General features: G+C 41.2%; 2 protein-coding genes and 1 long non-coding RNA gene across 6 annotated transcripts; 2 read left to right on the forward strand and 1 right to left on the reverse strand.

Annotated features, from left to right (window-relative positions):
* The first annotated feature begins 6,045 nt into the window (after nucleotides 1-6,045).
* On the forward strand, nucleotides 6,046-97,630 carry SCN11A (sodium voltage-gated channel alpha subunit 11). 2 transcript variants are annotated; one of them, XM_077865742.1, is made up of 27 exons: nucleotides 6,046-6,173; nucleotides 13,494-13,804; nucleotides 16,943-17,061; nucleotides 18,332-18,433; nucleotides 27,756-27,884; nucleotides 29,174-29,280; nucleotides 34,118-34,291; nucleotides 35,055-35,118; nucleotides 39,821-39,962; nucleotides 40,539-40,736; nucleotides 41,554-41,727; nucleotides 44,189-44,318; nucleotides 45,356-45,594; nucleotides 49,225-49,407; nucleotides 50,274-50,642; nucleotides 52,595-52,984; nucleotides 63,503-63,622; nucleotides 64,357-64,471; nucleotides 66,735-66,889; nucleotides 69,852-70,025; nucleotides 74,727-74,828; nucleotides 75,236-75,505; nucleotides 76,175-76,228; nucleotides 79,265-79,406; nucleotides 85,941-86,041; nucleotides 92,753-93,023; nucleotides 95,972-97,630. In XM_077865742.1, the coding sequence occupies exons 2-27, from the start codon at nucleotides 13,532-13,534 to the stop codon at nucleotides 97,000-97,002; spliced, it is 5,328 nt and encodes a 1,775-aa protein (XP_077721868.1). In that variant the 5' UTR covers nucleotides 6,046-6,173; nucleotides 13,494-13,531; the 3' UTR covers nucleotides 97,003-97,630. The 2 variants fall into 2 exon arrangements, with proteins under 2 accessions (XP_077721868.1, XP_077721867.1); XM_077865741.1 differs by lacking the exons at nucleotides 6,046-6,173; nucleotides 13,494-13,804; nucleotides 16,943-17,061 and having other exon boundaries at nucleotides 18,316-18,433.
* LOC144294121 (uncharacterized) lies at nucleotides 72,899-137,149 on the reverse strand. The gene is made up of 5 exons (XR_013361520.1): nucleotides 136,996-137,149; nucleotides 108,682-108,792; nucleotides 75,488-75,546; nucleotides 75,267-75,341; nucleotides 72,899-74,966 (listed from the first exon to the last, which is right to left on the reverse strand). It is a non-coding gene; the product is annotated as an uncharacterized LOC144294121 (long non-coding RNA).
* Nucleotides 137,150-147,699: 10,550 nt separating this feature from the next.
* SCN10A (sodium voltage-gated channel alpha subunit 10) lies at nucleotides 147,700-238,790 on the forward strand. Of its 3 annotated transcripts, none has more exons than XM_077865743.1 (27): nucleotides 147,700-147,974; nucleotides 149,207-149,334; nucleotides 152,348-152,428; nucleotides 169,026-169,154; nucleotides 169,720-169,811; nucleotides 171,914-172,105; nucleotides 172,537-172,603; nucleotides 176,507-176,648; nucleotides 176,789-176,986; nucleotides 177,705-177,875; nucleotides 181,083-181,376; nucleotides 183,726-183,837; nucleotides 193,745-193,983; nucleotides 196,178-196,351; nucleotides 207,209-207,568; nucleotides 209,021-209,467; nucleotides 210,812-210,949; nucleotides 212,583-212,706; nucleotides 213,955-214,109; nucleotides 217,324-217,497; nucleotides 221,627-221,749; nucleotides 223,017-223,301; nucleotides 224,017-224,070; nucleotides 224,915-225,052; nucleotides 227,429-227,533; nucleotides 232,577-232,847; nucleotides 235,604-238,790. In XM_077865743.1, the coding sequence occupies exons 1-27, from the start codon at nucleotides 147,705-147,707 to the stop codon at nucleotides 236,812-236,814; spliced, it is 5,874 nt and encodes a 1,957-aa protein (XP_077721869.1). In that variant the 5' UTR covers nucleotides 147,700-147,704; the 3' UTR covers nucleotides 236,815-238,790. The 3 variants fall into 3 exon arrangements, with proteins under 3 accessions (XP_077721869.1, XP_077721871.1, XP_077721872.1); XM_077865745.1 differs by having other exon boundaries at nucleotides 210,815-210,949; XM_077865746.1 differs by lacking the exon at nucleotides 181,083-181,376.
* The last annotated feature ends 43,426 nt before the right edge of the window (nucleotides 238,791-282,216 follow it).

The raw sequence follows: 282,216 nt of genomic DNA on the forward strand, positions 1-282,216 counted from the left end.
GTCTGCCCGCTTGCTGGTTTGTCTCCCCTTGGGATCACCTGGTCTGTGAGCCTTCCTTTCTTAGCCCCATGGTGTTTGGGGTGTGTGAAGCCCAACCTTACAGAAGAAATCAAGTAGTGGTCCCAATGAAACCTTAGGTTTTCTGCATCTTACTTACTTTCACATCTCTGTTCTTCTGGGTTCTCTCCCTCTTTCTCTGTGTATATGTATGAGTGAGTGTGAATGCATACCTGGGATTTCAGGGATCCTCATCAGACAATTGTGTTCTGGATTTGGGCCTGGGGTGATAATAATAGAATTAGGGCAACAGGGACTATGGCTTTGAATTACTGAGGCTATGAGACCCTCAGTCCCCCACAGGGACCCTGGTAGCAGCTCTGTCCTCATGTTGAGGTGTGTTGGGCTCCCTGATGCTGGAACATATGCCAAAGTATGTAGAGGTAGGAGAGCTTGGGCCTTCAGAGGGGCAAAGAGAGACCCATACAGGCTCTTTCTCTTGAGCAAGGTCCCAGGGCTCTAGGAGTACATTGAAGGTCAGGGTGCACCTACTGCCCATTGACCTGACCCCTTCTGAGAAAGAAATTCATCCTCAGTCTTGTGGGGGAGTGGTCTTACTGACCTTAAGGGGCAAAGATGCTGACAGGTTGGACTGGTCAGGACATAGATAATTCTAGAAAGTGGAGAGGAACAGAAGGGGAGAAACTACAGAAGGACCCCAGTGGTTTGACTTTCTAGTCATCTGGGAATCTATATATACATACTCACTTCATGGTGTCTTTTAAGACTAACCTGTCTCAAATAAGGCCTCAAAAATTAATTAAGATTTCTTTTATCCATTTTAATTTCTAAAATTAAATGTAAAATTGACAACAAACAAAATAAGACAGTATTACCTCTAATTCCAAATTACGGCAATCCCATCAGGTGGAGACATATTCTTTACTAAAATTTCTTTTGCAGAGAACATATTATTTATTTGAAAGAAAAACTCAGATAAATTGCTTGAGATGGCAGATGAGACCCAAGGGCATGCATATAAAAAAATAGGGAGCATCTTTCAAACTGTTATGCTCAAGGCATGGAAAGAAATTTGCCTCATTCTTGAGAGGAAAGATGGTAGGAAACTGAAGGGAATAAAAAGAACTGAAAGCCCAATGGGGCTGGGGAAGGCCAAGAAAGATTCCCCCAGGGCCAGAAGCAAGGCACAGCAGTAGGGGTCCAGGAGACAGAAGAGGGACAGACAGCTAACATCTGTGCTACAGATAAAAGGATACATTCTTTAGATGGCCACTGATGGCCACAGGCTCCAGTACTCCCAGAGGTTTTGGTCGGGCCACCTGGAGATAGCCAGGGGAGCTACTATGCTCAGGATTTTAAAGAGAACTGAGTATCATCAAGTTGAGGTTTTGGTGTGAAGCACTTAACCTGAGGCCAGGAGGGTCTTCCAACTCCTCCTGCGACACCCAGTCATTCTGTTTCTGAACTTGAACCTCAGAAGACCTTGTTTCTCTTCTGTGCACATTGTGAATTCATTTCCAGATGGCTTTAAATTTGCTCCAGAAATACCAACATCCATTTTCTGCCCAGTCAGGAAAAAGCACAGAAAAAGCTGAAATGACAAAACAAACTAGGGCATCATGAGGCAAACCTGCCTGAATTCTTCAAGGGACACTCATCTGCAGCCCTGAGACCTCCTTCAGCCTCTAAGGGTTTAAGGGCTGCTGGAGAGGAGAGTTGAGGAGGGGGAGCAGCCAGGAGGGGTGGTGGGGAGGGAGGTCAGTCAAGGCAGCTTCATAGGTCAGGTGTATTTCTCCCTGACCCTACAGCTCAACTCCCCTCCGCTATGTGTTCTCTGAGGAGTGGCTGCAGAGGTCTGATGTCTTGCAGGCCACCAGCTCCTCTTGTTTATAGGTGTAGGACTGCTGTCTCTTTAAGAATTTTCCTTGCCTTTTTCCATTCCCTGCCTCCTCAATAAGGGCAAACCGAGAAGGATGAAGCCAGGGTAAATTGAGAAAATATTTGAAACCTATTAAGTGTGGGTACAAGTTTATTGTGATTCTTAAGTTAATTATATCCTTTTTGACTTCCAGCCAGTCCCTTCACTGGGCTTCCATATAGACTTGGCCACCTATCCCAGCCTCAGGCTGGCGGCATGCCTGTCTGCCTGCCTTGTTCTCTCCCTCCCTCCCTGCCTTCCTCCACCTATTTCTCTCTCCCTCCTACACAAATAAGCAATCCACTGTAGCTACTACTTGCTGCTGCCTAAATGTGGTAGGGGCTGTGGTAGGTACAAAGAATTTGCATTGTGTGTATATTTGCATCTGTGAGGGTGGGGTGGTAAGGACACTGTTGCTAGTGGGCAATCACATATGTGAACACTGACTCTTACCACACTCACTTACATTTATTTTAGCTTGCACTTTACAGTTCACAAAGTGGTATCTCCTGATCATTTAAGTCTTATGAATGCTGTGGATAGTAGCTGTTATCAGTGCCATTTCTGGATGAAGAAACCAGTGCCATTTCTGGATGAAGAAACCAAGATTTAGAGAAATTTTAAAAAGAGATCACATGGCTTTTAGGTGGCACAACACGGTAGGATTCAAGGCCAGGTCTTTTGGTTCCCAAAGAATCATAAAATTTTATCTTTGTACAACATTTAAGACTTTACAAAGAGAAGTTCATACACGTTGCCTCATTTAATACTTAAAACATTGTGATGTTGGTGCTGTTCCCATTTGGGCGTTCTCTTGGAGCTGCTCCTCCTGGATTCATCCTCAGGTTGGCAGTGGGAGCTGCCCTACCTCCATCTTCCTGATCTCTGTTGATTGGTTCAGAGTCAGGTCCTGGGGCCAAATGAGATCATTCAGGTGCTTCCCAGGGATTTCGTATCCCAGAAAGAAAGGGCTCTGCATTTAAACACAGTGGTTAAGAATGGTCATTTTCTGTCAGGTCAACTTGGACCACAGAGAGCTAGTATAGAATAGAAAAAGGGAGCATAGAGGCTGGGGAATAGCAACAGAAACAGGAGACAAAGAGAGGCAGAGTTTCTTGAGTTTCCTGCAGGAATCATTCTTCAGTTTTTGGTTCTATTCTGTGAGGGTCCACAGCATTTCTTCCCTTGGATTCTATGTGACACCTGTGATCCTTGCCAATAAAGTCTCTTTTCTGCTTATACTATATACTAGGATTTTGTTACTTGCAACTAAAAGACTCCTCAATATTACATGTCAGAAGAACACATCATATCAGCATACATATCAGAAAGTGGAAGCACAGTGTACTAAATGCTAAATTCAGGTGCCAGGAATGAACTCTGGAAGTTAGAGGATGCAGCAGTCTTTACTCTTGTGTTGCAGGAGATCTTGGGAACTGGACATTGAAACCTTTGCTCGGTCTCTACATGTATGTGAAAGCTGTTGGCTGACTCTGTGGCATTGGAGAGGGCAAAATATACAGGAACCAACTTTTAGGAGGTTTCTGAGTAGAGCAGCTGCTTTTGGTTCCACTGCTATGTTTCCTTAGACCACCTCTGATTTCAGCTAAATCAATCAGAGCCAGTTGGCTCCCCTTGGTTGGTTTGCTCTCTCCAAGTTTTCCCACAAATGTTCCATTCACTCTGGCTGCCGTACCTGCTGTGGTATATGTCACACCCTCAGCATTATCCATGAACATTGTTTATTTGCATGGATGTCTTATTGTCAGTGAGATACCAGTGATGGTGCCTATCAGGGAAACAGAAGAGTTAGTGGTTATACATTATTAGCAGCTTAAGACTGTGCCAGTGCCATACCTGTGATTCAATACAAGTTCAAGTTCAAACTCCTTAGTGGTGTTCGAGTGGTATGCAAGGCCATGCAAATTCTCCTCTTCTTTTGTCCCCTTTCCTTGTCATTACTCCATCCTCATGGAACCACTTGAGATTCTCTACACATGTCCTGTCCTGGGCCTGTGTGTCCTTGCTCAGGCTTTTCCTGGAAAGCCCATCCCTACTTGCTCTGCATATTGAGTTCTCATTCATCATCTCAGCCTCACCTCAAATCCTATCTCCTCTTGGAAGCCTTCCCAAAATGAGTTGCTCCTTACTCCCTTCTGTGAAGACCTCTGTTTGCATCTTGCTTGCAGCTCCTTGATGCCCTCTTTCTTGCTATTGTTCTTTGTACATCTTTCTTTCTCATGCAGCAGACTTCATGCTCCTTAAGGACTTAGGTCTTATTTTGGTATTTCCAGATGTTCTGCAATAGTGGAGGTTCAATGTCATGTTTGCTAGATAAACAGATAGACATGTGGCTGCTGCTAAAGCTGATGATCCTGACTTGGGCACTGATGTTGATGCTGGTCAGCTTATCAGATGACAAGACAGACTGGCAGGGTCTTGCTGCTTGCTAGCACCCAAGAGTTAGGTGACAACGTGTAATGGCTCCAGGAATGCAAATGTAGGGGCATCCTGACCCTTTGCTGATGTTAGCATCCTCTTATTATGAGGGCTCAACAAAGAGACTCTGTTCCAGCTTTCAAATGCAAATTTCCTTCCCCAAGTTCTCCACTGGAGAGATGAGTCTGGGAAAAGTCCTGAATGCAAACCCCATACTGCTTGGGTGGCCGGTGATGGTGTATAACTCTTTGAAAGTCCTTATGTTTGGAATCATTTGTATTTACCTTGAAGATGAAGCCAGGATGCTCTCTGAAACTTCATAGTGGGAAGTCAGAAAATGACTTAATGGCTTAGGAAAATAATATTTGCAAAGAGTTTATATTTAAAAAGGCTAGGACCTTTTAAGATAATGGATTTGGAGGCTTCCTTTACCTCTTCGGATACACACGTTTTTATCCATATAAAAAAATACTTATTTATTAATTCTAGGTACTTCTCCTATTCTTTGGTCTTCTCTTATTCCGAGAATCATACTGAAATCAGACAGGGATTTAGAATTTCTGATCACTGCTTAAAAAAAGTCGGGGCCTATACATTGTGCCAAGCCTGGTACTAATCCTATGTCTGTGATTTCATTTTCTCTGCGTGGGATCTAGGTGTTGAGTCAGTTGGGGGAAAAAAAGCAACCAGGCTTTTTCCTTCTTGAAAATGAAGATACTTATATCCAGTGTTTGCAGAGTGTTTTTATAGCTATTACCACATTTGCTTCTTAAGACTGAGGAAGTTTGAAAGAATTATCCCATTTTATGCAAAGAAAATTAAGGCTCAGAGAAATTGAGTGCTTCATCCAATATCATGCAGCTTTAGTGGTAGAGCTGGGATTTATGCCCAGTTCTTTTGACTAGTGTTCAGTGCCACTTCTGGCAGGACCAAAATCTGCTTGTAATTCTAATCCAATACTCCTTTAAACACCTACTTCCTATCTCCTGCCTCCATGTAAACACCCATCTTGCATTGTTTATCCCTGTTGGCTGTCAGCCTCTGGAAGGTGACAACAACTGAAAATAGCTTATCGTGTGACACTTCCCAAAGAGATCTAAGTTGTCTCCAAGAATTAACAAAACAAAAGCTAACTTGAAGGAATTTGGGGTTTGATGACAAATCCATTGTGGAATTGCTTTGGTGGCCAAGGGATTTTCTTGGTGTCCCTTATGACAGCCGCATAAGCAAGCATGTATTTTCATAGGTCTGAACCCCCAGTGTTGATGGCACAAGAGAAAAGAAAGGAGGAGCAGCTGACTGGGTACCTTATGAACAATTTCACATTGTGGGCCTTGGGGTTTTGGGGGGTGAAACCCTAGAGTGCCTAGGTTAGTTGGCCTACAGGCTAAGCTGCTAAACTGCTTACAGAAGCCCAGCATGGCTTTTCAGATAGACTCTTCGCTGTTCTCTCACCCACTTGGATGAGCCAAAGAAAAAAACAACCTGTTTCTTTATTAATGATGCTTTCTGCAGAGTTAGATTAAGCACTGATTAAAGGCAGATGCTTCCAAAGTATAAATGTAAGTACCATCTCAGTCACTTCTCCAGTTACAGGGTTTCCTACACGATTCTTTAAAATCACTTTGGCCGTGTTCCCATTTGCCTTCCTCACGCTCTCCACCCAGCTTCCGAGCCGCCCCTCCCAGAAGGCCTCCAACAGCCAGGAGCAGGAGCTCTGACTCTGAGGGACTTGTTCTGTGGAGAGCTTTGAGAGGTGCCACTGGGGTTGCTGTTTGGAGCCACCTTACCAAGGCAGGTAAGTCCTCTGGGCTGGTGGCAGCCCTATTCTTCTGTGCTTTCAAGGCTAGACCTGTCGTTATGGAACTTGCTCTGTTTTTTTTTTTTTTTTTTTTTTTTTTTTTTTTTTTTTTTTACCATCAGGATGTAGTATAGGCCTTTTGTAGTCATGTCCTGCTCAAATCGGAGTCAAGGACCAGGTACAAGATACATGGCTCCAATGATGGGGTCCATGGGAGTGGTTCTCCTTTCAAGTGCTCTGTGAAGACCTGGGGCCATGGGAACGGGAGATGGCTGCCTGGCTGGCTAGGTACTCACAACACTGGACTTTGTTTGAATGGCGTTTTCTAGAAAAGATATGCTCAAATCCTATATTCTGAAACTATGGTGCAAATCCTCCAAATAGTTTCTGAGTTCCCTATGGCCAATTAACTTAATCAGAAATTAATGTACACTTAAATTTTTTTTCTGAAGAGCTGACAAGCTAATCAATCTGGGATTGATTTTGGATTGGGATCTATTGTGTTAAAGTCTGTTCATGTTCATTTGTTTTCTAATTTTCTTATGAGGTATTATTTTTTTGTAACCCGTATTAACGGACATGGCTTCTGTGTCAACAAAGCTAAGATATTGCTGTTTAGACCACCGAAATGGACAAAGGGGCATCTTATAGGGCGCATTACCACTGGGCTTCTGTGTTGGGTGGATGGGAGGGTATCATGGTGGGGGAGGTGGAATGATTGACAGGTGAATGAGGAGGTGGCAGTGAGGCTGATGTCCTGGGAAACACGTCACACAGTGAGGGTATCAGAGGCCCCACCCAGTCCAGCTGGAATCGGTGTGGCTCACCTCCTGACTCTCTTCTCTCACCTTCTTGAGATGTCTTAGCTTGGAGTATGAAGAACTAGGCAGGTAGGTGGATTGCATAGTGGTGATTACTTGGGATTGAGATTGTCTAGCACTTCCTTATGTGATTATAGACAAGTATCTCAATTTCTCTAAATCCTCATGTTTTCTTCTGTAGAATGTAGATTTCCTGGGAAGTTAGGAGAGATTATGAGAGATAATCTATTTAAAACATTTGGCCCTGTGCTTAACCCCTAGTTTATAGCTCTTATTAGCGTCAGTGTGGTGTTTCAAGTTTTGTGGACCAGATCCACATTGAAATGTTTTGAGTGTGTTGTTGCAAACCTCTGGCGACTTGCCCAGTGACTTCCCCTACTGGTTAAGGTAAAGCGTGAGGATCAGATTGTCTGGTTTGGCTTCTTACTGACAGAGAAAACTAGAGAGAAACACTGTTCTAAGAAGGTATAGGTTTAAAACCTCTGCCTCCTAAGAGAAAGCCACAAATAATTCAGCTTCATTGCAGATGAATATTTCCTTTCAGAAATCCCCAAGGATAATATTTATCTCATGAGATTGTTCTTAGAATTAAATGAGATAATGTAATGTTAACACACTTAAGTTTTTGCCTGGAACAAGGTAGATGCCATTAAATGATAGTTATCATTGTAAAAATGTTTGTAATATCACATTAATTGGAAAGTTCATAATGTAAAGTTGTGTATGCATGACAATGCCAGCTATGTACATATATGGACCCAAAGATTGCTGAAAAGAAATATATCAAAATGTTAATACTTGCATGTGCTGGGTGGCTTTGATTTGTGGGTGATCATTTCCTTTTCTTGTTTTCTCAATTTTATTTAATGGATGATTCTATCAGCCAGGGCTCTGGCAGGAAACAGATGGTACATTCAAACTGGGCATTTTGAGGATATTTTATTAAAGGAACACTTTTTAAATGCAAGCAGAGTTCAGTAACAGGATACAGTGAGGGTACAGTTTTCAGGTGTGGTGAGAATGTGGGTGTAATGGCACCCACATCTGAAAGGGTCAGGGGAGGAGGGTGTTGTAAAACCAGAGAGAGCCCTATGGATGGGTCACCTGGCAGCAGCTGTGGGGCATGGCTGCCACTGGGGAGAGAGGTGGAGAGGAAGACCCTGACTTCACTCTTCACCATCCTCTGGATCTCTTGCTGGGGCCTCCCATTGGCCAAACCCAACCAGAAGCCAGAGTTCAGGGGATCCCACTGAGGGGTCCACGTGATTCTTCATTACCACATTGTTTTCTGGGCTCCTAAAGTTCCCTCTAGTGCAGTCACACTCACTGTATGGTTTTGTCCTTCATCCTTGACTCACCTAATTCCCCATGCCATTGTAAGAGCCTCGAGGGCTGGGATAGAGTTTTAAATCATTTTGTATTTCCAGCACCCAGTGCATGAATGAGTGAGCAATTGGAGCTCTATCAGGGCTGAAGATTGGAAGTAAAGCCTGGAGCTACCTAATCTTCACTGCAAGTGAATTCTTGAGGAATTTAGAGTCTCTGCTTAGGGAGGTGACGCCTCAGCCCTCTTTCCAGGATGAGTGCTTGTCTTCTGGCTATTCAGGGGGAGTGAGCCTGTGAGCCTGCTGGGGGCCAGTCCTCAGAGGAACAGAAGCGGAGCTTCTGATGGGTAACTCCCACCTCCCTTGCAATCTAGTGCCTCACCTCAGGGAGGTCTCTCACCTCAGAGCCTCTGCATGGGCCTTCCTGTCACTGCGGTTTCCCATGTGAAATCATGATCCATATCGTGCAGGCCTCTTGGTTCGGACTGCAAATTGAGATTATGCTTCCTTTCTTTATGACTCAGATTTAGAACCTCTCACTGTAACCGATATTTTGACTCTCTAGGTTAAATCCGAGGATATTTGGAGCCCTGGAAGGATTTTTATGGTCCTTTTGCAAATCTGCAAAAGTAACACTTATATGCACATAATTCAAATAACTGAGAAGGAAGAAATGCTGTGTGGGGTCTCACATGAAAAATAAAATGTCCCCACCTCTGCCTGTATCCTCATTTCCACTTTTAACCCTTTTAGTTTTTTAGTGTGCTGGCCATTGTCTAGTTAACTCTCATTGATTCTCTTAAGCTTCTATTTCTTGATTTGTCAAGGTTAAGTAGCAGTTATCGAATTGTCCCTGTGCAAGATGAGGAATTTAGTGCGACAGTAAGCCTTCTGCTGTCCTCGTGATTCCTCCGCTTTCTGCTACTTAGTATATTTTTCTTTTTTTTTTTTTTAATTTTTATTTATTTATGATAGTCACAGAGAGAGAGAGGGAGAGAGGCAAAGACACAGGCACCGGGAGCCCGACATGGGATTTGATCCCGGGTCTCCAGGATCGCGCCCTGGGCCAAAGGCAGGCGCCAAACCGCTGCGCCACCCAGGGATCCCCTACTTAGTATATTTTTCATTTGGTGTTGCGCTTGGTTACTTGCATAATTTTAAGGGTTAGACTTAGAGTCGATTGCTTGATCTGTCGGCCTTTGATAGAATATCTTGATTCTCCAGGTGTTTAAGATGAGGAAATTGGTGGCTCAGAGCCTCCCTTCATCTTTGCTTTCCAACTCTAGCCTGCAAAAACATCTTATAACATTTATATCTTTTGAATTCTATTCTGTAATTGTAATAAATTCTGCTTTATCTATAGGATGATTGTTAAAATTAAAAACTGGTATATAACTTTTATGATGCAATGATTTTGTAGCTTCTAGTCTCTAAAACCAAGTACTACATTTGGACCCATAGAGAAGGGGATGAACTCTGACTGCATGAAGAAGAATGTCCTAAATGTCAAGGTCAAGTGAACTTTTTTTTTTTTTTAAAGATTTTATTTATTTGAGAGAGAGAGTGTGCACATGAACATGAGAAAGCACGGAGAGGGGCAGAGGGAGAGGAAGAAGCAGACTCCCTGCTGAGCAGGGAGCCAGACTGGATCCTAGGACCCTGGGACCATAACCTGAGCCAAAGGCAGATGCATTAACTACTGAGTCACCCAGGCACCTCCGGACTTTCTTTTTTTTTCTTTTTCTTTTTCTTTCTTTATTTTTTTTTTCGGACTTTCTTTTTTATTTCTATCAACTGCTCAAGCCATTTAGTTGGCATCATATGTAAAACCTGACTTCCAAAGAGCTATTGTTTCAATGCCTTTCTTTTTTACCTATTAAGAAATCAGTTGTTTAATCATGTTATTTGTTACAGAGAATTTACTTCAATCTCGAAAGTTTTTTTTTATAATAAATTTATTTTTTATTGGTGTTCAATTTACCAACATACAGAATAACACCCAGTGCTCATCCCGTCAAGTGCCCCCCTCAGTGCCCGTCACCCATTCACCCCCACTCCCTGCCCTCTTCCCCTTCCACCACCCCTAGTTCATTTCCCAGAGTTAGGAGTCTTCATGTTCTGTCTCCCTTTCTGATATTTCCTACCCATTTCTTCTCCCTTCGAAAGGTTTTTCTTAGGGCTGTCTGACTTCTAATTCTAGTTGGATCAATTGTTTTTTAAGCTGATTGTAGTGCAGTTACCCTGGAATTTTTTTTTATTGGACTCTTGGATTAGGTACACTTATGTTTTGGATTTTTTTGGATTCCATTTTTTGCATTCTCTTTTCATTGTTTGGAAGCATATATTCAAATACTTTTTTTTTGTAAAGAGTCATTCAGAGTCTGAAAAATTGGCCATCACACTTGATTATTAGTGAAGCTTGGGAAAGCATTGCACTTTAGCCAGTTTAATTCTTCAACCAATTTTCCATATAATGTGATCTATTTTCTGTACAGGAAAATTTTCAGAATTAAGTATTTAGAGTATAAATTTCATAATGAAGATTTGAATCATTTCAAATTTTACCAATTATACCATATTGATTTTTATTAATTTAATTAATTTTGCATGCACAGCCTGTATTCCTACAGTTCAATCTTGAGTCTGCTTTTATTAAAAATATTTGATTCTTTTGTCAATTTTTTCAGTTATTAAGAAAATTTTACTGCATGTGATTTTATTTTGTCAGATTTATTTGGGTTGATAATTAAGTCCTCTTATTCCTGGGTCAATTTTTGTAGTTTTCAATGTTAACTCTAACATGTGGTTCTTATTTCAGCATCTATAACAAATTTTATTGTGCACAGTTTCTGCGCACATTATTTTGTGTTACTTATTTCCATCAAGTCTCTTTTTTCTAGAGACTGAGCAAAATATCCCCAGGGTCAGAACAATAGGGGCAGAGTGTCCAGTTTCTTCCTTAAGGTCTCCTTATTATGATAGCAGTCCTGCACTGGATTCCTTGTTGTACCTTAGCATAAGGTCTAGTTTTTGCCATCCAGGGTCTTTCTAGGCTCATCTATTTTCTAGGATCAACTAATATCCATATGCTGTTAACTGCAGAGAACTTCATCCCTGTCTCACATGTCTTTCATGAGTTCTAGAACCAAATATAGTAGAGTATAATTATATTCCCACTTAATTTATACCAATTCAATCATATATATTTATGAGAGAGAGGGAAGTGGAATGGAGGGGAAGAGAAGTGGATGGGTGAGTGGGAAGAGAGAGAGAGTAATTTAAGTAGTGTGGCCAACTCCATCATCCAGGTACATCCATAAAGAGCTTGACCCTGAATGCATGGAACAGAATGCAGTGAATCTAGGTTCCCTATGTCATTTCAGTTGACATATGATTCACATTATGGGCATCACATTACCCTTAGTGTGTTTAAAGACACATATGTTGCCTTGATCATGGCCCCTAAACGCAATGCTCTCTGAGTGAGCAGCACCATGTTGACCCAGCTGCCCACACCAGGAACCTCAGCTCCTTCTTGTCCCTCAAATCTCTCCCTCCCCATAAATCACTTGTCAAGTTTATTTCTTAAGTGACTATCAGATCCACTACTCCATTAGGTAATCCTCAGTGGTTGTGATTGTTGCAACAATCTCTGTAGGTCCAACTCCTCACTTCCATCAGCCCCTCATCCTAAGTCCTATCCATTCTCATCAATAAGAGGGATATATATATTTTTAAAACCTGATAGTGTTACTCCTCTGTAACAACAACAACAACTCACTCTTTAGCAATTCCCCATTACCCTTAGGATGAAATCCATGATATTTACTAAGGATTATAGGGCCCCACATGCTCACTCAATGCTGACTGGAGCCTTATCTGGCCTTTCCATCCCACAAAATTTCCATCCCTGGCAGATGGAAACCATGTTCTTTTTCACCGATGGGTTCCCGTACTTGCTGTTTGTTTCTTCTACACATTCTAATTCCTCCTTTTTTTTTTTTAATCTATGTCTTACAACCCCTTCAGGTCTCTTAACTGAGAAATTAAAGCATTGGCATATCATCCTTGATTCCCAAAGACCAGTTAGACACCCATCCCATGCACAGACATAGCACCATCTACTTATCCCTATATTAGCATCTGTCTTACTCTTGTTGTAATATACTATCTTTTATTTGTCTTCTCCACTACTACCTCAGGGCAGCATAACTTGTAGGACCAGGAGGAGGGACCAGTGTTTCTTCTCTGTTAGTGCCTAGCACTGTTCCAAACAGACACCGAGCAGACACTGGTTGCTGAATGAATAAACCAATGCTATGTTGGATTACCCATTGTAATTCTCTGGAGTGCCTTGGAAATCTATATTAGATTGGCATTCAGGTAAATAAGAAAGGAAGAAGATGCTTGGCATTGACATGGGGAGTAAGGGCATTTAACCTGAGCATTACTGCATTTTCTCAGAACCTACTTTTAGACTTGAGGCTATAGAAAAAAGTCCTTATAGAAAGGGCTGTCAGGGATAGGGGCCAGTACAGCTATTATCCTGCAGCAGAGTGACCCTGTTAGCTTTGGCAAAACCTTTCTGCTTTCTTGGGGTCTCACTTCTACCAGAAGTGAGGGATCTCAGAAGTAAAAGAGTTGGCATAGAATCATGGGTGTTAGTGTAAGAGTTTGTGCCTAAGTTTATGGCCTTTTTGTTTCCATTCCATCACCTTTTAAGATATTTGCTGACCAAACAGTGAGAATATGCATGCACTTATGGTTTTGATTTTGCAACCCATAGTTATGTCCCACTCAATACCCTATTCTTTCTGCTTCTGTTCACACTGCAGCCATTTGCCCACCATCTGCAAGCTCCATTTCAGTAGTTAGGTGGGTTCAGTCTTACTGTCTTGGTCAATGCTTGGGTCTCAGTTTTAGAGACTGGGCTTTTTCTGCCCATTGTTCTGAACTTACCACTTACGCCCAGGTCGTCCAGAAATGATGGCCTGCTTTGGTCTTCCCAATGCCCCAAATCCTACTGTATCCTGCTCCACAGGTCCATTGGAACTGCTCCACAGCCAATGAGCTCCCAAGCCAGCTCACTTCACTTAATTCTTATAGCCTCTCATGACATTATCCTTGGAGAGTGGGATTCCAGGGCAGGCTGTGTGATTTTTGCCTTCCAGGGCTCTCTGAGGATCTGCTCTTTATCTCTGTCTTGAGGATGACAATGGATGACAGATGCTACCCAGTGATCTTTCCAGATGAACGGAATTTCCGTCCCTTCACTTCTGATACTCTGGCTACAATTGAGAAGAGAATTGCCATCCAAAAGGAGAAAAAGAGGTGCAAAGACAAGACAACAGCAGAACCCCAGCCTCGGCCTCAGCTTGACCTAAAGGTCTCCAGGAAGTTGCCCAAGCTCTATGGTGATATTCCCCATGAGCTGATAGCAAGGCCCCTGGAAGACTTGGACCCATTCTACAGAAATCATAAGGTAGTTGAAGGGGGGCCTGGGGTGTTCTAGCCATGCAGTTACAATGACTATTACAAGAATTTCCAAACACGGATCTCTACAAACCCCAGATAGATGTCTGTTCTTCTCCTTTGCTATCACCAGTTGTCATTGCCTTCATAGTACTAAAAACCTCTTTCAGTCCTCATTTTTTCTCTGTAATGTATGTCTTGGCAAAAAAGAGGAGGACTAGAAGCAGCAGGAAGATTAAAAAGGAAACAGAGAAAACAAATGGTGTCAGGAAAAAGGACTGGACTAATAGTCAGAAAAATTGGGTGTAGGCCATTTAAGTGACTGGCTTTTTGACTTTGGATAAGTCACTTCACCAATCCTCATTTTTCTGATCTGTAAAATGCCTGCTTCCTATAACATGGACGTGATATGGAAGCACTTTATAAGAGTTTTATAAGAGTTTTCCTTGGAAAACCTCTCAACTAACTATAGGTTTGTTGGGCTATTAAATGAGATTTTTGGATGCCTGAGCCATACGCCGACATGATACATAATAGAAATTCAATAAATGAAGCTAAGAATATGGTAATCAACTGGGCATATGGAGATTTTATGTAAATCCCATGCCAATATGTGATAGGCTTGGTGTTAAACCTGAATGTAGTTCTTACAGGGAAATTCTAGTAAAAGTTCCTTAAAAGAGCTCCTCTGATGGCTATTTGAAAGACTGGGGCAGTGAGGACAGTCCTCCCCTTTCAAGAGAAGCTCAGAAGACCTTGCCATCATCATCTCACTGTGTGATACCCCAGAGAATAGAAAACCAACCTCACCTGTCTGAGTTCAGAGAAGAAGGAAGTTTGGGGAGAAGTCCTAGAAATATGAGATACTGAGACCATTTTCTGCTGGCAACTATATGAAATTGATCTCTCAATGTTGCCTGGTATGTCCTTGCACCTGGGACAGACCTAGAATTACCAGACCAAATGGGACCTGTGTATATAGAGGAAAGAGAGATGTGAGGGGGAAATTCAAGAAAGGGGATGAGAGATGAAGGAACAAAAACACTCCAATATTTCTTCTTCTCCTTATGCCCCAGAATCCCAGGGCCTTCTTGGAGGCAGAGTTGTTAAGTGTGAGTTAACTGTTGGAGGTCTTCTGCCTCAAGGCTGGAGCAGACAGCAGCTTGTTATGGTGCAGATAGTCCTGGGAAGATAGGTTCTGTTCTAGAATCATCTCTTCTCATCTTGGGCTCTCCTTTTATGTCAGAAGATATGATTTTAGAGTTCTGCACACCGATGACTTCCATGTGCCTGGTACTCGCAGTAGTCATGTGAGGTATATGTGGTAGTTAGCTCTCCACCTTGCAGATAAGGAATCCAAAGACTAGATGGGGAGGTGGATTATGCCAGGCCAAACAACTAATAAGGGATGGAGTTGGGACTCATGCCCAAGGGCTCTTTCTGTCATCTAAGGCCACTTCCTATCTTCAGAAATTTCCATTTTGAAGAGCTACAAAAAACAGAGTAGAGATATCTCAGCAGACAAAAGGAGTTGGTGCCTCTCATTTTAATAATTAAAACCCTGGTGAGTATAGTTAAATACACCATTAGTTGAAATATTTAAAGCAGTCAGAGATAGCATTAATAAAACATCAAGGGGTACAGAGGCAGAGCCATATCATGCCACCTATTAATCTAGGGTGACCCACCTCAAGGAGAGGTTTGCTCTCTGCTCTAAAATTGTCTTTATATCCAAAGGAAGTGCCTGGAATCCCTAAAATGGGTCTCTGGCTCCTGAGCTCATAGCTTTCAAAGAACTCTGTGGCCCATTTCCCTTTGTTATAGAGGCAACAGAAAATATCCTACTCCATTTTTTCCTACAGCCAGATGGCCAGCAGACAAGTTAGTTCCAGCAACTCAACAAAGGATGGTTGATGGCTGGCAGTGGCTGAAGTTCTCGTACCCCAGCCAAGGCAGCATTCATCCTGCTGTATTGGGCCTGGATGACAAGGCCTGTCTTTTCTGTATAAGAACATACTGGATTACATGTCAAGTGGTACTTTTGCAAATCTTAAAGGAGCAGAGACATGGGGAAACAGGAATGACCCTCATTCTGTGAAGGCTTTTTGTAATTAATAGCCTTAGGGACATGTAAAGGGATAGCCAGATTACAGTTGAATGGAAGGAAGGAGATCTGGGAGTTGATGTTAAAAGCCTGTGGGTGATGGATTGTTGTCCAGGGGCTGTTTCATTCCCAAAGCCCAGGGAGACATACTAGGAAGAAATGAGCACAGGTATGGTATTCTTCAACGGAGCCCAGTGGGCATTTTGGATGGGGCAGTGTAACATTTAGCAGGTCTGTCCTATGTTTGGCATCACTAAACCTATCTAATCAGTAGGGCCTTGTGACAGGCAATCAAAATTGTGACAATCAAAAATACTCACATGCATTTCCAGATGTCTTTTTTAGGGCCTCTCCTACCAGTTGGGAACCACAGGCATACTTGCCTGTATGTCTGTGAGGAGAATGGGAGATCAAGTCTGGGAAACTTGATGACTTTTATGTTGATGATCCTCAAGGTTAGAACTTATTGTTAGACTATCTCATGTAGAATTGAGATAGATACAACGTGAACAACAATGTGAACTCTCTAAGTCCCTGACTATGCTATGATTTGTTAGGAAGTTTTCATTTGTAATCAAAATAATTTAAAATAATTTGCTGAATGTCAATGTTCAATACTACTTCCATCTCTTCAAGTTCCCTTCTAGTCTACGTCAGAAATACATACCATGGAGTATATTATGAAGGATTTTGTTTGCCCCAGTTACTAGTCTCTATTCTTGCTTATCTGCTGGGCCTGGATGTTCCATTTCTGGACCTCCAAAGTATCCCACTGGGTGAACAGTCCACAGCCCAGTACCTATCTTGGGACTCTGAGTAAGACCCAGGCCACATGGTAGATCTGATGATGTCCAGAGTCAAAGTGTAGGCTGGCTAAAAAGTACCTTGGGCTTCAGAATGACAGCACTTGATTATAAACTGTCATTATCATAAAAAACTAAGCCACACCTCAATCTGTGGTTCTTCTGAATTTTCTCTAAATGAACTCATAAATATTGTTTTGTCACTGAATGTAATTCTTGTTGTGTTTGTTTGTTTTTGCAGACATTTATGGTGTTGAATAAAAAGAGAACAATCTACCGCTTCAGTGCCAAGCGTGCCTTGTTCATTCTTGGGCCTTTCAATCCAATCCGAAGTTTAGCCATCAAAATCTCAGTCCATTCATATCTTTTCATTGCATCTTTTCCTAAGTCCATGTCATGTGGAAAGTGCAAAAGCCCTAGATTGTTCACATACTTGTTGAGTGGAAGTAGCTCATTCTTGGAACAAATACTTGTTGAATGGCAGGAGCTGCATGGCAGGAACTATGGTAGTGCTGTGTGTGAATAAGACTTGGCCCTGCTCTAGGATCCCGTGGCCTTAGAAGGAGATTGGCCCAAAAGGCAGGTGATTTGTTTAGTGAAGTGGGCAGTTTGGGAATGGTAGTTGTGCTTTGGAGACATCCAGGATGACTTCTTGGAGAAAGGAACACTTAAGTTGAGACCCAAACAAAGGCTGCAGACTGTTAATCTGTGCTCTGTATTTAGCTGCTAAATGTGTTGTGTTGGACCTATACAGTGTTTAAAACTTTATGGAAACACTGTATAATGTTAAAAGTCTAGATTTCCAGCATCTTTTGAAGGTGGAACCTCTATCAAGACTAGATTTGCATTCCTACCTGGCAAACGTCAATGTAGTGAGGACACCGCCTCTTTTAGAGGGGCCATGCAAGCTCTGCTTCAACACATCTCAACCTCCCTTTGTCCCAGCATATGCCCATTTCACCCATTCAAATGACTCCTCAAACTCTTAAGACTTTGAATTTGCAACCTCAGTCTTAAAGAATAAAGACAAGGAGCATTCCTGATGTGTCCAGTAGGTAGTGGAGACACTGGGCATTTTTAGACTGGGGAAGGTGAGGAAGACATAGACTGCTAGACATATTGAAGTACTGGAGGCATGGGAGGAATAACTATTCAGTTCGGATTCCTTAGGAGAGCCTGAGATGGGGATTCTTATTTAAATGATTTGGTTGAAGAATGCTCTCTGAAGAAGGAAAGAGGGAAGCAGGATGGAGCAGAAAGAAGAGGCTAGTAAGGGCAGTGTCTCAGCTAATCCTATGTCAGCTCGAGCCCACTGGGAACTCTGGAGCACTAATTATGTCACAGAGCTACCCCTACTCCCAACCCAGAACCAAGGGGGCAACTTTTTCTAAGTCTCAGGCAGTCAGACATGAGGAAGAGGGTTGTAGCCCTCCATGTGAGGAGGCTGCTATTCAGCTGAGGACTGTTCTTCAGGGGAGGGCACAGCTATGATTTGTTCTTTGCCAACACTCACAGTTAGCAGACAGGTGCACCTACAGAAAAGGAGACCTGGAGGTATGCCCACAGCCTTCACTATGACTGATGACATGTGCCGCCCTGTAGCGTACCAGCCTTAACGGACAGCGATCACATTGTTCAGCATGTTCATCATCTGCACCGTCATCATCAACTGCGTGTTCATGGCCACCGCTCATGGGAAGGACAAAAATAATACAGATACCGACAATGCTGAGTAAGTGTTTGTCCTGCACTCATCTATCCCAAGGTTTTAACAACTACTCCTAAAAGACTTATGATTACATCAGAGTTCAAGTATGTAGAGAAAGACAGACTCATCCATAGTCCCAATTCCCCAACACAATTGCTGGCAGAGTCCATTTTAGTTGTGTATACATAGTCTTTACAACTGTTTTTAAAGACCTTTTAAAATAATAAAGAGCACACATACACATTTTATGTCTAGCTTTTAGATGGTTTTCTTTGGGTTTACATAGGCTTCTTAGGAATCTACTTTTAGCTTATATAATATTTTATTAGGTAAGTAAACCATAATTTACTTAACCATTCTAGTATTTTACTGCTATAAATATTGCAACAAGCAACATCTTTGCATAGGTATTTTTTAAAAATTACTATTTTCTTAGGATAGAATCTTAGAAATGGATTTACTGGATTAAAAGGTACATTTTAATACTTGAAAAATATATGGTGACAAAATATTTTCCAAAAAGTTTGGAAAAGTTATTAATTTATAGAGTTAAAAATATTTACATTTCCTTAATTTCTGGATGAGTTGGGCTTTTTTGTTTTAGTTTGTGAATTGTATGTTTCCATCTTTGCCCATGTATCATTTTTGCTTTTATCCTGGTGAATTTGAGTGAGTTCTTTGTATAATAATTTTTTTTAATTTACTTATTCATGAGAGAGGCAGAGACATAGGGAGGGAGAAGCAGGCCCCATGCAGGGAGCCTGATGTGGGACTCTATCCCAGAACTCTGGGATCACACCCTGAGCCGAAGGCAGATGCTCAACCGCTGAGCCACCCAGGCGTCCCTTCTTTGTATAATGAAAATATTAACTTTTTGTAATTTTTAGTTGGCTATTCAGACATACAATTTTATTTTTCAACTTAGAAAGTTCCATATTTTGATAAGCATTCTCTTATATGTTGTCCTAGAGTTTCTAGCTTAACATATTTACTGCCTTAGTCCTTTAGAAATATATTGAATAATTAATTGGCAGAATAATAAGAGATCTCTTATTTTGATCACATATTTAACTATGTGTTAGAAACCACCAAAGTCAACATTTCAGTACATTCCAGACACCCTAAAAGTTTCCCAATGCCTCTTGGCATTAGAGTGGGCAAGTCCCACTCTCAAATATTGATTTGCTTTCTGTCACTCTAGGCTAGTCTTGCCTTTTCTAGGATTTCATATAATGGACTCATATGGTAGGTATGATACCATACTTTTATGTCTGGCTTTTTCCTCTTAGCATGTTTTGAGATACATCCATGCTCTTGTTTTTCCCTTTTTTGTTGTTGAGTTGTATTCCTTTGTATGAGTATACCACAATTTGTTTTCCCATCACCTGTTTCTAATTTTTGATATTATGAATAAAGTTGTTATGAAAATTTCTGTATAAAAGTCTTTTTTGTGGATATATGTTTGCTTTCCCTTGGATAAATACCTAGGAGTGGAATTGCTGTGTCATTGGCTAAGCATATGAGTAACTTTGTAATTTATAGAGTTAAAAATATTTACATTTCCTTAATTTCTGGATGAGTTGGGCTTTTTTGTTTTAGTTTGTGAATTGTGTGTTTCCATCTTTGCCCATGTATCATTTTTGCTTTTATCCTGGTGAATTTGAGTGAGTTTTGTAAGAAATTGCCAAACTTTTCCAAAGTGACTGCACTTTATTACATTCCTGCCAGCAATATGTAAAGGTTTCAAAGTCTTTATTAATTTCATCCTTCAATTTACTTTGAGTTTAATTTGCTCTTCTATTTCTAGGTTCTTAAGGTAGAAACTTAAATAGTTGTTTTAGATTTTTCTTCTTTTCTTGTGCAATTGTATAAAGCTATAAATTTCCACCATGCATTGCGAAAGCTTCATACCACAGATGTTGATAGGTTGTGTTTTTGCTCCCTGTTGGTTAAACATATTCCTTACTTCTTGTGATTTCTTGTTTGTCCCATGTGTTATTTAGAAGTGTGTTTTTTAGTTTCCAGATATTTTATATTTTTTTAGTTGTCTTATTGTTAATGATTTCTAATTTAATTCAGTTGTAGAGAATATACTCTGTAAGATCTCAATCTTTTAAAATTAGGAGAAATTTATTTTATGGTTCTACCATGGGGAATGTTTCACATGCACTTGAAAGAACACAGGTTCTGCAGTTGTTTGGTATGATATTCTGTAAATGGTCAGTTAAGTTAAGGTGGTTGATAGTGTCATTTAGATATCTTGTCCTTTTAGTATTTCTTTTTTTTTTTTTAAAGGGTAAGTATTAAAGAGCATTTATATTCTGCACAAATTAAATCCTTGATACAGAACAAAAATGGCAATTTCATATTATTTAACCCATTCAATAATTGGCCAAAAGATACAAAAATATTCAACATTGGTAAATGTCTAACAATATAAAAAATGCTATGTTAAATGTAAGGTTTGCTAATGTAAATAAAATATATAATTGCATATCTTTTTTAAAAATAAATTTATTTTTTATTGGTGTTCAATTTACCAACATACAGAATAACACCCAGTGCTCATCCCGTCAAGTGCCCCTCCCCGTGCCCGTCACCCATTCACCCCCCACCCCCCACCCGCCTCCCCTTCCACCACCCCTAGTTCGTTTCCCAGAGTTAGGAGTCTTTATGTTCTGTCTCCCTTTCTGATATTTCCCACACATTTCTTCTCCCTTCCCTTATATTCCTTTTCACTATTATTTATATTCCCCAAATGAATGAGAACATATGTTTGTCCTTCTCCGATTGACTTACTTCACTCAGCATTTCTATTAGTACTTCTGTGAATTACTGAGGAGAGGCTTGAAGTCTCCATCTATGACTGTGAATTTGTCTATTATCCCTTTATTTTTGGCAAGTTTTGATTCATGTATTTTTGTAGCACTATTATTAGGCATGTACATATTTATGGTTATTATATCTTCCTAATGTGTGCATTCTTTTATCATTATGAAATGTCTTTCTTTATCTCTAGTGGCATGCCTTTTAGTAATTGTTTTGTCTGAGATTACTATAGCTACTCCAACTTTCTTATGCTTATTGTTTACACAGCATATCTTTTTCCATCCTTTACTATCAACCCTTTTGTATTTGTATGGTTAGTGTATCTCTTGTAAAGAGCACATAGTTGGTTCTTGTCTTTTATGCAATCTATTTGCCAATATCTGCCTTTTGATGGAATATTTATTTCATTTACATTTAATGTAATTATGAATGTGCTTGAATTCAGGTCTGCTGTTTCTCTATCGGTTTTCTGTTGATCTCATCTGTTTTTTGTTCTTCTACTGCTGCTTTCTTTTTTGTTAATCAGGTATGTTTAGTATTTCATTTTAATTCTCTGCTGGTTTTTTAGCTTTGCTTCTTTGCATTACTTTTTAGGGATTGCTGCTTCTCTGTTGCTAAGTGGGTCTTAGGTCTTAGTTAAGGCCAGTGAGCTCAGGGCTGTGCCTTGGAGCAAGGGGCATGGACACCCCTGAGAATAGAACCATCCTGGCAATATCACTGGGGAAAATGGTCCCCCTTCTAGAGAGTTAGCTATTCCATGTGAGGAGCTAACTGATAGTGCAGGGCTGCTGCTCATTGTTTACTGCAGTGTCTCTGAAAGCCTTTGTAGTTAACAAAGTGAGATCTGTGGAGGAGGCAGTTCCAGGAGTGGGGATTGCTCCCATAGCAGCGGTCTGCTTTGCCAGCATTTCTGGTGAGATGAAATGAGTCTTCTTTTCCTATTAATGGAAAGCAGTGGCCCAATTGGATGCTAATTTTCTCCCAGGCCATTTTCACTACTAAAAGACCCATAAAGCAGAGATATGAAAGAACCTTTGTTTAAGCGGCAGGGAAGCTGCTACTGTCTCCTGGTGGCATTTGGACTGACAATGTGTGCATGAAAGTGGGGGTGAGAGGAGGCTGTTGAAAATGATTTTATGAAAGAGAGCATGCAACTGAATTGTTAGGCATATGGGGGGAGAGTTTCTTTAGCTTTGTCAATGTCCTTTGGTTAGGAAACTTTTAAATAGGAAATTGGTTTCAGGTTGATAGCTCTCAGAGAATGAATGCCAAAGTGCCCTAGGATCAGGTCATGGTGTTCTATCAACCTACCTGGACGCCACCCATGGCCCTGACTGGATGCCCTAACCATGCTTGAAATGATAGTGATACACTCCAGAGGGCCTTATTTGTCTGGTGGGTTGGATAAAGGAGTTCCCAAGCCCTATGGTGGTAGGCATGGCTCTACTCAATTATCAGATGTCATGTGGTCTGCCTGTCTCTTTATTGGCCAGGTTTCTGCTGGAAAAGAGAGAATGGGAAGGGGTGGGAGTGGGAGGCCAGGTGTTTAGGCAGAAATTGCAGTCAGAGGATGTTGTCTCAATTGTGTGAGAACTGGATGGAGACTTGCAAAATCCCACAAATCTGCAATTATAGCCTTCTTCCAAAATACCCTTAACTTTGTAAATTATACCTAAGTTTTAAAAATGGTGTTTCATGAATTAATCTGCTGTGTTCATTTGTCACCTAAAAGAGGATCAACTTTAAAAAAGGTTAAAGCAGAGAGCTGCTCATAGCCATTTCTCTTCTTGGATTTGGCTACTTTGAATTTTTTAAGTTCCTGAGACCTTGGTTTTTAGACTTGCGGGCTGGATATTTTACCAGGAAAGGTCCACTTCTTTTATTGTGAAATGACAGATTGTTTAAATTGATAGTCCCCAGAAAGGAAACTGTGCATGTGTGTATGTGAGTGAGTGAGTGTGTGTGTGTGTGTGTGTGTGTGTGTGTATGCAGACCCAGCATTTTTGACAGCTTGGGATTATAACAAGAGAGATGGAATATTGTGGGGTTTTGTTGTTGTTTTTTATTTGCTTTTTTTTTTTTTGGTTTGTTTTTGAAGGAGGAGGGAGAGGAAAGGAAATAAATTAGAAGATAGAATATGACGACTCTGGGAAGAGAATGGAAATAGGTTTTTCTTTTTAATTACTATAAAATACATGTTACATAAAATTTACCATCTTAACATTCTTAAGGGTTACTAAGTACATTCACAGAATTGTGCAACCAGTTACCACCATCCATCTCCAGAACTCTTTTCATTTTGCAAAACTGAAATTCTGTGCCTACTAAACACTGACTCCCCTCCAGTCCCTGGCAACCACCATTCTACATTGGGTCACTAGATATTTGACTGCTGATCTAAGTGCCTCGCTTAAGTAGAATCACACAGTATTTGTCTTTTTGTAACTGGTTCATTTCCCTTAGCAGAATGACTTCAAGGTTCATCTACGTTGTAGCATGTTTTAGGATTTTCTTCATTTTTAAGGCTGAATACTATTTCTTGGTATGTACGACATTTTATTAATTTATTTTCCATCGATGGACATTTAGGTTGTTTCCATCTCTTGCTCAAGACAAATATGAGTACCTAAATAATGCTGCTGTGAACATAGGTGTGCAAATACCTCTCTAAAACCTTGTCTTCAATTCTTCTGTATGTACATCCAGAAGTGGGATTGCTGGATCATATGGTAATTCTATTTTTATTTTTTTGAAGAACCTTCATAGTATTTTTTTCATGGTTGGTTGTACCATTTTACAGTCTTACTAGGACTGCACAAGAGTTTCAATTTTTCTGCATCCTTACCAATACTTATTATTTTCTGAGGTTTTTTGGAAAGTCGCCATCTTAATGGATGTGAGGTGGTATTTCATTGTGGCTTTCATTTACATTTCCCTAATGATTTGTGATATTGAGCATCTTTTCATATGCTTGATGGCCGTTTGTATGTCATCTTTGGAGAAATATCTAATTCAACTCATTTAGCCATTTTAAATTAGGTTACTTGATTTTTGCTGCTGTTTTTTATTTGTTTTTTTATTTACAATCTTTTTATAATGGCATACAATATTATATTAGTTTCAGGTGTATAGTGATCACTATGAGTCTAGTTACCATACAAAAGTTTTACAATATTATTGACTGTACTCCCTATGCTATTCATTATATCCCTATGTCTTATTTATTTTACAACTGAAAGATTGTGCCTCTTAATCCCCTTCACCTATCTCATCCATCCCCAACCCCTTCCCACCAGCAATCATCAGTTTGTTCTCTGTTTCTAGGAGTCTGTTTTGTTTAGCTTAATTTGCTTTTTAGATTCCACATATAAGTGAAATCATACAGTATTTGTCTTTCTCTGACTAATTTTACTTTGTATAATACCCTCTAGTCTATCTCTGTTGTCACAAATGGCAAGATTTCATTCTTTTTTTATGTGGAGTAATATTCCATTGTGTGTATATACCACATATTCTTTATCCACTTATCTGCTGATGGATAGTTAGATTGCTTCCGTATGTTGGCTACTGTAAATAATACTGCAGTGAACATAGAAGTATGTATGTCTTTTTATTTATTTATTTATTTATTTATTTATTTATTTATTTATTTATTATTTATTTATTTATTATTTTTTATTTTTTTAGTATGTCTTTTTAAATAGCACTTTTGTTTTCTTTGGATAAATATCCAGAAATAAAATTGCTGGATCATATTGTACTTCTATTTTTAACTTTTTAGAGGAACCATTTTCCATTGTGTTTGCATCAGTTTACATTCCCATTAACAGTGCACAGGGTTCCCTTTTCTTGGCATCCTTGCCAACACTTGCTTCTTGTCTCTTTGATAATATTCATTGTGGTAAGTGTGAGATGAGAGCTCACTGTGGTCTTGATTTGCATTTTCTTCATTATTAGTAACCTTAGGTGTCTTTTCAGGTGCTTGCTGTCCATCTGTATATCTTCTCTGGAAAAATGTCTCTTTAAGCCCTTTTATGGGTGCTCATTTTTAATAAGATTTTTTGCTTGATATTGAGTTGTATGAGTTTTTTAATATATATTTTGGATGTTATCCCATAGGGGGCTATGGGATATAGCATTTGCAAATGCTATATCTTCTCTCATTTAGTAGATTGCTTTTTCATTTTGTTGATGATTTCCTTTGTTGTGCAAAAGCTTTTCACTTCGATATAGTTCCATTTATTTATTTTTGCTTTTGTTGTCCTTGTCTGGGGAGACATATCCAAACAAATATTGCTAAGACCAATGTCAAAGAGCTTACTGCCTAAAGTTTCATCTAGGAATTTTTTGGTTTCAGGTCTTACATTTGAGTCTTTAATCCATTTTAAGCTTATTTTTGTATATGGTGTGATTTTTTTGTTGTTTTTTGTTGTTAGGTTATAGGAGTTCTTTGTATATTGTGGATATTAACCTCTCATCAGATACATGATTTGCAAATATTTTCTTCTAGAAGTTTTATAGTTTCTGTTCTCGTACTTAGCTATTTAATCTGGTTTGAGTCAATTTTTGTACGTGAGTGTAAGGTAGGGGTCCAACTTCATTTCATTTTTTTTGCATGTGAATATTGACTTTTCCCAACACCATTTATTGAAAAGACTGTCCTCCCACTGAATGGTCTTGGTATCTTTTTTTTTTTAAATATTTTATTTATTTATTCATGAGAGACACAGAGAGAGGCAGAGACATAGGCAGAGGTAGAAGCAGGCTCCATGCAGGGAGCCCGATGCGGGACTCGATCCCAGAACTCCAGGATCACTCCCTGAGACAAAGGCAGATGCTTAACCGCTGAGCCACCCAGGCGTCCCGGTCTTGGCATCTTTGTTGAAAATCATTTGACCATATATATTAGGGCTTATTTCTGGGCTCTCTATTCTAGTGGTTTATATGTCTGTCTTCATATATATATGATATATATATAATATATAGTATATAATACATATAATATATATAAACCACTAGAACCATATATAAACCACTAGAAACCACTTCCACCAGGGCTCTGTGTGGGTCCACGTGAGTAGCTGGTGGTTCTAGTAAGTAGCTGGTGGTTCTAGTATATATAATATATATATAAAGACAAACATATAAACCACTAGAATAGAGAGCCCAGAAATAAGCCCTAATATATATGGTCAAATATATATATATTTTATATTTTATTGAAGTTCAATTTGCCAGCATATAGTATAGCACCTAGTGCTCATCTCATCAAATGCCCTCTTCAGTGCCCATCACCCAGTCACCCTATCCCCCCATCTACCTTGCCTTCCACAAACCCTTGTTCATTTCCCTCTCTAATTTTTCCCACTCATTGTCCCTCCTTTTCCCCTTTCACTATTTCCTATATTCCCCATATGAGCGAAACCATATAATGATTGTCCTTCTCCGATTGACTTACTTCACTCACCATAATACCCTCCAGTTCCATCCATGTCAAAGCAAATGGTGGGTATTCGTCCTTTCTAATGGCTGAGTAAATATATATATATATTTATATATATAAATCACATCTTCTTGAACCATTCATCTGTCGATGGACATCACGGCTCCTTCCACAGTTTGGCTATTGTGAACATTGTTGCTATAAACATTGGGGTGCAGGTGTCCTGGCATTTCACTGCATCTGTATCTTTGGGGTAAATCCCCAGCAGTGCAATTGCTGGGTCATAGGGCAGGTCTATTTTTAATTCTTTGAGGAACCTCCACAGAGTTTTCCAGAGTGGCTGTACCAGTTCACATTCCCACCAACAGTGCAGGAGGGTTCCCCTTCCTCCTATATGTCTGTCTTTATACCAGCACCACACTGTTTTGGTTACTTCAGCTTTGTGATATATTTTGATATAAGAAAGTATGAGACCTCCAACTTTTTCTTTTTCAAGATTGTTTTGGCTATTCAGGATATCCATATGAATTTAAGGACAGATGTTTCTATTTCTGCAAAGAATGTCATTGGGATTTTGGTAGGGATTGTACTGAATCTGTAGATGACTTTGAGTAGCAGGAACATCTTAACAGTATTAAGTCTTCTGATGTGTGAACATGGGATATGGAAAGATTAACTTTTTAGCCTTGTCATTTATTCTCTTTGTTCCTTTGCTATCATCCTTTTTTATATATCAAAGTGATAATTCTAGATTAGTGGTAACAAAATAGCAGTGACAGCCCCTAGTCCTAAGGTCTCATGTTGGTTAGGTGACTGTCAAGAATATGGCTGTGGAATGAGGCATCAAACAGCAGTTTTACAACTTTATCTGTGGGCCTGTTTCTCAGAAATTCTAACTATTAGAACTTGCTTAAGGAGCTTACCACTCTGAACTCTGGTTTGCTGAAAATCAGAATGTTAAATGTCACATTGAAATGAAATAGAACTGCATAAAGACCAGATAAGATGGGTGAGCTCTCTGCTTTTCACATCACTTATCATGTTCCTTCTTGTTGTGAATGATTTGCTTTATAGGTATGTCTTCACTGGTATTTATATTTTTGAAGCTTTAATAAAAATATTGGCAAGAGGTTTTATTCTGGATGAGTTTTCTTTTCTTCGAGATCCATGGAACTGGCTGGACTCCATTGTCATTGTAACAGCGTAAGTATATCCAATATGTTTATTGAGGAAATTCAGGGTGGGAAAGAAGCTCTTTGGCTTCCACCAGGGCTCTGTGTGGGTCCACATGAGTAGCTAAGTGTGTCCTGATAATGTCTAGAATTCTGAATGCAGTGTTGGTTGACCGTGAACAGCACCAGGCAGCCAACTGGCCAGAGGCCTCCACGCACGAATCCATTTCTAGGCCACATTCATGCTCTCATTCCTTCAGCCATTCACTTCCCAAACACTGGCCTATTATGGGCCAACTTCTGTGCGAGATACAGGGGTTGTGATAATGAAAACAAAACAAAACAAACAGACATGGTTCTCACCCTCCTAAAGCTCACAGTCCAGATGGAAAGAGAGAAAATTAACAACCATCACAATCTGGTAGGGTGAGTGCTAGGACAGGAGTTGGGCATGTATGGGGCTGTCAGAATGTGTAGGAGGAACTACAGAGTCTTAAAAATCTTTGGCTACTGCAAGCTCTCAAGGAGTTTTTTTTCATTTTCTTCTAGAAGTTTTATAGATTTGGCTCTTATGTTTAAGTCCATGGTCCATTTTGAGTTAATTATTATGTATATTGTATTTTATATGAGGCAAGAGTTGAAGTTCCTCCTGAAGGAAAGGACATCAGTTTGGCATCTGAATGATGAAACAGGGTTAGCAAAATAACGAACAAGAAGAACAATGGCCCATTGCCAGCACAATAATAATAAACCTAATGTTACTTAATTTGTGCCAGCCATTGTTTCAAGCACTTTGCATATGTTTTCCTATTTAATATTCACAAGAGTCCTTTGAAGTAGATGCTATTAATATCAGAGTTTTATATTTGAAATTCAACGATTGGGTACTCTTACTTATTGAAAGATAGTGTAGTGCAGTTGTGAGGGCTCTAGAGTCAGACTGCCTGGGTTTCTTCTGGCTTGGCCACATAGTGAGACTTTAGGGAAGTGCACTGGGCCTGGAACTTGGTAGTCAATAAGTGTTTCGATTGATTTTTATTATCAGTGGATGTAGCACAACTGCATGGGCTATTTCAAGAAATCCTCATCTGTGTCCAAATATAAATATTAGTAGAGAACAGCCTCCTGTGCAATCTGTAGTCCACAGCAATAGAGAATGATATTACCAGACCCTAAGATGAAAGTGGGGCTGAGAAGGTAAGGCCCAGGGACAGAGGGCCCAGGCCATGTTATTTGTGGCCTTTGTGCAAGATGTACAGATGTACAGTGTGACTGCAGAATTGAGTAGGCCCAGAATTTTTCCTGTGCTTTGTCTTGTAGGTTTGTATCATATTCACCAAATACCATACTCAACAACAGCATCAGTATGTCATCCCTGCGTACCTTCCGAGTGTTTAGAGCTTTGAAAGCAATTTCAGTGGTTTCAGGTAAGTCACTCTGATCTTCAACATTACCTTTTAAGCAGGAGGAATGTTCTTTTATATTTAAAATTTCTCAAGATGTCATATAAACCAAAACCAAAAAAATTCTGCTTTACTCATTTATTTGATCATTCATCAACAGTGTGTATTTCAGCATATGTATAGACACTGTGCTAGCTGCCTGGGGGCATATCTTATCAGTGAGTGAACAGACAGAGGTCTCTGCTCTCATGGAGTTTACCTTCTGGGTGGGGTGGGGAGACAGACACTAAGCAATAGCTATAATAAATAGGTAAAATAACTATAATAAATAGGTAATTCTCTATCCTGTTTAGAAAGTGGTATGTGCCATGGAAAAATAAAAGGGAAAAGTGAGCAACATGAGGGCTACTGGGAGTCACAGGGGTTCAGGGAAACAGGGTGCAGTTTTCAATAGCATAGTCAGGATAGGTGTCATTGGGGAGAGGAGATGGGGGTGGGTTTGAAGGTAACAAGGGCGTTTCATAAGCAGATATATGGAAAAGAGTGTTCATAGCATGGGCCAAGGCAGTTGTGCAGAGACTGAGGAATATAAAGGATATGGATCAGGCTGAGCAGACAGTGAGGGGCCAGATGGTAGAAGTGGGACCACATAGAGGAGGGGAGGCACATATGCACTAGGAGGACTTGGGCTTTGCTCTGAGGTAAATGGGGGCCACCTGAGGTCTTTGGGCAGAGGAGTCATATGATCTGGCAGGGGTTTTGTTTTGATTTGTTTTTATGGAAGTAGAGGTGACACATGTTACATTAGCTTCAGATGTGCAGCAGAGTGATTCAACAATTCTATAAATTACGCTGTGCTCACCACAAGTGTAGCTCCCACCTGTCACCATATGATGCTATTACAATACCATTAAGTATATTCCCTATGCTGTGCCTTTCATCCCCATGACTTCTTCATTCCAAAACTGGAAGCCTGTGCCTCTCACTCCCCTTCACCCTTTTTCCCAGCCCACCACCCTCCTCTCATCCCCCTGGCAACTACCAGTTTATTCTCTGTATTTATGAGTTTCCGTTTTGTTTTGTTTGTTCATTTGCTTTGTTTTTGAGATTCCACATGTAAATGAAATCATACAGTGTTTGTCTTTCTCTGACTTATTTCACTAAGCATAATACCCTCTAGGTCTATCCATGTTGTTGCAAGTGGCAAAAACTTGCTCTTTTTTATGGCTGAGAAATTTCATCTTCTTTTTTTTTTTTAAGATTTTATTTATTTATTCATGAGAGACAGAGAGAGAGAGAGAGAGAGAGAGAGAGAGAGGCAGAGACACAGGCAGAGGGAGAAGCAGACTCCATGCAGGGAGCACTGATGTGGGACTCGATCCCAGGTCTCCAGGATCACGTCCTGGGCTGAAGGCAGTGCTAAAACCACTGAGCTACCTGGGCTGCCCCAAAATTTCATCTTATTTATCCATTCATCTAATCTGAAAGGTTTTAAATGGACTATTTTGGCTGTTGCATGAAGGATAGAATGTCAGGGAGTAAAGGTAGAAGTAGAAAGATCAGATAGGAGGCATGGTGGTTGCCATGGAAATGTGCCACTCAGATCTCCTGCTTTAGGGAGTGTAGCTGACTGATGATCCCAGATACCACATCTCTGGATTCACCACTGCATTCATGTTCATCCCAAGATCACACTTGCCCTGCATGTCAGAGGGACAAGTACAAGGCCATTCCTGAAGGATAAAGTCCTGAAGGACTTTAGCTCAGGGGCTCCTCAGCAATCTTGTTGAGACTCTTACAGTGGCACTACAGTCTGAGACTCTCCTTGTCCAGTCCTGCTTCCTTCCCACTCTCCTTTCCCAGGTATCAGCCCTGTGTCGTAGTCTGAGGCTCTCCCTGCCAGCTGTACTCCCTTCTTCTTCATAGATGTATCACCCAATGGATCTCTTGCATTTCTGGTTCCAGAGTATCTGATTCTCAGAGAACCCAAAATGACACAAGATGCCACTGTCATAATCCAAGAAAGGAGACGACTGTGCTCTCAGATCAGGTGGTGATAGAGGAGTTGGTAGACAGCGGTCTGATTCTAAATTTGAAGATAGAAACAATAGAATTTACTGAAAGACTGATTGTATGTGTGGTGTGAGCAAAAGAAAAGAGTCAAGGATGAGTCAAGGTTTTTGGCCTGAATGACTGGAAAGACGGAATCATCGAGGACTGACATAGGGTAGGCTGTCACAGGAACAGGTCTAGGGGTCAGATGGGGAGTTAGCTTTGGACATGTTCTGTTTGAAATGGCTGTGAGACATCAAATAGAAATATCAAATAGGTAATTAGGTATATGAGTTTGGAGTTCCAGGCAGCAGCTTGGGCTGGAGATATCATTTTGGAAATCATGAGCCTATAGATGATACTTGAGCCATGAAATCTGATGAGATCACCAAGAGAGTCAACTTAGATGAAGAATAGGAAAGGGCAGAGGACCGAGTCCCAGGGCACCATCACCTTAAAGGTGAAGAGGGAAGGGGGAGACCAGGAGAGGGGATGAGAAGGAGTCACCAGAAAGTAGGAGGGAAAGGTGGATCCTGGAAGCCAGGTAAGGAAGGTGTTCTGTGAGTCAGGATGAAGCTAAGGATGGGTTGTGAATATGAGCTACAGTTTATTTAAAAAATGAGGTTACCGTGGCATACCTTTCTCCTCTCTTTCCTCTTTCCTTTACATTAAAAAAATCTTTACTAAAAAATATTCTCTTTCTGGAGTCCTTCACCACCACCCCCTTCTTCCCTTCCAGTATTTTCTATCAATGCTTAGCTATACCACTGAAACTCTAGGCAATTTGAATCCTTTCAAACAGAGGCAGTGGGTTACTTTTTGAAACCTAAGAAGATGAGACGTCTGGGTGGCTCAGCAGTTGAGCACCTGTCTTTGGCTCAGGATGTGATCCTGGATTGAAGTCCCGCATCAGGCTCCCTACATGGAGCCTGCTTCTCTCTCTGCCTATGTCTCTGCCTCTTTCTCTCTCTGTGTCTCTCGTGAATAAATAAATAAAATCTTAAAAAAAAAGAAACCTCAGAAGAAAAACTGCATAGTGATAAACTATCAGCAAAGGGCATTTTATGTAGAATTTGTCCCTCTCCTCCTTTTCTTCCTCTTTTGCAAGGTGGACCCTGGCTTCCCAGGTAAGGTTAGGGGCTTTGTGCCTTGTGTTTCCAATGGGTAAAATATTGTATCAGGCAGTCACTAAGCAGCTGTAGTGTTTCCTTTTTCACCTCTAAGCAGGTGAACATAGTCTCCATTTTGACCCATGAAACACATGAGATCTCTGGATACTTTCTGGAAATAATGATGTATTATGATCTCTTCGGGGACTTTGTAAAAATTATTGAGGAATCAGAGCAGTTTTTTCATCCATCTTTCATCCAAATCCTCTTGCTTTGGAGAAGACTCAAGCATATTGTTATAGATGAGAGTCACACTTCAATGAGATTGGAGCATCTACTTGTTTGGCTGCAGCTGGGGACACAGTGAATGTCCCAGCTTGGCCTGAAGCCTCCTCCTTATGTGGCATCCCACTTTGTGGGAGGGTCATTTGCTGCAGGTTTGGCTTCCCATTAGGTGTCACTTTCTGTTCCCAAGTCTACCAGTCATGGTTTACACCGATTAGTTGAAACTTTGTCACTTTGCGTAATCTCACACATTGTAAGTCATATCTGAGTATCCTTCCAGCTGTGCTGAGAGCAGAGTCCCTAACTCAGTGGTGTACTGGAGCTACTTGTTTTGGCTCCTTGGCAGCAGATTGTGCATGTCCTTTTCCAGCTCTGCATCCAGGGATGTCATGTAATTTAGCTTGAAACCAGCTGGGTAAGAGGGCTGTATGCAGAGAGAAAAGGGATCTACACTACATAATTCAGCAAACAAGGAGGACCGTGAATGCTATAGATGGGACTTTCTCTGTACACTCCTCCCTCATACAGAAAGCTGATTTTTTTAAAAAGATTTTTTTTTTTAATTTTAGAAGAGGAGAAGGGCAGAGGGAGAGGGAGAGAGAATTCCAAGCAGATTCTATGCTGAGTGCAGTGCTTGACATGGGGCTCGATCTCATGACCCAAGATCACAACCCGGGCTGAAATCAAGAGTCGGATGCTTAACCAACTGCACCACTCTGGCTCCCCTAGAAAGCTGATTTTAAACATTTACCATTGTACCACAAGATTATGTCTTTCTTATTTTGCAACTTGGCAGGCAGCCTAGCAGTGTGCCATGGACACAGTAGGTGCTTAGTAAATATTTCTTGAATTTTAAAGAAAAAAACCTATTATAAGTAGTAATCTGAGTTTTTTCCTCTTAGAATATTCTCATTATCTGAATCCAGACAAAGGTCCTCCTTCTAGCTCCCTGCCCTCCAATTTAACACTGTCTCATAGCACCTTGCATACTTGTAGTAACCAGTGACTGTTGAATGTTAAATACAGTTCTATCTCCTCTAGGGTGGCTTCACTTTGGCCTTGGTGCTGCGTGTATTCCCTAGCTGTGAGGTGTCTGCACAATGTAATTAAGTTGTCTGTATGGGATGTTTCTAGTCAGAGTCTTCTCACTTACTCTTTAGAACAACCCTGTGGCAGACACAGGCAGGATGAAGAGACTAAGCTCTAGACTGGTGGACTGCTCAATGCCATACAACTTCTCAGGCAGAGTTAGAACCAGAATCCATGGCATCAGAATCATAGGCCAGGCCAGTTTCTGATTCCAGAAAGAGTCAGGTGACATTTGAGACCTTGGCTGTTCCCTCCCTGCCCCTGGCGTGTGTCTCCTGTGTGTGTGAGTGGGGGCTTCTCTCCACACTGGTCCTTCTTCTCACCAGGTCTAAAAGTCATTGTTGGGGCCTTGCTACGCTCTGTGAAGAAGCTTGTCGACGTGATGATCCTGACTCTCTTTTGCCTCAGCATCTTCGCCCTGGTAGGTCAGCAGCTCTTCATGGGAAGTCTGAACCAAAGATGTATCAAGGCGAGCTGTACGGATATCAATAAACTTAGTGGTAAATATCCCACCTTTTACACCTTGGTCTGTGCATGGTTAACTTTTACTGTCACCACTCATACTATCTATAGATCTGTATTACAGAGTTTCTTAGGAGTAAGGATGACTTCATCCATCCAGGGTTCTCATGCAGGCAGATGAGTTTCTTAGAGAACTGCCTTGTTCTTCAGGTTTCCATGGAGAAGGTAAAACCTGAAGCCACATCCACACAAGTGGTGTCAGCCCTTTCCCTTCCCCTGTGGATCTGTCCATTTCTTTGCCACGTTTTGCAGAAGTATTTAGAATGCCTGGATTTGTCCAGCAACTTCCCAGCCCTCCTCCTTGGTATTTTCTCTAATGACACCACTTCTTTTTCTGCTGCACCCTCTCTACATTTTTCTGCTGCACTCAACCCTACAGCAATTTCACGTGTTCTGGATCTCATGTGGCTACCCCTTATTCATGTCTATCTTGATTTATGCACTTCTCATGGGCTGAGTCTGTGTCTAGCTTCCTCCAGGGCATGGCCCCTGGTTCAGTTTTATGAACTGACAGGCTGTGGGGGCATGGTGGTATCACTGCTTCCTTCTCCTTCTCCTTCTTGCATCTTCCTTTCTCTCCTTTTCTCTTGCTCCTTCCTGAGCGTTTAGGTTCTATTCCTCTCTGGCCATCCACTTTGATCATTTTAGAGGATTCCAAACCATTAGTTTCAAGCAAATTTGGCATATTTGCTATCCTCTTTTTTTTTTTTTAATCTGAACTTGTGATTCTTTGCTTCTCAGATAGTTGCTTTGAAAAGAAAAATTCCTCTGAATTCAGAATGTGTGGCATCTGGATGGGTGAAAGGTAAGAGGTTCATGTCTCCATTTTTCTCCCAAGCAGAGCACTCATCATGGACCTTTTGGGGTAATGTGGCCAAAAGTTTTCATCTAATGACTTGTGGAAGCAGTGATGGTTGTAGACAAACAAGACTGATTATTTCACGAGTCTAGGCAAATTTAGAATGTTATTAAATTATTAATAATTCATTATTATAATTATTAATAAAATTAATCAAGTAATTTAAAAATTAATAATAAAAGGATACACTTAATTATAATTAATATTATAATAAGTATTTCCAAGTGTTTAAAACAGCTTTGTCTCCCAAGTCATGTTGAATTTGTAGCTGAAGAAACCTACTGAAAATATGATATTTTGACTTTATGGAGTGAATTTTCAAGACTTTCAAAGGGTAAAAAGAACATTATGACTGAGAGCCCCATGGAATTCTTATTTCCTGTCCAGCAGCATGGCCCTGATATAAAACTGAGTGTCTTCTTGTTTGCTCATGTTGATCACCACTGCCTCTAATTTCATATACAGTTGTATATGTTCACACACATTCACCTCATCCAGCTTGTAACTCTGTAGCTCTTTCGGGATACCTTTCTTTCTTCCAGAGTATCAGTGTTCTCTGTGGTGAAAAATTCAATTAAGGGTGATTTAATGAGTATATTTCAAATTAAGATAATATACTAGTCACTCTGGTAAAATAGGCTTAATTTGTTCTTCAATAACAAATATGTGTCAAAGACTGATAGGATGCTAAATACTGCGCTAGGCCCAAAGAGTGTAAGTATGAACTAGGAAGCACTTTCCTCTTGAATCTTACATCTCACAGGAAGGAGAGAAAATGTGTTTGACACCTTGAAAGTGTGATGAGGGTTTTAAGAGAGACATGTAAATACTGAGGCAAATAACAGAGGGTATAACCCTATCTGTAAAGTGAGAGAAGTGTCCTCTAATACCACCTGGGATGGTCATTGGTTCAGATTCAAACTCACAAGACATCAATAGGCTTTAATGTAATACAAGGTTTACTGAGTTCTCTAAAATGATCCTCAACAGAACACACTGTATCTATAGTGCTTTCATTTAATGAGGGGACCAACAACTGTCACATACAGTGCTTCCTTGACCCCACACAGGGCAATACCCAAGGTAGGGTCAGCCACCTGGACACACAGACACAGTGTGTGTCCTCGGCTTCCAACTGATCCTAATTGTGTCCTCATCTTTCTAAGCTTGTGTGCCAATCACAGCTCTTTAGTCTAGGTAATGTCTCAAAGCTCAGGAGTTTTATAGTACATGACCTTCCCCATTGATCATAATGGCAGTAGTTCCAAGGGGGTGGTAGATCTAAGGTCATCGTCATAGGCAGCTCTGTCTGTCCAGGACCCAGACTTCATTTTCACTCTTTACTGCCTTCTCCCAGAGACCCAACTGACTGATGACCATATTGTGGATCTGAAGCATAAGTAGGAGGTTCTGATAGATGAGGAGATGGAGTGAACAATTCAGTCCATAGAATAGTAAGGGGGAAGGCTTTGGGCCTGAGGGCCTGAGGTCAGAGACAGTAAGAATAAGTCCAACAGCTTGTTAAGCAGAGAGACAGGAGACAGAAACTAACTTTGCAAGACCTGGTAACCCATCATTGCTAAGGATTTTGGCATTAATCACAAAGGAAACAAGACCTGAGTAGATAAGGTGTTTGCAAAGGTCACTATGGATGGAGAATGGATGCATAAAGTAGATGAGACAGCCACTTAGGAGACTATGTTGATACAGATGAGAGTCAGGAAGCAGTGCAGTGGAGATGATGAGAAATGGATGTATGAATTCCAAAGACATTTAGGAGACAGAAAGAACAAGATTGTGAATTGAAGAGGGGTGTTGGCATGTATACTGTGCATAAGTACATATGTGGGAGGGTGGTGGGAAGTGTTGGGGGAGAAAACTGTTAGAGGTGTTTCTCTTGCTTCCAGGGTGAGTGACTGGTGATGTCTTTGCCAAGATGGGAACACTGGAGGAGAGACTTAATCACCTATATAGATTGACAGGAAGGCATATCCAGGCAGGGGGATATTGGACAAAAGAAGCTACTGTTTTGAATGCTGACCAGGAAATAAGAGAAATCAAGTATGCTAGGTCCCTCCCCCCCATAGGTTCCTGAGAGATAAGAACATTGGAACTTCACAGGGTTTCACTGAGGTCTGGTGGGGAAGAGGGTACAATTGATATCTTCCTTCTGAGTCACCCCAACACAAAGCCTACCACTCATTGAGTCCTATTCTTCCCACCAAGCAAACTCCCATCAACTTGTCAAGACCTCTGATTAAATTCAACTAAACAACCCAGGCTTCCCAGGTACCTGAAGAAAGCCCTTGGCATAAAGGAAGCCGAGATGAAGAAATAGGAAAAATGATCATTGGCATAGTTCACACAGCTATACAAAATACTGTAGACTGGATGGCTTCTAAACAACAGAAATTTGTTTCTTACAGTTCTGGAGGCTGGATGTACAAGATCAGGGAACCAGCTTGGTTGGGTTCTAGTGAGGACCCTCTTCTGAGTTGTAGGCAGCAGTCTTCTCTGCTGAGGAGAAGCTTCAGAAAGGAAGCTCTGTGGGATCTCTTTTATGAGGGTATGAATCCCATCCTGAAGGCTCCACCCTCCAGCCCTAATTACCACCCACAGTCCCCTTCCAACAACATCACACTGGAGATTAGGATTGCAGCACAGGAGGTTCGAGACGACCCAAACATTCAGGCCATAAGAACTGTGGACAAAATAACAGTTTGAAGAGAACCAAAAACGACTTTCAAAACTTCTAATAGGGTACTCATTGAAGTTAAGAGAGATATTGTATACATAAAAACAAAAATGGCTCGTTATGAAAAAGGGATAGTCACTGAACAAGAAATATTTTTTTTGGTAACATGATTACAAAAAATTCAATAATAGAATTAAAAGATCAAGTAGTGGAAATAGTCCAGGAGGTAGCAACAAAAGACAGAGACAGAAAATATGAGAATAAATGTCAATCCAGAAATTCCAAATTTTGACTAAATAGAAATTCCTGAAATAGGGCACCGAAAAAAATCAAAGGGAGAAAATTACAGTGCAACAATACAGAGAATTTTCCCATGCTTGAGGATACAAATTCCTCAGTGTCCCACAAGGTGCCCAACACAATGAGTGAAGAAGGATCATGCCAAGCACATTATCATGGCCTTTCGGGGAAAGGATTCTGAAACCAAAATGGATGGCTCAGTCATTTAAAGCATTTGCCTTTGCCTCTTCATGATCTCGGGGTCCTGGGATTGAGCCCCATGTCAGGCTCCCTGCTCAGTGGGGACCCTGCTTCTCCCTCTCCCTTGCTGCTTCTCCTGCCTGTGCCCTCTTTCTCTGTCAAATAAATAAAATCTTTAAAATAGAAAAAAAGGAGAGAGAAAGGTCATCCACAAGGAAGCAAAACTCAAAATGGCATCAGAATGCTTAACAGCAACCCAGGTTAATAACTGCAAGGTTAATAAGTGCCTTCATATTTCTAAGGAAAAATTATTTTCAAACCAGAATTGTACATCTGGCCAAACTATCATCAACTGTGAAGGTAGAATAAAGATATACTCACATATGCAAAGATCACCCAGTTTTCTTAAGAAGCCATTTGAGATTTGTTACAGAAAAATGAAGAAGTAAAACTTGGAAAAGCAACATACAAAGGCCAAGAAAGGAATGTATCCACCCCTAGAGGGCCATTGACATAGGCCACAGTATTTTTCCGGAAAGAGGAATGTAAGTCGTGATGAAGTGGGATGGGATGTTGAGGAGTTAACCCTCATCTACCTTAGCAGAAATGTAATCACCAAGGACTAAAGTTGGTATATATTAGCATAAATGTTATCTTTAGAGATATGGACATAAAAGAATTGAAAGTTGTTGACTTTGCAGTGTGTAAATAAATGATGGCTAAGGAACGATGGAATGGTTTTCATTATAAGCCACATGATTTTTAAACCACATGCATTTATTACTTTGATCAAAATACTGTATTTATCAAAAATGAAGAAAGTACATACCCTTGGTGTTATCTGATAGATACACTTAATGAAGTATGCTTTGGTGATGTGTGCAAAGACCTATGTGCAAGATATCCACTGTTTGTAAAGTAAAACCCAAAAGTTTGTGAGAACAAAAGACTGTTAACAATTGAAACCTTAAATCTTCACCATTAGCAGAGCAATTAAATAAATCATAAGACTATAAGACATGAAAGAAAAGGAGATATTTCCTTGTATCCTCGTGTGACCTCCAAGCTGTATTGTTCTATGAGAAAAGCAAGGAGCAAGAGAGTGGTCAAAGAACACTCCCATATATGTATTATAAAAGATGTGCACTTGTATGTATGTGCTTCTCTTGCCCTTTATTACTTCTAATTGTTCATTGTGTCACTGCACTTAACTTTTAATGAAAAAAACTGCTATCGTGAACTTACTAATCAATCCATTTGAAAAGAGTCAGTGAGTGTCCACAGTAAGGGATAGGTCGGGAGGCTTGCCAGGTGGGGCATGGCCACTCTATAAATACTCTGCACCCAGGACTTTCCCACGTGAGCCTGTGGCCCTCAAAAGAGCCAGCGCCTGGGCTGCGATGGGTGGGGGTTGAGAGGGAAGATGTCCTGCAGGGAATGTAATTCCTCCTCTGTTCCCTTGTTTTCATCTAGTGCCTGTTCTGAAGGATTTCAATGCAACCACACCAAAAGGAATCCTGACTATAATTATACCAATTTTGACAACTTTGGTTGGTCTTTTCTTGCCATGTTTCGGCTTATGACCCAAGATTCCTGGGAGAAGCTTTATCAACAGGTTATCTAATTATTCTCTCTCTGTCACTTCCTGCCTCCACCTTCGCCCTCCCTCCTTTCACCCTCCTCCCTCCACTCCCTACCCTCTATCACTCATCTATCTTTCTGTCATTTATTCATAACTTACCATCTACCCTCCTCTTTTGTCATCTGTTCCTCATCCTCAATAGTTGTATTGTTAAATTCTACTTTATTCTGTTAGAAACATCAAAAAACATCTCTTCCTAGAAATGTTACCTCTCTCCAGATTCCTTCCTGCCTGCAGTTCCACCACCAGCACTTCAGTTTTCATGAAGCATTCCTTTCTCTCCTGCCTTTTAAATTGGAAAATGCAAATACTCTTGAGAAAGTCATAATAAAGTATCAAGTCTTACCTGAGAATGTCGGGATGGCATCTGCTCACTGATGGGCAGCAGGAGTCCCTGGGTGATGGGAGGCTATAGACGGTGCTGCAGGCAGCTAACCCAAGCAGTGCTGGAGGAAGACTGATTGCTACTGTGTTGTGTCTGCTTGAGGTGACAGTCACCTCTCTGTGGAAAAAGGCTTTAGATGCAACTGTGTATTTTGTCCTTTGCAGACCTTGCGTGCCTCAGGGCTCTTCTCAGTTTTCTTCTTTGTGGTAGTCATCTTCCTGGGCTCTTTTTACCTGATTAACTTAACCCTGGCTGTTGTCACCATGGCTTATGAGGAACAGAACAGAAACGTAGCTGCTGAAACAGAGGCCAAGGAAAAGATGTTTCAGGAAGCCCAGCGGCTGCTGAAGGAGGAGAAGGAGGTAGGGGCACACAGTGTCAGACAGTGGGGTCTGCTTGGGGTGGAGGGGACTGCAGAGGCCATCAAGCCTGCTCTTAGAGTTTTCTCTACTGGTGCTTCTCTGAGAATTTAAGCCCCTCAAAGACTGGCTCTGCTGCCATCTCTCACTATGGAGTCCGAGTACAGAGCTCTTGAGAACAGGGAACACTAGGTCTTCTGAAACCTGGGCCTTCTAGGACAGATCCCAGACTGCTGGCTAGAGGATAAAATGTACATATATGTAAACTAAGGCTGGGATCCAGGCTTTCTTATGGGAATCTGAAGATGTTTGTGTTTAGGGCCTTTGTTTGGGAGGGTTTGGGAAAGCAATAATGGCGCTCTAGAGACAAAAGCTGTGATCACTTTTCCCTTCTTGAAATTCCTGTCATATTTACAGCCCGTTCTTATTGTTTCCTTGGTATCATTTTCCCAATTCTAAAATTTATTTCTCATCCTCCATAGAGATTCATCAGGTGGAAGCCCATTATGTTTAATACCTGAGTCATCAGGTACAAACACTTATAGAGTGCATAGCACATACTGTACTCTGTGCTAAGGGTTAGTGATAGAGATATGAAAGAGTTAACCTTGCCTTTGAGGCTGCAATCCCAGTGAATAAACAAACAGGATATCTTCCTGATAAATAATAACAAATCTAGCATATTCCAAGTAGGTGATGAACAATCTAAATGGTATGATGCTTCCAGAAGAGAGGAGGAAACACTTAAGAAGGTCGAGTCATTTGTCATCTTATGGGGAGGTGTAATCCATTTATTAATTGTTTTTGTTCACTTTCTAAGGCTCTAGTTGCCATGGGAATTGACAGAAGTTCACTTAATTCCCTGGAAGCATCATCTTTTTCCTCAAAGAAGAGAAAGCTATTTGGTAATAGGAAAAGAAAGTCCTTTTTTTTGAGAGACTCTGGGAAAGACCAGACTCCAGGATCAGATTCTGATGAAGATTCCACAAAAAAGGCAAGTCTTGGCCCAGGAATTAATGATACCATAACACTGTTAGGGGGACAGGTCAAGTTGTTAGTCTACTTGAAAGGATTCATTCATTCATTTACTCATTTATCCATTCATCCCTTTGTGCATATTTACCCACATCTATGTGTCTGTTCAACTACTCATTTGTTTACAGGCATCTATTTGAAATGTTGATAGTGATTACTATCTGCTTGGCCCCGGGGTAGGTACTGGGGATACATGAGATGTGTGAAACAGACAACTAAGGATGAAGGCACACTAATAAGGAGGCAGTTACTGTCCAGTGTGATGGCTGCCATGATGATTGCTATGGAGGAGGAACAAGTTCTTAGTGGGAGTTCCCTCCAAAGCAAACCCTTGAGACATTAGAGGGCAAGTAGATTATTTAGGAAATGATCCCAGGAAGCATCTTGAGGAGTGGGAAGAAGGGATACATGGAAAAGAAGGTGGCCAATTAAGTGTAATTATCAAGCCAGTTACCAATGAAGGTGGTTAGAGTTTAATCTCCATGGCCTGAGGGCATTAGAGTATTTATATACCAACTTTGGTCCATCACTGGCTCCTGACTGCTGGGTTCAAGAGATAATCATTTTTCTGAATTTCTGACTTGATATGCATTAGGGCAAAGGGGGGTCAAGTCTCCAGAGAAAGCCTCCAGTAGGTCCCAGGAACATACAGATTCAACCAAACAGCAGTATCTGCTTCAGACAACCAACCCAGACTTGGTGGGGGTGGGAGAAGAGCTGTAGATAGGAAGAGTTCCCCGAAGAAGCAGTGTCTGTGCAGAAAGGGGGAATTAATGTTTCATTCTTTGGAAAAAAGTGAATGGAGCACCACAGGTAGAGGGAATGGCATATACAAAGGCCTTGAGACAAAGGAGAGCTGGAGAATGTGACCCCACAGAACACTTGAGAGTATATATACACACATACATGTGTGTATGTAATGAAATGAGGGTGGGTAGTGACAGACTATAGCTGATGGGATGGGATCATCACAAAAGGCCTTGCTCGGGGTTCTGCCTTAGAGAGCAAAAGCTAAGCAGTATTGAAAGGTTTTAAGCAAAAGAGTGACTTGACCAAATTGACAGTTTTGAAATCCTAGATGCATTGAAAAGACGGGAGAGGAGTAAGATAAAACTGGACGCAACCAATTAAGAAGCTGTGGCAGTAATCCAAGAAGCAACAAGGGCTTAAATTGTGGTTAGGGCAGGAGAATAAAGAGAGAATAACAGGGTACAGTAATCTCCAGACAATAAAATTTGGCAGTTGACTAGATATACAGGGTGGGGAAGATGCCTGATTGGTAGACCTCATTTACTGCTGTGAGCGGTTCTCTGATGAAATGACATGGGCCCATCTCTTGGTTTAGAAGCTTCTTCTTCTTCTTTTTTTTTTTTCTAAGACTTTATTTATTTATTCGTGAGAGATACAGAAAGAGAGGCAGAGACATAGGCAGAGGGAGAAGCAGGCTCCTCACAGGGAGCCCAATGTGGGACTTGATCCTGGGACTGGGATCACGCCCTGAGCCAAAGGCAGACAGATGCTCAACCACTGAGCCATCAAGGCATCCCAAGAGGCTTCTTTAATGTCAGATTATAGTATGTTGAAGAGACAGTAAATATTTTTTTAATATTTTGAAGGTTTTCCTCAATTCACAAAACAAAAGATCAAGACCCGATAGCTAGTAAAAAGTGTCTTTTCCCTAGATCAAAACAAAAATAGTTATAGAAAGTTTATAGGTTGTCTTTAAAATAGCTTATCACAAGGGATAGTTCCCTGGGGGCCCTGGTTAGTCAGAAGTGTAGGGAAATAAGTCATAATGGACAGTTTTCTATGTATCTGAAGGTTTATATCCTTTCATCTCTAGAGATCTTAGAATTGTAGGTAAGGTGAGATTCAAGCTCCGGGGCATAGCCTGAAAGAGTGCTTGAGGTTTAGTGTATAGATTCTGTCATGTATATTTTGGCGTTCTTTTTAGTTACTGTTTCAAAATCAATTTAGGCAGCCATTCAAGGCACTTCATTATCTGGCCCCAATCCACCCTTCTCAATGTATCTCCCTCTTCTGCCACTCAAAAACATTGTTTCCAAGTTCAACTTTTTATTGCTTTTGTACTCTGAACTATTGTTTGTTAGTTTTTGTAAAATTTTGTTTGTTCTTTTGTTAACAATGAATAAATCACAGAGAAAGAAAACTTTCTGTAGCTGGGACCCTGGAAATGTGCATGCATAAGAAATATGAATAGTCAAACTCTATTTCACTTCTCTATTAAATATGAAATACAAAAACTGAACCTTCAGCATGCCATGAAATGGAAGTGAGTAGATCTATATAAGATATTAAGTATCTTTGAGGCATGTGACATTGAAACAAAGTAGCTGGTAAAGTTTTGAGGAGAGACAGCCCCTTCCCTGAAGGTTCATCATGCCTGCCTTCTCTTACAGCCTCACATCCTGGAGCAAACCAAACGACTCTCCCAGAATCTATCAGTGGATTATTGTGATGATCACGGGGACCCCTTCCAAAGGCAGAGGGCCCTGAGTGCTGTCAGCATCCTCACCATTACCATGCAGGGTAAGCTCTGCCTTCCAGCCCCAGGAAGATCCGAACTGCTGTGATATCCCTCCATTCTCCTCCCCCAGAGCCCTCTGAAGCCCCTTGTACTTCCTGCAGAGTGACTTCTTCTGCCTCTTTGGAACATGTGAGAAAAATGGCTTGGAAGAAGTGGGCCCATCCTGAGTTGGCCCTCGGTTAGTGGTGGGAACTGGCTAGCCTTTGGGATTGGACTTGGGACCAAGAGTACAGCTGGGACCTGCCAATCAAGTCAGGCAGTAACAGGAGGTCTCAGTGACAAAGCTAGTGACCAAAGAAGGGAAGACACAGAAGTTTCCAGTAGGTGACAGTAGTCATTGAAGTTAGAATTAGGAATCTGACATGGACAATGGAAGACCTATGTCTTCCAGATAGGCTGGAACCATCTGATGGACCTCATTAACAGCAGGTTACCAGGATCCAACTAAGGGGTTAGTGTTCAAAGGTAGGACTCAAGTCCTTTCAAGGATGGGGTCAGATTGATCCTTAGCAATTTTGAGCCTGTTGTATCATCTCGTTTGACTTGCATGAGTCCCTGAAATGGTGCCAGGGAAATCAGGGGTCCAGTAGCCTTATGGGCTGAACTCAACCGGCTAATAAGAATACCTTTGCTTTCAATGCATATAGATGCCCCTCCTTCCCCTGAACCCTGGTAGTCCAGTGTGCCTCTGTTACAGCTGTCACCATGGTCTGCTTTGAATGAATATAACTTGAGCTTAGATCTTTCTCTTTCATGGGTTCACAGCCAGTCAGTACTGTCTTCCACATCTGTATCTCTAACAGTGCAGCCGAGCATCCAGATGCTAAATACAAGTATAATGACTAGATGTATGGCTATACCATATGGAAGTTGTATATGGGAAACCTTTCCAGCTACATCCATCAGTGCCCTTCTCGGCTGATCAGGTTTTTCATAAGAGACCCTAGGGAAGAGAGAGGAAAGAATGCACTCAGGCTAACAGCAGCCTAATAGATTCAGAGCTTACTACTCAACTGCTGTTTTCATTCTCCTTCTACAGAACAAGAAAAATCACAGGAGCCTTGCCTCCCATGTGGGGAAAACCTGGCATCCAGATACCTCGTGTGGAACTGTAGTCCACGTTGGCTGTGCATTAAGAAGGCCCTGAGAATCGTGATGACTGACCCCTTTACTGAGCTGGCCATCACTGTCTGCATCATCATCAACACTGTCTTCTTGGCCATGGAGCATTACAAAATGGACCAGAGTTTTGAGTCTATATTGTACACAGGGAATTTGGTAACGTTAGGCTTTTTAAAATATAAGAATATTTCAAATAGTGAATTATAATTCTTCCTAAGTCTAAACATTTTGTGAGTGGCCTAACCTAGCCTAGGTCTTTTGTCCCTTTAGGTAAAGGGAAAAGATGACTATTAGGATTTCATTTTTATGCAGTTCAGTAATTTTCCCCGGGCCCTGTGTTGGCCCTCTGGTATGCTAGGGCATCTCTTTAGTCATCCAGTGGGAAGCCAGAAGCCAGTAGACATCATAAAAGTTTAGCCATTTGGGATGATCAAGCAGACATTAACCATATCCAGAGACACTGGTAATGTGTCCCATGATCCCCAGTGATATGGATGACATCATTTGTCACAAAATAATGTGACTGCCATTACAAGGTGTTATTCCCCCCGGAAATGTGGGTCAGGGGCTGGCAGCTGTGGGAGGCATATTTTCCCAGGAGGAGTTGTACAGAGCTTATGGAGTGGTGTGGTGGGGAGGGGCCTCCAGGCTTGAGCCTGCTTCAGTATGTTTCTTATCGGATGGATCTAGTCCCAGTTAAATTGGGAAAATAAGATAGGAGAGCAGATTTCCCACAAACGTTCAATTTATTGTTCTTGGAGAAGGTATTTTTCCCCCTAAGGATTAATTAGTTTCCCAAATATCAGAAATAACAATTACCCACTGAATGTTCTACCCTAATTAGCTAATGAATTAATAGGCTAAAAGTCTTATGAGAATATCTAGCCATTTATTCTTAAAGTTTTATTTTCCAATTTAAGAAGCAAGACATGCTTTCTGCAATTCTAAAAATAAGGAAAAGTACAAATAAAGGAAATACAAAGGGGAAACTCATTTCCTATGGTCCTATTAGTAAAGGTGGTCATTCTTAGCATTGCAGAGGATTTCTAGGCAATATACGTGTATGTATTTTTTAATTAATTAGTTTACTAATTAATTTAGTTTTTAATTAATTAGTTTATTGATCAGAACCCACTATACCTATTGAACCAGAAGTTGATCCACAAAGCTGCTTCTATGCATCAGGTTGAGGTCACCCTCAGTTCCATGCCCTTCTCAGGAGGAGCAGAGATACAGTGGGACTGCAGTCAAAGACCAGGGTGGTTCTCCTTACAGAGAGTCTGCATATAAGTTTCTTTCCCCAAAACTACCCTTGGGAAGAAGTGCTCTGTGGGCGTGCATGGGTCAGATTAGATTTCGTGCTGCGTGATGAACCTAATACACGTAGGTACCTTCTAATGAGCTGTTATCTTTTGGGCTCCAGGCCAGTGTATTCAGCTATTCAGCTCTCTCCTGCTGATGTATCCCAGAAACAGGTTGACAATGTTGTTTCACTTGGAGACAAGAAGCTGTGCCTGCAGGGCCATGGTTCCTGCCTCAGCAGAGTCAGCAGACCCATCTTTCAGCACCTTCTAGTATATGGAGTTATTAGATAAGTTCCAGAGAATACCCAAAGAACCCAGAGTCATGCCCCTAGGCAGAGTTTCACAGTTTGCAAAGGTGGTCTGTCCATCCCTTCATTTGCTGATCCAACTATAGGAAATGACTGAAGCCACCCTCTCAGAACTCCCACTGAATAGATGTTCTGGGTGTTGAGGTGAAGCTACATTTTACAGTTAGAAACTGAGTAATTAAGTGACATTCTTCTTCACTCTCCCCAGAAGCGGTACAGAAGGAAGCACAGGGACATTGTTGGTGTGTAAGTTCACAGGCAGCTTCTGTGTCCTGGCCCCTGCAAACTGATAAGAAACATCCAGAGCTGGCTTGTAGCCTGTGCTTCCATTCTATGTGCCCCATTCCCTAAACATGCACTACAAAGGTGGCCGCCACCTCATTTACTGTGCCCCCATAGCAGTGGTAGAGGGAGGTCTTGGAGCCTTGAGTTCCAAAGAACACATGCAAACCTCCTTCCTCTGACAGGTAGACCAGGATTCAACTGGCCTGTGGAGTTCTGTGGGACTGGACTTGGAAATGGACTCCCTAGGCTTTGGGATTGCTTGAATCAGGGGAGTACATTGAGCTCCCAAGAAGCTAATAGCAGTTGAATTGGATTGCAAAACCAATGGTCGCAAGGCATGTAGGGATGCTGTAGTGCTAGATATCTAAAGCCTGAAGGAGACAGGATGGGGAGGAGGAGCTCAAAAAGGGACAGGGATCAGTCCAGCACAATCAACCACAACAGGTAACACTGCATGCTTTTAGGCACTGGTTATGGTTTTGGGTAGAGGTAAATAGCAATATTTAAAGGGAAAAGCTTTGGGTTTTCTTTGCCACTTTGATTTGTTTTCTCTTTGCCTATCTTGAATCTGTCTTTGCCTATCCTTTATTAACTCGTGTCACTTTACTTTAGGGATTTTTAAAATAAATAGCTAGTCATCGAATTATTTATGAAAATAGATCATCTGTTACTTTTAATAAGGAGACTTAAATATCATTTCTGAGTTGTTTCTTTTTTCTTTTCCAGAACTATAGAGGAGAGTCTTACTACTGACAACCTTTTTATGTTACCTTATTATTTTCATACCATTGTTTTCTCATATTTTTTTTTAAATTTTTATTTATTTATGATAGTCACAGAGAGAGAGGCAGAGACACAGGCAGAGGGAGAAGCAGGCTCCATGCACCGGGAGCCTGATGTGGGATTCGATACTGGGTCTCCAGGATCGCGCCCTGGGCCAAAGGCAGGCGTCAAACCGCTGCGCCACCCAGGGATCCCTGTTTTCTCATATTTTTTTAATTGTATACGTGTGAGAATGTGCTATTTGCTATAAAGAAATGCTTTGTTTTATCTTATACAAGATGTAGATGATAGATTTAGTTTTGAATTTGGCTACAACTTATTCAACATTGTGCAATGTTTTTAAGCCTATATTTATCTAATTTTCAAAGACAAAAACAAAAACACTTATTTGTGCCCATAGAAATCATGTAGTTTAGCACTTTCTGTAACTCTTGCCTTTCCTTTTAATTCCTTGGTATTTTGTTTTGGAATAATGAACTCTGCATTCTCTGAGTGAACTGTAAGATTTAGGACTCTATTCCAACTCGCTAATCTGTCTTTCAACTATAACCAATCTAGGGTTTATCCCAAGAAATTCATCACATAGGATAAGCCTCTATATTGAGTTGCTTAAAGATGTTTTCCTGTTCCTAGTAGTGCTTTCAATTCTTTGCTCTGGGTCCCTTTTAAATGTTCTTTTCTGATCAAGGTGTTGAGATTGAGTGGTTAGGAGAACTCCTCCTGGATTCTACTTTGTGGTGGGTATTTATCTTCAGTTTTCAGAGCTGTCATGTATCCTCCCCCTCCCCTCACTTGGGAGTTTTTATTCTCATTTTAAAGGGAACTTAGAGGAGGAATTGCTTGATGCTTTCTATAGCTCTGCCCTCTATCAAAAGGCCAGTTGTTTCTATTTTCAAAAGAATGGGAAATATTTATTCTCTACCCTGATGTCTGTGCGCTTGGTACTATTGTAATGGGCACTATGGTGGGGTGGGAGAAGAGGAACAAAGTAAATGAAAATGCATTTTATTTCTTTGTAGACCCTGCAATTCCCTTGGACCATTCTTCAAAGTGTGTCTTCAAGGAGAAGTAGCTTCCTTTTCTCATTCTTTCCTGTCTCACTGTAGGTTTTCACTGGCATTTTCATGGCAGAAATGTGCCTAAAAATTATTGCACTTGATCCCTACAACTACTTTCGCCGAGGCTGGAACATTTTTGACAGCATCGTTGCTCTTCTGAGTTTTGTAGATGTGATGATCAATATAATTGTAGGAAAACAATGTCCGAGGGTTTTCCATTCCTTGAGAGTGGTAAGGCACTTACTGTTTTATTTTACTGAATACCTTAGCTACCAGGATTGACAAGTCTTGAGTGAGTTCAGTGGCTATTTTACATTAAACTTTAACTCATTTTACCTTAACCCAAGAATCAAAACTGCGCTCCTCCTCCCACCCAGGTTTTGTGTACTCTTGGGAGTCTGAGGAGGTCTTCTCCCCCTTGAACTCCTACCTCTCCTGTGCTAAAATGATCCTTTAGGCAACCTGATACAACGTTGTGTCTTTTGGTGTCAAAATTCTGCTGTACGGTCTCTGTTGAGATCATTCAGCTCTGCTGTTGTATTGTAGCACAGCAGTAGCCATAGACATATGAGAAGAAGTGGGCATGGGTTGTTCCAATAGAACTTTATTTATGGACACAAAAATTTGAACTTCATACAATTTTCATGTGTGATGAAATAACTTTCTTTCAATTATTTTCCAACCATTAAAAAGTGTAAAACATTCTTATCCCTCAGGCCGTACAAAAACAGGCAATGGGCTGGATTTGGCCCTTGGGCCAGAGTTTTTTATCGTTAGTGTATTAATATAGGATTCCAAAACATTCATTTTCTGCAATAAACATAGATGCTTAATTCCACCATCATGACTCCAAAGTCTTTATAATTTAACAAAAATTGGAACAAAACATTCCCGTTTTTAAAACAAAGAGTAGATACAGGTATTATCATGGAACAGGGAGTTAATAACTATGTTTAGAATGGATTTAACTTTGAAAAGATTTTTAAAAATCACAAATGCTGTGGTTTGGGAGTATGTCATTTACTGTATAGCTGAGCAAATGGAATTTGTCTTTAACTGATTTTTCTTCCACCTTTGTTTATTGTCTGCTTTTACAGCTGAGGGTCTTCAAGTTAGCGAAATCCTGGCCAACTTTAAACACACTGATTAAGATAATTGGCCACTCCGTTGGAGCTCTGGGAAACCTGACTGTGGTCCTGGCTATTGTGGTCTTTATTTTCTCAGTGGTTGGCATGCAGCTTTTTGGCTCTCAATTCAATTCTGTAAAGAGTAATAGAAGATCCTGCAACCCTACAGTCCCATGTTTACGACGCTGGCACATGGGGGACTTTTACCATTCCTTTCTGGTGGTATTCCGCATCCTCTGTGGGGAATGGATTGAAAACATGTGGGAATGTATGCAAGAAACAAATCAAACACTGTGCATTGTCGTCTTTCTGTTGATCATGGTGATAGGGAAACTCGTGGTGAGTGTCTTAGATTTTTTTTAATTTATGGACAAAACAAATGTATTAGCTTCTTTTGCAACACTTCACTAATAATTATTATTCTCAATCTAATATTATACATTTAATGTTATATTATATTAAAAATCTGCATTTCAATTTGACTTGATGAAATTATAAAAAGCATGAAACAAAACCTCTTTGTCACATAGTGCTCATCTTGACTGATGCCTCAATAGCTATTTTACTGCAGGTGATTATTCTAATTGTATTCACTTTGTCAGTGAATGGCTGAGGCAGGGGTTTTCAATTTGGTCAATAAGTTGTAAAGGGACATCTAGTGAAAAAGGTTTCTTGTTCTTAAAATAAAAGAAGAAGGGATGAGTTAAAAAAAAAGTGGTCTTTTATTTTCTCTGGAGCTTTTTATGACTATGATTCCTGGTAGAACTATAAACATTACGCAAGCATGAGAAGAGCTAGCCTAAGACAAAGCCAGTACTGAGGAAGGTAGAGGGAAAAGGTGGAACAAACCTACTTTCATTTCATAATTGGTCCTCCTATTTTATTTTCAAACTTCTTAGGTTACATTTTCTTATGCTTAAGCTACCTTGAGTCTGTCACTTGCAGCTGGAAACATAGATATTAGCTAATTGGGTACCTATGAAGAGTATGAAAAGACTGGAGACACACAGGATACCTGAGCACAAGGTCTTCAGAATCAAGTTGGGGCTATCATGCAAATATACTGAACCATCCATGCACACATTGACTCTATCCTATGTACCTGATCGGCAATGTTAGGTAGACAGTAAGTGATACAAAGGTTCAGAAGAACAGAATATAACCAACGGGAGTGGGAAGGGAGAGTTAGCAAAGGATGTGTGGAAGATATAGTACTTGAGAAGGGCATGACAGAGGCAAGGAGGACTGGGCGAACAGAGGAAAGCTTGAGCAAAGCTCCACAGATGGAGTTTGTGGTGAAGCTGCGGGAGAGTAACTAGACCACTCACAAGACACTGCCCTCAAAGGCTGTATATTTTTGAGCTGGTGACAGCCACAAACAAAGGAGTTTGAGGAGGTGAAGATGATGAATTGGAGGGTGTGTAAATGTAAGCAAAAAAAAAAAAACAAAAAACCCCAAGTAGGACGCTGATGAGATGTTCTAAATTTAAAGTGATCCATGCTTCAACATCAACAGAAGAGTTACACATTCAATTCAAACCCCTCCAGTTCAGCCCCAATACTTTTCTGTGGTTCAGGCAACAGGACCTCAAGACGCTGTACAAAGCACATTATGTCTCAAACTGTGCCAACAGGGGAGGACCCCATGGCAGTATTAGACATCAGACCCATATCCACCCTAGCAAAACCAAGCTCACAATTCAACTGATCCTCAAGGAATGTACTTTTTTATTTTTATTAATTAATTAATTAATTTTTTGCCAATGGTCACACAGTTGTGCTTTACCCTGGCCAGGGTTTACAGCACGTGTTGCTTGTATGTGGACACATTGGTCTTGGCTGTTTGCACCCTTTCACTTCAATTTTTCTCTTGTCTTTTCTTGCTGACTTCCTCAATCTTGTCTCCTCTTACTCCTTTTATAGATGAACTTTCTCACCTTTTATAGATGAACTTTCTCAAGAGACAGAGGACATAGAATGGGATGCCTGGGTGACTCAGTGGTTGAGTGTCTGCCTTTGGCTCAGATCATGATCCCAGGATCCTGGGATCAAGTCCCACATCAGGCTCCCCACAGAGATCCTGTTTCTCTCTCTGCCTATGTCTCTGCCTCTCTCTGTATGTCTCTCATGAATAAATAAATAAAATCTTTAAAAAAAAAAAAAAGGAGGACATAGAATCTAATTTGAGTTAGCTTGGGGTCTTGGGGAAAAGTTGTTCTGGAATCTTCTTCTATTTTTCCCACTTCTAAACTTTCCATTCCCGTTGTGTGTGACCCCCCACCCCACCCTAGGTACTCAACCTCTTCATTGCCTTGCTGCTCAATTCCTTCAGTAATGAAGAGAGAGATGGAAACTTGGATGGAGAGTCCAAAAAAACCAAAGTCCAGTTAGCCCTGGATCGGTTCCACCGGGTTTTTTGCATTGTTATATATACTCTTGAGCATTTTTGTCACAAGTGGTGCAGGACTCAAAACTCACCAAAGAGAACAAAGGTGACAGGAGGCCCTGCTGCCCAAAGCAAAGATATCATTCCGTTGGTCACAGAGATGAAAAGGGGCCCCGAGACTAGGGAGGAGCATGATCAGACGTGGTTGGCCCCACTTGCAGAGGAAGAGGATGGTTTTGAATCTTCTGGAGAAAACAATGCACAGCATATCACACAACCTGAGGCTGGAAAACAGGTAAGAAAGTTTATACATAAATGCAGAAGTCATACGAAACTAGAGCTGCCATGAGACACTGGTTGCCTGCCCTGTTCTGAGCACCATGTACCCTACCCTAAGCACCAGGCTGGGATAATAAGGTTATAGCATGTGGAGGCTGCCCTTCAGGACTCATGTGTACACCTCAGTGCTAGTTCTAATCATGGTCCTGCACATGTGGAAGTGGGAGATGGCCGAGGAGTCGAGAGGGGAGTGAGATCACAGTGGGTTGAGGCAATAACGGAATCAAGTGACTTTGTGCCCTAATAGAAGTATAAAGTTTGGATTAGCTGAAAGGTGAGGAAACTGACCTGAACAGCACAGAAAAGGAGACAGTAGTGGGAACAAACTTAGCCTCTAAAGGGACCAAAGGACGAGGAATGGTGGGAGATGAGGGCTGTCAGGGAGTGGCAGGGTGGTGGATACCCCAAATAAACTACTACAGACTTCATTCTGTATGCAGCACGGCAGTCTGTATATTCCTGAATTTTCCGCGATATGGTTGTAACATATTGCATTCCCCCGGCAATAATTTGAATAATTCTAATGGGTTTGAGGTGGTGCCTTGTTGAGGTTTCAAGTTTTATTTCACTGTTAAATAATGATGTTGCATAATACATCTTCCTTGGTAAATTGTCTATTGCCCATTTTTATTGAGGGATTTCTTATGATTGAGGTGTGTTTATAACATATTTTGATACAAGTCCTTTGATATGTGCACTGCACATATTTTCTAACCGTGCCTTATCTTTCACTTTCTTAATGGTATCTTAATGAGCAGAAATTTTTAATTTTGGTGAAGTATAATTTATCAGTATTATTCCTATGGCTCATGTGTTTTGCTTCCATTCTAAGAAATTTTTGTATAATCCAAAACTGCCGAAGTTTTCTCATATGTTTTCTTTGAGAATTTTATAGGTTTACCTCTCACGTTCAAGTCCATGATCCAATTCAATTTAATGACTTTAATCATTACAAATCAATGATTTGTGTCATCTTTTCCCCCATATATCTAAGTGATTCTAGTACCATATGTTGAAAAGACTGTTCTTATGCCACTGAATCAATTCGGTATCTTTGTCAAAATCAAATTGGCTATCATCTCTCTATCATCCGTCTATCAGGACTTTTTCTGGATTCTTAATTCTGTTTCATTGATCTATAGGTCTATTTTATATCAATACCAGACTGTTTTGATTACTGTAGATTTATAATAAGTTTTGAAAGCAAGTTGTATAATTTTATTGTTTATCAAATTTGTTTTGGCTATTATAGGTCCTTTACACTTCCTTATGCATTTTAATTTATTTTTTAAAAGATTTTATTTATTTATTCATGAGAGTCACAGAGAGAGAGGCAGAGACACAGGCAGAGGGAGATGCAGGCTCCATGCAGGGAGCCCAATGTGGGACTCTATCCCGGGTCTCTGGATCATGCCCTGGGCCAAAGGCAGGCACTAAACTACTGAGCCACCCAGGGATCCCCTCCTTATGCATTTTAGAATCAGTGTGTTAACTTACCATAAAAAGGATTGTTAGGATTTTGTTTGGCATTGCACTGAATATTCTGTAAATAATTGGTATCTTCACAACATTGAGTCATCTGATTCATGAACATGTATTTTTCTCCACCTATTTAGATCTTCTTTATTTTTTTTTAGTAATGTTTTGTAGTTTTCAGTGTGTATAAGTCTTGACATATTTGGTTACATTCATTCCTTAAGAAGTTAATATTTTTATACTATTATAAATGTAATTTTTAAAATTTCACTTTCCAAATTTTCTTTATAAGTACATAGAAATGAACGGGCTTCTGAATTTTTTAAAATTGTATTTATTTATTCATGAGAGACACAGAGAAAGGCAGAGACACAGGCAGAAGGAGAAGCAGGTTCCCCACAGAGAGCATGATGTGGGACTTGATCCCAGAACTCTGGGATCATGCCCTGAGCAGAAGGCAGATGCTCAACCACTGAGCCACCCAGGTGTCCTGGGCTTTTGTATTTTGACTTTGTATCCTGCAATGTTGGTAAAGTGACTTATTAATTCCAATAGCTTTTAAAAGATTATTTAGCATTTTCTACACAAGTAATTATTTCATTTGTAAATAAAAATAGCTTTTTAAATAAATTTGTATGGGTTTTTTTTTTCTTGCCTTATTACATTAGTTAGGACCTTTGGTATAATGTTGAATAGGAATCATAGGAGTATATTCCTTGCCTTGCACCTAATCTTAGGTAGAAACATTAAGTCTTTCTTCATTAAGTAAGATTTTAGTTGAGGAAGTTCCCTTTATTCCCAGTTTGCTAAGAGGTTTTATTTTTCTTTTAAATCATGAATGTATATTGATTTCCCTAAAATACATTTCCTAATCATATTATCCTAGCCATAAATAACATTTATTTTGAATATTAAATCACTTACATATTCCTTGGATTATCCCTAATCAGTCATGGTATATTAGCCTTTTATATATATTTGGATTCAACTTGCTAATATTTCATTAAAGATTTTGCATCCCTAGCTTTTTCCCTTAAAATGTGTCTGCCTTGTTTTGGTATCCGGTTAATATGGGCCTCATTAAATGGGTCAAGAGGTCTTCTTTCTCTTCTGTTTCTTTTCTTTCCCCCCTAGCTTTATGAGATATAATTGGCATGTAACATTGTGTAAGTTTAAGATATATAATATGTTGACTTGATATATTTATATATTATAATATGATTACCATCACAGCATTAGCTAACACCTCCATCATGTCACATTATTCTTATTATGGTAAGAATATTTAAGATTTACTCTCTTAGCAACTTTCAACTATATAACACAGTATTATTAACTATAATCACAATGCTGTGCATTATATCCTATGAACTTACTCATCTTCTTATCGAAAGTTTGTACTTTTTGATCAACATCTCCCTACTCTCCCCCTGCCCCCAGCTTCTGTCAACTACCATTCTACTCTCTGACTCTGCAGATTTGGGTTTTTCAGATTTCACACATAAGTGATATCACATTGTACTTGTCTTTGTCTGACTAGTTTCATTTGAGTGTAATGTCTTCAGGGTCCATCCAAATATTATCAATTATAATTGACCCATAACATTGTGTGGAAATTCTCAGTCATTGTTGTTTCAAATATTTGTTCTATTCTTTTTTCTCCTCTCCTTCTGGTATTCCTATTATATTTATGTTTGACACCTGTCACTCCACAGGTCTTGAGTATTCTGTTCTGTTTCTTTTTTCCTCCATACTTTTTTCTTTTTTGTTCTTCAGTTTTGGAGGTTTCTACTGAAACCTCTCAAGTAGAGATTCTTTCCTCAGCTGTGTTCTGTCTGCTAATAAGCCCATCAATGGCATTCTTCATTTCTGTTACAATGTGTTAGATCTCTAGCATTTTTTTTTTGTCCTTTCTTAGAATTTCCATCTCTGCTTATATTGTGTTCTTGCATGCTGTCTACTTCATCCATTCGAGCCCTGAGTATTTTTATCATTGTTATTTTAAATTCCTGGTCTGACAATTTCAACAATTTTACCGCATTGAATGTGGTTCCAATGCTTGCTCTGTCTCTTCAAACTTTATTTTTTGCCCTTTAATATACCTTCTAATTTTTTCTTTAGAGTCAGACATGATGTACTGGGTAAATGGAAATATTCTAAATAGGTCTTTATTAATGTGTTGGTGAGGTGTCAGGGGAATGAAGAAGCTCTGTGGTCCTATGAGTAGATCTCAGGCTTTTAGAGAGCTTGTGCTTCTGGACTGTGAACAGTGCATGTCAGTATGGCTAGTGAGAGCTGGAGTTGGGTATCTGTCTCCCTCCAGGTGGAAATCTAGAGCTGGCTAGAATTGAGTATTTCCCACACCCCAGGTCAGTCAGGTCCTAATAAAACCCCAGCAGTTTAGACTCTGGTTAACTAGTTTCTCTTGAGGGAAGGCCTTGTGAAGAACAGGACCTGTTTGCATGTTTCAAAATGATTCTTTTTACCCTCCCCCTGATGGAAGCAAATGGATTTTTTTTTCTTCCAAACTCACTGTGAGAACGTGGTAAAGCTCGAAGAGGTAAAACTCACAAAATTATGGGGACTCCTGTTGCCTGGGACCCTCAAGTTTTTATCTCTTACACTTGTTCTCACTGAGCCTCCCCTAGTTTGTCGATAATCAGGTTTTCTTACTCTGGGACTGATTCCCACAAAGGTTTGTTCTTCTAGGTTTCTGCTTTGCTAAGTCGTGATTCTCTGTATTAGGCTGTCTTTCCCTTCAATTTGGGGGGCAGCAGTTTTCCCTGGACCTCACTTCTCTTACGGTTATAAGAAGAGTTATTGTTTTTCAAGTTTGTTTAGCTTTGCACATGTTGGGCTGGAGTGGAGACCTCCAGGCTTCGTAACATGTCAGATCAGAACTGGAATTCTCTGTGGGAAGTTTTAAATTATAAATTCAGTCTGTTTTCTTGTTACAGAGATTACAGGGCTATTCAGATTTTCTCTTTCTTCTTGAGCCTATTTTGGTAGTTTTTGTATTTCTAGGAATAGGTTTATTTATTGAAGCTTCTAAATAACTGTTGACGTACAGTTATTTGTAGTATTTCTTTGGAATCATTTTGGTTTCTGTAAGGTTGATAGAAATGTTTCCTCTTTTATTCTTGATTTTAGTAATTTGATTTTTCATTTTCTCTTGGTAAATCTTGTTAAAGTTTTGTCAATTTTCTTGATCATTTAAAATAATCAGCTTTTGATTTTGTTGATCCTATTATTTTATTAATCTCTGCTCATATACTTACTGTATCCTTATTTCTTTTTTTGAATTTCATGTTCTCTTTCTCTCCCCGTGCCTTCACATGGAAGTTTAGGTTATTGGTTTGAGACTTTTTTTCAATTGTAGGTATTTATAGCTATAAATTTCCCTCTAAGTGCTACTTTATCTACATGCATCCAACAAATTTTGGCATATTATATTTTTGTTTTTTATCTCAAAGTCTTTTCTAATTTCTTTTGTGATTTATTCTTTGACTTGTTGATCATTTAAGAATGTTTTACTTAATTTCCTCCTGTTTGTGAGTTTTTAAAATATCTTTTTGTACTTCTAATTTTATTTCATTATGATCAGAGAACACATTCTGTACAGTTTCAATACACGTATGTGTATTCTGCTCTTTGAAGTTGAAGGTTCTGCAGGTGTCTGTTAGGTATAATTGACAGATAATGTTGTTCAAGCCTTCTATTTCTATCTTCTACTTAGTTGTGTTCATTTTTAAAAATGGGTTACTGAAGCCTCAAACTATTATTGTTGAGTTATCTATTTCTCCCTTCAATTCTGTCAGTTTTTCCTCCCGTATATTTTGTGGTTCTTGTGTTAGGTGCATATATGTTTATAAATGTTTTATCTTTCTGATATATTTATGTTTTCGTCAATGTCCCTCTTTATCTCTAGTAAATTTTTTTGTTTCAAGGTCTATTTTATCTAGGGCACCTAGGTGGCTCAGTCAATTAAGTGTCCAACTCTTGATTTCAGCTCAGGTCATGATCTCAGGGTCATGAGATTGAGTCTTGTCTCAGGCTCCGTGCTGGGTATGGAGCCTGCTTAAGATTCTCTCTCTCTCTCTCTCTCTCCACCCCTCACCCCTCCCATGCTAATGAGCTCTCTCAAAAGAGTAAAAAAACAAGCAAAAAACTACAAAGTCTAATTTTTTCTGACATTAATATAGTCACTACAGTTTTATTAGGTTTCTGCTTGTATGATATCTTCTTCCACTCTTTTACTTTCAAACTGTTTGTATCTTTAAATCTAAAATGTGTCTCTTGTAGTCAGTACATAATTGGATCTTGTTTTCTTATCTAGTCTGACAGTTTCTGTTTTTTTGTTAGATTGCTTAACCCATTCACATTTAATCTAATTTTTGGTCTAGTTTATCTACTTCTAGTATTTTACTTTTTGTTTTTATGTGTTTCATTTGTTTTTATTCCTCTTTTCGTCCTTTATTGCCTTACTTTGCATTATTTGAATATTTTCTAATGTAACATCATAATTCCTTTAATGATTTTTCACAATATTTCTTGGATTATTTTCTTATTGATTGCTCTAGGGGCTGTCACATACATTTAACTTATCAGAATTGGTGTCTGGTAAGTTAACTTAATTCTAGTGAGATACAGAAACATTACTCATATATAGTTCTATTTCCTCTCCCACGTTTTTGTACTATTTTTTATTACACATATTACTTCCATATATGTTAAAAACCCAACAATACATTTTTATCATTGCTTCATATATGTTTACTAGTGAATCTGAGAAAAGAAAGCAAGTATATATTGATAGAGTTTATTAATCTTCTTATTTACCATTTCCAGCTCTCCATTTGTTTCTGTGAATCTGAGTTACCTTCAGGTGTCATTTCCTTTCTACAGTACAACTTTGCTCCCATTCATCTTTTTGGTGCTGTAATTACCACATTTATTTTATTTTTATATGTTACATGTCCAACAATACATTAATTTTAAACTGTTTTAGACAACTTCTTTTGAAATCAAGTATAGAGAAGAAAGGAAAAGAAATATGAGTTTTTCTCATCTTTACAGATTTACCTTTACCTGGGCTCTTTGCTTTTTTGTGTGGACTTTATTACCATTTAGGATCACTTACTTTCAGCTTGAGGGATCTTCTTGGGTATTTTTTGTAAGATGGGTCAGCTAGCAAAGAATTTTCTGTTTTTGTTTATGTGCTATTTTATTTCACCTTCATTTTTGAAAGACAGTTTTTCTGGGTAATAAAATCTTGGTTCACATTTGTTTTTTAATTTCAACACTCATGGTATATCATTCCACTGCTTTCTAGTCTCCATTATTTCTAATAAGAAGTCAGTTGTTGTGGTACCTGGCTGATTCAGTTGATAGAGCACATGACCTGTAACCTCAGGGTCATGAGTTCAAGATCCATGTAGAGCATGGAGCCTACTTAGAAAGGAAGAAAAAGTCAGCTGTTAAATTTGTTGGGAAATCCCCTTGTATGTGATGAGCAACTTTGTTCTTGCTACTTTCAATATTTCCTCTGTCTTTGGCTTTCAGCATTTTTGCTATGATTATATCTAGGTTTGGATCCTTTTGTGTTTATCTTACTGTGAGTTTTATGAACTCCTTAGAGGTGTAAATGAATAATTCCAGTCAAATTTCAGCCATTATTCTGGTTTCCTTTCTCTCTCCTTTCTTTCTGGTTGGTATGCTTAATGGTGTTTTACATTCCTTTGTGTTTCCTTTAAGTTTTCTGTCTTCTTTCCTGTGCTCTTTGGATTGCATAATCTCTACTGATCCCTCTTCAAATTCACTGATTCTTTCTTCACTTAGTGAATTTTTCATTTCAGTTATTACACATTTCAATTCCAGAATTTAAAAAAATTTTTTTTTATGATAGTCACAGAGAGAGAGAGAGAGGCAGAGACATAGGCAGAGGGAGAAGCAGGCTCCATGCACTGGGAGCCCGACGTGGGATTCGATCCCCGGTCTCCAGGATCGCGCCCTGGGCCAAAGGCAGGCGCTAAACCGCTGCGCCACCCAGGGATCCCTTATTTGTTTTTTAAAATAACTTATCTCTTCATTGATACTCTGTATTTGATTACACATTGTCATCATAGCATCCTTTATTTATTAAATATATTTTTAAAATTCTTTGAACATATTTAAAATGGATGATTTGCACTCTTTGTTTTTTAATTCTGGCATCCAGGCCCTTTCACAATTTATCTTGCCTGCCTTCTTCCTATGTGTGGGTCGTACTTCCTGGGTTTGTCCCATGTTTAATCATTTTTGTTTAAAATTGGACATTTTACCGAATGTATTGTAGCAGATCTGGAACGGATTCCCTTTTCTACTCTCTGGGGCTTATTTGGTGACTTGACTAGACTATTCTAGTGAAGTCTATTCCCTCCTCCCCCATATCCCCCCTTGCCACACACACACAAATGTGAAATCTTTGGTGTTACTACTCAGAGGGCAACCCTTGGATTTGTAGACAGTCACAGCAGGATGACAGTTATTTTAGCAGGGCTCTCTTTGACTATCTCTTTCCATGATCTCTCTGTTAATCTGTCTGCCTTATTTGGTATCACACCCAGATTTTAGGCTGAACTAATTGCTGGCTAATTGCTCTATTGTTTTTGACAATACCACAGGGCATTAATTCCTCCACAGTCTGATCTAATTAATTTCAAGGAGGGATACTTATAAAGCCAGTCTTTGAGATTTGTTTTGACCCCAGGGAGATTCTTCTTAGCTGTCTCTTTCCATGGTTCTCTGTGGTAAACTTGCTGACCTGTGGTTTAATTTGTTACTTTTAATGAAGAAGAGTGACCAGTCTCTTCTTATTTGCTTACCATCAAAATCTCCATTGTTTTCAAGAATATCCTTAAGCTTCAACTCCCCCACATTATTCCGGATAAAGTCAGTTCTTTGAGGAGAGCTTTCAGAGTTCTTGTTTCTTGTTTCTTTTCTTCTTCTTCTTCTTCTTTTTTTTTTTTTTTTTTTTAATTTTTTAGAGTTCTTGTTTCTTATGGAATGTCTCCTACCGAACAGAAAATCTCTTAGTACTGATCCAAGTACTTGGAAGGACAGTAGCCTCTCATCTTCTCAGCTTCCTTCTTTCTGCATGGAATCTCTTCCCCTTAAACAAACTGGATTGAGGATGATCAGAACCCCAGGATTCTTAAGCTGTTGAATCTGGAATAGAGTCTCTATCCTATGAATAGAGGCTGGATTGAAAAAGAGAGCCCAATTTCTTGGCCATATTCACTAGGAATGTAGCTTCTTCAACTTAGAGTTGGAGATGCTAAGAAAAACTGGTGATCTACACCTCCTGTTAAGATACATATCCCTTGATTGGGGGCTGAAGGTAGAGGGAGCCCCATCTTCCTGATCATAGCTTCCTAGAGTAGGACTTCCATCAAACTGAGCTGGAAGGTGGGGAGAGAGAGGGAAGATCATGGCTCAATTGCCATGGACTCCTGATACTATTACTGAATTCTGAAGATTTTTTGAATAAATGTTTCTTTATTTGCTGTATGCCTTAGGACAATTTCTAGAGACTTTAAATGATGTTTTTAAAATATTTTTCAACACTTATGCTCATTTCTCTGGATATCATGTCCATGGAGCTCCTTATACTGCCATCTAGGAAGTGAAAATCTGCATATCTTTTTCATTAAATTCTGAACTTACTTATTTTAATGACACTTTAGATTATTATATTAATTTCATTTTTTCCTCAAGTAAATTCACCTAGTAGTTAATTTTTATGGCTACTGATTTTGTTTGTTTCCTCCTATATTTTGGAGGGTTAGTTTAAATTTCAACTTTAGTTAGAGGATCTGTCACTGTCTTTGCAGTCTAGGTTCTATGATATCTTTAATCAACCTTCTTAGGGCAACCATTGCAGAACCAAATCTTACACTGACAATTTGGGATTCTTGTCTAACAGTGACACAAAGTATATTTCAGATCCAGTGGGGACCTTTACCCAGATCCTATTTCTGAGGCTGTACCTCCGTCTGCTTCCTAGATATGCAGCTGTGTATAATTATAATTCCAAGCATTAGCCATAACTCATTTTGGCTTTCTTTCTTAAGTGCAAGAACTCAGCCCAGTCCACAGTTTCAAGCCTTGGACATAGCTGTGATTCTCTTCCTCACATGGGACACTTTTAGTCACCATTACCTGTTACATGCTTTATTTAAATTGTCACCATTTCATATTTCTGTTCTGTGTCTGGTCCGTAGCCATATTTACTTGTTTTGTGTGTGTGTGTGTGTGTGTGTGTGTGTGTTTGTAATATATCAATGCATGTATTCAAATGGGAGAATTGTTCTTAAATCATGACTTTACTGTGTCATAGTCACAGGCATACTCACACAGATTTTAGGATGAAACCCTCACCTAAGGCATGACTTCTCATGTCTGTCTTGAATATACCTGCAGGTCATCAGACAAAATTTATTTTTTATTTTTAAAAAGTAATATATTTTCATTTTTCTCTTATATCTTTTTCTATTTCACTAAGCCAACTTTCTGTACCCCAAAGAATAAAAAAAATTTCCAAATTAGTCTTCTATCATTTTTGTTCATCTATTTTTATATCAGTATATAAAATCATTATGGTTTTTATTTTTACTGTATTCTGGCATTATGTTATATTTTCAGGGATAACTAATTATACTAGTACCATTTATTAAGTAATTTATCATTTAGTCATTGAAGTGAAAGGATACAGTAAGTTTCACCTCTGAATTATTAGGTCAATTTTGTACCAAAACCGTATTGTTTGATTATATGACTTTTGAGTAAGCTTGGTTATCTGTTTCCTTTAGTAGTTTTCCCAGAATTATTTTATGTTGAGATTCTCCAGGAGCAGTTTTAAAAAGTAAAAAGAAAAAGAGTAATAATGTCACAATTCAAACTTGTTTTACCTCAAGTGAGAAGCCCAAGAAGCATATTAATTCTACTCTGGGCTTTTCAGTGTCAGGCCTTTGAATTCCATCAGGAGACCAAGAAGTCCACCAGCCCAGGAGCTCAAAGTGTGGAAATTGACGTGTTCTCTGAGGATGACATATGTTTGTCAAAACAAGATCCCCAAAAGGTAATTTTCCCAGGGTGTTCCAGAAGGAACATATAGCTTATCCATACACATTCTCCAAGATAGCCACTATGGCTATCAAGATTAAAGTATCAGGATAAATGCAGAGCAAAGTGCCAGAATCAGATCTTAAGCAAAGGCCAAGTTTTCTTAACCTCTCCACTATCACATTTGGGACATGATAATTCCATCTTGTGCTGGCTATTCTGTCTGTTGTAGGATATTTAGCAGCATCCATGGCATCTATCCACTAGATGTTGATAGTATCCCGCAATTGTGAAATAAAAAGTGTCCTTAGACATTGTCAACATGTCTCCTGAGGGCAAAATCAACAAGAACCACTAGTCTAGACCTATAATTCCAGGAATTGAGAGAGCTAAAAACTAGTCTCAGTAAATTAGCCTTCATTTCATCACCCAGCCTCCTTATTTGGAGTTAGGTAGTATATCAGAGGTATGATTTGTAGGGAGGAAAAGGTTGAGATACCATGTCTTTATATATCTCACCTTTTCTCAGCCAGGGGAGAACAGTTAGAGAATTCTCTCTTAAAGTCAGGCTAGCCAGAGAATTTTAAAAATCACCAAATGAGAGGGACACTTTCTAGATACACCTATACCTAGAATCCTTTGCCTAGCTAGCTTCATTCCTAAAAAGTCATACAATAAGGTATTAGGTGCTACCATGGCGAGAGACCGTCTTGGTAAATATTTCCCCTTTTCCTTTGTTCTGATGTGCAGAAGTCTGATACTGCCAGTGTGTTCTCAGAATGTAGCACCATTGATCCACAGGATCCCTTTGGGCGGGTAACTGAAATGGTTCTCAAAAAAGAACCAGAGCGATGTTTTCCCAAAGGTAAGTGGAAGTATTTCTGCATTCAGTTTACAGAATATTTGAATGAGATTCTGTTATTCTTTGAAGCTCTGTGATTTGATAGATTCCTTCTTTCTACTTCTATTGGAGGCAGAAGTAAGGAGAGGGCATCCGTAGATTCTTAGGGCTATTATCAGACCCAGGCAAAGGAGATTTCAGGAAATTCTTGATTTTAGGTGGGTTCAACTAACATAGTCTAACAACCAGGGTAGAAACTCTAGAAAACTTTCCTGGAAATCCCACTGGGCCAATATGTTTGCCCCCAGTACATCCACTGTCAGGATATAGTTGAGGTGATAGACCAAAGGAACATGACCATAAGTCTAGGGTTGAATGGAGACCTGCCAGACCCTAAACACATCCCCCAAGATTTTTCTCTGGAAGAAGAACAATACTGTAGTTAGGAGCTTTGGCTCTGGAGCCAGACTGCCTAATTTCAATTCTGGCCTCTTCATTTACTAGCTGTATGACTTGTTCAATTTACTTAGCCTCTCTGTGCCTCATTTATAAAATGGCTATGATAGTATCTACTGTAAAGGATTATTTTTGCTATTAAATGAGTGAATGTAGGGGATCCTTGGGTGGCGCAGCGGTTTGGCACCTGCCTTTGGCCCAGGGCGCGATCCTGGAGACCCGGGATCAAATCCCACGTTGGGCTCCCGGTGCATGGAGTCTGCTTCTCCCTCTGCCTATGTCTCTGCCTCTCTCTCTCTCTCTCTCTCTGTGTGTGTGTGTGTGTGACTATCATAAAAAAAATTAAAAAAAAATAAATGAGTGAATGTAAATCACCTAGAAGAATATCTGGCACACAATAAGCAATCAATAAAGTGTATATAGTGGTTTCTTCCTATCTGCCTTTATTATCTCCTATATTCATTATGGGAAATTTATTTGTGTCTGTTTCTCTTGTAAGGTCCTTAAAAATAAAGGCAGTGACTTAATCAATAACGTATCTCTAGTGTAAGAATGGAATCTTGCCCAGATTATGGGCTCAACAAATATAGGTAGATAGATGATAGATAGATAGATAGATAGATAGATAGATAGATAGATTGATTGATAGATACTTAAATGAATGAAGGAATCTAAAATTAAAAATTTCTCCATAAGTTTGACATTAGACTTGTCTCAGAACAGACACTAAGAATGAGTTTCAAACTTATTCCAGATTGTTTAGCAGTCCCCAAACTGCCCATAGGGGTAGAGGTCAGGTTAGAGATAGATGACAGTTAGTTATCCTGACTTACATTTGGACTGTGCTTGAGGTGTGTACAGGATGTCAACAGTGAAGTTAGAGAAGAAAAGTTGGTTTCTAGAAGAAGGGAGGAATGGCATAAAAGAATAAAAGCCTTTTAGGAAGATTAACCTACTGATGTTCTGAACGATGGAGGAGGGCAGGGTCAGACTAAGGAGACCTCATAGTAGTTTAGGAAGATGATGAGGAAAGGAATGGAATGTTATAATCACCATGAAATTAACATCCATGGAACTTGGAGGATGGGTGGAGGAGACAAGGTGAGAAGGGTGATGTGATTCATGCTGAATGCTGGTGTGTGTTGAGGTCAAATGCTCAGCTATGTATAAACACCTTGACAATTGATCAGATTCTTCCATGTGTGGTTTGAGTAGTTCACAGAGCCTGTTCCCATCCTTACCTCTTCCCTTCAGTCCTTAGGACACTGCTTACTGTTGCAAAAGAAATTGCTGCACAACAAACAGCCATGAAGCCTCAGTGGCACACAATAATAAACATGCCTCTACATGTCTCCACTCATCTAGGCTGGTTATTTCTGCTTATTTTGGCTGGCTTTATTCATATGAATGGTAATGACTGGGAGTCCACCAGTCTGGCCTGGGCTTAACTGGGTCCCTGGGCATAACTGGGCCCCATCTTCTGTACCACATGTCCATCCCCCTTCTCCTGAAACCAATGGGCTGGCCCAAATATTCCTTTCTTATGGAGATGGTGCCAGAGTGGAAACATGCAAGGCCTCTCAAGGCTAAAGCTCAGAATTGGTATGATTCCAACTGGTATGAATCACTGGTGTGATTCCAACTCTACTTGACTGGCCAAATCAAGTCACATGGTTGAGCCCAGATTCAAGGGGTGGGAATACAACTCTACCTCTTCAGTGGGAAGAATTGCAAAGCTAACGGGCATGCACAGGGGAGGGGTAAAGAGTTAGGGTTATTAATGCAGCTCATTACAGACACTAAAGATAGTGCTACTGCCCATTCCTTGCAGGCCTGGGTCACTGCTTCCCATGCTGTTCCATGAACAAGAGAAAGTCCCCCTGGATCATTTGGTGGAACCTGCGGAAAACCTGCTACCAAATAGTGAAACACAGCTGGTTTGAGAGCTTTATTATCTTTGTGATTCTGCTGAGCAGTGGGGCACTGGTAAATTGTCACAGTCTTTGTGGGGACATTGTGGGCCAGGTGGCTGGGCTACATTCTGACATGGGACTGTTAATGCGGGGAGACCAGGTGGAAGTGGGATCTCTGCTACTGGTCCCCCTTGAGGCAGGAGTTTGCACAACTTCTGGAGTCCTGCTCCAACTAGGAAGTCCCAACCCAAAGAAAATATACTTATAGGGAATCATGACTCAAATCAGTACTTTAAAGTGGCTCCTGGAGTCTAGCCCTTAATCCCATGCCTGTCTCTCATTCCTGAAGAATTTCTAGACATTTTCACTGTATCTTAAATGTTTCTTAATCTAGACAGCAATGTTCCTACCTCTCTTTTCTGGAAAACCATAATGCTGCTTTCCTAAAGGTAGAACATTAGGGGGAGAAGGCTACAGGGAGATTGGATTAGGATGTAATAAGTTGTCGGCATTTTCCATTTTCCATCAGTCATGGCCCCTTGAGAGAAGAGTCAAATAGATACTGCTTTATGCACGTAGCAGATCCTTCCAGGTCAAGGTGTAGTGTGTTCCAGTGAGGTTTGGAAATAACTCCAAATCCATGCCTCCATAGTCTATAGTCCTAAACTCCTTCCTTCTCTCTCCTCACCTTTTGGTCCTTGCCCTCTCTTAGCCTCCCCTACTTGAGTTATAGCTTTAGCTATAGCTATAACTATAACTAGCTATTAGTAGCTCTTATCATCTACATGTTTCTCTCTCATTCTCTCCCTCCCTCCTCTTGTATCTTATATTTTCCCTTAAAATGGCCATAATATAGAACTAAACTATTTGTTGCATAAGTAAATGGCACTTAGGTTCCCCTTTTTGACTTAGAGTCACAGAACATTTCATAGTAAGTTGCTAACAATTAGAAGGTACAAGGAAATGTCTTGCTTCTTCACCATTACCTTCCTGGTTAGTGCTTTACACCTGTGTGATCTCTAGGTGAAAGGAGATGAGCACACACTGGGGCCCACCAGAGCCTATGATCAGCACACATCTCCATTTATATACTTAATGCACTATAAATTATTTCTCAAGCAAAAAAAAAAAAGTAAATTTCTCTAAACCATTGCAGAGAACTCTCTTAATTAATTTTTATTGCTAATCCTTGGTCTAGGAGTCCCTGTAGTCTTCTAGTACTTACATTTTCACTGGCTATTTACTCTTATTCAAGTAATAGGATTCTTTTACTTATTCCACAAATGATAATAGGTGTCTACCAAACCATGGGCTAGTCAGTGGGAAAGCATGGTGTTGTCAGATGGTCAGGGACACGTGGTACCATCCTCCTTGGTCTCATATGGCTTCTGATGAGGCAAGTGTAGGTTGAGCAGAGCAAGACTGAACACACAATGTAGAGGGTTCTACGAGAAGGACTCAGGTCCTGTTTCACTTAACTTATTTGTAGACAAATGGAGACAAGAAAGATCTAGTCCCTTGCCACTGTATGTGGTATATGGATCAGCAGTCTAAATGCTTCTTAGAAATGCAGTCTTGGACCTGCCCTAGACCCACAGAACTTAAGTGCTTTGGGACTCTAATTAGAGTTTGGGAAGCTCTGGTCCAAGCAACTGGGTAATAACAGGAGCTTTCTGGACGAGGAAATGGTCTCATTATAATGTGGGAGGCTCCAAAGTTCAGTTGCCAATATTAGCCTAGTCTTCAGGTGAGCAAACTCAGATCTGCTGAGACAGCTTGTTGCTCAGCCTCCAAGATAAGAGAGGAAATGAGCTTCCAATACAATTTAGATTTGTCTCTCTTCAAGGCACACAGACAAGTCCCTAACTTCCAGGAGTGTGGAGTCTAGTAGGAAAGACAGATGTGGTTCAAGCAATTGTAGACCAGGGCCATATGATACAGTCAAAGAAGCAGTAGATGACATAGGGGCCATGCAGAACAGGCACCTAATTGTCTTGGTGGAAGAAGGAAATTTCCAAAGAAAATATCAACCAAACTGAGGAGGTGGAGTGTTTTCTCCAATCAAGAGCCCACTTGGGAGTTGGATGTTAGACTGTTTTATTCTTTTGCATTTATTTTCCCTAGGGCCATGAGGCTATAGGATTACCTTAGTACCCAACAGCAGGACCAATAGAAATTGGTCTTGCCTTCAGTGTTTGCCCAAATATCTTGACAGGTTCAGTACCAGGGACCCTTATATTCTTCTTTTTTCATTTTCAGTAACTCTGTAAAGGCCAAAGGACAGCTTCTACCCTAGTTATATAGACCCTAAAGAACCACATACACACTTAAGATGAGGGGAATGTTTGTATGTACAATGAAAAAGGGACTCTCCAGAAGATAGGATGTCTCACCTCATGATCACATTCAACATATATTTAATATTCAAAGTAATCTACACTGGAAGCTCTAGCCCAGAGCTTCCTCAACTTTTGCATGTCCTGGTACACCAAAAATGGGCACATACATCGGGAGCACTGTGGTAAGGCTGTTTGTTGTAGATCATTGGCCTCAGGGTTGGCAGAATCTAGAGTGTGGACTAAGGTGTTTAGCATTAAGGTGTGATGAGCAATGGAGAGCCACTGAATAGAGCCAATAAGGTAACTAGGAGGATAAAAGAGATGGAATGTGCCACTAGGTGGTTCTGGAAAAGTTGGCAAGATATTGTTGGCAAGAGTGGAAAGGATCAGGAAGACAAGAAAATTGTGTGATCTGTTAGTAGGAAGATATCTTCGTATTTTAGAGGTCAATGATGAGAGCCTGGGGAGCTATTGTGGCAATAGAAGTCTAGAAATAGAATATTCTTTCTTCCAGTTTTACTTACTCAAGGAATTGATTCCACTGGGAAATTTCATTCTTAATACCTTTTGAGCAAAACCTTATCACCAAAAGAGATGTTAGTCTATTCAAATAAGGAAGAAAAACTGAAAAGTAAGGCAGCAAGTAATTCTAAGCAAATGTTCAACCTGGCCTATGGCTATGCTTTATCATTTCAGGTATTTGAAGATATTTACCTTGAGGAACGACCCAATATCCGAGATTTACTTAATTGTACTGACCATATTTTCACATACATTTTTATCCTGGAGATGGGTCTAAAATGGGTGGCCTTTGGATTTGGGAAGTATTTCACCAGTGTCTGGTGCTGGCTCGATTTCATCATTGTGATTGTAAGTTTACCATCTCTGTGTTCCATGCAGGCAGGGGTTGAGGTAGGGGAGGGGAAAATATCATAAGGGAGCTGCTTTTCCTGTGTGCCTTGTTTGAGTACCTCTCCAAAATTTTTTTTCTTCACAGTACTTGTAAGTAGTTGTCATTTATCCATCAGTATCCCTGCTTGTTCTGCACCTCATTCCTCACACTGCACGTCATATTCTCACTACCCTAATGCTTTCCATGATTGCATTCATCCACCACTTATATCTGATGTATACCTAGAATAACTTTGAGCATCCCACTCTTCTCCTTCCAACTTTCTATTTTCTCTTGAGATTTCTCAAAGCAGGTCAGCAGCCAATGGACTAGGCTGGTCTCCATCTTGATTGTCAAGCAACATAAAAGGAATATTCACATACCTACTTTCATTTAATCCACACAACAGTGTTCTGAGTTAAGCAGAGTTACACGTCACATACCACATTACAAATAAGGAAACTTGGAGCTCAGATGGTCAGCAACTTGTTTCAAATAAAGCTGAGATTCACACCTTGGCCTGTGTGATGCTAAGGCTAATAAGAGTACATCACGTTTATTGAGTGCGCTCTCTGTGCCAGGAATTTTGCCACAGGCTTCATAAGCATTCTTTCTTTTAGTTATCACAACCACTCCATATGATAGGTACTATTATTTTTTCTCATATATACAGGGAGAAACTAAGTCACAGAGAGGTTAAGAAACATGTAAAGATTGACTAGCTAGAAGTGGTGGACATGAAACCCAAACTCAGTAAGCCTCACTGTGAAGCCCTGGATTTTAACATCTATATCCTTTGTACCAAGTGCTAATTAGTTAGACTTTGTCCCTGCTATTTAAAGAAGTAGACATGACAAATGCATAAGCATAAGCCATGTGGTCAATATACTGACTGGAGAACCATAATGTTGATGTTGTTGGTGGACACGAGGAGGCACGTGGTTCAGGCATTTTAGAAAGGTATCAGTGCCATGGGAGCTCCAACAGGAATAATAAAAAAGAATAAAAATATCCACATGTCTGTCAACTCTATCATTTTCCAGGGTGGAAATCACTTTGCACCTGTTATCTTATAGTATAGTGAAGAACCCATAACACAGTGGACAGATGATAGGTATATCCATTCTAGGGACCTGTGGTCCACTGACCTAAACTCAGAAAACTGATTCTAAAGTTAACTTGTCTGCTATCTTTCTGTGTATCCTTAGGTAAAGTACTTCCTTCTTTTGACAAGTCCACCTTAATAAAGAATTAGAGTGTTGGCTACCAATTGCCCAAATTAGAAGAGAGACACATGGAAGACATAAATCTAACAATAGCCATTTAAAATATCAAAACAGTAGTTCAACACCATACTGTCAAAAAAGGGCACCAGGTCCAGATGGTTTTACAGGCAAGTTTTACAAAACCTTCAAGGAGTAGTGCTATATACTGAATGTTTGCATCCCCTAAAATTCATATGTTGAAACCTAACCCCCAAAGTGTTCATATTTTGAGGTGGTACCTTTGGGAGGTGATTAGGTTATGAAGGCAGAGCCCTCGCGAATGGGACTAGCACTGTTATAAAAGAGACCCCACAGAGCTTCCTCACCCCTTCTGCCATGTGAAGACATAAGGAGAAGAAAACTGGCTATGAGCCAGGATGTGATCTCTCATCAGACATTGATTCTGCTAGCACCTTGATCTTGGACTACACAGCCTCTAGACTGTGAGAAATGAATTTCTGTTGTTTATAAGCAACCCAGGCTATGATATTCTGTTATAGCAGCCTGAAATAATCAGTTAACCCCAACCTTATTCGAATTGTTACAAAAATTTTTAAAAAGGAAGCTTACAAGCTTTATTTGATGAGACAAGTATAATTTTGATAACAAAATGAATGGAATAAAAATGAGTAGAATAAGAAAAGAAATAATCTTATAATTATATATCTTTATAAATCCCAGAGAAAGCACTTGATAAGTATGGTTCAGTATTACTGTTAGCGTTAGTATCATATAGACCAAGGTGTAAATCCCAATTCCACCTGAAACAAGTTGCTAATCCTCTGAGCTTCAGCTTTCCTTTTCTATTACATGGTACGTGATCTATAATAATACTTAAATCAGAACATTATTGTGCAGATTAAATAAGAGAATATATGTGAATAGTACTTTAAAACATTTAAAAAAATTTTAGAGAGAGTGTGAGTGGGGACAGGAGGTGGGGCAGAAGGAGAGGGAGAGAGAGAGAAAATCCTAAGTATACTCTACACTTAGTGCAGAACCCGTCATGGGTCTTGATCTCACAACCCTGAGATCATGACCTGAGCCAAAGTCAAGAGTCAGATGATCAACCAACTGAGTCACCCAGCACCCCATGAATAGTCCTTTTATGTTGCTTGTTAATCAACATTATATAAAATGATCTTTATTATTTTGAAGTAGAAAAATATAAACGCAGCCACAAAAAATATACCTAAATTCACCTATATCAAAATGTAAAACTTTTGGTGTTTTATTTCACAGAATTGTAATTACAAAGACAGGCTAGAGCCTGGAGACAGTATTTGCCATATGCATAACAGAAAATTATTTTCTATAGTACATAAAAACTCTCTACAGATCTATAAGAAAAAGACAACTCAGTGTAAGAATGGGAGAAGGATGTAAACAGGTAATTCACATAAGGAATGCTAAGTTACTAATAAATATATGAAGAAATATACACTAGCCTTATTACCAGTTAGCATAGAAGTGCATATTAAAATGAGAGACTTTGTGTTATTCATCAGAATGTCAAAAATTTTTAAGTTGAGTAATCTCCAATATTGAGAAAGATGTAAGAAAATGGAATTCCTTTTTTTTTTTTTTTTTTTAGAAAATGGAATTCCTAATCACTGCTAACAACTTAATAGGTACAGTTATTTTAGGGAAAATCTTGCATTATTAAGTAAAATTAAAAGTGAACCCAATTTGTTATCCAGAAATACCACTTCTAATTATACATTTTTGGAAAACTTTTGTGTATGTATGCAGGAAAAATGCATACATCTGTCCAGTTTGTCGGACAGCAAAGAAATGGAAATAACCCAGATATTCACCAAGAGGGAATGGATCCATAAAATATGAATATTTCTATGCTGTAATATTTTATAACAGTTAAAAGGAACTAGCCACAAGAATGTGTATATCAGAATGGTGAATGTCAAAAGAGTAGAGAGTAATAAATGCAAGTTAGAAAAAAAAAAATAAAACCAGCAGAAAACTTCCCACCTTTAGAATACTGTATGTAGCGTGGGTAAGAATGTGGCTATTTTTATGTCTGCAAGCCTCATCAATGCTTCCCAGTTTGGTGGAACACAGATTGGGGATAAGGTTCCAGGTGAAAAGGTGTATAGTGTCCTTCTAGGGATGCTTCTTCCCCACCCAGGATAACAGTTATTTGGTAAAGCCAGAGGAACTGCTAAATTGCTCCATCCTTTTCCCTCTGGCTAGGAACAAGGTGGGAGTATTTGTGGAAAAGCTGCAGATCTAACTCTCCCAACAGACAATGTGATTACAAACAAGAGAACAAACAGAAAGCCTATTTTAGGAGACCTTTATAATTAAAAGCATTTTGAATTGATGGTGATTTTTTTTTTATTTTAAAATTTTGTTATCCTGCCATATTGACTCACTTAATCTCTCTCAATTTGGTAGTATTTTACTACTACAATGAATTGGTAGGGGAATGATGCTAGACAATAGTGGACTCTGATACCAGCATAGTCAGTCATATAATTCACTTCCTATCCTGCTGAGCTGCCCCTCTTCCAAGTTGAATCTCTGAAGGCTCTGCATGATCAGTACGAATGACTGGAATCTGCAAATAGTGGTCTTCAACTCAAACTCACTGTATTTGTTGAGTTTCAATTCAGAGTATTCCCCCAAAAAGGAGTCATATGAGGGAAGGGAAATATTAGCAAACAATTTATTATTTCGTTGTAACTTATTATATCATTAAAAACTCACAGAAAAGTTGCAAGAAATAGTGTAAAGAACCCCCTATACTCTTTCCACAGATTCACCAATTAATAACATTTCACCCCATCTGCTTTGTCATTTTCTCTCCGTTTTTCATCGGAGAAAACTGCTTAGGTTGCAGGCACTACATCCCTTTATCCCTAAACATTCTAGTGTGTATTTTCTAAGAAAAAAGATATTGTCTCACACAGTCACAGCACAATGGTCAAAGTTAGGAAATTTAACATGGCTGAATAGTAAAAATATCCATTTTCAGATTTTGTCAATTGTTTCAACAAGGTCCTTTATGATTAATTCTTTCTATCCATCCACCCTGGTCTTCCCTCACCCCCCCTTAATCCAGGATTCAGTTCAGAACCCCAAGTGACATATCATTGTCATACCCTTTGGTTTCCTTTAACTTACAACAATTTCTCAGCTTTTCTTTGTCTTTCATTAAACAGATAATGTAAATGCATTGTCCTCACCTTTATGGGCTGTAGCTTTGGCAATCTCGGAGAAAAATAGCTTCTTCATTGGCCCTCCCACTTCCAGCAGGGGCTGGTTTCTTTCTGTTTCTGAATAATCCACTGAAGTCACCCTGTGTCTGCCTCTCAGAATGAGGGCTACCAGCCCCCGACTGGCTTCTCTGGAAACCAAGTCAGGTACACTATCTGTGGCTTCTCTTCCCACCAGGTCTCTGTGACCAGTCTCATTGACTTAAAGAGCTTGAAGTCCTTTCGGACCCTACGAGCACTGAGGCCCTTGCGAGCATTGTCCCAGTTCCAAGGAATGAAGGTACATTCTTCAGGCAGATGGGAGGAAGGTCAGCTGTCAGGGAGAGGTGGAAAAGCCAATTGCTCTTCTTTGGCTGGGCTTCCTTTAAATTGCCAGTCTCTTCCTGGGCTCCTTCTCATCTAGTCCACTGCTTAGAATCTGAGAGATGGGCAGGTGTCCCATAAGTCTGTAACACTGTCATCAGAGGACACTTCTCAAGTGATCCTTAGTGACAATAGAAAGGATCCATTATGTATGTGAAGCTGAGAGCAGGGCTTGTCATAGGATGCATGGTTGGGGGGTTGGAGGTAGAAAGTAAAGACAGAGCTCTAAGAGGTCCAGTCTCACACATCAAGCCTATCCTGAGATCCAGAGCTTGGTGAATCCCATGCATCTGTTATATTTTTCTTCTGTTTTATTTTTTTAAGGTGGTAGTCAATGCTCTCATAGGTGCCATACCTGCCATTCTGAATGTTTTGCTTGTCTGCCTCATTTTCTGGCTGATATTTTGTATCCTGGGAGTAAACTTCTTTTCTGGAAAATTTGGAAGATGCATTAATAGAACAGATATAAACTCAGTTATAAATTACAGCACTATTGCGAATCAAAGTCAATGTGAAGGTGGAAATTTATCTTGGGTCAACCTTCCAGTCAACTTTGACAATGTGGGAATGGCTTACCTTGCCCTGCTGCAAGTGGTAAGTGCTGTTGGTATGTTTTTCACTCTGAGGAGAGAAACCTTTAAAGAAGCATAAATCATTTCTCAGTTTAATAAAAACACAGTGACTCCACTGAGATAGTAGAATCAAATCCCAATTCCTCATGTGGAAGCCAATGCCCTCTGGAATTGTTCCCCATTAAGCATCTCCAACTTTACTGTCTACTGATCCTCAACCCCCAAGCAATGCCCCTGTACATATCACTCTGTCCTGTATGGTGCCTTACTCTCCAGAGCTCCATCCAAAGAGGACTAGAGCCTCAGATGCTAAGCCACACCATTAGCAGCAGTTCTCTGATGGAAGTCAGTTCCCTGGTCAAAACAAAGTTGCCAGGTCTTAGGCATATGGTGCAAACATATGGCATCAGGAAAGTCTCAACAGGCTCTTCCCAGCAGTTATTACACAACTTCTCTAGAAATTTTAATGTAGAAATATCCTTTAAAAATTTTATCTTGTACAAAGAAGAAAAAACCCAAGACACCCATTTTTGAATTCCCTTCTAGTGTTCTTTTATCTAGATATTCTGTTCTGGACATTCAGTCCTATCTTATATATATCTGCCCAGTGAGCCTTGCTTGCTGTTGTATTGCACTTGTCTGTTGATAGCAAGTCTATAATTGTGTTCATGTTTCTCTACTTTTGTTACAGGCAACATTTAAGGGCTGGATGGATATTATGTATGCAGCTGTCGATTCCAGAGGGGTGAGCTTTTGTTGAGCCATGTTCTAGAATGCTATGGTCAAATTAGGGATATCATGACTGCACAGATAGTCTAGAACATCCCACATCATAGTTTCACCAGCCAGCATTCTTTGCCTTGTTTTCCTTGGGACAATGACTATAAAATAGGGATAACAGATGTTCTTATTCACCCTTTCATTAGTATTACATCCTATTTTGCTCCAAAATCCAGTCCTGTTTCTCCATAGTGACCAGGGAGAAACCTCTTCTGCAGGAGATGGAGCCAGAAGCAATAGAATTGTGGAATGCCTTTTATTTTCCTCTCTCACTTCTTTTCCAAATGGGTATCCAGGCAAAAACCAAATTTCAAAGGGTACAGCCCTGAACTCTGGGAAAACCTTATACCTGGACTAGGGTCTCTATAAGAGAGACCTCTCTAGGCTCAGAGACTAAATGGGTTTCTAGTGATTGCCAACTGTAAAATTCTAGTTAAGTAAAATGTTATCATGGATTCTGAGAGTTGGAGGAGTACTCAGCCATCTAGTCTATTTCTATTTCCCAGTCTGGAAAATTGAGAACTGGAAAGGAAGAGTGTTGCCCAAAACCATGGAGTAAGCAAATGGCTGAACCAAGAATAGAATCAGCATTGTTTATTATTATTATTATTATTATTATTATTATTATTATTATTATCAGCACACACATGTTGTTGCTCTGTCTGAGAGTCTGCAGAGTTGATGTCTGGCCCATAGTAGGTATGTGAGCTAGTAGTGGCAGCGGAAGTGGTATAAGAAGTGGAGTTTTAAAATATATATATTTTTAAAAGATTTTATTTATTTATTCATGAGTGACAGAGACAGAGAGAGAGAGAGAGAGAGGCAGAGACATAGACAGAGGGAGAAGCAGGCTCTGTGTGGGGAACCCGATGTAGGACACAATCTCGGGACCCCAAGACCACAACCAGAGCGGAAGGCAGACGCTCAACTGCTGAGCTACCCAGGTGTCCCCCCCGCCTTTTTTTAAAATGTAGTTTCCATGCTCAGCGTGGAGCCCAGCATTGGGCTTGAACTCAGATTGAGACCTGAGCTGAGGTCAAGAGTTGGATGTTTAATTGACCAAGCCACCCATGCACACCAAGAAGTGTTATAGTAGTAGTAGTAGAGGCAATTTATAACAAAGACAGTATTTTAAAATATTAATGTGCTTTTTTTTGTCTTCTGAATATATGACCTTCACCCTAGTTTACCTTAGGCATCCATGTGCCTTGAGGTGGAGATAGGAGATGGGGAGGAAATTTTATGCAGATGTATGCATGAAGAGATATGTGGCTTACATGTTCCCTGAGTGAATGACAGGTCGGTGGAGGTATGTGGAGGGATGCCCATCTTGATGCTGGTCCTGGACATTATAGTTGGTGTGTATGTACTGGCTTCTAGCATAATGATGCCCTTGTCTGTGTAGTCACAGAGAATCTTGCTGGTCTCAAATATTGGTAAAACCATGGGCCTTTCTCCGCCCTTAGTTCATCCTGGCCTCAAACACTGACTCTGTGATGTCCTCTACATGGTCCCCTGACCCAGCAGTCTACTCCTAACTCTTGCCAAAAGCCCATCATGGCAGGCCTAGGCTATCAACTCCATGTCCAAGCCTCATGAAAACTGAAAAATTTGAGACTCTCTGTCCAATTATGCTACTCCATCTAGCCTCTTAAGTAATCCTGCCTGTGGAGTAATCCTGCCTGTGAAGAATTCGAGCTAGAATACCCTCTTTTGTACTCCCATGTTCCCTTCAGTTTACTGAATCCCTGTAAAATTGGGACTTGAATCCCAAGTCCCTTCTATAAACCCAAAGAGAGAGAATCAGGACACACATCTCACGGCTCTGATATTCTCTCTATTTTTCTGACAATTCCCTAGGTACAAGAAGGGTGAGCTTTTGTCCTTTCCTCTTCCTATCTGAACCTCCCTTTGTAGGACTGTTAGCCTACATAGTCTTATTTGAAATGTCAGATGCTGATAGTGATTCTTTCTTTCCATTGTATCGTTTCTGTACTAATGCCTACCCTTAGCACATAAAACCAACTGGGACTAAGGTCATGTACTCTTCAAGGCAAAGACAAAAATATTTTCAAATATTACCTTTATTACATTAGTCTATACGGTAGGTTTTGAAAAACAAATATAAAAACATTCAACAGGTGACAGAGCTAGCAACACTCATAGCTATATCTTTGAATGTGATCTGGAGAAAGAAAAGAAAAATTCTCCTGCCAGCTATGCCCAAATGGCATAAAGCCAATAACAGTGTGAAGAACTTGGATAAAAGGGATTTTGGATGCTTTTGGCCATACTTTGAGTTGGGGGAACTTGGTTAAAGTCCATTTTTGTGTCTGTTCTATAGCTTGATTATTCATTCATTTACTCATCTATCCATCCTTCCTTCCATCCATCCATCCATCCATCCACCCATCCATCCATCTGTCCATCCATCCATCTGCCCATCCATCCATCCAAACATTCATTTAATATATATTGAGAATCTACATGTCACAAAGTATGCTAGGCTCTAGGAATTCAAGAGTGATGGGACACAAGCACAGACTAAATACAACAGTGGGCTCTGTATGAAGGATGTTGTCATTCATCAAGAGCTGGTAGTCAGTCACTTGTGCCTGAAGAGACTGTGACCCATCTCCAGAGGCCTCATCTCCAGTCTGGCTCCCTCAAGTTATGTCCATATAGACATCCTAGAAACCGTCTCAAAGGACACCTGTGATTATGCCATTCTCCTCTCTTACAACTCTTTCATGATTCTCCATTGCTTAGAAGAAAAGGCCTACCCCTCTTGTTACATGTCCTCCCCATTGCATGGTAACAGTCAAGCTCCTCTAGGGGAAACTGAAAGAGGGTCTCCCTGCAGGGGCCAGGGCTGTTTTCATGAGCCTGAGTAGTTAACACTACTGCTGAGAAATACTTTGGTCTTCTAGATAAATTATTAAGAGGGCTTATAATTTTCTCCAGTAATTGTTTTCTTTCCTTGTTTTAAAATCCCTAACAGAAAGAACAACAGCCAGGGTTTGAGGAAAGCCCATACAACTACCTTTTCTTCGTGGCTTTTATCATCTTTGGTTCATTCTTTACTCTGAATCTCTTTATTGGTGTTATAATTGACAACTTCAACCAACAGCAGAAAAAGATAAGTATGGGGGTGGGGGTTGTCCTGGTTTGGTATTTTCAACTTTCTTTTCCAAAGGGCTTTAATGGAACACAGTTCTGATCTGAATTACTGTGCAAGGGTTCAAACCTTTATCATCTGCGTGGGAACAAGGCCACCTGGGGAAGATTCTTGAAGATTTGGCTGAAAAGAGACTGAGGATATCTGGGTTTTATTAAATCATCATTTTTACTTTCCATTCTACCCTCAAACAGAAGGCATTGTTAAACCTTAACAGAAAAACAAGTACCAGGATTAGTATTTATGACACTATAGTCAAATTTTAGTAACCTTTCAAGGGTACCTTGTTATTCAGGATAAAAAGAAAAACTCTCCTTTCCCAAAAAATTTGTGTCCTGGCTTATAGCTCACCAGTCTCAGCAGATTTATTGAACTTGGAAAGATGTTTGAGGAGAAGGCAGGCTTTTGGGGGGAGATTTTTTTCTTCATGCATTGTAATAAACAGATGTTTATTTTTTTCTGATTCTATAATTCATAAGGGATCCATAGTAAATGTGGAAAACGAAGAAAGATTTAAAAAAATTTTAATCACCCATAAGGTGACCACCAAATTATAACAATTTTAGATTAAAACTCATCATTTTGACATAATCTCTTCTAGCTACTTTCTCACTAAATATGTATGTATCCTTGTACATGGTTGAGATTACCTGATGATGATTTTGTTTCCCCTCCTCCCCATTAGTTATGAGCCCATGTGATAAAATCATCTTTGTTATAAGAATTTTCAGGACTAAATTGCTTCCTATATGATGGATAGATAATAATTTGTCTTAATCATTCCCTTCTTTTTTGAACATTTAGATCATTTTTAAATTTCTTGCTCTTCTAAAACAATCATGAACATTCTTAAAATTCTCTCTATATCTGTGATTATTTCCTCAGGATACATTTCTAGAATTTAAAGCATTACAGTAACCTTTCAGAAATGCTGTACTAGGTACTCTCCTTTTGCAAGATATAACTATGCCTATACACTATGTTCTCACCATTCTTATTTTTATAATTTTTATTATTTTTTCTAGCTTGAGGTAAAGTGTCATCACATTGTTTTATATTCATTTATTTGATCATTTGTGAGGTTATACTTTTTCACAGATCGATGGCTGTATTTCTCCCTTTGTCTCTTTTTTAAAATTGAAATTGTCATCTTTTTCTTATGTTTTTATGTATTAAGTCTAATTTGTGACTTGCTTCTTATATGTCTATAATGACATTTTTTTATTTATAGACCTTTAGTGGTTTTATTGCGTCAGATTCCTAATCTTGTCCTTTTTGACGTCTTCTCTTTCATGTAGGAACTGAATCCCAAAATTCTAAAATGGGGTAACTAAATATTCACCTTTGGTTTTCCTAATTGTCTTTATGGCTCTTTTAAATCTTTTTTGAACTCTTGCAGTCTATCCAAAATGTATCCTGGTGCCGATCAGCCTTCTTAACTGTCTGCTGGGAGACTCACTCATTGTCCTTCTGTAACTACATTGCTGCTATTATTTGGAAGTGCACTTTGTAGAGCCACCTCTGTAATATGCAGCTTGATTGCAATCAATCTCTGCAATTTGGATGTCAGGCCTTTGATTTTAGATGCAAGCTTATATTTGAAATCACTGTTTTGATCAGGCCATGGCATTTTGTTTTGTTTTGCTTTACTTTTTATTGCAGAAAATTTCCAGCATGCATAAGAGTATACTAAAATGAACCTAAAAGACCAGTCACCCATCACGTTTATTGAATTAAGAACATCTTTATGGCATCTACACCCTTATCCAATCATGCCACCAGATTTTTTAATAGGGCAAATAATCTAACATTGTTTTACTCACAGATATTTCAAAACATATCTCTTTTTAAAGATAATCACAATTCCATTATCACATCTAAAAAGTTTAACATGAATTCTCTAAATATGTCAAATCCCAGTCAATGTTCAAATTTCCTTGAGTCTTTCATTTTCTTAAAATATTTATTCATTCTTTGATCGACTGATATTCTTTTTAAGTCAGGGTTAAAATCAGGTCCTCCCATTTGACAGATTCCTTGTTCTCTGAAGTGACAAGATATTCCAGGGCTAAGTGATACCACTCTTATGCCAGATCAAGAATCAGCCATTTCTCTAAGGAGTTTTGTTTTTCTGAGGATGGGGTGGGGAGGTGGTATTTCAGGATCACAACCCAGAATGCTCATTGTCATTGCTTCAAGGCTTTTTCAGTGGACAGAGCTATGTCAAATTTAGGACTTCAAGGAAATGTATGTGGAAATATGAATACTGGTCATTCAAGTTCAGAACTACAAGGTTTTCACTTAACTTCTTCTCTAATAATAATCTGTATCTCTTCTCTTCCACATTGAGAAAACTGATTCTCGCGGGCATAGGAAATAATAGTATAAAAATTTTCTGTAATTAATCATTTTTGTTTTATCCCCCAACACACACATAGGACAGTCTCAGAATAATACTATTAATACAAACTATCATGATGAGTATAATTACTGAAGACACTTCTATCTGCCAGGCATCCTGAAGCAATCTTAACTTCTAGGGCTGCTTTTTTTTTTTCACAATTTTTTTTACTGTGGTACAATATACATAACATAAAATATACCACCTTAGCCATTTTTCGTGTACAGTTCCGTGATATTAAATACATCCATAATGTTGTGTAACCATTACCAACATCCATCCTCATAACTCTTTTCATCTTGTAAAACTGAAACTCTACACCTATTAGGCAATAATTTCCCATTCCCCTTTCCCTGGCCCTCAGCAGCCACCATTCTATTTCTTTTGCTATAAATTTGACTGTTCTAAGTACCTCATATAAGTGGAATCGTACAGTATTTGTCTTTTGTGATTGAGTTATATCACTTAGCATAATGTCCTCAAGGCTCATCCATGTTGTAGCATATTTCAGAATTTCCTTCCTTTTTAAGGCTGAATAATATTCCATTATATGTAATATACCACACTTTGCTCATACATTTATCTGTTGATGGACATTTGGGTTGATTCCACATTTTAGCTATTATGAAAAGCTGCTATGAACATAAGTATGCAAATATCTCTTTGAAACCCTGATATCCAGAGGTGGAATTGCTGGATCATATGGTAATAATATATTTTAATTTTTTTGAGGAATCACTGTACTCTTTTCCACAGAAGTTGCCATTTTACGTTCTACCAACAGTGTAATTCTAATTTCTCTTCATGTTGACCAATGTTTGCATTCTCTTTTTTTGATAGTAGCCATCCTAATGAGTATGGTGGTATATCACTGTGGTTTTTATTGGTATTTCCCTAATGACTATTGATGCTGAGTGTTTTTTCATGTGCTTGTTGGCTATTTGCATATCTTCTTTAGAGAGATGTCTACTGAAGTCCTTTGCCAATCAGATTGTTTATTTACTTATTTATTTAATTTGAGTATAACTGACACATATTACGTTACTTTCAGATATACACATAGTGATTTGGCAAGTTTATGTGTTATGCTATGCTCAGCACAAGTGTAGCTACCATCTGTCACTATACAACATTATTATAATATCACTGACTATATTCCTTATACTGTGCCTTTTGTTCCCTTGACTTGTTCATTCCATAACTGGAAGACTGTACCTCCCACTCCCCGGCAACCATTTAACATCCCCCACCTCCCTCCTCTCTGGCAATCATCTGTTGTTCTCTGTATTTAAAGATCTGGTTCTGCTTTTTGTTTGTTTATTCATTTGTTTTTTAGATTCCACATATGAGTGAAATCATATGGTATTTTTTTTCTTATTTCTCTTAGCATAATACCATCTAGGTCCATCCATGTCACAAATTCAGTCTTTTTTATGGTTGCATAATGTTCCTCTGTGTGTACCATATCTTCTTTATTCATTCATCCATCAATGGACCCTTAGGTTTCTTTCATGTCTTGGCTATGATAAATAATGCTAACAATAAACATAGGGGTGCATATATTTTTTCAAATTAGTGTTTTCATTTTATTTGGATATGTACCAAGTAGTAGAATTATTGGATCATATGATTTCTATTTTTCATTTTTTGAGGAACCTCCATACTGTTTTCCACAGTGACTGAATCATTTTGCATTCTCAACAGTACATGAGGGTTTCTTTTGTTCTCTCTTGTGTTTTTGATTTTAGCCATTCTGACAGGTGTGAGGTGATATCTCATTTCAGTTTTGATTTGCAGTTCCCTGATGTTTAATGATGTTGAGCACTTTTTCATGTGTCTATTGCTCATCTGTATGTCTACTTTGGAAAAATGTTTATTCAGGTACTCTTCTCATTTTTTAACTGGATTGTTGAGTTGTATAAGTTCTTTATATATTTTGGATATTTATCCCTTATTGGATATATCATTTGCATATATCTTCTCCCATTTAGTAGGTTGCCTTTTTTGTTTTGTTGATCATTTCCTTCTCTATGCATAAGCCTTTTATTTTGACGTAGTCCTGATAACTTTTTTTTTTTTTTTTGCTTTTATTTCCCTTGCCTCAGGAGACATATCTGGAAAAATGTTGACAAAATTCAGCACTCATTCACGATAAAACTATTAACAAAGTGGGTTTAGAGGGAACATACCTCAACATAATAAGGCCATGTTTGAAAAAGTCAAAGCTAACATTATATTCAGTGGGAAAAAATTGAGAGCTTTTCCTCTAAGATCAAAAACAAGTCAAGGATATCCACTCTACACTTTTATTCAACACAGTACTGCAGGTCCTAACCACAGCAATCAGACAAGAAGAGAAATGAATCACCCATATTGTTGAAGAAGTTACACTGTCACCAATTGCATATGACATGATACTACACATATAAAATCCTAAAGACTCCACCAAAAAACTACTAGAAGTAATAAATGAGCAAAGGTACAGGAAACAAAATTAATACCCAGAAATTGGTAGCATTCCTATACACTAATAATGAAATAGCAGAAAGAGAAACTAAAAAATTAGCTCCTTTTACAATTGCACTTAAAAGAAGAAAATACCTAGGGATAAATTTAACCAAAGTGGCAAAAGACCTATACTCTGAAAACCATAAAACATTGATGAAGCAAGAATCTACAATGGGTCTCTTCAATAAATGGTGCTAGGAAAACTGGAAAACTACATGTAAAAGAATGAAACTGAACTACTTTCTAACAACACATGTGAAAATAAACTCAAAATGGATTAAAGACCCTCACATTTATGTGAGACCCATTTTAATATTTTCATGAAGTCCAGTTTGTCTGTTTTTTTTGTTGTTGTTGTTGTTGTTATCTGTGCCTTTGGTGTCATATGCAAGAAATCATTGCCAGATATAGTGTTGTAAAGCTTTTGCCCTATGTTTTCTTCTAAGAATTTTGTTGTTTTAGATCTTAAATTTATGTCTTTAATTTATTTCGAGCTATTTTTGTGTATGGTGTTAAGTAAGGACTTAACTTTATTCTTTTGCATGTGGGTATCCAGTTTCCCCAGCATCATTGTCAAAAAGACTGTCATAGGACTGTATATTTTTGGACCCTACTGATAGTGGTGCAAATTCAAATCCCACACTGTATCAAGGCAGGCCTGGATTCACAAACTGTCAGGGAAGACTGGGTTTTTACCCGTAGTCCAGACTAAGATAATTTCCTACTTGTCTTGCATTGCCTACTGACAGATTCTGTTTGCTTCTTCACCCTTTTATTGGCAGCACTTGACAAGTCTCAGATTCATGCAGGGACCTTGGCATAAGCCCACAGTCTTTTTCCCATTACTCTCTTGTAGTTATTAAAGCCCAAGATTCTAGTTTTTACAGAGATTGAAGTATGCTCTTAGGCCAACAGTGGCTTCAGGCTAGTTTACTACTCTTTTTGATCACTATTGATTTTCAGACCCCAGAAATGTTCCTTACTTTTGCAAGTTACCTATACATTTTAAAAAGAATTCTGTTCTAATTTACTCAGCATTTCTTGATATTTTAATTTCCAGAAATGAAAATTCTGGTTCATACTTCTATTCATTCTTGCTCAATGGTGAAAACATTTAAAGCTCTCTAGTTTTGTTTTGTTTTCCTGAGAATGGGTCTGGAAAATTTTATGAGATTTTATTAGTGATTATGCACTTATTCATTTATTTAGGAGAATTTTAATTGCCACTTGATGAGATTTTGTTTGTTTAAATTTTTGTTACTAGTATCTATTTTGCTTGCATTGTGATTTGAGGTAAGCAACCTGAAATATACTCAATTTTTGTAAAGATTTGGTGCATGTTTGGAAAAAGTATGTAATTTTGTTCATATTCTATAAAGATACACCTGATAAAAGTAACATTTTTTCCTATTCCTTAATTTAAATGTTGTTTCAGCCCTCCCGCAGAGTCCAGCCTCTTTTATTTCCCATTGGAATTTTAGGGATTGTGATAGAATGTAATATAACTTTGAAACTACTTCTGAAAACTCAGAACTTGTTTCTAAAAAAACTGTTAAAGATAATTAGCTCTCATTTTCTCTGTATACTTAGGTGGTGAAGACATTTTTATGACTGAAGAACAGAAGAAATACTATAATGCAATGAAAAAATTAGGATCCAAAAAACCTCAAAAGCCCATTCCAAGGCCTCTGGTGAGAGCAATTGATTCATTCTAAATACATAGATCCATTAAGTGGTCTTGAGCTCAGATGTCTGCAGTGCTGTTCTCCTTTAATTTTTTTTAAGTTTATAGGCATTATCTAAAAATTCAACAAAGACTCAGATACAGTGGTGTCCAGCTCAAGTCCTTAGGAAAATTGGACATTCAAATTCAATAATAAGAACTTGAGGACAGCCTAGGTGGCTCAGTGGTTTAGTGCTGCCTTCAGCCCAGGGCGTGATCCTGGAGACGCAGGATTGAGTCCCACGTCAGGGTCCCTTCATGGAGCCTGTTTCTCCCTCTGCTTGTGTCTCTGCCTCTCTCTCTCTCTCTCTGTGTCTCTCATGAATAAATAAATAAATAAAATATTTAAAAAAAGGAACTTGAGCAACAACTTTCATTTGATTTTTAGTGAGCACACAATAGGTGCTTAGTGTAACTCATTGCAATGATGTAAACTTAGTAGTTTAAATCTTTTTTAAAAATTTAAATTCCAACATAGTTACATACAGAATTATATTAGTTTCAGGTATACAATACAGTGACTCAACACTTCCATACATAACTCAGTGCTCATCACAAGTGCACTCCTTAATCCCCCCACCCAACTCCCCTCTGGTAACCATCAGTTCTCTATAGTTGAGTCTGTCTCTTGGTTTGCCTCTCTTTCTTTTATCCCCCTTTGTTCATTTGTTTTGTTTCTTAAATTCCACATCTGAGTGAAATCATATGGTATTTGTTCTTCTCTGACTTATGTCACCTAGCATTATTCTCTCTAGCACCGCCCATGTCATTGCAAATGGCAAAACTTCATTCTTTTTTATGGCTGAATAATATTCCATTGTATATACACCACATCTTCTTTACCCAATTTATCAGTTAATGGGCACCTGGACTGTTTCTATAATTTGGCTATTATAGAAAATGCTGCTATAAATATTGGGGTGAATCCCTTTGAATTAGTATTTTTATATTATTTGAGTGAATAGTAGTATGATTGCTGGATCTTAGGGTAGTTCTATTTTTGAGTTTTTGAGGAAACTCCATACTGTTTCCTACCAGTTTATATTCCCACCAACAATGCATTAGGGTTCCTTTTTCTCCACATCCAATACCTCTTGTTTCTTATGTTGTTGCTTTTAGCCATTCTGACAGGTGTGAGGTGATATCTCATTATAGTTTTGACTAAAACTTGACCATTTAAAAATGTATTTATAATATATTTTTGCAGCCATTCCTGGTGTGAAGTCTAGGTCATGCATACTGGCTTCCACTTCACCAGTACTTATGATAAAATTTCTATATTGGGAGTTGACAAAATAAAGAGTCAGATAATAAATATTTCAGGCTTTGCAGTCCACATGATCTCTGCCACACTATTCAGCTCTGCCATGTAACAAAAAAGCAGCCATAGATAGTATAAAACAAATGTGCATGGCTATGTTCTAGTGCAACTTGATTTAGAAACTCTAAAACTTGGATTTCTTTAATTTTCACATGTCAAAATTTTATTTTTCTTTTGAGTTTTTTTCCCCAAACATTAAAAAACATAAAACCTATCCTGAGTTCACAGGCTATACAAAAACCAGTAGTGGGCCAGATCTGGCCTAAAGGTTATAGTTTGTTGACCCTTGCTCTCAATGAATCTTGCTTTTTCAGGTACTCCAGGGCTGCTTTGTGCTTGCAGTCTAATTGAGGAGCTGGAATTTGAGCACATCAGATTATAAGCTAATATGCTAAGAATAATTGATAGCTCTCACATGTGAGTTGGAAGGTTTTCAATTCAGGAAAGCGGTATGGAAGAGGGGTTTGATATCCAAAGCATGTAGAGGATTTAGAGATTTTCATTTGAACATGAGACCCAAAATTATCAAAGGTATGTTTAGTTTACTGCTATTCCCATGACTAAATAGAGCCTGGCTTAAAGTATATCCTCAGTAATTATTAGTTGAATGAAAGACTATGATTTAGGGTACACACAGAGTCTATTCCATTAGGATTAAATATTTGTATTGCACTAAAAATACCTGGGAATGTTAAGGCAAAGTGTTTAGAATTTATACAATGAAGAATTTTTTACTGAGAGGTTAATGATACAATTATATCTGGAGAGGTTCTTATTTGAACTTGAGCCAACAAAAAAGACAAAAAAAATTTTTATTTACATGTGCATGCTGTGTACCCACTGTCAATACCAGTTGGTCCTAGATTTGAGATTAACTAAAAGAATCATGAGACACAATAGCTTCCCACATATTTACCCATTTCTTTCAAAAAGAATATGAATCGAGCAAGGCAGCACATAGCCAAAGAGAGTTGCAATGACACAGCTGCAGTTTTGAGACCTCTCCATTGCACTGGGCATGCTAAACTGCAAGTGATGAGCTTCAGATAGGCATGGTCTACTTTACCCAAGGCAAGCTTCCACCTCCATGCTTTAACTATGTCTTATGGCATGTTCATCACATGTTCATTTGGGAATAGGTGTCATGCCATAGACATCCCTGTGTAGCTACAGCTTACCAGTCAGGGCTTCACAAGGAGCAATTCCAACAACCAGGTACCTCTGGCTGGTTAATATATCAGTTAATATATCACACTTACCTTAACTTCTGTATTCCAGAAAGTGGTGTTGCATGAGATAAATACATATTTCCAGATGTCCCTGAGTTTCAGTTAAGACTTTTAAATCAGCTGTTAGCCCTTAACTCACAACTTTATCTCCCCACAGACTTTTTTTTTTTTTCCCACAGACTTTTTTTTAATCTCTAAAATCTAAATACCATTTTTGACCTTTGGAACAAATGAACAGCAGTTGTACACGGGAGGGGGAATCTGGCTGTTTTAATCTAAGCTGTGATGCATTTTAATTCAACAGTAGAAAGGAATTTGGAATAATTTTTGATTCTTTCTGAACCATCCACACAGAGTGGCGTTATTACTGGTTTAAAAATGATACTGAGATGTAGAATCATTCCAAAGTGATATCAAATGCTTTTTGATATAATTAGGTAACTTATATTCTTGATCTCTTGTCTAAATATTAGGGTTAAACATTAGGCCTAGACCTACCCTGCCTCACTGTTATTCTTTTTTTTTTTTTTTAAAGATTTTATTTATTTTTTTATGAGAGACATAGAGAGAGAGGCAGAGACATAGGCAGAAGGAGAAGCAGACTCACTGTGGGGAGCCGGATGCAGGACTTGATCCCAGGATCCCCAGATCATGAATTGAGCCAGAGGCAGAGGCTCAACCACTAAGCCACCCAGGCACCTCATCATCGCTGTTATTCTTACCATTCACCGTGATTCCCTGGAGAGCACCTTTTCACCAAGTCCTTTCTGACTTCCCAGGTGATTTCTCACACAGCAAATGCAATGGACTTTCAAGTTTCTTCTCCAGACTCTTTGATAAAAGCTTGAATGATTCTCAGATAAAATTTGAAAGACACCAACTTGAATGTTGCATGGCTATGGGCCCTCAGATGCCCCACTATCCCCTTAAACTCAGGACTGATCTTATCCTTTCCCTCCAAAATGCCTTATTCTCTGTTCTCTGGCTGATTGAATGTGTCTATCAATCAGAAATGATAGCCCCAGCCTATCATTTTCCCATAGCCACCTCCATTCAAACACCTTCTGACTCCTGCATCTACTTCCATATTAGCTCTTAAACCTAAATGCTTACATCTCTCTCCACTGTTACCATCACAAACCAACATCATCTTACGCCTGATTACCATAACAGATACCTAGAGTTCTAAAAATGATTCTCAGGAGTTTATGAGTTTTCTAAATAAGTTAGTGGATGTATATTTGGATCACATGATAATATAATATAAAATACCTAATATGTACATATATTGTAAAACAATTTATAGTTTGTTTGGCATCGGATCCCACACCCAACTCCAAGCCCTGCTGCAGTTTCTACCCCAAAGCTTATCCCAAAGCTGCCTTATCCCCCAACAGAGGTGTCAGAAATTTACCCAACACATCTCCACGACTGAAAACTCACTATCTCTAAAGGCATCATTTCCTCTTCAGACAGTTCTGCTTATTAGAAAATTAGTTGGGATGTGGAGTTCAGATCTGTCTCCCAGTGGCTTCTAACCAGTAGTCCCACTTCTTCATTTTGGGCCCAAATAAGAGAATAGTGTCTAGAACAATGGTTCTCAAACGTTACAGCACATAATAAACAGCTGGGGAATTCTTTTTTAAGATTGTATTTATTTATTCATGAGAGACACAGAGAGAGAGGCAGAGACACAGTCAGAAGGAGAAGCAAGTTCCCCACAGGGAGCCTGATGCGGGACTTGAGCCCAGGACCCCGGGGATCATGACCTGAGCCAAAGGCAGATGCTCAAACACTGAGCCACCCAGGTGCCCCAGACACTAACCTCTTCTTGTTTGGAGGTCCCTGGGGTGGCATCAAGGCAGCAGTGATCTACTGTTGAAAGATTACTTAGAAAAAAACCATGCTATTTAAGCTTTTACTTCTTTCTTACTGGGGAGAGGAGAGACATGTTAGCAAAAGAAAGGGAAGGCCAAGGTGGAAGAACTTAGTTACTTTAAATTAGTCTCTTAATTCTAATAAACTGTATCCCAGTGTTTTGTGAAAAATGTGCAAATTACATTGCCAATCCAATCTGAAAAGAAGAACTATAAAGAATGGTAGAAATGCCAGTTTACTGGAGATGCATAAGTCCTGTCCCTGTTTTTAAAAAGTGGAAGGGGAATTTTTCATAATCAATACCACTGACTCAATGTTGGATTTTTAAAAGGTGTATAAACTATTTTCTAATATACGAGGCCCATAGACTTTTTTTGTGGACTTTTGGGTCATACCCGTGATGCAGCCACTGCCAGAGTGGTCTTGGTATGTTGACCTTGAGCATGAAGGCCTCAAGAGTGGCACCTGAATCTTTTTCAGTTGCTCCAGGTCTTTATAGAGTTTGTTTTCCAGACCATTAGCCAGAACCTGCATGTAATTTCCATATTTCATGTCACTCTGTTCCAGAAGCAGTCTGTAATCTTGTATTGGCTTGGATTCTGCATGATGGTAGTCATAAGCTACACTTCATCCTCAGTGACTCTCTTTGTGAATCAATGTTTATGTTCCTTAACCCCACATGAGAATATCTTTGTCCTACAACCTTACTGGCAATGATGGCAAAGGCTATTTTCAGCAGTCCAACAAATGTTGGTGTTGAGTATATAGATCAGAGAAATGCTGTTCATGTTGAATACCTGGTCTTCACTAAAATTTCAACAACCATTTTTAGAATATTTTTTATATGCCAAGCATTGGGAATGTGACTATGAATAAACTGTTGGTTAGAGGAGACACATCTATAAAGGAATAGTTCCTAATTAAGTTGTACTTGCTATGAGCGGGATGTGTTCAGAATGATGAGAGATCTCTGAGTGGGGAATTTACTAACCTAAAAATGACAAAGCACAAGTTGAATACTAAAGAATGAGTGGGAATTAGCTCCTTGGGGAAGTAAGATATTCCAAGCAGAGAAATCTGTTTCAGCAGTGGTACAGGTCACAAGGTAGTGTGTTTAGTGGGAGAATAGAACTCAAAGTGCAAAGTGAGAATGGGCAGGAGATGCAGGTTGAGGCCACATTCAGAGAAGGATTTTTGCCAAGTTGATAAACTTGAACTTTATTATAGAAGCAAAAGAGAAGTACTGAGTCATTTTGGTTGCTGGAGTAAAATTGTAAGATTTGTAAATTAGGTGAGCCCTGTTGATAATGATGTAAGTCAAAATAGGAACCCAGGAACCTGGCTTAGATCAGTGATAGAATCACTGGCTTAGTCACTGATAGAATCCAAACCTAATACCTACAATATTAGTATCTGAGTCTGTTTGAGAATAGTTTTCCACTAAGTAAAGAGAAATCCTAGGTTACACAGCTGTTAGATTACAGAAAATATAGTGAGACAATTGAGTAATTTAGATGCACTTTGTAGATTAGGTGTGCAAACTTGAGCTAGAACCTGTACCAGAACAATTAGCATGTACTTACTTTGTGAGCAGTAGGGCCATCTATGTACCAATCAATATGCAAGCTCACCATCAGTAATAAGATGAAATAATCAACTTTTCTATTTTTGTTTTTAGTAATCATTGCATTACAATCCCATTTATCTAGCCTTATTTTCAAGTGAACAAGATTTAGAAAATTGGCATTCAAGAACTGCTTGAATACAGAGATTTGGTTACGTATAAGGTCTGATTATTCTGAATTAACAAATGGAGGCTTAAGGATGTTAATTCCATTTTCTCCAACATAATTATGTGAGTAGGTATTCTTTGCATTAATATTACTGAAGCCTAAATAAAGAAACATGAAATGTAGAAACCAAAGGTCATCTTTTTATTATTAAATCCAACATGAGCTGTTTTATTTCAGCAAAACAACATCATACATCACATCAAAGTTATGTCATTTCCAAACTTTTTTTGTTTTAAAATGGAATTAAAGCTATAAGCCTGCAACTTAAAAACAGTCATGTAATTACATTTAAATGAAAATGTAAGTGCAAGAATTTGTTTAAAAAGGGTGTACATTTTTCAAGAAAACTCTTCAATTGTAAAAAAGGACAAATTCTGTTGTATGTGCCTTTTTTAATTTATGTGATTTCATTCTTCCAATGCAAAATGGTCTAAGGTTCCTTTTTTTTCCCCTCACAGAATAAATGCCAGGGTCTCATGTATGACCTAGTCACAAACCAAGTCTTTGACGTCATTATCATCATCCTCATTTTCCTCAACATGCTTAGCATGATGGCTGAATCAGAAAACCAGCTTGATACCACAAAATTCATCCTTGATCGTCTCAACCTGGCCTTTGTGGTCATCTTTACAATTGAGTGTCTCATCAAAATCTTTGCTTTGAGGCAATACTACTTCACCATTGGCTGGAATTTATTTGATTGTGTGATCGTGGTTCTTTCTATTGTTAGTAAGTAATATCAGAAGCCAGGGGAGCTTTAATCTGAGAGCTAGAAGTAAATCTTATCATTTGGAAGTATGTCCAAACTATCCACAAAGGAACAAATTAGGCTTACTGTGGTTTCTAAAAAAATAGACAGGTATACTGATGCCATTCTGTACTGGGAAGTTGCTAGGAGATACAGAGCAATTTTCATTCCCTTGACTGTTTACATGACTGAAGCAGAGAGTTAAAGAATTGTGTGGATCCATTTATTCAGTGAAGATAGACAAAATTAAGATGACCTTAAAGTATTTGTGGGGATTCTTGGGTATATCCAGGCAACTGAGTCAAAATTCTACCTTTCATGTGTAACTATAAGCTCTCATGAGCATCTTTTAGTTTTAAGGATTTGGTAATTAGTTCCCACGGTTTTCCTTAGTTCAAAATCCATGTGGATATCATATCACAATTAGTGTGCCCCTGTGACATTGCTAGGCCTTCTCTCACCTCCTATACAGGATTTCCATGGCCCAGGCTAGATTGGGCTTCCAAGAATATGTCATGAAGACAAGAAGTGCTTTCTCTTTATGCTGTATCCCATGTTAACTTAAACCACAGCATGAACTATGCTTGTCTCAACTGTTGGATCCCATTCACCAACCAGTCTTATTCTATAATCAGTATATTTTTCTTAACATAGGCAGGATTAACTATAAGATTTATGAAAAAAGAATAAAGGAAAAAAGGGTTGTTGACATATATCTTTTTATAATACACATACACATCAACTTTAAAATTAGATTCTTCATAGCTACCCATTCATAGCTACCCATAAGAGTTTACTCTCTGGGTTTTTGCAGTTTGCTTTTAACTACACTGATAATTTGACTTTTTATAATTGTGTGCAACCACCCAGGGGCTATTCTCATAGTTCAAAAAGCAAGGAAGACAATGAAAACTGGTTTCACAGTGGAAGCTTTTATACTATTTCAGAAAGAATGTGTTAAACAGATATGTGAGATCAAAATATTTTGGTTCCTATCACTACAGCAGCAATGCAGATATTTCCAAGAACAAGAAAATGGTACAGTTCATAGTCTGTTCTGGTTTCTAAGCCATGAAGTTTATGTAGATAAAGTTTAGCAATAGATCCTCCCACATGCCTCCAGGGAAATAGACCAGTAATCTTTATCACTTAATTCCAATCCCAAGTCCTGATGAAACTGAGAGCAACAATAAGGTCAGAAAATGATGGTAGAATGACTCTAACACAGCCCTTTGAGAACTTGAGGAGACCCTTCCTCCAAAATGCAGAGAGCAGCTCATTTATTCCACTACTTACTGAACTCCTTCTAGGCAGTGCCAGCCATCATGCAGATTGTGGAAATATCTCTTACTTCTGTCATTTGAACAACTGCTAGGCAATTGCAGTTACACAGCAGAGCACTGCATAACATTTTGCTCCAATGGATGCAAACATCTACACTTTGAGCCAAATTCTACTCACCAATGTTGGATAGCATTTTATATGGCTTTGCCAGTAGATCTGCCACCCAACACTAAACCCCTACACTTTCCCAAGCTCTTTCTTAAGCTTTCAGAGAAATACAAAATGAGTGTGAGTTGAAGTGAATCTTTCTGTAGGAGTTAGCCATGCAGTTTAAGTATTAAGACTTACTCTACCTTAAAGGGTCAAAAAAAAAAAAACATAGAGAAATTAACTGCACACCAAAACTCATGGTATACAGAAGAACTGAGTTCAGATAAAGGACAGATTACTGTAAACTCCATTAGTCAAAGAAATATTTGTAAAGGAGGTGGCCATAAAGGGTAGACCTCCTCTAGTTGTTACTAAGTTGGAACCTAATAAATTCCACATCTCACTAGCATTGGTTGCATAATTAACATACGCATTCAGCTTTGTTGGCACAATTGGGCAGTTGGTAAAATATATTATGAACAAGTTCTCTTTAGTCATTAGGGGATAGCAGATAATTTTGGCTGACCATTACCCCTAATTTCTTTGAGGAACCCCCAGAACAAAAGCAAGGTCATGTCTACACAAGACAAGCATGTTCCAACCATTCTATAATATTCAGGTCAAAATGTGAGTTGTTTCAAATCTTGTATCACTTCCTTGCCAAACAGCCAATAATAGAACAGGATAACATTTAGGTCAAATAATCAACTGTTTGCAAAAACCTCTGCTCAAGATGCTATTTTGGGGAGTGTCTACAACAATAGAAAGTATCTCCAATTTAGTCCCTTAAGCTTTTTGAGTGGACCTCAAGAGTCCTTCCTTGGGATGAGCATATGGTCAAATATGACAGCTCCATGGCAGCTCCACCCAGAGTCACAACACTGCCATCTTCCTCCAGCCCTATCCTGCTGTCCCTTATAGTAGGCTGTGTTCAAATTCTCTATACAAATAAGAACCTGCCTTTTTAAGGTGCTTTGAGGTTAGAAGTTCTACAGTTTCCACTGACAGCTCAGGCTCAAGCCAACCATCAGTATCAGAAATTTCTCCTTACTCTAATCTGTAGGACTCCATCCTTAATTTATCTGTTTTCCGTTCTATATATCCAATAAATATGGGAAACTATTATATTTGTTATTCCATGAGTGACTTTCAATACCCAACATAGATAATGTATTTCAAATGTATAAGTCATAAAATAGCTTTTCATAAACTGTATTCTCTTCCCTTTCCTTGGGTGTCTTCAATATTATAGACGTCTTATTTCATCTAAAGTCCCATTAAAGTTGTACAGTTCTTGAAAATTACTTTCCAGGTTAAGGTACAGATAGATATTTTTGCTGATATTGGTAAAGGAGGTTCTTAGTTTATGTAGTATATGAATTACAAAAAGTACTGATAAAAGTTGGTCCAGTTAGATTCCAAGGCAGGAGAGACAAGCTGCCTCTGGAAGCAGGGTACCTGCTGGAAATTAATCGCCCTATCTCCTTCTCCTAAGGTACAATGGTTTCTGCCTTGGAGAACCAGGAGCATATTCCTTTCCCTCCAACACTCTTCAGGATTGTCCGGTTGGCTCGCATTGGTCGAATCCTGAGACTTGTTCGGGCAGCACGAGGAATAAGGACTCTCCTTTTTGCTCTGATGATGTCCCTTCCCTCTCTATTCAATATCGGTCTTCTACTTTTTCTGGTTATGTTTATTTATGCCATTTTTGGTATGAACTGCTTTTGCAAAGTGAATGAGGAGTTTGGAATTGATGACATATTCAACTTCAAAACTTTTGTTGGCAGCATACTCTGTCTCTTCCAGATCACCACCTCAGCAGGCTGGGATGCCCTCCTTAGGCCCATGCTGCAATCAAAGGATTCATGCAACCCCAATTTAGACAGCCGCCACCTCCCTGCCATAGCCATCACCTACTTCGTCAGTTACATCATCATCTCCTTTCTCATTGTTGTCAACATGTACATTGCTGTGATTTTAGAGAACTTCAACACAGCCACAGAAGAAAGTGAGGACCCTTTGGGTGAAGATGACTTTGAGATATTCTATGAAGTCTGGGAAAAGTTTGACCCAGAAGCAACACAGTTCATCAAATATTCTGCCCTTTCTGACTTTGCTGATGCCCTTCCTGAACCTTTGCGTGTGGCAAAGCCAAATAAATTTCAATTTCTCATGATGGACTTGCCCATGGTGAGTGGAGATCGTCTTCACTGTTTGGATATTCTCTTCGCATTCACCACTAGGGTACTCGGTGACTCCAGTGGCCTGGACAACATGAAGGTCATGATGGAGGAGAAGTTCATGGAAGCCAACCCTTCCAAGAAGTTATATGAACCCATAGTCACCACCACCAAGAGGAAGGAAGAGGAAAGGTGTGCTGCTATTATTCAAAAGGCCTTTCGAAAATATAAGGTGAAGATGTCCACGTATGCCTTGGAAGATAGGCCTGGTTCACCACTCCACACACTCTGCAATGGAGACCTTTCTGGCTCTGGGGTGGCCGAGGGCAAGGTCCACTACGACTGAGACCCTACTTCCACTTTTTACCTCAGAGCCTCACAATCTGGCCTCTGATGTCTGAGCTCCAGGGGTCCATAGCTCAGTTTGTGAACAAGCAGTTGACTTCCTGAACTAGCCATTATATTTTTCTGCCTAAAAGAAGTGATATTTCAATGTTTATTTCAAATGATTCTTACAGGGATAGAAGATAAGTCTGCCTGACTATGAACCACTGGTACTGTTTTAGCAAGAAAGAAAACACTAGAAGGGCTGTAGAGGACACATCGATGTTAGGACTGAAACACAAATCAAATCATGTAAAAAAAAAAAAGAAACAAAAACATGTTAAAAATTTAGATGATGTTTTTCTATATTGTTTCTAGGCACACTGTTCAATACTTTTGTTCCATGTTTTCCCCAATGCAAATATGTTGCTTAAACACATAAAACTCTTTTGCATGCTGAGTAAAAATTCAAAAACTGCTAATAAATAAATAGCTTATTGCAGATATTTTTTTACCAACATTAGTATTTGGGGTTTATTTCTAATGAAAAAGCATGATCTTGACTTGTCAATTACCACCCTGTCTTTCACAATCTCTGTTCTGCACATTTGGAAAAAAATAAATAAATGAGACTTTCAATTTGCATTTCATTCAGGTGGTACACTAAAAAATCTCATTTGGTGGCTAAGTAGCCGCTCAAAAGTGGTGCTTTGCTTGGAATTAAGATGGGAGCCAGTCATATGCTGATAAGTGTATAACAATTGGATCTTTAGGAAAAAACAAAAAAAGCACCCCGATTTGTAACATGTACTGATTTCTGTGGTGAATACTCCCATCAGGACTGAGTTTAGGCTACCAACCTGATACTCCTGAATGTGGAGTTGGGAAGAGAGCCCAATCAACTCTTGTGAGCTGGCCCTACCTGGCTCCAGCACACCACTGGCTGGAGCCAATAAGAAAGACTCACTTAAAATATCTGTGGTGGGGATCCCTGGGTGGCCAGCGGTTTGGTGCCTGCCTTTGGCCCAGGGCGCGATCCTGGAGACCCGGGATCAAATCCCATGTCGGGCTCCCGATGCATGGAGCCTGCTTCTCCCTCTGCCTATGTCTCTGCCTCTCTCTCTCTCTCTCTGTGTGTGACTATCATAAAAAATAAAAAAATAAAAAAAATTAAATATCTGTGGTGGCTGGGGCATCTGGGTGGCTCAGTCAGTTAAGCATCTGCCTTCCACTCAGGTCATGATTCTGGGGTCCTGGGATCAAGCCCTACATTGGGCTCCCTGCTCAGCAGACAGCCTGCTTCCTCCTCTCCCTCTGCCTCTCCCTGGCTTGTTACTGTCACTCACTCACTCTCTCTCAAATAAATAAATAAATAAATAAATACATAAAGTCTTTAAAATATATATATATTTATATTATATATATATATATATATAGATAGATAGATAGATAGATAGATAGATAGATAGATAGATATAGATATAGTGGCCACCTTGGCTTGAGAGAGCACCTTATAAGCCACACCTGGACCCCAGTTAGGGAATCCAGAAAAGATATTGGTTAGCCAGCGATCTTAACTTGATGATCCCTGTAGTCAGTTCCGCTTGAATGTCTGTGTGAAATGCAGTCCAGAGAACAACTCAGGCCTATCAAAAGGCCCAGAACCTTCCTAAAAACTTGAGATGCCCAGAGACCAAATAAGACATCAGGCTTGGTAACAAGTTGCCCTAGAAGGTAGAGAACCTACATCATGATAACTGAGTCTGGAGGAAAACCCTCCACAAACCTATCCCACAGACAAGCTGGAGGGGCTGATGTGTCCAATCAGTAGCACAAGGTCTGAGGTCTGAGCCTCTGATCTGTTCCTCCTTGCCCAAGGGAAAGGGGCCATCACTGGGTGCTCTGGTGCAATGAAGCAGTGATTATTTTCAGTGTGTATTCATGTTCAGGGCTTGAATTTTATAGGTTTTGTAGGCAGCCTTATGCTCTGGAACATTGGTAAAATAGCAATACTATCATTATCTAATTATTATCAATATCTAATTTTTCCTTAGTGGTTGCTGTGCATTCGGCACTGGTTGAGCATTTATCATGAATAATCTCATGACCATAACTCTATGAGTGTGTGGTCACTCATCTAGTGAAGCCAGAGCTTCTGTACCATGCTGGGGAAGGGGAGTAGATGCTCCCAGAGCTGGGAAACCTTGAGGCAGGGCCACAAGGGCTACCCTGCAGGGCTGCAAGGGCCTTGTAGAAATCACCAGCTCCAAAGTCATGGCCAGTTCCACCTGAGGCACTGTGGATGACTGATGATTTCCCTAAAAGATGCCTCTGATTACAAACACTGGATGTTTTACAAACACTCGATGCTTACCAAGTTTTCTGAACAAGGTGGCTGGCCATCATTCCAGTAGGGATACCCTTTGCCTGGAAGTAGGGGAGGCTCTAGAAGGATATGGTCTTGCCCATCCTAGATACAGTTTAGGGGCCTGGGTGTGATGTGTTCTGTGCAGAAGCTTTACCTTTCCCCTACATGTCTGTCCATCCCCAGATGGTCCCTTTTCACCAAGGCTGGGTTCCTAAAGCCAGCTCTCTGGGACAGCACAGGATCTGCTTAGTTTTAGCAAGAGACTGAGCCACATTTGCTTCACTAGATGGCAGCAAATGCCCAACATGCTCTTTTCTGGGTGCTGCCCAGCAACTGTGTGTGAGCCTGGCACTCAAAGAGCCAGAGGGCTAAGGAAGAAAAGTCAAGGCAGGGAGTGGTGAATTATTTAAATCATAGATGGGTGCTCGAAAGCCCTCTCCCCTGAGGGGATCTAAGATACCCTAAAACACAGAGATGATAGTCTGAACTCCATCCTCCTGGGGTCACGCTGAATGTCCAGGGCAAACAGCCCTACCCAGCACAAGAAGTCAGCCGTCTTGTCTTCTGAGCCTTATTTCTAGGCAAATCAGCCCCTACTTAATTCAATCAACAGACGTGTTCCTGAGGGCCGGTGCCGTACCACCCTGTATAAACTGCTTACAACCAATGGCCCTTAATCTCAACAGCATATATATTGATTGGGAAAAGTATTAGGCAGCATTCATGTGAGAATAATACAATGCAACATAACAGGTTTGGTAAACCAGGGACACCCGCTCTGCTGAGAGTGTGACTGTAGGCAGTCTGGGAAGGCTTCATGAGAGACAATGGGGCACCCGAGATGAGATTGATAGATGTACAGGATTATGACAGGGGGAGCTTGTTCAGGAGGGTGCTTGAAGTGGAGGGGACAGCAGAGTGTAAGGAGTGTGTGGAGAAAGTGTAAGGAAGTACAGGCTATCCAACTGACCAATTGGGACTCAAGAGTATAGTTAGTGGAGCAGCTCCAACAGAATTTTAGAAATGGGCTGTTTTGTGGAGAGCCTTAGGTGCCAGTGAGGAGTTAGAACATATGTAGGTAATAGGGAGGGATTAAAGGTATTTGAAAGGGGGAGAAAAATTAATCAGACAGAGTGTGCAGGATGCAATACAATGGAAAGAGAGCAGAATACTGGTCCTGGAGCGGAAGAGGCACTGAGTGAGGAGAGAGGCAGGGCAATGCAGTGAGACCTAGGGATGCTTGTGTCAACTAACTGGCCATGGCGGAAGGGTTTAGAGAGAACCTTAGGATTTTTGTCATGGTGAGAAGGTAGATGGTAGTACAAGTTATGAAGTTAATGAATATAGGAGAGAAAAGGTTTATTTAGTTTCATGGCTATTACAGAGGAAAATTTTAAAATTTATTCAGTTTGGAACATTTTAAAGGTTTAAGATGCCAGCTCCAAGTGACAGTATCCAGCCAGGAACTTGAAGATACGACAGAAGCAGGGGTCCTCAGCACAGAAATGACATCTGAAACCCCAGGAGCAGATGAAATCCTGGGGAAATGGAGCATACCTAGATCTAGAAGGAGGCAGAAGACTTGTCCTAGGGGCATGCTTTCAGGGAGTAAAGATAAGGAGCAGAGACCATTCAGGGAAGGGTGTGGGGAGGCAGGTGAAGGTAAACATCACAACATGCAGTTTGGGCATGGAGCAGGCTTCCCGAGAAATTCACGGCTAACAAGATGAGTTACATGGTTCCACCTTTTCATCCCTTCCACCAAAAAGCAAGCAAGGAGCCAGGACACAGTGTGGTTGTGTTCCAGGAAAGGACCCCCCACTCCCTACTCTTGTACCTTTTTACTGAACCAGCATGAGAGCTCGCCTTATAAACAATCCAGGCTCAGAAGCCAGCTGTTCTGGGGAGCTGCCTTGGAATGTCAGCTACTAGTGCTCAGTGCCCTTGGGAAAGTTGAAATCCTGTATGGCTCTTCCTGCTCAAGGAGGGGGAGCTGCCAGTCCCAGATAGCTTGTTGCCTGGCAACCCAAGAGAGAAGCTCCGGGGTCATTCGCTGGGCAATCCTGTCCGTTGCTGCACAAGGAGTAATCATAGAGGCGGTGAGAAAACAGGTGCTAACATTTATTGAGCACTTACTCTGGACTGAGCTGCCACTTTACCAAGAATACCCCGCTTAATCTGCACCACAGCTTTATTAGACATAAACTACTTTTAATCTTCATTGTTCTGATGAGAAGATTGAGGCGTGTAGAGGAAGTAAGAGACTAGTTCAAAACCCAAGCAGCCTGGCCGCAGAGCTCAAGCTACCAACCACTGCACCACACTGGCCAGGCACCAAGGGACAGTGCGGCTGCAATCGAAAGAGAAGATGCAGTTTCCCTGTTCACGTTAGTCTGTGAACCTTTCACCATCCATCTCCTCTCCTCTGGAGATGAAACATAGTTTTGAAGTTCTTACATTGTAGAAGCATCCTGTACATGAGGAGATGGAGATGCTGTGCCCCCTCTGCAAATTCTACATCCTCAAGTTCTGTCAATGTACCCAATTCTCTAATATTTTTGACCTAGTTTCCATCTTTTTCCCATTCTTTTCCTCCTTCTCCAGGCAAACTCTGGTTAATCTACCTTTTCTAGCAGCTGGTGCCCGAGGTGGCAGGAGTGGACTCTCTTCTCTTTTTGGACGATCTATATAAGGTTATTAATGAAGGCTTCAAGTGCGCTAATGTGATAGTAGTGGTATGAGAGGTATGGTGGCCATGCCGATTCAGTTCTCCTTACTGTCCATCAGCCTCCCAACCCAGCCACCCAGAACGAGCGTACAGTCAAACTAAAATCACTGTGTCTGCTGAGCTGTTGCACCTTCAAGTGCCTTTACCTCCTTTAAGCTCTTTCTTATATTTTAAAATCACTTCCAGATCCAAATCACACTGATGGCTCATACTCTATTTTTTCCCAGCTTTATTGAGGTATAAAAATTGTATATATTTAAGGTGTACAACACAATGGTTTGATATATGTATACATTGTGAAATGATTACCACAATCAAGCTAATTCACACGTCCATCACCTCCGTTTCCTTTTTTTTGGCATGCTGAGAAAATGTAAGATCTACTCTCTTAGCAAATTTCTAGTATACAATATAGTATTATTAACTATAGTAAGATTTTATTCATTTATTTATGAGATACAGAGAGAGAGAGAGTCAGACACATAGGCAGAGGGAGAAGCAGGATCCTTGTGGGGAACCCAATGTGGCACTCGATCCCAGGACCCCGGGATCGAGCCAAAGGCAGATGCTCAACCACTGAGTCACCCAGGTGCCCCAACTATAATCACCTTGCTGTACATTCAATTCCCAGAACTTATTCATCTTACAACTGAATGTTTGTGCCCTTGAACCAGTATATCTGTTTCCCTTACTCCCCACTCCCACTCCTCCTGGTAATCACCTTTCTACTTTCTGGTTCTATGAGTTCGACATTTTTTTTAGATTTCATATATAAATGTGATCATGCAGTGTGTGTCTGGCTCATTACAGTTAGCATAATGCCCTCCAGTTTCTTCTATGTTGTCACAAATGGCAAGACTTCTTTTTTCATGGCTGCACGATATTCCACTACTATTCCAAATGATATTCCACTCACATTTTTAAGACCTGTTTATGTGTTGATGGACACAGGTTGTTTCCACATCTCGGTTATTGTGAATAATGCTGCAATGATCATTGAAGTACAGACACCTCCTTGAGATAGTAATTTCATTTCCTCCAGAAATGAGTTTGCTGGATTATATGATTAGTTCTATTTTTAATTTTTTGAGGAACTTCCATATTGTTTTCCATAATAGCCATACCAATTTATAATTCTCACCAACAGTATATAAGGGTTCCCTTAATGCCACACCTTTATTGACAGTTGTTATGTTTTATCTTTTTGATAATAGCCATTCTAACAGTTGTGAGGGGATATTTACAGTTTTGATTTGCAGTTCCCTGATTATCAGTGATATTGAGTTCCTTTCAATGTACCTGTTGGCTATTCGTATATCTTCTTTAGAAAAATATCTACTCAGTCCTTTGTGCATTTTTAAATTGGGTTATTTATTTATTTATTTATTTATTTATTGCTTTGAGTAGTATGAGTCCATTATATATTTTGGATAGTAACCCCATATCTGATATATGCTATGCATATATTTTCTTCCATTCCGTGCATTGCTTTTTCCTTCTGTTGATGGTTTTCTTTGATGTGCAGAAGGTTTTTAGTTTGATATAGTCCCATCTGTTTATTTTTGCTTTGTTGTGCTTTTGGTGTCATACCCAAAAAATCATTGTCAAGACCAATGTCAGAGAGATTTTCTTCTAAGAGTTTTATGGTGTTGGGTCTTACATCTTTGGTTTGGAAAATTTAATCCGTTTGCACTTAAAGTAATTATTGATAGGTAAGGACTTACCATTACAATTTTGTTCATTGTTTTCTACCTGCTTGTAGTTCCTTTCCTCCTCTCTTGTTTTTTTCCTTAATTATTTATTTTTCATAGTGGTATGCTTTAATTCCTTTCTTTTTATCTTTTGTATATCTACTGGAGATATTGTGTGTGTGTGTGTGTGTGTGTGTGTGTGTGTGGTTATTATCGTGAGTTTTACATAAAATGTCTTATAGCTATAATAGTCTGTTTAAAACTAACAAAAAACTTACATTCAATCATGTACAAAAACTCTATACCTTTAGTTCCCCTCTCTCCACATTTCATGATCTTGATGTCATACTTTACATCTTTTAATGTCGTGCATCCATTAACAAATTATTGTAGCCACATTATTTTTAATACTACTTACTTTTAACTTTTATACCAGAGATAAAATTGATGTATGCACCACCATTATAGTGTTAGAGTATTTTGAGTTTGACTGTATATTTACCTTTACCAGTGAGTTATATATTTTCATGTTTCCCTGTTAGCCCTTAGCATCTTTCATTTCAACCTGAGAACTCCATTTAGCATTTCTTATAGCAGGTCTAGTGATAAACTCCTCTAGCTTTTGGTTATTTGGGAATGCCTTTTTAAAAAAAATTTTATTGGAGTTCAATTTGCCAACCCAGTGCTCATCCCGCCAAGTGCTCCCCTCAATGCCCATCACCCAGTCACCCCAACCCCCTCCCATCTCCTCTTCCACTACCCCTTGTTCATTTCCCAGAGTTGGGTGTCTCTCATGTTTTGTCACCCTCACTGATATTTTCACTCATTTTCTCTCCTTTCCCTATTTTCCCTTTCACTAATTTTTATGTTCCCCAAATGAATGAGACCATATAATGTTTGTCCTTTTCCAATTGACTTATTGCACTCAGCATAATACCCTCCAGATCCCTCCATGTCGAAGCAAATGTGGGTATTTGTCGTTTCTAATGGGTGAGTAATATTCCATTGTACACACAGACCACAGCTTCTTTATCCATTCATCTTTCGATGGACACCAAGGCTCCTTCCACAGTTTGGCTATTGTGGACATTGCTGCTATAAACATTGGGGTGCAGGTGTCCTGATGTTTCACTGCATCTGTATCTTTGAGGTAAATCCCCAGCAGTGCAATTGCTGGGTCGTAGGGCAGGTCTATTTTTAACTCTTTGAGGAACCTCCACACAGTTTTCCAGAGTGGCTGCACCAGTTCACATTCCCACCAACAGTGCAAGAGGGTTCCCCTTTCTCCACATCTTTTCCAACATTTGTTGTTTCCTGCCTTGTTAATTTTCCCCATTCTCACTGGTGTGAGATATCACATGGTGGTATCTCATTGTGGTTTTGATTTGTATTTTATTTGGGAATGCCTTTATCTCTCCTTCATTTCTGAAGAATAGTTTTGCTGGATTTAGTATTCCTGGACTTCAGAATTAAAGACATTTGTTCTTAAAAGACATTGCCTTGGAGAAAGCATTTGAAAAACATATACCAAAGATATAAAGGACTTATATCTAGAATATACAAAGGGTTCTTACAATTCAATAAGAAGAAAAACAATCTAATAAAAAATGGGTAAACTATTTTAGACAGCTGATAAGAAAGTACATGAAAAGATGCTCAACATCATCAGTCATCAGGCAAATGCAAATTTAAATCTCAGTGAGGGATCCCTGGGTGGCTCAGCCATTTAGCGCCTGCCTTCCACCCAGGGTGTGATCCTGGAGTCCCGGGATCGAGTCCTGCGTGGACTTCCTGCGTGGAGCCTGCTTCTCCCTCTGCCTGTGTCTCTGCCTCTCAGTCTCTCTCTCTCCTCTCTCTCTCTGTCTCTCATGAATAAATAAAGTTAAAAAAATAAAATCTCAGTGAGACACCACCTCACATTTATTGAAATGGTGAAAAAAAAGAGAGAGAAAAGAAGGGGAAAAGTCTGCACCAAGTTTTGGTGAGGATGTAGAGCAACTGGAACTGTCATACATTGCTGGTAGGAGTGGAAAGTAGTGCACACACTTTGGAAAATAGCTTGGTTATTTCTCAGGAAGTTAAACATTACTTTATAACACAACCAGGTATTCCAGTCTTGGAAATTTACCCAATAGAAATTAAGGCATATATCCATACAAAGATTTGTTTACATATATTAATAGTTGCTTTATTCTTAATAGCCCCAAACAACTGCAAACAAGTCAATTAACAGGTGAATGGATAAATAAATCATGGCATAGCCATCCAAGGCTACATTACCTGGTACAAAGGAGTGAACTATTTATACAAGTGAGGACATAAATGATGCTTGCCTGAAAGAATTATTCTAAGTGAAATAAACTGGATAAAAACAGATAGGCACTGTATGTTTCCATTTATATGAAACTCTAAGAAATGTAAACAGAACGATGGTGACAGAAAGTAAATCAGTGGTGACCTGGGGATAGGGGAAGGAAGGGTTGGTAAAAGGGTGGACAAAGGTGCATGAGGAAACTTTTGGGAATAATAGATATGTTCACAATCTTGATTGTGGTGTTGGTTTTATAAGCAAATAATACATATCAAAGTTTATCAACTTGTACACTTTAAAAATGTGCAATTCACGGTATGTCAATTACACGTCAATAAGTCTGCTTTAAAAAAAAAACACACAGCTCTTGAATTTTTCAGATCTAAATGGAAATAAATCTCCATAAGCCTCTGGATCTTTATTTTAGCACTAAAGCCTAAAGGGAGTGGCTGCTGCTGTTCCAGGGATGGCTGTTAAGCCTTGGCACCTGCACATCAAAGGTGACACCCTGCCTGGCGGGGGGAAGGAGTGGCTGCATCAATATGTGGAAACCTTAACTCCCTCATTAAGAAATGACAATGCTCAAAAAACTTTCAGATATCATCTTGACCATACTGTGTATGGATAAGAAAACTGTGGCCCTGAGATTGGTAGTGATCCAACCTAAGGTCCATGATTGATGGTGGGACAGGTTTAGGGATGAAAATGGTGGGTGAGCATGGTCAAGGGAGAGTGGGATGCTCCCTATGAGCAGTACTGAGTTACTTGTCTTTTCTCCGAGACTTCTGTAGTAGGCACCCTTTGCATACGCATGTCTGCTTGAGGGCTGTTGGGTGGGTACTTAGCTCTCATCCTCTCTTCCTCCCCTAGAGTTAATGAGAACCGGTTGGCCACTGAACTCTGTATCCTGGTCTGCATTCTCTCCTAGGGCCTCACTCTTCTCCCTCTCAGGGGAGGGCTCCATACTGCAGGATGGAGCTCATTCTGAGGATGAGCTTTCTGCTCCCCAGACACTGCCCCAAGAGGCAGGAAATGCCAGGCACTTTCCTTCTCCCTACAGACCTTGTGAGCTCATTCTGGTAAAAATTTAATGCCTAAAAGTCAATTACACTTAAGAATGCTCTGATGAGCCCCACAGCAGCATATTCTCAGAGCCGCTGGGGCCTGCAGCTGCCTTCCCGCTCCATCTACACAATGCTGAGAAAACCTCCCTGCCCTTCCTCACAATGCAGCAGGGTCCTGACCTCTGCTTTGCCACCAACTTGCTATGTGACCTTGAGCAAGGCCCATCCCCTCCGTTGGCTTAATTTGACATGAGTTAAAAGGAAGGACTGCCTCGGTTGTTCTCTGAGGTGTGTGCTCACCTGATCATTCTCACAGTCCCCCATCACAGTCATCCATCACTGGATGAGCAGAGCAAGAACAGGAGGACACATCAGGTTAGAGATCTGGAAGGAAATAGCCAGCAGCAGAAATGCCAAAAAACAGAAGTGTTGGAAAAGAGGAAGAGATTCTGGATGGGTTTCTGTTCTTTTAGAGGGTAAATATATTATAATTAACATGCAGAGATTTATGCAAAGCACAGTCCAGGTTACAGTGGCCTGGCCACCTTTTCTGTATGGCATTCAACTCCCTGTGCCATTCCAAACATCTCATCAGCTGGCCCCAGATGTGCCACAGCTGGCTTCAGTCATGGGCTACATGTCTCAGGTCGGCTCCAGGGTCTGGGTCTTCTTACGCAGGCCATGATGATAAATTTACCTCTAATCTGCCCACTCATTACTTCCTGTTTGTGCCCTGCCATCCCTCAGCTGGTCTTTGAATGATACTGGTGGTTCCTGCCTCCACATCCCCTAATCCCCTCCACTAGAATGCTCTCCCCTTCTTGTTCCCTTCCAAAGCAGCTCTGAGTTCCACTTCAGGAAACTTCTCTGCCTGACTTTACTCCAAGATACCTTAGAAGATTCCTATCCTTAAATTCTGCATATGCCATCATTACACAGGGAACAGCTCGGACGCGATGTGGAGGAGGCTCTGTCTAGAAAAGGCTTTGTCTGCTCTCCCATCCTACCACTGGGGCCTCCCACTGCATGACAAACCACAGGTAAAATGCTGGTGGCCCTGAGAGATTCATTCCGTGTTCTAAAAGGCAGCTCTTTTGAGCCAGGGAGCACCCAAGAGCCCAATTCTGCTCTGGGTTCAGGCTGCTTCAGAAATGTGGGACTATGTGTGAACTGGGGGCTCCTCCTTTCCTAGACAGAACTCTCTCATTTAACCCTCCTTGTCCATCATTCTCTGCTTTGGTTCAAATCATTTCCTTTGTTGCCTGTTCTGACCAGAGGTGGTATTCAAAATATTTAGAATGATAAGACTTGGGCACCGACCAAACAGAATGGGTGTCACTAAGTAGTGGAGGGTCCTTGAGAGTGGCCAGTGTAGAAGTAGTAAGAGTGAGGATTAGAGGTATGGCCAGTGTAGCCCTTGAACTGTTGGATCACAGGACATAATTGGGATTGAGGGTCACAGGGAAAAAGCCAGGGCAGCTGGGGTGGCCAGAGAACATTTGGGGGTGCTGGTTAGAATTGATTTATCCACATCCTCACCTGAGATCATTCTCTGTCATGCTTCCTTGATCCTTTCAGGCTGCATCAGTTGGACTCACTTGCTGCCTGATTTCCAGTTGGGTTCCCTTCATGGGAGGCAGTAGCAGGAGACTGAGGGGAAGGAATAAGAAGCAGTCAGGATATCTCCCCTGTTTCCTGCTTGCTCCAGGCTGTGTTCCAGCAGTGGCTGTGTCCTGCTACGTGCTCCTCATCCACAGGTCTAGCTCCCTCTTACCCCTTCAGGTCTAGGGATAGAAAAAGCATCCTGCCATTGCTGGGCTCTGAGTGCTTCAATATCCTTAATGCCCATGGGAGCCAGCCTCCATGATGGTCCCACTGATCTATGACTTCTAGTATTCTTTGCCTTGAGTGGTCCCCACCCACACTGTGCCAGGTTTGAGTTGTATGGGCAATGGAATAAGCAGAAGGGATGGTATGCCACTTGTGGGAATAGGCTATAGAAGATTGCAGACTTTTGTCTAGGGTGTCCTCTAGCTTTCACTCTCTTGGTTGCTTATTCTGGCGGTAGGGGCAGTCCACCAGGTCAGCAACCCTAGGGAGTGGCCACATGGTCTAATAGCCAGCAAGGAACTGTGGCTTGCTGACAGACAATCCCCTTAGTGAGCCCAGCCATGGACCCTGCAGCCCCAGGCAATGTTGAGATGCATGCAGGCCTTGTGAACAGCTTGGCTGCTGCCTCGTGAGATGCCCTGATCCAGAACCACCCAGCTAAGCCACTCCCAGGTTCTCATCCTTCAGAAACCCTGTGAGATCATAAATGTGGATTGGCTTAAGCTGCAAAATGTTGGGGTAATTTGTTACACAGCAGTAGATAACTAATATAACTACATCCAGACTTCTGTAAATAGTCACTCTATTAACATTTCCTGAACGATCTGATGTAGATTCTACTTTTTGACTAATACAGGACCTCAAGGCAGTAGCTCCTTAACAACTGTCATGGAAAAAATTCAATATCTTAACAGTACTGTGGTTGTACCAGTGTGTTCCATCTGAATGCCTTCCTCTCCATCCATCACCTGAGATCTAGGAGTCTGGGGGAGGCCCAGTGATCCTGTCCTCAGGGAGGGCCTTGGACAGGGCAAGCCTAGGCACTGAGGAAGAATAGTACAAGAAGAAGCAATGAAAGGGGGGCACATGGTACAGAGGCAGACGACAGAATAGAAGGTTTAGGCCTGAGTTAGTCCACAGGAAACCAGGAGAGGCATCTCCCTGTCTCCACTTGCTTATCAAATAGGATCAAGGTGAGAGCCAAAGAGAGTCTACTACAGGTAAGAGTCTGTGGGCTGGTGAGGTGAGTTTAACATTATTTTTAGGTGAGTTTTCTTAAAGCAACAAATGCTGGTTGTGTTGGCTCTCAGCCTCACATGCTTCTCTGTCTCTGTGGGGCTAGCATGTCAGCAGTTCCCAGGCCCCACAGACAGTCCCAGCCTAGAAAAGACAGCACGATAGCAAAAGATACCATCAACAAAACTCAAAGACAACCTACAGAATGGGAGAAGATATTTGCAAATGACATATCAGATAAAGGGCTACTTTCCAAGATCTATAAAGAACTTACTAAACTCAACAGCAAAGAAGCAAACAAACAATCCAATCATGAAATGGGCAAAAGACATGAACAGAAATCTCACAGAGGAAGACATAGACATGGCCAACATGCACATGAGAAAAAATGCTCCGCATCACTGGCCATCAGGGAAATACAAATCAAAACCACAATGAGATCCCACCTCACACCAGTGAGAATGGGGAAAATTAACAAGGCAGGAAACCACAAATGTTGGAGAGGATGCGGAGAAAAGGGAACCCTCTCACACTGTTGGTGGGAATGTGAACTGGTGCAGCCACTCTGGAAAACTGTGTGGAGGTTCCTCAAAGAGTTAAAAATAGACCTGCCCTACGACCCAGCAATTGCACTGCTGGGGATTTACCCCAAAGATTCAGATGCAGTGAAACGCCGGGACACCTGCACCCCGATGTTTCTAGCAGCAATGTCCACAAGAGCCAAACTGTGGAAGGAGCCTTGGTGTCCATCGAAAGATGAGTGGATAAAGATGTGGTCTATGTATACAATGGAATATTCCTCAGCCATTAGAAATGACAAATACCCACCATTTGCTTTGACGTGGATGGAACTGGAGGGTATTATGCTGAGTGAAGTAAGTCAATCGGAGAAGGACAAACAGTGTATGTTCTCATTCATTTGGGGAATATAAATAATAGTGAAAGGGAATAAAGGGGAAAGGAGAAAAAATGAGTGGGAAATATCAGAAGGGGAGACAGAACATGAGAGACTCCTAACTCTGGGAAACGAACTAGGGGAGGAGGGCGGGGGGTGGGGGTGAGTGGGTGACGGGCACTGAGGGGGGCACTTGACGGGATGAGCACTGGGTGTTATTCTGTATGTTGGTAAATTGAACGCCAATAAAAAATAAGTTTATAAAAAAAAAAAGAAGAGACAGCATGGGCATGGACGCGCGCGGGCGCACACACACACACACACACACACACACACACCCGTGGGCGGGAGGGGCACCTTCCTCCTGCAGCTGCCAGCAGCCTCACATTACTGCGCAGGGGGCCCCTTTGTTGAGTGGAGCTGCCTCGGGGTGCCCTCTGTGAGTCATTTCCTGTTATTCTCCTTAGACCAGTCCTGCCATTCTTTAAAGCAAGATTTGACATTTTTACAGGACTAACTTCTGGGGCTTTCTGGTCAAGAAAAAAAGCAGGGATCCTTTCTTTTATATTTACAAAGCCATTAATCGGCTTCTTTATAAAATTAGACTCCATTATAAGCTCAATTGGAGTGGGAGCACAGCTTTATTTAGTCCAAAACATCAAGCAGTCTTAAAGGATTCTTTTGAATAACCCAGTGTTCAGTGGCAAGAAGACTGGCAAGGTAGGCTCCACTTCTGCTGCTGAAAGCCGGTGGCATTGACTCAATGGTGCACACACGGCTCACTCATGCATCTCAGATGTGCCCACCTTCCTTGGAGAGAGAAAGGGGATGAGGGAGGCATGGTTCAGAGCCATTTCCAGAGCCCTACCTGCAGCTCCTGTCTTAATCTCCAGGTACCCTTCCAGCTCTGGAGGAGAAGTGCCAGATGAGGAACCCCCAGCTGATCCTGCCCCCAGACCTATCCCAGGCATCTCTCTACAGTACCAGTGGTAGGGCCCACTACACTCCCTGACCCTGTGGTCTACCAATCACTGAGCTTTCAGAGGGAGTTTATCTGTACTCAGCCCAATCGGCTGAACTGTAGGAATATGGTGGACTCTCATCAGCCACATCAGTCCAGAACCCTGGGACCACTTGCCTACGTTATTTGGATTTCTCTCACACTAAGGCACATAGGCATCTACAGCAGGGTTTCTTGAACTTGAATCAACAGATGCCATACCTAGAGAGGTTGCCAAAATGCAGGTTACTGATTCTATCACTCTGGAGTGGGGCCAGAGATTCTGCATTCCTAACAGTGATTGGTGATGCTGTTGGTCCAAGATCACACTTCAGGGAGCAAGAGGCTGGTGCATACCTTTGCTGTAACAGGCAGGAAGACTGAGCCCAGATGGGGAGAGTGACTCTCACAAGATACTTAATCAGGTTTGAGGAAGTGTCCTGGGTGAGCTGACTTGTCTTCTGTCACCTGACCTCCCTATGAGACAGGCCCTCAACTCTTCAGAGAAGTGCGTCTTAAGCTTAATATGCACCTGGATCACTTGGGACCTTGTTAAAATGCGGATTCTGGCTCATTAGGGCTGGGGTGGGGCTGAGAATTTTCATTTCTGGCAAGCTCCCAGGTTGGTGTCAATGCTGTTGGTTCTAGGACCTCATTTAGTAGTGCAGTCCTGGACAGTGCTAGTACTTCATATTTTATGAGGTGCTGTTATGTGCATTAGCTCCCCTGAGGCTCATAGCAGCTGCAGGACATAGTTAAACCAAACATATTTATTTTCCATAGATAGATGCTTTCCTACCTGAGGCCAGCCCAGAGACAGTTTGTGCTATTGAGGAGGCTGCTAGAAAGAGTTTAGAGCTGGCCAGGCTCACATCAAAGTTTCTGATAGTCAAGCCACTTATAGCTTAGTCTCTATTAAAAAGTGCTCTTTTTTCCCCTCAGGGCTGTCCTTGACTATAATGACCTGAGTCAGGCCAAAGCAAATTAAAGTTATAGCAGAGGGTCTAAGGGGCTCACCGAATATCCACTCTCCTCTTTTCTTAGTAAGAGAAATCAAATTTTATTAGAGGCACCAAAGTTCCCACCTTAAAAAAATATTGTTGCAATCTTCATTGAAGCTAAGGGTAGACTCACCCTAAGTTCTGGCCAATGAGGTATAAGTGACCATTACTGGAAGAGGCTTAGAAAAACTCCTTTAAAATGGGGCGAATTCAGTTGATAAATACTTTTTTTATCCTTTTCGACCTCCTCCTTCTTCCTGCCTGGAATACAGATGTGATGGTGTGGTTCTAATAGCCATCTTGTGACCTTGAGGCAATGCTAAAGAATGAAACCTATCCCCTAAGGATGGAAGAGCAGAAAGATGCAAAAAGTGTGAGAATCAATGGACTCCTGCATCTGCTATACTGGTTCAGAACCACCTACTTCTCCACATCACAATATGTTAGAGGAAAAGATCCACATATTCTTCAGGCCACTCTTTAGTGAATCTCTGTTCAAGCAATCGTGGGGATTTCCTAACTGATATAACAGTTCTGTCATCAACTTTGAAGGTAATAAAACATTTCTTATGTATTCCATTCCCAGAACAAAATAATGGAGTTTAAATTGGGTTTAACATGACCATATCCTGAGGCAAGGGAAACAAAAGCAAAAATAAACTATTGGGACTACATCAAAATAAAAAGCTTCTGCACAGCAAAGAAAATAATCAACAAAAGGCAGCCTACAGAATGGGAAAAGATATTTACAAATGACATATCTGACAAAGGATTGACAAAGGATTGGTACCTAAAATATACAAAGAGCTTACAAAACTCAATACCCAAAAAACAATCCAATAAAAAATGGTCAGAAGACATGAATAGACATTTTTTTCAAAGAAGATATCCAGATGGTCAACACACACATGAAAAGATGTTCAACATCACTCATTATCTGGGAGATGCAAATCAAAACTACAATGAGATGTCACTTCACACCTGTCAGAATGGCTAAAGTCAGCATCATAAGAAAGAACAAATGTTGGCAAAGATGTAGAGAAAGAGGAACCCTTGTGCACTGTTAGTGGGAATGCATACTGGTGCAGTCACTGTGGAAAACAATAGAGAGCTTCTTCAAAAAGTTAAAAATAGAACTATCTGATGATCCAGCAAGTGCACTACGAGGTAGTTACCCAAAGAATACAAGAACACTAATTCAAAGGGATATACACACACCCCTCTGTTTATAGCAGCATTATTTACAGTAGCCAAGATATGGAAGCAGCCCAAGTGTCCATCTATAGATGAATGGATGATGAAGATATGATATGATATATATATATACCACACACACATCTATGGAATATATATATAGATATTAGCCATATACATGGAATATATATATATATATATATATATATATATATATATATATATAATATTAGCCATAAGAAAGAATGAAATCTTGCCATTTGCAATAAGATGGTAGGAGCTAGAGATTATAATGCTAAGTGAAATTCCAGTCAGAGGAAGGCAAATACCATATGATTTCATTCATATGAAATTTAAGAAACAAAAGACAAGCAAAGGAAAAGTTAAAGAGAAACAAACCAAGAAACAGACTCTTAACTATAGAAAACAAACTGCTGGTTACCAGAGGGGAGGTAGGTGGGAGATTGGTGAAAAAGGAGATGGAGATGAAAGACTGCACTTGTGAAGAGCACCAAGTGCTATACAGAAGTGTTGAATCACTATATTGTACACCTGAAACTAATATAACACTGTTAACTAACTGGAATTAAAACAAAAACCTAAAAAATAAAATGACCAGAAACAGATAAATTTGGGTGGAGTGAGCTAGAGAGGGTGCAGTCTGCCCCCAACCCTACACCATCCACATTACAATGACTCTGTTTTCTCTGGAGCCAAAACATGGCAGACAGTGGAGGCCCCTTGGGCCTCACATCCATGTACCAAATAGCTGGGTTACCTTGGATCCACTCCATAGTCTCTCTGAGGCTTGAATCATCTAAAGAATGGATCTGATAATGACAATACCTACTTCATGAGATAATTGTGATCCTTAGATGAGATATAGCTCAATTTGTTGTTGATGTTGTTGTTTTAAGATTTTATTTATTTATTTATTTATTCATGAGAGACACAGAGAGACAGAGACATAGGCAGAAGGAGAAGCAGCCTCACTGTGGGGGATCCTGGGATCACAACCTGAGCCAAAGGGAGATGCTCAACTACTGAGCCACCCAGGTGTCCTAATACAACTCAATTTGTATTATTATTACTATATAATAAATATTTATTGCATATATATTTGCTAGATTTTGAAGAGTCAGAATGGGGGTACAAAGGTGGCAAAAGAGTAGTCCAATTTCCCCCCAAGGAATCCCCAATCTCATTCCTTGAAGAGAATGGTGGCATGCCTTTGATTGTTAGGAAATCATTTGGATGCTGCCAAAGAAATGACCCTGTGGGTGAGCCTGTATCCCCGCGCTTGGTCCCCCAAGTCTCCTAGACTCCCAGAATTCCCAGAATTCTGTAGCCAAGGATCCCCAGGGACTCTGAAAAGTGAGTTCTAAATTAGTATCTCCAGTGCGCCGGACAGTGCAGAGATGAACTGGCTGCCTCAGCTTCCCACCTGAATTCTCTCTTTGTGATTTGGAAAAATTTGCTCTTAACTCAGATTCCTTGGCATTAAAACGAGAAAGATAAGACCTCTAGGCTCTCAGGGCTGCTGTCAGAGCTCATTGAGGCTTGTAGGTGAGGAGATTGGGCATGCTGCCTATCACCTGGAGTGACTCTGCAGAGCCTGGCTCCATTTGAATATTCTTTTCTACTCCTCTCTGGCTGAGGAGTCTGCCTGCCAGCCCCACTTGTTGCTTCCCTGGAGAACAGGAGTAGGCCCCCTGGTGCTGAGCCTGGAGGAGCAGGATGGGGGGGGCGCTACCTAAGTAATTATGGCAAACTGACACTTACCCCAGTAAGGGAGTCAGGTGCTTTGCAAGGGAGTGACTGCAGCGGCTGCCTCTGACATCTGACTCTCCGAGGTCTGTCTGGCTAACCCATCTTTCCAGAGAAACAGCTGGACTAAGTGAGCCTTTCTTCCCCTCTTCTCTGAGAGCTGCCTCCTCCTGTGCTCCACCCCCCCATCCCCCACCCTCACCCCCATCTCCCAGTGGCTGCCTCTCCTGGCAGCAGCAGGTCAGGAAGAAGCCAATGGATACCAGGAGGAGGGAGAACATGGTTCCAGGGGCCAGAATTAGGGCAGGGGTCCCAAGAGCAGCCTTCTTCTCTTTCTCCCTTTCTACCCTTGCTGTGGAGCTGTGGCCAGCAGGACATAGACACACTTGCTTTCACTACCTGGGGTTGCTCCCAGCTGGTGGCCGAAGAATTCAGAGCTAAGTTCAGGGAGAGACCTAGAACTCACTAAGTAATATTTTATCAGAGAAGCTTGGCAGTCACTCTGGCTTCTCCCTCTCTCTTGTGCTCCACGTTGATCCAGCAGTGAACCCTAGAAATCGCAGCCCTCCCAAAGTCACTTGTCAAGGCCCTGCTCTTCACCTGCTGCCCCACCATCTTGTCCACACTCATTCCAGTCCTGAAATGAGATCATCCACATGAGGCCCTTGGCGCATAATAAGCACCAGCAAAGGTCATCTTGTGCCTAGTGCTGTCCTCCCTTGCTCTCACCATCCTTCATGGTCAGAACAGCTCACTGCAGAGGGTCAGTGCTGATTCAGGAATCTGGAGCTGTCCTCAGGTCCTCTTCCCACCCTGTCTCAGCAGCAGCATGCCCAGGTCAGCATGCAGGGCTGCCAAATCTCAAGTACCATAAGGGGCTCCCCACTTTCCTGAGGGCTCATAGACTCTTGGCCAAGCATAATGGGTTTAGCAATCCTAAAAGGGAGTTTCTGGATCTTCTCCCCTGACTCTGTGGTCTGGTGGTGGTCTCTTTATGGACACCCATTCCCATTCTGAGCTCAGTGAAAGCTGAAAGCAGCATCCACACTCTTCATTAGTGTGGGAAGCAAATGTCAAACTTTCTACCCTACCTATGTGCCAGATCTCTGAGCTGGATATTTTGCCCATGTCCTGGGAAAGCAGTGTTCTTGTGCTAACCAGAATTACCTTGGAGTGGTACAGTGTATGTATATATAAGTATGCACATTACATTTATGCCTGTGTGGGTGTGAGTGCACATGTTTCCCTAGGGCTTCTAGATGTACTGCAGGTTTTCTGAGAAGTACCTGGCAATTTTATAGTTAGCAAAACCAGGTAAATTATAAAGATTTTGTTGGAGCAGAGGAATTGAGCCCACACCAGAAGACAATGAGAAGAGCAGGGCCAGAGTGGGAGGCAGCAGTCTCAGGGATCTACTCCTTCCCTGGAACTGGCCATCTGTATAAACTTAGGCAGGTCCCTTCCCCTCTTTGGGCCTCCGTTTCCTTATCTGCAAAAAAGGGAGACTACTGGGAGAGACACCGTTCTCTCTCAGCACTGATATTCTATGGTCTGTTCATTCTTCGGGATCTCTTTTGACTGCATTACTTTTCAAACAGGAGATATGCCCCTGGTCTTCCCTGCCTTCAAGGGCTGGGTGATTCTGCATATTTGTTCTCCAGGTTCCAGAGGCCTGAATACTTCAAGGAATCTGTTAGGGAGAGCCCATTATACACTGCAGGGCACCAAATCATCAGCTTTCCTCTGGTCTTCCCCAAGCCCAAGCCCAAAAGGACGGTCGGCTTTGTTCTATCACAGGCCTACTGGGCCTCTCCCAGAGCAGGAAGGCGTGGGGTGTGAATCTACTACCCGGGTCTAGGGATGAGTGGGCACTGCCTGGAACTAGAAAGAGGATTTTCTTTGCATGCTTGAAACCTCAACACTTTGTGCACTTTATTCACTTTTTTGAGCTGGGAGTAGTGGTGGTGTTCAGGAAAATGACAGAACAAGAGCCAAATAGCCTCATCATACCACAAGGAGGCTGTATTCCAAACCCTGGGTGCCCTGGTGGAAGATGTCTTATTAGGCAGAGCACCAAGCAGCCACCTACCATCTCTGAAAGACTATGCAAGTTTAGATGATAAGCATGGCCACTGTGGCAGGTGTGTCATCTGACATACCTGACCAGTATGTCACCAAGGCCAGAGAACCTTCCCTAGGTGTTTCAGACCTTGTAAGGAGGCTTAGAGAGCTTCACTCAGCCCTGGGAGAATGTAGAGAGAGGAAGATCTCCAGGGATGACTGAGATGGGGTTCTCATTTCTTGATGGATGGGAGCTCACAAACACATAGCATTTAATTTTAGAAACTGAAGTACTGTAGCATTACTTGTTCCTGAGCATTGTAGTGCAGTAAAACCCCTGCTTGCTGCACACAGATCCTCCTAGGATCTGAAATAGATAGTAGCCTTGGCATCAGTCTTCTGCTTTCACAGGATCCTTCGCCAGTCTTGGCCACTGTTATTGAGTGTCCTCCTCCATCCTCTGCCAGTCAGGCCCTACTCTTCTACAGAGTCCTGCTATGGACTGAATTGTGCCCCATCCCACCCCCCAGCTCATAGTCTGAAACCAATGCTCCATGTCACTGTATTTAGAGATAGAAGGTAATTAAGAAGATAATTAACTTTAAATGAGGTCATAAGGATGGGGTCCTCACCTGATAGGAGTATGTCCTTATAAGAAGGGCATGAGACACCAGAGATTGTGTTTAGAGCAGAAAGGCCATGTGAGGACACTGTGAGAAGGTGGCTGTTGACAAGCCAGGAAGAGAGTTCTCACCAGCAACCCAATCCCGCCAGACTTAATCTGGGATTTTCCAGCCTCCAGAATTACAAGAAAATAAATTTCTGTTGTTAAGCCACCCAGTGGTATTTTATGACAGCTCACACTAATACAGTACTTGAAATGTAATGCTTGACATCCTATACCAGAATCATCCAGAGTACTTGTGAAAAATGCAGATTCTTGGAATCCACTCCAACCTTGTAAAGAAGGAAGGAAGGAAGGAAGGAAGGAAGGAAGGAAGGAAGGAAGGAAGGAAGGAAGGAAGGAAAGAAGGAAGGAAAGGAGAGGGAAGAGAACAGGAGAGGAGAGGAGAGGAGAGGAGAGGAGAGGAGAGGAGAGGAGAGGAGAGGAGAGGAGAGGAGAGAAAAAAAGAAAAAATCTCTAGGAATGGGGCTTTGGAATGTGCATTTAGGATCACCCAAGGCAATTCCTAAGGTTGACAGGTACTTCTGGACAGGATACTCCTGCCAGTGAATTTGGCCTCCCTCTGCCCATCCATTGTTGGGTCTCCCCCTGCTTCCATCCCATCTCTCCACTTTCTCTGTATGGAGGAGCCCAGATACAGCAATGCCCCTTCCAGAAAGGCTCCAGCCCACCCTGACCCACCTCCAGTGAAATCCTCAGATGAATTTTCTGTTCTGAGTGGCAGGAAGTATACCCTTGGGAGAGCTAAGGTGGTTTGCCATGTTGCAGTCATTTCTGATCAGAGAAAGAAGTCATAGACCAGGATGAACACTTCCCTTTTGCATTACCAGCAGTTTCTAAGTACCCACAGTCCCGCCCACCTGCTAGCCATCCTTCTTCAGCTTCAGATGGCACTGCCATCTTTATAGTCCCCAGGTACAGACTGCTCTAGAATTACATGTGCCAAGCACATGAACCTTCACAGCCCAAGCCTTGGGCTTACTGAAGGAGAGGCCATGTGAGTGTCCTCCCCTGAATGCCAACTCTGTGCACAACTCCTGACACACAGAGACTTAGGCTCAGCTGGTTCACTGCCCCAGTCTTGCTGCCCAGTCTTTGCCTTCATCTTTCAGTCTGTGGTTGGCTCATGGGCCGGGAGGACCTGTGGGGTAGTTATCCCACGGAGTCCTTCAAGAAACTCTCCCTGAGAGAACAGACTCCTAACCAGCCTCCCACTCCCATTCTAATTTTATTCTAATGATCAAAGTAATATATTTTCATATAGAAAACTTAGAAAGCACAGGAAATTAACTGCATTATTAAAGTCCATTTTCAAGAACTTCTGATTATTTCAACTTCATTCATTCATTTAATCAATCGCTCATTCCGCAAGTACTTGAGCTAAGAGTTCTCTCCCAGAATAAGCATTAGAAAGGGAGAAAATAAAGGTCACGGAGCAATTCCAACCTTGCATGGAATTGCTAACATCATTTTGATTTAAGATACATAGTTCATTTCAATTAAATATATATTATATTGAAATGCTCCTTCGGCTCCTATTTCATCTTGGATTGAGATATCCATTAACAGCCATTCCATATTTCCTTTGTCCATTTAGATGAAGCTGTATTCCAAGTTCCTGATTCTCCTGGGCATGGCATAGCTCTTAGAGTGCACCCTGCTCCTCCCATCTCTGAATTTTTCCTTCAGTCAAGGGCTAAGATATTTGAGATCCCCAGTGTTTTTTCTTCTAAAAATCTCTTTAGCCAACTTCTACTGAATCCACACCAGGCAATGCATTTTCCTTTGAATGGCATTCTGTCCGATAAAATGCTATTGTCTCGCCATGGCACCTTCAGATTTCTCTGCCACTGCTGATTTAGGCATCTTTTCTTCCATCTATTTTTTTTCTCTCACTTTGAAGTTATGAAAACAGATATCAATTATGACTCTAAAACAATTGTCATTTAAACAAATGCGAATTTATGTCAAAGGTAATGCGTATAATAGTGCATCTCTCCTGTAACCACCCCCATCCAATTCTATTGTAACAAGGAGCTTGATGTAGAAAATAAAATCACATCTCTTTTAGTATTCAAATTCATATAACTCCAAGCCCCATTCTTTTCCTTGTGAGAGTGTCTCTCTTCTCTAGTGCTATCTGCTTGTACACAGTTTAAGAATCTAAATGATGTTTACTACACTTGATCCATCCATGTCCTGATAAGTTGGAACCATAATGGAAAAAGCCATCTCCTTCTAGATGACTCCTTGACCACTGTGCAGTGTCTCTCTTTCACTCTAGGGACCTTTCTGCCTCAGGAGTTTGGAGTGGGAGGTGGTTCAATGATCTCATGTCTATAGAGCCCCAGGCCTCTCAAACAAATGTTCTTTTAAATTCTCCCTCAGAGAAGGGAGGACATTTTAGGTCCTGGAAGGTCTCTGATGAGTCCCTGTAGTGTCTATGCCTCATGGCCTTGGGTCTCAGCTAAGCTCCAGGATTTAATCTTGGCTCCAGCACTTGTTGGTATATAAACTCTGAGACCACCTCTCTGAGCTCCAGGCTTACTATCTGTAAAGTTGGCATCAAAATCATCTGCCCAATGGCAGCCACTCTCAATCATGGCTCCTGGAGCAACAGGGACCCCTTCTCCCTTGCCTGAAGCAGCAGTGGCCATCCTTAGGGAAAGGGCCCATTACAGAGTCTCAGGAAGCTGGGATGCCAGTCAGTAGGAACACACAGAAGCCATCACACCCCTGTTCCCCACGGTGGAGTCAGAACCTGCAGCATCAGCATCCACTGAACTTGTTAGGAATGGGGAACCTCACCCTACCCCCTGATGTCTGGAGACAGGATTACAGGGTGGGTCCAGGAATATGTTTTAACAAGCTCTTCAGGTGATGCTAATGTACACTGGAGTTTGAGAACCACTGCTCGAAACCATTCTATCTCATCTTTCCCCACCCTTTCCACCCCCAGGTGTTTTTGCATCAAGGAACCCTGATACCCTGACCGGAGAGACCAGGTCTTCTGCATCCCTAGTTGATTGTCATTCAGGACTGCCTTTTAAGGGCCCTCTAAGACTTCCTGCCACACTCACCAAGACAGCTTATCTATACTACCTTTTCCATAGCTCTGAAACCCCTCCTGAGATGCTGCTTCAGGAGCGCCTTGTCAATGCTCCCAGAACAACCAGCCCCCACCTCTCTCTGGCCCCACATGATTTCCCCTCCTTCGGCTGTAGCCCACAGACCATGTTGTTCCATCCTCCATAGTGCTGATCCCTTCATCCAGATCTTTTCTTGACCCCCTGTCCCACGATTGTATAGACAAAGTAGCTCAGATCCAAGGCCTGCCCTACAAAGGCCCTAGTGACCTAACCCATCTGAGCCTCAACTTCCTCCTCTGCAAAGTGGAGAGGACAACGCCTACCTCCCAGAGCTGATGTGAAGGACAAAGGAGATCCTAGTGCATGCAAGTTTGGCTGATTAGGGAAGGAGGGTGACTGTCTTATGCCTTCAGGAGGTAGAGAGGGAGAAACAGAGTCCACCTCATGGGTATACTTTCACTGACCAGATTTCTGTTTAGAAACCAGACATGTGCATTTCTTAAGACTGAGGGCAGTATCTTCTTGTGTCACTTCTCCACTTCCTGAGGCCCTGAGGATGGCCCCAGGCCCTAGACATGGATGTTAAAGTAGACAGTGGGTGGGCAGAGGAAGGGGTGCTGCCAGCCTCATTGTTGGAACATGGGGATCCTGGTAGGTAAAGACACCTTACTGACTAACCCATGCCTGCATGACAGTCACATAGTCATCCCCTAAATCCCCCTGCACCTCTGAGGCCCCTGGCACAGTGGCAGCAGCAATGAGGAAGGATGTCATTGTGCCTGAGCTGACATACTTGGCGCTAGGGACAGACTCTGCCACCTGGGTGCTGTAGGCCTGGGCACTTACCTCCCTTGTCTGACCCCTGCATCCTTCTCTAGAAAATGGGGTAATACATATATTCATCCCACAGGATAAAAGAAGATGATATAAAATGTGAAGGCCTAGAGCCCATGAGTGTACTAGGCACTCAGCACATGGTAGCTATTTTTGCTATTATTACTATCTCCGTGACATTAGAGATATATAAGATTAGAATCAAGTCTGAGAGGACTTTCTAGACCAATTAATCCAGACTCATCAATTTTCCGGCTAGGAGAGCTGCCCCAGGACCCCACGTAAGCAGAGAGAGGTTATAGATATGGTGAACATGGTAGGAACCATGCCAGATTCCCTTCGGCAAGGACTCACTGCCCAGCTCTGGGAATGCTGGAGGCAGACTTCACTCAGCAGCCTCTCAGGGATGTCTCAGCTGCTAGCAACTGCATCCCCAAGGTCATACCCTTCTGGGGATGGCCTACATCTGATGACCAATTGAGGAAGGGGAATAAAGGCCTGGTCATCCCACTCAATGCAGGACATCTCTGACAGGCACCTCAGCACCGGAGCGGCCCATGGGGTTGGCCAAGTCTCCATAAGGCCTGCATTATGGTTGACTTCTCCCCTGCCCTATCCTGTCACCACCCCACTCCCTTCACAGGTGTTGACCTAAGGGCTCTCCCTAATAAAATAAAAGTTAGTAGGCTAACTTCCCCCTCTGTGAGTCTTCCTGAGGACCTGACCTGTGACAGCAGCTGGGTGAGGCATCTCCTGGTTCCTGGTTCATGCCATTTCTACACAAGGGCACAGAATCAGTGCCCTTGGCCACACCTCATATGGAAGGAGGACCCTAACTCTGGAGAGATTAGTCACCAGCCTTGGGGCCCTGCCAGGATTTCTGCAGCCACCTCCCTATCCTCCCTACTTTTCATTCCCTCTTTAAACCAATCTCTTCCCAGCATCTAGGATGACCTTTCTAAATCACTAATCCAGCCATGCTGCTTTCTTGTGTGAAATTATTCTTTTTTTCCCACAGGACACAGCCCAAGCTCTGCAGCCTTCCACAGGGGGGAGGCTTGCACATTCCCCTAGCCGCACCTCCACCTTCCCCCTTTCTACAGCACCCAAACTTTGTTATCTCACAGAGCATATTCTTTCTGTGCTTGGAATGCCTCCTGCTCCCCCTCTGAAACTTCCCGAATCGGGTCAGTCCCTCCTGTTTCTTGTTCCTACTTCCACTGGTGCTGAGCCAAACTGCATGGTGATTACCAGCCCCATGGTCCATTGTCCCTGCCCCTTCTTACGGGTGGGGACTATGCCTATGCCATCTTGGTGTCCCTAGGCCCTGGCATGGGGGGAATGCCCCATGCATGACAGAGAAAGCTCTACTGTGCCAAATTCTTAAATCTACCTTTGGTTGGGGGTTGGGTTGGGGGACCAGGGGACCTGAAACTCAGTCTTCCAAAGGCTCTGAGCAGGAGAGGAGCTGCTTGAACTGCAGGGCAGTTTTGATTTGGGGATCTGACCACAGGCAGCGTGTGCCCACAGCCATCCCCATGGGAACCATGCCGGGCAAACCTCCAGCTCAGAGTGAACAGCCTGACTAGAGCCTGAACCAGTGGGGGCTGATGTGGGCACAGGGCTCACCCAGGCCACTCACAGCCCCCGCCTCAAGGGCCCAAGAGGGGCTGCAGCTGCAGGGACTGGGTAGGAAAGTTGCCATGGGAACCAAGCTGCTCTTCTTCCCTGGTGCTTGAAGTTTCAACAAGGAGGCCAGACTCCACAGAGTACCCTCACCCTGGGCTCTGCGTCGCCCACACAACCTGTGCTCAGGGCATATCACAGGCATAGAGATGGATGACAAGCAGGGAACACAGAGGAACCAAGGCACTGGCAAAGATTCTCTCCCTTCCATTCATCTGACCACTGCCATGATTCCAGGGGACAGCCACTGCCTGAAAAGAATTGGCTTGCCCAAGAAGCAGTAGTCAAAGGAGGCAAGAGTCACATCTGGGAAATCTGCATTGCCAGGAGCCTTGAAGTAGGTGACTTTGAGTTCTCCTCCTTGTCTTCATACTGCGCTCTCAGCCCAGTTTCTCCACATAATATGAAATGAGGACCATTTAATCCACCAGACATCATCAGGGACCATTATGCAGAAGTAAAGTGTGAGCTACAAAGCCCTTTTACAGATAAGGGATTGTTGCTACAGCAGGCTAAGACCATAACCTGTATTCAAAAGAATGAGATAAACACACACACGGCAAAAAGCTGATGGATTAAAAAGAACAATTACTTTTAAGTATTAGTTTGGTGCCTCTCTAGACAGGCATGGTGCCAGGGGCTGGAGGCCCAGCAGTAAGTCACCGGCCCTGCCTGAGAGGGACTCTCAGCAGCACAGGTTTCCTTCTTGGTGTTTTGTGCGCCTGGCATTATGAGGTATGTCAGAATAGGCACAGACACACTTTTCTCAAGGAGCACAAGAGAACTTCCAAGGGAGGTGAACACAAGACATACACTTACAAGACACAGAGGGAGGCTGGGGAAGAAGACTTCAGCGGTGACTTTACTAGGGACACCAAGGTCCATAGGCCAAAGCACAGGAAGAGAAGGTTGGGTAAAAGGAAGTGAAATGAGTCTGCATCACCAAATAATTTTTTCATTGTCTGGAGCAGAAGAAATCTTTACAAAATATGTTGCTTTCTAGAAAATTATTATTTTCCTTTAATATGATAAGAGTGTCCTGAGCCCCCAGTTCCAACAACTGGGTATGTGTGTTGGGAGGCTTCCTCATATCCAACAAGCAAGCCTCCAACATTAGCTGGTATCCTGAAGTTCAGCTCAATTCTGACAGTACTTGAGGTTGGCAGCAGATTCCACAGCTCAGGGGTCGGATGCCCAAGACTGATGTTAAACAACAAAAATTCAACTGAATATATTTAAAGATCTAATTGGCTTTATTCAACAATTCATGAGTTGGGCAGCATTCCATCTCACAAACAGAGAGGATCTCCACTGCCCTATCCTGCCACCATCCCACTCCTTCCACCAAAAGGTTTTTTAAGGCAACAAGGGGCACAGAAAATGGAAGTTATTAGCAAAGAATGCATTGTTTCAGGGAAGGTCAACTTCCTAAGGGGAACTAAGGGGGTCTATCTAGCAGACTGTCTCCCTAGTGCCGACCAGGTAATTCTATGTTGACTGGCTAAAGGTTACATTCCTAAGGGGCTGAAACTGCAATGAGGTTAGGTGGAAAATCTCGGCTTGCTGATGTGGGGTTAACAAAAATGACCCCATTGTGAGCCTGCTGTCTCCTTTTTAACACTGTCAGATGCCAATCATGTGCCAAGGTTGCCACCTGTGCTTCTGATGGACCAGCTATAAATCAAAGGTTCCCATGAACCCCTCCTTGCTAGAGCAGCTCACAGAACTCAGGAAAACTGTTTACTCACTAGATTACTAACTTATTGTAAAAAGCTATTACTCAGGAACAGCCAGATGGAAGACATGCATAGGGCAGGGTATGAGGAAGCAAGAAGAAGCATGGCGTTCCTGTACCTTCTGCTAGCACAGCATTCTCCCCAAATCTCCCTGTGTTTACCAACCCCAAAGCCCCCCAGCCTTGCCCTTCTGGGTTTTATGGGAACTTCATTACATAGGCACAACTGATTACATCACTGCCCTTTACATCACTGGCAATGGTTCAACCTCCAGTTCCCCTCTTCTCTCCCCCATCCTTGATCAGGGGGCAGGACAGAAATTCTCACCCTCCACTCACCGGCAGATTCTCCTGGCAACCAGCTCCCACCCTTGAGGAGTTCCAAAAGACACTTCATTAACGTAATAACAGATTCCCATCACAGGAAACTCCATGCCTTTTAGTAGCTCTATGCCAGAAACAGGTGAAGACCATGTATGTATTTCTTATACACCGTATCACATATGTGTTCATAATTTTTTTTCTGAATATAATTTAAAAATGTTTTGTTTTAATGAGAAGATTGAGCCTCCTTCTGTGAACATAACTTTTTACATTAGGTTTAATGATTGAAATAACTGTCCTGGTGGTAGTTGTCTGGCACAAACACCATAGTATTTTGACTTCACATTAGTTAATTTTTTAATTGCTTTTTTTCTACCTCCTTTTCTATAATGTAAGATCTACAAGAAAGGAACCTCATCTTTTCATTTTTGTATCCTCAGCACCCACCATAGACAGAATAGGTTAAAACTAGTAGCATTAGTTAAATAAGTAAATAGTAGGGAAGATAGACATTAAACAACTGGCTTAAAGAAGTGCTTTATATCCTCAATCATATAAACAGTTCATTCTCTTTATTTTTTTCCTATTATATCTGTTTGCACAGTAAAATCCTGTCATAATGCCTTAAGTGAGGCCCAAAAGTTCCATTTGTGTAGGATGTGTGATGCATTATCATGAGGCTCAGGAGCCAGCTGCTACAAATGAGAGCCAATCACTCGTTGCTGTCTGAATTTGCATTAATATGGGTATGTCATCACAAGACACATTGTCATGGTCATTATCAGAACTATTTGTTCAGTATCTCTCTCCCACACTATACTGTAGGCTCTCAGCAAATAGATGGCTCTCAATAAACATGTGTCTAGGGGATTCCCAGGTGGCTCAATGGTTTAGCACCTGCCTTTGGCCCAGGGCATGATCCTGGAGTCCTGGGATCAAGTCCCACGTCAGGCTCCCTGCATGGAGCCTGCTTCTTCCTCTGCCTCTCTCTCTCTCTCTCTCTCTCTCATGAATAAATAAATAAAATCTTTTTAAAAATAAAAAATAAAAGTGTGTCTAATGAATGATGAAAAATGAATTCATGTGAGGGTATAACATGAATATCTACCCTGGTTTGTAGGGACAGGGAATGTATTCTCAAGGAAGTGATGTTTAGTCTGAGGAGTAAAGAATAACCAGATATTAGTAAGTGAAGGAAAACAGAGGAAATTAAATGCAAGAAAACAAGAGTGAACAACATCTGCAAGGACTCCGAGCTGGAAGGCCGCATGGTGTGTTCAAGCATCTGAAGGCAGCCCAGTATCACTGGGGACAGAGATGGGGTGGGTGAGCCATTGTCACCACTAAGCTAAGATATCACAGAGAGCTCACAAGCTATGTTTGGGATCTGAGACTTCATTGTAACAGCAATGGCCTGCATTCAGGAGTTTCCTATTAGAGGGGATTTCTGATCAGGTGTCTGTTACAGAGAACATTCTATCTGCTGTGTGGAGACTGTATTGGAGGATGGGAAGTGGTAGTGGGGAAAATAAAGACCAGAGAAATCAGGTGACTTGTCCAAGGACACAAAATCTCCCTGATACCAACCCCAGGCTGTTTCCCCTAAGGGTATCACCACTTAGAATGCTGAAGATGCTCTCCTGTGGTGATGACAGGGTCAGACACACACCGCTGGGCACTCAAGGAATACCCTCTAAGTGCAAGGATCCCCTTCTCCCAGCCAGCATTCCCAGAAACCCCTCCTTCCTACCTGCCAGACTAGGACTTGCAAAGCAGAGATCCTGGGGGCTGGAGCTCTAACCATTCTCTTTAAATATTATCTTAAATTACCATTATCTTAAAAATTACCATTACTTAAAATATTGTGAAAAAATTATACAAAGAGAAGTTTAAAAAAGGAAAAAATTTAAATCATTCCTAATTCCACTATATATATAAACTTTTGGTATTTTTCTTTCCAGGCAATATTTTTTTTACAGATAATTGGAATATTTGTTCATAAAGTTAGGGCCACTATAGTGTCATAATCCACTTTTCATGCAACAGCTTGTATTAATGCCTTTGCATGAGTGCCAGGTTTTAAAAACTTTTTGTTATAGAAATTCAAGCATATACCAAACAGGTAAGAGTAGTGTGATAAATCCTTGCCTACTCCAATTCCACAATTATCTACTCATGACCAATCTTGTTTTATTTGCACCCCGCCCTATGATTATTCTGCAGCAAATCCCAGATAGCATGTCATTACATCCATAAATAGAGTTGACATTTGATCAACACAGGTTTGAACTGTGCAGGTCCTCTTATACACATTTTAAAATACAAATACAGCAGAGTACTGTAAAGGTATTTTTCTCTTTCTTATGATTATCTTAATAACATTTTCTTTTTTCTAGATTACTTTATAGTAAGAATATAGCATACATACTATATATATAGTATGCATAGTATACTATCCTACTACACTATACTACTATATATAGTATACATAACACATATAACATACAAAATATGTGTTAATGTTCTGTTTGTGTTACTGGGAAGGCTTCAGGTCAACAGTATGCTATTAATAGTTAATTTTGGGGGGAGTAAAAAATTATACCTAGCTTTTCAACTTCAAGAGCAGGTGTCAAGAACCCTTAACCTCGCGAGTTGTTCAAGGATCAACTGTATTTGAGAAGCATTATCTTTGGAGGCACTTCAGATTCTATTTCTTGAGTGGACCACAAGAAGAAGCATCCTGAGGAGGTTGCAGGGAGCAGGGGGTGAGGAAGCACCATCTTCCTCCCTACCCTCTCGTGACTGTCCTGATGCCCAAAGCCCTCCAGCCTCTACTCTTTCTACTGAGCTCTGCTTTGGAGCAGGAGTATTGGTCCTCCTTAGCCTGACCCTTTGAAAGTCATGGTCCCTGCAGAGAGAGATCAACATTTCATAAGATCCAAATCCTGGCCTGAAGAAGCTGCTTTTTGTTTGATTTGGGAGATTTTGAATAAATGGAGTTGTACTACAATAAAGCCTCCAGCCGGTTAGTCTTCTGTGATATAAACTGGCCCTTAGGGACACTTCCCACGCCAGCCCTCAGTGCACCAGGCAGCCACTGTTGCGTCAGGATGGCCTGTGATCTTCTGCATAGCTCCCCCCCCCCCCTTTGTCCTATGGCCTTGTGTACAGGTCATTTTCTCCTGCTCTTTTCTTCTATCGGATCTGGGATTTGATACCTTTCCTACAATTTCATCTCAAACTATGTTTCATATGACCTGGTCTATTACTGACTATGCATGAAGAATATGAAAATTAGTCAAATGATTTATTCAGTTAAATTTTTCCAAAATGGGAAAAAATGTTTTGTTTGTTTGTTTATTTTTTAGATAGCCTTTAGTTGGGGAACGGGAACAACATTTTAATAAACAGGAGTGTTTGTTTTGGAACAAAGACCTAGAGACAAGGAAGGCACCTATGAATGGGTGCTGCTCTGCTCTCCCTGGTTGGTGTTGAGAAACAGCCCATCCAGCTCTCCCAGGCAGCCTTGCTCAGGGCTGGGAATCTATCCTGCATGCTGGAGGCATCCTTATCTAAGTGCAGCCTCTTTGCTTCCTCGGGTTTCAGCGTTTCCCAAGAGACCATTTAAAATCACATTTGTTACTTTACCATCTAATCACACATAAGCTTCTCCCCACACCCCCTCCCCCACCCCGCCCTGCTTCCGTCCAAGGAGTGCACTTTCTGGAGCACCAGCAGCCAGGGTGGGACTCGTGACGGGAAATGGGAATGGCACCCACGGAAGCATGAGTTCTTGCAGTTCCCTGAACACCAAGGGAGGTTCCTATCAGACAGGCTGGAGCACCTTCACTGAAGTCACAAACAAGTATAAGTCTTTGCAGAGCTAGGGGGTCTCCGACTCACTTCCCCTACCAGAACTGCTCACTAGCCTCTCTGGGAGAACAGGCGTCAGCCGGAGTTTCTTCTTGCTCTGCCTGAGTGTTAGGCTGAACGTGTATTCTAGGAGCTCATGGATTCCAGTGGAGGCGAGCTGGGATAGAAGAGAGGATCTCTTACCTAGAAGACAAGCAAGATTGAGCCAGCAAAGGTTTGGCTGCGGGACTCGGGGGCCAATCTATGGCTAATGGTGTAAAGATATATGCTTGGGGTTATATGGGAAGAATTACAGGTTTTATCTATGAGCCAAAAACGAAGCATGGTTGTGGGCTGTTTGAATATATGACCTTCGCAAAATACCCACAGTTCTTAGAAAACTAGTATTATTAATCTACTTCTATAGAAGACTCTCATTATTTCCCATCATCTGAAGGATAAGGGGAAAATTATAGCCAAATCCAAATACTAGCAATCTCTATGTGCCAGATCAGTATCAAGTTTATGTTCTTTAAAGAGCCATATTGATACAAAGTGATGTTTTTATTAGCAGGTGTAATTTCAGAAATTTTACCAAAACTGTGGTAACAGAGGTCAAATATCCTAGAAGTATTTATGAAAATGTTACAGCTAAATAAAAATGGACATAGAAAGCAGAGAACCCATAGTCTTCAGGTAGGAGGTGAAACACTCCTTTAGAGATTAGTTTTGCCTCAAACTGAAGGCAAAAGTACTCTCTTTAGAAAAGTGTGGATAAGGTTGAATGCAGCGGCTCTGGCTCACACATCAGAATATATTGGAGAACTTTTTAGAGACACAGACTCCTGGCCCCACTCTAGGCCTACTGAATCTAAATGTCCGGAGAATCTGTTTTTTTTTTCAATGCTTTCCAAAAACCTTCAATGGATAACAAGGTTGAGGGGCACCTATTTAAAGATATTATGATGAAACAAGACAAATCCAGGTGACCAAAGGTGCTTTCCAACCTGCAGGGAGCATTTATACATGTCCAGGAAGATGACAACAGGTAGGGCCAACGCCATCTATCCTTTGTTTTTAGCCCAACTCTGAAATCCAGAAGAATGATTCATTGAGAGATGAGATTTCTGTGGTTCTGGCTTTGCTTGGCTTTCCCCCCATAGGCTCAAGTGCACTTAGTGTAAATTGATTCCTGATCATGATTTTGCTCTTTGAGGTTACCTGATTGGATCAGTGCCAGGAAAAGAAAAGTCTGTTATGATTTTTTAAATGTAGCTTGAGTCACCTTCCCTGGACTTGCAAAATGAAGCAGGTAGAGTCAACTGCACTTAGGTATTTTGAGTAGCAGAAGCCAAAAGTTTGGGCTTTCTAGCCACATGGCGTGGGAAGAAGGTGGAAATGATGCAGAGAAATGAATTGCTTTTAGTCTGATGGAAAATTTTGTTTTGAAATGGCATAAAGTTGGTTTGAAATGTTAGGAAGATTTTAGAGTGATCTTAAAAAGCCATTTCCTAGTTTCCTGTCCACTCACTTAGCAGTCGACTAATGATGATGATGATGATAATAATAATAATAATAATAATAATAATAAACAAGCATTGAAAGTGAACACCAGCATATGAAAGAACATATATGCAAAAAGATGGTTTTGAGAAAATCATCATCAGAAGGAAATGGAAAAGGACCCTGAGAATGTTCCATAATCATAAATGGTGTATAAGGAGTACTTCGCAAATAAATATTGCCAAGGAAATGCTATTCTAGGAGGAGGAAAACCAGTAACTATTGACTCTGGGCTGGTGCATGGCCATGCATTCTCCTGTATAAGAAGCCCATCAGGCCAAGAAGATCCCTGAGACACCAGCTCTCTCAAAAGCAGCAGTCTCATGCTTCCCAGTTGCTCTCCTTCCTTCCCAGAGGGAGAGAAGGGTCCTAAGAGTCCTAGGGTCCCACATACAAATCAATTGCATGAACTTAGAGTCCATGCCTCGTGAGCCCATGAAAGAGACTTTTCCTCCCCCTTCTGGAGCTGCTGCATCCTTCACCCACTGGGCTCACCCTTTCTGCATAGTCACTTCCTGCTCAGACCTTACCTGTCCTTCAAAGTCCTGGAGAGATCCCATTCTCCCTCAAGACCTTGTGTCCCGTCTCCCTTCTCTGCCCCAGCCTCACCTCTTCATCTATGTTTGTATGTATGACCACATCTCCCATTAGAGTGGTGCTTCTGCTGGTGTCTGTCCCCACCAGACCAAATTTATGAGTGACAAGGGCTCAGCCTCCTTGATTTTTATACCTCCACCAAAACTTTGTACACATTAGCAGTTCAGTAAGTGCTTCCTGAGTAAAAATCATGGCTTGATCTCCTGGATTATATGGGAAAGAGCTTCAAATATGACAGACATCACCTTCTCTCACCTCCCCCATCAAGCAAATGAGGTCTCTCCCATCCCCACTGGCAACAATTCTGAGGGTCTTCAAACTCTGTCCTGAGGTATGATGTCACTCTGGTCCATCTTGTTCATTAGAGCCCATGGTCACTCTTCTTAATTTGCTACTTGCTGTTGTGCTTTCCCTGGCTCTCCAAAGACAACTGGAGCCATGTTTTATGAACTGGTTCACAAGAGCAAAAAGAAGTGGCAGTGACCACCCTAGGTGTAAAGCATAATGATGGAGAACAGAGGCTTGTGGACCTGGTTAACATCACAGCTTTGCTATTTATTAACATGGTAGGCAACTCTCCCCCAATTCTTTTGTTTCCTCAACTGCAAAATGGCCATAATAATATCTATTTCATAAGACAATTACGAGATTTAAACCGAGGATGCATGAAGGGCTGAGCCCAGCTGATAAGCTACTATTCCCATTATTATTTAGTTTAATACCCTCATTTTATAAATAAAGAACCTTTGAGACCTAGAGTTTCAGTTCCAGTGTGTTAGTCAAGGTCACATAGCTGGTTACTGGCACAAGGGGCAGGAACCTTGCTCCTCTGCCCATGGTGGGAAACATCCCCCACCCCAGTCCCACCTTGCACACTATGTGGTATGGACTGACTCCTGGATGACAAGAGGAAGGCCTGTTGGAGATGCCTTGTTCACATTCTGTAGGGACAGGTCAAGGCACTGAAGCCCTGTATGAATGCGTTACCTGTGGACTTGACCTTGCATTAGACACAGTCCTAGGTGAAAGCAGGTGGAGTAAGTGGTGATATTATTATTATTATTATTATTATTATTATTATTATTATTATTTGAAGTCTTTTCAGAGCTGACCAGCAGGACAAATCAGAGGATCCTTCAGGGAAGGCTCAAACAATGGATTGGCCTTAAGGAGCTGGAGGAGAGAGGGGAAGTTGCTGGCCCTCAGTGTGGTGACATGGGCAGAGGTTCAGAGACACCTAGAAAGTACTGACTTTCTACTGACTTAGGTAGTTTGACTGATGACAGCAGTCACAGTAGTAGTCATCTCCAGGCAGGCTTGGAGTAGCCACTGGGAAGGCATCAAACTCTAAATTTAAGATTAGTGCACTTCACTTATTTTGTATGTGTATGTTCTCCCACTATTTAAAAAAAATCACTAATAATACCACTCCCCAAGAATAATCACTGTTCATATTTTTATTCTTTACCTCCTGAACAAAAGAGACAAGAATAATGACTTAAATATCTGATAGGCTATGACTTTGGCCAAGCTAGCCTCAAGGCTTTAGGACTTCATCTGTGGAAATGGGTTGATAATAGGGTAAACTTCCTATGATCCTGGGAGGATTAAATGACACAATGAATGTGAAATACCCAGCACTGTGCCCTGCCTATAGAAAGCAAACAGATAACATGTTTATTAATAAGACAGTAATCTTTTTTGTTCAATGTTTTAAAAAATGAAGTTTGGTTAATTTTTTTGAGTACTGGCTGGTTTAGTGGGTGATCACAAGTCAAGTGTGGGTCAGTGTCATTCAGAGGCTTCATTCAGAGTGCTTCAGAGCTTGTCGGCAGGCAGGCATGGATCAGGGTGTTCAGAAAATATTAGCTGATTCTTGGCTCAGTGCCCAGCAGTAACCAAGTGAGGGGAGAGGAGGGGCTCAGTATGTCCTGCTTGGCCTTCTGGTTCAGTGCTCATCCAGCCACTGCATGTGTCTTGTTCTGCAATTGATTCCAATCCCAGCTTTGTGGGAAATTAGAATGAGGGAAAGAGAAAGGGAATCCTGAGACAACTCATAGCATTGATACTGGAATATGGAAAGCACTGGAAAATCTTGGTTGTTGTCCTAGATCTGCCTTTTTCTAGCTAAAGAGCTAAAGTCCTTGAACAAGATCATTGTTCACCTCGGTCATAGATCCTTCATTGGTCAATTGGAGATAGTCATACTCTAGGAAGACTGTATGTATGGTTGATGTGAAATCAGACAAATTGTGTGACACTTCTGAGTCAACTTCTTAATCATCATGTTCCCGTGGGGAAGAATAATCTTAGCAGCAAAATGCAAAATATAATGCTTCCAGTGGTCTGAGCATTGTTCTAAGCACTCATTTCTTTCTGATGACCACCTATAGTACTATTATTATACCTGTTTTATGGATGAGAAAATTGAGGACAGAGAAGTTTCATAAACTTCCCAACGTCCCACAGCTAGCACAGTGGTGATTTAAACCACTGAATCGGAATCCCAGAACTTAACCATTACACTCTGTTGCCATTATACACTTTGATTTCTTAACCAGTGGAAAATATTCTGTTGTATTGGTGGAGAAATATGATAAGTGTAAAAAATGTAGAGGATACAAATGTTAGATCTAATCACACAATGCATTTTGAAAGGTCTGAAACATAAGCATATGCTACATGATCTAAAACATGTGACTATTTCACTGAGATCCCAGCTTTATCTAATGACAACATTTCATGCTGTACAAGTGCCAGATACTGGAAACATAGAGCTGTGGATAGAATAAATTTTGTTTCTGCCCTCACAGGACTGAGAGTCTAATGGTGCAGAGACATATTAAATAAACACACAAATAAATAATTATAAACTGTGACAAGTGTCAGAAAAGAGCAGGATTCTTTAGGAGATCATCTCGAAGGCTCATAATTTAGAAAGGTAAGATCAAGGAAGGCCTCTTTGAAGAAGTTACATTTAAGTGGGGGCCTAAAACGATATACAATATATTTGTCAGAATTTGCCATTTGAAAGCAAATTCTGAGGACCAAATCACAACATGATTTGTGGACAAAGGATGAATTCCTTCAATGTTGGAAGCTGGGCAGCAGCAACAGATTTTCTGAGTACCCTTTGCTTCCCTGGAATAAACTGATGGGCTGCATTATATTGGTTGGCATTTACATAATATTCACAGTGCTCTTGCCTTAGAGCCTTGTCCAAAACCCATTTCTACCTGTCAGAATTTGCATATTTTTTTCTTTAGAAACTTAGCAAAGAAAAAGGAGGATTATTGTTCACGAGAAACATGTTTGGCTCTAAAATAATTAATGTTTAAGAAGATTAACAGCCATAGAATTTCCTCATGAAAAGAAACCTCATAATGGGTGCCTCTTCTTTTAAGAGGCATTTAACCATAGCCAGAAAGTGCCCCAGAGGGAGTACTCAGCATACCCAGTGGGTGTGCATTTGCATGTTCTTCAGGGTTACTGACCCAGAGTATACTTATGCCTCTCAAGCTAGAACATGTGGATTCATATTCTGAAACATACAGTTATAAAGATGTTCTACAAACAACTTCCTCCAGGAAGGCTTTACCGAGCTTCTCTTACCCATTTTGGCCCCTCCCTTCTTCAAAACTTTGAGGCACTTTATTTTATTTTTAAATTTTATTTTATTATTTTTAAAGATTTTATTTTATTTTTAATATTTATTTATTTATTTATTTATTTATTTATTTATTTATTTATGATAGTCACAGAGAGAGAGAGAGGCAGAGACATAGGCAGAGGGAGAAGCAGGCTCCATGCACCAGGAGCCCGATGTGGGATCCGATCCCGGGTCCCCAGGATCGCGCCCCGGGCCAAAGGCAGGCGCCAAACCGCTGCGCCACCCAGGGATCCCTAAAGATTTTATTTATTTATTCATGAGAAACACACAGAGAGAGAAAGAGAGAGAGAGAGAGGCAGAGACACAGGCAGAGGGAGAAACAGGCTCTGTGCAGGGAGCCTGACCTGGGACTCAATCCCGGGTCTCCAGGATCACACCCTGGGCTGAAGGTGGCGCTAAACTGCTGAGCCACCAGGGCTGCCAGAGGCACTTGTCTTTACTGCTTAAAACTCCATGGTCAAAACCACCCAATGTATTCCTTATTTATTTTTTCTAATTATTTCCTTTTCTTTTTTGAGAGAGAGAGAGAGTGCACATGCATGCATGGGGGTGGAGGAGGAACAGAAGAAGGGAATCTCAAGGGGCTCCATGCTTAGTGCATAACCCAACATGAGACTCAATCTCATGACCCTGAAATCATGACCTGAGCCAAAATCAAGAGTCAGACACTTAACCGACTGAGCCACCCTGGCACCCCTGTTGTAAAGGTTTTTTTCTCCCTGAGAAGACTCAAAGGCCTCCAAAACAAGAAACATGAAATGTCAAAATGAAAGGGCCTCAGTATACTGCTAAACCAATCCCCTCATTGTAGAGATGAACAAACTGAAATCTGGAGAGAGAAAATATCCAAAGTCTGAACACAGTTTAATATAGACCCATGGCTGGAACTCTAGTCTTCTGACTTCTGCTCACTGCTCTTCCTTCTACACACCACACCATATTACACAACACCTAATAGTGCTAAAAGCATAGTAAACCCTCAACAATTACTGAGAATGAAAGAACTTCTAAATATTTGACAGAATGAGGGAGAGTTAGGCATTCCTGACTCACCCTGCAACCTCCAGGAGCTAGACTGGGCACTTCCAGGCTGTGGTAGTTTGAAAAGAGAAGCCTCAGAAATTTACAAGCACATATTTGAATGTACCTAAAAGAACACTGTTCTGTTGCTTCTCTTTCCCTAGGGAGTCAAGAATCAAAATAAATATGAAAGGCAATTCTCTTGCCCCTCTAGGCATTGTGACCAGAAGGCAACTGAACAGACCAGTTGTGTGAGAGAGAAATACTCGTGCCAGGTCATAATGAAACCCAGTCCTGATGCTGTGAAGTCAATCTTCATGGAAACTACCTAATCCTTCATTAAGCAAAACCTTAGTTTCTTCACAAGATCAGAATCAGAGTGAATCAAAGCCATAACATTACTTCCTGGTTCATAAGGCACCAGAGCTCACAAAGGATGCCTCCGAGCACTTCCTCATCTTCCTATCTGGTAACTGCTCTCAGACACAAAACAGGAAAACAAAACATATGCAGCATGAGAAAGCAAGTCAGCAGAAGGACCCAGATCTCCTCACTCCCCAAGCATAGTTCTTTCCTCTGCATCACAAGGACTTCCTCTTAGTAAATGTCACTGAATTCTCCTTTAGTCATATTTCCACCCATTTCGGTTTGCTTGCATCCATGGAGAGCCCAGGATTCTTTTCCTACACTAAAGAAGCTCAGTCACTGGGGGACAGTGAAAACAATCTTTTTTATTCTAAGGTCAAATCAGGTACACTGATAACAAAAACACTAGACTGAACCTGAACAATCATATGTCATATTCTTGATGCTTCTCTAACATAGTTTTGTCTCTGAGAGCCACTATCATGCATTCACATATTCCTTTACTCAAAAAATATTTATCAAACACTTACATGTGTCATAAGTGAAAGTACAGGCATCTGTGCAAATGATAATATAATAATATATAATATATATAATATATAATATAATATAATAACAAAAAACTAGTTTAGTCTGGAGGGTCAGGAAAGACTGCTCTGAGGGAGTGATATTTAAGCTAAACTGAAGTAAAAATAGAAGTCACTCAGGGGAAAGGGATAGAAAATGTATTATTGAGGGAAAAAATGCATGTATGGAGCTACCAAAACAGGAAGGAACTTGATGAATTTAAGTAACTGAAAGAAAACCAGAATAACTACTACGGGAAAAGCAAGGGAAAGAGGTATGTTGATGGAGGAGATTGGCAGAGACCAGATCGTGCCAAGACTTATGTGCCCTGTGAATGAATTTAGATATTATCTGAAGGGCTTGAGAAGCCTTTGAAAAGTACAATCAGAGGAATATGATAAGGTTTATTTTTTAAAAGATTATGTTGCTTGGTATGTATATGGGGAAAGCAATATACAGAGAGACCTGTTAATAAGCGAGCACAGAAGCCAAATGAGAGATGGCTCAGGCTTGGTAGTTGAGGCATATATGAACAGTGAGGGAGAGGGAGAGTCTATGGGTTTGTGATGTAAACAACCATGAAGATCCTTGATGGTGTCATTTAACAAAATAGGGAACAGGGAAGAAGTCAGTTTAGATGAAGGAAATATAAAAACAAAAACAAAAACAGGTAGGTGGTCAGGTCCGGCTTAGAAGAGAGGTTTGAGTGGAAGTTAAAACCATGGGAGAAGATTAGATTTCCATGAGAGAAAATGTAAAAGAGGGCTAGGACAGAACCCAAAGAAGCTCAGTATTTAGTAGACAAATAGAAAAGAAGCCTTTGATGATGTTTCAGATGTGACAAAGAGAGATTTCAAGAAAAATGGATGGTCAACTGTGTCAAATCCTAAGTGTAGTAAGTAGAAATCTAAAAGTTTGTCTGCATTTGGCACCCCAGAGGTCATTTACAACTTAGTAAAAGCTTTGATGAAAGGAACTGAGAGAGACATATTAGAGTGTGTTGAAGAATAATGACATGTATTAAAGAAAGCATTTGTCATACATGTCCCGTATGATGTCATGTCATCTAGCTAAATTAAATGCTAGGAATTTCCAGCATCCCTAAAATAGTAATTATAGAATTGAATACCCAAATTCCACTGTCCACCAGGATTTTACAATGACAAAACTTTGTCTATATGGTAATTTCAATATTATTGTTAAATCAAGCTTGCACTTTATCCTTATAAAATCATTGACTTACTTAAATATGGGCACAGATAAGCTGCATTTTAAAAAATTATAAGAAACTCACTTGCCAGGCCCCCTTCTGCAATTCTGAAGGTTTTTTGGTGATATATTCTGATAAGAATCCTGTTAAATAGAATAGGGAATCTATTGGGGAAGAGAATTAAGAATAGGGGAAAGGAAGTAGATTCTATATGTTTTAAATAAAAAGTTTATCCACACCATAAATCCTTTTCAAATTCTTGAGTTTATTTTGTAATTTGTATTACCTCATTAAATAAACACTTTTATTTAGAGCAGCAGAACCATATTCAAAAGTATTCACACATTAAAGATGGGAAATAGAGAAATAAAGTGGCAACATTATGAGTTCTTTATATTGCTTAATTGTAAATGATCCCACATGTTTATTTCATTTATATGCTGAAAGCTAGTGGTGTGGAATTGAAATGGGCTAAGTGGCTATTGGCTACTAAATAGCATGTGTAATGGGAAATATTAAAGTCTATATTGTGCATTTGTACTGCACTTAGCTTACAAAATGCTTTCACATACTTTATTTGATTCCCCCAAACAACAGTGTCAAGTTAGCAGAGCAGATTTTATCATCACCAGTTTACAAATCACAGAGATGAGAGTCAGACAATTCAAAAGACCTAGTTAGTGTCAGAACTAAAGTTGCCTATCTCCAAGACCAGTGCTATTTTGACAAAACCACAAAACCTCTCTAATTTTCTCAAATAGTTATAACTTGAAGTCTTTAAAGCTGACTCAATCTACCATCCTGAGTTTCTAAGTCCACAACACTCCCAAAGAACTTATGATGTGATGAGGAACTTGTTTTCTCCCTTAGCGATGAAAATCTTTTTCCTCTTGTAATCCCATTTTTAGCTGGTTGGGGGAGATTGTAGAGAGGCAAAAGTCGTTTACAAAAGAATATTTTCTTCCTTTTTAACATCATTTGTATATCTATCCCGGTGAGTAGAGATGCTTTGATTAAATGCCTTTAGGGCGTTTTCTTCCCCAAAATTCCAGATTTATTTCTTCCTTTAATTATTCCTTTCTTCCATTTAGCCCCAATAGAAACTCAGTTGTTATCAGCTCTTCAGCCTGGCATGCTCATTCAGCATTACAAACGTGTCAGTTATTCACCACACCTCACAGAAAACCATTCCCACTCCCCTCTCATCCATCCCCACAGTTCTTGTTCAGGACCATGGACAGCTCAAGACCGTACTAGATTCAGCCTTGCTCTTTAAGAACCATGGACAGTACTGTACGTTTTCCCCCTCTAAATACACTTGTACTCTATCCTTGGACACAGATTAGTTAGCTATTATCTCTGAATTGTTTGAAGGTAAATTATGTTCAGCGAAGATTCCCATCACTCCATTCTTTTAGCACCAAGGCTAACTCAGGACTATTAACTTCAAAGACGGCTTCGTGATATTTACCTGGTGCCACAGATAGCTGAGGCTCAGCCTTTGACTACTGGGCAGGATAATGGATAATGTGGTCTTGCTTTCATCACAAACAGCTTATTACACTTTCCCAGTAGCATAACTACTTCAAATTCTTTTTTTAAGATTTTAGTCATTTATTCATGAGAGACACACACAGAGGCAGAGACACAGGCAGAGGGAGAAGTAGGCTCTATGCAGGGAGCCCAATGTGGGACTCGATCCCAGAACTTCAGGATCACGACCTGAGACAAAGGCAGGTGCCCAACCACTAAGCCACCCAGGTGCCCTGCTAATTCAAGTTTTATCTTTTTCCTGGCCTTCAACTTGCTCACATGTCAAGTGCCCTGTTGCTCCAATGAGGTGCCTAATGACTAAAATTTTCAGGGCAACATGAAAGACTCCTAACTCTGGGAAACGAACTGAGGTGGTGGAAGGGGAGGTGGGCGGGGGGTGGAGGTGACTGGGTGACGGGCACTGAGGTGGGCACTTGACGGGATGAGCACTGGGTGTTATTCTATATGTTGGCAAATTGAACACCAATAAAAATAAATCTATAATAAAAAATAAAATAAAATAAAATAAAATAAAAATTTCAGGGCAATGGATAGGCATATGTCAGTCTCAGATAGGCATATGTCAGTATCACTGATGATCTAAAATGCTAACATCTCAGGGACTTTTTAAAGTGTTGACTAGATTGGCCATATCCCCCAAATAAAGACACTTAACTCCATGCTCCTGTTAGCTTAAAGAGTCCAGCAATAGCACCAATGCTAAAACTAGCTTGGTTGTTCATCCCATGAACTAGAGAGACTAACCACATTCTCAGCACCATGTGCAACATAGTTTTATTCAGATTTGTCATAGCATGGTTACTATATCTCACCATCAACACATCATACTCTGAACCCAGTGCCATGAAAGGTCCAACTACACTCTCTGTCTTAGTGACATTCTGACAACATGGTTGTTTCATCAAGCAGCCAAGTCATGGCAGCAGAACCTGGAGCTGTTCATTCTCATGTTCTGTTTTTTTGGGTACCCCGTGTAATCAATTTATTCAAGTTTATAGTTACACCCATACTGCAACTAGTCTCTGTCAACAACACAAAGAATCTAGTCAAATCCTCTCCACTCCATGGCACTTATTCACATTCTCCCTAACTAAAACCATTCCTACTACTAGAACAAAGTTCAGCAGTTCTTAAAACTTTTCTTCCTGCTATTTCTTTTTTTTTTAATTTATTTATTTATGATAGTCACACACAGAGAGAGAGAGAGGCAGAGACATAGGCAGAGGGAGAAGCAGGCTCCATGCACCGGGAGCCCGACGTGGGATTCGATCCCGGGTCTCCAGGACCGTGCCCTGGGCCAAAGGCAGGCGCCAAACCGCTGCGCCACCCAGGGATCCCCTCTTCCTGCTATTTCTATGACATAAATATTTCTTTGTTTTTCTTCCTTTTTTGGCTACAGCATCTCTATAATGTTCAGTGCTTCTCTACCCCCACAACCTTCCAGGTTCTAACCTTCATTTTTCTCCTCTCACCTTGGAGAACAAATTTCATAAAAATCAAGGTAAATTTTAGAAATCTTAAAACTTAAGTTGTTATTGAACAAACTTTTTTTCTTTTTTTCCAGCTACATGGAAATGGTCAATTTCTACTCACTCTGGTCTCACAGTTTAAGCACTTGTTTTCCCCAAACTGAATTCTGCTTGCAGATGAAAAATCTAGCAATGTTCTGTAAATATCTGATACCCATTCAGGATCCCTTGAGTTTATTCATTCGTGTATTCCACAAATGTTGGTTGATCATCTACTATGTGCTGAGCACTGTTTTCAGTGTTGATGGTTCAACAGTTAAACATACAAAATCCATACTTTCAGGAAGGAAAAATTCTAGTTTAGGGAGATAGTAAATAAATAAAAATGTTAATATTAGTTAAAAGTACTTTGAGGAAAAAGGGTAGAGAGTGGCCAATGGCTTTTATTTGGGAAAGAATAGTTAGGGAAGGATTCCTTAACAGGTGATATTTGAATGAGCCCCATGGTTATAAATGGGAAGAGAATAGCTGGCAGAAAGAATAGCAATTCCAAACACCTTGAGGCAGGAATGTGCTTGAAATGTCCAATAAACAGTTAGGTGGTCTATGGGCCTCGATTTCAGTTAGCAAGGGAGAAAATGATATGAAGTGAGCTCAGGGATGAGGTTTATGAAAACACACATCAAAGGATTACTCTTATTACTTCCAAAAGGATAGGCTGCAAAACTTTGAAAGAATCCTAGCAGTGAGACATGTTGAGAAGATGTAATAGTGGACCAAGCAGGACATGACAATGGTTTGGGCTATGGAGGTAGCAGTAGAGTTGGGTGACAGTGGTTTAGACTTATGAGAGTAACAGTAGAGGTGGATAATAGTAATTTGGACCATGGAGGTAGCAGTGGAGATGAATGACAGTGATTGGACCATGGCAGTAGCCAAGGAGGTGGATGATAGTGGTTTGAATTATGAAGGTAGCAGTGGTGGTAGATGATAGTGATTTGGGCCATGAAGGTAGCAGTGGAAGTGGGTCACAATGGTTGGACCATGGCAGGAGCCATGGAGGTGAATAATAGTGGTTCAGGTTATGGAGGTAGCAGTGGCTGTGATGAGAAGTAGACAGTTATAATTCAGATGCAAGGTCATTAGAGTTTTTTGGTCATTCAAATATGAGATTTGAGAGGGAGAAAGTGAAGTAATGGATAATTCCAAAGTTTCAAGACTCGGGGTTTGAGTCCTTGGAATGATGAAATTTCATTTTTTTAAAATGATCATGAAAAAGGGAAGAGCACATTTTGGGTAAAGATATCAATAGTTAAGCTTTATACATCTATGAGACATCTTTGTGAGGGGTAATGAATAATTAGCTGAATATAACAATTTAGAATGTAGGTGAAAGGCCCAAGCTGGAGATATAAATTTAGATTTATGCTTCAAATGTGACTCCAGACTTCCCATGGTGTCATCATAATTTCGGTCTTTTCTAGAAAATATCTCTCTAGGAAGCTGACCTAAGTTGGCTGAGACCCAGAGCTAAATTTAAGTTCCCAAAGGTCTATAGTTTTTTCATTGCTGTATCCCTGGAGTTGAAAACAATGTCTGGCATAAGGGAAGAAGACTTGTGGGAGAAAGAAGCATAAAAAAGGACCCCTAAGCTTCCATTTTGGAAAACTGGTTATGCAATTTATTGAAATAGGGAACTAGGAGGAGGAAAAGTTGGGGTGAAGAGAGGATGGAGAAATCATCGGGAACAATGACTTTGAGGTGTCTATGGAGCATTCAAAGGGCTATATGTCAAAGGTATTGGATTAGTGAGTTCAGAGCTGAGAGGAAAGGACAGATTTAGGACTCACATGTATGAAAATGATAATTTTTGTTGTATATAAATATATAAGAACAACCATAAGAAGCATGAGAAGATGCAACCCTATATGGGATGGGAGCTGATACTTTGTCCCACTAATCAGGCTTTGGAAAAATTGATTATCCATTTGCCTACATCATATCTGCCATACAGAAGCAAAAGTTACATTAGTGGGGGAAATCTTCCATTGGTTTCTTAAGAGCATCAATGATATATATAACACAAAGAGGCTGCTGTCTGAGACCTCTTGAAACTTCATCACATCTGAATCCATTCAGATCAACCTATACCTCTCAGGTTCCACAGCCCTGCAATGACACGCCTGTCAGTAGGATTCCAGAACTGCTCCAGCCAGTGAGATCCATCCCAGAAATAGGAAAGCACTGAGTATGATATCAAAAGACTCAGAGATAGGTTTGTTTAGTCCAATAATGTCTTTATAACCCATAGTAACCCCTGGTTATTAATGGTCTTATATTTAAGAAAATGTCTTCCACCTACTCTATAAGATTTCTTTGGAGATCAAGAGAGATAATTGTGGGGGTGCCTAGGTGGCTCTGTCAGTTAAGCATCTGACTCTTGATTTTGGCTCAGGTCATGGCCTCAAGGTTGTGAGATAGAGCCCTGTGTTGCTCAAGATCCTTTCTCTCCCTCTCCCTCTGCCCCTCCCCCACTGTGCACTCCTACACAGTTTTTCTTTCTCTCTAAAAAAAAGAAATAATTGTGCCCACTCTTGTTGTCACTGTGGATAGATAATTTAGGTAACTCTTCTCATGAGGCTCAGCCATCTTTGTGAGCAACTCAGACTTGGTGCATGACCATAAAAACATTTATTCTACTAATAACAACAGAAGTTGGTAGAAAGATGTTCTGCTAAGATGTTCTAACATTCAAATCCAATGTGTGTGTGTGTGTGTGTGTGTGTTGGTGGAGGTGATCCCATTCCACCAATGTACAATTTCAAGACACCAACTAAGTGTTCTATAGTTCAGTTCAATTCTGACACTATCTCTCTGAAGATAGCATCAGATCCCACAGGTTAAGGGCTCAGTTTTACAAGGTTGTCCTTTGCCCACATACACAAAACTTCATATGCCAATTGCAAGTCCAGGTTGTTCCCTGTGCTTCTAAACAATTGGCTATAAATCAGAGGTTTCCATGGCTTCCTCCTTGGGTTGATTAATTTGCTAGAATGGCTCACAGAACTCAGAGAAATGTCTTACTTATTAGATTACAGGTCTATTTTAAAAAGATATAACTCAGGGACAGCCAAATAGAAGAGATGCATAGGGCAGAATATGGGGAAGGAGTATGGAGTTTTCATGTCCTCTCCATGTATTCACCAACCCAGAAGCTTTCCAAATTCTGTCCTTTTGGGTTCTTATGAAGGCTTTATTACATAAGCCTTTGACCGTTGGTTATTGAACTCAACTTCCAGCTTCTCTCTCTTCTCCCTGGAGGTAGGAGGTGAGGTGGGGAGCCGGTTGGTTTTACTGGCAACTGACCCCCATCCTTAGGTGACTTTCAAAAGGTACTTCATTAACATACAAAAGACATCATTAGGAAACTTCCAAGGGTTTTAAGAGCTTTATGCCAGAAATGGGGACAAAGACCAAATATGTATTTCTTATTATAAATCAGAATATCACACCTGCCCTGCCCACTGTAATTTCAAGGAGACATTCATTTGTACCTTTATTTATATTCACCTCCATTTAGCAACCTTGAGTCTGCTGACCTGCCTAGATCACAGGTCTTGATTAAAGATCAACCAGTTATTTCCATCACCAGTGAAATGACAAATGTGAAACATCTGTTATCTTTTCAGTCACTGTTGCTCCTTCTTAGAAACTGCTTACCACAAGGGATCTGAAACCCAAGTTAAGATGCTTTTATGGCCCATTCTGAAGAGATCCAGTAGGTCCTTTTGTAGCCCAGAAGTCCCAGATACATGGCAAATACCTACAGAAGCTTAATCCTCAGAAACAACCAAATTCTACTCTTTGTTCCTATCCCCTGGGTATAAGCTCCCTGAAGTTTCTGGCCAGGAGTTCCCCTAATTCTGACAATGGAAGGGAGGAGGTCCTAAAGACAGTCCCATCAAAACCGCTGAGAAGTCAGTTTTTTATCTTCTTCCCTAGCCCACCCAAAAGTGGCTTCTGACTTGCCTTTAGAACCTAGGGAGACTTTCCTCCAGACTCTAGAGTTGTGGGAGCAGGTCATCAGATCCTACTCTGATCTTGTAACCCGGACCTTCACTCTATCTCATGTCACACAGTTGCAGTGCCTTCCACTGCCTCTCAAAGGTGGGACACCTTCAAGAGCTTCAGCTATAAACCTGTAAAATGCAGCTCCCTAGATCTCACTTTAGATCTATTGAATGAGAATCTTTGTAGATAGGGTCTAGCAATCTGTATCTTACACCCACTGTGACAATGATGCAGCTGGTGCAGCAGCACACTGTGCACTGGCATTTGAAGATCACTGCACTAGAGTAGGTGGGAAAACTACATTATCCATAGATCCAGTGGTGACTACAGAGAACTAAGAGGATGGATGCCTGTTGTAAGAGCTTCACATCTAGATTCCCTAGAGTAAGTCAAGAGAAAGTCATATAGGTACTGCTCTACCCATCTGTGGTGGAAAGCCATCCTTTTTGCTTCCAGACTAGTGCCAGTGGTGGCAAGCTTCCTAAGAATATTGTAGCCCATGAGAAACCTAATCATTGGAATGCCTTCCAGGTTTTGTATGGACCACTGTGGACCACAGTCCCAAAGACACTGTCTGGCAGCACTAGAGACCATGTATTAGATCAGGATTTTACAAGCTGATGGGATCACAGAACAATTTTTAAACCATCATGGCCTGTTAAGTCATCAATAGACTGTCAGGAAATGTGGGTGCACTTAGATTAAAATAAACAGCAAAAATGGGCTCATGTATCAATAATTTGAAGAAATAATCAAAATCTTACTCATATGATTTCTTAAAAAAAACTTTACATTAGAAGAAAAAGCAACCAATTAGGAAGATTAAATAACGTATTTTATTAAGAACAAAAAAATACAAATATGCTGCCAAGCTTAGAGCATTCGGCAGACAGCACAGTCTCAGCTGACAAGTGCAGCCATGTGCTCTTGGCGCTGAGCCTTCTCCTCTCTCTTGCTGGCATGTCCAGGAATGACCGTCACTTCTTAAAAGCATACCACTGCACAATAAAGGAACAATAAAACATGTTAATGCCTTCCATACTTTTTAACAAATGCTTTTCAATGGGGAAATTTTACTAGCACTGTTTTTTTTATACACCACATAAACCAGTCTTTGAGTGCCTGTTGCTCAGTGGTCATAGAAAAGAGAAGAGAGGGCAGTATGGCTAAATCTGGTGGTGATGGTGGTGGTGGTGGTGGTGGTATAAATAGATGAAGGAGCAATGCATTAGAGGGTCATGGAGGGCATAGCTCTACTCTGAGATTCCTGGAGGAGGTAGAATAAACAGCCTCCCCCGAGAGTGCCACAGGGCAGTGAGACTCTGGGGAGAGCTCAGTGTAAGTTAAGGAATGCATGTGAGTTAAGGGTTGGGGGGCTATTCTAGCAAGGCAGTGTGAGTTAAGGAAAGAATTGGAGGGAGAGGGTCAGTGGGCAGGCTGTTAGCTCTCTATGGTGATATCCACTCTCATAAGAGTATAAACTCTTCCTTAAGAAGAATGAGAAGATGGAATTTCCCTTTGGGTCCCTGGAAACTACCAACTTTCGTCGATTCACTCCAGAGTCCCTGGTGGAGATTGAAAAGAGAATTGCTGCCAAGCAGGCAGCAAAGAAAGCAAAAGGTAAGCACAGGGAGCAGAAGGACCAAGAAGAGAAGCCTCGGCCTCAGCTAGACTTGAAGGCTTGCAACCAGCTGCCCAAGTTCTACGGTGAGCTCCCAGCAGAGCTGGTTGGAGAGCCCCTGGAGGATTTGGACCCCTTCTACAGCACACACCGGGTAAGGGTAATTGAATGGGAAGGTTGTTCTCAGCTCTGGGAGAGGAACCTCTGCTCTACTCAGCCTAGGGAGTTCTTCTGCACCTAGGTGATGTAGCTGTGAGCTAGACTCAGTTAATGACAAATATATCCAACTTACCTCTTTGACACTATCTTTGCATTTTTATAATATTTATGGTAGAGACTAATCAAACTCAAATCTTCAAAAGCAACAACTGCTATAAAATTTTTAGAAGAAGTTGGCTGTTTTCTTTGATGACCACTGACCTAAGATCTCCAGAGATTTTGGCTGTCTTTGTAAATGGGAAACAGAGATTCTTAGTCTGGGGGTGGGGTGTAGGGTAGGGAAGGGGAACAGAAATCCAGATTATTTAATGAGTGGTCCTCAAAGTATGATCTCAGAACCCCTGGGGTTCCTAAAGCCCTTTTAGTGGGTTCCTCAGGTCACGCACACACTTTCTCTCTCTCATACACACAGTACAAGCAAAAAACTATAAGTCAGTAAAAAAAACTCTTTTGGGTCCTCCATAATTTTTGAGAGTATAAAAGGGTCCTGAAATCAAAATGTTTGAGAACCACTAGTTTAAGTGAGAGTTGTTTTGTGAAATTCCCCTGTTTGTATTGTGTCTTAGATGATCTACACAGCACCCCACCCCCACAAAATGATGTATGCATGTTTGGGAGTTGGGAGGGACAGGAATCAGCCATCCCAAATATTATTGGTAGAGAAAATTAAAAGATACTGGGATGTCTTTCTCCCTCTTCTCATGGGCCAAGAGCCCTCATCTTCCTGGATGCTCAGAAGGAATCACTAGAAGGGGAGACTCAGAAGGTGGAGAGCAGGGCAAAATAGGCAAAATCCCATAACTAGAGATAATCCACTAATCAGAAGAGGAATTTAATGCAGCCAGAACCACCTCCTGCTGCTGCCAGAATCCTGGCCCTGGGCCTGATGCATCGTCAGCCCTAGGTCAGCTGCCTGGTCACTGGGCACTCTCAATGGACTCATCTTAATGCAGTCACTGACAGGGCCTGGGGTCTTGCTAGGAGGGTGAGGATACCCTGATCTCCACTAACTTGGCCCCTCCACTTGGCTCTCCATTGATGGATGCATGGTTCCCAGAGCCCTTCTTGCTCGTAAGCCTGAAATGATACCATTCATGCACAAAACATGATTGTGTGATAATGCATGCTTCTCGCTGCAGGTCCACCTTCTGCTTTGTTTTTTTGTAGACATTTATGGTGCTGGACAAAGGGAGGACCATTTCCCGGTTTAGTGCTACTCGGGCCCTGTGGTTATTCAGTCCTTTCAACCTGATCAGAAGAACAGCCATCAAAGTGTCTGTCCACTCATATCCTTTGCACTGTTGCTTCTTCCATATGATTTCTTTTAAAATCAGGCTTGACCCACTGTATCAAGTACCTTCTTCAGAGGTTAGCAATAGAAGTTTCCTCTAATTGAATTTTGAAACAATGAAATCATTAAATTGAAAGAAAAATGTTTGTGGCTTTAATGTGTCCAACACCTGAAAGCAGTCCCAAGATGGAGGAGGTCCTCATGCAAGCCACGGGTGGGTTTGGGTTCACCTCAACTGAGTCTGGACATACATGTGCATGCACAACCTAAAAAATGTCCTCCTTGTGAATGAGCTTTGCTGATGCACCCAGACACATTCTTACCATGAGGCCTGTTCAGCTCACAACATAATAACCAAAAGAGCCCTGAGGCTTCTTTGGGCACATGAAATAGGCATGGATTGTTACTCTGTGCCCTAGCCATGCTGAGAACTAGCTTTTTTTGGGGGGGGGGGTGGGGGGGAAGAGCAGCACCTGCCAAAGGACAAAGAAGACAAACCACAATGGGCCGAGTCTAGATTGTTTCAGTGGCACCACATTGGTCATGGATGCTGCCAATATCCCAAGTGACCCCCAAACTACTAGCAGGTTAAAAAACGTCAGTAGTCCAAAAAATGTTAATAATTTGAGGTTAATACCACTGAATAATACAGCAATGATTAGAGACAAATCAGTCAAATATCTGTATAATTTTAACTGCTTTAGGTAGCTTCAGAATCTGCCTTCAGTTTTTGTTTTATTTTGTTTTATTTTCCAAGGCAAGCCAAACTAGGACAAAAAAGAGACTTTGGCTTGGTTTCCAAGGATCTTCCCTGGTGGCTGTCCAAATTGGAAGTTCCTAATGACAAATTCAGCCCTGGCTTCCAGGAGGTTGATTTGCAAGAACAGCCTTGCCTCAGCTGCCTGACAGATGGTAGCCAGCCTCTTCTTGGGAGGCTCCAGTAAAAGGAGCTCTCTCCTCCAAACTCTGGGGCAGCTTGCTGGATTGCTGGACAGCACTCAGTGAGTTGGTAGCTGGCACAGAGCCATCTCAAAATGAAACTGTGCTGCTCCATGTAGTTGCATTACATTTTCCTTTTACATGTTTTGTCTTTATGGCCAAGCAGTGGGAGTTATATTTTCTTAATTCAATCTTGGGTTTTCTAATCAATAGAAGGATATTTAATGATAATAGTAAACTACCATTTGCTAAATACCTCCTAAGTGTCATCACTGTCATAGGTACAGAAACCTTTGAAGAGGGGATTTGCATCCCCATCTTACAAATAATGAAACTCTTACTCAACGGCACTAAATAAATTGTCCAAGGGTACAGAGCCTGTTAAGAGGTCCAGCCTGCACCCTGCTTAGAACAGTATCAGCAATAAGGAAGTAGACAGTTAATGGAAATGAACTGAGGTAATTTATTCTCTCAGTATGTCATCTCTAGTTGGGTGGTTTTTTTTAAAAATATATATCCAATTACTTAAAATTACAAATAAAGAAAAACAGCAAATATACAAACTCCTCTCCATGCATCCTGGTTGAGTTACATCTTAAATTAGCTTTAAGAAACAGCTAATTAGAAATAAAATCCCTTCAAAGAACTAAGTGACCAGTGAATATTCTTTTCATCTTGAGATATGATGAATCATAATTGCTGGATGGAGTCATAGCTGGACAGAAAAGCTGTTCTATGTCTCCTCCCAAAAGCCTGCATTTATATATTTCAATCTTATGAACTTGGTAGCTCCACTCCCAAAAGATATTCTTTAAGGTATGGAATTCTCAGTGTCCTATGATCAATATTTCACGAAAATTATAATTCTAATTAAATTTGCTATGAATGTTTTCACAAGTAATATTGTATATAATATATTACTTTTAAAGGTTTGTGGAGTTGGAGATATGATTTTAATTTAATCCTTGGGTTGACATCACCCCCCCCCATGTGAACACATTTCTTAATTTAATTGCAAGTCAACAGGAAAATGTGGTTTAATTAGCAGAATTTCCCTTTTCAAAATAGATGTGTTCCTAAGTAACTGTAAAACAGGGCACATTAAAGACATTTACAGAAAACTAAAATAGATTTAAATACTTCTGCTCAAACTGAAATTATAAAAGATGAGTGGCTCCCTCTCTCTCTGTAGGTCAAATTTATCTTCAGGCTTTGTTTTTCTTTAGGACGTAATTGTTAGGAATCCAAGCTAGTCCTGAGAAAAATGTCCAGGGGAGAAATTTACCTTTGGGTTTTCTCCTCCAACATTTCTTCCCATCAGTTCACCCCTTTCCACTCACCTTTAGTGTCTCCTTTCCCTTAGGGTAATCCCTTGGCTTAACCTTGAAAATTCTTCTCTCTGGTTAGACAGAGTTCTCTACCCCAGCCTAATTCTATCTGGAATTTTCTGCTTGAGTCAGCATTTTACTTCCATCTGCCTGCCCCCACCATTCTTAGCCAGAGGCCCATTTCCTCAGTGTGTTTGATCTCAGCTAAACTGGGAAAACAATCCAACCCAAACTAATTCCCATGAAAGCTGGTGGCCCTCTATCTATAACTTCCTAGAAATAGTCTCTTTGTCTTTTAGGAAAAGAAGAGACATTTGCTGGATGAAATTTCAGGCTATATTGTATAGTGAAGTGAAGATGTCAGGGCAGAAGGATATTTTGGAGAGGGGATTCTTGTTTCCTTCTATTTTGCTGAGGATTCTGTTAATCTGAGGTCACATCTCAGTACCATAGCTGACTAGCTTGTATGACCTTGGGAAACTTATTTCCAAGCTTTTTCAGCCCATTTTCTTAGCTGCAAAGTATAGATATAGTATTTACCTGCAGGTCCAGTCGTATTAGAAATGGTGTGGATGAAGTGAACTGATCGGTATAGGCACTCCTTAAATGTTAGCAGCTGTTATGTGACAAGACTAAAAAAGCTGATCCTAGCTAAAATCTATGAATTTAATGGTTTAGTGTCAAGGTGATCATAGGTGACATCTAAGAAACATAGCAACTCTCAGCTTTTCCTTAACAAAGTCCTCTCAGGTGGTTCAGTTTATTTATTACAGTCACTATTTTGGTCAATTGTGTGGGCATGACCCAAACCGAGCTTCCAGACAGAATCGAGTAAGTAGATTTGCTGTCACTGTTATTCCTGTGCTTCCTCTTTCTGTCCTCTTCTTTTCCTTCATTTGGTAACTTTTTTCTTTTGCTTTTCCTGCTGGTCTCATTTGAGTATTGCACACTTTGCAATGGTTATATATTTCCTTCTCTGTGATTTTCAACTTTGGAGAACTATGGATTACTGGTTCTCAACCTTGGAATCCCTTGGGGGAGATTTTTAAAATATTAGTGCCTGGGTCTCAGTCCCAGAGGGTCCAATTTCATCAGTCTGTGATGGGTGTGGCCAGATAAGCTTCCCCCACTGACTCCCCACATTGACCTGCTAGGCACACAACACATGAACCAACCAAGTTTAGGGACAGCCTGCTTTGAGAGCTAGGAGCAAAACTGAGATAGAAGTAAAAACAAATGGTTCTGGAACATATTCAGAAAATTACCCATGAATAAAGCTGTTTATGTTATCATGGCGCATATACTTCAAAGTGACCTTAACATTCCCGAGCGTATTTTATTTTCCTGGGTTAGCAGATGGAACCTCTGTAGTTTTAGAACATGGAGACTTTCCAAAAACACATGCACTAACACATTCGAGAGAGATGCCCCCAGCTCAGTGAAAGACTGACATGCCTTTGGTACAATAATAGGAACTCTGTAGAACTTTATCTTTTTCTACTTTTTAAATTAAAATGTTTTGCTGATTATAACATTAATACATGCCACAATAGAAAATACAGTTGAACAGCGTAAGTCCACTATATGTGAACTATGTGGGTCCAATTTTACATGGATTTTTAAAAAATAAATACACTACAGTATTTTAAATGTATTTTCTCTTAGGATTTTCTTAGTAGCATTTTCTTTTGCCTAGTTTACTTGTAAGAAGACAGTATATAATGCATATAACATACAAAATATGTGCTAATTGATTATTGATGTTATCAGAAAGGCCTGTCAACAGTAGGCTATTACTAGTTAAGTTCTGGGAGAGTCAAAACTTAACATGTGGATTTTTACTCTATGGGGGGTCAATGCCTTTAACACCTGAGTTGGTTCAAGGATCCACTGTATATTGTATTTCTATTAATAGATTAAAGAAGAATAATCATGTGATCACCTTAATTGATGCTGAAAAATCATTCGATAAAGTTTGATATCTATTTGTAATTAGAAACACCAAGAAAGAAAGGAATAGAAAGAAGGGAAATGCGATGCTCTGACAAAGGGTGGTTACTTTGAAGGATGTAGCAAACATCATGCTTAATTGTGAAACATGGCCAGCTTTCCCTTTGAGACCAGAAACAAAAAGAAAAAAATATGTCTGTTTCATCAGTTCCATTTAACTTTGTAAAGGAGAGCCCAGCCAGCATAGTAAGGCAAGGAAAAGAAAGAAAAGTTAAGAACAAGAAAAGTAGCAAAGATACCATGATTTACAGATAATATAACTGTGTGATGCAACAGCCAATATAATCTAAACTATTAAAGTTAACAAGACAGTATGGCAAGGTAGCTGGGTATAAGTTAATATACATAAATTAATTGCATATCTATATACTAGCAACAAACAGAAAATGACATGGTTTTTTAAAATACCAGCTATGCTGGCATTTTAAAATATCAAGTATCTAGAAGTAAGACTATCAAAATATGAGTAAGATCTCTACAAAGAAAATTATGAAAAATATTGAGTAATATTACAGAAAACCCAATACATGGAGAGAGAGATGTATTAGATTCCTGGAATCAAAGTCACAATATTGTAAGACTCCTCAAGGTGACTAATTTTATGTGAGCCCAATCAAAATCCCAGTAGGCTTGGGTTTTGTTTTTGTTTTTGTATTACTCAACAACCTGACTCTAAAATTTATATAAGAATGCAAATAACAAATTATAGCCTAGACACCGTTGAGGAAGAAAAACAAGGTGGAAGAAGAGAACTGGCCCTACTGGATGTTAGGATGGGCTGTAAAGCTCTAATAATTGAAACTGTGTGCCAGTGGGGTAAGATTAGTCAGACTAGTGGGACAGAATAGTTGGTTCATCAACAGGCCAATGCATATACAAACATTGAATTTGTGCTGAAGGTGGCACCATGGAACACTGCGGAAAGGGCAGTTCTCAATAAATCATGCTAAAGAACTAAGAATATCAGTAGAAAAATAGCTTTGCTCATTACATCATGTGCCCTCCTTAATGCCCATCACCCAGTTACCCCATCCCCCCCCACCACCTCCCCTCCAGCAACCCTCAGTTTATTTCCTATAGTTGAGTCTCTTATAGTTTGTACCCCTCTCTGTTTTTATCTTATTTTATTTTTCTTTCCCTTCCTCTATGCTTATCTGTTTTGTTTCTTAAATTTCACACATGAGTGAAATCATGTGGTGCTTGACTTTCTCTGACTGAGTTATTTCACTTAGCATAATACACTCTAGTTCCACCCACATCTTTGGAAATGGCAAGATTGCATTTTTATGGCTGAGTAATATTCCAGTGTACATATATACCACATCTTCTTTATCCATTCATCTGTTGGTGGACATCTGGGCTCTTTCTATATTTTGGCTATTGTGGATATTGCTGCTATAAACATTGGGGTGCAGGTGCCCCTTTGAATCACTACTTTTGTATCCTTTGGATAAATGCCTAGTAGTGTAATTGCTGGGTCATAGGATATTTCTATTTTTAATTTTTTGAGAAACCTCCATACTGTTTTCCACAGTACCTGCACCAATTTGCTTTCCCACCAACAGTGTAAGAGAATTTCCCTTTCTCTGCATCCTCACCAACATCTGTTGTTTCCTGCCTTGTTAATGTTCCCCATTCTGACTGGTGTGAGGTGGTATCTCATTGTGGTTTTGATCTGTATTTCCCTGATGATGAGTGATGTTGAGCATTTTTTCATGTGTCTGTTAGACATTTGTATGTCTTTTTTGGAGAAATGTCTGATGAATCACTAAATTCTACCCCAGAAACTAATAATACATTATATGTTAACTAAATTGAATTTAAATTAAAAAAAAGAAAAATTACTTTGAGCATCCAAATTTATGCCAAATACAAGAATCAATTCTGGGTAGATTAATATCTAAATTTCTTTGTGAAAGACCAAAACATAAAGATTTTGGGGGAGGGGTAGAATGACTTAATGACCTCAGTTTAGGTCACCATAGAGGAAAAAACTGATACATTTTAGCATACTAAAATTAAGTATTTCTGCTGTCAGAAGACAACTTTGTAACAGTGAAAAAGCAAGTCTACTGAGTAGAAGATATTTTCCACACATGTACCTAAAAAGTGTTTATATCTGGAAGAATCAGCCCCTACAAATCAATTAGAAACACATCAGAGCAACCAGTTTTGAGATGAGCAAAAAAATTGTAGATTTCACAAAAGCAGAAACCCAAATGGTCAATAAACATAAAAATAGTCTTACTCTTTTTCTTAACCAAGGAAATGTGAATTAAAATTACACTGAGAGATTATCATATACTCATCAGATGGGGAAACTTTTAAATTGTGACAATACCAGTATTAAGAAAGATATGGAGTAACAGAAACTCATATACTGCCAGTGGAAATGTAAATTTGTACAGTCTCTTTGGAAATCAGTGTATATCATCAAATAACAGTGAAGACATACCTATACTGTGATTCCTAATTATACTCTTAGGTACTTATGCTCAGCAGATATATGTATGGGCACCAGGAAATACTTATGAAAAACTTTATGAACACTGCCCATAAAATCCCCTAACTGGAAAGGATCCAAATGTCCAAAATTTGTGAATACATTACACATATCTCTTACCTTCTTAAAATGGGATAATGTACAGCACTGAAAATGAATAAACTCTAGTTCCACAAAATACGGATGAAAAAAGCCAGACACAAAAGATTGCATAAGTATAATTCCATTTACACAAAATTCAAAAACAAACAGAACCTAACTATTTTGTTTAGAGATGCTTACTCAGGAGGTAAAAAATGTAAATAAAACTTTTAGGGCAGAGGAAGGAGGACATAATTGGGAAGGGGTGTATGGGGTGCTTATAACGTTCTATTTAGTGACACAAGTAGTTGTCACAGGGCCACTATGGACTGGATTATGTCCCCCGAAATCCATATGTGGAAGCCCTAACCCACATACTATTACTGAAGAAGGAGCCTTTAAGGAGGGCACTTACATGAGGTCAGAAGGGCAGAGTCATGATCCAGTAGAACTGGTGTTCTCCTAAGAAGAGGAACAGAGTCCAGAACTCTCTCTCTCTGCCGTGTGAGGACACAATAAGAAATAAATCCTTAGCAAGCCAAGAAGAGGGTTCTCACCTGGCCAGGAGGCAGCGTCGTCTCCAATTTCCAGCCTCTGGAACTGTGAGAAGTCAATTTCTGTGCCTTAACCACTCAGTCTATGGTATGTTGTGACAGTAGCCCAAGCTAATATACAAGTGTTTGTTTTACAGTGAATTTATGTTTCACGTGCATTTTTATTATGCACATTACATATTGTAATAAATAGCTTAAGAATAAAATCATTTTTTAAAAATCACCATTGCATGAAATGCAGACCACTGAAAAATATAAATCAGAAGAACAGAGTAACTAAGTAGAGAAATCACTCTTGGTATTTTAGCTTATTGTCCTTCCCCCTCTCTCTTAGTCTCTCTCTCTCTCTCTCTCTCTCTCTACACACACACACACACACACACACACACACACACATTTGAAGATCTAATTAGCTTTATCAAATGATTCATGAACTGGGCAGCAGCCCATCTAGCAAGTAGAGGCATTGAGAGGAGTTGTACAAAGGGAAGGTTTTTATAGGTAGGAGAGTGGGGGCAAGAAAGTTATTAGCAAAGGGAAAGGATTCTTCCAGAGGAAGCAGTTTGCTAGGGGAAAAAGCAAGGTCTCATGCAGATTACCTCATCTTTCTTTGAAGGATGAAGAGGACTCAAGTGAGGACAGATTCTTTGGTGCCACCATGGAAAGAACAATTCCCTGACTGACCAGTCAAGGTCACATTTCCAGGGAAGGTTGAAACTGCCAAAAGATTGGGTTTTAAGTCCCCCCATTTGGGAGCTGGGTCTAAGTGGCACCATTTTGGGCCTGTGGTTTTCTTAACTATATATAGGCTGAGATCATATAGCATGTAAAATCTCTATCCTTATTTTGAACTTTTAATGCAAAGCATTTTCTCTCAAAAGTAAGAGTTATTTGGGGATTCTGGTTAAATATGGAAGATAGCATGCATATGTTTTACCCCAACCCTCTCAGAACGCCAATAAAATGACAGCATGGGAAAAGAACGGTATAAATATACAAGAACAAAGAGAAGGAGAAAGAAAAGCACAGAGGACAAAGATGTCATAACAATCTCGGAAGGCCAAAAGAAGGCGGAGGCCTGGCAAATGATTCAGCACATCGGGGCTTGTTAAAGGAGGTGCCTGCAGAGAAGGATAAAAATGACGATCAAGGCATTTACCCCCTAAAACCTCAGAGGCCCTGAAAATGTGGACATGATACAAATAGCAATAAGAAGAAAGAACGTGGGAGTAGAGTATGCTCACTTACTGCTGCTTCTATAATAGCAAGGAGTTAGAGTATTCTTCAAATATAAATCAAGGAATGGAAAATAATTATATTTAATGGTACAAAGGTAAGCATGAAAAGGATATGATTAAGTACAATCAGGTGATGCATAAAATAGAGGGAAAAATAAAAAAATTGCTGAATGGAATGTAAAGAGATATCATACTACGGGCAATACATTACATGGTTTTAGTTATAATCATGAATTTATACTTATAAAGGCAACTTCTAGAACTAAAGTAAAAACTGTATTTAGAATCATGCACACAAAAAAGCAAATGAAACTTATCAGACATGAAATACTTTTAAAAACTATTAAATATATAACTTAAAGTTATATAAATAAAGATCAGCTGTCATATCAATAAATATGAATTAGACTCATCTGTTTAAAAAATTCGCACATATTCATATATAACAAAACATTATCGGGACACCTGACTGGCTCAGTGGTTGAGCGTCTGCCTTTGGCTCAGGGCATAATCCCGGAGTCCTGGGATCGAGTCCCACATCGGGCTTCCTGCATGGAGCCTGCTTCTCCCTCTGCCTATGTCTCTGCCTCTCTCTCTGTGTCTCTCATGAATAAATAAATAAAATCTTTAAAAAAAATGACAAAGCATTATCCCACTTTATGTTGAACAAAAACATACTGCCCCAGGTCTTATGGAAAGTTCAAAATTAAAGAAGGGACAAAGAAGCCAAGGCACACAGGAAGAGAGCAGGAAGTCAGATGTGACTATCAAAGGAGGTGGCACTTAGACCCAAAGTCATTAAGCAGGATAAAAATGACACTTTGAAATGCTAAATGATCCAAAACAGTAACATATATCTTTGCAGTAAGTAATATGGCAACAATGTTCATAAATCAAAAATCAGAAGAGTATGCGGGTAAATAGACAAAAACATTACAGGTATTGGAAAGTGTAATGAATTTCTTTCAGCCCATGAGAGATCAAGTGTATAGAAAAGTATGTAAAGATATAGATGACTGAATAAATAATTAATAAGGCATATCTGATTAATCTATATTAAGCTATATTCCCTAAAAAATAGAGAATATACCACCATACAAATAGACCAAATATTAAATTACAATAAAATCTCAATAAGCTCCAAAAAGTAAAAAAAAAAAAAAAAAGGGAAATATTCTCTGATTAAAAAATTAGAAAAAAAGGCCTTTCCATTTGATAATGTTAAGAACCTTTCAAGTCTTAAATTTTTAAAAAAAATGCTACAAACCAAAATGATAGAATCTCTAGGGAAGAAAAAATTTAAAAAACACTTTAATCAGAACCTATACAGTACAGTTAAAGATATGTTCAGGGGATAATCCATAGGACTGAAGCAGAAAATATTTATTTCAGCACAAAATGAAAAGAATTATTTAAGTACCTAATGTAAAACTAGAAAAAGAACAACAAATGAAAAGAAAACAGGAAGAAGAATTAATAATTTCAAAGAAAACCTTAACAAATTAAGAAATAGAAAAACAGAGGTGCCTGGGTGGCTCAGTTAGTTAAGCATCCAATTCTTGATTTCAGCTCATGTCATGAACTCAGGATCCTGAAATCAAGCCCTACTTTGGCCTCTGCTGTCAGTGCGGAGTCCACTTGGGATTCTTTCTCTCCCTCTGCCCCTCACCCCATTTGTGCTCTCTCTGTTTCTCTCTAAAATAAATAAATAAAATCTTTTGAAAAAATAAATAGAGGGGTGTCTGGGTGGCTCAATCAGTTAAGCATCTGCTTTTGGCTCAGCTCATGATCCCAGGGTCCTGGGATGGAGCCCCACAATGGGCTCCCTGCTCAGTGAGGAACCTGCTTCTCCCTCTGCCTCTACCTGCCACTTCCCCTGCTTGTGCTTGCTCTTGCTCGCTCTCTTTCTCTGTCAAAGAAACAAATAAAATCTTTTTAAAAAAAATAGAAAAACAGAAATAATGAATCCAAATGCTGTTAAAAATATATGTGCAAGACCTTTATGCTGAAAGATGACAAACCACTACTGAGAGAAATTTTAAAGTATCAAATAAACTTAGCAATGACTTATGTTTAGGAATTAGACAACTCACTAGCTGTTAAAATGTCAGTGCTGCCCAAATTAATCTATAGATGCAATGAAATCCTAGTGAAAATCCTAGCAGGCCATGTTCTGTAGAAATTGAATAGATTTTGATGATATGGATGAAGCAAAATTTATTTAACTATTATCCTATTGACAGGCATTCATGTTGGCCCTAATCAACATATTGATGATATATCAACATGTTGATTAGGGCCAATCATGATGGCAAAATCCTCATATTTTGCCATCACGATTCTTCGGTGAGTATCCTTCCTCACATACATATCTCTGTACACATAACATGAGTACCTGTGAGGAGTGAATTCTCAGAAGTGGAATTACTGGGTCAAGGAACATATGGTTTTAATTTTTGAGATATTACCAAGTTGTTTTCCAAAGCTGTGCCAATTTCCATTCCCACTATTATTAAATTCATTCTTTATCAGATTTTGTATGAACTGAATTGTTGACAAAACTTCTTTCATAAACACACTTTGAAAAAGATATAAAAGATAAAACAGTCTACCTATACTGTCTCATTTCTAGAAATAATATGTGACGATGTTCTGCATCTTTGGCTCCATGAAAATGATCAGATTCCAGATTTTATTTTTGAAATGCAAACTGATCACAGCCATTGGTTGTTTACTATGCTGGGAACCCAAAGGAAAAGGGTAAATATCCCTGGGATAGTCTGGGGTTGCAAAGATCATGCTGTATATTCTTGAGTTAGAAATGAGATCGCAGCCATCAAGGAATCAGAAGCAGTCCTATCACCGTGTTCTTGATACAGTGTTTTGGACACAAGCAGTTTCCATCCCTTATCTCCCCTCCCAGCTGTTAGAGCTCTCAGAAACATTAGCTTTGCACTGCTACCTACTGGTAAAGATAGGCCCCTGCCTCTCTGCCTGCCTATCTGTCTGCTTATGGGAAGATTTCATATACATATTCATTTTTAAATACCTTCTTGTGCTCAGAAATAAACTAGGGATTCACTGCTGCCAAAGAGGAGAATATATCAGATGGGGCCCCAGCTGGAGATGAAAAGTGCCCAGGGATGTCCCACCATCCCCATGCCCTGAGCTCACAGAGAATCACTGAAGGGGCCCTTTGATGGCTCTAAGACATCCATCACTAACCATACTGATGATCTGGAGAAACATTTTACAAAATATAGCAATTTGGTTGCAGGGAAAAGTGCAGCAGAAAGAGAAATGTTTTCCCATCTGGAAAAGAACACATGAAATGAAACAGAACCTGTGACAAACAGAGGAATGGGTACCTGGCGCTGCAGGCATAAAGGACGGTTTTGTGTCTTTTCAAATGCATATGAATGACATCATATGCACACTTTAGCTGATGCTTTTTAAAAATCAATATTGTGTTTTTGAGATTGATCTAAATGGACTCATATAGACTTATTCCGTTCATTTTTTACTGCTATATAATATTCCATAAAGGTATTCTGCATTTTCTTCTAAAAAGTCTTAACATTTCTTTCTACATTTAGATAGTTCATCCCCCTAGACTTTAGAGTGTATGCACATGGCTGATATTTTTCTGTATGGATTATCCCAATGCCATTTTTAATGGATCATCATTTTCCAAGTGATTCACTTTACTACCTCTGTCACACACTAGGTTCTCATGCATACTTGGGTCTGTTTCTCCTGGTCATCGATTTGTTACTCTGTCAGTCAACACCACACTGGTCTAAATGCTTGGTAATAAAATTTGACTTGTTTATTAGAACACCACTCCTTATTCACCTTCTTGAAAATTATTACTTCTTCTTTCTCTTTATTTTCCTATATCAATTTAAAGGTCATATTTTCAAGCTTTTTTCTTACGAATCTGTTGAAACTTTGATTGTAAATTAATTTAATTTATTTATTACCACTGGAAGAATCACCACTTATGATATCAAGCTTTCACTCATATCAGCTTGGGATATTTTCCAATTTATACAGGCCTTTTTTATACTCTTCCATAACATTATGTCTTATGTAAAGTTCTTATGTTTCTTATTTCTAGGCACATTATCATTTTGGTCATCCTTTTGAATATCTATTTTTATTGCTACAATATATTAGTGTTATTAATGTCTACATACTGGTTTTGTACCCAGCAACCTTGCTGAACTTCTGAACAATTTCAACATTTTTTACAGATTCTCTTGGTACAAGAGAGTTTTCTATTTAAACAGTTATATCATCTGCAAATAATGGTGAACTTGTCTCTTTATGAGTCTTATACCACTTGTTTGTTTTACCTGTCTTATTGAGCTGGCCAGACCTTTAGCACAATGCTGAATTGAAGCTACAATAATGAGCGTATTTCTTTTGCTCTTGATTTTAAAGAGTATACTTCTAATTTTCACTATTATCATGATGACTATAGGATTCTCATAATCAATCTTTATCAAGTCATCGAAATTTCTTTCCACATCTGGTTTGTTAAGAGTGTCATTATGAATTGGTATCAGTTTTTTATCAATATTTCTATTTCATTAAGAATATCATTAGGTCTTTCATCTGTTAATATATAGTAGGTCACATTAATAAATTTTCCAATCTAGTTTTAGTTCCAGCTGCTCATTGCTAGATTCAACTTGTCAGTATTTCATTTGGTCTGTCTTGGTAAATGAGGCTGATTTATAATCTTCCCTCATAAATTGTCCCTTTGGGTTGCTTTTCCACATCTCTGCCTTAGTGTCTTCCTTCTGTATGGTCCTCAGGAACTCCAAATTCTTCCCACTCTGTTTTGCACAGTAATTCAGGTATCTCTCTGCCCTACAATGTTTCTCAGTAAGTTATCCAAAGATCTCTATTAGTCACTAGTCTCTCAGTAGCCTCTAAATCATTTGACAAATACATAAGGAAAAGCAATACAACCATGTTATGCACAGATAATTTAAAAATCTGAAATGTAAGATTGATCATAATTTTCATAGAATTTCTGACTTTTTATGTTCTTAAAAGCAGTGTATATGTTTCAAGGACTGATAGTTCATATTGGCTAACAGTTAATCATGCATAGTCTATCCTAACTAACATGTTTTATTGTCACCTGACTGTTCCTGTTTACATTTGTTAAACTTACATTTGTCACTGTTAACATTGCATTGCATAATATCACAGGTAAAAAAATGAATCATTTCAAAAATGGTTTGCAGAAATACAACAATGGTGATGAAAATAGAAAAGTAAACTTCACAATATGAAATAAGATTACACATATAAATAATGAATGGACTCTGTCATAAATATAAAGCTTGAATCTGTAAGGTCATGAGACAAGTGGACAATGGATGTGTATAATCTCACAAAAGTAGATAAAAATAAACAAGAAAATAGGCAGCATGACAATGAAAATGGATCATTGAATGTTATTGTATTGAATCGATAAAACTTTTGACCTAATACCCATTTTATTATCTGCTAATAACATTTTCATGAAATAATATTACACAGCTACCAAAACTTATATATTATTTTCCAATAAAGGTTACCAACTTCACTTTTAAACTAGTTGACTCTTTCTAGTACAAATACAAAATTATGCTTTCTAGTACAAACTATCAAAACTTGATGTTAACGGTCGAAAAGATACAAAAACTATAGTGTCCTCATTCCTCCTCAAACAAGTACAACTATACCCTAGCTGGTAAGACATGAAACCAGCTCCCAAATTGATGACAAATATTGTAGTTGGAAAGAAATCAAGAAACAATTGGTGAAATTGCTTTATTGGAACCACTGGATTTCTTATAATACGACTGGCATTTAAAAAGTAATGAGTGTTAAGTATGTAAACAAGCAGACATTTTACTTTACAGTTTAATAAAGCTATGGATATATCAGTTTTCAGTATGCATTCACCATATATGTGAGAGAGAAGTGCTCAATGACTTTTTGTCTTATTTATCATGTAGCTAATTTAGAAAAAAGAGAGATTTCTGGTTTAATTAATTAAAGATTAGCTTAGAAACTTAAAAAATGCATCAATTATCACAGCAGCAGAATAATGATTCACATAGCAGCAGAATGCTATGCTTCTCATAGCACCAGAGTAATGATTCATGAGACCCAAAAGGTAGAAACAACCCAAATGTCCATCAATAGCTGAATGGATAACAAAATGTGATATATCCATTATATAGACAATGGAATATTTTTGGCATTAAAAATGAATGATATTCTGACATATGCTACAACATGGATAGGACCTTAAAATATTATAATGAGTAAAATTAGCCAGACGCAAAAGGAAAAATTATATGACTTGTCTGATTCCACTTACATGAGATACCTAGAATAGGCAAATTTATGGAGAAAGAAAGTAGAAATGAAGCTGCCAGTGAGTAGGGAAGGGTGGAATGGGGAGTACTTTGATGAGTACAGAGTTTCTGTTTGGGATAATAAAGAAGTTCTGGAGATGGATAGTGGTAGTGATTACATAATACTATGAATGTGCTTAATGCCTCTGAATTGCTTACTTAAAATGACGATGGCAGTAAATTTTATATATATGTCACTACAATTGGGGGAAAAAAAGATACATTGAACTGGTATCGAAGAAGCTTCAGCCACGTGGGCAGCAAGGAAAGTCATCACTATACAAATGAAAGATGTTGCTTCCAAATGCACTATATCCGTTATTTGTGGAAAACAATGAGGGTCCATAGCATGCCTTCAGACTCTGAATTGCCTTTGAGGAACACAGTGGAAATTGTGAATACAAACTGACTGTGGCCACTTAGTATGAGTCTTCTCAGCCTACGGGGTTGATATGAAAGTGAGTATAAGATGCTGCTTCCCCACACTGAATGACTCTGACTGGCAAACAGGAAAGGCTTATAGTGTTTTAAAGTAAGGAATAAAATCTTTTAAAATTACCATTTCTGTGAATACACATGCTGTGTGTCTCCATAATACATTCAAGATTTTGAACAGTATGGATCTTTGGCACTGGGGCCTAAACATCAGGATATTTTTTTAATGATTAAACATCATGGATTTCTTAAAACTGAACAGTGGGGCAAATGGCTCCATGGCTGAGAGTTTGACTTTTCTCAATACCCAGTGATTTTTTTCCTCCATCAGGAGTGTCTTTTGCATATTAAAAATCGCATCCGAACACTGCAACAGAACATGAAGAAATACCTTGTGTGCCAAATGCCATCAGAAAGAGGATGTGACTTCATCAGCTACTGTATCCTGAGCTGAGACCTCTAACCCTCCAGCTTCGGGTGGTGCTGAGCCTCAGCTCCAGTGAAACACTCAAAATAGTCTTAACTCTCTCCATAATTTCTGGATCTGCATTTGATCTGAAAAGCCAGAAATATCCGTCAAAGCTTCCCAACAACCTATAATTCTGAGTTAAGATTTTCTAATTTAGAAAACATAAAGAGTTGGGGGGGGGGTGACCAACAAGATATGGAAGCTGACAGCTCAAGCAGCCAGCCAGCCAGATATAGATTTCTTCGTGAATAATTTCAAACACTATTTCTCTCACACAGATATGAAAAGACATTACTGCTATTCTCTTTTTAATGTGATTTTTACTTTTATGTAAGATATACAGGTTTAAGGTTTAAAAGGTTGCACAGTTCTACAAAAATTCTAACAAAAACAACAGTTTCATGCTTCTCATCTCCTCGCCCCTAATCCTGTATTTCCAGAGGCAAGTGCTCTCAGCTTTTTTACTTCTTTATTCTGATACTTCCGTCTCTCTGATAAGATACTTATACTCTATTTTTCATTCTTCTATTTTAGATATTATCTATTGGCTTTCTATTATGGAAAAAAAAGAATTAGGTGCACATACCCACACAAAATTCCTCTCAAATTTATCTTCCTGTTGTAGTTATATTATCATTTTGGGTTAGGTAATCAGACGATATGTGCATCATCTGACTACAGAGGGGATTATGTAATAGTACTGCTAGCAAATGACGTGACAGCTGTGCCATGTGGTGTCCTTGATTACATGCTCCTTCTTGCTTTCTCTGGAGTTAATAAAGGTTTCAGGGACACCTGGGTGGCTCAGTGGTTAAGCATTTGCCTTTGGCTCCAGTCATGATCCTGGGGTCCTGGGATCAAGTCCTCCATCAGGCTCCCCACCAGGAGCCTGCTTCTCCCCCTGTCTGTGTCTCTCATGAATAAATAAAATCTTTTTTTTTAATAAATAAAATCTTTAAAAAAAAGATTTCACTGCTTCATTTGCTCTGTTTTCTATTTCTTTATCCTAATTTGTTCCAAAACTCTTCTCCAGAGGTTTAATTATTGTTTCAAATTAGTCAAACATATCAAGCTATCCACCAGTTTCCATTTTTCTTGGGGAAATCACTCCTGGAGTCCTCCATCTCCTGACTCAATCTGGCCTAGGTGTTCTCAAGGCATGGTGCACAGCCCTTTTCTGGAGATTTTCCCTTCTCTGTTTTCTTTTGGATTTTGCTTGTCTCTCCCCTGTATCCTCAGATCTTCCTCTTTTTTGGTTACTTTCTTATTTGGTTATAGCATCCTATGGTAACTTTCTTAGAAGGGCAGGTCTAAAGTACATTTTCGTCTGATTACCTAACCCAAAGACTTTGCATATCTGTAATTGTCCTTATTTTATCCTTATCATAAGAGTTTAGCTGGGGGAATAAATTCCATATTAAAAATTATTTTCCTTAAAATTTTGAAGGCATTTGTTCCATTGTCTGATACTCTCCAAGGATTGCCATTGAGAAATCTGATGATATTTTGATTCTTAATCCTCTGGATATAACCTGTGATTTTCACTCTCTCAAAAAAAGTTAGGGTCTTCTATCTGTGCACAACATTCTGAAATTTGGTGATGTTATGCCTTAACATTCATTCATTTTCCTGAACACTTCTGGGTAATTTTAACCAAACACTTAGATTCTTCATGTTGCAGAAATTTTCTTGAATTATTTCTTTGAAAATTTTCTCTAGTCTCTTTCTTTGTCTATTTCTAGATTTCTATTGGTCAGACATTGTACCTACTGGTCTGACTCTCTAAATTTCAAGCTTATAAGCACCTCTCACCATTTCTTTTTGTCCCACTTCCTGTGAGATCTCTTCATCTTTATTTCCAGCTCTTCTATTAATGTTTTACTTTTGCTACCACATTTTATTTTCAAAAGTTTCTGTTTTGTTCTTTGAATAGTCTTTACAGCCTTCTGTTCTTGTTCTATGTATCCTGTATCTTCTCATCTCTTAACTCTCTAAAAATATTCATGATAACTTTTTTCTAACTTTTCTTCTCCCTGCATTGTTTCTTGCTTTTCTTTCTTTCCTGTTTGGTTGTTTTAGTCTTTGGTGTTCGAAGCATCCTTCCAATTCCTGATTCTCATTGGCTAGCGGTTCACATTCAAAACACAGCATCTTCTTGGGCTATTAACCTGACTGCCAGGCTTCTAGAAACTAACTGAAAAGCAGAAGGGAGTAGGTGGGTAGGAGGGTTGCCTGCCTTTCAGTGTATAAAGTCTCCTTTATACTCCTGTTTCAGCACACAACTCTCTCTCCCTCTTGTTTAACTCTTGAAAGAATGAACATCCAATCTATTTCCAGAGCAGAGGAGGCAGTTCTTCACTGAATGGGTTCCTCACTGAATAGCTAATTCTTGTAAAGACTTTTAAGCGGTATCCAGCCCTACCTGACAACCTCTCCCCAAACCCCACTTTCAGAGGTATTTAGCATCTCTAAGTCCTAAGCAGCACTGCAATGTGGATTGGCTTGCTTCTGGGAACTCCCCACTTCCCAGCTCAGGTTTTAGCTTTCTTGAATCTGCTCTGTCAGTTACTACTCATCCATCTGTTCCTTAGTTTCCAAAATGCTGTTGTTGTGTTCTCCATTATCTTTGTCCTAGTGGGTTTATGCTTTAAAAAAAATCCTCCTACTAACATTTAAGAAGTATTTCAGAAAGGGTAGAGGTAAATACATATGTTCAATCTGCCATATGTAATCAAGTCTTTCCATTTTTAATACCAGTGTTTATGTTTATGATTTTATAATTTAAAAAATTAACTGTACCTAAAATTATGTGTGCATCTGAATCCCTTTGGTTCTGGAAGAGTAGTTCCCTCTGGCTAGCAGCATTAGCATCAGCTAGGAATGTATCAAAAATGCACATTCTTAGGTCCTACGCTTGACTTACTAAATAAGAAACCCTAGGGGTAGAACCTAGAAATCTATGTTTGAACAAGCCCTCCAGGTGGCTCAGATGCTTGCTAGAGTTTGAAAACTCCTGCCATAGGTGACTGAAGGATTCTGAACACTTGAGAAACACTGCCTTACTCCCAACCTCAGCTCTAGATCCATCTCTTCACCTCCAAACCCACAATGTGCCCAGCAGACTAAAAGGACTATTTGAGATGACTTCCTCTGACAAGACCCATCCTCCAAGAGAACATATTTATGGATTTAGATGTTTTTTTTTTCCATGACACCTAGCTATTTCCTGCCTTATATGGCTCTTAGTCTGGGATTTCTGAGTCCAGAAACACCTGCAGACCAAGCATGGTGGAAGAAAAGACAGTTGGAGGTGAAGAAGTTTAGACACATGAGACAGAGCAGTGTTTCATCTGTCTTCCACATGTTCGCCAACAACAAGTTGGGAAAAGAGCCTTCAGATTCCCTCTGGGCACCTCAGAACAGGGCAACCTTGTTCTGAACCTTCTGGTGGTTCTGCACCTGCCATTGCCCTCTGCCCACCTTCTGAGCTGGAGATCCTGTCCAGCTTCTCAACTGCACACATCCATCCCCATCCCATCCTATGTGTGACTCCTCTGAGTTCTCCAGTCTACATCTTGCCTCCTTACCTTAATTTCTTCCCTTTCTGTACCTTGCTGATGATCTTTGCACATATTCCTTTAGAGCCATCCCAGGAGTTCCCCTCTGAGCTCTCTCAATAGCACAGTTAATACTCCTTTCTACCTTCCTCCCAGGTATGTCTTCACTGTCATTTACACCTTTGAAGCCTTGATAAAGATACTGGCAAGAGGATTTTGTCTAAATGAGTTTGCTTACCTGCGAGATCCTTGGAACTGGCTGGATTTTAGTGTCATTACCCTGGCGTGAGTATTTCTCCATGCTGATGTATATGTCTGTGGGCTTCTAGGTGGCTCACACTCTGGGGATATTTCCTCATCTCTATCCATCTTCCTTACATGAAACTTACCTGGGGTTTCCTTGCTTCTAAATGTTATTTTGAGAGTCACTTTTTAGGATTAGTCCCATACCTTCAGGTAGAAGTTAGAGATCTCAACTCTGAGTTAACAAATGTCCTGTCAAAGTGAGTGGGCAAGGCTCAGCCTTACACCTACCTGACCTGAAGCTCTTTGCCTGAGGAACCAGTGTCTAAGGAGACTGATTGGCCAAGCTCACATGCTTGAATACCCATCCATACATGCAGTACACAGAGCCCTCATGATCATAATGCATCTCCTCAAAGGGGCTATTTTAAAAGCTATTGCAATAATTAAATCAGTGTGTCAGTTATAGGGGGAAGTGCCATTAGATTTTTGTGTCTGTTCTGGGTCCTCCTTAGGCTCTTGTTACCCAAAATTGTCCTTATTTGTGCTGCATACATTCTTAGGAATGTATGCAGAGATACTGACCAATTTCTGGTTCTGATAACAGATACATTGGTGAAGCAACAGCTCTCCGAGGGATCTCAGGCTTGCGGACATTCAGAGTTCTTAGAGCTTTAAAAACAGTTTCTGTGATCCCAGGTGAGCTATTTTAACTATTACATATATTCATAGAGCATATGCTGGTTTACACAGTCTAATGTCCTACTTTGATTTTTGCAAGAGGCCTATAAAGCTCCAGGGCACGGACAGTTGTCCTCATTTAAAAGACAAACTGAGACCCGGAAAGTAGAAAACACAGTCTCAAGTCCTCATTGCTAATAAGAGGCAAAGTGTGACCTGAAGACTTAGTGTCCCAATTCCTAGGCCAATGCTCTGTGCAGAGTACCTCATGACCTCACCATCAATAAGTGACAAGAAGGTCATGACCTCATTTTATATTCTCATTGTGGGGTTCAGGCAAGCCACTAGTTGGAGGTTCTCATTTATATCCTAAACTAAAAGTATAAACGTGGAAATAGGGAGGAAGGGAGTAGACAGTCCTAGGCTCCAGTGAGTGTCTTTGCCATTTCCATATATCTGAAAGCTTGAGCCTCAATCTAGTCTTTGGATACACAGAGAAGAAAAGAATTGGGCAATTCTTTATTATGGAGAATTCAGAAATGAACATAGTCCACCAGAGCTTATCTTATTGGGTCTTCAAGACCTCTATTGTCACCAGTATCTCAGGGATACATCTTATCCCCACTGGGTTGATGGCGGGATTGGTGAAGACAGAGACCAGGCAAAATATTGAAACAGCTTCTAATTTATGGCCTGGTGGATTATCTCCCTTCCCTCACTCCTGAGAATCCATGCTCTCATCTGGAAAACAGAAACACTCAAGCCATTAGGGAAGTCCTTTCTGCCATTCTATGTCTGGCTCTGCAGGGAAGGATTGGGAAGTCTTTGCCAAATTCCACTGGACGGGCTTCCTCATGAAGAGAGCCATAGTGAGAGATAGTGCTGCCACTTGGTATCTCTCTCACCTAGTTTTAGCCAGGAAGAATCTGAGTCTTGTTTATAAGACCTGTGCAGTCCAGACTTCCTCTCCTATCTTATCTCTCTTCTCTGTCTTGCATCATGTTCCAGAATCTATCTGTGATTCCACAAATAGTCCCTACATTTGCTTATCTCCTAGGCTTTGGCCATGCTGTTTTTCTACCAAGAGAGTCCTTCCTCTCTTTGTTCAACTCATATTCATTCCTCGGGGCTCTGCTAAGTTTTGACCTTCTCAAAGAGACTCATGGTCTCTCCCAACTTCCCCCACACTCCACTCCATCCCATCCTTACACTGCGCCTCAGTTAGGAGTTGCCCCAAGCGTGCCTACCTGCTCAAGAATGTAATGGTTTTTCCCCTCAGTTGTCAGACAACCCCATTATGCTGGTGCCTTAGCTCCCTTGTTCATCCATCAACCTAGGGACCAATGCAGCTAGTGCTCAATGGGTTATTTGTTAACCAAATGACAAGACAAGGATCAGCCCCAGACTGCTTCCCTGTTCAGAGATCTTTCTGCTACCTGTGAAGCTACTATCTCAAAGAAGCTGATTTCATTCTCCACAGTCACAAGTCATCCCTCCTTAAACAAGCAGAGACCCAAACTTTACTGCCAGCTGTGCTTGTCCCAGTGTCTCTGATGCTCTCACTCTATTGCTGCATTTGTCTCTCTTTGTCTTTGTGTTTCTGTCTTTCTCTGTCTCATTCTATCTCTTTTGCATCTTCCTCTCTCTTTCTCTCTCTCCCCCCCTCTCTCAACACACACAGTGAAGTCCATGTGTCTCCATTCTCAAGCTTCTTCCCAGAACAGAAATGAGTATAGAAAAACAGATGTTAAATGACTACAGTCATTAGTGGCCTTATACCTAGCACAGTGCCTGAAATATAGCAGGTACTCAACAATTATTTTTTAAAATGAATCACCACTGCCAGACGTTTAATAACTTTACAGTGATAAAGAATATATCACCTGGGTCTCAGTTGTCTCATCCTTACAATGGAACAATAATCTCTGCCTCTATCTCAGGGTTATCACAAGGTTAAAGCCACAAACTGTGCTTAGAACTGCCCTAAAGTTTGTAAAGTACCTCACACCTATATATAGTGAAAGGATAGGATGGTTAATATGCAGGCATGCCGGGCATATGTGTGTGCTCTGTGTGTGCTACCTCATCCACATGGTAGTGTTGCTGTCATCTTCCCGCAGGGCTGAAGGTCATTGTGGGAGCTCTGATCCACTCAGTGAGGAAACTGGCAGATGTGACCATCCTCACTGTCTTCTGCTTGAGTGTCTTTGCTCTGGTGGGCCTACAGCTCTTCAAGGGCAACCTCAAGAACAAATGTGTCAAGAATTGTGCAGCTCTCAATGAAACGGGCAATTACTCCTCTTATGGAAAACAAGAGTGGAATTTCTGCCATAGGGACGAAGGTCTGGTTGGCAAGGGGTGTGACATCCCTGCATATATTTTTTTTCTATATAGAAATATATTTTGATTCTTCTTCCCTACTGAAATGCTTTTCCTGAGCTGTGTTTTACTTTTGGGGCCCCATTTTCTGTTGTCCAATGTCCCTCTCACAAGGAAATGAGCTATAAACCTAAGGGCAAGTCATTCTGCTATGACAGGCTCAGCTAAAGTCACCGTTCAGCTCTTCTCTTCCCAGATATGACTTTTCCCTTCCAAATGTTCCAGCATGCTTACTAAAAGCACATGGCCAAGGAAACACACACTGCTCAGACAGAAGACTTAGAAGGTGTTGCCTTCATCACACAAGGCTTTAGGTAGAGGGTTCAGAACTACATTCATGGCTTTCATTTCTTCTTTTCGTCTGCAGATTTCTACTATAACAAGCCTGGCACTTCAGATCCCTTACTGTGTGGCAATGGATCTGATGCAGGGTGAGTGCTCAACCCATAACAAAGTATCAGTGCTCAGCAATCTTTTTTTTTTTCATTATCACTTTCTGGATAGAGACTGGTTAGCAGGTCCCAAGGAAAATGTAGAAATCAATAAGTCATGGCTTTTGCTATCCCAGGCTCATGGGGGAGGGAGTGTAAGAGTTAGCTTTTGCTATGTAACAAACAGCCCCAAGATTTTGTGACTTAAAACACTAGTCATTCATTTAGCTCAGATTCTGCATATTAGTATGTTGAACTGAGATCAACCTGGTGCTCTGGCATTGTCTGAGTTTAATCATACTACTGCAAACAATGGACAGATTAACGGGGCCAGCTGATCTAAGACAGTCTCAGCTGGGGCAGCTTTTCTGTTCCATGTGGTCTCATCTCCCAGTAGGCTAGCCTGGTCTTGTTCTCAAGGGCAGAGGCAGGGTTCCAAGAGAAGAGTAGAAGTGTGCAAGGTCTCTTGAGACCTAGATTTAGAACTGGCACAATGCCACTTCTACTGCATTCTCTTGACCAAAGCAAGTCACAAGCCAATGCAAATCCAAGGTATGGAGAGATAAAGTTTACCTCTTGACTGGAGGAGTTGCAACAATCTTATGGCAAAGGGGTATGGATACAGGTAGGAGAATAGTTGTGGCCATTTGGGCAAGCAATCTGCCCCAGGAAGGAACTAATATATATTAAATATATTTTGTGTCAAATGCTCTACATTTAATCATCACAATTCCACAACGTGGGTTTTGTTATCCACATATGACAGAGGAAGAAACATGTGCATCAGACTTTACCATTTCAAAATCTTACAGAGGCCAGATACATAACAAGTGAGAGGATTAGACTGGGTGGGAATCAGGCAATGATATACTTTGTGCCCCATTTAAAAGGGCTAGCCACTACTCAGTCTAGCTTTCAGTTGCCAGCTGGAAATGTGGGTCCACTGTTTCCAGCTCTCTTAACTTTTAAAAGAAAGACAAAGAATTCAGATTTTTATGTGAAATCTCTCAACTACAAACATTGGCTACCAATTCAAAAAAATGTCTACATATTGTGGGCCAAACAAAATATTTCTGCAAGCCAAATTCAGCCTGCAAGCTGCCAGTTTGTGAGCTCTGATGCACATACATAAAGATGCTATCCTGTGAAGAAGCAGTGTTATGCTAGAGGCTCCATGTGCTGAAGAGACCCAGTGAGGTGATGGTGGGAGGCAAGGCAGGAGATCAGGGAAGGTTTCCTGGAGGTGGTAGTTGAGGTGAGCACTAAAGGACAGCTGGATGTCTCCAGCTTGGTTGAACAAGAGATGGTTTGGATGGAGGTCATTCCAGGTGGCAGAAGAATGTGAGACAAAGCAGAGGGGTAGGGATCCCCTCAAGCCTGCCTGCTGCTTTGATCACTGGAGCAAGCATGAGCAAAAAGAGTGCAGGCAATAGATCAGCAAGTCTCATCTTTCCCATCTTCATGGTGGGGCTCTGGGACCCTGAGCCCATAAGACCCCAATTCTTGAATGGCTAACAAGCCCAGACTGTCCAAGTGGAGCTGGGAGGGACCTGCATGGAGCTTTGACTTAATCAGCTCACTAGAAAAACAATCTCAGAGCTGAGAATTTGATCAACATAGGCTCCTTGGCTTCTTTCTTCACAAATGCACTTAGCATTTGGTTCTTTGTTTCAGAGATAGAACTGTTCTGATGTCAGTTTGCTTTTGACTTAAATCTAACTCAAAGGCTCCCTCAATGGTTGTTTTGTTTTGTTTTGTTTTGTTTTGCTTTGTTTTCCTGTCTGGATAATGGCATTTCTCATGGCAATAGCTCCAGAGTAGCCTAAGCACTGTCTGTGGTGAAGTTGTGGGGTCCACCCATGGCCCCACAGCCCAGCTCCAAAAGAGGCTAGACATCCTGCTGGTCAGGTCCTGGCCAGGAGATAAAGGAGAGGATAGGGCTCTGATGGCAAAAGAGGCCAGCTCAGGATGGCAGTTAGAGTGAGCCCCAAAGGGCATACTGTGAAGATGGAACCTGGGTTCTGTGCTAGGCCACAGAGAAACCAGAGCCCTGAGCTAAGGCCCACACTGATCCGTGGCACTATGGGAGGAAAATCCCATGGTAGAGAACAAGTACTAGGAAACACTTAATGATTTCCAGCATTCTTTCACATGTATTCTTCCAGCCCATTCTTTTGGTCACTTCAGGTTAAAAACAGCAGGAATTTTAGCTTGCAATTTGCATACAATATTTCCTATACTGAAGGCACTATGAGAGAAGCTTTATACTGTGGTCTCATTTAATTCTCAGAGCAGTTCATTGTTGAGTGTAGCAGCTGTAGTGGGGTTTAATGGGAGACATAGAAATAAGGCTACCCTCAGAGTTAACTAGCAAACCTAAAGTAATGGATTGACTCTCTCCTTCGGAGAGCAAACCAAAAGACTCTGTCTTTCAATGTGGGTCTAGAGAGTCTAGGAACTCACAAATCTCCAACCAAGACTGAAGATAGAATTGGAATTAATTATTGTTAAGTTGCTGGGACCCTAATCAATTGTATGGGTCCCAGGATTGTGTGTTTGCATGGATGTCTGGAATAAGGATAGTCCCAGGGATTGGTGTTAGTGGAGGCATGCTGGAGTAGTAGAATCCCAAACTACAAACAAAGCATTACTGTTTTCTCAGCAAAGCCATCCCGCTGGGGTAGGTGAGAGTACCTCACATTCCTTGAGCTTAAAGATACTGCTTGACATCAATTTACTCCTTTATCATGAGACAGTGAAGAGTCAGTCCAGCACTGCCCATCCCAATATTCACATGTGGTCATCTTCAATTTGGCCTTCCTCCATAAGTCAGTCTTCATAGGCTACTTGACATTTATATTTCTCCTTTTGAATAAATACATTGGCAACTGACTTCTTTTCTCTGAACCTCAGCTTCCACATCTGTAAGAAAGGATGGTTAAGATGTTTAATTTATAGCATTTGTAAAGCACTTAGGAGAGACAGAGAGGCACACAGTAAGTGCTCAGTAAGTGGAAAGTGTTGTTTTCACTGTTAGATATAATTGGTGAGTGAACTTGACTAAAGTGAGTCCTCCTTTGATGGACATCTTGGGAGATGATGCCAAACAGCTCAGGTTTTAGGTCTGCATTATTGATACTGACTCTTCCTCCCCTGTTGTGAACTTGAAAAGAATCTGCCACCTTATGGGATCTTGTCTGGACAGTGAGTTAGTCTTCTCAGGCTACTCTCCTCTGCATGAAACTCCGAAATGAAAGTATTTTCATAATAGTGAAAGGGAATAGAGGGGAAGGGAGAAGAAATGGGTAGGAAATATCAGAAAGGGAGACAGAACATGGAAGACTCCTAACTCTGGGAAACGAACTAGGGGTGGTGGAAGGGGAGGAGGGCGGGGGGTGGGGGTGACTGGGTGGCGGGCACTGAGGGGGGCACTTGACGGGATGAGCACTGGGTATTATTCTGTATGTTGGCAAATTGATCACCAATAAAAATAAATGTATTATATAAAAAAAAGTATTTTCATCCCCATTTAAGTGGGCAAGAGAGGAATGCCTCAGTGGTTCAGTCAGTTAAACGTCTGCCTTTGACTTAGGTCATGATCCTGGAGACCCAGAATGGAGACCCGAGTCAGGCTCCCTGCTCAGCAGAGAGTCTGCTTCTCCCTCTGACCCTACCCCCCTCATGCTCTCTTTCTCTCTCAAGTAAATAAAATCTTTTTAAAAAATGGGCAAGAAAAATTGAACCTTAAAGAAATCAAGGTCGTCCAGCTAACAAGAGAGGGGGCAGGCCTTGAACTCCAATCTTTGACTTCAAACCTTATGATCTTCCTATAGCCCTGGGCTGCCTTGTCCCCAGTAAGTATGGGCACTGTGCAATTGATGACCTTCTCTATTCTTGCTACAGCCACTGCCCTAAAGGTTATCTCTGTCTTAAAACATCTGACAACCCAGATTTTAACTACACCAGCTTTGATTCCTTTGCTTGGGCTTTCCTGTCACTGTTCCGCCTCATGACACAGGATTCCTGGGAACGCCTCTACCAGCAGGTATTGGTCTGCATGTCCCCCTACAGACTTGGTTGGAGGCTGGGGAGTCAGATGCATGCTTACATTTTTCCTGGAGGAGACTGGCAACATCAGGGGCCCATTGACTCTGGATACAGATCTCCTTTCTCTTGAATCTGTAGACCCTGAGGGCATCTGGGAAAATGTATATGGTCTTTTTCGTGCTTGTCATCTTCTTGGGATCCTTCTACCTGGTCAATTTGATCTTGGCTGTGGTCACCATGGCATATGAGGAGCAGAACCAGGCAACCATTGATGAAATTGAAGCCAAGGAGAAGACATTTCAAGAGACCCTGGAGATGCTCCGGAAGGAGCAAGAGGTCTGTGAGAGGTGGATGCTTTGTGAAGTCTATTGCAGGCTGCACATTCTTGGGCAGAGGTCTGGACAAGGCACTGAGATTAAGGCTTTCATTCTAGGGACTATAAGAAGATTCATCGTACCTTAAGGACCATCTTAGGTCAGGTTTTCTCAAAACAGAACCTGAATAATGATCTTGTGCAAATGATTTATTGAGAGATATTCTCAGAAAAGGGAGAGGGAAAGAAGTAGGATGGGGCAGGAGAAGAATTAAATAAGAAAGTGGCCTCAGCTAGAGATGACCTTCAGCCTGATCCCATCAGAACTCTGGAATATGACTTGTACCACAAAGTTAGCTGTATCTTGAGGCAAGAGGGTTGGCCTTTTGTATCCCCATACCCACCCCAGCCAAGTGTACAGTCAAAGGAAATATTCTACAGAATACCGTAGCTGTGATCCATTAGCAGCTAACACTCAAGCAGCTGGAAGATAAGTGCACTGACCTGGTAAAATGGATTTAGGCAGGGCTTCAGCAGGGCATACTACAGGGTGTGAATGAAAGAGATTGATCCAGAGGGAGCTCTTCCTGCCATGCCTCAATCCCACCACCACCCAGGTTCCAATCCTGACCTTCTCTGTTTTAGATGCCCTCACCTCAGTGACACCCTATGTCTGAGGGACACATTCATGCTAAGTTTAATCACATACTGTTGGCTGCAATTGCTGTTCTCTCTCTTCAGGTGCTGGCAGCGCTGGGGATTGACACAGCCTCTCTCCATTCCTACAATGGCTCACCTTTACCCTCCAAAAATGCCAGTGAGAGAATGCGCATAATGAAACCAAGGGTGTCAGAGGGCTCCACAGATGACAACAAATCACCTCAATCTGATCCTTACAACCAACGCAGAATGGTAAAGGGTTCAAGTTTGTGCTCTAAAGATTATCCACCTTTGCAGCTGCTATGGACAATAGATTGGAGTGGGAAGACGTTTGTAGCAGGGGGGACAGCTGGAGGCACAAAGGTTAGGAGGATGTTATAGTAATCCAGACAACACACTCCCTCCAACCACCAAATGGTGGCTTAACAGGGGTGTTATGGACGTGGAAAGGGGGGTGGATTATGACTTTTATTGGGGGTAGGAGACAGTAAGACTGGGACTGTGGAATGTGGAAAAAGGAGAAAGGAGTCCAAAATGACTCCTAGTTTAAAGAGTTGGGTAATTAGATGGGTGGTGATTCTAGGGCAGGAACACTGGAGGAAGAATCCAGGTTTGTAGAGAAAGTAGTGAGCCCGTATCGACACACTGACCTTGAGTTGTCCATGGACCTGTGGACATCAAGAGTTAGCCTTCTCCTAACAGTCTGACCTGCAATTCTGTCCGAGGTGCTGAAATCATTTACAAGCTTCTGTCTGATCTCACGCCTCAGTGCCCAAAACCCAAACCTCACTTGTTGTTGGCACAGAAGTTTCCGGACCCATCTCTGTGATGCAGTCCAGCCTAGGAATAACTTCAGTACCTCACTTTCAACCCTGTAACAATTCTGCTCACTACTCAAGTCTTCTATGTCCCACTCCCTATACTCAACATGTTTCCTCCAACCACATCTCTCTCCCTTGAAAGTCCTGTGTACCCCAAACATGCCCTTTCCAGAGACCTTACTTAGAGATGATAACCCCTTTATGGAAGAATAGTTCCCACACTAATAGTATGGAAAAGGGGATCTACATAGCTATTGTTCAGGCCTCCTAACCCTCGCTTCCCTCTCAATCTCTTCTCCTGTGCTCATCTGAAGGATGTTCTACTTTTTATAACACAGTCTACAATCCCCAGACTCTGTGTGCCTATATGTACACAGACATGCCCACATGCACACTGGTCTCAGTCACATACACACTTCAGCATTTATCAGATTCTTTGCCTTTCCCTTCCTTACTCTGCTTCTTTTGAGCAGCGCCTGACACGCACAGGGTACAGATCAGAAGACATTTCAGAGGGGATTTGACTAGGGCTCTGACAATCACAGAACGGGATGAATCACAGCTTCCATGGAAATGTCAATGATACTGTGAATTGGCCTCTGGTTCTCCTCATTCAGTCAGTCCCACATAGATTAGCACCTGGATGTCCAATAATTGGTGTATATGTATTCATCTCTCCAACTAGATTTACCATCAAATGGACAAAAGAGGAGCAGTGTCTTGTTAATTCAACAATATTAGGTGCATGGTATAAAAAGATACAACTAAAACACAGGCCATTTCCCAAGGACTTCCTTTAGTGGAGAAGGCAGATATAAAAACAGCTACGTATTATGTATTATATTAGAGGAATATACATGGTGTTTGGGGGACAGAAGGGGCAATATCCTCTCTTACGGGGGTGGAAGTGTATTAGGAAAGGCTTCATGGAGAAGGAAATAATTGAAATGAGTAGCAAATAGTGAGAAGGGGTTCCTCCAGTAATTGAGGACTGCAGGGGAGGGGTGGAGGAGTATTTTTCAGGCCTAAAAGAGAATATGTGCAAAGGAAGGGAAGCACCATTTGGATACTTCTTTAATGCTCACTAATGGACTGGAATTCATTCAAGGATGTTTCCCCTTCCTCTTTTCCTAGGTGAGCTCATGTAGTAAATAGACCATAAGCAGTTTTTATATAAAGCCATTTTCCAACCAACAGCAATAAGTGAGAGAGAGGTTGGCGGTAGCACCTAGGAGAGACACAGCAAGGGTTTCAGGGAAACCACAGGTCACCAGTTGTTCTGCTTGGATGAGGAATTTTAAGGCAAGTCTAATGCTTATATTCAGAGGTCATTGCCCACCATTTGTCAAGTAGGTTAATTCTGAAATATTAACTGATGGCCAGGGAAACACTACCTGTCAAATATGGGACCAAAATCTTCCAGTTTTTTCATTGGTTTGCTTAGTGTCCAGCTGCAAATAACTCAGACATATCATTTTTAATAAAGATTTGCGAGATCTGCTTCTTCAAATGTGGGATGGATTTGTGGATTTTTTATGAGTTCCATAACCCTTGGACATATATTCTAGGTAAAGAGTGCTCTGTTTATAATACTGAGATTGCAACAATAGTTGCTAAACAGGATTGGGTCCCAAATAAACCAGAAAAAAACACTTCAGTTCTGTGGACAGGGGGATAAGTAAGTGTCTTGTAATGTACAAGACATCCCTAATCCAGTAGGTTAGTAAATAAAAGAAATTAAGGAAGGGGGAAATATTCAGCAGTATGATCAGAGTTTGCTGGAAAGAGTGTAGATCTTCAGAAATACTTCACATGACCTAGGACAGAACTGATAACTTGTTATGGTCAAGCTCCTACCATGGTCATGGGTACTAGCCAACCCAGGCTCCAGGGACTCTGGGTGTGTGAATTAGCTCCTTTCCTCTGGCAACTGTAAGCCTCACATTTCTCTCAGCGGGAGATTTTGATGGGAAATGTTTATTGATTTGGAGGAATGGCATTATTCTTCCAGGAAATTAAGCTGTAACTCTCCCTTCAATCTCCTCATTGTTGACTATTCAAAGTTTCCCTCAAGGGATCCTGGAAGCTCATTACATTACAAAGCTCTTGTCTCCTCCTTTGCAACACAAACTCTCACATTTATATAGGCTGTATCTAATGAATTGCAGAACCTAATTTTCAGACAATAAAGTGCACTTGTTCATTCAACAACCATTTACCAGGCTTGTTTCAGTATTGGTGTGCTTAATAGTCTCCTTAGGTCTCAGCCTTTCATGTATAGCTGGGAATTTAAGACAAGTTTGTCCAACCCTATGGGCAAAGGCTGTAAAGAGACTATCTCTCTAGGTGACAAGGTTGACTTCTGACATCCTTGGCCATCATGACCTGTTTGCTGATATGAAGCACCCTGTGATCTCTCATCTCTCCTGGACTTCTCCCAGGATATGTCAAAAATATGCATCTCCCTGGTTCTTTTCCCATATTTATCTAGAATACCTCTTAGGTCTGTGTCTTTAATTTTCTTTTGGAAGTTCATAAGAATAAGGGCTGGGAGATGAGAATGAGTGGAGGAAGTATTGAACTCCAAATTTGCCTGCAGGATGAGCTTTATCTCTTACTCCTTTGGGACAATGCCCAGTCTTTCCTAGGCCTCACTTCTGGAAGACGCAGGGCTAGTCATGGCAGTGTGTTCCATTTCCGTACCCCTTGCCTGGATACCTCATTCCCTGACGGGGTCACAGATGATGGAGTCTTTCCTGGAGACCGTGAGAGCCATCGGGGCTCCCTGCTGCTGGGTGGAGGTACCAGCCAGCAAGGCCCCCTCCTAAGGAGTCCACTGCCTCAACCCTCTAACCCTGGCTCAGGACATGGAGAAGACGGACACTCCACATTGCCCACTGGTGAGCTTGCCCCTGGAGGCATCGAAGTCTCGGTAAGTTTGTCAGTGCTCCAGACTTTTCTGGGCTGCCCTTAGGAAGAGGCCAAGAAAACCTGAGTGTCACTCATGGAAGGGTCCTTTAGGCAACACTCTGTCTAACATTTCCCAACTACCCCCATTTTACAGACAGGTTAAACCTGATCTCAAAGAGGTTTTCTGGTTTAATCTGTAGTACATAAATACAAATTGTTTTCCAGTTGATCCCATTTTTTTTTTTTTCAGTGTTCCTCTGTCCCCACTCACTATCACTGCTTTAGAGACAGGCCTGCTTATTTCCTGGATGAATATGAGAAAAATAGAGGGTTCTGCTCTTTCTGCCTGTAGCTCTGTGTAAACTATACCGGGCTTAGCTCACAGGATCCAGAGAAATCCTGGTTGGTGCCCCAAACAGATATTAGCAGAAGCAAAGTATTCCTTGCTTTACTCAGAGAAGCAATAACTTGCCAAAATGTACAAATTAAGCAAGAGCAACTAACTGGCAAGCACTCTTAATAGAATAATGGCAGAGTACAATGGCAAACCAGGGACTCCTTATTGCATTTAGAGCTGTGATTTAATTTGAGCTCTCCCTTTAGTTTCAGTAATGATGTTTCTAGTGTTTTTCATTTGCCCTCTCTGGCTAGTCAGGGACACAGAGCAGTTTGCAAACAGACTTGTAAACTGACCATGATATTGCTCTACTGACTTGGCTAAGTTCTACAGGATTACCATAGCTCCATCTCTGACTGGATGCCATGTGATCCCAGCAGTTTATTAAAGTGGGGACAGTTTATTGAAGTATTTACAGAAGTGTATACTAGGCTCTGAACTAAGAAGGGACAGTGAAGCACAGAAAGATGGGCAACAGTGGGGAGCTGTTACATGCTTAGGCTGAAGAGGTGAGAGAAAGGACCAGAACCAGAACCCAGCAAGAGCTGGGTGGCCCAACAGAACTTATGAACCATGTGGAAGATCACAACCACTACCCAGCCACAGCCCAGCAGGGAAGAACCCAGGTGACAGCCTTCTCTTTCCTTCCAGACTCAGATCTTCTGTCTGTGCCTCCCATTGGCCAAGCCTGACCATAATGAGAGGATAAGGGTGATGCTGCTTGTACAGACCACCCTCCCTGGGCACAAAGCAGGGTAGAGAAGGTGGAGAGTGGGTCTCCAGGAGCCAAAGGAGAATTCACCAACACAGAGAGGTGCTTTAACACTCTAGAAAACACTCATTCAAGAATTTATTCTTAGATTACTACTTTCCTAGATATTCTGACTTTGATTCATTTTAGTTAAATTACTTAACTCTGTAAGCCCTTCTGTGTTGCATGGATGTAGGTTTCAATCATAGGTGTGCCATCTACCAACCAAGTTACCTGTAACAAGTCCCTTAAATTCTTCAAGCCCCCCCCAAGTCTCCCATTAAAAAGGTTTCTAAATAGCTGAAGGGTTAAATGGAATCATAAATGACCTGCATTGATACACATGCGTCTGACAAATAACAATAGCTGCTAGCATCTCTTGTTGAGTCCTCGTGATTGAAAACTTTCTGAATGTTCTTTATATGTATTAAAGGCACTTACTATATACCTATAAGCTTCGCCTATGGCAGGTGCTTAATAAATGCTTGTTGGATTTGAATTCTGAATGGTTGTGCAGCGCTGAATCAGCTGCTTTGGGCCCCACACACTCCCCACATCTAGGGTAGTGTGTGACAAAAGTTAGTGGCACAGAACCCAGATGGAGCTTCCAGTGAAGGCCCAAAGAAGGAAGGCTCAAAGGATAGTGTCAGACAACTAACACTGGAGAATCAAGACACTCAAATATTCCCTCAGAAAGAAAAGGACCTTATGGAGTTTAGAACTGGGTTGTATGCTGGGGAGGGAAATAGTATTGTTAGAAAGGAGGTCAAGAAATCCTGTTCTGGAGAGTTTAGTTTAGTGAACCCCGTATGCACAGAGCAGACAAAGTCTTGAAATGACTGCCTAGCCAACTGCTCCCGCAGCTCTCAATTACCTTGGGTAGAAACCTCAGAGACCCTTGAGACAGCCTCATCCCCACGCTGGTACCCAGGGACCTGTCCTTAGGTAGGAGTTTGCAAAACCTCAGATGAGCCCAGGTTATAGTGTTAGCTACAAACCTAGGCTGTGCTTGCACCTCTAACTCTGTGTCCTGGTCCTCATGCCTAAGCTTTTCCATCAAGCTCAAGAAGCAGCCCCGTTTCCCAAAGCAAAACTGCAGAGGATCATAGCTTCACCAGGCAACTTGAGACCACACAAGACTGGCCAATAAGAGGCTGAGTGACCTGTCTTTGCCATGATGACTTTAGGTTGGGGGAGTATCCTGACTGTTTGTGTCCCAGCAGGCATTTGATGCAGGACAGAAGAAGACTTTCTTATCAGCAGAATACTTGAATGAACCTTTCCGAGCCCAAAGGGCAATGAGTGTGGTCAGCATCATGACCTCTGTCCTTGAAGGTAAGTACCACTCATTGGAACATCCACTGTGCTACAATGAGTCTGCATTTGAGCAGCAGAGGAGATGCCCCAAATCTGAGTCAAAGATGCCACACATCTGTGTCCTGGGATCCTAAATATTGCTCCTTTTTATGCCCCTGGTTCCAGTTACCTTTATCACTGTGTTTTTTTGAAAATGGATAATTTTTTCAAAAACAATAGAATCCCATAGGTTTATAATGCCCTCGTTTCATATGTATTCACAAAACTAAATTTGAGAAAGAGATCTGGCAGGCACCAGAAAATTTCAAGCTACCTCAGGTATGCAAGAAATTTTACAGTCCTTAATTTTCAAATACAGCAAAATTATCCTGTCATTTTTCATGGTTGTAACTTTTATGGTTTAACTTAGTTTTTGTCTCAAGCTCCCTTTATGCTGAGCATTGGAAGATAATTTAAGTAAATTAATCAGTCAATTTAACTAAATTCTTGTTAACTCAGGATTCCATCAATCAGATGGGAATCCACTTAGCCTCCTCAGGGATGTGTTCCAATTGCTTACACCAAACCAGGAGCTGGAGGAATGGCACTGGTTCATGGCCACCTGACACTCAAGTTCCCAAAGAACACGACTGCATCCTCCTTACCCTGAGTGTAAGACCTGTCTTCCTATCCAGGCTTTATTTTTACCTCAGGGTATGGAAAATATGGCCTTTATCATCTCCAGTTACTTGCCTCCCCTAGACAAATTTAACACATACTGGGGTGAAAGAAGGAGAGGGAGCTTGGATGCTGGTGTGTTTCTGAGAAAGAGCTCTGTGTGCTCCCCTCCCAGTCTTGGGCTGAATCTTAACTGTGGGGGAGGGCATGATGAGACAAAGAAAGAAACAATAACAAAAAGATGTTGGAGGGATTTGAAAGTAGAACCAATCCATGCCTTACTTTCTAGGTGAAATGAGAGTTGGCAAGTCTTAGGAAAAGACCCACATACCCAGTATAGCACAGAAATTGTACAGTAAAGCAAGCAGATAGCCTACCTGGGTAGAGAAGGCCTGGAGCAGACCCACAGAGTGCCCTGTGGCCCGCATGGCAGGAGAGTAGCTGGATAATGACCTTGCCCCCATTGAGGGCTGGAGAAGGAGGAAAGTGAGAGGCAAAGAGGGACTAGCCATCTCTGTGGCTCTCCCACCAGAGACCACATGGGAACTACGATGATTTGAGTAAAATACACTTGGCAATGACCAAGGACAAGCTCAACACTCCACTGTTGGTGAACCCTGAGCCCTCCAAAACTCAGACACAACTTCAGATGGTGAAGTAGTAACAGACATTGAATTAACTAAAACAAGATCCTCAAGTTGGGGACCTGCAGTATATATTGAACTCAATTATGGGGGCGGGGGACCATTAAGTTATATTTGTTGCATATGTGATTTTGCATTTTGTAAAATGTGTGCACATTTCAGTAACAACAGTGTGCACACATTCTCTCATTATTTTTCCTCATTGATAATTATTTAAAAATAGCTTTTCATTGTAGTAGTGTCTGTATGTCTAACATTTTTCATGGCTGTGTAGAACATAACCATGCTATTGTGCCTGTGATTTTTCTCTTGACCAGGTGGGTTGCTTGGATTCTTTTATCTTTTTGCTCTTAGCCATCAAACAGTTAATGTTAAATACAAACAGCTTGCTTTTTCATTTATTCCCCAGAACTATCAAGCTTCCTCCTCCTCTTTTTTTTCTTAATTTATTAACTCTTCTACAGGCATTTGTTGAGCACCTGCTATATGCCTGGCTTTATTCTGGTACAGGAAATTCAGTGGTGAACAAGAGAGAAGCCTGCACACTTGAAATCTACATTCTAGGGGCCAGGGTATACAGTTAATAAACACAAATAGATATTCATGTAGTGATAAAAAGTAGGAGAAAAAATAAAGTAGGGAAGGAGGGTAGAGGACTACAGAGGGGCTATTTCAGATAAGGTGGATGCAGAAGGCCATTCTCCCTAAAGATACCAGGAATCTGAATGAAATTAGGGATTCAGAACCGAGGGGAGAGTTCCAGACAGATGAATGGCAAATGCAATGAATTTTGCAGGAATAAGACAAGAATTAACAAAATGAGTGTTCTAAACACATCCCAACTAAGGTAAGAACAGAAGAGGTCTCAGAATTGATGAGAAGCAACAGAGGATAATAGTTAAGAATACAGACCCTGGGATGCCCGGGTGGCTTAGCAGTTGGGCGCCTGCCTTCGGCTCAGGTCGTGATCCTGGGATCCGGGATCGAGTCCCACATTGAGCTCCCTGCGAGGAGCCTGCTTCTCTCTCTGCCTATGTCTCTGCCTCTCTCTCTTAGTCTGTGCCTCTCATGAGTAAATAAATAAATCTTTAAAAAAATACAGACCCTGGAGCTAAGACTGCCTGGGTTTGTATCCTGACTTTGCCACTTAGGATAAGCTGTGCAACTTTGGAGCTCCATTAACTGTTCTGTGCTTCAATTGTCTCACCTGTAAAATAGTGAAAATGTACTTATCTTGTAATGTTTTTTGAGGATTGAGTTAGCATAAGTAAAGTGCTTAGATCCACCACTAGCACTTAGTAAATATTCATCAGATGTTGGCTATTCTTATTTATTCAGTTGTAAATGAGGGCAGATATATGTCTGTTTTGCTCACAGTTAGATTTCCAGTACCTAGAAGTGCAGTACTTGGCATACGGTAAGGATTCAACAAACAATTGTTGAATAAATGGTGAATGAAAATAATACACAAAGGTGACCTTTGGGGATGATGCTAATTACAATGACCTGAACTGATAAACAAGAAGAAAATAAAGAATGATCAGATATCCTGAAGTAAGACAGACTTCCTCTTAAGGAACATGCTGTGAGGATAGAGTAGGAAAACCAGGACACACACTGACATTTTTAAGAGAACCTGGGTAAAGACAACTTTAAATTAAGGCAAAGAGGTCAAAATTGTTTGAACATAGGACAGATGACCTGTGATCTTCTCTGGTCAGACAGTAATACCTACAACACTCACAGAATACATTAAGAATGATTGGCACCATCAGAGTTGTGATGAGATTTACAGAGGCCACCTCTTTGGGAGTGATTGTGCCTGAGAAAGTTTGGCCCCAGCCAATAAGAACTTGGCAATTCACTAAGCTCACAGTAATTCACTACGCTTGGCACACAAGACTTGACAGTTGTCCAGACCAGAAGACCAGAAGCAGAGCACAGCAGTGAGCATAACCCAGTCTCTGCCCTCATGCTGAGTGGGAGACAGGGACGTGGAACAAGTTATTACCAGGGTGCTGGGTGTCTTGAAGGAGAAGTTCAGGATGCTAAAGGAAATATGGTAAGTTTAGTCTGGAGTTGGGGAAGTATTCCAAGCAGAAAGGACAACAAAATCTCTGAAGCAGAGTAGAGCATTATACTTGAAGAAATTAAAAAGCCTGATGTGGCGGGAACATAGCAAGGAAGACAGGGGCTCATAATAAGGCTGGGGAGATGGACTAGGGCCAAACCTACAGAATTTCCTATACCAAATTAAGGATTTTGGACTTCATCCTAAAAGCAATGATGTGTCATTAAAGGATTGGAGGCAGGGGAGCTACATTTGCATTTTGTAAAGGTTACTCTGAATACGTGTAGAGAATGGAATTAAGAGGGGAAGAGTGTTGGCAAGGAAACCGGTTGGGAGGAAACCAGCTGAGAGATAGCTGTACCTGGACTCTGGGTGGTGGCAGTGGTAGTGATGGGAAATGGGAGGATTAAGAGCTAAGATTCAGGACTTGGTGATTCACATGGTTCTGGCATAAGCAACTGAAGGGATCCGTGCAAAAATTCATAAAAAGAATATTTTATGGGGGTTTACTGGGGAAAGATGAGAGGAAAGATCATGAGTTAAGTCTGGGACATAGTGGATTTCAGGTGCCTTTGGGACATCCAGGTAAGGATTTCCAGTAGGACATCAGATTTGGAATAAATGAGTCTAGAACTTAGAAGATGAGGGTAACCTAGAAATACATATCTGAAAGTTGTTTGAATGCAGATGATAATTTTGGGAATGTACAAGTGGATAAGATGACATAGAGGGGAAGAATAAGAAGAGAAGACCTGGGACAGAGTTCTAAAGAAACTATGTTTAGTGATTGAGCAGAAGAGATAGAGCCCACAGAGGAAGCTGAGAAGGAATGCCCAGAAATAGAAGAAGACCCAGAAGAATACAACACAGACCCAGGAGTCTGAATTCCTTCAGGAAGAATAAAGTCAAACGAGGCTATGCTGTAGAAAAATCAAATAAGATCAAGTCCGAAAAGAGACCAGGGGCTTTAGTCACACGGATATCTTTGGTGATCCAAGAAGAGAGGATTGGTGGAGTAGGAGAGGAGGTTGAAGAATGGGAGTTGCAGTGGGAGGAGGAGATACTGTATATAGACCACTTTTTCAGAAGTTTGCCTGTGAAGGGAAGGAGATGGCAAATGTCACCAGGGTGTAAGTAGCATTGCTTATTTATTTTCTTGTATGGAGTTTTTAAAAAGCATATTTACATGCTAATGGGAAGGATCTGTGAGAATGGGAAGGACTGAAGATAAAGTAAGAGAGAAAACATTCGATAGATTCCTGAAGTGGCAGGAGAGGATGCACAAGTGGAGACTGTCAATAGGAAGAAGGACATCTCTTTAATTTAGGAGAAGAAAAGGAAGAAAGTTCTTTCTGGATTAGTTTTCTGCACCCAATTCTCTTAAACTCTGTATCCCCCCAGACAATCAAGATCAGCAATGATAAGGCTGTTTATAAGGTTGAGTCTTGCCCTGCCCTACCTCACAGACAGGCGCTTCCTGTCATAATGGGGCATCTACAAAATTTCTTATGCAACACTGCTACCGGTGCCTTTTAGTGCCAAAATAGGTCTATGGAAGCGCCTGTTTTTGTTTCAACTAGAGATCATTGATTTTGCCCCCAAGGTGTGCCAACTGCTTTAGAAAACTATGCTTTGCCAATCTACATATCTGTCATTTCAAGTGTCCTTTCAGAGAATTCTCCTGCACCTTGACTGACCCATGTTGTATTTGATAGCCTTGGCACATAAGTTGTGAGTTTTACAATGTTTCATCAAAAATAGGGTTTGCATTTCTATTTCTCAGTTTTGATGCCTTTAGTGGTTTCTGGAAGTAGAGGGGCAGCACATTCTTTTTTTATTATTTGGAAAGACTTTTTTTCAGTTTTCAAGATATAATTGACAAAACCTTAAGATATTTAAAGTATACGTTGTGATGATTTGATACATGTGTACACTGTGAAAGGATTTGCCTATTTAGGTAATGAACACATCTGTCACACCTCACATGTTCATTATTTTTTCTTTTTTAAGATTCCACAAAGAAGTGATACCATATAGGATCAGTTTTTATCTTGCACCATATGATTTATTTCATTTGGCATAATGCTCTAAAGTTTGAGGGCAAACACCAAGATTTCCTTCTTTTACATGGCTGAATAATATTCCTGTGTGGTGGGGAGGGTGTGGGTATGGGTGGTGTGGGTATGGGTGGTGTGGGTATGGGTGGGTGAGTATGTCTCACATCTCCTTTATCCATTCATCTATTGATGGACTCTTACATTATTTCCATATCTTGGCTATTATGAAAAGAGCTGCAATAAACATGAAGAGTGCAGATGTCTCTTTGAGGTAGTGATTTCATTTCCTTTGGATATATACCCAGATGTAGAATTGCTAGATCACATGATAGTTCTATTTTTAATGTTCTGAGGAATCTCCTACTGCTTTCCACAGTGGCTGCATCAATTTGAATCCCCACTAGCAGTGTGCGGGATTCCCTTTTCTCCACATCCTTGCCAACACATTATCTCTTGTCTTTTTTATGATAGCCATTCTAACAGGTGTGAGGTGATATTTCATTGTCTTTTTTAAAGATTTTTAAAAATTTATTTATGAGAGAGAGAGAGGCAGAGACACAGGCAGAGGGAGAAGCAGGCTCCATGCAGGGAGCCCGATGTGGGACTCGATCCCAGGTCTCTAGGACCAGGCCCTGGGCCAAAGGCAGGCGCTAAACCGCTGAGCCACCCAGGGATCCCCTCATTGTCTTTTCAATTGCATTTCCCTGATGATTTGTGATGTGAGCACCTTTTCAGGTACCTGTTGGCCATTTGTATGTTTTCTTTGGAAAAATGTCTATTCAATTCCTCTGTGCATTTAAAAATCAGATTATTTGGGGGTTTTTTGCTACTGATTTATAGGAGTTATTTATATATTTTGGATACTAACTCTTTTTTTAAATTTGTTTATTCATAGAGACACACAGAGAGAGAGAGAGAGACAGAGACAGAGACAGAGACAGAGACAGAGACAGAGACACAGGCAGAGGGAGAAGCGGCCTCCATGCAGGGAGCTCGATGTGGGACCCAATCCCGGGTCTCCAGGATCACGCCCCGGGCCGCAGGCAGCACTAAACCGCTGCGCCACTGGGGCTGCCCCTAACTCTTTATAAGATAGATGGTTTGCAAATATTTTCTCTCATTCAGTAAGTTGCCTTTTCTTTTGTGTTGATGGTTTCCTTTTCTGTACAGAAGCTTTTTTTGTTTGATGTCATCCCATGTGTTTACTTTTGCTTTAGTTGACTTTGCTTTTGGTATCAAACCCAAAAAATCTTTGCCAAGAATTTGCACTTCTTTTTTTTTAAGATTTTTAAAATTTATTCATGAGAGAGGCAGAGACATAGGCAGAGGGAGGAGCAGACTCCCCGCAGAAAGCCCAATGTGTGACTCTGTCCCTGGACCCCCCCCCCCCATCATGCCCCAGCCAAAGGCAGATGCTCAACTGTTGAGCCACCCAGACGTCCCAAGAATTTGCATTTCTATATCTCAGTCTCCTTAATGCTTTTGTTGATTACTGGAAGTAGAAAGAGCAGCACATCCATTATTTTAAATAAAATCTCTTTACCAAAATTTTATTTAGAATATTTTTGTTTGAATAAGAAATATGTTATACGAGACTTAAAAGATATTAAAGGGCCTATAAAAAAGGGAAATATTTTTCTGTCTGTCCAACTCTCCTCTCCAGAAACAATGTCCAAACTAATTGTTTTGTGTTTCCTCCCAAACATATTCCATTATGTTCAATCAAAAATATATAGTCTTTCTTCTCTCTTGCAAATGATAGCATATCACATATGCTATTCTGTGCCATAATTTTTCAATGAATATATTTTGAAAATAATTCCACATAAGTACCCTTACACTTTCCAATAACTGTTAGTATTATATTGTATAGATGTACCATAATTTAGTTAGCCATTCCCTTCTTGATGGGAAGTAAATTCTGTGGTTACTACATCACTTTCTACATGTACTATAGGTTAAATGCCTCAAAGTGAAATTGTTTTGTTAATTCACTTAGGCATTTTTAGTTTTGAACAATAATGGACGCTCTGCATAAATGTATCAACTTTCATCCACCCAAGCAATGGATGATACTGGCTTTCAACCCATACTCTACTGAACACAAATACCAAACTGTCTTATCTTTCCAAATCTGATCCATGAAATAATATCTTAGTATTAACATACCTTCATTTTGCACTTCTCTTATTTTGAGTATTATTGGACATTAAAAAAATATTTATAAACCATTTGAATTTTCTTTTTAGAAACTGTCTAATCATTTCTCTATTGGTTTGGTCTTTTCTCATTGGTTTTTAAGAGTTCTTACATATTAATGAAATGAACATTTTATCTATAACATGAGCTACAATTATTTTTCTTGTTTTTTTAACTTTATTTGACAAAATATTTTAAATATTTTAAAAGCTTACAACGATGATAAATCATTACTACAGCATGACAGTGAAAATAAACAGTCTGATTTATGGAAGAGAAACACTTGTTTTACACAGCTAAATTTGACTACACATAATTTTTTAAATTTACCTATGGGAAAATAAAACAGCAAAATTTGGGAGCATATATTTATTTCTATAAATTCCTTTCTTTTGAAAAAATATAGAGAGTAAAAAATTCAAATACTACGAATGCATGTACAATGAAAATTGTGTCTCTCTCCCAGTAAAGATCCTTGCTACTCCCCAGTATCCCAGTGAACTCTCTCAGTTTCTCTTGTATCTTGCATGCAATATTCTATGCATTTACCCACACACACACACTCTCTCTCTCTCTCTTTCTATATATATATATATATATATATATATATATATATATATATATATAGCTTTTTTTACATCTCCACATATAAATATGCCTCATCTTTTCTTCATAATGGACTTTATCAGTTGTTTCTATTATTATTATTATTATTATTATTATTATTATTATTATTAACAATGGATATTATCATTCCTTGCCAAATGGGCTGGTATAGCTGCAGAGTGCATATCTTATAGGGGAATTTATAGATAGACCTAAAGCTATATAGTTGCCTTCTGTTGAGATGGCCCCAGTTGCACATCCACATGGAGATTTAATGGAAGCAACTAGAGATGAGCCTGGTGCTTATTTTTTTTTAATAAATTAATTTTTTATTGGTGTTCAATTTACCAACATACAGAATAACACAAGCCTGGTGCTTAAGGAAAAGGTCAGAAACTCGACATATAATCTGGAGGAATCTGGAGGAGATAGCATAGTGATGGTTTTCTAAGGCTGTGGAGCTCAGTAAGATTGCCTAGAGAGAGAAAAAAAGAAATGTCAAGGAGTGAATGCTTGAGATCTCCAACATTCAGAGACAGGAGCAGGAGAAACAGGAACTGAAATTGAAAAAAAAAAGCAGTCACTGATATGGGAGAAGAAACAAGAAATTGTGATGTCCTGGAAACTACACAAGGGATTTCAAGGAGAACATTATAAATTCCGTCAAATGCTGTGAGAGGCAGAGTAAGGAGATGACTAGAAATTGATAACTTGAATGTAGAAGAGGTAAAAGCCTGGTTCCAGGGGTCAGGAAGGGAACAGGAATTGTGAAAGTAGAGAAAGTGAAGTGTAGAAGAAAACTCTTACAGGAATTTTGCTGTTGAGGGGACAGTAGATGAAGGATAACTTGGATTCCAGGGAGATCTTTTGAAAAGTGGAGATACACTTAAAGTATGTTTACTTGCTGATGGGAATAGTCCAGAGGGGAGAGAAAAGGGATAACACAGGCTTTGAGAAGGTGCACAGGTAGGAGTAGAGTGAGTTCATGTGCTGGGCAGGGTGCAAAATATGAGGATTAACTTGTAGATTCCTTGGACACTCACTGAAAGGAAGAAAACAAGTTATTTTGTGAGTGATTCTATATTCTGAGAGAAATCAAAGGGAGTTGGTCAGCAGAGAGTGAATTGATGGGGGGAGGTTGGAGGAGAGAGGGGAAGTTGAGAAATGCTAGTCTGGAAGACTGAAGGAATGGATTGAAATGGAGAAACATGGCAGGATTTCTGGATCGTGACAAGCTGGGACTCATGAATCCCTAGTGGGACTAGTCAGTCTGGTTTTATAGTTTTTCTAACCATGTTTACCTGATCTGATGTAGGTGCAGAGGAGTCTGCATGTTCAGGGGAAGGAGGGAGGGAAGAAGGGCAAGGAAACTAAGGGTGTCCACAAGGAGGTATATAGAGGGGTAGTAATGAAATCTAAGTCAGGTAAATTGAAAACTAAGGACATGACATAGGTGATGGGCAATTAAAAAGTATAGGGTCCATGCTTTGGAGGGCTGAATATGGACAGAGATTGGACTGCACTTGCTGGGCTGAAGGAGCTCAAAAGATAGGAAATGGGTCATCAGAGCAGGGTGCTGGGGTGGAGACTGCAAGAGGTATTAATACTGACAGAATCTAGGGTATGGCCAGGGGATGGAGTCTGAGAGGATGCATGGCTGACAGCTGTCATCAACCACACCTGTGATACAGAACTCGAGGAGTCCGAACGGAGATGCCCACCCTGCTTGACCAGCTTCGCTCAGAAGTATCTGATCTGGGAGTGCTGCCCCACATGGGTGAAGCTCAAGACGGTTCTCTTTGGCATTGTGACGGACCCCTTTGCGGAGCTCACTATCACCTTGTGCATTGTGGTAAACACAGTCTTCATGGCCATGGAGCACCACGGCATGAGCTCTGCCTTTGAAGCCATGCTCCAGATAGGCAACATTGTGAGTGCACTGGCAGCCTTCACCCAGCTGTCATGGTGGGGGGCTTTGGGTGGGGTGGCAGTGTTCCCTCATTCTTTGGAGTGTTGATCCAGCTAGCTGAGAGCAGAAAGGCAATGCTGGAGATGTGTGGGCACTGAGGGAAGGAAGTCAAGTCTAGAGAGCCAGGCTGAGCTGGTGGGAATTGCTTTGGGACAACCCAACACAAGGAAATGGACCTAGAGAGTCCTGACTGAAGAGAGGGGAGGGAAAACTGCTTCTTCTTTACAGAACTTAGGTCAGGCTCTTGAATTTTCTGGATCTCAGCTGCCTCTACCTTAAAATTAGGATAAATGTCACTTTCCCATCTAAATATGGCCTTTGGACTTGCAGAATTTCCTCCTAGTTTTATTGCTTTTATGACTGCAAAACACAACGGTGGTGGTTTTTCAATGATGTCATTTAATGGCAGACAGAGTGGGGGGAGGAGCAGGGAAGGCAGTGGGAGAGAGAGAACATGGAAATGTGGTTGCTTTGTAACAAAAGCACCAGAAAGTCAGAACTTTTCTTTTGTATCTGGTTTGGACAGGATGCTACTTTAAGTTGTTCTCCATTATTTCTTTTAGTATTATTTGCTTCTAACAAGAAAAAATCCACACTTGGACTTTGCTATATGGTAAGCAAAAGCTAGCAAGGTCAGGATCCTGCCTTCATGTCCACTGCAGTATCCACCCCACTAGAGGTGGCCTATTTGGTCTGCCAGGATCTTCCAGCTCTTCCAACTCCTCAGAGGCTACAGATTTACATAGAAGGAGGGGTGTCAGGAAAAATGTGACTACTCTTCCCCAGAAACCTCCACTTCCCCCAGAACCTAGGGATGTGAAAAGGACTCCAGCAGGTTCTGGGATACTGTGGAACCAGTGTGCCTTATGTTTTAGCAGCACCTGGGCTGAGAGGCCGCATTTTACTTAAAATTGGTATGAAGAAGGGAAGTGGAAAGAGAAAGAAGCGCCTATTCCCAAGAAGTCAGCATAGACCACAGAGGGTCTTATGGAAGACACATCTGAGCCCATACTCTCATTTTACACCTGGAGAAGTTGAGACAAGAAAGAAAAAAAGACCTTTACCACTGGGACAGAGAGCATAGTGCCATGTTTTAAAAAGAAAACAAGGAAGGCAGAGTTTGGTGCTCTGTGAGTGTTATCTCTATGACACAACAATGCTATGAAAGGGGACAGGCACTGAGAACTCACAGCCCCAAAGGGGGCAGGCATTGAGACTAAGAGATATTAAGTACCCTGCCCAAAATGGCACAGCCCGTGACAACAGACCCAGTTGACCTCAGCCGTACCCCACCACACCGCACTTGTCTACAAATGGCACTGTGTACATGTTCTTTGAATCATACAGTTGCAGTCTGTGGCATTAGGCAGATCACTTAAACTTCCAGCTTTTCCCTCTGTGTAAAGGGGATGCAATCCCTGTTTCCCAGGCTGGTGAGAGACTTTGCTAAGAGCAAATGAGAGAATAGCACCCAGCCCTTCTTCCTTACTTGACTCCTTTCCCTAATACCTTTCCGGTGACCTGAGTCTGGGCTTGACCTCTCTTGGTGACAGAATCCCATCCTGTTTAAGACAACTAATGACACTCAGAGCTAAAAGAATCTTAGGGACAATTTATTACTGTTGTTCTAGCTTAACAGCTATTATTTACTAATGAGTTACTATTGGCCAGGACCTTTGCTGAGAGCTGTGTATGCATGATCTCATTTTATGCCCATTATACAGATGAGGAAACTGGCTTGTGTGTGCTTTCACAAGCTCTGATATGGCTGAGTTGGATTTTTATTTAATTCTGTGTTGCCCCACAATCCAAGGTTTTAAACAACCATATCAGATTGACTTCTCATTTAGGTAATTATGTAATAATTATTATCCTAATGATTATCCATCTCTACCACCATTCATATGAAAACACTGAAGCATGGGTTCTAATGCATATCCCCTGAGCACTGGTCCCCAGGTTTCTCTATGCTGCCACACTGAGTGTTCCCATCCCCAGTCCTTCAAGAGCCCACAGAGTATACAGAAACTGAATAAAAGCAAAGCAAAATGATTTGTTATTTTATTTTTAAACTAGACATTTCCCTGTTGCCCTATTTTCATCACCCCCTCACCCCACAGACCCTGCTGAGATGGATCCTTGTTTCCAACCACAGGTCTTTACTGTGTTTTTTACTGCTGAAATGGTCTTCAAAATCATTGCCTTCGACCCCTACTATTACTTCCAGAAGAGATGGAACATCTTTGACTGCATCATTGTCACTGTGAGCCTGATAGAGCTGGGTGCGGCCAGGAAGGGGAGCCTGTCAGTGCTGCGGACCTTCCGCTTGGTAATGTTCTTTCTTGGCGACTTGGGGAGACTCCCTCCACATTTAAGGAGCCATAACCCTGGGAACAGATACCGTCCTTTGGGGACCTCAGCAGCCAGCAAGTTCTTCCTCTCTTGTCCCTGTGTGGAGGAGGCAGGGCATGGCTCCAGGGAGCTGGAGACTTGGTCCTTTCTACTTACTTAAATTTGGGGCATGCCTTCTCATCTCCAGGCCTTGGCCCTCTCTCGTCTGCACCCTCCTGTTCTCTTATCAAATAACAATATAACAATGATAACAATATTAACAGCTACTGTTTTTTGAGCACTGACAATGTATCAGGCACAGCGCTAACCCCTTGATACAACAAGCATGGCTTGTTAGCATGGGCTAATTACCATCCTCAGTATTCTCTCACTGTTAACTAGGGCTCAGTGTCCAGCTTTGGAGAGAGAGGACAGAGTGAAGGAGAGAATGCTCAGCAATCTCACCGAGTCCACTTCTAGGCCAGAAAGTCTGTTTGGAGCCCTAGTGTGGGAGCCAGCAAAGCAGCACTGAGCTGCCTGACTTGATTTCCTTGCAGTGGGGTGGCAAACTCAAAGGCCTTCAAGAATCAAGCAGGTGATGACATAAAACTGGCCAAGCAAGAGATCTTGGCATTGGATTTATGTCCCATGTAAACACGTAGGCAGACCCAACACAGAGCATGACTCCAGGGAGGGGCATTTACATAGGAGTCAGCATGATATGCCTATTGATTGTCACAGTTTGCAACTTTTCATGAGAAACAAGAAATCCAGATTTTAATATGGGCTACTAGTCTAATTTTTTAAAGGCATTCTAAAGACCAAATGAAGTATGTCCTGGGACACATTTGTGTCATGTACCACCAGTTAGTGACACCTGTCTCATTGTCCTATGGAGAGAAGGGCACAGTGGGCCTATAGGGCCTTTGCCTATAACCTGGAAACTTGAGAAGAGAGGAATTAAAACACTTTTTTAGTGTTTCTGAAGGACAGGTTTTTAGAAGGACATTTTAATAAGGACAGATTTCTCTGTATATCTAGAAAATGATGTGAAGAGACAGGCGCCTAAGTTAGTGGTCAGTGTGGGACACTCATACACAAACATTGAGGGAGCAAGATTCCATACTCCTTATGCCCTGTGAGGGCCTGAAGTTAGTTTCCTACTAAAATATGAACATTTTTGCCACACTTGGGAACAAGCATGGTGTTTTCAAGTCTTCATGCTTTTTTGCCTGTATTCTCAGACAACCACAAATGGGCAGGCTTACTCCATAGCCTGGGCCTACAGAATTTTCCAGACACCTGCCCCTTTGCCCCCACCTTCCTGATCCTGATATGCTGCTCATCATCCATTCCCTGACCACAGCTACCACCCCCATATTTCCCTGGGGGCTTTGAGTCCTCTTCCTTTACCGTCTCCCAAATTTCTCATTACCTGGGTTAGGTACCATGGTCCATCAGTATCATTACACTCTTAAAACAAACTCAACCACCTTTTGCCTCTAGCCCTTCACATTTTTGTATTTGGCAAAATCCTAGAAAATATTGAAGTTGAAGCCAAATATTCCCTCTGCTGTGCCTACCCCTGAGCTGTGGGCATTACTGCAGAAAATTCACACAGCCCAGATCATCAGTTTCATAGTTTTTATTAATATACTTTATTTCTTGGAACAGTTTTAGATTTTTCAGAAAAATTAAGATGATTCATTCTCATTTCTCCTGGTTCAACCCACATGTCACCTCCTGAGAAAGGTTCTCCCCAGCCACATTATCTTAAGGTGGGTTCTCCCATCAAATTAGCCTGTTTTAGACAGTTTACAATTATCCATGAGACAAAACCCAGGGTTTCCTTGTCTGCCATTCTATCCCAAAGCCCAGCACATAGTAGGAACTCAATAAACAGTTGTTGATCGAAAGAAGGAAGGAAAGAAACTAAGGAAGAAATGAAAATGCTGTGTCTTCTTTCTTGCTTTTTGCTCCCTCTCAGAGTAGCATTGCCTCCCTCCCCATCATTTAAATCCTTGCTCCATGCATCCACTGGTCTGTCCTTGTAGCAATACCACATCTTAAATACTGCAATTGCCTTGAGTGTGTCTGTGTCTACAAGGCAAGTCACCCACCTTGTTTTACTTCTTAAAGAATATCTGTAGTAAATTGAACACCAATAAAAAATAAATTAAAAAAAAAAAAAAAGAATATCTGTATCTCCATATTCATTTTAGAATTGAAGTGCCAAGTTACATCTCCACATACACACAAAAGTGTTGTTCTTTCCTATTGGGACTGCAATAATTTTTACATCAATTGGGGAAGAAATGCAACCTTTACATTATATAGTCTTCTGACCTATGAAAACAACACACTCTTCATTTTTTTAATCTTTCAATAGTTGCATAATCTCTCCCTAAAGCTTTATAACTTCTTCTACAAGGAATTTTCTGCATCTTTTGTTAGATTTATTCCTGGGTATTCCCTAGTTCATTATGCTATTATAAATGAAATCTCTTTTTAAATGTTCTTTTCTGGGTTGTTTGTTTGTTTGTTTTTGTTTTGTTTTTGTTTGTTTTTTTTTTTTTGTTTTACTAACATTTTGCTATTTAGCACTTTTGCATTCAGAAATTCCTTATTAATTCTGATTTATCTATATAATCTTTTAAATTTTTAACACAATCATGTCATATGCAAATAATGAGTTTTATATCTTTTTTTTTAATGCTTATACCATTTGGTTCTTTTTACTACATGATTGTGCTGATTAGATGCCCAGTATACTATTGAAAGGAAGTGTTATTAGCAGACATCCTTGCTGTTTTCCTGATCTCAAAGAGAGTGCTTTCAATATTTCACCAAGCCTAACATTTGCTTTTTTAAAGATAAAAAAGAAACCTTTATCGTTTTAGGAAGTTTCTTTGTTTAGAATATTCGTCATGAATGGATGGTTAATTTTATCAGACAATTGTCCTGCATGTATTAAGATAATCAAATGATTTTTGTCCTTTAATCCATTAAAGTGGTGAATCATATTAATTGATTTTCTACTGTTAAATCAACTTTGCCTTCCTGGGATGAACCTGACTTGGTTGCGATACACTTTTTTTTATACACTGGAAGATTCAGTTTGCTTAGAATTTGCTTAGAATTTTTGCATCCGTATTGATGAGTAATATTTGGCCTGTAATTCTCCTTCCTACATTGCACTTGACAGGTGTTAGCATCTAGGTATCAAGGTTGTGCTCATTTTCATAAAAAGAGATGAGAAATAGTCCTCTTCCTCTATACCCAGTCTTTGAGTAAGATTGTAACTATTTATTCCTTATAGGGTTGGTAGGATTCACCAATGAGGCCATCTGAGGTCAAGATTTTTCATTACTGACCTAATTTTCTTCCTGGCTGTGGGACTAGTCAGGTTTTCTGTTTCTCAAATTGGTTTTGATAAGTTATAGTTTTCTAAAAATTTCCCTTATCTAAATTTTCAAGTTTTTTGGCATAAAGTAGTGTATGCTATGCCATTATATTTTAAGGGTCTATATCACCTATACTTATGTTACCTTTTTCTTTAAAAATGGTGATTTGCGCTTTCCTTGTCTGTTCTTATTAGCCTTGCCAAAGGTTGTCAATTTAATTAGTCTTTTCAAAGAACCAACTTTTAACTCATTGGTCTCCTCTCCTTCATTGATGTTTTGTATTTCATGTAATCCTGCATCTTATCTTAATTACATTCTCCATCCTACATATTTTATGCTTTTCTAACTTCTTAAGATGGAATTTTCAACCTATTTTCCTTTCCAATATATTCATTGAAGACTTCATTTCCTTCTAAGAACTGCTATAATATGTAGAATTTTCCTTATTGTTTGGTTCTAAATATTTTCTAATTTCAAATTTGATTTCTTCTTTGACTCAAAGGTTAATTAGTAGCACAGTTCTTAATTTCTGGATATCTTTATGCTATCGAGTTCTAACTTAATTGCATTATAGTCAGAGAACATACAAGGCATACTTAATGGTTTGAGATTTATTGGAATTTTCTTTTGGCCCAGCATGTTGAAACTGTTCCTTATTCCCTTGAAAAGGTGTCTTCTGCAGTTGTAGGGTACAATACTCTGCATATATCCATCGGCTAGAGAAAGTTCATTGTGTGGTCCAAATATTCTAAATCCCTGCTTATTTTTGTCTGCGTGTTCTAGCAATTACTGAGATGGTAGTGTATAAAAATATCTCCCACTATGATTATGGCATGGTCTGTTTCTCCTTATGGTTCTATCTTGAGACTGTGTTATTAAATGCATACATATTTTAAGTTGTTATATCTTCCCCGTAAAGTGAAACTTTTATCAGTAAGAATTGACCTTCTTTCTCCCTAAAAATGCTTTTTGCCTAAAAAAAAATCTCATCTGCCTCATATCATGTTTTCTTTTGGTATAGAATTTGCATGGTGCATTGTTACCCTTCCTTTTTCTTACAACTTTTGTATATCTTTAGGGTTTTTATATGAGTCTTGTAAATATAGAGTCAGATTTTGGATTCTTATTTTAGTTCTGACAATCCAATATTTGTCTTTTAACCAAAACATTTAGCTGACTTACTTTATTGTGAATACTGATATGTTTGGATTTGTGTCTATCATATTTTGGGTTTTCTATTTGCTTCATCTGTCCTAGTATTTCTGTTCCCTCTTTTCCTCAATTCCTTTTTTTAAAAGATTTTATTTATTTATTTATTTATTTATTTATTTATTTATTTATTTGAGAGAGAGAGCACAAAGGTGGGGGCAATAGAGACAGAGGGAGAGGGAGAAGCAGGCTCCCTGCTGGGTCAATCTCCCCAGAATCATGACCTGAGTCAAAGGCAGACCTATTGAGTCACCCAGGCGCTCCCTCTCTTCCTCAATTCTTCATCTATTTTAGAGTGTTTATTTTCCTCCTTTATTGGTTTGCAAGCCTTTCTATTTTTATTCTTTGAGTGGTTACCTTAGGAATTACTTAATTAAAGTCAAAAGTTAGCTAAAACCTTTACTTTCCAAGACCAATTTTCATTACATTTACCCCTTCCTAACTTACTATTGTACTTAGCATTTAAATTTTATCTGGCTTTTAAAAAGTTATGTGGTTTAATCAATCATAAATAATTCCCAACTTACTATTGTGTTAAATATTTTAATTCTATCTTGTTTAAAAAAAAAAGCTATGTGACTTAATCAATAATAATTCTAGCTGTCGCATAAACAATACCCAAAACTCCATAGCTTAACCCAATCAAAGTTTATTTTTCACTCATATCATAGTCTAATGCAAGCCAGTCAACTTCAGGTGGGACTACTTCAAGAAGTGATGCTGCCACATCCAAAGAAGGATTGCACAGTCTTCAAAGCTTGCCTCCTGCTTGTGGAAACATGGCCAAGGCTTGTTTTTAGTTTTAGTTTTTAGTTTTTAGTTTTTTTATTGGAGTTCAATTTGCCAACATTTAGCATAACACCCAGTGCTCATCCTGCCAAATGCCCCCCTCAGTGCCCATCACCCAGTCAAAGGTTTTTTTTCCACTCAGAGCTCATGGTTTCTTTTGTGATGCAAATCCTTCAAAATTTAGGTGGCTTCAGACCTCTCTGTGTCCTACACTCCCATAGTTTTGTCTTTGACAAAGTTCTCAATTCCTCTTTATTTCTTTGCTTTCTCATCCCCGTGCCTTTCTCTCTCAACTGGTGGCTCTCAAATGGTGGCTACAGCATTTAGCAAATCTTTGCTAAGATTTACTTCATTTCATTAAAAATTTAACTGGTCTTCAATACTTTAAGATTTGATCCTATTGCTTAATTGATTCAGATCTAAAGCAGTGTACTTTCCTGAAACTTCAAGGCTCTAAAGTTCTGGATTCTGTTTCCTTTTATTTCTTATTAATCCGCCAAATATTCTCCAAGAGCATCTCTTCTTGCAACAGCTTGACAAATGTAACTGACTACAACCGACCCACAATACTAATTGCAACACAGATCAACACTTTCTGAGCCTTCTTATATCAGTTTCCTTATTGTCTGTGACATGACCCTAAACCAGTGCCACATATTTGATGGCTTGAAATGGCAATATCTCTTTTCAATGTACCAATTTCTACATTATTCAAGATAAGTACAACTAGGTGCACCTGGGTGGCTCAGTGGTTGAGTGTCTGCCTTCAGCTCAGGTCGAGATCCCGGAGTCCTGGGATCAAGTCCTGCATCAGGCTCCCTACAGGGAGCCTGCTTCTCCCTCTGCCTATGTCTCTGCCTCTCTCCTTATGTCTCTCATGAAGAAATAAATAAAAATCTTAAAAAAAAAGATAAGTATAGTTAGGCTATTGCAACAATCTATATATCTCTGTGTTAACCTAATAGAGGTTTCTGTTTCACAACATATTCATTGCTAGTTGGGAAGCTCTCCTGGAGTGTTGGCTCCAAGGAGTAACTTGGGGATCCAGGATAATGTGATGTCACCATATTCAATGAGTGACCTCTACAGTGGCCATGGGAGGGGATGAGAAAGTGCACTGGTGTTTTATGGCTATGCCTGAAAGTAGCATACACTACTGTCTCCATCGGCATTCCATCAGTCAGAATCCAATAACATGACCTCAACTATTTACAATTAAAAGTGGAAAACAGTCTTCCTTTGTGTCTGAGAGGAGCAGAAGCGAATGCTGACCATATAGCCATTCTCCGCCATGCCCCATGAGACATTATTGTTGTATACACTCAATGCTTGTTTAGATTCACCCTCATGCTTAACACATCCTTGCTCTTTTTACATTCTTGCATGTGATACTTTCCTTCTGCTTGAAGCAGATTTTTTAGAATCTCTTTACCTGGGTGTCTTCTGGCAAGAATCTCTCTCAGTTTCATTTATCTAAAATGTGCCATTCAGTTTGCCGTTGTCTTTAAGAACAATTTCTAACGGATGTAAAGTTCTAGTTAATTGTTATTTTATCCCAGTTCATTGAAGATATTCTACAGTGTTCTAACCTCTATTGCTGCTGATGAGAAGTCAGCTTTCAATTTAACTGTTGTTTCTTTTTCTCTAGATGCTTTTAAAATCTTCTGTCTTTGCTGTTCTGTAATCTCATTAGCATGTGTTTAGGTATGGGTTTATTTATTTTTTTTATTTGTAATGCTTAGGATTCTTTGATTTCTTAAATCCCCAGATTTATGATTTTCTTCAGTTCCAAAAAAGTTCCAAGACATCATATGGGCAAATCTAGCCTCCACATCACTCTTTCTTCTCTTGGACTTTCATTAGACATATATTAAACTCTCCCGCTCTGTTCTCTGTGTTCTTATGACTTTTTGATATATTCCATCTAGGTCTTTCCGGGCTACCTTCTGGATAATTTCTTCTGATATATCTACAATTCATTAATTCTTTCCTAAACTATATCACATCTGATGTGAAACTACTCCATAAGGTTTTTTTTAATGTTGTGTTATATTTTTAATTTCTAAAAGTTCTAGTTATTTTTCAAAACTTATTATTATTTAGTTTCTTGTTCTCTGCATACATTTTTCAGTTTATGTTTTATTTCTTTTTTTTTTTTAAGATTTTATTTTATTTATTTATTCATGAGAGACAAAGTGAGAGAGGCAGAGACACAGGCAGAGGGAGAAGCAGGCTCCATGCAGGGAGCCCGACATGGGATTCGATCCTGGGACTTCGGGATCACGACCTGAGCTGAAGGCAGCACTAAACCGCTGAGCCCTATTTTTTTAACATATTATATCTAATTATACTGTTATCTCTGGCTAATAATTTTATTACCTAAAGAAACTGAATGGCAGTCTCCACATACACATCATGGATCTCATTCCCTCATGATGCCTCATTATTATGTATTTGTTTGCTTTACTGCAACTCTTAGACACTTTTGGGTGGAGGCTGTAGGCTGGTTTTTCAGGGAGTATTTGCATTCACTTCTGCAAGGTACTTTATAGGTCTGCTCTAAATTAAATTCTCAGCTTGAAATAACTCAGTAGTGTGAATTCGAGGTAAAACCTTTTGTGAGGAGCCTTTGGAGGTCCAAATTCTGAGTGTCAGTTCTCCACCCTCCACCCAGACCATTTAGTGTTCCTAGCATTCTTCTGGGCTTATTTCTGGTTTGTCCTTACATGGAAGTTATAGATCTTTGGAATCTAGTCCTAAAAGGAGGAGAAATTCCTGTTAGACCTTCTACCTTAGACAGGCCCTGAGATACATTTCCTGCTTCCCATGCTTCATGAGACCAGTGAAACCCATGCTAGATTCACTTGGTTTTACAAATGTCTTCAGAGAAAAAGCTAGCTTCAATAATCTGTATATCTAAATTCCCATATTTATTTAATTTTTGGCTCAAGAATTTACTTACTTTATTAATAAATCATCAGTGTACCTTGGATTTTATTATCCAGCATTTTTAGTAAGTTTTTGATGGAAAGACAAAACCAAGGGGACCCAGTATGGTCTACCATATTATCCTGTCTATTGATATTTTTCACAAGGCCCACTTCATCACCAAGTGGTAACCTCCCCAGTAGAGGACAGACTTACCTTTAGACTTTCCATTTTATTCTAAAAGTAAAGCCTCTTAATTCAAGTAAGTTGAAAATAAAGAGAAAAGTTTAACTCTAAGATTCAAAATATTTGGATATATTTCCATACAAATATGTCCATGTTACCAGCTTGGTTTATTTCCTTCCAGTCTTTTCCCCTCTAAATAGAAGTTTTTATATTAATTATGAGATTAACTAGAGAAATGGTTAATTAAATATGAAGTAATATTCAGCAGCACTTAAAAGCAACAATTTATAAGCCTTATGTGATATTATAAAGAATTCCCTTTGATGTAATGCTAAGCTGGGCAAAGTGTAGAGAAAGCAATTGGATGGGAGTGGAGGTGAGATTCTTGGGAATCGTGGGTGCATGTGGGGCTGTTCTCCTGGACCACTCACTCTAGGCACTAGCAAAAGCTAGCCAGCTTATCTGGGGGCTCCACAGTAGGCACTCTATAAATATGTATTGACTGATACCTAAGACTAGGGGCCCCCAAGCCCAGATATCTCTAGAACAGCAAGTGAAGTGATCTTGTTCTCTTGCCTTCTGTAATGACAACAAAAGAATTCATAAAGGACCACTTGATTCATGCCCTCTAATAGCAATTACACACAATTTGCTTGCAGTTTGGCATAAGCTTAATTATGGACAACAAATGGCTACCTAACAGGACTCTTATATTAATTTCTAAGCTCTCCACCCCCACCCCAACTAACTAAGGAAGCAGTGGAAACTTAGATTCAGTTAAGGCAAGAGTCAGCGCTTGGTCCTTTTGCTTATGGCCAGTGAGCATGCCCATATGTCTCTCACTGACCCAAGTCATGCCCCACAAGGCTCTGTGATGTGGCAGGTGGCATCAGGGCCCTACTATAGCCTTTGCCTCTGCACTTGTCCAGAGTTTACTGTGAGCGTGGAAACCTGTAGCAATTATGTTGCTAAGGAAACTTGGCATTCTCCCAAAACCCTCCACAAAACAGCTCCATCTAGTTTCCAATGCTCAGTGTTTGTTTGGGCTTATCTGCTGCCTCTATGTTTAGTCTACAAAACTAGGGTTTTAAGCTCTGTTTCCAGTATGAGGAGAATAATTTCCAGGGTAGGTCTAAGGTGAACATAGACCATTGCACCCCATCACAAAGAGAAGAGGGTATGGAACTTCCTGTATAAGAATATTAAAGCTTCCCTGGGGCTTACTGCTGTGTGGCTGCTAAAACTATTGTTGCACAGTTCTGTTCAGCATTGCATCTTAACCCCTAGGCCAGAGCCAGACTCTTACTAGGTGTTCCCTAAATACCCATGACCACTGAACCCAGACATTTCCTTCTAAAAAATTAGAGAACCACACAAATGTATTTTTTAAATGTTTATACATCTGTATGCATAGCATTTATGCTTTCTTGTGGGACTTCACACATTCATGTTTACAGTGGAGGCTTTTTGGATCTTTGCCTAGTCTTCTTAACTAAGCTATTAATTCCATGAGGGCAGGAGCCCACGTATCTCTCTCTGTACACCCCACAGGCTCACACAGAGCCAGGCACATGTGTGACTGGCAATCAATGACGTGAGTAGTTTGGTTGGTCAACTAAACAAACATGTGAATGCTGGTCCATGAAATCATATACTTGCCATCTCAGAGCTGGTGGGGGCAGCAGATGTTGTCTGTGGCCCCAAGATAAGAAATGCCCTACAATATAGTTCGCCAATACTTCTCAAATACAGTGGGTTTTGAACTACCTGTAGAAAGCTAACTTTTCTTCAGTCAAAAGCGGGCCATCCTCACTTATTTGTAAGCTCCATCATACCCCCCATTGAATAGGCCAACATTTAGAAAGCCTGTAGCTACAGAATAGAATGCATATGGCAAGACCACCATCTCAGTATAAAACTCCTGCCTGCCGCAGTTGCTGAAGCATGTTGATACATAAGGACTATAGAAGGCTGGTCATATTTTTGAGTAACAGATAACTAAAACAAAGGTCTCTAAAAGCAGCTTCCTAGGACACCTGGGTAGCTCAGCAGTTGAGTGTCTGCCTTCAGCTCAGGGCATAATCCCAGGTCCTGGATCGAGTCCTGCATCAAGCTCCTTGAGGAGCCTGCTTTCCCCTCTGTCTGTCTCTGCCTGTCTCTGTCTCTCATGAATAAATAAATCTTTAAAAAAAAAAAAAAAAGCACCTTCCTGGGAACACCCCATCTTAATGAAATGAGCTTGCCTTCCTTGACCTTTGGTTTTGGGTCAAGACTTGAGATGAAAGGTGATGACAAGAGCAGAGCAACCAGGACCTGACTCAGTCTCTATTTCTCTGCAGCTGCGGGTCTTTAAGCTGGCCAAGTCCTGGCCAACCTTAAACACACTCATCAAGATCATCGGGAACTCAGTGGGGGCACTAGGAAACCTCACCATCATCCTGGCCATCATTGTCTTTGTCTTCGCTCTGGTTGGCAAACAGCTACTTGGGGAAAACTACCGTGACAACCGGCGCAATATCTCTGCGCCCAATGAAGAATGGCCACGCTGGCACATGCATGACTTCTTCCACTCCTTCCTCATCGTCTTCCGGATCCTGTGTGGAGAGTGGATTGAGAACATGTGGGCCTGCATGGAAGTTGGCCAGAAATCCATATGCCTCATCCTTTTCTTGACAGTGATGGTGCTGGGGAACCTGGTAGTAAGTGTCGAGCCCCCCTGGGGTCCCTGTCTTGGGGACAATGGAGAGACTTCTGGGTTATCCTTTTTTTTTTTTTTTTTTTTACTTCTGGGTTATCCTAAAAAACTTTGATGTTGCACATTTTTATGCCCCCATCATACCTGCCCGACTGTAAGTCTTCAAACATTGCAAAGCCATGTGGGGCATGTTCTAAGAACTGTCCCTTGGGAGGTAACCTGACTTGCTGGTGTGAGCATGTAGGATCAGGATGGAAAGACCTGTTTAGAATCCCAGCTCCACCACTAGTAAGGCTGGATGACCCAGCACAAGAGACAATCTCCTCCAGCTTTAATTTCCTTAAAATCAAGAAAATAGTGCTTACTCACAGGCTTACCAGGGGAATTAAATTACAGGAGATAACATATGCAAATTGCCTAGTGCAGTGTCTAGGCCACAACAGGAACTCAGTAAATGTTAGCTGTTAGTTGTTGAAGAAAAATTTCCTTCCCCACTCTAGGGGGTCTCAGAAGATATTTTTCTCTGGTATGAGAGCTGACTGATTTCTCTAAGCTACACAGGTCCTAGCTAAGAGCAGGAGGGCAGGCTTGATGGGACAAGATGAAAGAGAGAAGCTGGGTCATGGACAACATCCAATGCCACAATGTCAATAACAAAATCCACTCCCACATTTGGGGGAGCCCCATTGAAGACCTTCCTGCCAATTGGCTCCAGCACCCCTTCTCTATCCTAGTTGGTTCCTTGCCCTCAGCTTACCCCCACCTACTGTGGTTCTGGACACCCTTGCTGTACCAGCGCTGGCTGGCTATAAGGGGACATATGGGTCCTCAGAAGCCCCTTTCTTATTGTCCTGAACGTCAACCAACTTGGATTCTTTCACTGTAAGAGTTTTAGACACAAGAAAGCTAAACCAAGAAAGATGAAAAAACAAATCCAGACCTTTCAGTCTTTCCCATTCAGGTCATGGATGCCTTCCACTCTGCCCCCGCCACCCCAACTTGCCCCATTCTCAGGTTAGGAGGTTGGCCAAAGATCCTTTCTTCCAGGCTGAGCTCATCATCTCTACAGAGCTATAGGGGTCCCTCACCTTCTGGCAGGAAGTTTCCCCACTCCAAGTACTTTTACAGCCCTCAGTCATTTCCTTTTCACAACCACTCCTAAAGGGAGGGAGTCCCCAGTCCCTGCTCATGGGGGAAGAATAGGAAGTTGGAAATAGCAAGACGATTGGCCGAGAATGTGCTTCCAAGCCTTGTCCACATGAGGCAGGTCACTTGGGACATTCCCAAGACTCCCCTTAGTGGGTTTCAAAATGTCGTTTCCCCCCAAGAGGGAAAGCGTTGGGGTGGACAAGGAGAGGCCCAGGTGTGGCTGTCCTGCCATCTGGCTGCCTGCCTAGCAGACTGCGGAGGGGCTCAGCTCATTAGTCAAGCCATCTTTGCTTCCATTCCTCTCCAGGTCCTCAACTTGTTCATCGCCCTGCTGCTGAACTCCTTCAGTGCCGACAACCTTGCAACTCCAGATGAAGATGGGGAGGTGAACAACCTGCAGGTGGCCCTGGCACGGATCCAGGCATTTGGCCATCGTACCAAGAAGGCCATTTGCAACTTCTTCACTAGGCCCTGCCTGCTGCCCTGGCCCAAGGCAGAGCCCCAGCTGGTGGTGAAACTCCCACTCTCCAGCTCCAAAGCTGAGAACCACATTGCTGCTAATGCAGCTGTGGGGAGCCCTGGAGGGCTCTCAGTGTCCAGAGGCCTCAGGGACGACCACAGTGACTTCATCACCAATCCTAACATATGGGTCTCTGTGCCCATTGCGGAGGGTGAATCTGACCTCGATGACCTGGAGGAAGATGGTGAGGAGGATTCTCAGAGTTCCCAGCAGGAAGTGATCCTCCAAGGGCAGGTGAGAGTCCTCCCAGGGCTGGACTGATGCGAGGACAAAAAGGAAATTAGAATAAGGAGGTTTTCCACCATCAGGACTGGCACATCCTTGATGAGCCCTCCACAAACCAAGCATAGGAACACTTGATGTCAGAAAGCAAAAGCCATGCTCAGCTTTCTGGGGGAAGTGGCATTTGAGCAGGGCCTGGAATAAGGATCAGAATTCCCCAGGCAAGCAGAGAGCAGGGGCAGCATCTTAGTCCCAGGCAACTTTGAGGTACTTGGGATTGTCTTTCATACAACTGCCCTGCTTGCTTCACCCAACTCAGGCTCTCTGCCTAAGATGCTAACGAGACTCCTCTAAGAACAGATGTTGTCCAAGAGCAAGATTCATCTGATCTTCATCGGAAGCTTAGGGAATCCTGATCATTATGTGACTCATTTATCCAGCTTTCCCCAACAAAGAATATCACAGGGAAATGACACTTGTTCTTTTTGGCACTGAAGAATTTAAAGTACATTTAAGCCTTTCGGTAGCACATATATTTTTAAATACTTTGCACAGCTCCCTACTACCTTAAGCTGATATATAGACGAACACTCATTGGTCTCTTCTCAGTGACTCAGGGCATATATTTCCACACAATATGGGAAGGCAAGGGTCCCTAGAGATAGGCAGGGCTGCTGGCCAGGCCACTAAGTGGCCTCAGACAGCTGTGCTTTGAGTCTGTAGCTCTACCACAGCCTCCTTCCCCTGCAGCTGTCACTTTTCTTGTGTTCCAGCAGCTGCTATTATCAGCTGCCATATTTTACATGCCTTTGTATGGGTGACAGCCGAGGGCAGGGCGTCACCATCCCTGGAATAAAGGACATGAACTCTGTGACGGCTATCTCCACTCAGAGGCATTTTCAGTTACTTTGGGGGCTCTTAGGGGACTTCAGACGGACAAGTTCACTACCACTCCGACCTCTGGACAAGTAATAATGGTCATAGCTAACATCTATTGAGCCAAGCACTTCATGCAAAGTGTTTTTACAAGCATTCACATGTTTAGTCATCAAAATCACTAATTAAAGTAGATCTTGTCTTCTCAATTTTGCAGGTAGGAAAAACGGAGATCAGACAGGTTAAATTTTTTTTGCCTAAGGTCATACAGCTTGAAAGTAATGGAGCAAGAGTTAAACAGATCTGGTTATGGAGACTCCAGGCTCACTTCACACAAGCATGTGTATATGGATGCATGTATATATGCTGCAGAGATTAGATCCTTAACTCTGGCAGACTATGAGGTGCAAGATCTCTTCAAATGAGAAGTAGTCAGCTGAGAGTGGACACAGGTGGCCAGATGGGACCCTCTCTCACTAGCAGGAGCAGCTGCAAGTCGAGATGTGTGAGGGCCACACGGCGCCCAGGAGCCCAGGCTCTGGAATGTCCTCTGAGGACCTGGCTTCCTACGTGGATGAGAAGTGGAAAGACGAGGCTGCTGCCCAGGCGCCTGCAGAGGTAGGTATGTGAGCTTCCAGGAGAGGTTGCACAGCCTGTCGGACACTGACCAGTGGGATGGTAGAGGCTGGAAGATGGGGCTGCACGGGAAGTGGTGTTTCAGACTGCTGCCAATCACATAACCTCATGTCTCATCGTGAGGATTGTCAAGGCCCGTCCTAACCTCTGGGCTGGTCAGCACAATTTCAGTGGAAAGAGGGGGGTACTCCACAGGGTGGGGAGGTGGATAATAAGGACAAGATCCTCAGGTGCTCTGAGTCTCCTTGTCTTCATCTCTGAAACTGAATGGTAATGCCTACCTGGTAGGATTCTTTTGAAGCTTAAATGAGATGCTGCTTGTCAACTGTTTAGCTCCTGCCTGAAATGGAATAAGTGCCCAGAAAATGACAGCCAAGAAAAAAGGAAACAAAAGACAATGCACAGAGAAAGTGTCTTTCTGAGCCAACAGATGAAAGTCAGAGTTGCTTGTGGGTGAGGAAGTCTTCCCTGTGACTGCCCCCGCCCCCACTCTCTTTTGTCCACATCATTTTTTTCCAGCCAAAAACATTCTGATGCTCTGGAGAGGTTGTCTGTATTGAGTAGTGTACTGACAGAGTTACATAGACTGAGCAGGAAGTGAAATTGGGGTTTAGGAATGTCTTAGAAGAGGTAAAAAGAAACTTGGTGATTTCATTACAAATCTCTGAAGAAAACGAGCTACAGGGATGAGGTAGCTAGAGAGACTTAGCGTCTTTAATACAACCGCATTAAATTCAGGAATTTAACTCGACACCTAGTCACTGAGAGCTGATGCTGTGACAGGCCTGGGCGGGGCCAAGATAAGGAAAACATCATTCATGCCCAAAGTTATCAAGCCCTTCAGCTTGAGGAATGTCAGTCACTGGCTGTGTGCCCCTGAGCAAGGCTGACCATAGCAGGGTAAGAGGAGAGGGTGGGCTGGGATGGGGTTGGCGGACCCTGGGTGAACAGAAGCCACATTGTTCCTGCTGAGTGAGGTTTGCCACCTTCTACACGTGGACATCATGTTTCCTTCAGAACATTCTAAGCATTCCCCTGGCTAGTTCTCTCTACCCAGTGTTTTCAGTATACAGCTGCTGGGGATCAGTTTTGGTTTTGGTTTTATTGTTGTTGTTGTTGTTTTGTCCCCGACCCTGACCAGGCAGAGAAGGGCCTGACAGTGACAGATGGGGCACCCACCCCACCATTTGGGTCCATTAGCCAAGCTATCAGGTTTACTAATATGAGAGCAGCTTCAACTCCTAATTGAATTCATCTGGAGACATTATAAGGCTGGAGCTGCCAGGAGGGCAGCAGGGCCCCTGCAGCATTGCTCCGTGATTAAATATTCAAGCCCAGTGAATGCCGAGAGTCTTTATGGGTGTAATTACGGTGTCTCGGGCCCTCGCCAGCACTCCATCAGGGGCCTGGAGGCTGAAAGCCTCGCACAGCTAACCCTCTGGGGCACCGGAGAGAGCATCCCTGTTCTGGGCCTCAGCAGGCAGGATGTCTGCGTGGCACAGCCCCGACGGGCTCTCCCTGCCTCCGAGCCCTTGGCCCCGCCGACCTGCAGTGACCGGCAGCCTCGCCGGGCGCCTCAGAGAGCTGAGTTCACGCCCGGGCTTCTGCCCTGCAGGGAGGGGACGACAGCAGCTCCTCAGAGGGCAGCACGGTGGACTGCCTGGATCCCGAGGAGATCCTGAGGAAGATCCCTGAGCTGGCAGATGACCTTGAAGAGCCAGATGACTGCTTCACGGAAGGTAAAGCCGCCGCCAAAGGCCTCCTCGTGTGGACGTTCATTCGGGCCAGAATCCAGTTCCACAAACTCTCATCCGGGCATCTGTGTGTCCCCGGCCCTGGGCTCCACCAGAGACAGACAAAAAGGGCCTCTCACTGCCTCCTCCCCAAACTAGGGCAGTGGAGGACAGCATGACCCACAAATGCCAGTTCACAGCACCCAGAGGTGCCGCGTCAGACGCGGCTGCCAAAGCTGTGCCTTCCTCATCACGCTCAGAAACACCTTGCTGAGTTATAAACCAGTCCTCTTGCGGCTGAATAGCAGAAAGATAAACCCTCTTGTTTGGGGACATAAAGGACCCAGAGGAGGGACCCAGAGTGCCCCTAAACCCTTTGAGTAACTCTTAAAGGCAGAAAAAACGTCCATGGCCATAGCACCCTGAGCCACAGCAGCCATCTTGTCCTAAAGGCACAAAATACATCTTGCTCTTTTCTTCCCTCCGTGTTTAGAATAGAGGCAAGCTGTGTTCTCCCTGGATCTGCGTGCATGAAGTGGGTATACATATAGTTCATACTATGAAAGTCATTGGGGCTTCAATAATAATAAAAAAAATCTATCAATTAAAAAGCAACAACACGGGGGATCCCTGGGTGGCTCAGCAGTTTAGCCCCTGCCTTTGGCCCAGGGCACGATCCTGGAGACCCAGGATCAAGTCCCACGTCGGGCTCCCTGCATGGAGCCTGCTTCTCCCTCTGCCTGTGTCTCTGCCTCTCTCTCTCTCTCTCTCTCTCTCCATGTCTATCGTTAATAAATAAATAAATCTTAAAAAAAAAAAAAAAGCAACAACACTTCCACACAACCCTGGGCTAGACTGGGCCCAGGCTCCATCCCAGCCACGTGGTGGCCCCTCAGCTGAACACAGGCTCAGGGCCTAGCCCCTCACACAGCATGAGGCCCAGGCCCCCAGGCTTGTAGGGCTTCTAGAAATAGGTGGGCTTGGGACAGGGGCCACCAGTATCTTTCCCAACAAGGATGATAATTCAGGAGGAGTTGAGAGTGGGTGAGACCAATGGTAGGGAGGAACACTGGAAGGCCAGGATTGAGAGGCTTGCTGAGAGGGGTGCAGCTTCTCTCCTGTTCCAGGGAAGAATTCCTTTCCTAAGGGGTGGCAAGTGGGCTTCCCGGGAGAGTGCTTCCCCAGTGGGGCTAGAGCAAAAATGCTCCTCCCTCCCCAGGGCGACATCACTCACCATCAGTCCTCTCCCCACAGACTGTCTTCGCCGCTGTCCCTGCTGTAAAGTGGACATCAGCAAGTTTCCATGGACTGTGGGATGGCAGGTGCGCAAGACCTGCTACCGCATCGTGGAGCACAGCTGGTTTGAGAGTTTCATCATCTTCATGATCCTGCTCAGCAGTGGGTCTCTGGTAAGGGGAGGTGGGGTCCATGTCCCGAAGCCCTCCAGATGGGGTCTTCCACAATCCCAAGGCCCTGGAGCTGCAGCAGTGAGCTTCCCTGATTCCTAGCCTGAAACTCCCAGTGGGTGGCTGGCAGGAGACCTGCAGCCCAGCAAGCAGGCTGCTCTTAGCAGCAGGGAAGGGTAAGTGCTTGCTGTCTCCATGCCACAGCCTGCTAAACCTGGCTGCAAGTATTTCAAGCAGTGAGGGCATACATCCCACTCTATAGATGGGGAAACTGACACCGAAAGGATTTGAGGCACTTGTCCATGTTTACCCAGCTTGTCAGTAGTAAAATCTACCTTTGCCCTCATTTGATCCCAAAGCTCCTGGCTTTCTAACCCCTGGCTTCCCAAACATCAGTCTTCTCTGAAGGCCCAGTTGAAAGACTGTCATCCTTCGGTCTTATCAAGCCACTTACAAATACTATTACTCATTCAAAGCTCACAGCAAATCATTTTATCAGCACTTCTCAAAATGTAATTACCTGGGGAGACTTGTTTAAAAGCAGATTCTGAATCAGATCTGGGGTGTGGCCTGAGAATTTGCATTTCCAGCAAGCTCCAGGGGATGCTGATGCTGTGGGTCCAAAGAGCACATTTTAAATAACAAGATCTTACAGGTATAGAGATTCTGAATTAGGAGCTGCTTCCTTAGCCCCTTGCTGAATGGCCAGCTTTGTAGGACAAGGAAGGATGCTTCAGATTGTGCCACAGCTTATGCTCACTGCAAATCTCAACTCATCTTCCTAATGAACCAAGGTAAATGTAGACACAGGAAGGGACTTGCCATCCCCCATGGTCTGCATATTATGGATGAGGTCACAGCCCGAAGACATGAAGGGGCCTGCCTGGGGTCTCAGCTAATTAGTTAAAGGGAGGACGAGAAGCCCTCTCTCCTGATTCATGGCTCCAAATGTTTTCACTTGTTTTGCTTTTCATATGTCATTTACTCCCTAAAAACAATCTACCGGATATCTGGGCACCTGCTTAAATGCCAGATTTTCCCAGGAAGGTGCCAAAACCACTCAGTGTATATCCTCAGCCTTAGGGAGGAGCAAAGCAGGTGAGAAGACATGATCAGGGATGGGGGGAGGGGGTAACCTGGCAGGCCATGGCACTAGGCCAAGAGAAGAAAGTCTCCAGAGACAGGGCTGCGCTGTCACCTCAGGGGAGGGGAAGGGCGTGGCAGCATCTGAAGGCGCTCACTGCTGACCCAGGGTGGCCATTGTGCACTGCCCTAGCTGTGTCTGTACAGCTCTGGTGCACAGGCCACATTGCCAGGCAAGGGGAGATGGACGGTGATTTCTCCCACCCTCCCCTCTTTCCTGTCCTCCTTGATGAGGACAATAGTCACATTTGCTGTTGACAAGGTATGACAATAGTCACATTTCCTCATTACCTCCTCAGCTCCTATCTTCCCCTGCGGGCCTCTTCTCCTCATTTCTCTTCTCCATGCTCTCCTGCTCTTTCCCTTCTTTCTGTGCCCCTACTCCACTCACCCCAGCTGCTCCCCCTCCCTCCCAGCAGGGAGCGCAGATCCTGCACCAGCTGCTGGGCCCTCACCTCCCCATCTCCTTCCCCAAGGGACCAACAGGCTGGCACCAAATTTAGTCCTCCTTATGCTTTTACTTTGAGTACTTTAAAAAAAAAAAATAACATGAGTTTTCATCTGACAAAGTGAAAAAAAAAAAAGCACCCTTGGAAATTATGGGAAAACGCAAAGAAAAAAATATCACCCATTTTCCTATCACTCAGAGAGAATCTCACTTTGAAAACATTTTGGTAGACTTCCTTCCCATCTTTCTTATGCATGTAATACATAAATATTACAAAACCGAAACCACATTTATGCATTCTGTAATTTCTCAGTAAATTCTCACAGTAAATATACTCCTACTATCTGACTTCATGGCTGCAGTACATTCCATTATGGGAATGTGCCACCATTTATTTAAATAATCCCTGTGTTTACTTCTAATAAGCATTGAATAGCCTAGACTCCTTTGAGGACATTGGCTTCTTTCCTGTCTTAGGTGCAATTAGAAGCAGAGTCAGAAGCAAGGATTCTTGCATGAGGAGCTTGTGGAGGGCATACCCTGAGGTGGAACCTGTAAAGGAGGCAGGATCGGGAGAGGAGCTAAAAGACGTGGCTCCCAGGAAGTCCTCCTCTGCGTGATCCCACAGGAGCTATAGCATAAAGGGTACCACAGAGCTGTCCCATCTTGAGGCAAAGGAGGTAGTCACTGGCCATAGCTGCATCCACATCAGGCATTTAACCTCCTAGGCATTTCTGCAGGTGGAGGCAGTTCTCCCTCAGCCCAGGGAGATCCTCAGGAAAAGGGGGCATCCTTTAGCTGTTTGCAGCCAACCTCACAGCAGCTGGGGGACGGTTGCATTGGCCCCTCTGACGGTGTCTGAGTGGGGCACAAACATCCAGTGTCCTTAGGCTGAATTCTTGAAGGCACAATTGCTGAGTTCCTGAAACCTTTGAATCTTCCTGCCAATCTGATCTCTGGAAAGACTGAACCAGTTTTCAGCCCCTGGTCAAGTATAAGAGAAGCCACCTCCCCACAGCCACCACAACACTGGCCTTAGCCTGACTCTCTTCTATCTTCACCAGTCTCCTAAGAGAAAAATGGCACCTTCGTTTGCATTTTCTTAATTAGCAGTGAGATAGAACATTCTTTTTCAGAGGTTCATGGGCGATTCTTACTTTCATTTTTTGTGAACTGGCTGTGAACATCCTTTGATGCTTTTATTTTTAAACTAAGTCACTGTTAGGATCCCTTTGGTTCACTTCCAAGCCCCAATTTGAGGTTTCCTTTCTCCCTTGCTTTCGGCTCCCCTGCAAAGAGTAAGCCAAGCTGCGGGCTCCTGTTGGCTCTAGGGGGTCCTGGTTTGCATGTCACAGTTCCTCTTCTACAATCTCACTGAACCTCACCCCATACTCCACCAACACCCCCCCCCCCACACACACACACACACACACACCGCACACCCCGAGCAGAGAAAACAAAATGATACAGGCCACCTGGTTCCCAAAGCCTTCCCAGGACCTGAGAACAGGGCTGGCTGAGTCCTTCCCTGTTACTGGGCCCCAGTGCTGTGGATCCAGGCAACCTACTATTTTCCTTCCTTCCTTCCTTCCTTCCTTCCTTCCTTCCTTCCTTCCTTCCTTCCAGGCCTTTGAAGACTATCACCTTGACCAGAAGCCCACAGTGAAGGCCTTGCTGGAATATACTGACAGGGTGTTTACTTTTATCTTCGTGCTGGAGATGTTGCTCAAGTGGGTGGCCTACGGCTTTAAGAAGTACTTCACCAATGCCTGGTGCTGGCTGGACTTTCTCATCGTGAACGTGAGTGGCTCATTGGCACACATGGGGTTTGGGGCCCTCACCTCTGGCTGCAGCTAGCACAAAGGAAGCTTGACACCTTGCCTTATAGGCCACTCCAGAGAAAAGTCTTGAACACTTAGCAAGATCTCTGAGAATAGCCTACACACTGGTGAATGGTAAGATCAGACAGTACATGATTCTGGCCCAGTGGCGATGCTCAGGTGAGTCCTCAGTTCCTAGGTCTCCACCCAGAAAGACTACTGACTGCCCTCTGTGGTTTACATCTGAAGCAAGATGACACATGAGGCTCTCAAGGGTCTTATGACCTTGCATCCCTTGACAGGGCTTCTGGACTGAGGGTGAGCCCAGGACCGCACAGCACAGAGAATCTTCCCACCTACTGGCTCAGTGGTCCTCAGCCCTGGCTATGCTTTGGAATCATCCAGAAAGCTCTTAAAAATACAATGAACCAACACTGTTATTCCCTGAGTTTCAGATCTCTCTGGTCCAAGGTGGAGCCCAGGCATCAGTATGTTATAAAAGCTCCTAGGCAGGTCCAATATGTATGCAGCCAGATTGAGAATCACTGAATTTGCCCCACTGGCTTCTCCACAGTGGCACTAGAAGGGACAGAGGGTCCCTTTGGAGAGGTACTGAGCTGAAGCATGTGTGTTCAGATTCACACTAACCCATGGCCACTAACTGCTGCATGAGGGGATTTACCAAGGGCTTCCCACATGCTAGACTTGTGATTCCTCCCAGCTGTGAGGAGACCATCCTCAATGAAATCTCCTAAGAGCCTTCCTAAGCCCTCAAAATCCAAGAGTGGTCTCTCCCTCATCTCACCCATGACAATCCTCTATCTCTGTCCAGGTCTTTGCCCTCTTGGCTTTACAGAGTGGCTGCCTGAATGATTTGCTCACTGTGGCACAGCTGAGGGTCCCCACAGGCAGGGGAATGCTTGTGCTGTGTTTGTCTCTGCCTCCCACACTCCAACAGCCACCAGGACCAAGGTCTGCACATCAGAGGTGTCAGTAAATGTGTCTGTACTCAGTGCTTGCCTCCTGAAGCTGGATGGGGTCCAGTACAGAACATTCTGTCCAGCCTCCTGTGCTGGCAGGTCCCCCACAGCAGGTCTGTGTACTCAATTCTCTTCTTTCCTGATACCAACGTGTTGGCAGCATCAGGACACTGTACCACAAGGATTAACTGTGAGGCCTGAAATCTGAGTCACAGGTGATAACTTTGTGCATATAAAATAATTATTCATAAGTGAAGGAAAAATGTTTTATTCTAGCTTCGCACCCTTGTTAGGGGCACAGGCGCCCTTCCCTACATATGTCTCACTATTCTAAGCCCCGATCACCTTAAATGCTCACCTTCTCATTCCATCCATCTTCCTCCTAATTCTTCCTTCTGACCATCCATCCTTCCTTCCCCATAGCCCTCCTTCCATATACCCAGCCGTTCATCCTTTCTTTTTCCTTTCTTCTAATCATCCACTCATCTTTACTTCTCCATTTATCCTGTCAGTCCTCTCCCTCCTTCCATCTATTCTCATTCTGCTTTCTCTCTTCTCTTCTGCCTATCCTATCTATCAACTGTTCCTTAATCCTTTTGATTCACCTTTTGAATCACCTTTCTATATCTTTTGATTCACCTTTCTATATGACCATCCAATCATCTGAACTTCCATTCACTCATTCATGCACCTTTGATCCAAGCATCCTCTTATCCATTCATTCTTCCATCTTCCCATTTTTCCTTTAACCATCCACCTATCCTTCCTTCTTTTTTAAAATTTTATTTATTTATTTATTTATTTATTTATTTATTTATTTATTTGAGAGAGGGAAGGGTGAGGAGCAGAGGGAGGAGAAGCAGACTCCCCACTAAGTAGGGAGACCAACGTGGGGCTCAATCCCAGGAGCCTAGGATCACAACCTGAACTGAAGGCAGACCCTTAACTGACTCAGCCATCCAGACACCCCAATCCTTCCTTCTTTTCACCCATCTGCCTGTTAATCCCTTTTCCTTCCATTCCTTCATTCAACCAATCAACTTTTCATCCATTCTATAATCTCTTCCATTCATTTATTCTATACAACTTTCTCTTTCCATTCATCCATCGGTCGTTTTACCCAGTCATCCATTCTTCTCCCTTTCATCCATTCCATCCGTCCACTATGCTATACTTCCATATTTTATCCTTCTTTCTTTCATCCTTCCTTTCAACTATCTGTCCTATCTATCTTTGTATCCTTTAATGCATTATTCTATCCAACCATCCTTCCATTCCTCTTCCTTCTTTCCCTCCTTCCTTTCATCCATCTGAAAATGCTTATATATTTTGTTCAACTTATCAAATGTTTATTTATGACTGCTGAATATAGGATTGTCTTATGAAGTGCTCTGGGGGAGGCAGAAGCCAAGAAATAAAAACTCCTTATCTCCAGGAGTTTGTGCTATAATCTTTCAGCAGATAGATAAGACACACAGAAAGAAAGAAACCTATTATAAGGGGGAGATATGGTGAGCACTTCTGGAAATAATTAGTGTCTTAGGGGCACAGAGACATGAGCCTGTGGGGGTGGGGAAGTTGGGAAGGCTTCATATAGGAAATGACATTAAACATAGGGCTTAAAATGAACAGGAGCATTGAGGTGCAAAGAGGACCAGAGGAGGCCAGTCTTAATTAAAGGATGACCCTGAGCAAAAGTACAGACACAGGTATATTTAGAGAACAATCTTATTTGGGTAGAATATATGAGTGAAACATGACTGAAAAAATACATAGTCTGCAGCTAGTATAATACAGACTAAGGAATCTGGAACTTAACCTGAGAGTGATAAAGCACTAGTGAAGTCTGGGAGTAAGAGACACACATAATTACAATCAAATTTGCACTGGAGAATGGATGCAGTACTAGAGACCAATTGGGAGGCTAGCAACCTGAACAGTGGGAGTGGAGCTGGGCTTGGGTAGAGGGCTTTGATGGAAAGACCCCAGACCCTGATTGCTCCAACTATAGATTTTGCACATGAGGCAACCTTCCCAGGGGACTGAGCAAAAAGCTGAATAGGGTCCAGCATGAAACTGGCCCCAAACCTCCCTACCTTCTATCAGCCAGACCTGCTGGTGTCTGGAGTCTTGCATGGATGAAGAAAGTGGTTTTTTTTTTTTTTTTCCATTCTAGCTCTTTGTCCTGGTGGAATAAGCCACCCATTCAGAGAATAGACATTGTTTAAGGCTTTAGCACCCACATGGGGACCCCTTCCCTTCGGATGGTCTGGTGAATCTCCCCACCTGGCTGCCAGGATAAGCTAAGTCTGAATCCAGCCCACTAGTCATGGTGCAGTTGGGGTCTTCCAGTATTGGGTCACAGTCTCCAGCAAGCTCAAACCTATGCATGGTTTACTCAAAGTTTCTGGGAGGTGTGACCATTTGTCCATGTCAATTTGTGTCCTTTACAGTCCTTGATCAAACACTTTTTAAAAAGACCAACAGGAAGTCACAACCCAGTCATTACACTTCAGTCATCTGTCAAAGCTGGATTTCATGAGCCATGCCACTCACTCTTCCTTTGACTCCCTCATTTTATACAGGCTGAAAGTATGACCTGGACTAGCAAAGCACTGACCCAAAGTCACACACACAAAAAAACTAGGGGTTGAGAGGAACCTAGACCCTACTGAGACCAGGACTCTTTGCCCTCCACATTTCTGAGCAAATACAATTGAGACTCACTTTGCATTTTCAAAATAGACTTTCAGCATAACCCCCACAAAGGGACATCATCTCTCCAAGTCTCTGGAAGTCACAGTTTCAAGGCTGTTGAAGTCTGGCTGATGCCTCAGAGGGGAAAAGGAAGATTGATATAATACACTGAGAGCTTGACCACCCATACCACATTGTGGTGATGTGGAAGACTGAGTTTTTCTTTTCCGGAGGCTCAGAGACGTGATGAATGAAATCCTTAATAAAGGGAAAGATATTGAACTCTCTCTAGACCTTTCACTGGAGTTCAAAATAAGATTGGAGCCAAGATGATGGCTTGGACAGAGTAGGTGGTGGGAGGGATTTCCTGTCTCCTTCTACTAGGATCTTCTGGAAAGTAGAATAATGTTTTTGCTCTTTGCCTGCATCCAGATCTCCCTGATAAGCCTTATAGCGAAGATCCTGCAATATTCTGATGTGGCATCCATCAAAGCCCTTCGGACCCTCCGTGCCCTGAGGCCCCTGCGGGCTCTGTCTCGATTCGAAGGCATGAGGGTAAGACCTATCTCCAAACTGCTCTGGTCTCCATCATTTGGTACCCCTTTCCCCCTACCATGTCCTTCATGCCCCTGACCCTGAGCTCTGGGCCCACCCGAACAGCTGGGCTTTGGGTGGGTCCCTGCTTCCTGCTGGGACTTTAGTGGCACTGCCATGTCCTAATGCTCTGGTTTTCTTTCATGTCCCTTTGTGAGCACTCGTCCTGTCTCACCTCAAATATCATGTCTACCAGCATTCAGACTCATAAGTCTTCCTGTTCTTAGTAAAGTGATCCTGCTTCAACATCTCTTGCCTCTGTCTCCCCACCCTGCATCTTGTTCTTATTGCCCAAATCTCCAGAACACCCCAAACCCCTCATTTTTCCAAGACAAATGAGCCTTTCCTCTGACACTCCACTTAAATGTGGTGGCACCATCAGCTCAGCACCATGGCCACCACTCATTGGAATGCATCCTCTTCAACACAACGCAGTCATGGGGTCCTGTGGATTCTTCCCTTTCACCCACTCCTTTCCTCACCCATCACTGTCACCTCCATCTTGTCCTCACTGTCTTCCTCACAATGGAGTGCTCACAAGCCAGGCCCTTGAATTACAGGGAGAATGAGGGACTGCTGATTTGTCCCCCTCCCCCTCCTCATAATTACAAAAGGCTCCAGGTTCTAGGAGTGAGGTTTTGCTTTCTCCTGCCATTGACTCAAAGAAGACATCCTATCTTCAAAAGCAAAAATGGACTTTAAAAAATTAGCTTGTACCTTCACAAACACTAGAAGCTTATGATTGAAATAGTTTGAATTTTGTTTTATTTTATCTCTAGGTTGCTGCTTTACAAATAAGCAAGTTTGTGAATATGCATTTTGGTTTTCACTAATTCTTGACTGAAGCATATCTTGAACTGTAGTTTTGAAAGCCCTTTTAAAACAGCCTTTAAAAAGAATAAAGCAAGGTACTAAAATTTGTATGTGCAAGCACAACACATACACTCACACCTCTAAATGAGCATGTGTGTACTTGTAAATTCATGCATCTCCTCAGGCCTGGGGAAAGACCCTAAAACCTACCCAGAATGAAATTTAGGAAGAAGATCTAAACCCATCTTCAGTTGCCCAATGCCTCTCAATCTTCTGAGTCTGAATTATTGCCCTAATTAATCCACTTATCTTGCTGCTTCCAAAGGCTACTGGCTCATGAAGCCAGTGCAAGTAAGTGTAGACAGAAGTGGGATCCAGCAAGACGTGTTTCAGATCCTTTTGCATGTCTTCCCAGGTGGTTGTAGATGCCCTGGTGGGTGCCATCCCATCCATCATGAATGTCCTCCTCGTCTGCCTCATCTTCTGGCTCATCTTCAGCATCATGGGTGTGAACTTCTTTGCGGGGAAGTTTGGGCGATGCATCAACAAAACCAATGAATACTTTTCTCTTGTGCCTTTGTCTATTGTGAATAACATATCTGACTGTAAATATCAGAACCACACTGGCAGCTTCTTCTGGGTCAATGTGAAGGTCAACTTTGATAATGTTGCAATGGGTTACCTAGCACTTCTGCAGGTGGTAAGTCCTGAGATCAACCGTATCTCTTCCTTTGGTTACTTGATAATGTGGAGGATCTGGGGTCTTCCAGAAGTTGCTATGTAGAGACTTAGCAAGGGGCAGCAATCAGTGTGACCTGAAGTCACCTCTCTATTCCTACAGACTAGCTTGAGGCTAAAGGGCCTTACCAACGAGTGCAATGTTACAGTGGTGCAATTAGACAAGCGTGGGCTCGCAGAATAGAATAAAGGGATGACCTGCAATGCAATTGTATCAGGTGATGACTTAGAATTCACTACTTGTACAAAATAGACATGATATAGCCACCTGTCCAGTCTTCTACTGCAGATCCTCTCCTAGATGGTAATAAATTGTATTCCAGACCTATTATAATGATGGAAATTGCTGGTGGTGATGACAGACAAACACATTCACACTCCCATTCATTCATTCATACTTGCCGTCATCTGCTTGTTCATTCAGTCCTCCATTCAATCAGGTGTTGATGCAGTTGCTTATACTTTTTTCATGCATCTCACTGTTTGTTCATGCATTTGTTCAACAAATAATCCCTGAGTAGCTGTGGTGTGCCAGGCAATGTGCTTAGCCCTGGCAGATATAGGGAACTGCCTCCAGGGGGTCCATCCCTATATAAGAAAAACAGACAAGCGAACCAAAACAGAGTTCAGTGTAGACGATGTGCAAACACTGAGTAGCCTCTGCTCCTTGTTTCTAGGCAACCTTTAAAGGCTGGATGGACATAATGTATGCAGCTGTTGATGCCCGAGATGTGAGTCTCAGCCCACCGTGCCTATTGCCTTCCCCTTGGTGCATCCCACTCACATCAGTCTAGTTGAAATTAACTGAAGGTGGCCTTGATACCAGAAGAGGCAATCCCCCACAACAGCCTGTCCTTATCCTTCCCTGGAGCAGTGTCCAGGTGGCCCTCTGTTGAATGTTTAAGCCAACCTCACCTGCTCTCCTACCAGGCACACTCCCCAGGCTTTTCAAGTTCTTCTTCTCACTACTGAGGAAAGTATCTTCAGGACTATGTGTGAAAGCACATCCTGGGCAGAGGCAGGAGTGGGGTGGTGGCTAAAATAAGAGCACTGTAATGGCAGCTGGGTGGAAGAGATGGGTACTGCTGAGAAAAGACCCTTTGCTGCTGTGGCAGGCATTACTGATGCCCTGCCCCAGATCCCCTCAGCCACCTCTTGAGTTCACCCTTATGCTGTGCTTCTGATTCTCTGAGACTTGACTTTCTTCAATGCCTCAGAGCTTGCTCAGCAGCCCCTTCCCCAAGAGCAAGACATTGAGTGTCCACAGGGGCAACCCTCACAGATAAGTTTTGGGAGTCTGTAGATAAATGCTTCCCAATCCCTTAGAAATACAATTCTGAGATGCATTCTACACAATTCATTGGAGAACCCCAACAGGATGGAGTGCCAGTTGCCCCTCAGTGAGAACCTGCTTAACAATCTCCCCTTCTGCTTTTATTCTGCTTACCCTCCCCCTCCCTCTGTCCTGCTTCCTGACTCCCAAATAAACCACCCACCGACTCCCAGTTCCTTGTCTCAGGGATGAACACAAACATACACCCACCGCTCCCCATGCCTCACCTTGTCTGTTCACAGGTGAACTTGCAGCCCAAGTGGGAGGACAACGTGTACATGTACTTGTACTTTGTCATCTTCATCATTTTTGGTGGCTTCTTCACACTCAATCTCTTCGTTGGGGTCATAATTGACAACTTCAATCAACAGAAAAAAAAGATAAGTGGGGCTCAGGTGTTTCCATGAATCTTCCACTCCCTGTCCCCTGGCCTCATGAGTAAAGCCAACACTACTCGTAGCCCTCATGTCTGACTGGGGGTCCAATTTTGGCCTTTAACACCAACACCCACCTTTGCATCCTGACTATAGCCCTCACACTTTCCTGGTGTCCTGGAACTGCTGCTGGAAGAGCTGCATTTCCCTGTTTCAACAACATCCTCACTTCTGTCTGGGTCCCCTTCCTTTCTCTCAGAGTCCCCAGGTCTTCCCAGCTGGAAACAGGTGTGCTGGGTGTGTCCCAGGTGACCCTTGAGAAACATAAACAGGAAAAGAAAAGGCTCCAGCACCTGCTGCCTCTGTCTAGGACTCTGATCCCCCGAAGCACTGAGTTGGGAGGCCTCAGCAAGGGCCGGGGCTCCAGTGTTGGCAAAATCCCAACCCTCCTGGGGATGGAGAGGAAGACCTTTGCCTCCATGGATGCTGACTCTGATGAATAGGAACCCAATCCCAGATAACCTGTCATGTTTACACTAAAATATGAGGGCATTAAAGGTGTAAAATGCTTTATTGTTACCCTCTATTAATCTTTCATTTAATACCCCCCATTCCTTTGAAATAGATAAAGCACCACTTTAGACTTATGTAAGCTGAGATCCACCGGGGCGGGGTGGGTGGGTGGTGGAAAGTGGGTCATATGGATAGGGTCACATGGCACAGCACTGAGAGTCCAGCGTTGGTTTTGGTCTTACACAAACCTGGGCTTGCATTCCCAACTCAACCACTCACTAGATCACTGACCCTGACAGTTTTTAATAACTCTCTAAGCTTCAGCTTTCTCATCCATTCAATGGAGTTAATGATACCTATTCACAGGATTCTGGTGAGAGGAAAGTAAAAGCTGTATAAGAAACACCTAGTTTAGGGGCACCTGGGTGGCTCAGTCAGTTGAGTATCTGCCTTCAGCTCAAGTCATGACCCTGAAGTCCTGGGATCAAGCCTTGAATTGGGCTCCCTGCTCCCTGCTCAGTGGGGGGTCTGCTTCTCCACCTCCCTCTGATTCTCCCCTCTGCTCTTGCTGACACTCTCTCTTGTTCACTCTTTCTTGCTTTCTCTCTCTCTCAAATAAATAAATAAAATCTTAAAAAAAAAAAAGAGAAGGAACACTTAGTTTAGGGCTGAGCTACTGACTATTATAATTCAGAATAAATGTCTAATAACATAGGCTTCCCACTGTAGGAAGTCCTTGGCCAGAGTTCTGGGGATAAGAAGTGGGCAGCCCTTCTCTGCCCCACAGGGGCTCAGCAAGACACCTGTAAAGCAATGACCAATGTTATCAGCATCCTAGAGGTCTTTGAAGCCATTCAAGCAGTCTCTTCTCCCATTTTATATAAGGAAACTGAGGCCTTGACAGGGAACTGGCCATGTTCGGTGATAGAATGAGATAAGCCAGTGATGAAGTTGAGAGGGACTACATTTGCTGACTCCTTTCCCAGAATTTTCAGTGGGGCCCCATCTTGTGCTCCCAATCTGCTGCCCTGCCCCTGCCTCCAGCCCCTTTGAGATGTGTCTCCCTGGAAGCTCTCTGTGTCCACAGATTCTCTAAATCTCCTCTCAAATCCCAGAGATCTCACCCATTTCCCCAGCATTTGCAGTGACTAATTTATACAAATATGCTATGGAAATGGAAAGATTTCAAATTATGCCAGGAAGTGAAAGATGAGGGGTTGAATGAAGGAGGTCTCAAAGGTCCTCAAATAAAACCCAAAACTAAGGAAAGAAGACATTTTCAATGGTGGAGATTCTGACACTGTAACAGCAGAGGGCAATGCAAATGGCAGGACCTTAAGAGAAGCAATCAAGAGTTCTGCAAGGACCCTTAGATAAGGCAGTAACTCTTCTTAGCTCCTCTTCTCCAGAAAGGGGTCAAGGGGCTGGATCTCAGGTTCTTTGATGCAGAAGGCCCTGAAGGAAGCTCTTGCCCCTGACAGGAACTGTGATTCCAGAAGCCTAGTTGAGTTGACTACAATGAGCAGGCTGGATTCAAGGCTCAGATCTAAACTGATAATTACCTTCTCTTTAGGGTCTCTCCCAAATTCTTCCCACCATCTGCCCAAGTGGCACCTCTGGATTCCTGCAGAAGAGAAACAGGCTTTATTCCAGAGACTCAGGAAGGGAGTCAGAGTTAGAGTTCAGTCCCACCCACTTTGTCACTGGTTGTGGCATCTGAGCAGGACACTGCTTGATTCTGGCTTTGACATGCCTTTCTTCAGAGAAGGGAGAAGGTGGAGATGTTCTTCTCCAGCATGCTTTGGTTTTGACATCTCTGGGAGTTCTTGTTCCTTTAATAACGGTGATGTGTATTATCCTTTCCTGTACTTAGGGGGCCAGGACATCTTCATGACAGAGGAGCAAAAGAAGTACTATAATGCCATGAAGAAGCTAGGCTCTAAGAAGCCCCAGAAGCCCATCCCACGGCCCCTGGTGAGCCCCAGAGCTTCCTTGCAGCAGAGTGTGCCTAGAAATTCAACGGATAGCCTATGCCTATGCTGGGTAGGGGTTGGCCAGTTCTCTCTGTGAAGGGGGATATCTGCATTTGGGGATGAAGTAATAAGAATTCCTGGGCCCAAGGAATGAGAAGTCTAAAAGAAGCAAATCTGGTCTTCTGGAATGAATATATCTCCCACAGGTACTCCAAATAGACCTGTTTAGGGAAGTACTGAGTTCCCCAACCATTTTAGGTTTCAATTACAGGATTGGAAGCAAGTTAGGCTAAATAATAGTAAAGGTGGTAAGAGCCCTGAAACAAAGTTTTTGTGTTGTTTTGCATCATGATCTAGATCGCAGTGAATCTCCAGCCTCACCCTACATTCCACACCATGGTTAGAGTAGACAGAGAGGAAATGGCCAAAAACCAAACCCCTGGGATCCTGACCCCAGTCATGGTTATGGTCAATAGGAATCAAAAGTTATCCCATTGCTGGGTTTAATGATTGACCAAAACTTAAAGCCGTACTCCACTCCACTTTGATTCCTTTATTCACAAAGACCCTAAGAGACACGCCCTTTTATTCCCCCATGAAATGCAACACCCAAACCATATATATTATCACCTAAGTTCTTCTGAGTCCTCCAACCAGAAGATGGAAAATGTCAAACCTCTAGTTGGCCTCTATTGAGAATAGATGAACAGGTTTGGGAGTGGGAGTATTGCTATGTTGGAAATGTACAACAGAACCTCTTCCAAGAATTTCTGAGCCATCCACTCCAGTGAATAGTTTGCATCTTGTCACTTTAAGTAACCCTTCTGTGGTTAAAATGCAGTATCCGTGAAGAAAACTACAGGTGCTGTCTATGACACAATGCCATTAGCCCTTCCCCCAACCAGAGCGAAGTCTAAGGACCTGCAACAAAGGAATCAAACTTTCCCTGGAATTAGGGAGAATTCTGTTGGCCAAGGCATTAGGATTTCTAAATCAAGGCATGGGGTCTGCATAAGTTACTAAAAACTTCATGAGCAAATAGTCTTGAAAGCATTTATGGGAGAAAAAAAATGCCATGACCTTTGGATATACTTTACTTGGAAACAATGATCATAAATGTGTCACTATACTCAATTCTGATAAGAAGAGTTACAATGAGGATGTTCAGACCTATGTAGGGGCAGAGATTTCCTTCCAAATTTCCTGTAAGATCAAGATAACTGAGGTTGAGTGAGCTTTAAGCTCAGGAAGTACCCCTCTGTCAACCAGTCCAATGGGCAGACACAGGCTCAGAATTAAAAGATGTAGGTAAATAGCTAAGCCCCGCCAATCAGTATCAAGTCAGGGAAGGAGGATCCTGAGAATTGCAGTGAAGCAAACAGCTAACTCCTGCTGGCCTTCACAGGTGGCTGGAATGATGCTGAATGTACATTTGAACCAGACTCTGAAGAGTGTGCTAGGGACATCCCTTGGCAAAATCATGACAATTGTTGGCACCTTGCTCTATGCACTGCTCAGTCTCTCTATAATATCTCAGCTACTCCCATTTTATCAATCAATCTCACGGGCCACCATAGCTTTCTCCTCTCAAGGAGGACAATTTCATGAATAGGATAAGCTGTATTTCAAAAAAGGACCCTGGAGAGGACATTATCTTTAAAAAAAAAAATTTTTATTTAAAATCAATTTGCCAACATGTAGTATAACACCCAGTGCTCATCCTGTCAAGTGTCTTCCTTAGTGCCCATCACCCAGTCACCCATCTCCCCACCCTTCTCCCCTTCCACAACCCTTTGTTTGTTCTCAGAGTTAGGAGTCGCTCATGGTTTGTCTTCCTCTCTAATTTTTCCCCACTCAGTTTCCCTCCTTTCTGTTGTAATCTCTTTCACTATTTCTTATATTCCACATATGAGTGAAACCATATGATGATCATCCTTCTCTGACTGACTTATTTCACTCAGCATTTTACCCTCCAGTTCCATCCACGTCGAAGCAAATGGTGGGTACTTGGAGGACATTATCTTAAGACGAAGGTAGGAACCTAATGTTGAAATTCCAGATACTACAATAGGAGTGGAAATCAATGGTTGGGCAGAAAGACCTATGACAAAAATCACAATTTCTCCTATTTAAACCATAACAAAGACCCTCCAAGGTTGGCAATAAGGGAGGCCCTTCACATGGATAAGGGAAGTGAGACCTCACAGCCCAACTGTGTTTCTGAGATTCATCATCCCTTTGGATGAGCAGGCAATGTATTACTAATTATCAATACTGTCCTAGCTTTAATAGAGGAATATGGCTCTCTCCTTAATACTCTGTTCCAAGCACAGCCAACACTCTTTTCCCTTTGTTCCCCTTATCATAGCTGAGGCAAGCCTGGAACATTTCAATAAGACTTTGAAGTCTTAGAGGTCCCAAAGGGGAAACTAGCAGAGCAGGGCCCAAGCAAGGGCCCAAGCAGCAACTGCATATGGCTGCTCTCCAGGGCCCACAAGCCTTGGCCCATCCTCACTCCTGGCTGGCATCCATATGGCAGGCAACATCTTGGCACCCACCACCCACTGGGACAAACATGATCATCTGCCTTCCACAGAGTCCAGAGCCAAGAAAGAAACCCAAGCAAAAAGATAAATTGCCACTCCTACCTAAGATTCACCTTCCCAGATCCAGCTCTTTTACCTAGATTATTGGCACTAGAATGCTCACCTTCTTCCCTTAGTAGTTCCAATAGGTTGGACAGGTCAGATAAGCTGGACATTGACACAGGAGTTCTGCCCCACGGGTGGATGGGTGCCATTTCACAACAGGGCCAACCTGGGATACACATACACACACACTCCCCCTCACCACTGGCAAAGCTCAAGTTCTAAATTTTATGCTGCATCCATAGCAAAGACTACAGCTTCCACGAAACTGGGAAATTTTATTCTGTAACATTCCCTGCTACAAAGATTACTAAAAGCAGGTTTCACATACTTCACTTTATAGGGAAATAATAAGCTCTAGAATATCACATCATCAGTCACCCACTCTGTCTCTGAGAGCACTGAGGTTTGCAAAGGAATGATCCCTGCCCACAGGTTAAGCCAAGAGCAGCCAGCAAGCTGCTCCATTCCCAGCATCCAAATATCCAGGGAAAACTCAATGCCTATAACTTAGTAATATTGTCACCTGCTCCGTTTAATTAGAAGTTGTGTGGTCATGAAGAGGCCTTTGTGTTTTCCTCATTTTCAGTGATGAAATGGAAGTTATTAGTGGCTCTTCAGTCTCCCTCCCACTCCAGAAAAGACACGGACCAGCAGTTATGCCCAAAGACAGGCCCACTTGGGTCTGATTCTTTGCTCTACCCCCACAGTGAGCAACCTCTCCCCATCAGGAAGCAGAAAGAAAGACCAAGCCCCTGTCACAGCCTTTCTCCCCTCTGTCTACCTTGCTGCTCTTGTGAGTTCCCTGATGAGACTCATGACAGGTTCCTCTCTGCCTCTACTCATGCAGAGCCCCGCATATAGTATACATTCAGTAATGCCTGTTGTATACAATAGAGTGGCCTTCTATTTGAGGTGTGGGTAATTCAGAGCTGTCCATTCTGTCATCCATTCATTCATCTATTTATTGGGCATCTATTACATGCCAGGTACACTTCAGACACTGAGGAAAGAGCAGTGAGCAACACATACAAAGTTTCTTCCCTCAAAGAGACTACAGTCCTGTGACATAGGAAAACAATTAGCAAAAACCACATATACCAGTTGACTGGTTGGAGAGATTCCTAAGAGAGAGAGAATAAGGTAAGGAGCAAAGGGTGCCTAGGACTGAGCCTTCACATGCTCTAACATCTAAGGGCTGCATAAAGAAGACTCAAAAAAGAATAGCCAGAAAGGCAAGAAAAAAAACAAGAAAGGAAGGCATGATAGAAACAAAGAAAGGAGAGTTCCAAGGTTCCAAGGTGGCAGGTGTGGCAAACAATGCCAAATGGATATCCTTGGACTTACATTCTGGAGGTCACTGGTGATCTTAACAAGAACCATCTCAGTGGCAGGATAGGGACAAAAGCCATGTTGGTGAAAGTTGAGGAGTGAGTGGGAAACAGTGCTTGCACAAAATGCCTTTAAGAACTTAGCTATGAGAGTAGGAGGAGAAGTAGGGTGGTAGCTGGAGGGAGATGTAAGGTTCAGGAAGATTTTTCTTTAAGCTAGGAACAGTTAGGTCTTTAGATATGTAGCTAAGGAACCAAGAGGTTACTACCAAAAGTGGGGAATCTGTCCAAAAGCCTCACTCCTCAGTAAGGAAGCCAAGGGACCAGGAGGTTTGTAAGTGGCAGCCATGAAAAAGAGGTGAAGGTGGGCTACCTAGATGACAGGAGAAGCAAGATGCAGTAGAAGCAAAGGTCTGGATGTTAAAGTGAGAAACAAGAAGGACTCCAGGCCCACCATCTTGTCCTGAGGTAACTGGAGTGGGGGGAAATGAGTGGCCACTGAGTTTGCAGTCTCGAACTCAAGCTATGCACGCACTATGGGAGCACAATGATAAATAAGACATGGCCCCATCCTCAAAGAACTCACTGTCTAGTAGAGAAGAGAAGAAGCACACATGAAATGCTAGAACTCAAGACTGACTATAAAGACTGTGGGGGTGGGGGAGAAGAAACAGGCAATGTGGTGTGATGTGATTGGTGATTAAGGAGATCTCCTTGGAAGAGGTAGGGCTTAAGAAAAATGGATCACTCAAAACTACTGGGATTTAGATAGCCCAGAGAGGGGATGGGAAGGGCTTGCAAATGGTTCACTGGCAAGGAAATAGTGCCTGGTGACTTTAAGGGGATGGGAAAAGCAACAAGGACTTGGATTGAAGCATTGAAGTAGAATCAACTAAGAATAAGATTTTGGAAGGAGTAAGGACAGGACTTGGCTTCTGTTTAGATGTGCTGTTAGGAGAATAAGAGACAGATTTTAGAAATCCATCGATGAAGAAGGCAGCCTCTCTAGATGTGTTATGTATGTTGACTGGAAAGGCCCTGATGAACCATCTCTTCTTTTTTCAGAACAAGTACCAGGGCTTTGTCTTTGACATCGTGACCAAACAAGCTTTTGACATTGTCATCATGGTCCTCATCTGCCTCAACATGATCACCATGATGGTGGAGACTGATGAGCAGAGTGCAGAAAAGACAAAAATTCTTAACAAAATCAACCAGTTCTTTGTGGCTGTCTTTACGGGCGAGTGTGTCATGAAGATGTTTGCCTTGCGGCATTACTACTTCACCAATGGTTGGAATGTGTTTGACTTCATTGTTGTGGTCCTCTCCATTGGAAGTAAGTGGGCTTACAGGTTGTGGGGAAGCCCAGCCTCTGCTTGGGGTTGTTTGGGCTGTTTTTCTCAAAACTAAGAGGATAATAAACAAACTTTTTCATATAAATTATATGTTAGAGGAGCCCAGTATTTGCTGCTTTCCAGGAGTAACAGATTTAAAATCCCTCTTGTCCTCTCAGTAAAATGGAGAGTTTCCATTGGGCTTCTCCAAGTGTTTTTAGGCACCAACTGTGTGCATAGCCCACTGCTTGAATTTTGGGGCTGATAGGGACAATCACTCCTCCAGAGAATATAAAATGATGGAGATTCCAGTGGGCTTTATCTTGATAGTCTTCAAAGAGAATGGTGGTATGATGTGAGGTGAGCCATTAAATACTTTCTGGGGAAAAAAAAAGTGGTTGCCAGAAGAGTGAGGAAAGACTAAGAGTGTTCAAAGGAGATTCTTAAGTCAAGGATCTGGAATTAAATGTTTATATATTAAAAAAATAAAATAAAAATAAAAAAATTAAAAATGTTTATATACTGTCAACTTAGGGAATGTTAGTGATAGAAAAGTCAAAGAATCAATGCCAAGAGATCAATGTTCTTAGGGCCTACTCTGGGTGTTTGAATAATAGGTCCAGTATTTGGGGGCCAATGGGTATTCAGAGAACACTCATAAAATCAGAAGCTAAAGTAGGGGATGGAGCCACCACAGTTTAGTGCTTGCTAACTTCTGAGAACTGGTCTAGGACTCTTGGATCCTCACAACAGCTCTCTGAAGGAGTATTATTTTCCTAATTTTATACATTTAAAACTGAGCCTTACAGATTAAGAAAGTTAGGCAAGGTCATACAGTTTGTAAAGGGCAGAGCTGAATTTAGGCCAGGCTAATGTTCTTCTAACAAATTAGTTGCCTTCCACCAACAAAGAGAATGTCCTTAGCCTTCTTGTGGTTTAGGCGAAGTTTGGCCCTACAAATCCTGGTGCACCAGCTTTACTTTGCATTATAAATATATACTTAACTATTATATCATGACCTGCTTACTCTTCATGTCAGAGCGTAGCTGTGGATTTAATTTTCCATTGATTTGCCGTCAAGAGCTAACAGCATCTAAATACAACTTGGCAGCACTTAATCAATCTCCCCACCCTGGTCATGAAACACAGACTTGGGTTGTGTTTATTTGTTTGGGATGTTTATTTTTGTTTTCTATTTTGTTTTGTTTCCCTGTTGCTGCTGTTTCTTGTGGGAGGTTTGTTTTCTTTGCTTGCTTCCCAAAGTGAGAAACTCTAAAGGTCATTTTGACTTTAGAGAAAAGAGCTCGCTTATGTGACTTCCATATCAACGCTATAGAAATAAAATATACTCAAAGTACTCCATCCTGTGATGGGGACACCTTTACTACCAGTTCCTATGACCTACACAGCAACACCATCCACTGGTTAGAAATCAGTCATAGAGGCAGTTGGAAAACAAGTGAAAGAACCCACGTCTTCATCCTTCTGTCCTCCCTCTCCCCCGTTATTCCTTCCCACCAGCAAGACATATATTGAGTATCTAATTGTTACAAGTATGAAGACTCACTCTCCTTTGAACTATTATGTAGACTGGTTGGCTGGCAGGATCTTAGTAGATTATACAGACACATAACATACCTCATGCTTTGGAAAAATATCCCAGTTAAACTCGCTTGAAGAGAGGGGCTTTCATAAAGATTTTATAATATAATATTATCATTACTTCCCAAATCTCATCCCATTTCCTTCCTCCTTCCAACACAATATTGTGACCACCCATATTCATATGACAAAAGACAACTAGGGGAAGAGGGTCAAGGGAACCCTGGCAAGGAGAGAGAGCTTGCCACCACACCCCTCCCCATTTGTCCTGAGAGGTTTTGAATCCTGTCTTACCTAAAGGCCTCACCTAATCTTTCATGGTCTCAATAGGCATCCGCATCCCCAAGATCAAGCTTTACAAATCTTCCAATTAGATCATATAGCAAGATATATACATTCTTTATCTTTCCAACTTTGTTCATAGATGGAGGGTTGGGAGGGCCATAACTGACCCTAAACATGCCCATCTCCAGGCCCTAACATAGAGTTCAAACACAGCTGGAGATGGAAGAAACAAGTAAAAGCCATTATGCAGACAGCTGGCCATTCAAAGCCATTCTGCTTTAGCTGTCAGCAAGTTGCCCAACTCTTCAAGCCCCTTTATAATTAATGCCAGGCTCTGTACAATTATCCACAGGACCATGTGCCAGGAACTGAATCAATCTTCACAGTAGGAGATGGGGAGATGAATCACAGGGGATCCTGGCCTTCACAGAGCACCAAGAAAAGGTGGAGGAGAAGTCATGTCCCAAGACTGAATTCTCAGGGAAGAGTAGGGCTGTGTCATAGACAGAAACAGACAAGGACTGTGTACATGTGGAATATGGTGCAGTGGCTTCCAGTTAAACTAGGCTGCAGAAGATAGGGCTTTGGCCATGGAGGTTGACTAAGACGAAGACATTCCAAGTGGAGGGAAAGAAAGATAAGAACATGGTGAGAAGGGTGAGACTTACTTGACAGAGAAAAGATTTATGCAGTGAGCACGTACTGAGCCCCTACTTTATGCCAACCACTGTACAACACTCAGAGGGTCCTTGAATACAGATGTTCACATGGAGATCCATATAGAGTCAAGACGAGAGATTGTGATTGCAGCCAGCTTTGTCAGGGCTCATGCTTGCAAGTACTAATTAGATCATTTCTCTCTCTTCTAAAGGCCTGGTGTTTTCTGTAATACTTACGTCACTTGAAAATTACTTCTCTCCAACGCTCTTCCGAGTCATCCGCCTGGCCCGAATTGGCCGCATCCTCAGGCTTATACGAGCAGCCAAGGGAATCCGCACACTACTCTTTGCCCTTATGATGTCCTTGCCTGCCCTCTTCAACATAGGGCTTCTGCTCTTCCTTGTCATGTTCATCTACTCCATCTTCGGCATGGCTAGCTTCCCCCATGTAAGTTGGGAAGCTGGCATCGATGACATGTTCAACTTTCAGACCTTCGCCAACAGCATGCTGTGCCTCTTCCAGATCACCACGTCGGCTGGCTGGGATGGCCTCCTCAGCCCCATCCTCAACACGGGGCCCCCTTACTGTGACCCCAATCTACCCAACAGCAATGGCTCCCGGGGGAACTGTGGGAGCCCGGCTGTGGGCATCCTCTTCTTCACCACATACATCATCATCTCCTTCCTCATCGTGGTCAACATGTACATTGCAGTGATTCTGGAGAACTTCAATGTGGCCACACAGGAGAGCAGTGAACCTCTGAGTGAGGATGACTTCGATATGTTCTATGAGACCTGGGAGAAGTTTGACCCAGAGGCCACTCAGTTTATTACCTTTTCTGCCCTCTCAGACTTTGCAGACACCCTTTCTGGCCCCCTGCGAATCCCAAAACCCAATCAGAATATATTAATCCAGATGGACCTGCCCTTGGTCCCTGGAGATAAGATTCACTGTTTGGACATTCTTTTTGCCTTCACTAAGAATGTTCTGGGAGAATCCGGAGAGTTGGATTCTCTGAAGGCGAATATTGAAGAGAAGTTTATGGCAACTAATGTCTCAAAAGCATCCTATGAACCAATAGCAACCACCCTCCGGTGGAAGCAGGAAGACATTTCAGCTACTGTCATTCAAAAGGCCTATCGGAGCTATGTGCTACACCGCTCCATGACAATTTCCAACCCCCCAGCTGTGCCCAGGGCAGAGGAGGCTGTGCCACCCCCAGATGAAGCTTTTGTTGAATTCATGGTAAATGAAAATTGTGCACTCCCAGACAAATCTGAAACTGCATCTGCCGCATCTTTCCCACCATCCTATGACAGTGTCACTAGAGGCCTTAGTGATCAAATCAACATGAGCACATCTAGCTCAATGCAGAATGAAGATGAAGGCACCAGTAAGAAAGTGACTGCTCCTGGGCCCTAGTGAGGACACTCTAGTATGGACCTAATCAGTTCTGATGTGAACTTCTGCTCTGTGATAACTCTTTCCCACTATAGGTGGCAACCAGCTACCACCTCACCAATGCATGCCACCAGTCACAGTATCAGAACTGGGCAAAGAATGCAATTGGTGCCCACCTTTGGAGAAGCCCTCAAAACCAATAGGAGTCAGAAGCCAAGAGCATCTCCACTGTGACTACCCTTTTGAATTTCAGTATCCGATAATGTATCTCTTACTTTCCAGAAAATGTCCCTGGCCCTTTCATTTTAATTGTGACCAGAACTTATATTTACGGTGACAAACTTCTCAGGACCAGAATTTCCAAAGATATATGGTAAGGATGTTGCTGAAGGTCCAAGGTAGTCTTCTGTGAATCCCAAACAGAAACTGACAATGTTATTTAGGATTTTGCATGACTGCATGTTGAGAGCTGCCAGACAATTGCTCCTGCCCAAGGTAACACCTGTGGTCTATGTCATGAAAGAACTTTGAGATATCCATTAAAATTAATATTTTTAGAGGTATATCAAGACCAATGTTACATCTTAAAGTGTCATTTTTTAATTATGTGAAACTGACAGGTATCATAAATCACTTCTTCACTTTCAGGATTCCTGATATTGTTTTGCAGTTTGAGCTTGAATCTGGGTAGGTAGGGCAGGAAGGACCACTATCCTGAAAGTTGTTCTAATCCTACGTACTCCACCAATTGCCATGCTACCTGCACCACACTCTTTCCACCTCTGAATCTCAGTTTCCCCACTTGTAAAATTGGTGGCAGATGCAAGACAAAATGGACACTCTCTATAACCTTGCATTTTTGTTGTATAACCCATTGGTGCTCTGCGACATTTTAGATAAGAAAACATTCTCCCCTGAAATTATAGTGGTCAGACTTTTTTGTCCTGTAGCTAAAGAGGCAACTTTTTGATCCATTCCAGAATCTGTTTCACATCTCATAGTCAGACCTTAAGAAGGGAAGTTTTCACATTCCCCTTGGGCCGAAACTCCATAATTAGCATAAGCAAAAGAAAAGGGACATTCTGAATATTTTCTTAAATACATCTTACAAATGTACCTATCAAATGACAGGTACACTCTAAGCACAAGAGATAATGGGAATTAAGCCCCAAATGATTAATTGGGTTTATGCAGTGAATGGAGAAAGGGTTGTCAGAAGAGAATATTCAGGCCATAGAATGTGGTGGGTCTTAAGATGAAGGAGAGCAAGGAGTTTGTGTGACAACATAGGACATAAAGGATCTTAATGACAGCCATGATCTTCTATTAGCCTTTGGAACATTTTCTGCCACAATGACAAGGATCAGGTCAATTTGTTGATATATATATTTGATCACTTCATAACATTTCCCATTTACATAATTACAAAGCTTAGGAACTAGACCACCATACAGGCCTCATGGGTACACATTTTTCTGAGACCTTGATCTCCTTTCTCTGTCACTGTTCGTCCATCAGAGACCAAAAAGGCTGTTGATGTGTTTGTTGGGGTTTGTCAGCACCCACAGATACAAGTTAATAAGATAATGGTGGAATAGCTGAGAGCCAGGCTGTCCCAGTACAAATCAGATGTTTCCATATGAGTGGTTTGTATCTTAAGGATGAGTTCAACAAAATAGCTCTTCCTCACTGGTTCCACTGAATAAGGGAGCACAGATATTGATGGTGCCACTTCTTCAACATCTAAATCAGATGCAATTAATGAAAATGTCATCTAAGATAGCTGGATAGACAGAGATCTTGGGGACTGACTTATTTTTATATGTTATGTGGAAGAATGAAGTGTACCAAATCATCAGGCTAGTTTTAAGTAGATGATATCATTCTCAAAGATATTCTTGATACATTTTTTACCCCAGGCGGTAAGTTGAATTGTGCACCCCTTCCCTCAAAAAAAGGTATATTGAAGTTCTAACCCATGATCCTTATTTGGAAATAAATGTGGCCTTATTTGGAAATAAAGTGCAGATGTAATCAAATTAAGACATAATCATGGGGCACGCTGGGTGGCTCAGCAGTTTAGCGCCACCTTAAGCCCAGAGTGTGATCCTGGAGTCCTGGGATCGAGTTCTGCATCAGGCTCCCTGCATGGAGTTTACTTCTCCCTCTGCCTGTGTCTCTGCCCCCCACCCCTCTCTCTCTCTCTCTCTCTCTCTCCCTCTCTCTATGTGTGTGTGTCTCTCATGAATAAATAAATAAAATCTTAAAAAAGAAAGACATAATCATACTGGATTTAAGTGGACCCTAATCCAATGATGAATGTCTTTAAAACATGAGGAAAATTGGGACATAAACACACAGGGAGGAGAATGCCATGTGAAAACACACACAGAGAATAAGAAGGCAGCTTTGTGAAGACAGAGGCAGAAAATGGAATGATGTGGCTGCAAGCCCAGGAATGCCAAGTATTGCTGGCAAGCACCAAATACTAGAAAAGGGCAAAGAAAAATTCTTCTCCAGAACCCTCAGAGACAACACAGCCCTATCAATACTTTATTGATACTTCTATTATTAGACTTTGACTTGAGACTCTGGTCTCCAGAACTGGAAGAGAATACATTTCTGTCATTTTAAGCCACCTAATTTGAAGTACTTTGTTACAGCATCCCTAGCAAACTAACACACCCCACATTTTCTTCCATACAGATGCATTTCCCAAATTATGATGAGAACCACTAGAAAAGTGATGTAATATACCCAGCTTGCATTGCACAGTTTTCAGAAATTTATTCAATGCAAATGTGGGCTTAGCCCTTGAACATTTCACTAGACCTAGTTCCAAAGTTCACCCGCTGGTATAATTACAAGGTGGGAGCAAATCTGAGAGGTCCAGGGCAGATGGAGAGTCAGAGCTAGCTTCTCAGCCTCACTCATAGAAGATGGTAGTAGAATCTCTCTGACCCAGATTATATGAATATACCTAAGTGCTGAAGGGAAACGAGAGATAGAACAGTGGTATTGACTGTATAAATATCTGGAACCTGCAGGATCCTCAAAATTTCTCCACCATAAACACTACCCTTACTTTTTAATCCATTAAACTGGGGCAGCCTGGGTGGTTCAGTGGTTTAGCACCACCTTGGGCCCAGGGCCTGATCCTGGAGACCCAGGATCGAGTCCCATGTCGGGGACTGCATGGAGCCTGCCTGGAGCCTGCTTCTCCCTCTGCCTCTCTCTCTCTCTCTCTCTCTCTCTCTCTCTCTCCCTCTCATAAATAAATAAAATTTTAATCCATTAAACTGTGTAATACACAGACATAGATGGCCAAGAACATTCAAGAACATTCAGCCAACACAAATGGCTAGATACAGGCAGAGCCTCTAGCAGGTTTGCTAGAGTGTTTGCCTTTAGACAAAGGTGAGGTAACTTTCCTAAGCACTGAGGATGTAAAATTAGTAAGACACATCCTTAGCCTGGAGTTGAACACAGGCTGAGGTTTAATAAAAAAAAAAATTTTTTTAATCTAAAGATTTCCAGCAGTGACAAACTAGGTTATTTAAATCACCCCTTCTATTGAAAACAATGAAAATGCTAGATAAGTACTAGACAACAATAGTATGTAAGTTGGTAAAATGTGAGCTGAGTAAGTGTTCTAAAGCTTTGCTTTTATTCAGAAGGAAAGTAAAAGTTTGTATTATTATTAGACTTTGATAAGTTAAGAATTCATGAATTAATTGCTAGGATTGCCACTAGCAGAACAGAACCAGTATATTCCAAACTAGGATGGAGGAAATATGCTAATAAATAGACAATAAAAAAAGTAAGATAAGAAAGAAGATAAAAGAGAAATATAGAACAAGGGAACAAGCTGCCTTATGTGGTTTGGAACTGGCTTTTTTCTTCTACTGAATACACCAGCTCCTGTCTTTCCTCTAAAGGTCTTTGCAAGTTCAGGAGGTTACTCCCCCCTTCCTTCTGCCCCCTCAGACATGAGAGAAGGGCAGAGACACAGGCAGAGGGAGGAGAAGCAGGCTCCATGCAGGAGCCCCAGGCGGGACTCGATCCGGGAATTCCAGGATCAAGACTTGAGCGAAAGGCAGACCCTAAACCGCTGACCCACCCAGGCAACCCAAGTATCATCTAGAGTGAAATTTACTTAGGTCGTGGTTGATATTCTGACTCAGCCCACTCATACAGCCACTCTACATTCAGCAAAATGACTAGAAGGAAGAACTCACCACAAAAGAAAGAATCAGAAACACTACTCTCTGCCACAGAGTTACAGAATATGGATTACCATTCAATGTCAGAAAGCCAATGCAGAATCACAATTATAAAGCTACTGGTGGCTCTGGAAAAAAGCATAAAGGATTCAAACGACTTCATGACTGCAGAATTTAGATCTAACAAGACCAAAATTAAAAATCAATTAAATGAGGGCAGCCCCGGTGGCGTAGCGGTTTAGCGCCGCCTGCAGCCCGGGGTGTGATCCTGGAGACCCAGGATCGAGTCCTGCATCGGGCTTCCTGCATGGAGCCTGCTTCTCCCTCTGCCTGTGTCTCTGCCTCTCTCTTCACTCTCTCTGAATGAATAAATAAATAAATCTTTTAAAAAATCAATTAAATAAGATGCAGTCCAAACTGGAGGTCCTAACGATAAGGGTTAATGAGGTGGAGGAAAGAGCGACATAGAAGACAAGTTGATGGTAAGGAAGGAAACTGAGTAAAAAACAGAAACACAATTAAAAGACCACGAGGAAAGGTTAAGGGAAATAAATGAGCCTCAGAAGGAACAATCTATGTATAATTGGGGTTCCAGAAAATGCCGAGAGGGACAGAGAGCCAGAAAGCATATTTGGACAAATCATAGCTGAGAACTTCCCTAATTTGGGGATGGAAAAAGGCATTCAGATCCAAGAGATAGAGAACCCCCCCCCAAATCAATAAAAACCATTCAACACCTCCACATTTAATAGTAAAACAAATTCCAAAGATAAAGAGAAAATCCTTTAGCGAGAGACAAGCAGATTCTTAATTTAGATGGGGAGAAATATTAGATTAACAGCAGACCTTTCCACAGAGACATGGCAGGCCAGAAAGGGCTGGCATGATATATACAGGGTCCCAAATGAGAAGAACATGCAGCCAAGAATACTTTATCCAGCAAGGCTCTCATTCAGAATAGAAGGAGAGATAAAGAGCTTCCAAGATAGGCAGAAATTGAAAGAATATGTGACCACCAAACCAGCTCTTCAAGAAATATTAAGGGGGACCTTGTAAAAGAAAGAGGAAGATACCATTTGATTTAGCTGAGAATCACTAACAGAAGGAAATAGACCAAAGCATATGTGGACTCTTAATATATGACAAAGATGGCTGACATAGCAGCAAGAAACAGATACCTTTCTACAAATGGTCCCAGGACAATAGTGTTTTCATGAGAAACAAAACAAAATCGGACCCTTACCTAAAACTGTACCTAAAAATAAATGAGTGGTGTATACTATATGTTCGCAAATTGAACTCCAATTAAAAAATACACATATAAAAAAATAAAAATAAAACAAATGAGTGGGGAAAATTAGAGAGGGTGTCAAAATATGAGAGACTCCCAACTCTGGGAAATGAACAAGGGGTAGTGGAAGGGAAAGTGGGCAGGGGGGGTGGGGTGACTGGATGACGGGCACTGAGGGGGGCACTTGACTCCAATAAAAATGTATATATATATATATTAATAAAAATAAAAATTAACTTCACATGTACACAAATGTGAAAGGCAAATCTACAAAGCCTTTAAAAGATAATAAAGGAAAACATCTACATTGGAATAAAGAAGAGATTGATAAATTTGACCACATTAAAATTTGGAACATCAGTTCATCAAAATAGATCATTAAGAGTGGAAAAAGCAAACTATAGAGTGGAAAAAATATTTAAAACATCTAGAACCAACAAAAGTCTAATGTTCAAAGATTTTATTAATTTCTACAAATCAATACAAAATAGACAACACATTAGAAAAATAGCAATAGGGATGCCTGGGTGGCCAGTGGTTGAGCATCTGCCTTTGGCTCAGAGTGTGATCCTGGGGTTCTGGGATTTAGTCCTGCATTGGGCTCCCCGCTTCTCCGTCTGCGTATGTCTCTGCCTCTTTCTGTGTCTCTCATGAATAGATAAATAAAATCTTAAAAAAAAAACTTAGTGAAATACCACTGCACATCTATCAGATCTGCAAAGCGTTAGAGTCTAACAAATATCAACTGTTGGCAAAGATGTCAAGCAACAAGAACCACACCACTGAAAAGTAATTGAATTGGCACAACCATTCTGAAAAACAGTTTAACTTTACTAGAAGACTTGAAGATGCATATACCCATGATTCAGGTCTCCCACTCTAAGATATGAAACCTAGAGAAATCTATGCACATATACGCTAGGAGACATGTACCAGAAAATTTATCAACATTGTTTTTAATGGACCCAAATGAGGCATAATCTAATGTCCACCAGCAGTAAAATAAATCAATATATTGTGGTGTATTTTTATAAATGTAATTTTATGCAGTAATGAAAATGGATGTGATATAGCTCTGTACAAGTCTGCAGATGAAGCTTAGAAGCATAATATTGAGTGAAAGAAGCCAGACATAAAATTACATATACTGATTAAAAGAGGTTCAAAACAGACAAAAGCAAATATATTATTTAGGAATGCATAAGGGAAGCAGATTACCATATAAAATTCAGGTATAAATTCCCACTAGGGGGAAAGAAGCATTTGTGACTGGGTCTTTGGCAACATTCTAATTCATCACCCAGGTGGTTCTCTTTATGAGTGTTGCCTTTATAACTAAATGTTAAGATAAACATGTGTGTCCAATGTACTTTTCTGTTTGTGTGTTACATCTCACAATTAAAAATAATAATAATAATGACTTAGCTCCGATTCTCCTCTTTCTTCACAGAAGTAGTTACTATCTGCTACTCTGAATCATGGTGTTTCTATCTTGGACTTGGATTATCTGAGCTGAATTATAAAAGGAGGAGTAGGAGTTCAATGCAGGCATACCTTGTTTTATTGTGTATCACTTTATTGCACTTCACAAATACTGTTTTTACAAATTGAAGATCTGTGACAACCCTGTATCAAGCAAATTTATCGGCACCATTTTTCCAGTAGCATTTGCTCACTTCATGTCTCTGTGTCACATTTTGGTAATTCTCACATTTTAAACTTTCTCATTGTTATTAGATTTGTTACGGTGATCTGTAATCAGGGACCATCAATGCTACTATTGTAATTGTTTGAGGTGCCACAAATTGTGCCCATATAGACGGCAAATTTAATTGATAAATGTTGTGTGTATTCTGACGCTCCACCAACTAGCCGTTTACCACATCTCTCTCCCATTCCTCAGGTCTCCTTATTCCCTGAGGCAACAATACTGAAATTAAGCCAATTAATAATGCGTCAGTGGCCTCTAAGGACTCAGGCGAAAGGAAGAGTCCACATCTCTCCCTTTAAGTCAAAATCTAGAGATGATTAGGCTTAGTGAGAAAGGCATGATGAAAGCCAAGATGGGCTGAAAGCTAGGCCTCTTAAACCAATCATTCAGCCGAGTTGTGACTGCAAAGGAAAAGGTCTTCAAAGATATTAAAAGTGCTATTTCAGTAAACACAGGAATGATAAGAGAGCAAAACAACCTTATTGCTGATACGGAGAAAGTTTTCTCGATCTGGACAGAAGATCAAACCAGCCACAACATTTTCTCAAGCCAAAGCCTTATCTAGAGCAAGGCCCTAACTCTCTCTTCAATTCTGTGAAGGCTAAGAAAGGTGAGAAAGCTGCAGAAGAACAGTCGGAAGCTGACAGAGGTTGATTTGTGAGGCTTAAGGAAAGAAATCATCTGCATAACATCAAGGTGCAAGGTGACGCAGCAAGTGCTGATGTAGAAGCTCCAGCAAGTTATCCAGAAGATCTAGCTTAAATAATTAATGAAGGTGGCTACACTAAACAACAGATTTTCAATGTAAATAAAACAGCCTTCTATTGGAAGATACCATCAGGACTTTCAAGGTGAGAAATGAGAAGTCAAAGCCTGGCTTCAAAGGACAGGGTAACTCTCTTTAGAGGCTAATGCAGCCAATGACTTTAAGTTGAAGCCAATGCTCACTTACCAATCCAAAACTTCTGGGGCCGTTAAGAATGCTGTTCAATCTACTCTGCCTATGCTCTGTAAATGGAATAACATGCTTAGACAAGAGCACATCTATTTACAACAGTTTACTATCTTAAGCCCACTGTTGAGACCTACTGCTGAGAAGAAAAAAAAAAAAGATTATTTTTAAAATATACTGCTCACTGACAATGCACTTGGTCACCCAAGAGCTCTGATGGAGATGGACGATAAGATTAATATTGTCTTCACCCCTGCTAGTACAACATCCATTCTGCAGCCCATGGATCAAGCAGTAATTTTAACTTTCAAGTCTTATAATTTAAGAAATACATTTTGTAAGGCTACAGTGCCATAGATAGTCATTCCTGTGATGGATCTGGGCAAAGTAAATTAAAAACCTTCTGGAAAGGATTTACCATTCTAGATACCATTAAGAGCATCTGTGATTCATGAGAGGAGATCAAAACATCAACATTTATAGGAATTTAAAAAGTTGATTCCAACCCTCATGGAGGACTGAGAGGTTCAAGACTTCAGTGGAGGTTGTACTTGCAGATGTGATGGAAATAGCAAGAGAACCAGAATTAGGAGTGGGGCCTGAAGATGGGGTTGAATTGCTTCAATCTTGTGGTAAAACAAGAATGGATGAACAGAGGCTTCTTATGGATTAGCAAAGAAAGTTGTCTCTTTTTCTAAGATTTTATTTATTTATTCATGAGAGACACACAGAGAGAGGCAGAGACATAGGCAGAGGGAGAAGAAAGCTCCCTGCAGGGAGCCTGACACGGGACTTGATCTCAAGACCCTGGGTTCACGACCTGAGCCAAAGGCAGATGCTCAACCACTGAGCCACCCAGGTGCCCTGAAAATTGTTTCTTAAGATGGAATATACTCCTACTCTCTCTCTCTCTCTCTAATAAGGAAATGAATCTTTTTTTAAAAAATGGAGCACCTGGGTGCCTCAATCGGTTAAGCATCTGACCTGTGATTTCAACTCGGGTCATGATCTCATGGGTTGTGTGATTGAGCCATGCATCAAGCTCCACACTCACTGGGGAGTCTGCTTGATATTCTCTCCCTCTCTCTTTGCCCCTCCCCCACTCTGCCACTTGCATTGCATTCTCTCTTTCTCTAAAAATAAATAAATAAATAAATCTTAAAAAAGAGAGAGAGATGGATTATATTCCTGGTGAAGGTGCTATGAAGATTGATGAAATGATAACAAAGAATCTAGAATATTATATTAATTTAGTTGATAAAGCAGCAGCAAAGTTTGAGAACATTGGCTCCAATTTGAAAGAAGTGCCACCATGGGTAAAATGCTCTGAAACAGTTATCACATAATACAAAGAAACAAACTATTCACAAAAAGAAGTCAATCAATGCAGCAAACTTCATTGTTGTCTTATTTTAAGATACCATCACAGTCACCTCAGCCTTGACAACCACCACCCTGATCAGTCAGTGGCCATCAACATCGAGGCAAGCCCTTCCATCAGCAAAAAGATGACTCATTGGAAGCTGGAATAATGTTTATCATTTTTTAGCAATAAATATCTTTAAGACAGAATCCTATTGCACGCTTAAAAGACTACAGTACAGTGTAAATGTAAGTCTTATATGCACTGGGAAACCAAAAATTTCATTTGACTCACTTTATTACTGTATTCACTTTATCATGATGGTCTGGAACCAAACCAGCAATGTCTCTGAGGTATTTTTGTAATGAGTAATAAAAAAGGAAATTTTAGAGAAAAGCAATAGCAAATGCATAAGACAAAGAAGATGTGCAAATGATGAAGAATTTGAACAAATGTTACCAAACTATTGTGAACCAAGCATAGCAGGAAATGGAGGATTGATATGATCATAATGGGGACAAAATTTTGTTTCTCTATAAATTCTTTCGGATGGTATTGTGGATGATCTTAAAATACTTAACAACCTGCCTGGCACAGGGCACCAACCAGAACTGACCATATTGCTAAATGTGGAAGCCCCCCCCATGTTGTTATGTACTAACCCATTAGTTGTTGCATCAAGGAAAATTCTAAAGGGAGATCCCAAAAGATGGACTAGGGAAGCTGAGGAAGAGGTAGGGAGCACCTGAGGCAATTGCTATTTGCTAATAAGTACAGAAATATTTTATTATACTTGTGCAAGTGATAGAAATCCAACCCAAGTTAGTTTATAGGGAGAAGAAAAAAATATTTTCATGTACTAAACAAGAAGCCAAAGAGATAGAGTTGGATCCAGGCTTACCTGGATTCAGGAGCTCAAATGATGCATCAGGATATTATCTCCCTCCTTCCAGGTTCTGCTTTCTTCTGTATTGGTTCCATTCTGAAGCAGGCTCTCTCCATGTAGTGGCAAAAGATTACTCTGCAAGTCCTTTACATCTGTGATCTCAGAAGGGAAATGACTCTTTCCCAATAATTCTAGTAAAATTTCCAGTGAGGCATGTCCCTGGCCCAGATGATTTCATATCCCTTTCCCTAAGCAAACACTGTGTCCAAACATGCTCATTGACTATTCCTGGATCATATGCTTACCCTTCAAGCCACAAGCTGAGCTGCGAGCAATTCCCAAATATAAAAGTTCTGTGGTCATAAGAAAGAATGGATGATGACAGGCTAAAACAATAACCACCCACCCTGTCCACCACTGAGCCACCCAATATCACTATACATTTTTCTTTTCAGATGTGCGATATCAAAAATACCTTCCTAACATAATGTAGCTATCCCACATACAACTGCACGCCCCCTCTTCCCAAAGAAAGACAACCCAGCACTTTGTCCAATTTTGCATCAGCTTCAACTGAAGACTGTTTGGATAAGCAAATTGTGCCAACTCTACTTTCAAAATTTATCCGGAAGGAGAGGAGTTAAGATGGTGGAGAAGTAGGGGACCCTAAGTTCATCTGGTCCCTAGAATTCAGCTAAATCATTATCAAATCATTTTGAACACCTGTAAAATCAATCAGATACCTGAGGAAAGAAATAATGCGATTCTACAAATTGAAAAGCAACCACTTTTTGGATGGTAGGAGGTGCATAGACTTGAATCCAGAGCAATATATCAGAGGATCGGCAGTGGGGAGGGAGCCAGCTTAAGGAGGCTACCATGAAATATTATAAGCAGTGGAACACAAAATCAGAACTTTTTTTACAAAAAAAAAAAAAGAAAAAAAAAAAGAACTTTTTTACAGTGGAAGATACCCTGGTCTAAAGGTGCTCAGGTGGCAAAATGGGGTGGAATCCCAGGTGGAACAGTGTGGTCTTGGATCCCTGGGGTCACAAGAAGAACAGGGGCAAGTGAGTAAGGCAGAGTTCCCAGGCATCAGAGCAGGGAAGCTGGCTGAAAATAGTGAGTTTAGGCACCAGCTTTCTGCTTGGTGTTGCCATAAACCACAAACCACTGCATGGTCCCACAACTGCTCTCCAAGCAGGGGCCAAGCAAGCAGCAGAAGACAGGGAGACATGGTGCAGGTCCATTCACAGGGATTCCATAAAGTTTAGCCACTTAAAATTCAGTCACATGCTTGAGATAAAATTGCTTGATCATAGGCTGGATGAACACAATTTGGATGGAAACCAGGGAGACAAGAGCGATTGACTGCTTTTCTGTGAGGGCTTACTGAAGAGTGGGGGTGCGAAATTTTAGTTCTGGGGCTAGAGAGCAGAGTGTTGACATTTTCATCCCCCACATTGGTGCTAAAAGCCTTCAGGAAGCAAAACAGTGCCATGTAGTACAATCCAGAACCACTTAGACTAAGCCTAGCCCCCTGGCAAGGGAGGCACAGCTCCATCAGAGCAAGGACACCTGAGAATCAGCACAACAGGCCCCTCCTCCAGAAAACCAGCAAGAACCAGCTTGCACCAAGTTTACTGATCAGAGAGAACTGCAAACTTCAGCTCTAGTGAAAACAATATATAGCATTCATGGGGTTTTTTAAATTATTCTTTGGCCTTTTCAGGGTTTTTTTCCAGCCATATTCTTCTTTTTTCAAATCTTTTAAAAGTATTTTTAAATATTTGTTTATGTATATGTTATTTTATATATTTAAAAAAATTTATTTCGGTTCATTTTATTTTGTTTTGTTTTGTTTCATTTTTGTTTTCTTCTGGTTTGTTTTGTAAATTATGTCTGTTGGTGGTGGTGATGTTGTCTTTTCTCTCTCTCTTTCTTCTATTCTTTTCTGGATATACTGATGACAAACAAAAAACAGGAGGTAGTACTCACAGCCAGGGATCTAATCAATATGGATATAAGTAAGATGTCTGACCTAAAATTTAAAACAATGATTATAAGGATACTAGCTGGGCCCGGAAAAAAAATAGGAGACACTAGAGAATCCCTCATTATAGAGCTAAAAGAACTAAAATCTAATCAGGCCAAATTAAAAATGAGATACCATCAAAAACGGAAGCTCTAGCAGCAAGGATAAATGAGGCAGAAGTCAGTGACATGGAAGATAAAATCATGGAAAATAAGAAGCTGAAAGAAAAGAGAAAAACAACTAGATTATGAAGGGAGACTTTGAGAAATCAATGATTCCATAAAGAGAGAAAATATCCAGCTAATAGAGGTCCCAGAAGATGAAGGAGGAAGGCAAAAGTTTTAAACAAATTATAGCTGAGAACTTCCTGAATCTGGGGAAGGAAACAGGCATTCAAGTCCAGGAGCCACAGAAAACCTCCCTCAAATCAATAAAAATAGGTCAACACCTCGACATATAACAGTGCAGCTTGCAATTTCAGAGATGAGAGAAAATCCTGAAAGCAGCTCAGGGACAAGAGGTCCTTAACCTACAAAGGTAGAAACATAAGGCTGGCTGCAGACCTGTCCACAAAGATCTGGCAGGCCAGAAAGGACAGGTATGCTAAATGAGGAAAAAGATGCAGCCAAGAATACTAGATCCACGAGGACTGTCATTCAGAATAGAAAGAGAGATAAAGAGTTTCCAAGACAAACAAAAACTAAAGGAATTTATGAACACTAAACAAGCCTTGCAAGAAATATTAAAGGGGATTCTTTGAGAACAGAGGGATCCTTTGAGCACAGAGAAAGCACAGAAAGTAACAAAGACCAGAAAGGAACAGAGACAATCTACAGAAATAGCGATTTTACAAGTAACACAATGGCACAGAATTCATATCTTTCAACAATTAATCTGAATGGAAATGGACTAAATGTTCCATCAAAAGACATAGGGTATCAGATTGGGTTAAAAAAAAAAAAAGCAAGATCCATCCATATGCTCTCTACAAGAGACTCATTTTAGACCAAAAGTTACCTCCAGATTGAAAGTGAGGGGTAGAGAACTATTTATCATACTAACAGACATCAAAAGAAAGCTGGAATAGCAATCCTTATATCAGACAAACTAGATTTTAAACCAAAGACTAAAATAAAATATGAAGGACACTATATAATAATAAAAGGGTCTATCCAACAAGAAGACCTAACAGTTGTAAATATTTATGCCCCTAACTTGGGAGCAGCCAATTATATAAACCAATTAATAACAAAGTTTAAGAAGCTCATTGATAATAATACAATAATAATAGGAGATTTTAACACCTCACTCACAGCAATGGACAGATAATCTAAGCAGAAGATCAACAAGGAAACAAGAGCTTTGAATGACGCACTGGGCCAGATGGACTTCACAGATATATTAGGAGCATTTCATCTTAAAGCAGAAGAATACACATTTTTCTCTAGTGCATATGGAACATTCTCCAGAATAGATCACATACTGGGTAACAAATCAGTTATCAACCAGCACAAAAAGATTACGGTTATTCCATACATATTTTCAGATCACAATGCTTTAAAACTTAAAGTTGACTGCAAGAAAAAATTCTAAAGGACCACAGATACATGGAGGTTAAAGAGCATCCTACTTAAGAGTTAATGGATCAGCCAAGAAATTAAAGACAAATTTAAAAATACATAGAAGAAAGTGAGAATGAAAACACAACAGTTCAGAACCTTTAGGAAACAGCAAAGGTGGCCCTAAGAGGGATGTATATAGCCATACAAGTGTTCCTCAAGAAACAAGAAGTCTCGGGACATCTGAGTGGCTCAGCAGTTAAAGTATCTGCCTTCAGCTCAGGGTGTGATCCTGGAGTCCTGGGATCAAGTCCCACATCGGGCTCCCTGCATGGAACCTGCTTCTCCCTCTGCCTGTGTCTCTGCCTTTCAATCTCCCTGTGTTTCTCATAAATAAATAAAATCTTTTTTTTTAAATTAAGCTGCTTGCTTATTAAAAAAAAAAAAAAGAAAGAAAGAAAGAAACAAGAAGTCTCAAATACACAACCTAAACTTACATCTAGGGGAACTGGAAAAGACAGCAAATGAAGCCTAAATCCAGCAGAAGAGAAATAATAAAGATTAGAGCAGAAATCAATGATATAAAAATTTAAAAAAAACAATAGAACAGATCAATGAAACTAGGAGCTGGTCCTTTGAAAGAATTAATAAGATCAATAAACCTCTAGCCATACTTATCAAAAGGAAAAGAGAAAGGACCCAAATAAATAAAATCATAAATGAAAGAGGAGAGATCACAACCAACACCAAAGAAATACAAACAATTATAAGAGAATATTATAAGCAATTATATGGCAGCAAATTAGGCAATCTGGAAGAAATGAATGCATTCCTAGAGACCCATAAACTGCCAAAACTGAAATAGAAAGAAATAGAAGACCTGAACAGACCCATAACCAGTAAAGAAATTGAATCAGTAATCAAAAACTCCCAAAAAAGAGTCCACGGCCAGATGGCTTCCCAGCAGAATTCTACCAGACATTTAAAGAAGAATTAATACCTATTCTTCTAAAACTGTTACAAAAATAGAAATGGAAGGAAAACTTTCAAACTCATTCTATGAGGCCAGCATTACTTTGGTCACAAAACCAGACAAAGACCCCACTAAAAAGGAGAATTACAGAATGAATTCCTGATGAACGTGGATGCAAAAGTTCTCATGAAGATACTACCTAATAAGATTCAACAGGACATTAAAAGGATTATTCACCACGACCAAGTGAGATTGATTCCTGACTGCAAGGGTGGTTCAACACCCACAAATCAATCAATGTGATACACCACATAAATAAAAGAAAGGACAAGAATCATATGATCCTCTCAGTAGCTGTAGAAAAAGCATCCTTTCTTGATAAAAACTCTCCACCATGTAGGGATAGATGGAGCATACCTCAATATCATAAAAGCTATATATGAAAAATGAAAAACCCACAGCTAATACCATCCTCAATGGGGAAAAATTGAAAGCTTTTCCACTAAGGTCAGGAACATGACAGGGATATCCACGCTCTCCACTGTTGTTCAACAAAGAACTAAAAGTCAGCAATCAGACAACAAAAACAAATAAAAGGCATACATATTGGCAAAGAAGAAGTCAAACTCTCACTCTTCACAAATGACATGATACTTTATATAGAAAACCCAAAAGATTCTAGCAAAAAAAATTGCTAGAACTGATACAGGAATGGAGCAAAATCACAAGATATAAAAAATGCACAGAGGTCAGGTGCATTTCTATACACTTAAATGAGGCAGAAGAAAGAGAAATCAAGGAATCGATCCCATTTACAATGGCACCAAAAACCATAAGATCCTAGGAATAAACCTAACCAAAGAGGTAAAGGATCTGTACTCTGAAAACTATAGAACACTTATGAAAAAGATTGAGGAAGACACAAAAAAATGGAAAGACACTCTGTGGTCCTGGATTAGAAGAACAAATGTTATTAAAATGCCTCTGGTACCCAAAGCAATCTACACACTCAATACAATCTCTATCAAATTACCATCAATATTTTTCACAGAGTTGTAACAAATAATTCTAAAATTTACGTGGAACCAGAAAAGACCCCGAATAGCCCAAGGAATGTTGAAAAAGAAAACCAAAGCTGGAGGCATCACAATTCTTGACTTCAAGCTCTATTACAAAGCTGTAATCATCAAGCCAGTATGGTACTGGCAGAAGACTGACACATAGATCAGTGGCACAGAATACAGAACCCAAAAATGGACCTTAAACCCTATGGTCAACTAATCTTCGACAAAGCAGGAAAGAATATCCAATGGAAAAAAGACAATCTCTTCAACAAATGGCATTGGGAAAATTGGACAGCCACATGTAGAGGAATGAACAGGACCACTTTCTTACACTATACACAAAATAAACTCAAAATGGATGAAAGACCTAAAGGTGAGACAGGAATCCATCAAAATCCTAGAGGATAACACAGGCAGCAACCTCTTTGACCTTAGCCACAACAACTTCTTGATAGACATGTCTCCAAAGGCAAGGGAAACAAAAGCAAAAATGAATTATTGGGACTTCCTCAAGATAAAAGGCTTTTGCAGAGCAAAGTAAACAGTCAACAAAGCTAAAAGGCAATCTACAAAATGAGAGAAGATATTTGCAAATGACTTATCAGATAAAGGTCTAGTATCCAAAATCTATAAAGAATTTATCAAACTCAATACCCAAAAAACAAAAATCCAGTCAAGAAATGGACAGAGGACATGAACAGACATTTCTTCAAAGAAAACATACAAAAGAAGAAGAAGAAGAAGAAGAAGAAGAAGAAGAAGAAGAAGAAGAAGAAGAAGAAGAAGAAGACATACAAATCGCCAACAGACACATGAAAAAATGCTCAACATCACTCATCATCAGGGAAATGCAAATCTAAACCACACTGAGATACCACATCACACCAGGCAGAATGGCTAAAATGAACAACTCAGGAAACAACAGATGTTGGTGAGGATGTAGAAAAAGAGGAATTCTCTTACATTATTGGTGGGAATACAAATTGGTGCAGCCACTCTGGAAAACAGAATGGAGTTTGCTCAAAAAGTTAAAAATAGAAGTACTCTGTGACCCAGCAATTGCACTACTAGGTATTTATCCAAAGTATACAAAATAGTGATTCAAAGGGGCACATGCACCCCAATGTTTGTAGCAGCAATGTCCACAATAGTCAAAATACGGAAAGAGCCCAGATGTCCATCAACAAATGAATGAATAAAGAAGATGTGAGATTGATATACATATCAATATATCATGGTTCGTTCCTATACTTTCTTCAGTTCTTCCCTGACCAACCTGTCAAATTACCAGCTATATCCATAGCATGTATCACCCTCCCAGATATCATACATGTACTTGTTTATTGTCTGTCTTCCCCCTCCTCCTGGAATGTAAGCTCTGTGAGAGCAAGGACTCTACCTACTTTCCTCACTAATTGATCCCCTATACCTAAAACAGTGTCAAAGTAGATTCACAATATTTGTAAATGAGTGAAATGCTTTCTTCTTGATCAGTCCACATCTAGCTTCTCCTAGCTCACATCATAGCCCACTAGATGGTTAGTCATCTGATATATAGTAATACAGGATAAACATTTAGCTCCACTAAAACATCCTATTCAGAAAAGAAACCATATCCAGAAGTACAAGTGCACAGTATACACTGGAGCATGTACTCTTTGCCCTGACAGTGGAGGGATTTCTTGGTTCTGCTTCTGGGAGAATTCCTCATTCCCTGTTCTACTCTCTCATGAGAAGGAATATTGGGAAGAGACTCCTTCTGAGGAATGGGTAATTTATTGCATTTTTCATTGGCATCAGTGGGCTCTGGAAATTGTCTTCAGGTTTGAGCAATCACAAGCCATTATTTGCCAGAACTGAAGTTTCTCTGGCAATATAACCCCCTTAAAACAATAGTATAATTTCCATCTCTTGCATTTTACCAACTCAGTAGTTTTGTTGGGTTATGGTCCTTCAGTCTAGACCTGGGACTGGATATTGCTGCCTTTTAGCAATAGACATCTTGCTCCCAATCCCACCGGCAGTCCTCAGCTGAATGGCCTTCATACTGGTTTCAACCAGCCACTGTATATAGATACTGTTGAAAAACAATTGCTTTGGGTGGACTTCCCAATCCCAGTCTACATCCCACTGGGAAGCTCTATAAATTGGAGTCATGTCTCTTTTGCTCTACAGGGAGTTCTTGGACAGGATCATTCAGGGGAGAGATGGGGTGAAGGGTGTCAGGCGTCTCCCAGCTCCCATTCTTACCATCATCTCTATGTTTCTAATCACTGATATGCTGGTAAATGTTTAACAATTAGCTCTTTAGGTGGAAAAAATCTCTGATTTGTAGCACCTTCTGATTTATCTGGTGCAAATACTCCCACCATGGCCCATGTCAAGCTACCCACATGATATCTCTGAAGGCATAATGGAGAAGAGATGTGCATAGTCGACTTGAGCCAGTGTGAGCTTGCTCCAACACATTCCTATTTCCAGCTATCCCACCCTTTCTTTAGCAAAATTAGTCTAGAACAGAAATCTGTTTTTCCACTCTCCAAGGTCTAAGACCCTAAGACCTTAGGATACTAGCCATAGCCAGAAAAGGCCTCCCCTTCTGCTTTCACATGGATCAGTTGAGGCCAAAATGTGCCAAATGGGAACCTGAACTGTGGATTTTTTAGTCCAAGTAAACTAATTAAAGTCAATAAATATGTTCACCTAGAATCCCCCACAACATGGACCAGAATGTCAGCTCCTTTCTTCATCTGTGGTGGCAGGTCCAAATCCTTTGCCTCCAGACAAATACTTCCTAGAACCCAAATATCAGCAATGTACTCTGTTTCTGTAAAATCACTCATACACTCCCTGAAGTGGAAATATGTTTGAAGTGTTCTTTTTAGTAGCCCCAAATGAATCATCATCCAAGAGAGTTTAGGCAGAGAAAGGCGGGATTTGACTTTCTATATCAAATCCATACCAAGAAAGTTCATGTTTACTGTTGATCCTTTAAAACACCAGTTCTGACAATAGAACCAACACCAAAAACAAAATTCAGTCAAAATGATTCATTGTATGAAGATAACAAATTCTAAATAGGTATGCATGAAGAGGATTCACTTATTTTTCCTGACCAGAACTAAGTTAACTGATTACTAGAATGTGGCTGCTCCTGCTTACAGATTTAATTATATTATAAAGCAATATAAAGGTGTGTGTGTGTGTGTGTGTGTGTGTGTGTGTGTGTGCCTGTTGAATAATGATGCTTCCTATAGTTATAACAGGGAGCCCCAGAACCCTTGGAGGTTGAGAATATCTGCAAATGACCCACACAAAAACACTCAACTCATCAGGTAAGCAATATGGTGCTCTGGGCGGAGTTCTGGAAGAGAGGACAAAGGGTACCAATTTGATTCCAGGCCTTCCCTTGCTCACATAACATAACCTCTCTGAACAACTTTCCTTTCCTATACAATGGGAAATTCATCTGACTTTGAATACAACCATATGGCTTTCCTCTCCAAAGTCACTAAGTTCTGCACGCAGGCACAGCAGCCCAACTGTGCAGAGAGAAGGGGAGATATTGACAGCCTTGAGCACAACTCTCAACCAAAGCAGGACAAGAATTGTAAGACAAGTAAATACCCAGCCTCCTAAGCTTCAGCATGACAGTTTGGAGTCAGGTTGATCAGAGGAGGCCAGAAAATCTGGTTACAGGACCAGCTTCTCACAAACCTGAGAATAAGTGCCCCATTGACTTTTGTGCTTTAGGTGACTCTCTCAGCTCACACTACCCCCTGTGTTGCCCATTTGCCCACAGCACTTCCAGCTATTTTTGAAGTTTCTCCCTTCCTGAGCTAACTCTCTCTGCTTCTTTACTTTTGCCACCTTCCAAAAACTACCTGCCCCCAATTCTTTGTCTTAGCTCCTGATTTGAGGGAACCCAAATTAAGACAAGCTCCCAGGGCAGCCTGGGTGGCTCGGCGGTTTAGCGCTGCCTTCAGCCCAGGGTGTGATCCTGGAGACCCAGGATCGAGTCCTATGTCAGGCTCCCTGCATGGAGCCTGCTTCTCCCTCTGCCTGTGTCTCTGCCTCTCTCTCTCTCTGTGTGTCTCTCATGAATAAATAAAATCTTAAAAAAAAAAAAAAAAGACAAGCTCCCAGATATCCCATTGCTCAGAATTAGGAAGCTGCTTTCTCATGCTGTCCATATAACAATCATCCCCTTTGCAGGCCTGCTGTAATCTCATTACTGGATAAAAGACCGCAGGAAGGGAATAACCTCCCTTAGGTTATGTAAGGTGTATGCAGGGCCCTACCCAGAAGTGATAATGTCATCTCCTTGTTCTAGATTGCTACCCATCACCCCCCTGCTTCTGATTGATGATGCTGGTGGGGCTCCTCTCCCCATCCTCTCAAGGTACTACTGAAGATTTGCTTTTGGTGGTAACTGCATTAGGACCAAGTGGATCCTTGTGTCCCCTTCAAAACTGTTCTGTGATCAATAAAAGTTCATCACAAGTTCAAGTTTTGGCTTTTCGGTACATCTTGTTAACTGACAAGATTTTTGACAAGACTAAAAGTATCTATGGTCCCTTTTTCCATCACTGTATTGTACTTGGCACCTTGAAAGTCCACAATTTGCAACAAGACCCTCAGGTTGAGACTTTACACAGAAGTTTTCATGTGCTTTTTTCTGGCATGTAGCATTATGACACATGGCACATGTTAAGTGGCCATTAGTTAACAAGTAGCTTTATTTGTGCCACTCAAACAGCAGAGGACTATAAGAGAAACTTCATGGTTTCTGCTTTGCTATCCACTCCATAAAAGAAGTCAATGAGCATGTGAAGCTCTCTCCTGAACACCAAGAAATAAGGTGCTTTCATTCCAAGTGGCATCATATGTGTGACTGTCCACTATCCCATCTTTGGACAGAGCCTGCATTGTGTTTTACAAAGTTCTAAATCTCTGAATATGAATCTCCTTGAGGATAATAGAGAGCACTTCCAGATGTCTTTATCCTGCCAATCAAGACATTTCCTATAGCAACCAGTTCTCATAATCCCTCCCTGGATCTCTCCCATAGAGAATCTATAACCAAGACAAACTTCTCTTACAACGTGATGGGGAAAGGACTCTGGGTCAGTCTTTGCCCTCCAAGAGCTGATGTCAAGTCATAACTATATGTGCAAGATATTAATTGGGTAGACCGTTATGAAGAATAAAAGGGAGGAAGCAGGAGTCTTCAGAGAGAGCCTCTCAGATTGCGATGCAAGTCTGATGCTCTGGAAAAAGAAAAGGAAGGAAGGAAGATTGGACAGGAAGAGCCTCAGACTGCAGTGCAGCTGTGAGAGTTGGTGAGGAGTCCCAGAAAAAAAAAAATACTGCCGGGGATCCCTGGGTGGCTCAGCGGTTTGGCGCCTCCCTTTGGCCTAGGGCGTGATTCTGGAGATCCTGGATCGAGTCCCGCATCGGGCGCCCTGCGTGGAGCCTGCTTCTCTCTCCACCTCTCTCTCTCTCTCTCTGTGTGTGTGTGTCTCATGAGTAAATAAATAAAATATTTTTAAAAATACTGCCCAGTGGAGGACTGAGCAAAAATGGCCAAACCAAACTCTAGTTCTCCCACCACCTTCAGTCTTTGGTGGGAGTAGCACAGAGAAAGCAGAGCTTCTGCATCGCAGTAGATCCTAAAGTTGCCACAGCTGGAGTCCACCAGAGCAGATATCCAGCAATGTATTGTCTGAGAATTCTTAACCATATTGGACCAGAAAAGTTGTTTTCTAGTTAGATCTAGCAACACCTCCCGCCACGTGCCCATAGTTCTCATGGATTGCCCTCAGGACTGTGGAGCAGGGTTTCTGAAGCAGAGCTCCATTCAAGAAGCCCACACACAGTGATTTTGACCTTTCCCAGTATGCAGAGTACTTCAAGAGAAGGCTAACCTCCTCCCCTCTTTCAGGGACATCCTTTCCCCTCTAGTACCATCTACTGGGCTGGGACTAGAATGAGGCAAGCAAGGTGTCCTGAGCACAAAATTTAGAGAAGGGGTCATTCTCAAGGGCTGAACTTGCACTTGCACTAACACAAGAGTGAATGCCTCCTTAAATTTTAAATTTTATACCTGGCACCTTTTTTGCTTCATCCTAGTCCTGGACCTAATGACCAGTGCTTCTGATCCATCCAGTGAACTTTGGGGTATCATCAGCAATAAGTCTAAGGTTATTCTTCACCATTCATCAATGCCATGGCCTCTGGCTCACTGTTCCCAACTCTATTCTTGTCCTTTCTGAGTGATTTGTCCAAAACACAGATTTCTCAGGCCCAATGATGCTATCCTCCACCCTACATTCACCACCCACTCAGGCCATCATATCCTGAACCTTGTCATCACTCGTAGCAACACAAATCTCCTAATTTTGCCAACTATCCCTTCTCACATGTTTGCAAACATTTTCAAATGTTTGCCACCTTCTCCCTGCATCTTACACATCTGATAAAACCTTGAGCTTCTCCATTTAAACCCAAATTACTACCTTCTCTGCTCCTGCTCCAGCCAGTTGTTGGTCATTTCAATTTCATGACCACAAACTGTAGATGGGTTCTAAATACTGTGCAATGATCCCACTGCACAGTTCATTTTCCTTCTCACCAAACTGATATTTTTGAGCCTCTTTCTCTCTTCTCAAATCTCCAACCCTCCCAACTCCTGCCTTCTTCCCTGCCTTAATTCTCAGTTTATGCAACTTCACTTGTGTCGTTAACTGTCCCTAAAATTTTATTTGGGATGGAAATTACAACACTTCTGAATGAAATCTTGGATTATCCCATAACTTTTCTGATTACTTTCATGTAATAAAAAATCCACTGATCACTCTAAATCCAAAAATATAATTGATTTGATGTTTAGAATCTTGGTCTCAGGGCAGCCCAGGTGGCTCAGTGGTTTAGCGCCGCCTTCAGCCCAGGGCCTGATCCTGGAGACCTGGTTTCGAGTCCCATGTCGGGCTCCTTGCATGGAGCCTGCTTCTCCCTCTGCCTGTGTCTCTGCCTCTGTGTGTGTGTGTGTGTGTCTCTCTCTGTCTCTCATGAATAAATAAATAAAATCTTAAAAAAAAAAAAAAAAAGAATCTTGGTCTCATGTAAGATCCAAGGCTTCCATCTTCATTCAGAGTTCTGGCTCCTCCCCCTCCCTCAAGCTGAGGCCTGCTGCCCACTGCCCAGGAAGGTGCTCACTCACCTGCCTTCCCTTCTCTCATGGATACTCTGTTTGACTCTTGGCGGGCTTGGGATTGGAGAGACAAGGGAAGTGGAAAATCCTCTGCTCTCTGAGCCTGGGCAATGTTTAAAGACCACTTTTGTGGAGCTTTTATGAGTTCATCTAAAAGCTCTCATTCTTGGAGGTATCTCAGCTACAGTTCCTTTGTTTGGAGTAGTGTGCTCTTCTTCAGCTCATCTGCCCACTCACTTCTTTCCACAGCCTTGAGAAACCCTGAGGTGATCCACCTCCAGATTCTGTCTGCTTAGAGGTGCTGCTACTAGATGATCTCAATCTCTCTTTCTCCCCCCGCCACCCCCCCCCCAACTCATATCTGATGCATGGGAACACACAAGGTCCTCTACTTTGACCAATTCTGGGAGGGTATGTCTATCACAACACAGCCACCCCTCCTTCAGCTTCTCTGCCAGCAGAGAGACATCCCATCTTCAGTTGTTTAATGTCCCAAGCAGGAATTAAACACTAGCCACTATATCTCCCATCCACATGGCTCTCAAAAAGGACCTCCTCACAAGGTTCAGATAAAATACAAGCACCATACAGAATGCCTCTCCCAGCACAGGTCTCTAAACACTGTCTCAGTACACGCCAGTCTCTCTATCAAAGAACAATCCTCAAAAGCCCTTCCACCTTCATCCTGACAGCCTTACTTCTTCATCCCTCAATGTGGATGCAGTTTAAGAGTCATGTAACTATTTCTCCAAAAATGTGTATCTTGGTCTAACACCTCACTTCAGCATGTCAGTTCTATTATATCTTGGTGTCTCAATCAACACTTTCAAGTGAACATCCTGTTACACTTCATTGAAAGAATAAGGTTATCAGATATCTTCCCACCAGCAAGTAGATGAATCCACTTGGCTCTATGCACGTATTCACTGAATTCCCTGCTCTTAAAAAATGGAAAAAGAGAGTTTCAGCTCTAGTGAAGTCATTCTGTGCCCTGATCACATTATACCCTCATCCCCACTACATTTGTCCTTTCTTCTTCATCATCAATGCCATCATTCCCATCAGCCTTCCAGGATATTCTATATCCCATCTTAAAACACACACACTCTTTCTCCCTCATCCCCACATTTCCTTCCAGATACATGTCCCTGCACTCCTTCACAGCAAAATTGGCTAAAGAATTGTCTAGATTCACTCTTTACTCACCTAACTCTTATTTGGTTGCTTTGGAGGATTTCTTTATTTCTAATTTTTATTCTAACTTTAAGATATAGAGAAAAAGCACAAAGAACAATTCCACAAGCAACCACCCATTTACCTACCTCTTTGAATAAAAAATGCCAGCTCTTTAGTAGTTAAGGGAAGGGCTCTGGAGCTAACCTACCTGAAATCCAAATCTGCCCACTTGGGACTTCTGGTAAGTTATCTGATCTTTCCTGTCTCATCTTCCTCTCTGCAAAAAGGGCTAATAGTTGCAATCCACCTCATAGTATTGTGAATACTCAGAGACTAAATCAAAGACTCAGATCTGTTCCTGGAGCACTGTAACTGTATAGCTAATGTTAGCCATCCTATTTACTTCAGATCTCTTCCTTTATTCTTGAAATGTATTAAAGATGAGTTGAGGTGCCTCTTGTACCCTTTCCCAATCTCTCTTTCCTCCCTTTCAGAGTGACTACCACTTTACAGTCCCTCAGCATGTCTGAGTGATTAATTCTCCACATTCTCATTAACGTTTGGTGCTATCACTATTTTGTATTTTGGCCATTGGAATAGGTGTACAGTGATATTTCCCCATGATTTTCATTTGCCTTCCTTAATGTTTAATGATGTTGAACATCTTTTCATGTTTTTATTTGCCACCTGTAAATCCTCTTTATGAAATGTCTGTTTGTGTCCTATGTTCATTTTTCTTTTTTCTTTTCTGGTGTTTATTCAGGGTTGTTCAATGTTTCCATGTTGGGATTTAAGAATTCTATACATATTCTAGGTAATAGTCTTTTGCCAGATATATGGTTTGCAAATGTTTCCTCCCTGACTGTAGCTTGTATTTTCATCTTCTTAACAGGGTTTTGGGGGCTGTAAAAGTTTTAAATTTTGATGAGATACAATTTACCGAATTTTCCTTTTATGGATCAGATGTTTGGTGTCAAAGTCCAAGACCAGATTTCTGATATATATTTCTAAGGTTTTTAGATCTACATTTATATTTATGTGTATGATCTACTTTGAGTTAATTTTGTGGTTTGGGTATACATTTTTGCCCACAGATGTCCAATTGCCCCAAAACCATTTGTTTAAAAGTCTATCTTTTCTCCATTAAATTGGTTTTGTACTTTTGTCAAAAATCATTTGAACACATTTGTGTGGGTCTATTTCTGAGTTCTCTGTTCCATTTTGTTGATCGATGTGTTTATCCTTCCACTGCTACACTGTCTGGATCACTGTGGCTATGCAGTAAGCCTTAGCAAGTAGAGTGATGCCCCCACTCCTTTAATCAGAGTTATTTTAGCAGTTCCAGTTCCTGGGCCTTTCCATATAAAATTTAGAATAAGCTTGTCAATGTCTACAAAAATTATTGCTAAAAATTTTTATAGGAATTGTAATAAAAATATACATAATAAAAATAAAAAATATTAAAAAAGAATTGTACTAAATCTATAGATTAATTTGGGCAGAATTGAAATCTTTACCATATTGAGTCTTAAAATCCACAAATAAGGTATGTCTCCACTTATTTAGATCTTCTTGAATTTTTTATCCACCATTTTGTAATTCTCAAGATCTAGATCCTGTACATATTTTGTTATATTTATACCTATTTCATTTTCTTTTTTTTAAAGATTTTATTTATTTATTCATGAGAGACACGGAGAGAGAGGTAGAGACACAGGCAGAGGGAGAAGCAGGCTCCATGCAGGGAGCCTGATGTGGGACTTGATACTGGGTCTATAGGATCAGGCCTTGAACTGCAGGCAGCACTAAACCACTGAGCCACCCGGGCTGCCCCCTATTTCACTTTCTTTGGAGTAATTATAATGATTGGGGTTTTAATTTCAGTCTCATGTGCTCATTATTAGTATATAGAAATGTAACTGAAATTTCTGTATTGATCTTGTACCCTGCCATCTTGCTTAGCTCGTTGATTAGTTCTGGGAATTTATTTTTGTAGATTCCTTGAGAGTTTCTACACCTACAAATAGGGTCAGTTTTATTTTTTTCTTTCTTCTCTGCATACTTTTTTGGGTTTTTGTGTGTGTGTGTGTGTGTTTTTGGTTTTTTTTTGGGGGGGGGTTTGTTTTATTACCTTATTGTACTGGCTAGAACTTCCAATATCATGTTGAAGAAATGTGGTAAGAGTGGACATTCTTACCTCATTCCAAATCTTAGAGGAAAAAGCATTTGGTCTTTCACCATTAAATAGATTAGCTGTAGCTTTTTTGGTAGATGTTCTTAATCAAGTTAAGGAAGTTCCCCTCTATTCCTAACTTGCTAAGAGTTTTTATCATGAATAGGAGTTAGATTTTGTCAAATGCTTTCTTCTGCATCAGTTGATATGATCATAACATTTTTCTTTTTTAATGCCTGTTGGTATGGTGATCACATTAATTTATTTTCAGAGATTCAAATTATTTTCCAACCAGCTTTGAATACCTGGAATAAATCACACTTCACAGTAGTGTATAATAATTTTCATATATTGCTGGATTAAATTTATTAAACTTTTTAATGATTTTCACATCTAAGCTCATAAGAGATGTCAGTCTCTTTTTTCTTTTTTGGTACATCTTTGGTTTTTATATCGGAGTAATACTAGTTTCGTAAAATGAATTGGGAAGTGTTCTTTCATCTTTCATTTTCTGAAAGATATGTAAACATGATTCTTTTTTAAAAAATTTTGTCATTTGGACTTCCTCTTCTATGGACTGCCTCTTTGTATTTTTTATCCACTTGTCTGTTGCATTGTCTTCTTCTAATTTGTGAGTTGTCTTTAGGTATTCCAGATATAAATTTATTACCTACATTGAAAATGTCTTCTGGCCTATCTTCTCTCTTTCTAGTCTACTTAGGAATTAATTAACAGCAGCAAAATATGATAGTCATGTATGTGGCCTCTGGAACTTGACTGCCAAGGTTCAAGTCTCACTTCTACTACTTCCTAGGCTCATGACTTTGAGCAAATGGCAAAGCCTGCCTATGCCTTCATTTCCTCATTGACAACATGCAGATAGCAATAGCACAGACCTCAGATCATTGTTTTGACTATAAATATTTAATAACCAAAAAGAAATTCAGAACATTCTTAGCGAAGAATAAGCCCTCACCATACAAATTAGTTACTAGTTCTTTATTTTTAATGATTTTTGTAAAAAAAATTTTTAATCTAAATGTAGTCATACATGCCAATCTTTCCCTTTTTGTGATTTATCTAAGAAATTATCCCTTATATAATAGAAAATATAAAGATATTTTTCTATGATTCTTCTAAAAGTTTAAATTTTTATGTGTTTTGCTTTTATGTTTTAGTCTTTAATTCATCTAGAATTTTATTCTTTGATATACAAGGTATATGTCTACGTTGGGTAGGATATAGCCTTGGCTGTTGTAACAAAAATAACCATATTAACAGAGGCTTAAACAGTTAGAGGTTCATTTCCCTGTCACATAAAAGTCCAGACAAGAAGTGTAGGACTAGAAGGGTAGCTCAAGAATGATCAGGAGCCAAGGCTCCTTTCATCATGCTGTTCTAACATCTTCACCATGAAGCTTCCATCTCATGGTTCAAAAGGGTTGCTCTGGCTCCCACTGTTACATCCACATTGCAGCCAGTGGGAAGCAATAAAGGAAAGGGCCCATTCTGTCCTCTAAATGCATAACTGGAAGTTGCCTACATTTCTTCTCTCGCAGCCCCCACACAGCTAAATGTTGCCACATGACTAGGTTCTAACAAGAACATATTCCCTCCCAGGTTCTAGGCCTCCATTATAACTATCCATCACTGAAGACCACCTTGGCTACGCCCTTGGGCAATGGCACATCATTCTATTAAATCACTTCTGTAGGTCAGGTCTGGCCTACCCACAGTCTCATCCAATGGTGACCAGTTCTTAAGACCAGTTCCAACCCACACTGTAAGGTAAATTTCTCTACCACTTATTGGCTGCATGTTCCTTTGGTAACCATATCATTTTCAAATAGCCTTGGGGTGGCATGCTCCTAATAATTTTTTTCCCTCTGTCCTATGGTGGCTATTTGTCACATTTGCTACTTTTGGATCCATTAAATTCTTCTATACTCCATTTAGTAGCTAAGCACTTTCTACTAATTTATAATACATTGTATTTTCCTTATGTGAGTAACTAGTGTGGTTTCTGTCTCCTAACGGGACCTTGACTGATAGAGTGGCAATGTTCCCAACTGAAAATTCTACTACTCTGAAAACAGGAGAATGGATATTGAAGGATAACCAATTATCTCTATCACCAAATTCAATATTTCTCTATATTACTTATCTTTTGTTCCAATATCATTTTTTTTTGAGAGCCATTCACTCCCCAAGTGATTTGAAATACCATCTCTGACATATGTAGTATTGTGTTCCTATATATGTTTGGGTCTGTTTATGGGCACTCTGTGCAATCCGACTAACCTACTTCTCTGTCCCTGTACTGGTAGCACACTATGTAAATTACTATTTACACTATGTAAATTACTCGAGTAACTCTGGCAAGCTGTTTCCGTTCCCTAGTCTTACTCAGAATTTTATTACTGTCCTGACTTTTTCATTTTCCATATAAATTTTTGAATTATTGTTTGTTCCATAAAATCACCTGCTAGAATATTTATTGAAAATACACTGAATTCATAGATTATTAGGAATGAACTGATATCTTGAAAATATTCAGTCTCCCAATCCAATATCAAGATATAGCTATCCCTTTATTCAGATGTTTATGTCCTTCAATAACATCTGGAAGTAATTTTCATAAAATGCTTGCAATTTTTTATTATATTTATTCCTAGGAAATACTGTGCTGCTATTATGAAAATATCTTAGTCCAGTCAGGCTGCTATAACAAAATACTATAGAAGGGGAGGTTATAAACCAAAGAAATTTAATTCGCAAAATTCTGGAAGCTGGAAGTCTGAGATCAGGGTGCCAGCATGGTCAGGTGAGGGTGTTTTTCTGGATTGCAGATCTCTCATTGTATCCTCACATGGAGGAAGGCGCTAGGGAACTCTTTGGAGTCTCTTTTGTAACAGCTTTAATCTCATTCATGAGAGCTCTGTCCTCATAACCTAGGCACCTCCCAAAGGTCCCACCTTCTATTGCCATCACCTTGAGGATTAGATTTCAGCATATGAATTTTAGGAGGACACAATATTCAGATGATAGAAGAAAGGTACATTTTACCTTTTTTGAGTACCTCCCATGATTTCTGCTATTAGATAGGAATGCTATTGATTTTCAAATGTTGATCTTGTACCTAGAAACTCTTTGAATTCTCTTATTAGTACTACGTTTGCACATTCTTCTAGATTTTCCTTGTAGGAAAATCCTACAAGGATTTTGTCTTGTCTCTTCCTTTCAACCCTTCATCCTCCATTTCCTTTCTTCTCTTAATGTACTGAGGGCCTCTTGAGCCATGTCGATCAATGGCAGTGAAAGTGGGCCTCATAATCCTGTTTCTGACATTAGCAAACAACTGAGAGAATGGAGTTCACAAGGCAACAATTAACCCAATATCTGGATTGAGACAGGCTCTGTAGAGAAGAACAAGACCTGAGCATTTGTGTAACAGGGACAGATCCTCGAAATGCCATATAAGCCAGTGAGAAGCCTGAGAGTGTAAAGTTCTTGGAGGGGCCCAGAAATAGGGGAGTTCACACCCTCTCACACTTTTTTTTCTCCAGGAACCCTCCTGGCTTTCACAGGGAAGATTAGGAAGGATCTTGATAAAGCTTCTTCCCTAGTGCTGGCTGGGGAAGGGGAATAGCAGCCACTGCCAAAATTCCACCCAGACCAGTGTTCCCTAATCACTTCTTTTTTTTTTTTTATAAATTTATTTTTTATTGTTGTTCAATTTGCCAACATATAGAATAACACCCAGTGCTCATCCCATCAAGTGCCCCCGTCAGTGCCCGTCATCCAGTCACCCCCACCTCCCACCCACCTCTCTTTCTACCACCCCTTTCCCTAATCACTTCTGAAAAACAAAGCCATATTCTACAAGGGGAAGAACAACAAAACATGAGCCTGAGAGCATGGCGGAAACTCACTACAGCTAGGAGACAAAACAAACAGACAAACAAAAACTCTATGGGGGCTGGAGACACAGGAATATATGGGAGACCCAACATTCTATGGAGAGGCAAGAACACTTTGAAGGCTACCTTCCCAAGGTCCAGGTTCACATACCCTCCCAAGACTGAGGTTAAGTCAGTACATCAGAGGATATTTCCCTCCCTGCCCCCACCACTATGCTAGCAAGTATCCCATGAAAATAACCATAGAATTCAACTGAGAGCTGCAAAAAATTGATTCCCTCAGAAGGACAGCACAAAAGAAAGACCAAAAGCCAAGTAGAAGAAAGCTGAAAGCTTCAAATTTAGCCCGCCACTAGATTAGACTACCATCACCCCACCACTACAACCACTGCGACCTCTAGACAACAGACTGGCAAAAGGAAGAGAATGCTCAAACTGTGCTACTTGGAGACAATGGTGGCCTACGTTTAATAAAGTCAAAATGACAGAACTTTCCTAACATAATATTAGGAAGTTCCTTAGCATGAAATGTTGGAGTATATTTATTATGTGTGATCTGTGTATCAGCTCTTTCCAATATAACCTTCAAAAGAGCTCTCCCTTCCCCCAAGGCACTGAAAAATACACTAATGAGGGGGGATAACCAACATCCTTGAGAAGTTCTGTAGTATCTGTCCTCTGCAATCAGGTATAATGATAGTATATGTTGTCAGGGACCTGAGTACCTTGATTTCAGTGAAATGATGGAATTCCACAATAGCAGAGGCCAAAGGGCAATGTGTAACAGCCTTAATTAAAAGACAGGTACTTTTACTATAATAGGCAGCAGAAGAGAAAATGTAATCAAAATAACTTGCAACATAGCAATCACTGAGGATGGCTAATTGATAGGAATGAAATAGATGCGAAGCCTACTAAAATTCATTTGACCTACTCAACAGGGGAAACTCCAGATCCAGTGGCCAGAGACAGAACTTGAGTCACCACAATTGAGAGTCAAGCCTCTCCTCCTTAACAACTTCACAAACTAAGATCCTTTCACTTGAAAGGAAGACAAATTCTCCTTGAAGAATGGTTTTGCAGAGCTCCCATAAGTATATACTATTAATTTTCTACCAGGCTTTCCTCAAAGGGGTCTACAACCATTTACTATAGTAACTATGCACTGGGAAAAAGGAAATACTCAGATCTTTCAATGGTGACAAAACATTGACTCTGAAATGACAATAATTTGGGGGGACACGAAATGCCTCTGTGGTCTACCAAAGTGGGGGCTTATAAGGGTCAGGTGATGAATAGAGCCAAGGTCTAATCATAGTAGACCAGTAGATCCACTGACCCATTCTCTAGTTAATGGAACTAGATCTGTGTACTTCATTGTAGTCACTACTAGCCAAATGCAGCTATTTAAATTTAAATTTCCACTATCACTGGAAGTTTTATTGGACAGCTCTGGTCTAGATTAAGGATTGGCAAATGATGGCCTATGAGCCAAATCTGTCCTTTTGCCTTTTTGTCCTTTTTGTTTGGTTGTCGTTTTTGTTTTTGAAGTTTCATTTTGTTTTATTTATTTGTTCTTTGGTTTGGGGGAATTTTTTGGTATAGTCCACAAACTAAGAAAGGTTCCTACCTTTTCTTTCTTTTTTTCTACATCCCTGAAATAAATCCCACTTGATTGTAGTGAATGATTTTCTTAAATGTAGCATTGGGTTTGGTTTGCTAATATTTTAAGAATTTTTGCAACTATGTTCATCAAAGATGTTGGCCTGTAGTCTTCTTTATTTTTTTCAATCTCTTTATTTGGTTTTGGTATCAAGATAATGCTGGCCTCATAGACTGAATTTGGAAGCTTTTCTTCCCTTGGAAGAATAGATATAAGTTTTTTGAGGATAGTTTGAGAAGAATAGATAATAATTCTTCTTTAAATGTTTTGTAGAATTCATCTGGGAAGGTATCTGGTCCTGGACTTTTGTGTATTGGGAGTTTTTCAATTACTGATTCAATTTATTTATTTATTTATTTATTTATTTATTTATGGCTGTTAACAACTGTCACTTTATTTTTGCTACAAAAACTGATTCAATTTAATTGCTATTAATTGGTCTATTTGAATTTTCTATTTCTTCCTGATTCAGTTTTGGAAAGTTATATGTTTCTAAGAATTTATCCATTTCTTCTAGGTTGTCCAATTTGTTGAGTACATTTTTTTTAAAGTTTCTTTTTTTTTTTAAGATTTTATTTATTTGTTCCTGAGAGACACAGAGAGAGAGGCAGAGACATAGACAGAGAGAGAAGCAGGCTCCTCGCAGGGATCCTGATGTGGGACTTGATCCTGGGACTCCAGGATCATGCCCTGAGCCAAAGGCAGATGCTCAACCACTGAGCCACCCAGGCATCCCAAAGTTTCTTTTTTTTTTTTAAAGATTTTATTTATCTATTCATGAGAGACACGGTTGGGGGGCGGGGGGGTCAGTGCATAGACACAGACAGAGGGAGAAGCAGGCACCATGCAGGGAGCCTGATGTGGAACTTGATCCTGGGTCTCCAGGATCACACCCTTGGCTGAAGGCAGCGCTAAACCGCTGAGCCACCTGGGCTGCCCTTGTTGAGTACATTTTTAAAGTGTTGAGGAGGAGGAGACAATTTTCTGTCCCACAAACATGTAGTATCTGGTACTTTACAGAAAATGTTTGCTGATCCCTGACAATTGGAATGACATAGTTGACAATAGGCAAAATCCCCACATTGACCCTTTGACATGTTGTGTAAGGGCTATCATAGTAGACAAGGCCAAGTGGAAGCTCCTTGAATTTGCTTTCTTTATCCAGAGAGTAAACCAAAAGTAGTATCACATTCCTGGGGGAATTTAAAAGATTAGTGCCACTGACAAAGACTTTAAAGATGCAGAGGTAATGACATCTATCACATTCCATTTAACTCACTAGTTTGTCTTATCTGCAAGAGGCAGATGGATCTTGGAGAATTACCATGGCTTATTGTAAACCCAGTCAGGAGGTGGCTTTAATGGCAGTTGCTGTTTCACATGTAGTAGCTTTACTAGAATAAATCAACATAGCCCCTGGCACCCATATGTAGCTATTGACCTTGCAAATGCTTTTTCCTCCATATGAATTTATAAAGATTACCAGAAGCAATTTGCTTTTACCTGGCATGGGTAACAATACTACTGCACAGTTTTGTCACAGGGCTAATAAACTTGTCTGTTCTCTGCAATGATTTAGTCTGCAGAAATCTTCATCATATTGACATTCTACACAACAGCATACTTCATTCTTGATATTATGCTGATTAGATCTGATCAGCTGGAAATAGCAAGTTCTTTAGTTGCCTTAGCAAGACAGATGTGAACCAGAAGATGGGAAATAAACTCCATTAAAATAAAAGGACATATAACCTCAGTAAAAATTTCCAAAGGATCTGAAGCATATTTAGATATTTCTTCCAAGATGAAATACAAGTTGAGATTTTTTTAAAAATTACAATAGCACCAACACTAAATACTTGACATAAATATAACAAAATATGTATAGGAGATGTAAGTTGAAAACTACAAAACACAATGTAAGAAATCAAAGAAGAAATAAATACTCATGAATTGAATTGTTCATGAATTAGAAGACTCAATATTGCTGTCAATTCTCCCCCAGACTGATCTATAGATTCACATTCTCAATCAATCCCAGCATAATTTTCTGTAAAAATTGACAAGCTGTGGGATACCTGGGTGGCTGAGTGTCTGCCTTCAGCTCAGGGTGTGATCCCCAGTCCAGGTATTGAGTCCCACATCAGGCTCCCTGTGAGGAGCCTGCTTCTCCCTCTGTCTATGTCTCTGCCTCTCTGTGTCTCTCATAAATAAATAAATAAATAAAATCTTTTTTTAAAAATTGACAAGCTGGTTTTAAAATTTATATGAAGAGGCAAAGAAACTAGAATAGCCAAAATATTTTTCAAGAAAAAAATTGGAAAATTCACATTACCTGATTCATTTACTATAAATCAATAGTAATCAAGAAGTGCAGTATTGATAACAGGAGACACATGTAGATTAGAACAAAATAGGGAGCTCAAAAATAAATCCACATATATATATGGTGAATTGATTTTTGACAAAGCCAATTCAATGGAGAAAGAATATTTTCTAAACAAATGGTGCTGGAACAATAGGACATCCATATACAAAGAAAAAAAAACTCAATCCCTATTTTGCATCATATATGAAGATTAACTCTAAGTAGACTGTCAACCCTAGAACTATATAGCTCCTAGAAAAAAATATAAAAGAAATATGTTTTTACCTTAGACAAGGCAAAGATTTCTTATATACAACACAAAAAGCAATATATATAAAAAGAAAATAAATTATACATCATTAAAATTTAAAGCTCTTGGTCTGAAAAAAACATTTAAGAAAATGAAAAGAGGGATCCCTGAGTGGCGCAGTGGTTTAGCACCTGTCTTTGGCCAAGGGTGCGATCCTGGAGACCCAGGATCGAATCCCACATCGGGCTCCCGGTGCATGGAGCCTGCTTCTCCCTCTGCCTATGTCTCTGCCTCTCTCTCTCTCTCTCTCTCTCTCTCTCTGTGACTGTCATAAATAAACAAAAATTAAAAAATAAATTAATTAATTAAAAAAAAGAAAATGAAAAGATAATCCACACACTGGAAGAAATCTAGTAAAGGAATTGGATCCAGAATATTTTTTTAAAAAAACTCTCAAAATTCAATAATAAGCAAATAATAATAATAAGTGTCTGTTCTTTTGTCAACGCCAAAAGTTGACAAAAGAACAGACACTTTACCAAATAAAGATATAAGGATAGCAAATAAGCACACAAAAAGGTACTCCACATCATTAGTCATTAGGGAAATGCAAATTAAAACTACAATGATATACCACATATACAGAGTTAAAATTTTTAAAAACTAACCAGATCACATATTGGGGAGGGGAAAAGAAAGCACATATTTATACAAAGACTTGTACCAAATGTTCATAACAGCTTTATTTATGAAAGCTAAGAACTAGAAACAAACGAAATGTCCATCAACAGGATAAACGGACTGTGTAATACAACCATACAATAGAATACTATTCAGCAATAAAAAGGAATAACCTATTCCTTTATACATAAAACAACATGAATGAATCTCAAAAGAATTATGCTTACAGGGATCCCTGGGTGGCGCAGCGGTTTGGCGCCTGCCTTTGGCCCAGGGCGCGATCCTGGAGACCCGGGATCGAATCCCACGTCGGGCTCCCGGTGCATGGAGCCTGCTTCTCCCTCTGCCTGTGTCTCTGCCTCTCTCTCTCTCTCTGTAACTATCATAAATAAATAAAAATTAAAAAAAAAAAGAATTATGCTTACAAAAACCAGACCCCCCCCCCAAAAAAAAGAGTATGGCACAGACCTCTTTTTATATATATATAAACCTCTAGAAAATGCAAATTAATTTATAGTAACAGCAACAGATCAGTGGTCACCTGGTGATAGGGGCTGGGTGTAGAAACGGTCACAAAGATAGGATTGCAAAGGGGCACAAAGAAACTTTAGAAGGTAATGGATATGTTCACTCTATTGTGGCAGTACATTCATGTATACATACATCAAAATGTATTGAGTTGTGCACTTTAAATCTTATTCTATGTAAATCGCATCTAGTTTAGAAAAGATAACTCATCCCAAACTGTGATCCAAAGATCAGTGTTTGAGTTGTCCACTGATATGTAACAATCTCACCCAAAACTTTATGGGCTTAAAACAATGATCATTTACTGTGTTCATAAGTTTAAGGATTGGGAATCTGGGTAGGGCTCAGGTGGGTGGTTTGGTCCATGTGCCAAGGGCTGGGATCATTCACTCAGCTACATTCAGCTGGTGGTTGGAGGAGCTGGAAGACCCAAGAAAGCTTTACACACATGTTGGCATCTTGGCATTCCTTCACATGAACTGTATCTGTCCACCTGGCAATCTTGGGATTCCTCATCACATGGGAGTCAGACTTTTTCCATACTGTTTGACTCCAAGAGAGGGTTCCAAAAAATGAAAACAGGGCAGCTGGGTGGCTCAGTCAATTAACCGTCTGCCTTCAGCTTAGGTCATGATCCCGGGGTTCTGGGACTGAGCTCCACATAGCATTGGGCTCCCTGCTGAGCAGGGAGCCTGCTTCTCCCTCTGCCTCTGCCTGCCACTCCCCCTGCTTCTGGGCACTCTCTATCTTTCTGTCTCTCTGTCAAGTGGATAAATAATATCTTTAAAAAAGGAAAATGAAAGCAGAAACTCAAACTTCTTAAGGCACAGCCCCTGAAGTTACACAGGATTGCTTCTGCTACATTCTATTGGTCAAGTCACAGAACAACCTGTACGTCAGAGGAAAGAAAACATATTCTATCTCTTGATGGGATTCTGCAAAGAATTTGCAGCCATTTTAATCCACTACGATCAGGGAGCCACTGCAAGTGCCGCATGTTGCCTCTTCATACCCACAAATCAGGTCACACATCATTGGAATACTGACAAAAGCCCAGCATCCCCCTAACCACGCTTGCCAGTAACAGCCGAAGCAATAGGAAAATGGCTTCTGCTATTCAGATTTCCTATCACACATCTAATTGGTGGAACCCAAATTCCAATCTAGGATTCTAGCTGCAAAAGAAGCTAGGAAATCTAGTTTCTGGCTTGGGTACAGAAAGGTATACCAGAAGGATGCTAAGGTGGAAGCTGAGTGTCTGACCCACTATGTCCATCACAGCAGGGATTGGATGGTGCCAGAAACCATCAAATGGCTCTATTTTGTTCCTAATTGCCAGCTAACAGGTACGGACCAGGCATGTGAGTCAGGAGACAGATGGAGAGCAGCTCCCTGCTCTCCACACCCCAGAGAGTTCTTCTGTAAAACCATAGAAGGCGTTCCTATTGGATGCTTATCTGCCTGGGAAGGGCATCCCAGCTGGCAGCTGGGGCCTGAGGTTATAAACTGAAGGGATTCCAGCTGAGGTCTGGACCCCTGGGGACAAGTGAGAGCCATTCAATAGGGATTTCTGAAAGAACAAAAGCCAAACCAGTGTTCATCTTCTCCTCTAAGGGTCCGTTGATAGATAAGAGTGTGGCCCCGGTCGCTCCCCGGTGTCAGCCCAGGCTGAAGCCAAGCTCCTGGGAAGCGTGGCTGATCTGGTCCCCAACATTCCTCTCCCAGAATGGGGGTGGCCATAGGGATCCTGTCTCAGGAGCCTTTACAAATGATAAGGCTGCCTCCATCAACAGATGAGCCCAGAGTAGCCCCACACTCCCACAGTGCACATCTGGAGTGCCATGTTCCCAGAACCTACCCCCCAGGAACTCCAGAAATGGCCACAGCCACTTACAGGCCTTAGGCAGATCACTGCTTGTCCTGGGCCTGTCTCCCACCACAACAGGTAAGGGGCTGAAGTGCTTGCCCTCTCAGCCCAGGCAGCCCGGATATTCTGAGCCAGCAAGAACGGGAGGCAGCTCTTCTGTTCTCCTGTCAGCGCTCACTCCAAAAGCCTGCACTCCAGCCCCTGCCTCTTGATACGCTTGCAGACAAGAGGCAGCTTTTGTCAGTTGCTGCCAGTTCTGAGCATTTTCTGGCCTGAAGCATTGACTTGCAGTGAAAAAAACAATTTTCCTACAAAGTCTTCTGAATCCTCTTGTCAGGGCTGGCACTTTTGTTCATTTACTTCTCTTGGGAGCATGCAGATGACATAGGGTAGGCAGTTGACCAGCCAGGGCCAGCCTGGACTCACGCCCCCGGGACAAAGATGAGGATGGAAGCCCCAGGCAGAGTTCCTCTTCGGTGCCTGTGGACTCAGAGGGCTTCCTTCCTTTCTTACTGCTTACTGAACATTAGAAGAGGATTTCATAATCCCAAGGCTTTTCTCTTAGAGATAGAAAAACTGAGGTCCAGTGGAATCTGGCTGTTATTTTGCACAGCACCAGGGAATGAATCGATTGGAGCAGCTGACCCTACATCTAGTCCTCTTTCTGAAACCATAATATTTTGTATTTTTAGGGAGCTGTGGATGCTGGGGTAGGGCAGGTGCTGACGAGGCTCAGAGGTTCCCTAAGTGTGCAATGCGGACTCATTTGCTGCCTGCCTCTCCTCTCCTCTACCACTGCAGTACTGGGGAGGAAATATTTGGCTGGAAAAACAACAACACACACACACAAAAAAAAAAACAAAGCAGAACCAAAAAAAAAAAACCAAACCAAGAAACGACAAAAAAAAAAAAAAAAGAACCCACCTGTCTTTCACTTCAAAGTCCACGACCCCTGTTTCTGGGCAACCAGAATCTCTAGCTCAAGCTCATAAACAGAGCAGTAGAAATTAAATACCTGAAGTCCAGGGACTGCTCCAGCTTTTGAGGGGCTCAAAACAGTGGCCCTGGCCACCGTCTCTTCAAAAATCACACATAACTTCGACTCACACACCCGCCCACTCATACATTCTGAAGGAAGTACCACCTCTGTTCAAAAAGGTAAAGATGTCTTCGTTTTTTATTTTAAAATTTTTAGTTAATTTATATTTTAATTTACATACAGGTAAATTCATGCTTTTTGGTGTACACTTCTATGAGTTTTGACAATGCAGAGCCACCACCAAGGTCAAAATACAGAAGGTTCTGTTATCCTAAAACATTCTCTCCCTCATACTATCCCTTTGTATTTAAGCCCACCCCTCCCTCCATGCCCAACCACCTGGCAATCACTGTTCCTCTCATTTTCTCTTCTCCAGAATGTCATATAAATGGAATCATAAAGTATAGGTAACCTTTGAGGCTGGCTTCCTTCACCTAACATAACACAACCGAGATTCATCCATATTATGTATATCAATAAAAATGCTTCTTTGGCGTATAAATATAAGGTGTGGTAGAAAGTCTGTGCCCAAGCACAGTGCCCATCTGGTGGGGGTGTCCAGCTCTGAGCACAGCTCACCAGTTCCTCTCTAACCAGCATCATCCCCCCGACCATCTCATTCCTGCCCTGACCTGCTTGCCTACCCAAGCCCAGAATTCCCAGCCCTCCATCGGCACCTGCTTACTGCTGATCCTAGTTCACTTGACCACAGTGGGTGCTCCAGAGTCCTCGTGGGGCTGCTTGACCCTAGTCTGGGAGAGAAAACCTCCAATGCCTGCAGAGCCATGCAGGTGATGTAAATAAATATAATACACAAGGAACGGTGGAAACCAAAGAGAACTGTATGTTCCAGCAAAAGACATTCACAGTAGTATAAAGTATTTGAAACACTGTACCTGCCCCACCCCCCGAAATAAACTACATCTGTGGGCTGCATTCAGGTGCCAGGACTCTGCCTACAACCTCTGAATCTCTGCACAGCTATGAACTATGACAGCACACAGGGCAACCATGTCACCGATCTGAAGGAGGCAGAACTCAGGGTGACCACGTGTTCCCCACGGAATGTAATAGAACATAGGAAAGCGGGTTGCCATATGTGGACTTGGGGTACTTTGGGATATGCTTCATGCAGGGAAAGCCATTAGAAAGACCAGCTGAGTGGAAGGGATAATGCCAAGGAGACCCCACCCCAGCCACAGCAGTCTGGTGCTTCTTACTCTCAAGTACCCAAACCCATGGAGGTCACCCAGTAAACAGAATCAATCTTTGGCTTCTTTTTCCTGCCATGTCACAGCCAAGAACACCAAGGACAACACACTCCCCCACATATGCAACTAAGGGTGAGGGGGAATGTGGAGAGCTACCCAAAGCCCCTCTGGGATAGAGGTACTGTGTCCCCTCCAGCTGTGAGGAGTGTGGCAGCCTAAGGCTCACAGCCGTGCCCTTTCCTGGTGTTGCCCTTGCCTCAGAGGGGAGCTGCTTCACCCAAGGTTATGGCTGCATGGCAGGAGCAGCCTAACACCATGACTGGTTGAAGGAGAGATAGAAAAGCTCGCTCACTCTCCTCTGGTCTCCATTTGGCACAACTCCAAGGGGTCATCCAGCTCCAGTCTGCTATGGGCTTAGTTGAGACCTTTACCACAACTGCATTGGAGGTAACTCCTCCCTCTGCCCAACCCTGCCTCCCTCATGCCCTGCACATGCAATTCCTGAACGCATCCCTAGAAACCACTGGCATGCAAGTCTCCACCTCAGAGTCTGTTTCTAGGGAGGCCAACCAAAGGCAAAGGGCAAACAGGCTTTAGTTAGTACAAATATCAAGTTCACCTGTAAGGCATTTCATTTCTCAAACAATTTTCTATATTTTATTTCACTTGATCCTGTCAACAACTCAATGAGGTGGGTGGGTGGGTATATAGCTACTGCATTTATACATGAGTAAAGGAAGGGCCAGAAAGGTTTTGTGTCTCATCCAAGGTCACACGGACAGTAATAATCTGACCTAAGCTTCTGCCCTCCAAGCCCTGCTCTCTACAATGGCCAGAGCTTATGGGAGAGGGAGGAGATGGAAAAGGCAGTCATAGGAGCAGGCTGCCATGTACACTTCTGCTTCACACAATCCTGGGGCACGGGGCACATTCCTAGACATCAGATTTGTGTCCATTTTCTCTCAACTGTCCAGCAGATGGCAGTCAAGTGACTTGACGAAGGGGCAGCTTTTCCTCATCTGCAGACCCAGCATCATTTGGGCTAGTGGGGAGTCAGCAGCAGCAAGGGGCCAGCACGTGTGTGTGTGTGTGTGTGTGTGTGTGTGTGTGTGTGCGTGTGTGTGTGTGTGTGAGAGAGAGAGAGAGAGAGAGAGAGAGAGTCAGAGACAGAGAGAGACAGAGACAGAGAGACACTAACTAGGGCAGAGGGTACATGTGGGAGACAGCAAATCCTACCTGGCAAGAGTCCCTCAGATAAAAGAGTTAGCCTGTCCATCATTTAGGTATAGGAGGGATCGGGTCACCACCCCCATGGAAGTATGTCCTTGCCCTTGACAGTGAAGACATTTCTCTCTTTCTATGCCCCTCCTAAGATAGAAGGTCTCAATTGCTTGAGCTTCAAAATAAAGCAAAATCTCTTCTGAAGAGAGCGCTGACAACCCACGAGGGTAACCTCTGATCACGCCTTAGAATGATCTGGGATGGGAACCAAATGGAGGTCTGTCTTCAGGAACACAGCGGAGCGCACTACCTCTTGAATTGTCATTAAAATGGCAGTGCAGTAATTTAAAAACGCGTAAACATTACAGAAACAAAAAGTGTGGAAGAGAAAGTAACAGCAGGAAGCAACCATGACCACAACTTTTTGGAAGTTGGAGAGGCAACTGACCTAGTAGGGCCCGAAGGCTGAGTTCCAAGTGCTCGCAGAGGGAGGGGCTCCAAGGGAAGACAAAAGACGTTCTCCTTCTCCTTGAAACCTTAGCATGTTTCTGGGACTCTGCACAGACACAAGCACTGGGTACCTTTGGGAGCTTGGAAGCGGGGAGGTGGGGGGCAGCTAAACAAACAAGGGGGCTGGACAACAGTTTGTATTAAGAGCACCTGGGCTTCCTGGTCCCTCCCCACAAGACACAATCTGCCTCGACTTCAAAGAATCAGTCTCATTGATTCACGTACAGAGTGAAAGAGAAGTATGTGGGCTTGCAGTCGACTGTCCCTGGGGGTCGACCTCTGCAAATCTCCCGGCCTTACCCCTGCGCCTGTGCAATGGCTTTGCCAGCTCCAAGCATGGTGGCCTTCTTCAAGGCAGGAACAAGAGGGAGGAGGGAAGAGAGCTCATCCTGCTGCTCCTGTCCTCTTTTTATCAGGAAAGCAAATGCTTTCCCAGAAACCACTCCTCCTCAGTCAAACTTTGCTCAGGACCCATGGCCACTGTCCAGTCACGTGGTTGGCACTGGGTACAGGGGAAACAGGGAGGCAGGCACTTAGCATGTACAGCCTTCCTGGGAGAGACAGGCAAGGGGAAAGGGTGGGGATGAATGTGGAACAAGCAGAACCCCATGACAGGTGGGCTTTACAGTGGGGATGGCTGGGTGCCCAGGATCAAAGGTCTTTTTCCTCAGGTTGGTCGTTTCCTCCCTCACTGTGGAATTCCCCAGTCCTTTGCCAGAGTTCCAGCACCTAGCAGAGGTAGGGAACCAGGGGATCTCACTAGGTCTCCTTACTCTCAATAAAGTTCCTCACTCTTGCAAGATGCCCCCTCCCAGAGTCAGAGATAGTTGGCCACTGATGGGCCAGTCTCTGGCTGAGAAGGCAAGAAGAGGCATCTCTGGATCCTCCTGGCTTTTGTGTGAGCTTTCCAGGCCCCCTGCTTTCAGCCCCAACCTGAAGGATGCCTAGTCCTGAGTGTTTGTGGGTTCAGAGCCCCAGATCAGCTTGCTTCCTTACCTGCCCCAACCCCAGGTATGAGCAGAGTGAACACAACAGAAACACAAGCTATTTACCACTCTTCCCTCCAATTACCATCTTCTTTCTTACCTGCCGTCATTCTCTAGGGGAATGGATAAATAAAATGTGGTGGGTGCATAACATAGAATGCTCCGCAGCTGTCAGAAGCAAAGAACTAACTGCCCACACCACGATGTGGAAATAAAAGGAAGGAATATAGGAGCTCCAAAGCAGAGTGTTAGGGGAGAAACATAAGAAAAAAGAATGGAAGTTAGAACAATACCCATTTATATAAATGAAAAGCACATATACACAAATGGCCAATAAACCATGAAAAAGTGCCCAATTTCATTAGTCATCAGGGAAATGCCAATTAAATCCACAATGTGAAACCTCTGCACACCCACTCAAGTGGCTAAAATGAAAAAGATAAAAATACCAAGTACTGGAGGATGCTGGAGGATAAACCAGAACTCTCATATAGTCACAGCTGATGGAGTATATACTGGTAGAACCACTTTGAAAAACTCTTTGGCGGTGTCTACAAAAAGTGAAAACACTCTCTCACATCAACTCCCTCCCAGAAATGCATAATTACATTCACCAAAATTCATACACTAGAGTGCTCATAGCAGTGCTATATGCAGGAACCCCACATTAGAACCTACCAAACACCCATCTGCTCTAGAATGGACAAATAAATTGTCGTATAGTCACACAATAGAATTCTAAAAAGCAATGAGAACAAACAGCAATATGGATAAATCTCACAAACCTAAGTCCAAAAGAAGCCAGATATAAGAGTTTCTACTTAATGATTCCATTTCTAAAAATATCAGAACTAGGCAAAACTAACATGGGAACTTCAACGTGAGCGAGTATGGTAGCTAACCCTGGGGGAGAAGCAGGAATGACAGGAAGAGGCTGTGGAGGGGATGCTGGTGGTGCTTGGTTTCTTGATCTGCTTGCGGGTTATACAGAGGTTTTCAGCTAGTGACAACCCTTGAGCTGAACACTTAGGGTCTGTGCTCTTTTCCATGCATAAGTTATAATTCAGCAGTAACAGAGAAAGAAAAGCCCAGGGCGATAAAAACAGATAACACAGAGGTGCAAACAACAATATTACATATCTTACAAAGAGGTGTACATTTTCAAAGACCTGTTTGTTTATTTGTTTGTTTTTCTACTAGGGAAGGAGCCTGTGTGGGCCAGGGAATGACTGTGAAGCGATTATGGTAGCCAAGGGAAGAAATAAAAGGAAGTAATATAGGAGAAGAGTCTTGAATGGATGCACAAATAAAATGTGCTCAACTCAACTCTGAACTAGAAGACTGCTGACCGCATAGTCTTGCTTCTATTAAATGGGACCTGGGGAAGAGAAGGAAGTCGCCTAGTTTGGCAAGGGCTCCTTGTGGAAGGTGTCTCCTCCCAGGCCAGTGCCCTTTCCAGCTCTGTCCCGCCCCCTGTGGCCTCTCTCAGACCCCCAGGTATGTTAGCTGAATCTCCACGTGGTCAGAGCTGATTCCTCCTTCTCGTGGTCTTTCCTCCCCTCGTTTACATCTGGGGTGCCTTAGCCTACCTCTCCCGCTGGCAACATCCAAGTTGCTCAACGCGAAGGAAGACCATGAAAACCCACCCCCCTGTTGGGATGTAGCTGAAGCCCGGGCCCCAGCACCCTCCTTTCCAGCTTGGCCTCCTGCTTAGCCCAATGTCCATTTATAAGTTTGAATCTTCATTCTGGGGTCCAGAATCTGGTGGTGTAAAACCTCGGGAGGACCCCCATTCTACACCCCTCTCCTCCCACCTAGGAGGTGAGAGCTCAGGGAAGGTGGTCCTGCACCCCCTGCGGCCACGGTGACACTGCCTGCACTTCCCGCTCTGGCCGCTAGTGGGAGATGCTGGCCAACCTGAGGCCCGTCAGGGGGCTAGAGGCCGGCAAGCTGTTTGTGATTCATCTGTCTGGCCAGCAGCCATCCTGCTCAATCCAGGGCCAGAAAGGGTCCTGTGTCCTAAACTTTCCTGCAGACGAACTTTATCAACCGATTCCCCCATCCTGGACTGGCTGTCCTCAAAGCATGGGAAGCTCCTCAGTGTATATGTAAGGCACCCTGTGACACCTGGTCCCAAAAGGACGATGGCCTCATCATGACCTCTCCAAGGTCCCAGTGACAGCCTGGGAGGGGCGGGTGACAGCCTCTGAGCTCTCAAACCCAGTACCTGGGTGCCTTCTGAGACAGCAGCACCCGCATTTTGCCCTCCAAGAGCAATTCTTGCATATCGGAGCTTTGAAATATGTCAGAAAAGTAAAATGCTGTTGGTAAAGAAGACAGCTCCAGGCAGTGGCGGTGACAACTTTGAGCAGTGGCCACTGTGCAGGGCAAAGCATATACCTTCTCTTCCAATCATGTTACTGGCCTGTGGAAAAAATCTGGTAGCCCGTTTTGTTTTTTAAAGGTGTGTTCCTGGGACGCCCGGGTGGCTCAGCAATTGAGGGTCTGCCTTTGGCCCGGGGAAGCGATCTTGGAGTCCCGAGAACGAGTGAGTCCCACG

Source organism: Canis aureus, chromosome 22 (assembly GCF_053574225.1).
Source record: "Canis aureus isolate CA01 chromosome 22, VMU_Caureus_v.1.0, whole genome shotgun sequence".
Lineage (NCBI taxonomy): Eukaryota > Metazoa > Chordata > Mammalia > Carnivora > Canidae > Canis > Canis aureus.

Excerpts from the sequence above, each read along its gene's own strand:
- SCN11A (XM_077865742.1), top strand. The coding sequence starts at position 13,532 with ATGACAATGGATGACAGATGCTACCCAGTGATCTTTCCAGATGAACGG. Across the intron at positions 29,281-34,117 it reads AGCAATTTCAGTGGTTTCAG|GTCTAAAAGTCATTGTTGGG; the intron begins GTAAGTCACTCT and ends TCTTCTCACCAG. Across the intron at positions 70,026-74,726 it reads TCGATTTCATCATTGTGATT|GTCTCTGTGACCAGTCTCAT; the intron begins GTAAGTTTACCA and ends TCTTCCCACCAG.
- SCN10A (XM_077865743.1), top strand. The coding sequence starts at position 147,705 with ATGGAATTTCCCTTTGGGTCCCTGGAAACTACCAACTTTCGTCGATTC. Across the intron at positions 152,429-169,025 it reads GAGCTTCCAGACAGAATCGA|GTATGTCTTCACTGTCATTT; the intron begins GTAAGTAGATTT and ends CCTTCCTCCCAG. Across the intron at positions 176,649-176,788 it reads GGGAACGCCTCTACCAGCAG|ACCCTGAGGGCATCTGGGAA; the intron begins GTATTGGTCTGC and ends TTGAATCTGTAG.